Raw genomic sequence first — 257,369 nt, forward strand, 5'->3', positions numbered from 1 at the left:
GCAAGGTGTGAGTCCAGCCTGCAGAAACAGAGACCAGGAGAGTTAATGAGACGTCATCTTGGGTGGGGGTGGGGTGAGCAAATCAATCCACTCTCCGGAGAGACACCCAATGAATAACAGGAATTACAGCTGTTCCCGGGAAACTGGAGCAAACATGGAAGTGCCAACGTTCTGAAACGGGTTTTTGTTCCAAATTGGACTGAAAAGCTGAAATTTCCCACAAAATAAAAAATTCCAAAAATTTAAATTTGGAACCATTAAAATGTTTTGTTTAGTTAATGTCAAAACAATACACACTATTAAACTATCAATCTTAATTACATTAAAATTAATGGTTTAATATAAAAGTCAAAACGAAACGAATCAAAATGAGGAGATTCAAAACGCTGTGTTTTGACTCTATCAAAATGAACCACTTCAACATTATCGAAACGAAACCAGAAAGTCAAAACGGTTCATTTTGGTTCTTTATGCATCCAAAATGTTGTCAGAATTGACACATTCCCGTAAAATAGTTGGACTTTGACAAAACTGCATTTTCCAATGGAAAAAAGGTTCCCCTGAAAGTGTTTTGCCCAGCACCAGTGGGAACGGATGCATGATCAGCATTGTCAACCACACCTTAGCCATTCTAAAGTCATGAGTCAGGTCCCCCCAATCATGAGATGATGATATATATATATATATATATATATATATATATATATATATATATATATACACGTTTGTTTTTATTTGCCAGTCTGGTTTCTGAGCTGCTACAGTGCACGTGGGTTATATTTTCAAGCTTTTCTCCTCAGCCAGTAGAGCGAAAAACCATTTTTGATGAAAGCCAAGACTCTCGTGCAATCTCTGGATTCTGAAAACTGGATAAAACATCTCGAGAGTTGGCATCACTCTCAGCAGTGAGTGAGTAGCTGCCTTTTTGGAGTTGCAAGTAAACCTGAGACCTAAACTTACCTGTGAAACCACACACAGGTGCACACCTGAGCGTCTCCTCTGTGGGCATGTAACCGGGCGGCTTGCCTGGGTTCTGGAGTCTGGGCTAAGCCAGGCCGGAGTACAAGAGGAGCCTCACCTGAGTGGATGCAGGTGATTTAACATAAGAGGCAGCAGGATGCGGCAGGTGTGTGGCTGGTTGAGAGGGAGGAAGGAGCAGGAGGGCAAGCAAAGGAGCCACAGGGCTGAGACCCGGCGGCTTTGGGTACAAGACTCTCTGGAGTGCTTAAGGGGCCCATAAGGGGCTGCTAGAGGCAAGACACTGCAGAGGCATCCCTGGCCACAAGGGGGCGCTTCGGCGGCAGCAACACTCTAGGGCAGCAAAGGGCAGTGAAAGGGCTGCAAGCCGTACCACCAGAGTGACACAGGCACCGATGCCTTGAGCAGGTAACTGCATCTGTGACATGGGTCCAAGGAGCTGGCTGGGGTAGAGGCAGGCGGGGGGGGGGGGAAAGGGTGCAGTGGGCAGGCCAGCATTGTCCCACCCATTTGCATTGCTCATGGCAGAGATGTAACACAGCCAGGGCTAATACGTTTCTGCTGCCCATCCATCCGTAAAGCCGCGGAGTAGCTGCTCACTTTGGAAGTCCTGGCAATGCAGCCACTGGGGAGATCCATGACCTTTGCTCCCTCCATCAGGGGTGTTGGTGTGAGTGAATGCCCTGGGCCCAGAGTTTTGAGAGTACTCTGCCCTGGAGATGATTGAGCCCTGCACCAAAAGCTACATATTTTGAAGGCACCAAGGACCATAAAAACTCTCTGAGCCCTCGTCATCTCTGGCCTCGATCCTGCAACCTCCTTTCCAGGCCTCCCCGACAGCCAGGTCAAGCCCCTCCCTCCTGTCTGACGGCTGGGATTGTCTTCTGACCTTGTAGCTATGACCACGTCACCCTGCTTCCCTGCAGTCGATTAAACATCTTGTTCTCACTGTTAATGTCTTTCATGGCTCGGCTCCTTACCTGCGCTTCTTTTTGTCTGAGCCTACTGCCTCCACTCTGCCGACGATGCCGACCTTGTCGGCCTGTCTGTCCACTTCTCACATGCTTCCCAGGTGCAGAGAGTTCCTGTCCCAACTAGCCCTCAGAACTGCCACCCCAGGACTCCTTCTCCTCAAGGCCTACTTGTGTGTCACGAAGCCACTGGTGGTGACAACTGCTAATGGCTCATTAATGGACTGTGGGGATCGCACAGAGTATTTTGTGCATTTGTTTGCATCTCAAAATTTATTTGATCTTGTAAGACTCAGACCGATCTACAGTGCACATTCATCGGCTATGCATCCTTCGGTCACCTTATCTGTTGTTCCATCACCTCATTCCCTCACATTGTTTACTACGCCTGCTCGATTGCTTTTGACTTTCTCTGGTGTGTCTTGTCGTAAGTTGGGCCCTTACCCTGCAAGCGGCTGTGTTTGACCAGAACCCTGCATTTCTTATTGATGTGAATAAAAAGGAAACTTGTGCTGGGGAGTGTGTGTGGGGGGGAACGGAAGGCCGACTGTCATTTAATGAAGCAATGGTTAGAAAAATATAGGGGAAGCTGTAGGGGATCCAAGCTCTGGCCCAATGAGCCCACGTGCATGACTAAGGCCAGCAGAACTTGAAGCTGGATGGGCTAGTGGTGAGACCATTGAGCTGGGGCCCAGAACTGGTAGTTTTCTGGTTCTGGTTCTATCGCTGACCCTTGCCAGGCCCTTACTCTCTTTAGTCCTCACTTTCCTGTCTGTCAAACAGGCATCACAATACTTCCTGGCAGCATGTTCTGAGGCCTAATGAACGTTTGTTAAGCAGGCTGAGATCCTTGGGGGGTGGGCGGGGCTGTACACCCACAAACTATTGGTCTGAATCATGCTAGGAAATCCATGTAATTGGATGATGCCATGAAGGTGTTCGGTGGGGACGGCTACCTACTGAAAGCTGTGCCTGGGGAAGGAGCCACGCAGTTCCCAGTGACACTGAAGACAATGTCAGACTGACTCCTCCTGCACCCCTACGTCTGACACTGCAGACAGTGGAACTCTCGAGCCCAGCCCAAAGCCCACTGGGAGTCTTTCCATGGATGGCAGCAGGCCCTTAGCGGGCATCCTAAGAAGGGTTTCAGGTGTCTTAGTGAAGGGCTGGAAGTCAGGTGCTTTAGGACTTGTCTGCACTTGAAATGCTACAGCAGCAGAGTTGTTGCACCGCTGTAGCGCTTTGGTGTAGATGCTCCTGATGCTGACAGTAGAGATTCTCCCATCGGTGTAGTTAATCCACCTCCCTGAGAGATGGTAGCTAGGTTGATGGTTCCAGCAACCTAGCACTGGCTACACGGGAACTTAGGTCAGCTTAACTACCCGCGGAAGGGTGTGCATTTTTCATACCCTTGAGCAACGTAAATTTTCTAGTTTAGACTAGCACTTATTTGCCACCTCCTTATTTCTCTGAATCGCAAACCATTAATTCCTATGAGCTGCAGAAGCATCCCTTTAGGAGAGCAGGAGGAGTCCCGTGACAGAGCCGCACAAGCCCTGACTCTCACACCTGTAACTGGCTGAGCCGTCAGTGGATGGCGGCCCTAGGCTGGATTTGCGTTTACTCCGATGCCTCCCACCACCGAGCTGGTGTGTGGCTTCAATTTGTCAGCGGGATTTACTCTGACAAAGTCACATAGCCCTTCCCCGTGCCGGGAATCACCCTGGGACTCCAGGTAGAAACGAAGTGACTCTGTTTGGCAATCTCTTACCAGAAAGGCCAGCTGATTGCAGTTATAGCGCTGCCTGCAGGCTGCTGAGTTTGAACCTTATAGCAGCAAATATCCAATGGAAGGAAATGTGCTAATCGTTATAGAACCTTCTGTCCATCCACACCTGTTCTTTTCCCCTGGGCTATATCACCATTGATCGCCTCCTTTTTAGCACTCACGGTTTCTCTCCTGCATGCGGCGATAACTGTACATGAAGTTATGCACCCGCCGCTGTGTGCACTCCATTTTAAAATGTGAAATTCTGTGCTACAGATAACAGATGCATTCTGGCACCTTGGGAGAGACGGACTCTGAGCACTGAGGCTTCTTCACACCCCTTATGGCACAATTTACATTGTGCTTCTTACGTTCTCGTTTAAAGTGATGGCATCCATGCAGCCGAACATACCGGGCATGGGAGTCAAAACTCCTCACCAGTGCTTCCCCGTGCAACTGGCATGCTCTCACTGCATTGCCCTCACCATTCAAATGGAGTATGGACATTTAAAAGACGGCCACTGGAGCCAATGCTCTAGGAATGAGAGTGGGATCTGGCTGCATGTTCTGCTGCATTTGTCCATTGCCCCATTTGGATAAAGACAGACTTTTGGGCAGTCCACACCACACTGCTGCAGGACATGGCCCGGGGACACCAGTTAACGTGCAGACGTTTAGGTGGTAACTCTGAGTATCAGTGGAAGAACAGCATTCCCACCCAGCCCATTTCTAGTTCCTACGGCTCCTGGGAGGCTCAAGTGTCATATAGTTGACCTCCCACTGACAGTGATGCCACCTGTGGCTGTTATAGCTTGAGCAGAGTGCTCAGTTCAATCAAAAGGCCGTTTCCCCCTGCAAAGTGTGAGACCTGAACGTCCAAGCCAGGCTCTGAAAATCAAAGGGCTTTTTACATCAGCAATAAAGATTCTGCCATCAGGACGTTCAGAATTTGGCAATTCTGCCGCTGATGCAACAGATAGAAGAGACTCCACCTTGCTTTTCCAGAGCTGGCTCAATCTGCAGTGGGAACTTCATGCAAAAACTGGGTCAGCGAAGGAAGCAGGTGTGACCTAAGACACACAGGGCAGTTTTTAAAACCGAGTGCACCCCAGCTGCAGGTGCATAACTTCATGCACAATCAACACCCTTGCGGGTGATAATATGAGCCAAACTGAACACATCATTTTAATCTTTTCTGGCTTCCCCACTTTTTTTTCCAGTTGGGTTTTACTAGAGGTTTCATGGGTCTTAAACAATGAGGTTAATATCTGAGTATAAATGCACAGGCTAGATGCCTAACATGTCCAGTGTTGTTTTCTTCCACCACCTGGAATTCAGGAGCTAACCGAGCATGTAAAACCTACAAGGGATGAGAGGTATTGTTTCAGAAGTTCTTAGCATCGGCTGCAGACTCAGACAAAGCCAGTTTTCCTTTGCAGGCCTTTTGAAAATTCTAAGGCTCTGAACTGAATCGACAGAAAATACCTTTTTTCCCATGCAAACAACATTGTAGTAATGGTTATAGTTCAGTCATGGGAAAACAGAATTAGAAGCCATTTGGATATAAGCTCAAAGGCTTGCATTGTGTATGGACACTTGCCTTTCGTTGCAGGCTTCATGTACTTTCAGCAAAGAGCACTTTATGGGAAATACTGTTTGCTGAACGTGTAACACTGCTCACATGGATGGATAGTACACAGACATTCATGTGCAGAAAAACTCACACCAAAAACTTCAAACATGCGAACAAGCACATTGCCACAGCACACAAGGGTCACTGCATGAAAACACCTAGCTGCGTCACCAAGATAACGCATCACACAAGCAAACAAAGAGTGGAGGGAAAAACCAGTGGATTCAAATAAGCTGCAGTTCCAACCCCTTCCAGTTTACCTCTGGCTGCGAGAGTGTGGCTGGCACACAGACATGCTAAAGTACTTACTGTGTGTCAAGCAGGAGTTCTGGAGTGCGATGCTGCTTCCTTCTTCCGATGATTGGACTCTGTGAGCCAAAGAGCCCCTGTTTGCCTGTTTTATGCCTTGCCTTAGTGCTGATGTCACAGACAAAGCCCTGGACAAAGCCAGGGCATTTTCACGTCAGCTCCCCTCCCCATAACCCATTATGTTAATTTGTATCAAATCAAGAAATGGATTTTCATGACTCATGAGGGCGCCTATTTTATCTTGGGATTCTAATATTTTCTTCATTTGGACAAATCAGATAGCTTGGAAATACGCTAATCTTTCCCCCACGTGGGCCATTATTTCCCACGTAAGGAGCTGGACCTCATCAGGGAATGTATGTTGTGCAGACGCATTCCAGAAGGCACGCACTGGTACGTATCTGCATGTGGTTGCTGAATTAAGCTAAGGTGGTGTAAATCCCACTTGGTGCTTCTATGTTAGGAGTTTGTATCAGTGTCAATTTCTTTACTGCCGACAAGCCTGTACAGTTCCTCCATCCCAAACCTAGGCCCAGGCCCGTCCACTTCATTGGGGGTCAGCCCAGCTCCCTGAGGGGCTCTCAAAGTGTCCAGTTCAGGTACTGACCAGCCCCAAATTTTGCCACCTCCTACCCATCTGGAGCTCCTCAGTCTGGGGCACGGTCGCTGGCTTAGCAGATTTCCCTCTGTCTCTGTGTTCAGTTCAGTCAGTCCATCTCTCTCAGGCTTTCATCTCCCAAAGGGGTGGGGGTGGGGAGGAATCCACATCCCTGCTGCTGGAGAAACCCTCACAAAGCTGTTGCCGCTCCTGGCAAAGCTCTCAGCACCAGCCTTGTAGCCTGGTGCCACATGCAGCTCATTCCCCCTTCCCCTCGGCTACCGGTGTCCTTTTAAATTCTTCCTCTGCTGGGAGCAGGCCCTGCTCCTGTTGAGGGGCAGGGCACCCCTAGTCCAATACTGGATCAGTGAGGGGCCCGTACACCCCATCACCGTGAACAGCGTATCCCCCCTTCCTCCTCCGCAAATCAGCCTGGGTTGACAAAAGCCAAGAGAGTAACATGCCATAAGAACAGCTGGTGCAGGGGAGGAAGCTCATTCAGCCCTGAGACAGAGCTTGCTGGGACTTTTAAGAATCTGTTCTGATAGCACTGAACAGCTTAATCTTTAGCAGAATGCTGCATGTCTAAGGAATGGCAGAGTAGTGATGCTTAGTGCTACAGAGTAACCACCTTTGTGAGGCCAATAAAAGATAAAGTAGCTACAAAGCTAGAAGCAACTGATTTGAACTAACCCCAAACCTGGGAGGGGAGTTAACATGGAAATAGGGTGACCAGATGTCCTGATATTATAGGGACAGTCCCGATATTTGGGGCTTTGTCTTATATAGGCGCCTATTACCCCTTACCCCCGTCCTAATTTTTCACACTTGCTGTCAGGTCACCCTACCTGGTAATGAGAAATGTCTAAGAAAAGCTTAACAAAAAGGGATCAATACATTTGCGAAACCAACGGAAGCTGAAGCTGCATTGTCCGGCACTGGAGGCAAGTGTGACGAAATCACTGCGTGTTTTGCCGTTATCAGGATCTGTTAGACCTATTGGCTGAGTAAGTGAATGTCTCTATCCAACAAGCGGAAAACATGCTGGAGAAGGAGGCCTGTTCATGTATGTAGCGGTGGGACAAAATGACATGGCTGGGATATTGACCGCCTTTGGAAATCTGTCTTCAGCAAGAGAGACAATGAGAAGATGTTTGGGCAATTAATAAGAAATGGCGACATGTTAGAAACATAAACAGCAAGTCCTACTTAGCATCAAAGTGGGTCCAAATAGTTAAAATTGCTCCTGCCAGCGAGGCCAGTCCTGCCGTCTGCAATAATGATTTTTCTGTTTGGTTTGCTGATTTTTTTGTGTGTGCGCAAAACTGCCAGTGAAGCAAAAAGTCAGTTATTTGCCCAATACTAAGTGCAACTAAATAGGCTCCAGTGGTGAGAGTATCAATTTCCAAGGAGCAATTCCTTTCCTTTCATAACAACCATGGCTATTCTGGTCCGGTAACAGTCAGTATGGACGTGACTGACATCCATGCCTAAGAGCTATTAAAGGCGCTAGGCATCTGGATCCTGAATCCCCACTGCAGCTTGAGATCCCTTCCGCTCTTGCCGCCTGCCCCAGAGCATTTCCCCTCACAGCACCATTTGGCTTTCACTCTTCAGTTGAGTTTCCCGGCACTTTCTCCAGGCTTCTGCCCTTACAGTGATTTTACTGTATTTTTTCTCTTTTATTCTTTCATTTCTTTCCCCCGGTTTGGGTAAACCTACCCTGTACTTGACCCTCCACACCCTCTAACCGCTTCCCACTAGAGCCTCCCTTCTCTCATGACTTGTAGGTCACACTCTGCAGTTTCTGGGTCTCCCTCTCCCAGGCTCCCTGCTCCTGGGGAGCCTCCAGCTTCTCCCCCAAACCCCAACTCCTAATTCATTCTGTGTCCCTGCCACCCCCACATCTGCCTGTCCCCAGCCCGGCTGTTAATTCTCCTCCTCAACCCTCCCATCACTTCTGCCCCAGCCCCTCCCTCAGTTCTGCCCCTGCAGCCCCACGTCTGCCCTCAGGGCCCCTCTGCTCCTGTTGTGGGGGGAGGGGGCTGCAAGGTGGAAGTTTTGCCTAGGGCGCAAAATCTCCTTGCACCGGCCCTGCTGCTTGGGCTGCTCCATCCCCAGCGGCAGAGACACAGCAATGAAGGGGCCAGAAGCTTTTGGTGAGGAGGGATCAGAAGAGGCAGGTACCAGCTTTAAACCCCAGAGGGAAGCTCCCTCCCCTAATGCAGCCTCAACGCCCAGGCCAGGAAACAGAGACTTATTGGTACTGTTTGAAGACAGGATACTGGACTATGTGGACCTTTGATCTGACCACTCGGGCCATTCTGATGTTCTTATAACTAACCGAGCTGTATCTGCCCCCCACTGTAACCCACTAGACCCCAGTCCCCTCCTAGAGCTGGGATCGAACCCAGGACTCCTGGCAGGGTCTCTCCCGACAGTGTTAGTAACAAAGTAGGGATATACAGTCACATTTTAACCAGTGTCCCTACAGTGATTTTCCACAAGATATCAGACCACATTAGTATTAGAGCTCAGTGGGTCTAATATCGATTTAATTTTCTTTCTTTTATAAAGGAATTAGATACAGGGCTCCTGCCAGCTCATTGCTAACTTCCCTGCCAAAACACTGGAGTTTTCAGGTGCGCAAGTAGCCCCTGGAATCATGGTTAAATTACCCTCCCCCCCCACCATTTGAAATGGGGCTCCTGTGTGCACAGTCCCCTACCGTGCTCCCCCAGAAGAGCTGCATTAACAGGCAACTCTGCAATTGACCCCCAGGCCTCTCTAGTTCCTTGGCCACATGTATCCTGTCCCTATTCTGGCGGCTAATCCGGAAAAAGAGCTCGCCCCTGCTCCCACCTGAGGGACGTGTTGGGTTGAGATCACCTGATCCAAGCAGGCAGTACGGACAGAATCTGAGACTTGAAGCTCCTAGAGTGACCTCTTACCTTTATAGACCTGCCCTTCAGCCATCCCCAGCTATTTTCAAGTGTAACGTGATCGTAACAAGACCCATTTGAAACCCTTCACCACACAAGACAAAGCCTGTAGGATTCCTCATTAACTATTTATTTCTCCTCCCCTGGCTCCCTACAGCCACTAGCCACCTTCGAGCTTTCCCTCTTCTCTCCCAGGCTCTGCTCACTTGATTGCAGCAGCTCAGCGGATGGTCCAGCTTTGCTCTTTCACTTCCATTCTTCACTTCTTTGGGTGGCTGCATTTGCAACCGAGCAGCCTGATGGAAATCCCTGAGTCCTCTGTCTCGGCAGGCAGGCCAAGCAGCCAAGGGAGGTTAGCCTGAACTGTCAGGAGTGGGCGCTTGGCCCATAGGGTAGGGTTACCATATTGGAACTGTCAAAAAAGAGGAGACTCCATGGGCGGGGGAGGGGTTTAAATGCTCCAGACAGACGCCTCGCAGGTAGGGTTGGGGGCGTGTAAGAGTCCGGTGTGGGGGCTCGGCCCTCTCGGGTGTGGCCGGGAGCCAGGCCACGTCACTACACAGCCTAAATCAGCAGTTCAGTCTCCGAAGGTCCCAGGGCTTAGACCCTCAGGCAGGGCTGAGCACACAGAGTCAGTAAAGCCCTAGCCCTAGTCAGGGCGGGGCAATAAGCAGTAGTTCAAGGGGCTCAGCTCCTTAAGCAGGAGCTGAGCAAACAACAATAGTTCAGGGCTCAGGTCCTTAAGCAGGAGCTGAGCAGCAATAATAGTTCAGGGCTCAGGTCCTCGAAGCAGGAGCTGAGCAGCAACAATAGGTGAGTCCAGACTTCTTGGTCAGAGCTCTGATGTGAGGGGGAGACTGCCACCCGTGAGGCGGTGGCATGGGGGGACACAGGCCCACCCACTCCACTGTGTCCCAGACCCAGTTAGTCTGCTGCCGTGTCGGTGGGGTCCTGACCGCAACACACCGACATTGGCTCGAAATCTGCAGTAGCCAGACTGGGGTCAGCTACCCCCAGGCTACTTCCCATCTCCCCCTCCATGGGTACCTGCTCATCGCGGGTGTCCGCAGCGGGGTCCCATACCATGGGCTCCTCGTCGTGCTGAGGGCTGGCTAGGTCGGGCTGCTCCTCAGGACACGGCTTGGGGCAGGCTCGGCCAGTTCTCCTCTGGATACCGGGCTCGGGGCAGGCTCGGCCAGTTCTCCTCTGGATACCGGGCTCGGGGCAGGCTCGGCCAGTTCTCCTCTGGATACCGGGCTCGGGGCAGGCTCGGCCAGTCTTCTTCAGGGTACCGGGCTTGGGGCAGGCTCGGTCCAGCAGGAGCTCGGTCAGGAGCGTCTGTCCTCTCCAGCCGCCGGGCTGCAACTGAGCGCTGGGCCGGGGCTTTTATACTTCCTGTCCCGCCCCTTGACTTCCGGGGGGCGGGGACAGGTGGCAGTGGCTCCGCCCACTGTGGCAGCTGTTCTGGCTCCTCCCTCTCGGGTGCGGCCGGGAGCCAGGCCGCCTCACTATACGGCCCCCCACTCAAGGCTGGCTCCCGTGCAGCGGGGCCAGCCCCTTCCATACCCCCCAGCCGGGAGAGGAAGTCCGCGTTAGCATGGTCCTTCCTGGCCCGATGACGCACAGTGAAGGCATAGGGCTGCAGGGCCAAGTACCACCGCTGCAGCCACATATTATGGTCCTTCATGCGAGCCAACCACTGGAGGGCGGAATGGTCGGTGACCAAGGTGACGGGGGCTCCCAGGATGTAATACCTCAGGGCTTCACAGGCCCACTTCACAGCGAGGGCTTCCTTTTCGACCACCGCGTAGTTTTTCTCTCGGGGGAACAGCTTCCGGCTGATGTAAAGAACCGGATGCTCTTCCCCCTCTACTTCTTGGGAAAGGACGGCACCGAGTCCCACTTCCGAGGCGTCTGTCTGTAAAACAAATGTCCGGTGGAAATCAGGACTATACAAGACCGGCTCGCTGCAGAGGCTCGTCTTGAGTGTCTGAAAGGCCTCGTCGCACTCGCAGGTCCATTTCACCTGCCGCGGGCTATCCTTTGTCAGGAGCCCCGGTAAGGGGGCGGCAATTGCCGCAAATTGAGGAATAAATCATCTGTAATACCCTGCCAGCCCCAGAAACTGGCACACCTGGCGCTTCGTGGCTGGCGGGGGGCAGGTTGCGATGGCCTGGACCTTGCCGACAAGAGGTTTTACCTGTCCATGCCCGATAGTATACCCCAGGTACGTGGTCTCTTGTTAGCCGATGTGACATTTCTTAGGGTTGGCTGTTAACCCGGCCTTCCACAGGGACCTCAGGACGGCTGCGACCCTTTCTAGGTGGTTCTCCCACCGAGGACTGTAAATGACCACGTCATCTAGATAGGCGGCCTCGTAGTCCTGATGTGGCTGGAGGAGGCGGTCCATTAGGTGTTGAAAGGTGGCCGGAGCCCCATGGAGGCCGAAGGGCATCCGGGTAAACTGGTATAGGCCCGTGGGTGTGGTGAACACAGTCTTCTCCCTGGAGGCTGGTTCCAGGGGGATCTGCCAGTACCCTTTGCTTAGATCAAGGGTGGTGATATAGCGGGCCTCCCCTAAGCGGGCCAACAGCTCATCTATCCGAGGCATGGGATAGGCATCGAACTTGGAGATAGCATTAACGCGCCTAAAGTCGATACAGAATCTCTGTGAGCCATCGGGCTTCGGTACCAGCACTACAGGGCTGCGCCACTCACTTTGCAATGGTTCAATCATCCCTAGATCCAGCATAGCTCGTACCACCTCCTCAATGACCTGCCTCCTGTGATACGGCAAGGGCCTGGTCGCGCCCCGGATCACCACCCCAGGCTCCGTCTGGATCTTATGGTATACCAGGGTGGTGTATCCCGGTTAGCCCGTAAAGGTGCGGGAAAAGGCTTGCGGGTCTGCTTGAGTTGGTCGTCTGTTATGGTCTCCCCGAGTTGGGGTTCCCCGGGGTCCTCGGTATGGGCTACCTGGGGTCCTAGCTCAGGTTCTGGCAGGTAGGGGTTGATCAGGAGACCTTCGCGTTCCCGCCAGGGCTTGAGGAGGTTGACATGGTACCGTTGGGTCTTCTTTTTCCGGTCTGGCTGATTGATTTCATAATTAACCGGGCCCACCTTCCGAACCACCTCATATGGCCCTTGCCACCAGGCCAGGATCTTCGATTCACTGGAGGGAAGAAGGAGTAATACCCGGCCTCCGGGATGAAAGTCCTGAGTCTGGGCGTCCCGGTTATAAGTCTGGGCCTGCGTGTCCTGGGTGGCTTTCAAGTTCTCCTGCGCCAGGGCCCCCGCCTGCTTAAGGCGCTCCTGAAGCTGGAGTACGTACTTTAAGAGGCCCTGGGCCGGCGATGGGGCTTGCTCCCAGGTTTCCCTCATGAGATCCAGCAGGCCCCAAGGTCGCCGACCGTACAGCAACTCAAAGGGTGAGAACTTGGTTGAAGACTGGGGGACTTCCCACACCGCCAGGAGCAGGGGTGGAAGGAGCTGGTCCCATCGGCGAAGGTCCTCCTGGGGGAACCTACGCAACATCTCTTTCAGCGTCCGATTGAATCTTTCAACCAGCCCATCTGTCTGGGGATGGTAAACGGACGTCCGGAGTTGCTTTATCCCCAAGAGTTCGCACACCTGCTGGAGCAGCCGTGACGTAAAGTTGGTCCCCTGATCCGTGAGGATCTCCCGGGGCAGGCCGACACGGGCGAAGACCTTCACCAGCTCAGCTGCGATGGTGCGGGCTGTGATGGTCCGGAGAGGGATTGCTTCGGGGAACCTGGTAGCATAGTCCATTATCACCAAAATGTATTGGAACCCTGCGCTGCTCTTAGGGAGGGGCCCCACCAGGTCCATGGCCACCCGCTCAAAGGGGGTCTCAATCAGAGGCATCGGGACCAGCGGTGCCTTGGGAGTTCGTGCTGGGGCAGCCAACTGGCATTCCGGGCAAGAGTTGCAATAATTCTTTACCTCCTGGTGTACCCCTGGCCAGAAGAAGCGCCCCAGGATCCGAGCCAGGGTCTTCTCGTGACCGAGGTGCCCGGCCGCAGGGATGTCGTGGGCCAGTTTCATGACCGCCCGGCGGTGACACCGAGGCACGAGGAGTTGTGTCCGGGTATCCCCCGTGCGGGGGTCCCTCTCGACGCGATACAGGCGCTCCTGCCGCAACTCAAAGTGCGGCCACTGCGCCGCTCGATGGGGGTCGAGGACCGTCCCATCCACGGAGGCCAGCTGGTCCTATGTCCGCCTGAGTGTAGGGTCGGCCCGTTGATCCCGGCAAAAGTCTGTGGGTGCCGAGGGATCCTCCCCCACTCCGGGGGGAGGATCTTCACGTCCTTCCGTCGGGTTGGTGTGGTCGGGGGCTTCCACCTCGTCTTCCTCAGTCTCTGGGGCCTCCCCTTCCAAGGCTGGCGTGACCTGCGGGCTGCCCTCGGCGTGGCGGCGTAGTACGGCGGGGAACTCGGGCCAGTCCCGACCCAGGATCACCGGGTACGCCAGCCATGGAGCGAGTCCCACTGTCATCAGCCGGGTGACCCCATCAATAGTCAGTTGGGCCCTGGTACTTGGGTAGGGCCGTATATCCCCGTGGATACACTGCAGCTGAATCTTCCCCAGGCGGTTGTCAGCCTGCGGGCCCATGGTTTGGCAGACCAGTGTCTGGCCGCAGCCTGAATCGAGGAGGGCCACCGTCGGGCGCCCCTCAACGACCATGGGCACGGTGATCTTGGCCGCTTGCCAACGCCGGGCACGGCCTTCCCCTGAGTAAACCTGGCCAAAGGTACACTCTAGTCCTGGGCAGTCCCGCTGTAAATGGCCATACTCTCCACAGGAGAAACAGGGCCCCAGGTCTGCTCGTCCCGTCCGTGACCGGATCCCGGGGTTACCTCCAGGTGGGTTCCGGTAGTCCCCTCTCGCCACGGGAACCGGGGTCCGAGCGGGTCTCCCGGAGGACGTGGCGGTACGGGTCCGGGCCTCCGCTCCACGGGAGGAAACTCGTATGTCTGTGAGGGTGGGCGCCCCCTTCTTTTCTGGGTTGGGGTGCTCCGTCCGGGGCGGGGCTGTCCGGCCAGCCGAGCCCAGCGGGGTTTCAGCCGCAAGGAAGTCCTCCATTAACGTAACGGCCACGGCCACTGTCGCCGGCCTATGGCGGAGGACCCAGGCTCTTCCTCGCGGCGGGAGTACATGGGCGAACAGCTCCAATACTACCTGCTCCATCAGCTCCTGTGATATCCGGCGTTTGGGCTGTAGCCACTTTTTGCAGGTCTCTCAAGCTCCTGGGCCACTATCCGAGGTCGGGCCCTGGAGGATACGCCAGGCTTCTAAACCGCTGTCGGGAGGTCTCTGGACTCACATCCAGGGCGTCTAGGATAGCGGCTTTCACCTGGCTGTAGTCCTGGGCTGCCTCCACAGACAAGCCTTGATAGACCGTCTGAGCAGTCCTCATTAAGTATGGGGCCAGGATGGTGGCCCATTGGTCCTGGGCCCAGCCCGCGACGACGGCCACCCGCCGAATGTGACGAAAGGCTTCGGGGTCGTCGCCGGGCCCCATCTTCGTCAGCCGAATTGGGGGGCTGGGCCGCGGGGTCCCTGCAGCATCTCCTGGCTGGGGTTCCCCCGGTCGAGTCAGCACCGCTGCGAGCTGCTGGACACATTGCCGCTGGAAGTCCTGGTGCTGGGTAACCAGGTCTTGAATGAGCTGCCGTTGTTGCGAACCTAGCTGCTCGATGAGCTGCTGCTGCTGTTGCGACTGGGCCGCCTGTTGTCGCTCCTGGCTCTCCGTCATGAGGGCAGGAGCTGGGACAGATCCATCTCTCTGGCGGGAGGCCTCTCTCCTGCGGCCCCCTTTTCACCGGCGTCAAGAGCTTGCGCCCACATCCTGGGCGAGAGGTCCTCAGAGAAGGCACCACGTGTAAGAGTCCGGTGTGGGGGCTCGGCCCTCTCGGGTGTGGCCAGGAGCCAGGCCGCGTCACTACACGGCCTAAATCAGCAGTTCAGTCTCCGAAGGTCCAAGGGCTCAGACCCTCAGGCAGGGCTGAGCAGAAATAAACAGTCAACGAAGCCCAAGCCCTCAGTCAGGGTGGGGCAGCAAACAGCAGTTCTAGGCTCAGACCCTCAGGCAGGGGCTGAGCACCCAGAGTCAGTAAAGCCCTAGCCCTAGTCAGGGCGGGGCAATAAGCAGTAGTTCAAGGGGCTCAGATCTTTAAGCAGGAGCTGAGCAAACAACAATAGTTCAGGGCTCAGGTCCTTAAGCAGGAGCTGAGCAGCAACAACAATAGTTCAGGGCTCAGGTCCTTAAGCAGGAGCTGAGCAGCAATAATAGTTCAGGGCTCAGGTCCTTAAGCAGGAGCTGAGCAGCAACAACAATAGTTCAGGGCTCAGGTCCTTAAGCAGGAGCTGAGCAAACAACAATAGTTCAGGGCTCAGGTCCTTAAGCAGGAGCTGAGCAGCAATAATAGTTCAGGGCTCAGGTCCTTAAGCAGGAGCTGAGCAGCAACAACAATAGTTCAGGGCTCAGGTCCTTAAGCAGGAGCTGAGCAACAACAACAATAGTTCAGGGCTCAGGTCCTTAAGCAGGAGCTGAGCAAACAACAATAGTTCAGGGCTCAGGTCCTTAAGCAGGAGCTGAGCAGCAATAATAGTTCAGGGCTCAGGTCCTTAAGCAGGAGCTGAGCAGCAACAACAATAGTTCAGGGCTCAGGTCCTTAAGCAGGAGCTGAGCAACAACAATAGTTCAGGGCTCAGGTCCTTAAGCAGGAGCTGAGCAGCAACAACAATAGTTCAGGGCTCAGGTCCTTAAGCAGGAGCTGAGCAGCAATAATAGTTCAGGGCTCAGGTCCTTAAAGCAGGAGCTGAGCAGCAACAACAATAGTTCAGGGCTCAGGTCCTTAAGCAGGAGCTGAGCAGCAATAATAGTTCAGGGCTCAGGTCCTTAAAGCAGGAGCTGAGCAGCAATAATAGTTCAGGGCTCAGGTCCTTAAAGCAGGAGCTGAGCAGCAACAATAGGTGAGTCCAGAGTTCTGGGTCTGAGCTCCGATGTGAGGGGGAGACTGCCACCCGTGAGGCGGTGGCAGGGGGGACACAGGCCCACCCACTCCACTGTGTCCCAGCCCGGGGCCCTAACAGCAGCAGTTAGTCTGCTGCTGTGTCGGTGGGGTCCTGACCGCAACACACCGACATCAGCTCGAAATCTGCAGTAGCCAGACTGGGGTCAGCTACCCCCGGGCTACTTCCCATCTCCCCCTCCATGGGTACCTGCTCATCGTGGGTGTCTGCAGGGGGGTCCCATACCATGGGCTCCTCGTCGTGCTGAGGGCTGGCTAGGTCGGGCTGCTCCTCAGGACACGGGTTAGGGGGATGCTCAGGCAGCTCCTCGGGGTAACGGGCTCGGGGCAGGCTCGGCCAGTTCTCCTCTGGATACCGGGCTCGGGGCAGGCTCGGCCAGTTCTCCTCAGGGTACTGGGCTCGGGGCAGGCTCGGCCAGTCTTCTTCAGGGTACCGGGCTTGGGGCAGGCTCGGTCCAGCAAGAGCTCGGTCAGGAGCGTCTGTCCTCTCCGGCCGCCGGGCTGCAACTGAGCGCTGGGCCGGGGCTTTTATACTTCCTGTCCCGCCCCTTGACTTCTGGGGGGCGGGGACAGGTGGCAGTGGCTCCGCCCACTGTGGCAGCTGTTCTGGCTCCTCCCTCTTGGGTGTGGCCGGGAACCAGGCCGCCTCACTACAGGGCCGTACTGTCGCAAGAGGTGGGAGGAGAAGAACACCCCATTTTGGACCTGAGCCACAAGCTGTTCCCCAGAGAGACCCGGTATTCCACCACAGAGCGGGAGGACCTGGGAGTGAAATGGGCATTCGTGGCGCTGAGGTACTGTGATGTTCGTCCATCCTTGTCGATGAAGATCTCAACAACTCATTCGTTCAATGACCGGACTCTGTGAGTCCGGAGATGACTGATCAGTCCGATTCGGGCATGGAACGTCCTGCCACACGTCGGACAGACATGTGATGGCACTGTCGATGATGTGCGGGCAGCTCTGGACTCGCGCAGCTCACGCTTTATTTCAGACTCAGCAGTACGCCTTGCCTCAGAGGTATTACTGCCTGTGTGAATGAGGCTGCGCCATGCTGGATGGTTCAGTGCGAGGGTTTCCCATGTGGCGGTGTTGATCTCGAGGGAGTTCAGAGAGGTCTTCAGCGTGTCCTTGAAGCGCTTCTTTTGTCCTCCATGGGAGCGCTTTCCCTGGTGAGTTCTCCGTAGAAGAGCTGTTTAGAAATACGCTCCTCTGACATTCTCACGACATGTCCAGCCCATCTGGTCTGGGCTCTCATCAGCAGTGTGTGAACTGACGGCAGACTGGCTCTGTTAAGGACTTCAGTATCGGGCACTTTGTCCTGCCATCTGATTTTTAGAAGCTTTCGCAGACAGGAAATGTGGAAGTGATTGAGCCTTTGTGCATGACTCTGATAGACAGTCTACATCTTGCAGGCCTACAGCAGAGTTGGAAGCACCACTGCTCGGTAGACCATCAGCTTCGTTGGTAGGCTGATCCCTCGACGTTCCCAGATGTTGGAGCGCAACTGGCCAAATGCAGAGCTGGCTTTAGCAATCCTGCCGTTTACTTCATCATCGACTGACACTGCTTGGGAAAGGGTACTGCCCAGGTATGTGAAGTGCTCCACTGCCTGGAGTCTCTGTCCATTTACAGTGATGGACGGTTCTGAGTACGGAGCGTGGCGAGCTGGCTGGTGCATGACCTCAGTCTTCTTGATGTTAACGGTGAGACCGGTTGTTACATGCAGATGAAAACTTGTCCATATTGGCTTTCATTTGTGGCTCTGTACTAGCATTCAGAGCACAATCATCGGCAAAGAGAAAGTCTTGAAGTACAGTTTCCTTCACCTTGGTAATGGCATGCAGTCGCCTCGGATTGAATAGTTTCCTGTCAGTTCTGTATTTCAGGCCTACTCCTTCAGTGCAATATTGAAAGGCATCAGTCAGAGTGGCAGAGAATATCATGCTGAACAAAGTGGGTGCTAAAACACACCCTTGCTTGATGCCGTTGGTGACTGGGAAGGCCTCAGATGTTTCACTGTCATCCAGGACACGAGCCATCATACCGTGATGAAATTGACGTACCATTGGTATGAATCTGTCTGGACAGCTGAATTTCGACATGATCCTCCACAGGCCCTGGCGACTGACAGAGTCGAATGCTTTCGTGAGGTCCACAAAAGTTGTGTAGAGTTCACAATTCTGTTCTTGACATTTCTCCTGTAGCTGACACGCAGCGAAGATCATGTCAATAGTCCCACGCCCTTGCGGAAGCCGCACTGTGATTCTGGCAGTAAGCCCTGCTCCAGGTGAGTGATCAATCGGTTCAACAGAACCCGTGTAAGACTTTTCCACGCTGTAGAGAGCAGTGAGATTCCATGGTTATTTTTGCATACCTCGCGATTTCCCTTCCTCTTATAGACCTGCAACATTGACACATCTCTAAATTCCTGTGGAATGGATCTCTGCTTCCAGAAGGACTGAAACAGCTCAGTGACTTTCCGTAGCAGCATGGGTCCACTGACTTTGTACACCTCTGCAGGTATGGCATCTGACCCTGGGGCTTTGCCATTTGACAGCTGGTTGATGGCTTCCTTCACTTCATCCTCTTTTGGTGAAGCATCCATGGAGTCATGGACTGCAACCTGGGGCATCTTGTCAATGGCCTCATCATTGATGACTGAGGGGCAGTTGAGAACTGCTTCAAAATGTTCAGCCCATCTCTGGAGAATCTGCATCTTCTCTGTAAGGAGCACAGTGCCATCAGAGTTCAGGAGGGGAAAGCTCCCAGAAGACTGTGGACCATAGACTCTCCCTCACTTTAATCCAATTCACGCGCAAGTCTCGACATCATAACATATCAAGTCCTGTGGTGATGGGCAAGCGACGAAGCAGCAGGTGTGGATACACTGGGAGCTGTTGCCGCGACCTGCACACAGGCGGCTCAGGTATAATGGTCGTTCCTCACTGACCGAAGCAGCAGTGGAGCGCGGCATCTTCTTGAGCGACTGAGCAGCCCTATTCAGGACTGCACTGCTCACTTGGCTAGAAAAGGTGCCCTAAACATTGCCTGCTTCACCTTACCCTGGCCAGCATACCGCGGCTGGTGGGGATCCCATCAAAGCGGTTGAACAAAAACAAAACTTAGAGTGACACCGATCCCCATTGGCACATGGACTGTGCGCACGCTACTGGACAACATCACGGCAGACAGACCGGAGAGAAGAACAGCACTTGTCGCCAGAGAGCTCGCACGCTACAACATTGACATTGCAGCCCTTAGCGAAACTCGCCTTGCTAATGAAGGACAGCTGTCCGAGTCAGGCAGAGGCTATACATTCTTCTGGAGTGGCCGCAGCAGTGATGAGCGTCGCGAATCTGGAGTTGGCTTCGCCATCAAGAATCATCTTGTTCGGAAACTTGCCAGTTCCCCCAAGGCTGTGAATGACCAACTCATGAGAATGCAGCTTCTGCTTCAAAAAGGAAAACAAGCTACTTTGATCAGCGCATACACTCCCACAATGACCAACCCAGAGAATGTGAAGGATAAATTCTACGAAGAACTAGATGCTCTGTTATCATCAGTGCACCGCAGAGACAAGCTGATCCTGCTTGGCGATTTTAACGCAAGAGTCGGATGCGATGCCGCAGCCTGGGAAGGAGTCATCGGGAAACATGGAGTGGGAAAGTGTAACAGCAATGGCCTGTTACTGCTGAAAACTTGTGCAGCACATGACTTTCTGATCACCGATACGGTCTTCCGCCTCCGTACCCGCATCCCCGTTGGACTTGGTGGATGCATCCCCGTTCCAAGCACTGGCATCTGATCGACTATGTCGTCATCAGGAGAAGGGACAGACAAGATGTCAGGGTTACAAAAGCTATGTGCGGCGGTGACTGTTGGACGGATCACAGGCTCATAGTATCCAAAATGAAGCTCCGTATCATGCCGAAGAGACGACCACAAGGCTGTAAGGCTCTCAAAAGGATCAACGTGTCGAAGCTGAAGAATAGCCGCATCGCTGAAAATCTAGCGGAAGACCTAGAGAATGAGCTTGCTGATCTTCGTATTGAGGATGACGCTGAGAAAGACTGGGAGCCATTCCGCAACACTGTCCATACAGCTGCATCGAAGGTATTGGGGCCCTCCACACGCAGGCGGCAAGGCTGGTTTGACGAAAATGATGCAGAAATCCAGGTCCTACTTGCTGAGAAGCATCACCTGCATCGTGCTCATCAGAACGACCCATCCTCAGCGGCAAAGAAGACGGCCTTTATCAACGCTCGCAGAACAGTACAGCACCGACTGCACAAAATGCGGGACTTGTGGCTGAGCGCCAAAGCAGATGAAATACAGGCATATGCGGACAGGAATGACTATAAGCAGTTCTATGAAGCCCTCCTTCTCCTTGGTAATAGAACACGCACTCCTCAGGTGGATTAACAGCATGAAGGACTCAAACACACGGATCATGTGGTGGAACATGTCCTCCAACCCTATTCCTTCCGAGTGTTACACCGGCCAGGAAGGCTCTGCGGATGCAGATTTCTTTTCCCAAGTTGTGGGGCGGTAGGGGGTAGGGGAAGGGAGGAGACGACTAAGGGTCAGCCGGCCCAGGCGACTGTCTTAAGGGGGAGGGTGTGTGACGGGGCAGAGTGGACCCACACTGGTATAGCAGGGGTTAACCCTTCCTCCCTGGCAGAGGAAGCCCCGCCCCAGAAGTTCTGCTGGGCATGCTCCAACTGGAGCTCAGATATAAAAGCCTGCACATCAGCTCAGTCTGGGCTGACCGCCGGAGGGGAAGGACGCACGCTGTTAGCTCCTGCAGAGAGAGGGCCTGCGAGCCAGGATCCGGGCGTCAGCCCTGCCGAGGCACCACCGGAGACCCTGACGGAGGACGACCCAGGGGCGGAACAGACCGGAGGACCCCTCGCTGCAGAAGCACTGCCATTCCCAGGGGAAAGTAGAGATAAACGGTGTTAAAGCTGTATTAGCACTCGGCGTGTTGCGGGCAGATCCCTGCCGAGCGAGCGGCAAGTAGAGCTTGCAGCTATCAGGGCCCTGGCTTGGGGCTCAGAGGAGAGGGTGGGCCCGAGTCCAACCGTGAAGGATTATGTGGACTCTGGCCGCGCTACCCCGCCTGAAAGGGGGGATTATATCAGGCCCGCACAACTCGTAAAGCGGCGAGGGCCACATTCCTCCAAAGAAAACAGCCGAGGGCCGAAACCTCCCGGCCCCGCAGAAACACCCTGCCCCAGGGCCGCCCAGCCCTGCGGAAACAAACCCTCCTTCCCCAGCGCCGCCCCACCAAAACTGCTGTGGGCCAAAAAGGAAGGTTGGGGGTGGGGAGGTGATACTTTATTTTAAATCAACCGGGGGCTCCCAGCTGAAGAGGTGGCTGGGAGCCCTCAGGGTCAAATTAAAGGGCCCAGGGCTCCGGCGGCTGGGGGAACCCGGCAGGGTCGGCTCTAGGTGTTTTGCTGCCCCAAGCAAAAAAAAAATTGGCTGCCCCCCGTCCCAGCCCTGGGCTCCCCCCTGTACCCTCCTGCTGCCCCAATCCTGGGCTCTCCCCCCACTGACCCACACCCCCTGCCGCCCCAGCGCTGGGCTTCCCCCTTTCCTCCCCACCAGTGCCCTCCCTCCACCCTGCTGCTGCCCCAGCCCTGGGCTCCCCCCACCAGTGCCCCCCCACACACACCTCCTGCCTCCCCAGCCCTGGGTCACTAGTAACGCTCCCAGGGCAGGTCATTCAGCAGGAATTTTGGATGTGCACAAAACACAGACAGGATTGGTTCCCATATGGTTACAGAGCTGCAGTAAAGTGGAACAATTTTCAGCTTGTGTGATTGGAGGATATCTGGATGCATATTATAAGACTGTCCTCCATAAATGAGGAAAAGTTGAGGTGCCTTTATTATTCTTTTGTTCCACTCTTTCTTTCTATGGGGAATTTGCCTATGCAATATCACTGTCTTCCTTAAACAAACAAAAAGGCAATGGCTGCTGAAAATAGCAATTCCAGTCCTAATAAGCATTTCTTGCTCAATTTTATCCTGCTTTTTCTACAGCAAGTTACAGTGGATCAGTATATTTGATTTGGGAGAAATGAAGTAACAGCTGCCCAAACTGAGCTTGAGCACTCCTGAATCCTGAGGTGTTCAAATCTGGAAGGCAGGTGCGGGGGGGGCGGGGGCTGTGGGCTCCACGGGGGAGTATGGCAGCAATGTGTCTGGAGCTGCATGGAGCCAGACACGCTGGTCTGAGTGGCACAGTAAGTGGGCTGGAGGTTGGAGAAGGGGTAGGGAGTTCCAGGGGGCAGTCAAGGGACAGGGAGCTGTGGGGCTGGATGGGGCAGAGGTTCAGGGGCAGTCAGGGACAGGCAGCAGTAGGATAGGCATGGGAGTCCCAGGGGTTTATCAGGGGACAGGTAGGGGTGGGGTCCTGGGGAAAGTTGGGGGAGTCTCAGGAGGGCAGTTGGGGACAAGGAGAAGGGAGGCTTAGATAGGGGCTGGGGTCCCAAGGGGCAGTTGGAGCAGGGTCTTGGGAGGAGCAATTGGGGACATGGAGCAGCGGCATTTAGATAGGGGTGGGGTCCGGGGGACAGTTTGGGCAGGAGTCCCAGGAGAGGGGTATCAGGGAACAAGGACCAGCGGTGGTAGATAGGGGGTGGGGGTTCTGGGGGGCAGTTGGGGAGGGTGCAAACAGCGGTCGCATGCCGGGATTCAAACCGCTCTGGGCTGCTGGCAGCCGCGGGGAGCCCTGAGCCCTTTAAATCCCAGCCGCAGCCGGGAATCTGTGGGCAGCCCAGAGCCCTCTGACTCCCAACTCTGGCTGAGATTTAAAGGGCTCTGGGCTCCCCGCCGCTGCGGGCAGCCCAAAGCCTTTTGATTCCCGGCCGTGGCTGGGATTTAAAGGGCTCTGGGCTCCCCGCCGCTGCGGGCAGCCCAGAGCCCTCTGACTCCCGGCCGTGGCTGGGATTTAAAGGGCTCTGGCCTCCCCGCGGCTGCCGGCAGCCCAGAGCCCTCTGACTCCCGGCCGCGGCTGGGATTTAAAGGGCTCTGGGCTCCCCGCCGCTGCTGGCAGCCCAGAGCCCTCTGACTCCCGGCCGTGGCTGGGATTTAAAGGGCTCTGGCCTCCCCGCGGCTGCCGGCAGCCCAGAGCCCTCTGACTCCCGGCCGCAGCCGGGATTCAAAGGGCTCTGGGCTGCCCGCAGAGCTCCGTGTGCGGGGGATTTAGAATCCTCTCGCGGGCCGCACAGTGAGGCTCCGCGGGCCGTATGTTGTGCAGGCCTGGATTATATGAACGTTGGCCGCTAGGCTGTTCTACCCTGCTGCAAAGAGGGATTATATGGACTTTGTCCGCTAGGCTGTGCTACCCCACCCTTAAGAGGGGTTATATAGATGCCGCCCACGAGGTCGCGCTACTGCAAATACTGGGGGAGGGAAGAGCGTAAGACCGAGTGACAGTAACAGACGGCCCGTAGAGAGGCAAACACCGAGACTAGAGAGACGCGAGGCCCCAGCACCGTTCCGGCACCTGCCACAAAGGGGCGCTGCGGTGCCAGGTCCACTACAGACTCCTAGACTTTAAGGTCAGAGGGGACCATTTATGATCATCTAGTCTGACCTCCTGCACAATACAGGCCACAGAAACTCACCCACCCACTCTTGTAATAAACCCCTGACCTATGTCTGAACTACTCAAGTCCTCAAATAATGGTTTCAAGACTTTAAGGTGCAGAGACTCCTCCAGCAAGTGAACCAGGCCCTGTACTGCAGAGGAAGGTGAAAAGCCCAGCTATGGCGATCAGCTAAACCCTGAGCATGTGGGCAAGACTCACCTCGACCCAAGAAGAGCAGGCCTGGGCAGAGCAGGTCTGTACCAGGGAAAGGAGAGTGCTTTCCCCTGGGCGGCACAGCCTGGGGCTTAGCCAAATTGATTACAGAATGAGTCCTACCTCCAAGGGACCATGTATTGGCCCCGAAAGAACCAGACTGCAGCGGCGATAAAGCCTAGCTGGGCTATGCACTGGAATGAGAACTAGGTAGGAAGTTGAAAGCAGCAAGGAAAGCCTAGAAGGGAACTTGAGAAGAGAGGTAGGATGTGCCCAGGGAAACCTGCAGCAAAGAGAAAAGAGCAGACCTAGCTGTTGAGCACAGAGCCCTGGGCTGCTACCAGGTTCAGGATGGGACCGGGTTCCTCTACTGACCCCAAAGAAGGGGGCATAAATGCACCCAGAGAGGTTACCAAGCCCAGCAAGGGGGCTGCAGGCTGAGCCAGAGCCCCAGTGAGAGGAGAAGAACTTTTTTCTCTGGGAAGACCTTTTTGGACTTTTACTGTGTCACAAACTGAGCCCCAGAAGCGGTGACTAAAAGTAGTGAGCCGGCCAGAGGGCCGAATTACCAGGCAGAGAGACTGCCATGGTGCTGGAGTGACCGTCGATGGAGGACCAGAGGCACCTAACAATGAGTAGATTCATTGATTATTGGCATCGTCAGCAGAAATGAATTCCTCCCGTCATCTGCGATGGCTCATGGAAGTCTTGGATACTGAAGGAAGGTCCATCCCCACAAGTGGGAATCCCATTTGAGTTCCAGGGACTGGTTAAGCAGGCAAAGCAGGCCTTGGGGTTTCTCCAGCAGCTCCTAGAAACTCCCCAGAAGCAGAAGGAAGTGCAGGCAGAGCTGCAGATGCAGCTGGTAATCTTGAGGGAGCAGCAGCAAGACCTGTCAGAGATCCTGCAAAGGGAAATGAACCTGCTACGCCCATGGACAAACAGAGCAGCCTCGGATCTAGTGGCCAGTGAACTCTGGTACAAAGCTGCTTCCATTATGGAAACAGCCTGGTACTGGCGAGTGGGTGGGGAGACCAGGGAGATGGGAGGGGTTACTGAGGCTGGGGTGGGGAAGAAGCTGTGGGGCTGGGAGGGGAAGGACATGGCCCAGCTTGTGGGAAGGATCCTGCTGGCTGTGTCTGGAGCACTGTGCAGCCTCTTCTGTGGGAAGTTCCCATGGGTCAGTGTGGCCTGAATCTCTCCTGCTCCTTTGTTCTCTTTGGGCTTCACAGGAGATGTCTGGTGAACGGCCTGTGGACTCTGTGCCCCGCACCGCTCCAAAATTATTCGCTACCTTGAAAGAAACAGGGCACAGCTCAGCCTGGTAGGTAGGCTGGAGACTCACACTTCACTCACACACACAACACTGAGGGGCTTTGGGAAGCACAGTAACAAAGAAGAGATTTAAGTGATACTAAGCAAGAGAAAGAGACAAATTTCAAACAGACAAAAAAAACAAAACACACTTTGTAGTGACTCAAACTGAATCATAAGAGTCACAATTGTGGCCTTAGCAGTTTCCAGACTAACATCTCCGCTTTCCTAACAGACCTTATTTGATGTCCCTGTACGGTACAAAAATTCTCTGTCGAATCTGCTGATTTGATTGCTTAGCCTTTCGGTTTCAGACCCTCTGTTCTCTTTCTGGGGTGCCTGGACCCTGACTGCAACATCTCTCTTCCAGTCTCTGGCCCAGCCTCTTCCACAGACGTATGCTGCAGCCAGCCCAGCTCAGAGAGCAGTGGGGACACATGATCTCATCCTGTCAAACCAAGCAACATGGGTCCCATTGAGGCTTAGATGGAAGATCCCAGGTATCTCGTGGAGGTAAAAACCATTCACTCTTCTGGGCACTTTGGGCTTCCTGTTCCATAGCCTAGTTGTCATCATGACTTTGTTTTATTCTCAGAGGACGTGTCTGGGATCCTGGAGACTGTTTCCTGCTGGAGGTTTGAGCGGGGAGAGATCACTCAGAAGATCACTCGGGTCTGCAGGGTTCATGGGAGCAGCCACACTCCAGCAGGCCATCTGGAAGCCTATTAAACTGCTTACCTACGACTTACAAAGTCCAGACCCAGTTTGAGGCTCCATCCCTGAGGCCTATTGGCAAAGTCCCAGAGCAGCTAATCGGCCCCGGGACCTCCTTAAACCAACAGCAGGAACAAGAAGCTGTCTGCTCACCGGGCTCCCTGTCTTCTGGACCATGTGACTCGCTGTGGCTCATCGGATTTGAGGGTCTGAACACAATTTGGTCTTTTGCTTCTGCTCTTCCAGTATCCTGACCCAGCTGACTCTCGACTCCTGTCTTCTGAGTGTAGACTCTGCCTCTGAGCACTAGGTCTGGCTGCTCATGACCCGGCCATGACACTGACTTTTCTACAATTCCTCCAATGCCCTTTTCTGCTCTCCAGCTCTGCTCTCCCAGCAAGACACACCAATCCCTGGCTCCCAAAGTCCTAGTTGCTGCTATTCAAGGGCTCAGGATAGTGCTTGTATTGCCCTCCCGCACCACAGCTGCTTTTCCTATGAGAATCTCCCTAGCGCAGAGGAGAAATCGGCTCTTCTCTTAGAATCAGTCCTGGCAGCAATTCAGGAAGTCATAGAAGGGACGGTCTGCTAAGCTCCCTCTGCAATGCCACTGTCAGAGACCATTACTGGTGGGTGCCAAGTGAGTGCGCAGGCAGCTCCTTGAGAGACTCCTAGGCGCAGGGTAGTCGTGTTTCACGGTGACCTCTGAAAGCCATGCAAAGAGTGCAGCATTGAAGAGACTCTCCTGCGGTAACAAAGGGTTTCTGTTCTCCTACATAGTCAGCCAGTGAGGCCAGTTTGCAGCATGTGGAAGAGCTGTTTGGTGCCTTGTTGGAGGATTCACCATATAGCTGGCAGCAGCTTCAGATCCTGGAGTCCCTATGATATGGTTACCATGCATCCGGATTTTCCAAGACATGTCCAGCTTTTTGTTTTTAAATAGCCGTCGGGGAGGAATTTGTAAAAATCTAAAGGTCCGTGATTTCCTCCCAATGCCCGGGCCACCCAGAGGGGGAGCAAGTGGGGCAATTTGCCCCAGGCCCTGGGCCCCGCAGGGGCCCTCACGAGAGTTTTTGGGGGCCTCTGGAGAAGGGTCTGTCACTCGCGCCGGGGGCCCCAGAAAACTCTCACGGGGCCCGGCCCCCGGAGCTTCTTCTGCTCTGGCTCTTCAGCGGCAATTCAGCGGTGGGGGGGTCCTTCCGCTCCGGGTCCCGCCGCCAAAGACCCCGGGACCCCTGAATCCTCTGGGCGGCCCCACCCAATGCAGAGTGTGACTCAGCTGAAACGGCGGCCAGGCCCGATTGAGCCACTCACATCCGGGCCTCCAGTAGTCAGAGCCCTCCCTGGTCTCCTCCCTGGCCTCCCTCTCCCCCCTGCAGCCAAAGTCCATTTAATCCTCCTTTGCAGGTGGGGTAGCGCGGCCTAGCGAGCAGAGTCTATAAAATCCCCCCTTGCAGGCGGGGGAGCATGGCCTAGTGGCCAGAGTCCATATAATCCTTCACGGTTCAGGGTGGGGGGGGTAGGTGGACTCAGGCCCACCCTCTCCACCGAGCCCTAAGCCAGGGCCCTGGTAGCGGCAAGCTCTACTTGCCGCTTGCTCAGCAGGGATCCGACTGCAACACGCCTAGTAGTAATACAGCATTAACACTGTTTATCTCTACTTTCCCCTGGGAATGGCAGTGCTTCTGCGGCGAGGGGTCCTCCGGTCTGTTCCTCCCCTGGGTCATCCTCCGTCAGAGTCTCCGGTGGAGCTTCGACAGGGCTGACGCCCAGATCCTGGCTCGCAGCCCCTCTCTCTGCAGGAGCTAACAGCGTGTGTCCTTCCCCTCTGGCGGTCAGCCCAGACTGAGCTGATGTGCAGGCTTTTATATCTGAGCTCCAGTTGGAGCATGCCCAGCAGAGCTTCCGGGGCGGGGCTTCCTCTGCCAGGGAGGAAGGGTTAACCCCTGCTATGCCAGTGCGGGGCCGCTCTGCCCCATCACACACTCTCCCCCTTAAGACAGTCCCCTGGGCAGCCTGACCCTTGGTCGTCTCCTCCCCTTCCCCCTACCCCTCCGACCCCCCCCCCATCCGCATGAGCCTTTCCCGGCCGGTGTAACACTCGAAAGGAATAGGGTTGGAGGGACATGTACCACCACATGATCCGTGTGTGTGAGTCCTTCATGCTGTTAATCCACCTGAGGGGTGCGTGGTCTGTTACCAAGGAGAAGGGGTTCCCTATTAGATAGAACAGCTTGTGGCTCAGATACCAAAGACCGTATTTTCCCTCGGCCCACCGTATAGCCCGGGTAGATCAGTTCTTTCTGGCCCAGGTGACATTTGTCTGGTTTATGTGAGTCCTGCTCTGCCCAGCGCCCGCAGCTGGAGCTGTTCCTTCCAGTTGGCACTGTAGATGATGATGTCCATCAGTGTCTCCTGCAGCAAGCCGACCCGTTTGAAGATCTGCAAGAGTTCATTGGCGATAACTGGAGCCGTGGCAGACCATAGTGGTACCACCTCTGGATACCGTGTGGCATAGTCAACCACAACCTGATATACTTATGGCCGGAGCTACTCTTCTCCAAAGGCCCCACTAAGTCCAAGCCCATCCGTTCAAAGGGTGTCCCTCCTGCTCACCCACAAGGGGGCCGTGCCCCCCCCAGGGGGTCATGCCCCATCCAGCCCCCCATGTTCCTTGACGCCCTCCCCCAGGACCCCTGACCCATCCACCCCCCTTCCCTGTCCCCTGACTGCCCCCTTGCCATCCCCTCCAACCCTCCTCTCATTCCTGATGGCCCCCAGGACCCCTGCCCCATCCAACCACCCCTTCTCTCTGTCCCGACTGCCCCCCATCGTCTCATCTAACCCCTGCTCCTTCCTGACTGCCCCCCTGGAAACCTTGCCCCCATTCGATCCCCCTGTTCCCTGCCCTCTGACCACCCCTACCCCTATCCACCCCCCCCCACAACCCACCAAACTCCCCTGCCCTCTTCCAACCCCCCTTCCCTGCTTCCTGCCCCCTTACCACACTGCCTGGGGCCGGGCCAGGGCCGCTTGGCCGGGGCCGGGACTGGTGCAGTGGGGCCCGACTCCACAGGCTGGGCCGAGCCAGGCCGGAGCTGGTCAGTCAGGACCAGGACCGGCGCCGGGCCCCACTCCTGGGCTGGGCCGGGCAGGAGCCGCCATCCGGGACCAGCACTGGCGCCACGGGCTGAGCCGGGCCGAGCCACTGGGGCCAGAGCCGGGGTGCTTGGCCGACTGGGCTGGGCCGCTGCCGGCGCCAGGCCAGGGCCAGGGAAGCCGCTCAGATGGAGCCAGACAGGGCCGCGCTGTGCCTCCCTGAGCTGTACTGCACCCCAGCCCCAGCCTACCTGCCTGCTGCTTGTTTCAGGCTTCCAGCGAACATCTGATTCGCGGGAAGCAGGGGAGGGGAGGAGAAGGAGGGCGGAGCATTCAGGAGGAGGGGAGGTGAGCTGGGGCGGGGCGGGAGGGACGGCTGCCCGAGCTTTTGTTAAATGGAAAGCTTTTTCAGAACCGGTTGTCCTGGAACAGCTGGTTCTAAAAGGGTTTCTAAATTTAACAACCAGTTCCTGCGAACTGCTCCAGCTCACCACTGCCATCTGCCCAAAGCAGTCAATGGCTCTTACCTCCACGAGGGAGCGGGTCTCCTCTCAGCCTCTCTGAGAACTTGCACTGCTTGGTTTCCTAGGACAAGGTGACCTGTCCCCACTGCTCCCTGAGGTGGCCCATCTGGGAGGCTGTCACACACCCCAGGGCCTAGCAGACAGGTGGGGAGGAGGTTCCCGTTCATGTCACCCTCTGAGAGCCCACAGAAGGGCCAAAGGAAGAATTAAGGGCAAGAGGTGAAGCAGGCCCTGAGCCTCTGTCCCATCCTCACCTCCTCAAATGTGGAGCTTCCTGAGCTTCAGTTGGGCAGACGGAAAATGTAGCTCTGGCACAAAGGTGCTTCTGCGCCATCTGGGGCAGGGAGAGCTCTGCCTGGGAGCCCGGGGAATGGGATGGGGGTGAGAGCAAGGAAAGAGGGGAGGGTATGTGAGGGGAAGAGCTCATGCCCCAGGTGAAGGACGTTTGGGGTCAGAGGGAAGGACCCTGCTCCATAGAGAGGGGAGAGAGTTTCTGTCAGTGACAGGGGCCTCCATTTCCTTCCACTAGCCCCCCATTTCCAGGGAGACAGAGCAGTACCTGCAGCAGGGAGCGGGAGTTGCTGAGGGGGGACCTTTAAGGGCATCAGGTGAGGCTCAGCCCTTGCAGCACCTCAGGCACCTGGTGCAGCTGCCGGATGCTGCGGAGCTGACCCATCAGCTTGGCGGTGGTGTCCTCCAGCTGCAGGGGAAGGAGAACATGTCAGAGACTGAGACACTGCCCAGGAATCAGGGAGGATTAAGGGCACCTGGAACCAGCACCATTTCCACCCAGCAGCTGCTCATGTCTGAGTGGTGGATTCACCCTCCTGATCCTCAGGATGGAGGCTTCTTGTCCTCTCTAGTGACCTCCAGTGCCAGCCCCCCTCCTTTAGGGTTAGCTCCTGCCGCCTCCCCCTCAGTGCCCCTGACAGCTGTTCCACCTCCAACCCACCTGGGGACACCGCTCAAGTTGGTAGAACCCTCTCCTCCACCCTGCCTCCATCCCCACCCAGGTAGGGCAGGAGGGATTCTGACAGCAGTGAAGTGGCCTGCAGGGAGGTTGAGACCTTTCCCCAAGTCACCCCAGTGACAAATGCTGAAGCCAGAGGATGGCAGCCCTGGTGTACGGGGCAGGTCTGCAGCCCCTGCTGGCTGAATCCTCCCATTCTCTCTAGAGCGGGTCCAGCCCTGCCAGCAGCAGGACAAGCTTCCCCCACCCATGTGCCTCAGAACTGCCTGGCCGGTCGCCATCACCCATCAGTCCTTGGCCTCCCAGGCTGCCAGTGATGGGAGCAACTCTGGGTGGTGGCTGGGGTGACATGGACACTAGGCCATGGGGAAATAGGTGCAGCTCTGTGGGGCAGGAAAGGTTCACACAGGGCACTTAGGGGACTCTCCTGCCCTTCCCAGGAGTGAGAGCAGAGCATCACATCCTAAGAACACAAGTCCATGAAGTCCACAAGTCCCCACTCAGGCCCTTGCTCCCAGGCCAGCAAATGGTGATAGGATGGGAATGAGGCCTGGGCCCCGCCTCCAATCTCCTGAGTCGAATGCAGCTGCTTACCGTGTACCCCAGCAGTTGCTCGGCTTCCCAGGATGGCGCACGTGAGGAGAAGCCCAGCCTGGCTAATGCACAGCAGGGGGTTGTAGATCGCTGGCACGGCTGTCTTGAGGAAGCATTTCCTCTGCCCCGCAGAGAAGAATTTTCCAAAGACCTAAAACCAACAGGACAGGAGGCTGTAGCAGATTGCCCAGAGCCAGCCTCCAAGCCCTGGAGATAGAATGGCCTCAGTGTCCGGTGCCCCAAAGGAAGGGTAAGAGAGCTGCTGTAGCCAAGGCCGTTCATTCCCCAGGAGGCTTTCAGGGTCCCATGGCTCAGGAAGCCCTTTATGAAAAGATGGCAGATGCTTAGGGACCAAAGCCTCCAGTGGCTCTTTCTGGAGGGCAATTGATCGCAGGGGCCATGATGGGCTGGAAATAGATCTCTAATGTGGGTGAGCAGGGCCCACTCTGCTGTGCAGCGCACCGAGATGATAGGGGACCCTGTATTGCTTCCAGCAGAGAGATCTCCTGCACTTCAGTGGCTAGAGGAGTGTGCGTGGGGGGGGGAAGGGGTTGGAGCTGACAGACCAAAGGTCTATTGCCCCCAAATTAGTGATTTCTCTAGTAGCTGGGTATGGCCTCGGCAGCTCCTTGGTTTCTGCCAAAGGGAATCCAATCTGCAACCTGACCAGGATAAGGAGACTCATGTCCCAGTCCCCATCACAGACACTCCTAGGAAACTTTTCTTCTGCTGCAGCAATTCAGCTTGTGGGAGGCAGGACAAACTCACAGAGTCTGTCTCACGTGGCGTCTATAGGGCAGCATTCTGTAGATGCACTTGGAGATCCAGGAGCCATTCCAAGGCCTCCTCTGTGATGTTGTGGAAATCACCCATTTCACCTTTGACTCCAATCTGGGGGCACTGGGTTATGGTGTGTTCCAAGGTTTGGATGTTCTCAGCACAGTTGTGAGACAGGGGGCCGGGAGGTCTTTGATTTTCTACTTGTGCAGCAAGTAGTCGCAACTTGGGTCAGTGACAATGTGCTTCTTTGGCACAGTGGCTGAGGTCCAGATACTCTGCCATTCCCTGGCCGGGACTGGAGACATGAGGAGGCGCATGTGGTGCATATTGGCTCTGGAGCTCACTGTGTCCCCTCCCCAGTTCTCGGCTTGGGGCATTCTGCTTCCTGACTGGCAATGGACTTGGGCAAACCCCACCTCCTTTCTCTGCTTCTACAGGGTGCAGGGAAGTAAACAAGGGTCTGCTCAAGCACTAGTGACTGACGGACCCAGTGCTCTTCTCTCAGACACTTGGGGATCAGCCAGGGGACAAGGAGCAGAGAGACACCCAGAGCCATAATCCTCTATTAACTCACCCACCCGGGGATTCGCCTTATGCCACGTAGCAACGGCTCCATGGAAGACACTCAAATCACAGCAACTAGCGAGGTTCCAATGTGGGACCTTTAGCACCAGCCTGTCCCACTGGGTGCTGGGTGAGGAACTCTGAGCTGGAAATAAGGAGTGGGCTCTTGTCCTGTCTCCAGGAGGCATCCACTGCAGGGACCCCAGCCAGCCCCACTCCCTGAGCTGTGTCCTACCCTGCCACAGTGTCCTTACCTCCCCCACCCTGGCTGTGTTTTTATAGCCCAGGAGCCTGCTGTCCTGGTACCAGTTGTGGCACCACAGATCCTCCACCTCGTGTATGCTCAGCCCTGGAAGAGAGAGAGAGAGAGAGAGAGACACTTTGATCATTCTGGTTGCAGTTTCTGTGTCCTTCCAATCCCATTGGTGGCTGCCCAGTGGAGTGGAGAAGAACAGAGGTGGAGAGAGACTTGTTCTCCAGCTGGGGTCAGGCTGAGGGAAATTGTCTGGGGTCCCATTATCCACCTGTGGTCCCTTTCAGTCCCCTGATGGGTTCCGTGTCCCAGTGGGTTCCTTACCCCTCTGTTCGAGCAGCAGCTGGTACAGCCGGTAAGTCCTCCTGGCCTGCCGGCTGACGTCCTGGTCTGGGTAACTCACAAACAGAGCCAGCTGGGCCACGTGCTGACCCAGCCTAGGGAACTCTGCTGAGATCTAATGGAAGGGAGAGGAGAGGAGACTCCATCAGCATTTTCCTGTCAGCTCCCTGTCCCCCCTGGGCCAGAAGGCTCCTTCTGCAGGAGATGCTGGGGGAGAGGAGCCTGAGACAGACCCTTCATTTGCTCTGCTGCCAAGGGAGCCAGGAGCTGCTTTGGGATGCCAAGCAGGGGCTGGAACATGGTCCCTGTCAAGGTTCCTTCCCACTCCGAACTCTAGGGTACAGATGTGGGGACCTGCATGAGAACCTCTAAGCTTAATTACCAGCTTAGATCTGGTTTTTCTGCCACCACCCAAAGCATTTAAGAGTTATTTGGGAAACTCTGTCGACCTCCCCCCTAGAATATCTCCCTCCCAAATACTAGAACCCTTCCCTGGGTAGCCTTGAGAGACTCCTCCACCAATTTCCTGGTGAACACTGATCCAAACCCTTGGATCTTAAAACAAGGAAAAATCAATCAGGTTCTTAAAAAGAAGGCTTTTCATTAAAGAAAGAAAGGTAAAAATCATCTCTGTAAAATCAGGATGGAAAATAACTTTACAGGGTCATCAGATTCAAGGAGCCCAGAGGAACCCCCTCTAGCCTTAGGTTCAAAGTTGCAGCAAACAGGGTAAATCCTCTTAGCAAAAAGGAACATTTACAAGTTGAAAAAACAAAGAGAAACCTAACACGCCTTGCCTGGCTGGTACTTACAAGTTTGAAATATGAGAGACTGGTTCAGAAAGATTTGGAGAGCCTGGATTGATGGCTGGTCCTCTTAGTCCCAAGAGCGAACAACCCCCAACACAAAGAGCGCACAAACAAAAGCCTCCCCCTCCCACCAAGATTTGAAAGTATCCTGTCCCCTTATTGGTCCTTTGGGTCAGGTGTCAGCCAGGTTACCTGAGCTTCTTCACCCTTTACAGGGAAAAGGATTTTGGTGTCTCTGGCCAGGAGGGATTGGATAGTATTGTACACAGGAGGGCTGTTCCCTTCCCTTTATAGTTATGACAATCCCCTTCAAGGCCCAGGGACGACACTTGACCAGGACAAGAAGAACTTGACTCAAGCCTATCTCATTCCCTGCTCTGACTCTGCCTCCCCAAGAGGAACACTGCGAACCCACAGCCCCTGCAGCAGCAGATCCTACAGCCCGGTGGAGCCAGCCCGCCTGCGCCTGGAGTCAGGAAGCTGGGGTCAGAGGTCACTTACGTCAAACTCGGGGAGGGTGACTGCAAATCTCAGCAGGGCCGTGCTGCTCTTAATGGCCCTGGCTCTCTCCTGGGGCACCCTGGACACGATCCAGCGGTTGACATGCTGTGGGGAAAGGAGGCAGGTCAGGATGAATGGGCAGGTGGTGCTTTGCAAATGAGCCCCACCCCCCGCCCCAGCCCCAGGGGCCCGAGACATTATGCGCAGAGAGAATAGCTGAGTCATTGATCACAGAGCTTTAGAAGGGGATTCTTTCCCCCAGGACGCAGCTTGTATCCTGCAGGTCACAACTTGTCAGGGTCTCTCTAGATTGGTCCCATCCTCCCAGAGCTCCTGATTCCTGAAGAGTTCACCAGAAAGGAGACTGAATCCTCGCCCTTCCCTGCCACTAAAATCCTTGGTGGGATGTAAGGAGTCAGCGAGAGCACAATCCCCCCCAGGAATTTCAGAGCATATCAGAGAGAAGGGCTGATTCCCTGGGTTCCTCCTGTTTCTCTAGGAAGGAGCGTGTGCCTCTTCTCTGAGAACCATCTCTGGAAACTCGTGGGGTGTGTTTTTGGGTTGGGGCGGGGGAAGGGGGGCTTTCAGACTCTCACTCCCCAAGACAACCAGGGGCCCTGTGATTAGTGTTCAACAGAAGCAGGCAGAGCTCTGGCTTGACGTCCCAGCTCCTTCCTCTGTCCCTCAAGAAAGCAGGACCTGACACTGCATTGCGCTGACCTCCCCAGCCAAGGACGCCCCAATGGGGACCCAGTTAGGAGGACAGAATAGAAACTGGATCTGCCAGTCTCTCCTTACCAGCCCCCAAAGAGTTAAGGTAAAATTGGTTCCCACCCCTCCTTATGGGACTCACCTCCAAGATGAAGTGGAGCCTGCCTGCGTCTGGGGACTCTGCCAGCAGGTTCCCCAGCACAGCATCCAGGAGCTCTGGCATGACTTTGTGTAGCGCCTGCAAAGCATGGGTCAGAGTTAGGGAAACTGGGCCGACCCCTGCCACAGGATGAGAAGAGGGGTCTCTGGGAAGCACTGGTGAGACTCCCAAACACATCTCCTGGCCTCGCTCATTCATGTCCCACTGCAGGCAATTAGCAAGGATTGATGACACCTGGATCTTTGATCCATGAGCTTAGCAGGTCTCTGCAGACGGCCTTGTAGGCGGAAGACTAGGATACAGCCAAGTTGCTATGGATGGAAGCTGGGCTGCTGGGCAAAACACGGCATATGGAAGGGAAAGAAAGAAAGAAAGAAAGAAAGAAAGAAAGAAAGAAAGAAAGAAAGAAAGAAAGAAGGGGGTAATCCTCTGGAGGGAAGGATCCAACCCTACAGCTTGTTCCATCTCTGCCTACCCCACCCCTAAATCTGGAGCTCCAGCGAATCAAGGGAGCCCGGACAAGGACCACTCTGGAAGAGGCGGAGGATGTACCTGGATGTCGGTGGCGTCCGTCTCCGTGCCCAGGGTGAAGACCGAGCCAAGGGCAGCTCGCAAGAGGCGGGACTCTAGCTCAGGCTCAAGGGCTGGTTTCATGGTGCTGGCAAGAGAGAGGAGCTGGTATTAGACTGCGCAGTGCGGGGGTGGGACTGTCGCCAACACGGACACGAAACCACAGGGCTACAGGCACAGGCTGGCGAGAATGGAAACTGAGGCACTGAGCTAGGGAATGACAAGGCCGAGGCGTCACAGACAGACAGTGGCAGGGCAGGAATAGCGCCTGGTCCCTGGAGCCTGCTGCCCCTCCTGTATCTGAGCCCGGGAGTGAGCCCCTCCCCAAGGCCCCTGCAATGTTAGTGGGGTGAAAAGAAGAGCCCAGCCAGGAGAGAGTGACCCTTCCCGCCCCACCAGCTCTGCCAGAGGAGCCACTCCTGGGAGGTGAGCGACCTGGGAGTGGGAGGGACAGTCTCCCAGCCTGGGGCCTGAGCAGCACTGGGGTTAGGGGAGCCAGCGGAGGGCAGGTGAGGGGGGGGGAAGAGGGGGCTGTCTCGGTACCTGAGGTTGCCCACAGCAGCCAGGCAGCTGGAGAGGATCTCGCTGGGTGGAGAGTCTTTAGGAAGCTCCTCAATGAGCTCCTGTGAGACGCGAAGGAGACAAAGGAGCATGAGGGATTCGGGCCCTGCTGACACCTCCCCGTGAGGAGATGACACCGCCAGTGCCCCACATGGCCAGCAGGATCCCCCACTACCTCCCGCTCCTCCCATTTCTTCCTGCCCAGCAAACTGGTCCCCTTCCAGGATTCCTGCCCAGCTCAGTCCCAATCCCCTTCTTCCCTCCTCCCTGTCAAACCTTCCCCATTCAGCACCATCCCCACGACCGAGCTGGGACCATGTGATTCCTTGTCCCCCAGTCACAGCCCCACAATTCCCCCACTGCCCAATCTCACAATTCTCCCTTCTCTTCTCCCCGCCTTCAGCCCCAGCAATCCCTGCCCTCTGCTGCCCCCGCCCACACCCCCCAGCCCCCACCCATTAGCCCGGCCATACCCCGGCCAATCCCACGTCTCTCTCCCCCGTCCAGCTTCCGGATGACGGATTCTCACTCACCACAATCCTCTCCACCACAGCCGCCTTGCCGCAGTGCGGCTCCAGCGTGGGCTGCCCTCTGTCCAGTGCAGCAAGACACGCGGTGTAGATGGGCCGCAGGAACCTCAGCTGCTGCACCTCTTCCTGTACCCACCGGGAGTGGGGGATAGCGAGAGAGAACCTGTTAGCTAGGGACCTTCCTCCCCACCCACACCAGCTCCAGGGCTCAGGCCTCAGTGGGGGATTGTGGGGAGCCGCCTAGTGTCCAAATCCCCCACGACTCCTACACAAGCAGGACTGGGAACTGGGACAGTGCTTGTGGGGGGAGGAGACCTCGGCTGTTGTGGGAGAAACATCCCCATCTTGGGGGTCCCACATCAAGGATGTACAAGGGCCCCATTAGGGGTGGTGGATCATCAAGGACAAGACCCTCGGCAGGGGGTGGGGATGCTGGGAAGGGACAGGACAATCTTGGTTCCAGCCCAGGTGGGGAACATTTGTACCTTGTCTCTGCCCTGGAGCTGCTCTCCGATGACCTTGAGAGCAGCTTCCTCGGTGGTCATCTCCAGCCATTCCTCCGCCGCTGACTCCGTGGGGGTCCCTGCACCCGGGAGAGAAGGGAACAGGGGGATGTCTGCTGCCCCTTGGGGGAAGGACAGGGGTGTGGTGGGGAGCGCAGGGTTAAGGACCCCCCTTCCCACCTCAGGCACCCAGGGCAGATCGGGCCCCACACCTCCCTCTCAGGGCTGCCTTCAGCCCCCAACAGCTTCAGAAGCCAATAGCAGAGCCCCCCCCTCCACTGTCCAGGACTCCACGGGAGGTGCCGACTCCCCCAGCCCCGGAGCATCAAGGGACAAAGTGGCAGCAGCTCTTGATGCCCCCACCCCCAGCTCCCCTTGCTGCAGGGGCAGCTGTGTGACTGCTGCTGGTGTCAGTGGGGTTCACGTGGCTCAGACCAGACACCTGGGCTGGGGACACCCCCCCCCCGCCATATCCCTGGGAGAGTGTCTGGGCCCAGGGTGTTCACATCCCCGTCCTCACCCCTCCCTCAGCCCAGCCTGGCTCCTCACCTGGAACAAAGCAGCAGCGTCCAGAGGCGTCGCTGCTGCTGGAGCCCCAGGCACTGCTGCTGTCCCGTGCTGCGCTGATGGTGCTAGTGCTGGGATCTTCCACCTCCTGGTCTGAGGGGGCTGAAAGATCCTCAGAGCCCGGGCAGGGCGATACCCCCTGCTGGGAATGAGGGCTGGACTCCTGGGGCCGCTGCTGCCCACATAACAGGCCCCAGAGCCTCCCTGCCCGGCGCCCCTCCTGGGCTGGGTCCTGTCCGCAAATCCTGATCCTGAACCAGCTCCACCTGGGCTTGGTCGGGGTCTCTCCCAGGTCGGCGCCTGCGCCGGGAGCTGGCTTTGTTCTCCAGAAGGCTGGGAACTTCCGCCTTCTGGCCTGGATGGGAGCTGCTTCCCCGCCAGCGGGGACGGAGAGGTGGCTCTGCCCCTTGGGAAGATGGCCGCTCCTTCCCGAAGGCTCTGGGGGCACCTGCAGAGCCTTCCTCCTGAACCTCCGCAGGAGCTTGGCCATCCTGGAATCGAACGGGGAACAGGTGTGAGTCTGGGGTCACTCCTGGGCCTTTTCGGTCCCTCCTCAGCCCTGCTCCAACCACAGCAGCCCCTTCTCCCCCCATAGGAGTGCAGGGAGTGCAAGCTACACACACTGGCAGGAGTTCATTGCATGATCTGCTCCGCCTCAACGTTCTCCCTCGTCATCCCTGCTGCTGCTGCAAGATCCAGGAAGTCTCATCCTTTTAGAGCAATGGGGTCAGTCCCAAAGGCCATCGGTTACTCTGGACAAGCAGCTCCCTCCAGGATCCTGACATGCCAGCACTTTACACACCTTCCTGCAGCCTCCCAACCCCCATGGCCTGTAGCCATGGGACCCCGACCCTACTGATGGCAAACAGGCCTCAGCTACTGGCACAGGGTCACACCGAGTGTCAGAGCCATGGATGGACCCCTTCCCTAACCACTGCTGCACACTCCCTCCCACAGCTGGCAATCGCAACCAGGCCCTAGTGTCCGCTCCCCCTGCCTTTGAGAGGGAGTGTCACTCCTGGCTCCATTGCTGCCTATTGATCTGTGGGACTGGGCTCTCTGGGCCTCACATCCCCGAATGGGCTTTAAAGAAGACAATGGTTAAAGTTTGGCCCCAACTCTTTCTTGTTTCTCTACACTTGCCATTTTAGCCAAGTTTAGAATTCTTGACGTTCAACACCTGGAAACATCCCTTTCTCCTTCGCAGACAGCTTGAGCATCCCTCCTCACCCAGGCTCACTGCTGCCAGGAGTTAGAGAATCCACCCTATTCCCCTTGGACCTACCCAAGGAGTCCCACAGCAAAGTGGGGACAGAGCCAGAAAGAGAAGCCAACAGTCCTGACTCCTGTTCTAACTAACAGACAACAACCCCCACAGAGGCAGGGAGAGAGCCCAGGAAATAATCACGCAATTAGGAATCTTTTCTGCACCCTCTCTAATTCTTTTAACATAATATTCAAAATGTGGACACAAGAACTGGATTCAACATTCCAGTTTCAGGCTCACCAATGCTGGATCACTTCCCTTTCCATAGTCACTACTCTATCCAGCCAAGAATGGCTTTAACCTTTTTTACCACAGTTTCACATTGACAGATTCTGGTGAGCAGCTCATCCACTATGGCCCCCAAATCCTTTTCAGAGTCACAGCTTTCCAGCGGACTGTCCCCCATTCTGTAGGGTGCTGCCTGACTCCTCTGTTACTGGCAGGCTGGGTTTGCATGTGGCTTTATTAAAAGCTAATGATTCAGTAAGTAGTTTAGAAGAACTAGCCCATTAGAGAGAGAATCATGAATTGCTCAAAGACAACGAATGGAGAAAAGCAGCAAGAGCAAACAAACACGTTTGGTTCTGGCTTATTTCCTTGGTCTTAAAAGAGAGTAACAAGGACCTGAGTCTCCTCCCTCACAATAGCCCCATGCTCGGCCCAATCAGCATTGAGACTCTGAGACTCAGAAAGCGGAGAGGTCTCACCAGCTGTCGCAGGTCACCACCGGAGGGAGTCACTCTTAGAGCACTATTCCAGCCACATCTTTGGGAGGGCCTCCCGCAAGGAGAGTTGGAGCACAACCCCCCACCCCTGCCCCCCACTCCACATGCGCACACAGGTCCTGGTGGTGAAAGGAGAGCAGGGGGAAAGGACAAAGGTGCAAGAGAAGAAGAGAAAGGAGGGAGAGACAGGAAAAGGGAAAACAAAAAGGAGAAACCCCAATGTCCCCAGTGATTCTAAGGGACAAAGTCCTAGGTCAGAAATAAAATGCTGCCACCACAATCTAGTGTTTTCCTTTCCTAAAAATCAGCCGGCACCTGATGGATCAGACTGAACAGGTTCCAAATCTTTCAGAGGCTCTTACCTTCTATATAGGGACGTCTGTTTTCTGGCAAAATCAATAATTGAAGAAGAGAAAACTCTGAAGAGGGTCCTCGTTACGCTCACGTAGGTAAAAGTGAATTATCTCGGTACTCAAGGAGAGACCTCGAGATGGAGACGCGCTGAAGCAAAGCCACAGGGATCTCCAAGGTTGCCCCTGTCGTGCACCCCTGTCCTGCCTGGATGATGTCAAGAGCTCTCTGTGAGATCATCGCCTCCCACCACCTTTGTCCAATAGGCTGAGGTCCTGCCAAAGGCCCTTGTGATGTCACTGCCACACCCCCCCCGCCCCCGCAGTGCTGATGTCCTGCCCCTGTCCAGCCACATTGGATGTTTGTGCTGCTTCCCCTGGATCACCCCACTCAATGACTCTTCATTGTGGGGATGACACCGACTATACAGTAGAACACGAGACGCTCTTCCCCATGCTACGCTCAGTTGTTCATAAATTAGTAGACTTTATGGACAGAAGAGACAATTAGACCATGGAATCTGACACCCTGCATATCACTTGCTTTCTGTATAGCATAGTAGCTAGTTTTTGACTAAACACGTTCCAGAAAGGCATCTAGTCTTCATTAGAAGACCTCAAGAAATGGGGAATTCCCACCACTTCCCTTTCTAGTTTGTTCCTTTGGTGATTCATCCTCACTGTTGAATATTTGTGCCCTATTTCTAATAGGAATTGGTCTCGTTTGAGTTTCCAGCCACTGGGACTTGTTATGCTTTTCTCTGCTAGATTAATGAGCCCTTTAATATCAGCTATTTTCTCTCCATGAAGTCACTTCAACACTTCAATGACATCACCTCCTGATCTTTTTGATAATCTAAACATGCTGAGCTCTTTCACTAGTTCACTAGCAGGCATTTTTCTCCAGCTCTCAAAACGTTCCATTGCTTTTTGCTGCCCCATCTCCAATATTTCAAAATCTTTTTCAAAGGCGGATGCCAAAACTGGATGCAGTATTCCAGGGTCAGTCTTACCGATGGTGCATCACCTCCCTGTGCTCCTCACTGCTCTTTTCATCCAGCCAATGATGGCGTTAGCCCTGGGCACCACAGCATCACACTGGGTGCTCATGTTGAATGGCTTGCCCAGCATGGCCTCTCAATCCTCTTCACAGTTAGTGCTTTCCTGGATACACTTCCCCATTCTGCAGGTGTGGCCTGCATGCTTTGCTGCTAGGTGTAAGACCTTTCCTTTGGTTCTTTTCAAACTTGTTTTCTTTGAATGGGTCCAGCTTATCACGGGATCCGATTGCTCTGCGTCACTGCCCTGTCCTCAGCATTAATTACCTCTCTGCTAGTATTTGATCACCCACCCATGTTAGCGGCAGTGATTTTATATTGCATTGCAGTTCATTGATATTTATTTTCAAGAATTAATCCTTGAGAGATGTTAGGGGGCTTATTCCTTCACCCTCTCACTTCCCTGGTCCTTCTCGCATGAACAGAGAGCAACAATACCCGAAGTCTGAAGGTGCAAACAATTTGATGTTTATTGGGGTCAACTTCCAGCAAGCATGATTCCAGTTTCCTTCCTTAGTGTCTCCCTTCCCAGCTCTGACACCACAGAGCCTTGCCTGTGTCCCTGTTCCTATTCCCTGTTCTCATTCCCTTAGCAAAACATGATCCCAATTCCCCACCCCAGCCCCTGTTCCCATCCCCCCCTTACTTCCTGACTGACTGCAGACTACATAGAAAAACTTGAGTTCTGCTTAGCTAGACCTTAACCAGTCATTGTACTGACATTTAACTAACCAATCCTAACATACTGTAACATGGTTATTTAACCAATTATATCCCACCAGCCTCTCTATGGCTCCCTCTACACCAGTGGTTTGCAACGTATTTACCATTGTGAGCTGCACATGCAGCTCTCTGTGTTATGTGGGCCGCATCCACACAACATATATACTACCTGAATGGCTCCGAGGATGTCACATGGGCTGCAGCTGTGTGCTGATTGGGCCCTGGGTTAAGAACTACTGCTCTACACTGAGAGATCTGGCTTGTTTCCAGGCCCCATTGCAAAACCCCAGTGTAAACAAGGTAATGCTGCTAATTGTCACCAGTGTAGCTTAGCCTGGTTTCATGCAGAGATAAGCTACACCAGTTCAACACACCATTTACCTTGTCTACAACGGGACTGTATTAGACCAGCTACACTGAAGACCGGAATCAGGGCAAAACCTCAGGATATGCTTTGCTCAGCTGGAAAAGCTGGATTCTAAAGGTCTTGGCTACAGTGGCAATAGACACAGATACTGCTAAACTAGTCATAGCGGGTGGGATATTCCCGCCAACGGAGCCTTGACGAGGAAATGTTACTTTATGGAAGCGCTTGTCCTGTTCCAGAATTGAAAGCGCACTGCAGCGTTGAGAGGCAAACAATTCTGCCGAGATCAAGAGGGAGGAACGCAGACACAAAATCGGCTTTATTGTAAGACTTAACATATGTACAGATATATAGGGACAGAGGCGGATGAAAGCAGATAAATCAAAATGGCCTGAAAGCTAGAGTCTTATTTTACATTGCCGAGGTTTGTCATGAGATTCTGATAGACTGGTACTGAACTAAAGGGGGAACTGCGGGTGACGGTGAACCCCATAAGGCTTCATGGGAATATGCTTATGAATGTATACATGATATAACTGGAATATGTTTTATGCTACACATGCCATGTAATATATCTACGTAAAGGTTATGATCTACTCAATACACTCCTCCTATTTGTATGCATGTAGCATTTTTGTACTTGAAGTTAGCAATATTGGCTGTATACTTGCTTGATTTCTAAGTAGCCTCTGTAAAGCATTTGAGCAGCTTCTTGAGAAAGGAATGTGCAAGTTAAGTGCCCAATCAAGAAGCACTTAAGAGACAATGGATCTTGGGAGGCTCCAATCCACATAAGAAGTCTACACGAGGACGTTCAAGGTAGCAGGTAAGCCATGGCTGCTGCCTGTAAAACTTGAGTCATGCAGGGACATGTGACTTGCCCATGTGACTCCAAAGCTCCATCTTGGAGCTGGACTTTGTATAGGAGAGAGGAGGAGGCCTCCACCCACAAGAGACAGTCTACTTAAACCCCTGGGAGACCCCTCCATTTTGTCTTCAGCTGGCTAAAGAGAGAGCCTCTCCAAACCCAAGGATACCCGAAAGCAACTGGAACAAAGGACAGTAACTACAGGGGGGGTGAGTGATTGCTGGACCCAGACCAGAAGGAGACTAGTCTGTAAAAGGAAGCTTACTGGAACTGGTGAGGTTATAGCTGTATTCAGTTTCTTAGACATAGACTTGCGTGTTCTATTTTATTTTCCTTGGTAATTCACTTTGTTCTGTCTGTTACTACTTGGAACCACTTAAATCCTACTTTCTGTATTTAATAAAATCACTTTTTACTTATTAATTAACCCAGAGTATGTATTAATACCAGGGGGAGGGGCAAACAGCTGTGCATATTTCTCTATCAGTGTTATAGAGGGCAAACAATTGATGAGTTTACCTTGTATAAGCTTTATCCAGGGTAAAATGGATTTATTTGGGTTTAGACCCAATGGGTTTAGACCCCATTGGGAGTTGGGCATCTGAGTGTCCTCAGCTGGTATAAATCTGCATCATTGTATTGACTTCAACTGAGTTGCCTTACACCAGCTGAGGATCTGGGTCACTGGGTTATGCTTGATGTCAGCTCAGTGGTGAGATATATACACAACTGGTCATTTAATTGACTTGCAGGGGGCTGTGATGACATGGTTGTGGCTAGAAGTTGGTTTCTAACAGAGAGATAATTATACTGGTTTCTTGGAACAGCCTAGCCATATGCCAACTTAAAGAGAACTCAGGATCTCAGCTTGGACTATACTAGTGAGAATGGAAGTGACTTCTAAAGGGTCATGAAGGGAATCTGAGCATTTAAGTAGCTTCTCCATGAATTATACTAAAAATGAGGCAGCAGCTGCGGAGAAGTCGCATTGGTTCATTTCAGCTATCGTGTCCGAGAGAATAAGAACAGTAGGCTGACGATACAAATACCATTAGTTGGTCACAACTACAGCTAGTTGGAAAATTTTCATCAAAATTTGCTTTTTTTAACCCCCAAAATGCAAATTTTGACAAATCAGAATGTTTTGAAAAACATGTCGATTTTGATGAATTTTTTCCACATCCCAAGAAGCATTTTAATAACATTGAAATATCCAATTTTGGCATATTGGGACTAAAACATTTTCATTTTTCAGTTCAAGGTGACTTTTTCAAAAAAAAACACAACTTTTTTTATCTAAAAACATTTGAAAGTTTTGAGATCGAAATGGGAATTAAAGGTTTCAGTTTTATAGAAATGAAACGTTTTGATTGACCCCCAACCTTTTTTTGGAATTTGATTCCGCTGGAGATAAAATATTTTGTTTTTGTTCCATTTCAGAATGGTAAAAATGCCCCAAAGCACAGAATTTCCTGTGACGTGGTAACTCTGGGTCCAGCTCACTGCTATTGCAATGAAGTGACTGCAGGACGGATCTGCAGAGGTTCGGTGCTTCCGCTCGTGACCAAAGCCTAATGCAATGACATGTTACTCACACGAGGATTCACATGGATCATTCTTAAACTAGATGTTTCCATTTTAAAATACTGAGGTGGCCTCCAGCCCTCTTTTAGGAAGCTTCTGTCGCTCCTGCCCATGGGGGCGAGAGGGGCGAATGGAAAGAACTTGGAGAACTGCAGAGTGACCTTTGCAAACGTCTAGCCGCACAGTTTCAGAGTGTTGGGCTGGGTTTTAGGCACATGACGCTCATTCAAGGCAGTGGGGAGTGGGCACTTTAAATCCACTGCAAACTCTTGAACACTGCTGGGTCCAATCACTGACTTCTCTGCACCAACCCAAGAGGAAAGCAACTCACTCCACTGAAGCCACCAGAATTACACCCAGCATGTATCTGGCCCACTGAGTTAACCCTCCCAGCTCCCAGCCTTGACAACGCTGCTTTCAAATGCAGACAGACGCCCTGGTTTCACAACAATGGAGACTTGCGGAAGAGACAGAGTGGGTGTGTGCTGTAACAAAGAGCTGGGGCTGCTTTGCCAGACACTGTGGGCTGGAAATCCTGTCAGGAACAGGCAGCAAGTTTCTTTTCGGGACTTGATTGCTTGGGTAGCGAGGTGGAGCCGGAGCTCTGTAAGCACAACTCGGCAGGATTTCCCTGTCCCACGGGACTGCCTCCTCCTCTCTGTCCAGCCCTTCGGAGAATGTGTTGAGGGAAATAAAGATGAAGCTCTGAGCTGAGGCCAGGCATTGTTAGTAAAATTGCAGTGTCTTGAGTCTCCTGCAAGGCACCAAGACACTGAACTGAAAACCTCAGGGCTACAGGATCGAACACATGAATCTCATTCACCCCCGGACTCGCACTGTTTGCTTTCCATTTCCCTTCTCCCAAGCTGCGTGCCTCTCCTCCTGCAATCTCCACTCGCCGTGGGCTGCCCTCGCTGCCCCTTCCAGAGCAGGAGATGAAGCCACCAGCATGGCTCCCGGGGGAGACGTACCCCTGGAAGATCCAACTGCCTCCTTTCATCATGCCCATGTCATGGTCTCGTGATTGTTGCTGACCTAGTCACATGCCTTGAGATTGGCTCTGCACTCAACAGCTCCGGTTGTTAAAGGGCCAGGGGTGGGCAAAGATCTGTTGCTCCCAGGAGTCCCAGCTGGGGAGGCTGAGGCTCCCCCGGCCCTTCCCCCGCTTCCCCCCAGCTGCAGCATGGCCAGCCGTCGGCACCAGCTGGGCAGCTGAGCTCGGGAGTCGTCCTGCTGCCGCTTTTTGAGGCAGCAGGTGTGTGTGGGGGGGGTCCTGCTGCAAGCTCCAGGGCTGGCCAGGGGGGAGGGGGCAAGTGGGTCCATTGGCCCAGGCCCTGCAGGGCCCCTGGCCCCATGAGGATGTCTCCTCCCAGACCTCTCCCCCCCCCGCAGAGCTGCAGCATGGCCAGCAGCTGGGCAGCTCAGCTGAGATCCTGAGTCGTCCTGCTGCTTTGAGCTGCCAGCAAGGTAAGGGGGGAAGGGGCTGCAAGCTCTAGGGTTGCCGGGGGGACGAGTGGGGCAATTTGCCCCAGGCCCTGCAGGGGCTCCTGTCCCCACGGGTATGTCTCCCCCTGCCCTGGCTCCCCCCCCTTAAATCAGAACTTTAATAGGGAACCGGTTGTTAAGATTTTGGCAGGTCATCACTGGCACCATGTGTATCTTGACCAACATTAGAGGGGTGAAATACAGTTTGCTAAGACTTCTGTGCTAATTTATTGATGAAGCGAAATGCCCAGACCCTATATGGCCAATCAGCAAGAACTCTAAGAAACCCTCCACTCCTAAAGTGCAGGACAGGACCCCCAGCTGCAGGAATGACCTCTTTGCACACCCCTCCCCCCCACACTCAGTTGGTGCACTGAGCTGAGCCAGACCAGAGACTGAATATAGCCTTGAAAATGTGGCCCATCTTCATAACACCAAGCACTAGAAACTGACTTCAAGAGAAGCTATTTGTTAGGGTTGAAAGTTCAGCCACTGATGGCTCCCCACCCCTCTCCCCCAGGCCTCCCACCATAGCCAGCCTCACCTGGCCTTTGAGACTCCTGAGAACCACAGGTATGGGGCCAGTGAGATTTCTTGGTAAGGAAAAAGTCCGACTGATTCAGGGCTGTGCATCCGGACTGCCCCTTGTGAGCCTAGCGCTGGAAGCTTTGGGACCACCTGTATCAAGTTGGTTCCAAGAGCCCAAGCCAGTGTATTGACGGAAGAGCTCTCTCAGGAGGTCAGGTATTGGGGGGGAAACAGGTTGGTGTGCTATGACCAGTATTTAGGACAGTGAGTCTGGAGTTCACAGTGCTGCTACGAGAGGCCACCTGACATTGTGACTGTGGCCACAGCAGCTCAGGCTGTTGATGAGTCTATGGATTAGACTTGGTCTACACCTAAGTTAGGTCAGCACGTTGCCCTGTGGTTGGCCACACTCCTGCGTGACATTGCCATGGCAACCTAACCCGCACGGTGGCTGCAGCTGTGTTGACAGAAGAAGGCTTCCATCGCTGAAGCGCCTGTCTGTCGGGGAAGTGGTGGCCTACACTAAAGGAAACCCCATTTCTGTTGGTGTGGGCTGTGTCTATACCACGGCGTCATACTGGCCAATACAGTGACAGAGCTCTGTTGGTACAGCCCCCTGTACTGTACATGTACCCGTAGGGTTAGACTCCCATTAGGATTCTTTTAAGCATGTTGAGCTTGAATGATTGGAACAGGGGTGCAGGGAGGATCATAGAATATCAGGGTTGGCAGGGATCTCAGGAGCTCAGCTAGTCCAACCCCCTGCTCAAAGCAGGACCAATTCCCAACTAAATCATACAGCATCATAGAATAGCAGATAGAATCATAGAATATCAGGGTTAAACTGGAGCCACGTCTCCTGCTACGCTGAGTGGGAAATCGAGGCCTGGGGCCTAACTCTTTAGCGTGTACGCAGCTAATCATCCGAGGGCCCTGGAGCGCACTGTCAATGCCTTTTGAACAGGGTTCTCTCCTCTTTGCAGAATATGGCCCCGAGAAGAACGCAGCAGGTGGGGGCGGGCCCACGGAGCAAGCCTACATCTCCAAGGTGGTTCTGCTGGGGAGCGCGGCCGTGGGAAAGTCAAGCACAGCCTTCCGCCGTGTGAAAAACGACGTCAGGGAATCCGTGCCCACTGTGGGATGTGAGTGAGTGGCAGCAATGAACCAATCCTTTGGTGCAACACAAAGGGCCTGATCTGCGTCTCCCTTGTAGCAGGAGTGTCTCTGCTGAAGTCAGCGGAGCGACGCTAGCGTGAAGTCTGGTTTTGCTTAAGCTCTCAGGCCCAGCAGAGAAGCAGCAGGACGTCACTCAGCAGGCAGGGTTAGGGGCTCCAGCTGGCAGCTCTGGCGGCTAACGGAACGTGACCCAACAGACCCCCAACGTTACAGCCCGTGAGCGCGGGGTTAGTTTGGTTTCTCAGCTCAGGCACAGGACTGACAACGGCGAGATCCGGAAAAGTCTGGTTAAGGCGGCGCAAGCTGTGCAGGCTGATGTGCCCATTTTAAAAGCTGGGCCTTGTCTGACGCTGCTCTTCAGAGCTGGATCTTTAGGCACCAACCTAAGAAGCACGTCTGAAAAAAGTCAGGCCTCAGCATCTCCTGCTCCACTGACACCAGTGGCAAAGGGCCTTTGGAGTTCACTGGCAGGGAGGCTCAGGCCACAGGCAGGACACATTTCTCTGCTGGGGTAGATTGGAGACAGGAAATCATGAACAGGGGACCAGCAACACAGCTGTGTTCATTGTGGAGTCAGAGTGACAGCTAGCGGTTCATTGCAGGTAGTGCAGCATTTAAATAGGTCACCTCAGCGGAGAGTTTTGGTCTACACCTGCCAGTTCTGAGTAACCCAAGAGAGTGTTCACCATTTACTATTAAATGTTATAGATTTTCCCCTCTGCGTTCTCTCCGTGCTCTCCCCCTAGTCCTGGCTCTCCCAGCTGCCCCCACAGAAATACTACCAATCGCACTGCATTATCTCTGGATGGGTGCCAGTCCCAGTCCCAGCGCTCACTGCGACATTGCACCACGTTCTTACTCTTGCTGCAGAAACTGACACAGGCGCATCCTGGAATCCCAGGAACTGCGCTTCAGAGTCCGACCTAGTGGGTTTGGTTGGAACCACCCCTTGTAGAATTCCTGGGTGTCAGAAAAACAGACGTAACACTCTGTTCTGCCCTGTTTGTGACAGAGGACGTATGACAACGGAGCCTCCAACGGATGACATTTAAAAGGCTATCTTCCCAGACTCCCAGCAGCTCTGCCCATGATATCGCTCCAGTCACTCTAGTCAAAGCAGCCCATCTAGCCTCTCCAATGTGATCAGCAAACCTGCCTTTGACATTTTCCTGGTGTTTCAACAGACACCCACTCACACTAGAACTAGGTGAAATTTCAGCAGAACATTTTTTCTGAAAAAGCTGCAGATCCAGGGACACGACCACATTTTAGGAGTTCATGGTAACAGTGTTCATGTAGCCAGGTTGGTCCCAGAATATTGAAGAGACAAGGTAGGTGTTTTATTGGACCAATTTCTGTTGGTCGAGAGGACTAGGGTGACCAGATGTCTCAATTTTACAGGGACAGTCCCAATATTTGGGGCTTTATCTTATCTAGGTGCCTGTTACCCTCCACCCCCATTCCGATTTTTCACACTTGCTGTCTGGTCACCCTAGAGGGGACAAGCTTTTGAGCTTTACAGAGCTCTTCGGGGTCTGGGTAGGAAGCGGAGGATTTAGCTGTAACACTCCGGTTCCTTCCTCAGACCTGAAGAAGAGCTCTGTGTAGCATGAAAGTGTGTCCCTTCCCCCAACAGAGGTTGGTCCGAGATAAGATCTTATCTCCCCCACCTTGTGAGTTCATGGTAGTTTCACTGAATTGTTTTTAAAAAAAATCACAATGTTTCATTTTTTTGGTTTGAAATGACTTTCAAAAATTCCTTTAGTCTTATTTAAAAAAAAATTATTTAGAATGGTCCAAGTTAAAATAAATGTTTCATTTGACCCAGAATAAAATTTCTCTCGACGTAGAGTCAAAATCTTTGAAACATTTCATGTGGTGTTGGACTTGCAATCAATTTTGTTTTGACTTTTCAAATTGCCAACAACAAAACCAAACCACCATTATTCACCCAGTTCTGCTACGCGCTCCCATCATCAGAAGCAAAAACATTCATCTCAGTAGGCAACATTGGTGGAAAACATGGCTTTAGTTTTTATTGGAGATGTCAACACAAGGTCGGTTAAGTCTCTTTAGGAAGTTTTGCAAGCTTACAGACCCTGGTATGAGCTAGAGAGACCATTGATGTCCATGGATCTGATCCCCATCTGTTAGATGCTGACTTCAATGTAGGCAAGGCCAATTTACATAAGCAAGGATCTGGCTCGGTGTCTTTACGTCAGAAATAGGCAGAAAGACCCTTTTCTTCCTGTTTTAAAGAAGGGCCCCGACCTTTGCCAGGAGAGTGGGGATGGAGGGCCCAAGGGGTCTCCCACGCTGCCACACACACCAGGCAGTCACAGTGCCTAGACCAAGGAGTGTGGTGTCATTCGCCTACGTTACTTGGCACTCAGAGAAAGCTTCTGTCCCTCCCAGGGCTCTCTGGAGAGCTATGGCTCTGTACTGCCCCCTTTACCTCAAGCCCGTGTATTTGTCAGACAATCTGGCCCTTAACAGATGGCTTCTGCCTGTCTACTGTGCACAGCCGCACATTTGAGCTGCTATAGCACTTTCAGACCAAGGATCTTCAAACATTTTGCAGACATTTGCTGGCTTTCGCAGCACTCCAGGGAGGTGGATTTTAATTAGACCCATTTTCCATCTGGGCAAGCTGAGACAGGAAGGTTAGGGGCTAGGCTGGGACTTGGCCCACACATTTGCCTGGGGGAGTATGGGAGAGCAAAGGCCTCTGCCCCCCTTTACGCCTCTGGGCCAGGTGTGCAGGAGCAAACGTGCACCTCTCACTTCCCTAGAGCAGGGAGAGAGGGGAGCAGGCATGGCCTTGGTGTCACCCCCGCCCACTGGCCAGCAGAGCCCTGCCAGTTTGGGGGTGGGGCAGGTTTGCTGGCATGGGCTAAGAGCAAGAACAAGCAGTTGTAGCTCAGAAGCATCTGAGCACCTCCCCGGGGCTACTCCTGGGACAGCGCTGCTTCTGTATAATCAGGGCTGTGCTTAGGGGCCCACGCGAGCCTTAAGTGACTTGCCCAAGGTCATACAAATCAGTGTCGGGGAGATTGCAGTATTTCTGTTACAGCAGCACCCAACAGGGGCCAGGCACTGTACAGCTGGATTAGAACTCAAGACTCCTAATTCCCACCCTGCCATCACATTTCCTCCAGCTAGACAGCTGCAAAACCAAAGCTTGCTAATGCCACTAATATTGATGGATTGAGCAAGAACCATTGTTCTCATTCCTCTTCCCCTCCCCATCTCCCAGCTACACCCTGCTGATGTGCATTGGTGTACTACCGGGCTGTGATTGGGTAAGACCAGTTCACCAGCCTGTTTGTTACATTGCTTTTGGTGGGGGAGGGGTGATTTAATTCGCTCTCTCTCATCCTCCCTCCACCCCGCAGCCCTTTCCAACTGAATCTCGACACCCATCTTTCACACAGATCACCGAGATGAAGGTTAACATTAATTAAGGTGCATGCTATGGCTTTCTCAAGGAGCTGTCCCATCTCTGTCACTTCCAGGTTCTTTCTTCACCCAGCTGGTATGTTTAGAGACTGCCACGATCAAGCTTGTGATCTGGGACACTGCAGGACAGGAGAAGTACCATGGTGTTTGCCATCTTTATTACAGAGGGGCGAATGCTGCCCTTCTTGTATTTGACATAGCCAGAAAGGTAAGAGCAGCGATGGCTTGTTCTCCTGCCTCTCTCCTCCAGAAGGGTTTGCCTTTATCTTTCTAAAATATCCCAACTGAATCTTGATCATGCAGCCACGCCGCTGGTAGGCTGCAATAGTTCTAGTGTAGGGTCGCTTCCCAATACGTCTCCAGACATTTCAACCAAGACTGCTTTTTCCTGCGCACATCACGTAAGGGCTACACATCATGGGCAGGTTTATCCTTCTCTTCTGGTAAAGATGGGTGAAGACATGCAAGGAACTGGTACAGACATTTCACTGACAGTGGGCAATATATGCTCACGTTTCCCCATAAAAGCCAAGATTTCTCTGTCTACCCCTGCCTCCCAGCCCAATCCACCTCTCCAGCCAAGTAGGTAATGAGGGAGCATCACTAAGCGCTCTTTGTTCCCCTACCTTCATGTAACCCCCACACCTTCTGGGTGTGGTGTTCTGTCCCATCTAGTAGCACCGAGACCACTTAGAGCAGGGGTAGGTAACCTATGGCATGTGTGCCGAAGGCAGCACACAAGCTCATTTTCAGCGGCACTTACACTGCCTGGGTCCTGGACACCAGTCCGGGGGGCCCTGCATTTTAATTTAATTTTAAATGAAGCTTCTTAAACATTTTAAAAACCTTATTTGCTTTACAGACAACAATAGTTTAGTTTCTATATTATAGACTTCAAGAAAGAGACCTTCTAAAAACATTAAAAGGCATGACTGGCACGCGAAACCTTAAATTAGAGTGAATAAATGAAGACTCAGCACAGCACTTCTGAAAGGTTGCTGAGCCCTGACTTAGAGAGAGAGCTAAAATGAGTCTGCTCTACAGCCTTAGCTAGGAGGCAGTTGGCTTTTAGCTCATGCGGCAGAGGCTCATGCACTAAGCTCCAGAGGCCCCAGGTTCAATCCCACCTGCTGAAAACCAGGGTCTGTTGGTGTTACACTCACTCCCAGCTCCCTAGACTTTAAGGATGATATAGTAACAAAGATTAAATGCATCTGTTAGGCCTGGTCTACACTACACGTTTAAACCGAATTTAGCAGCGTTAAACCAATTTAACCCTGCACCTGTCCACACAACGAGACCCTTTATATCGATATAAAGGGCTCTTTAAACTGATTTCTGTATTCCTCCCCGACGAGAGCAGAAGCACTGAAATCGGTTTTGCCATGTTGGATTAGGGTTAGTGTGGCTGCAAATCGACGGTATTGGCCTCCGGGTGGTATCCCACAGTGCACCATTGTGATCGCTCTGGAAAGCAATCTGAACTCGGATGCACTGGCCTGGTAGACAGGAAAAGCCCCGCGAACCTTTGAATTTCATTTCCTGTTTGCCCAGCGTGGAGCTCTGATCAGCACAGGTGGCGATGCAGTCCCAAATCCAAAAAGAGCTCCAGCATGGACCGTATGGGAGATACTGGATCTGATCTCTGTATAGGGAGACAAATCTGTTCTATCAGAGCTCCATTACAGAAGACGAAATGACAAAGCATTTGAAAAAATCTCCAGTCTAGGATAGACAGAGGCCACAGTACAGTGCTGTGTGACAAGCATAACGGAAAGCCAAAGAATCAAATGGACGCTCATGGAGGGAGGGGGTACTGAGGACTCCAGCTATCCCACAGTCCCCGCAGTCTCCGAAAAGCATTTGCATTCTTGGCTGAGCTCCTGTCATAGGTTTATTCCCCACTTTGAACTTTAGTGTCCACAAGATGGGGACCTGCATGGACTCCTCTAAACTAAAACCCTAATTTAGATCTGGTATGCTGCCACCAGCTAGAAATTCCAGTGTCTAGCACACTCCCTGTTCCCCCAAAACTTTCCCTAGGGAACACAGATCCAAACTCCTTGGGTCTTAACACAAAGGGAAATAGCCCATTCCCCCACCTCCCCCTCCCTTATCTGTCGGGAGAGATCACCTTGATTCAAACTCCTTGAATCAAACAAAGAGGGATTCTCTTTCCCTCCTCCTCCTCCTCCTCTTCCCCTGAGATTCCAAACAAGGGAAGAAATCAATCAGGTTCCAAAAAGAAAAGATTTTATTAAAAGAAAGAAAGAAAGTACACTATCACTGTAACACCAGGATGAAAAAATTACGGGGTTTAACTTATAAAACTGGAGAGACTTCCCTCCCCCCTTTTCTCAGGATAATCAAAAATAACAGGAAACAGAAATAAAGAGATTTCTCCAGCAAACACACATTTGCAAATACAGAAATTAATTATAAGACTAATCCGCCTTTCTAATACTCACTATACTGAATAGAAGAACAACTTCAGGAAACTTGGAGAGCCTGGAGATATGTCTGGCCCCTCTTAGATCCAAAGAGAGAACACCCCCCAAACAAAGAACACAAACAAAGACTTCACTCCACAGAGATTTGAAATTATCTAGTACCTTGATTGGTCCTCTGGTCAGGTGTCCATCAGGTTACTGAGCTTGTTAACCCTTTACAGGTAAAAGAGACCTTAACCTTTAACTATCTGTTTATGACAGCTCCCAATCCCAGGAAAAAGCGCGGAATGATTGTCTGCCGTTGCTTTCACGGAGGAAGGATTGAGTTGTAGCAACAATGAAGCCAAGTCAGTCAATCTGTTCCAGTGGAGCCCCCGAACAGAGGTTTTCCACATCCTTTTATTATAATTGGTTACATAAATCATCATATCATGCGCATGTACAAACTCAGTCCACTTCTTGCCCTTTCTCCTAATTGGTGCTTTATGCATAGCGTGTTCCAGTGGTAATCACCTGGCCGGCGCATAATCAGTGCGTCTCCTGACCGGATGTGGGGGGGGGGAACCACTTCAGCCGCTCTATGAGACGGGGCGGTTTTCCATAGTGCTTAAGAAGTGTAAAATCCCTACATCCCCTCCTTTTCTGTTTTTTCGACCCGTGCCTGGTCCGCATGTTTCATGATTTTATATGCATACATGACGGCTTGGTGTGTAGGCAGGGGTTTGCGCCGACAGAGTGTAAAACACATTCTAATTATATTAGGAATACACTGAGCAAAGCAACAAAGACCAATCAAGCAGGCGATGACAATCAGAGCATATTGCAGAACAGTTCGGACCCATCCCATGGATGGCAGCCACGCCCAAAGGTCATCCCACCATGATGGGTTCCTGTCCTGCTGGATGTGTTGTGCCAATTCTTGGAGGTTATTCTATATATGCTTGAATCCGTTTAGAATTGTCTGTTAGATTAAAACAACACATGCCATATACCTCTTCACAACCCATATGGCTGAGCAATAGCAGGTAATCAATTGCTGCTCGATTATCTAATATGGCATTGCGAAGCTCCTCCTGTTCTTGATTCAGCAAGGCCAAGGCGGCAGACGTATAATTAATATTTTTCGCTAAGGCATATGCCAATCGACTAAGCTGTTGGTGATTGGCTACTCCCAACGCAGGGAGACCCACCAAGGAGACAGCCAGAGAGATGTACTCAGCCCGACTGAAAAGGCTGACATTAGCATTACATTCTGACCTCATGGGAGTTGAGCTTCGCCGGCGTCGGGTACGGGTCTCATTAGTTTGGGAGCCATTCAACATTGACCTTGTGGGGAGTATCAATGTGAGCCTGCTTAGGCAACATTGAGCTTCTGAGATGTTGGCCGGAATATAATTAAAGGTCCTCTGACCACACGTAAAAAACCAACCCTCTGGTAACAAGATGTGCCCGTAATTGCTGGACACATTTTGAAAATGTGTACAGTTCCATTCCGGGGTACCCACCCGCAAACATCCTTTTGGGGGCTTGTGATGTGTGCAATTAACCATCCGTACACAGGTCAAATTGGCGTGATTGGCTACCCATGGGGTGAAGAGGGACAAGGCACTCGCGGGTTTCACATAAGTGGCCTGGCCCCATAGGCTCATAGAAAAATATTGAATCTCGGTGGCATTTATAAAATTAGACATCCCCGTTGCATTTGCAGCACTGCCCGGTGCCTTACATACTGGGACCAGGCAGGTGCCCAACAGGCTATGCATCTCAGGGGCCTGCTGTAAACAAAAGGAAGATTGATTGGCAAGGACCGCAAGTCAAGCCCATATATTATAACGCATGCGGCTATGCAATTCGGGTTCGGCCCCAACCGGTAACACACAAAACCAACACAACAATGTGGTAAAAGAATTAGCGGTCAAACAGGCAAAGATAGCAGCAGTAAAATTTTCGGGGGTAGGCTCGGCCTTGTTATTCTCCAGCGTTTGCTGAGCCTGCTGCACCAGCCGCTTCACCTGCCCCCAGGTAACCTTCGGTGCCGTCTTCGTGGCTCGGCACGCTGGAAAGGTCTCGGTTAGGTTCAGATTGAAGTTGCGTATCGGGTTCTTGAGGCTTTGATGCCACGTCATCGTGCCACGGTCGCACGTTTTTGGCAGGGACCCACAACGGACCTGTGGGAGTAAGCACAGTGGCATGCCCCCGTCCCCAGGTTATCAATGGAACGGGGCCATACCAATTAGGGTCCGGGCTCTGCCTATATTTGACAGATGGGCGTGGGAGCGGGGTTTCCGTCTTAAAATGTCGTTCAGTGGCTGTAAAATTTTGAAAGACATTTAAAGTATTTAGGGTAAACAATACTATCGCTAATTGATTTTGCTTGGCGCCCAGGGATGGCCCATCATCCCCCACTTTTTTGTTTTGCTTTTTTAGGTACTCTTTAAGTGTATGATTGGTTTGTTCCACAATGGCTTGACCAGTGGAATTATACGGAATACCAAAGACGTGGTTAATTTGCCACTGCATGCAAAAATCCGCAAACCTTTGAGAAATGTAGGCGGGGCCGTTATCGGTTTTTATCTGTCGGGGGCGGCCCATAACGGCCACCGCAGCAAGAACGTGATTGATTACATGTTTGGCTTGTTCGCCCCGTTGGGGGGTGGCCCAAATATAATGAGAGTAGGAATCAATGGTGACATGTAAATATTTCCAAGGAGAAAAAGGGGGATAAAGCGTGACATCCATTTGCCAAATTTGGTTGGATTGAAGGCCGCAGGGATTAACACCCAGTTCGGGATAATGATGAAGACTTGCACAATGATTACAGGTTTGGACAATAGGTTGGGCCTGAATTAGAGGGATCATAAAATACTTCACTAAGGATTTAGCATTTTGATGAAAAAATGCATGACTATCAATGGGATCCGAAAAGACGGGAGTTAACTGGAGAGGGGAGGGACTGAGTTTCGCCGCTGAGTCGGCGACCCGGTTACCCTCCACTAAAAATCCAGGAAGTGGCTGGTGACTGTGTATATGGGAAATATACAACAACTGACAACAACTACAAAGAGTCAATTGCAGGGTTATAAATAAGGCCATGAGGTTGCTATCAATAGCGGGAGTGACATAGGCCCCAGGCAGGTGTCGCACAAGGTCGTGCACATAAAGGCTGTCCGTAATAATATTAATGGGGACATCCGGAAAGGTTCGAAGCGCAAGGATCACAGCGGCTCGTGAGCTGCGCTTGCGGACACTTGGGGTAAAGTATATTTTGTTCTCCATTTTCCCATGTCCTGCCAGGCTAATACCCCATAGGTTGTCCCACCGTCTGTAAACACCGTCGTGGCATCCTGAAGGGGTTGGGAGGCCAGAACAGGGTGAAGGGAAAGGGAAATATGAGGGGAGGCGGTTAACCGGGGGTCCTTGGGCCCACGGTACTGAAGCACCCCCACGAAGCCCCCAAGGGCCATTTGCAGTGAGGGCGTTAAGGCAATATACTGCTCCATCTCTTTTAGAGGGAGTGGTATCGTGATGGTTTCGGGGTCTTGACCAAACAAGACCAAACAGCGGGAGCGCCCTTTGGTAATGATACTCGCAATTTGGTCCCAATAGGGGGATAACGTTTTTGGTGGGGTGTGAGCCAATGTTATCCATTCCAAAATATGAACCTTCCCGGTGGCTTGATTCATTTGATAAATAGTGGCAGTGGGCTGGCTCAAGGTCAGCATGATGGCATACTGGGGCGCTTGGCCAAGAACTTGTCTATCTACCCACACGGAAGCAAGGCGTCGATTGAGTTCTTGCAACGCTTGCTCGGCGGGCTGCGTCAGCGATATCAGATCGCTAGGCTGCCGGCCCAGGGACAACAAAGAAAACAATGGGGACAGCAGAGAGGTGGGGATATTATAATATGGGCGGATCCAATTAATGGTACCAAGGAGTTGTTGCAACTTCACGTAGGTACATGGGTTTGGGATACACAATTCGGGCAACACCGGAGTAGCATAGGTTTGCAACATTTTGTACCCCAAATATAAAAATTGTGGCACCCGCTGAACCTTTTCTGGTGCAACACAAAGACCATATTTAAATAGCGCAGCTTGCAAATCGGCCTCCCAATCCAGAGGGATGCGTGGGGCAGCAACAAGGATATCATCCATATAATGGTAAACAATAGCCTCGGGGTGAATTAGGCGGAAAGGACACAGAGCCTGTTGCACATAATATTGACATAAGGTAGGGCTATTAAGCATGCCCTGGGGTAAAACTTTCCATTGATAACGTTGGATGGGTTGGGAATTATTTAGGACCGGTAAAGTAAAGGCAAACCGCTCCCTATCTTTGGGACAAAGAGGGATTGTAAAAAAACAGTCTTTAAGATCTATTATCATAAGCTGATAATCATATGGGATAAGATTGGGATTTGGGGTTCCACACTGCAGGGGTCCCATGGGTTGAATGCAGGCGTTAATCGCTCTAAGATCATGGAGCATTCGCCATTTACCAGACTTTTTCTTAATAACAAAAACTGGCGAATTCCAGGGGCTAGTGGATTTTTCCACATGGCCCGCCTGGTATTGCTCCTCACATAAGTGATACAATGCAGAAAGCTTCTCCTGGGGCAGTGGCCACTGTTCCACCCACACAGGGGTGCCGGTCAGCCACACAAGGGGAAGGGCAGTAAACTCAGTCATTAATGGTAAGATGCGATCCAAATTTGCTTAACAAGTCTCTTCCCCATAGGGATACAGCAATATCCAAGATATAGGGTTTAAGCAGAATCTCCTTTCCCCCTTCTCGCGGAGTTATAGCAATCCATCGGGTGCTTTGTTGAGCAGCCTGCAATCCGCCCACTCCCCAAATGGCGGGCACTTCGGATTTGTCCCAGGTGGACAGCCACTGCCGAGCGGAGATGACTGTAACGTCAGCTCCAGTATCCACCAGCCCCTCAAGGGGGATACCGTTACAGTAATAGGTACGCTTAAATTTTGCTCGTCCTATTGCTTGAGTGATCGCCGCCACCTGAGGATGGGCCTTCGCTAAGGTGGACCCGAAACCCCCAGCGTCCCGGGTCACGTTTGTTCCCCCTGCGGGCAAACAGAAGGGAAGGATCACCATCTGGGCCCATGAGTCCCCTTGGTGCAGCTGTTTTGGCATATGAGCCCAGATTTGGACATAAATTCTTCCCATATAATCACTATCTATTACCCCGGGGGCTATCTGAATGCCATATTTTCCGGCATGGGAACGAGGGAGGATTAGCCCCATTGTGCCCGGAGGCAAGGGTCCAGAAAGTTGGGTAAGAATCGCCACCACCTCCCCGGGGAAAGTGAGCTCCCTATCTTCCTGCAACAACAAATTGATTCCCGCACTTCCTAGGGTGGCCGCCGGGGTATCATAGGCGGTACCTCCTCCCTCCTTTGGGCAGGGGCTGGGGGATCGCCCGTTGCCCCATTTCCCGGAGGTTGGGCATTGAGCGGGGGATTGCTACGGCATTGGTTTGCCCAGTGGTAACCCTTCTTACATAGGGGACAAATAGACCTTGGTTTATTGGACTGCTGTTGCGTCCCGGTATTGCCCCCCCCCACCAGGGGCCCGACACTCCCTCTTAAAATGGCCTGGTTTCCCACAATTAAAACACTTTCCCTGGGGTTTGGACCCCTTCTGCATGGCTGCTGCCAGCAAATTAATCTGATGCACTTGAGTGCCAACATCTGTGCACGCTTTTAGCATTTCTGCCAGAGTGTACTCCGGTTTGGTCACAATGGACTGTAATGCCTTGCGGCAGTCCACATTAGCATTCTCATAAGCGAGTTTCCTCATTAATTCCCACTGGGCATCAGGATTATCTACCTGCCTCTGAATAGCCTCCTGTAGTCTGTTAATAAATTCCACATACGACTCTTGAGGGCTCTGGCGGGTGACGGTAAAGGACAGGGAGGGTTTTCCCGTCACCGGTACTTTAAACAGGGCTTTTAAAACACAACGCCCCACAACTTGGAGCGTTACGAGAGGGATATTCGCAGCCTGCTCTCGTATAGCGGCGAACTGTCCTGCTCCATACAATTGCTCGGGAGTATAGCCCCCCCCCCCGATGCCCGCCCCTGTTGTAATGCTTCCTGTTGAAATTCACTACCCCAAATAACATACTGCGCGGGGCTTAAAAGCATCCTACAAAGATCCTTCCAATCTTGGGGGAGCATGCTATATCCATTTGCAATCCCTTCTAACATGCCTCGGGTGAAGGTGGATTTCAATCCCAACTCAGTAACCGCCCGTCTCGCCTCTCGGAGAACGGAATAGGGGAGGGCTGTGATCTCCACCTCAGCCTCTCCCGCTGCGTTGCCAGGACGGTGTGTCACTGGGAACGCAGCTAATAATTCCCCCATCTCCTCGCCGCTCAGTTCTCCCTTCTCCTTTTCCCTCTGTATCATTGCCTGAAAAGGGGACAGCCGAGAAATCGGCCGTGAAGAGCCATCTGCACCCGGACATGCATCATGGCATTCGGGTACCGCCTCAGGCAGCTTAGGGGGCAAGATCCGAGGGTAAGGAGGAGGGGCCGAAGGCGCGGGGGCAAGAAGGATAGCCCTGGATGACGCTCCAACCCCGATTGTCTCCAGAGCCTCCTTACATCGCTGCCAAAGCAGGAGCCACTGCACCGCGGCTCGAGGTTCCACGTGCAGTGTCGCCCCTATCTTTATCCAATCATCTACCAACAGTGACCCGTGATCCAGGTACCAGGGACATTGGCGATCAATTTCAACAAGTAGCTGTTCTAACTGACCCAGGGAGACTGGCCCGCCAGCCTGTCATATGATAGCCTGCAGCTCTTTCGCATGAACTTTCTGCGGAGCTGACAGTTCCCCCCCCCCCATACTCACGAAACGGGGCTTTCCAGCGAGGTTCGGTGCACCGAAGGCTACTCCAGCCGGTGAGCAGGGGGGATCACGTCGGGGTCACCAGATGTAGCAATAATGAAGCCAAGTCAGTCAATCTGTTCCAGTGGAGCCCCCGAACAGGGGTTTTCCACGTCCTTTTATTATAATTGGTTACATAAATCATCATATCATGTGCATGTACAAACTCAGTCCAACTTCTTGCCCTTTCTCCTAATTGGTGCTTTATGCATAGCGTGTTCCAGTGGTAATCACCTGGTCGGCGCATAATCAGTGCGTCTCCTGACCGGATGTGGGGGGGGGAACCACTTCAGCCGCTGTTATTGCCCACAAGAGTCCGAGGTACTCTGCAAGAACGAGACCGACTCCACACTGAGAGTAATTGGCTTTAATGAAGGTAAAGTGACACATCTGCAACGGGGACCCCAAGCGTTGCTGTCACTGAGACGGGGACCCAGCGCCCTGTAGCTCGGCCTGGGGTGAAGTCCTAAAACAAACACAAAGCATCCTCATTTTATACAAACAGCAGCATATCAGCTCATACATAATGCAATAGACACTCTCCGCCCACTGGGGCTGCCTCCCTGGCCAACAGCCAGGAACTTACCACACAGCAGTCCCAGCCGGCTACAGCAGGTCAAAGCTAGCATGCTGTGTCCTACAATAACCGGAGGCTGAGAAAGCGGAACTGCCTGAGCTAAGCCATAACAAAATCTTCCAAGGTTCCCTAGACTGCTACAGCCGCTCTATGATAGGGGGCGGTTTTCCTACCCCCATAGTGCTTAAGAAGTGTAAAGTCCCTACATTGAGTGACGACATTTACCCAGAATCACCCACGAGACTGTTTTTGCATTGGGATCTCAACTCAGAATTAAAATGGGTGGGGGAGACTGTGGGAACTATGGGATAGCTACCTACAGTGCAACGCTCCGGAAATCGATGCTAGCCTCGGTACATGGACGCACACCGCCGAATTAATGTGCTGAGTGGGACCGCGTGCACTCGACTTTATACAATCTGTTTTACAAAACCGGTTTATGTAAAATCGGAATAATCCCGTAGTGTAGACATAACCTTAGTTGGCTTACGCTAATGTCCGTTTCTGATGGACTGTTCCATGGGGACATGTTGCATGATCTCCCACTCCGTTATGCATGTCTTTTCCCTTTTACTGGTAATACGCAACACACAGGAACCGCAACACTGAGGGCCATATGCCGGTATTACTGCCATGGTAGTTTCAGAAGGAGAAGTCCATAGGCTGCTGAAGAGTAACATCTCACAGTAACAGAACTTTATTGAAGAGTTAGACCAAGCTTTTAAGAATCCTTGCCCCATCACAAGAGAGCCCAATCACCTCAGCCCATCACCTGTAGGCTGGGTCTATGAGCCACTGGAGATCCACGGTGGTTGGGTCATGTCTGATGGAGGAGAAGTCATCCTCCTTGGCTTTGGGGAAGGAAGTACATTTAGAGCTGGTTCCATGCTGAGTAGTGCTCCTAGCAGCACTACCTGTGACAAGCTGCACATAACCCATTTGTTTCTACAGTTCTTAGCCCTCACCTGCCAATCTCCTTTGGGCCATGTGACAGCTCCTGAGTGTCGGTTGGTTTATTGTCTGTGTCTCTCTCGCACACCTTTCCGGGCAACTTTTGTGAGAGCAAAGCTATGGTTGAGGGAATTAGAGAAGGAATTTCTTCCCGATGAGCTCGTGACTGTTTTAGTCGCCAATAAGATAGATCTTGCTGCTCAGCGGGAAGTCACCTTTGAGGTAAAAGGTGTCACTGCAGTAAGATCTCAGCACTTGGCAGATTCTCTCTTTCAAAAACACCACGGCAGCATGTTCCCTGAGTGCTGCACTTCAGGCTTTCACACTGAACAGTTTATAAGTAAATGTTTAGGTGAACGCGATTCTCCTAGCTGCAAGCAATATAGCAAGGTCCCACTGGGTGCCAGGGATGTTAGAGGTCATAAATTCCATTTTACCCTCTGTTTCAGCTGCTAATTTTCTTGGATCTTAGAGACTTTCCTGAGCTATGGTGGGTTGGTTCAGAGTGTGCATCGGTAGGTTTCAGTGTCAGAGAGGATGTTCCCAGATGTTGCTTCAAAGTTTGCCATCGATGAGTTGATGCAGAAAAACAATACATAGATGCTTTGAATTACATTAAAAAAATTCAGAAGCCTCACTAGGAGCTGATGCTACATCGCTGACCACCAAGTTCAATGAATGAGAACTGCATGGGAGAAAAAAAGCTGGAGGGTTTAACTCTCGGATCCGTGTCTCCAGTGAGTTTGAACAGGTTCCAGTCAGAGAGCGGCTGCAATGCCTTGAGCTGTGCAACAGAGAAAACAAGCGTGGCCTAAACAGTTCAGCTGCAACCGTGTGACTGGAACAGAAGGAGCGTGAGCTGGGGAAATAGGAAGCTTTAGGCTTTGCAGCAGAATCTGCTGGAATCCAACGGTGGCTCTATCACCGGACACGCTGCTCTTCAGAAAGGTGGGGAACTAAAGTCAGTGTAAACTAAGAGCTTGTCTGCACGAGCGGGGGGCAAGGTCTAGGGTGCACTTGTGTGTTGTGCACTAACAGGCCCATAAGGACCTGCTGGCACACACGGAGAGTTCCCTAGTGTGCGTCACTGCAGCACGCACAGGCCTGTTAGTGCACAACACACTGGAATGTGTCCCACTCCAGTGCAGACTAATGCACCATGCAGATGAGTTCTGAGCCTTAAGGCTCCTTGTACATCATTAGTCTGACAGTGCAAGCGCTGGAGCTAACGACGGGGGTATGAAGCCCTAAGGCAGTTTGCAGTATCCAGCTTGGAGATCTGTTCCAGAGCCACCCTTGCAAATAGCTGGAGATTTCTGCATGCTCCTCTTCCTACTTCTCAGCCACTAGTCAGGAGAACCGCAACTTGCCCTGCTACACTAGTGTTTGTGTCCATTCCGAGATTGCTTCTCCAGGTTGGCACCATGCAGCCCTGTCCACACTGGGCAGGGCCCTGTTACACCTGAGGTGTCTAATCATACAGGGAGGAGCTCTGCCTCCCTGCCAGGCCTAAGGACAAGACCCAATACCTTTTAAATGGAGCCCTTATTTCCACCACTTTCCGGGACATTTACCAAGCTGGATGTGATTACCGTGCAGAACACACCTAAGTCTACTTTGAAATAACCCTGGTTTTGTACCTTCCCCACCCAACTAGGAGGCGGAGGAGTTTGCAAAGAGCAAAAGCTTAATCTACATGGAAACAACCAAATGACCGAGGTGTTTATGGCCATAGGTAAGTTCCAAGTGAGAAGCCGCTGGACAGGTAACAGCGCTAGAGAGACGCTGACATCTGTGCCAGTTGTTTGCCTTGTGAGCGATAGCACAGCACCGCTTGTCTACTCCCAGTTGCTCAGGGGCAAGTAGGGTTGAGTCACTTGACCTGAAGAGGTCCAGGAACTGGAAAGTCTTTACTGTGACTGCAGCAGTGCATTGCCTCTAGGCCTAGACAAGTGGTGACTGGTTCACTCTGGCCTGTCAAGCCTCACAGCTGCCAAGAGTGAGTGAGAGATCCAGAGCAGTGGCTTCCCCATTGCAAACACAGACAGGCTGCCCCTCTGCTGCTCCCCACCCCAACTTCTGAGACAAGCAAACTTCTGGAGTGGTTCTGCCTTTGCCGCCAGGGTGAGGGTGGAACCTGCTGAGTGCTGAATGGGGAGGAGGTTCACCCACCCTTTGGAACACCAGTCACTGGCCCTAGCAATGGGAAAGTGGGAATTTCTCCGCACTCCCCAGATTCCTCACTGTCACTCCCAGAGGATCTCTTCTCTCTGAGACCCATTCCCCTTGGCCCCAGTTATGATGCCCAGACAAACCAAGCTATGTTTCCTTCATCCCTCAGCCCAGAGATCAGAGGCCTCACCCAGGCTGGAAAACAAGATCCCTGCATCCTTCTTCCTTAGGGTGTAGAATAAAGCCCTCGAATCGGCTAGGACAGTAGTGCTCAAACTTTCCAGGAGTCTGATTTGTCTTGCGTACCCCACATTTCACCTCGCTTAAAAACTACTTGCTTGCAAAATCAAATCTACAGCTGTGTCGCAGCACACGATTACTAAAAAATTGCTTACTTTCTCTTTTACCATAATCAATTAGAATATAAATATTGTACTTATATTTCAGTGTATAGTACACAGAGCAGCATAAACAAGTCATTGTCTCTATAAAATTAGAGTTTGTACTGACTTAGCTACTGCTTTTTAATGTAGCCTGTTGTAAACCTAGGCAAATATCTAGATGAGCTGATGTACCCCTGAGAAGACCTCTGCATATCCCTGGTTGAGAACCACGGAGCTAGGCAACAGAGCCAGAGGCTCAGCTAGACTGAGTCAGCCTCGCTCAACTGGACTAGCCCAGAGAGTCTTTGAGGTTTCTTCTTTCTTCAGAGGACAGACACATCCAGCCCCCTCCCAAGAACCAGTTATGCCCAGAGACAATCCCGAGTGGTCAGTCCTCCCTTCACAGGAACGCCGACTACTGCCAAGCCACCAGCGACGCTGGTTTCATGGGAGGTTATCCAGAGCCAACAGTTTGCAGACTCTTCTGGAGAGACGTTTCTTCCCCATGTGCAGGCCTGGAACCCTGGGGCTCTGTCCCACCCATCCCACTTGGCCTCCTGGCAGGTCCGGTGCTTCCATTAGGCGACCCTAGGCGGTCGCCTAAGGCGCCAGGATTTGGGGGGCGGCATTTTGTGCACTCCCCATGGGGCACACGGGAGCTTCCAGTTCTGCTCCCGTCACGCCACCGAAGAAGGATCTTCTGCCGACGTGCCGCAGAAAACAGCGGCAGGCAACTGAGCAGCTCAATGACTGCTGCTGTTGCCTGCGGCATTTCAGCGGAGGGTCCTTCTTCAGCGGCGCGATGGGAGTGGAACTGGCAGCTCCCACATGCCCTGTAGTGAGCACACAAAATGCCACCCCCCCATCCCCCAAATTCTGCTTTGGGTGCCAGAAACCTTGGTGCTGCTCCTGCCTCCTGGGCCTCTGATACGTAGTTTACCCCACAGATGTTAACCAGCTGACCCTATATTACTATATGGGGATTCAAACATGGGGTATGCCGCCAGCTTGACTCTGCACTAGTGCACAAATAGCAAACCACTGCCATTACCTTGGCAGCTAGTGAGATGGCACTAGAGTCTTCTCATGATTGTTCCTATTAATGAAACTGCTTAGAGAAAGCTCTAGCACAGGGGTCGGCAACCTTTCACAAGTGCTGTGCCAAGTCTTCATTTATGCACTCTAATTTAAGGTTTTGCATGCCAGTAATACATTTTAATAACATAAGAACATAAGAACGGCTGTACCGGGTCAGACCAAAGGTCCATCTAGCCCAGTATCTGTCTACCGACAGGGGCCAATGCCAAGTGCCCCAGAGGAAGTGAACCTAATAGTCAATGATCAAGTGATCTCTTTCCTGCCATCCATCTCCATCTTCTGACAAACAGAGGCTAGGGACACCATTCCTTACCCATCCTGGCTAATAGCCATTTATGGACTTAACCACCATGAATTTATCCAGGTCTCTTTTAAATGCTGTTATAGTCCTAGCCTTCACAACCTCCTCAGGTAAGGAGTTCACAAGTTGACTCTGCGCTGTGTGAAGAAGAACTTCCTTTTATTTGTTTTAAACCTGCTGCCTATTAATTTCATTTGGTGACCCCTAGTTCTTGTATTATGGGAATAAGTAAATAACTTTTCCTCATCCACTTTCTCCACATCACTTATGTTCTTATTTTCTTATGTTATGTTAACATGCAGAAATTGTCCATGTCTCTGTCTGAGCTCCATGTGGCCCCTCTTTAAAGACACTGAACGCTATGGCACAGGTTCTACTAAACACAGTCCCTAGTATCCGTTCTCGTTATCCAGCGCTACAGTGCACTGGAATCTGAACAGTCTGGCTTTCTTGGTCTTATCTCTACAATTATTTGATTCTAAACACTTCACTCCTCAACTGTCCTTACCAGATTGCACTGATGCTGATACTGAGAGGTGGGAAATGATGTAAAGGCGCAGTCAGTTACCACAAGGCACAGTATATCACTTGATATAATGTGTTATGTCTGTCGCAAAACTAAATATTTCCCTTCTTAAGGGGAAGGATTTAGAGAGCAAAATGTGATACATTGAGATGTTCAAGGCATTATCGGTTTTCTTTTTTAAAGGCACAGTTTTCAAACGTGGTCCCTAGAGAAAGCTGTAAATTGAATTCAAGCACCAGGTAAGTGACACCAGAAAGATTTTTACTCCAGCTGATCAAAATATCGAGGGAGATACTCTGAACAGGGATTCATTGTCAAGTCAGATGAAGCTGCAGAACTGCCACAGCCGGTCTGTGGGGGAGTCACCACTCCTAGCATGAACATCTCTGCCAGCCATGGGATTTGCTCGCTATTGGTGCAGAGGGTTTCTCCTTTAGAAAGGGAGGGTGGGGAAAAGGCGGAAAGGAGCAGTAGCTCTAAGGTGTGTATTGCAAGTGCTGATGTCCCAGGCGTGCACTGGGACATGGACTGAATCTTCAGTGCTTGCATAAATAAGTATGCTGTTCAAAGTGGGATTCTGGAGTAGAATGATGATCCAAAGCCAGCTAAAGTCATTGGAAGTCTCTCTACTGACTTTGATGCACTTTGGATCAAGCATGTCATTCATAAGTGCACGTCACAAAGATGTCAGCCCACCAATGGGTTTGTTCCATTACAGGATGTTCAAAATGTTTTTGCAATGGATGTTTTCCTTTATTTTTCTGTTTCAGTTGGATCATAAGCACCTACACCAGTCTCTGGGTGCTTGTCCAAAAACGAATATATACACAAATTATACACAAGGGCAGGGGCAGCTCCAGGCCCCCAGCACGCCAAGCGCGTGCTTGGGACGACATGCTGCGGGGGGCGCTCTGCCGGTCACTGGGAGGGCAGCAGGCAGGCAGCCTTCGGTGGCATGCCTGCGGAGGGTCCGCTGGTCCCGCGGCTTCGTGGAGCTGCGGGACCAGCGGACCCTCCGCAGGCACGCCTGCGGGAGGTCCACTGAAGCCATGGGACCAGCGGACCCTCCGCAGGCAGGCCTGCGGGAGGTCCACTGGAGCCACGGGACCGGCGACCGGCAGAGCACCCTCCACAGCATGCCGCCATGCTTGAGGCGGCAAAATGTCTAGAGCCGCCCCTGCACAAGGGCTACATACAAAGAATGTTACTCAGGTTTCAAAATTAAGTATGCAAAAGTTGGGGAAATGCCAGATTTATAGTTGTCCCGGCAACCTTAATTCAGCTCCCAAACTGTGGAGTCTGGGGTCCTGTGGAAAAATTAAGTACGAGGGGGCTGGATCAAGGCTGCATGGTTTGCAAAAGTTGAGAATGTTTTTAATAGCACCAGAGGGCTGTTGTTGGTTTTTTTCTTTTGTTCCCTTGCAACTTTTCCAAAGTTGGAGAAGGTTTGATAAGTTAGAGAGGAAGAAGGGAAAAGTTGGAGGGATATTGCCTGGACATTATTAAGTTTATTGCACACAGTGGTGAAAAGGTGGAGAGAGGGAAAATGAAAAAAAATCAATTTTTCAAAATAATATTTTGTGAAATGTCTTGAAAATCAAAATAATTCCTGGGACTTTCAAGCTGGGTTCTTTTTGCACAAGCAGCCAAGTACTGTGCTTTCAGTTCAAGCAATGAAAAGAAGAGGTCTCTAATACAGAGCCATCTGGACAGCTTGGCCAACTGGGCGCAAGCAAACAACATGTGTTTTAAGTGTAAATATATATATACATCTAGGGGGAAAGAATGCCGGCCGTACTTACAGGATGGAGGTCTCTATCCTGGGAAGCAGGGACTCTGAAAAAAACATATGGGTGGATAATTATTGAACATGACACTCCAGTGCAATGCTCTGGCCAAAAAGGCTAATGCAATCCTGGGGTGAATAAATTAAGGAATCTTGAGTAGGAGTGGAGAGGTTCTTTTACCTCTATATATGGCTGCTGAAATACTTGGTCCAGTTCTGGGGTGGAGAGGATTCAGAGAAGAGCCACAAGGCTTAGAAAACCTGCCTTCCGGTGATACATTCAAGGCGTTCAATCTATTTAGTTTAACAAAGAGGTGGTGAAGGGGTGACTTGATCAGTCCATAACTAGCTCCATGGGGAACAAATATTGAGTAGCGGGCTCTCCAACTTAGCAGAGAAGGGTCTAACAGGATCCAAGTGCTGGAAGTTGAAGCTGGACAAATTTGGACTGGAAGAAAGGTGTACAGTTTTAACAGCAAAGAGTCCTGTGGCACCTTATAGACTAACAGACGTATTGGAGCATGAGCTTTCCCGGGTGAATACCCACTTCATCGGATGCATGTTTTAACAGGGAGAGTAATTAACTGCTGCACCAGCTGACCAGAGTTCTTCATCGCTGACAATTCTGAAATCAAGACTGCTGGAGGAATGATGCTGGGACAGGTCTGTGGGAGGTCAGACTAGCTGGTCATGGTGGTCCCTGTGGCTATGAAAAAGCATTCTTGCATTCAGGCCTAACCAGAGGTGAAAGTAAGCTGGTACGGGCCGGTACGGAGGACCGGTAAGAAAAGGAGACTGACTGAGGAAGGGAGAGAGAAGCCTGCTCCCTGCATAAGAATAGTTTAAACTCAGCTGTTCCCTGATGGTTCAGAACCCAGGGCTAGGTTTCTGGAATCCTTGTGAATTTCACTCACAGTAGCTGGGGGGAGGGGGTCGAGGGGAGGGTGTGTTTGACCATGGCAGGGGCAGTCCTTTTCTGCCCCCGGGATGAGGGCATCTCTCCAATACTAATATACACAACAAATACAAGCATTTGGCTGCACGGCTTAAATCCAGAGCTAATAAAAGCAGGTGGAAGGGGAAAACTCATTGTCGCATCGGTTTCTCGGCTCCTCCAGCCAGGCTGCAGACAAGGCTCTGCATTCCTCCCCATTCTCCCCCCGCTCCCAAGCAGGGTTTTCCTCTAGGCTCTAGCTTGCAGTAGGGAGACTGGCTGAAATGACTGCTGCTGCTGCCTGCAGAAGAACAGTTTAAACTCAGCTGTTCCCTGTGCAGTTCAGTGCCCAGAGTTAGGAGCCGTTTCTGACATCCTTGTTAATTTCACTCCCAGTTGTTGTTGGGTGTGTGTGACATCTGCCCCCGGGTATGAGGGGATCTCCTAAACACAATCAAAATCAGGAACCATTTCAAAGTTCAAATCTATCCCATTCCCTCCCCAGCAGAGGATCATGGTTGTGATGTCCAAACTGCTTGCAGATGCTCTTTGAAATGTTACTGTTTAAAAAAAAAACAACACAAAAAACATGGAGAACATGGTGGAAAGATGTGTCATGATGATTAGGGTTTATTTTGGGCAAAGCAATTTTGCTAAAGCAACTAAAGATTCACAGGGAAAGCAAATAGCCCCCACAGACAAAACTACAAAGGGATTGGAGGGAAAAACTGAATATTCAGGGAAATTATTGTGACTCCTTTGAAAGAAATAGTAGTTTTCATTCCAATCCACCCTCTTTATATATTGATTTAAACACCTGAAATGTCCTTAGGACATCGGGTGCAATCTCAGATCTCTTTTTATTTTGTCCTGCCTGCAGAGGCTGAAATTGACAAAACTTTCTCTAAATATCTTGTATATTTCATGAAGGCTATTCCAGTTGTCCTTCATTCACCCATGACTTCCCCCTCCCACCTCCCTGGCTGGCTGGCTGTGGTTTTTGCCTTGGGTACTTACTCCTTGGCAGACCCAGCCCAGTTTGACCTGCTGGCTCTCTGCAGGCAGCAGCCCACAGGGGCCGGTTGCTGGGGTTGTTGCTGGTCGGTGGTAGGCTGCAGTTGCATTGTTTGTGACACATTCATACACATACATACAGTCAGAGGTGAAAGTAAGCCTCTCCGATCCGGTACGGTGTACCGGCAAGAGCCAGTACGCCATGCTGGACCGCATCGACTTCCACGGCGGGGATTGAAAGGGCTCTGGGCTGCCCACAGATTTAAAGGGCTCAGAGCTCCCCGCTGCTGTGGCAGCCCCAGAGCCTTTGCAGCGGCAGGAGCTCTGGGCCTTTTAAATCCCTGCCCCAGCCCCACAAAGCTCCGGGTTCCCCCTGGCGGCAAGAGCCCTGGGCCCTTTAATTTGCCCTGGAGCGGCTCCCAGCCACCTCTGCAGCTGGGAGCCCCTGGTTGATTTAAAGGCTCTGGGTCTCCCAGCCACAGCTGGTTCTCCAGGGCCTTTAAATCTTGAGAGGCCACACCTCTTCTGGGTGAGGCCACAGTAAGTCCTGTAAATTACTTTCACCCCTGGGCCTAACAGTGCTCAGCCAGGGGCATTATTTTCAGTTGGCTGATTTGTCCTTTTTCCAGCTCTCGCTAGGCACAAGTGTGTGTGGCCGGGGCTCAGCTGGCAACCAGCCCTTCCAGGGACTTTCAGCGGCAAGTCAGTCTCGTCTCCCGCCCTATCCCGCAGTCCCAGCGCAACAAGGCACCTGCTCCGACCTCGACCCGTCTGCGCCAACAGCAGCCACGCCTGGAGGCTTCACTCAACCGGAGCCGCCTGCCTTCCCCGCCTTCATCCCTCCTCCTCTCCCACCCAGCGGAGAGGGAGGCGCAGCCCGGCTCCCAGGAGATGCCCGGCGTCCATCTCCCCTCACTCCCATTGGCCTAGCGGGGGTCGCCTAAGGTGCTGCTGCGGCGGCTGGGTGCGCTAGCCGCCGGGAGGGGGGCGCCAGGCTGGGCCGCCTGGAACAGCGGCAGAAGCGGGGCTGGCTGGCTGGCGAGGGAGCTTTGCAGCCCGGCGGCAGCGGTCGTGACTGCGCCCTGCCCAGCGATGAGCAGCCCCGAAGGCCCGGCCCGGCCAGAAGCGGCTGCGGTGCCCCGGAGCTAGGGCTGCCTTGCCCGCGGGCCGGCGGCTCGGAGCTCAGCAGCAGCCGGGCGCAGAGGAGATGCGCCCCCGGCTGGCACGGCCCCGCTGCGCCCTGGGCGCAGCGCGCTGAGCCAGGCGAGGCCGGCTGCTGCCCGAGTGGCCTGGGGCAGACGGGCCGGGGTCCGCCGCTCCTCCTGCGCTGAGCCGGCAGGCAGGCGGCTCCCGAGGAGACGGGACAATGTACGCGGGGCGCAAGAGGAGGAAGCCCGTGCAGAGGACGTAAGTGGGGAGCCTGGGGTGGGGGGCTCGAACCTGAGAGCTCTGCCTCGGGGGCAGCAGGGCGGGGGGGGTGTCTGTAGCTGGGGTGCACGTGCGCGGATGGGGGGGCGAGGTGGTATTGCTCCCCAGGCGGCACTTTGCCCTTTTAGCTCCCAAAACTTGACAGAGCAAGTGTTGGGTTCGCGGGGAGAATGAGTCCAACCCGCCTGCCAAAGGTCTCTGCCTCGGAGCTGCCCGCGCTCCTCCTCCCGCAGACTTTCACCCCATTGCAGCGTTCACAAGCCGACTTCTCTCTTTGACTTTTCTTCCAACCCCTCGTTAATTTCCTCGCTCCCTAGCTCAGCTGCTACGGATGTCCACTGGGTAGCGGTCGAAACTAGATTTCTCTGCATATTTCCCAGCTGCGGATGTTCCTTCAAGGAGGAAAAGCCAAAGTTTGAGGCTGGTGAGGCACTGTGATGCAGTGCCAGCAAGCTGAAATTGCCTTGGTAAAATGGTGCCGATGAACTCCTTCCCCTCCTTAAAAAAAACCCTTTTCATGAGAACCTCTGCAGGCTATTTGTTGAAAACATATGCACCATCTATGGTCTGCCTGCATGTGCATCAGAGGGACGGTCAGTGCATGGCCATTGCACCATACAAGATAGGCTAGAGAGAGCATCCACGGCTGGTCTGGGAAGTTCTATATCAAGGTTTCAAAGACTTTGCACGGGGCATGTTCTGAAAGAACTCTGTTTGAATCATCGGTAGCTACGAGTGAACAATAGTTGTCCTTTCATGGGCTGACCTAATGTTAGTTGATAACCTTCCCAAAGATTAATTATGTTGCCCCCTTGCTTGGCTAGACCAGTTCAGATCCTGTGAACGTGACCATGGCAGATATTTGGCATTAAAAGAGGTGCTTTAGTTATTTTACAGACTTTTTTTAAAAAAGACAAATGTCCTTTTTGTAACTGGAGTGTGTGGGTTTCAGATTATCCCTCGCCTTTTCTAGTGGTAAGACTGGGTTATTTTATTATTATTGATAACACAATGTAGTACATCTTCAGAAGGATAAAATGAACTTCAGGTCTATGCTTTCTACCCAGATGTGTACCATCCAAAACTATTTTCATGTTTTTGCTTTTCTTCATGGTTAGGGAATAGGTGCAAGAGACACAATTTACTAAAATGTCAGTGCAGTTAAAATAAAGGACTGGTTACCATGTACTATGAGCTAATTATTAATTTAACAGGCACAAATGGTTTGCCTTGCATCTATTCATTGGGATGAATGGTCAATTTTAATACTCAGTTAAAAAGTTTGGTTAAAGTGCTGGCTAGAAATCTTTAAAATACATTAAAAATATGAAGCCTTTTTGACCAGTATAAACTGTGAATGGCTGGAACTCCATCACCCAGGATTGCCTGGTTAAAGTCTGTGACATTCTCACACTTGCTTCCTTGCAGCCCCAAGAGCAGGCTAAAATATGGAAGGGAAGAGGCTCAAAGTCGTAAAGCTTTTCAAGTAGGTTTAGGAGGCAAGCAAGTAGGCCGCCTGCCCTCATGCATTGAGCAAGTGCCCTCTTGAACCTGGATTCGTTTGTTTAAAATGAAACAGATAAATGTCCTTGGGGAAAAGTGGCATGGCCCTTTGCATAGGTAAATGAAGGGCAAGTGACTGACAAAGGCCATTGTTAGGGTTGGGAAGTCTGGTAGCATGATGGCAGGAACAACTGGAATCAGAGGTGAAGTGTGTGGGGGCGGGGGGAGGGGTGCATGCAAGGTCACGTGCCCCCCACCCCCAGTTGCTGCTTGGCTTGTACTGAGTTTGTGCTCACACAAATTGAGCACGCTCAGTAACATCTGCTGAAATCCCTGCCCTCCCTCTGCCCTTGGCAGGGCTTTGACTGGGATCATGAAGAACAGCTGCAGTTCATTCTTGTTTTGAGGCAAAAGTGTTAATTGTAAGCGCTCGGGGGCAGGGGCCATATGTTATTCATCTGGGGATCAGCATGCATGGTGCTAGAAGCATATTAATAGCAGGAATGAATAAGAGGTTGAAGTAAGAGCTCCCATTCTGTTAGAAATCAAGAGTGGAGATCGGCACCCAGCCTCTCTCACCCTTGCTATGTGCTGGAGAGTGCTGTGAACTCTGCTGAGGACCACCCTCTCCCTGGGCACAGGTGTGTTTGTGATGTGTCTCCCTTGGCTCCTCCCCTGGCAGAGTGAAGCCGCCGCCCCCAGAAGGTGTGAAGTCAAACCCCTCCAAGCGCCATAGGGATCGGCTGAACTCGGAGCTGGAGCGGCTGGCTAGCTTGTTGCCTTTCCCTGAGGAGGTCATCTCTACCCTGGATAAACTCTCCATCCTACGCCTCAGTGTCAGCTATCTCAGGGCCAAGAACTTCTTCAACAGTAAGAGCAAACTGGGGGGAGGGTGGGAGACTGGAGTTGGCCCTTTCCCATTAAATACACTGTGACGTTGCACCCGATATGATTTTATGAAAATGGGCTAATGAGTGTGAATATGATGTCACTGGAATATGCTTCATGCAAAAGGTCTCTTGTAAGGTACCATTACAAAGCTTATAATCTACTGAGTGTGGTCATCTTATTTGTATAAATGTACCACTCAAATATAACTCTGAGGGCCTATTGTAATTATGCAAAGTGTGGGCCATTAATGGTGGTTTGGAATCTTGATGGCTCCCATTAACCAGGACAAATGACTGTAGATGGCTCTATTTTACTTGTAAGAATTCCTGTATTCCTGTGTGCTGGCAAGTGGGCAATGAAGTCTTACAGTGACATGTGATCATGTCACCTGAGCTGGAATCCATCTTTAACCTGGTGCTTTTTTATTGAGAAGGAAGGGGTGGGAACCCAGAGAGGGATAAAGGATTCCCACCTTATGCAAAAGATATGTAAGTGGGTGGAACAGAGCAAAAAGGGCTGCAGTCATGAGAAATCCCCTGGCTACCACTTAAGCTGGAACAAGGGCTGTACCAGGGGAAAGAATTGTGCCCAGACTAGGAAGGCGTCCAGTCTGTGATTGAAGCTTATTGAAACATCTCTGAGGGTGAGATTTTATGTGTATTCAGTTTTCTTACTGTATTAGGCATAGACTTGCATGTTTTATTTTATTTTTCTTGGTAATTCACTTTATTCTGTCTGTTATTACTTGGAACCATTTAAATCCTACTTTTTGTATTTAATAAAATCATTTTTTACTTATTAATTAACCCAGAGTATGTATTAATACCAGGGGGAGGGGGCAAAGCGCTGTGCATATCTCTTTATCAGTGTTATAGAGGGCAAACAATTTGATTTATTTGGGGTTTGGACCCCATTGGGAGCTGTGCATCTGAGCGTTGGAGACAGGAACACTTCTTAAGCTGTTTTCAGTTAAGCCTGCAGCTGTTCAGGGCCGCCCAGAGGATTCCGGGGGCCCCGGGTCTTTGGCGGCGGGTCCCGGAACGGAAGGGCCCCCCGCCGCCGAAGTGCCCCGAAGACCCGTGGCGGGGGCCCCCCGCCGCCGAATTACCGCCGAAGCGGGACCCGCCGCTGAAGTGCAGCCCGGTTTTCGGCGGTAATTCGGCGGCGGGGGGCCCCCACCGCGGGTCTTCGGGGCACTTCGGCGGCGGGTTCCGGAACGGAAGGGCCCCCCGCCGCCGAATTACCGCCGAAGACCAGGCTGCGCTTCGGCGGCGGCCCCCGCTTCCGCCCCGCCCCCAACCTCTTACCCCCGGCTCCCTCCTCACCCGGAGTCTCAGTGCCTTGCTGGAACAGCCGCAGCGTGTGGCCGGCGGGGCCTGAGCTCCGTCCCGCTCAGAGCCGTGTGGGGAGGGGGCGGGGCTGGGAGCTCCACGCCGAGCGGAGGGAGCCGAGCTCAGCCCAGAGCTCCCAGCCCCGCCCCCTGACGACACGGCTCGGAGCAGGGCGGGGCTCAGGGGCCCCGGCGGAGACTCGGCGCTTGATGCGCTGAGGTTCCAGGAGAGGGGCGGAGGCGGGAGCCCCCGCTGTTCTCTTGGGGGGCCCCTGCGGAGCCCGGGACCCGGGGCAAATTGCCCCCTTTGCCCCCCCCTCTGGGCGGCCCTGCAGCTGTTGGGGTACATGGTTCAGACCTGGGTCTGGGTTTGTAGCAGGCAAGCGTGTCTGGCTCAAACCAGGCAGGTGCTGAAGTCCCAAGCTGGCAGGGAAAACAGACTCAGAGTTACTCAAAGCACATCAGGTGGCAGTCCCAAAGGGGGTTTCTGTGAACCAACCCGTCACAACACCATGTTCCCTTCAGCACTGCAACAGAACCAGCAAGGTGTGCACTGCAGGGAAATCTCACCCTGTGTGTTAACATGCCAGCAGAGGACAATCCTTTCATTTGCATAAGGGAGTGGTTATTGTGAGAATCTGATTCCTGCATGTTGTCAGCACCTTTCACTCGCCCCCACACCTGTAGACATTAAAACGGATTTTAACCACCAACACAGTGTAATGTGGATCTGCCACGTCACACTCATATTAAGGGAAGTCACTGGGAAGGTAAAAAGCCCTCTGAAATTGAAGCATTGCTTCATGCTTATCTGGTGCTATTATCATGCCATTGTAATATAACATTAATATATTCCATTCTTGTCCCTCAATCTCTGACTGCCAGATGCTGGGACTGGATAACAGAGGATGGATCACTTGAAAATTGCCGTGTTTTGGTTTTTTTCCCTCTGAAGCATGTAATATTGGCCACTGTCGGAAGACAGAATACTGGGCTAGATGACCCAGTATGTCTCTTTTCATATTTAGACTTTGGTTAGACTTTTTCTATACAAACAGCATCAGTTTGAAAACGATATTCATTTGACTTACTATAGAAACATCTGCAAGAATTTTTATTTGAATTCCATGTAGTTTTGCTCTGGTATAAATCTGCTTTAAACATGATACAGTGCTTAAAGGATGGGCAGGCTGGTGAAATGAAAAGCCGATGTTATTAGAAAGCAGTTATTTTACTCTGCAGTGCCAAATCAGTTGACATTGAGTTGATAACTATTTCTATTTTATTTTTAACTTTGCATTTGCACTATTAAACAGTTCCTATATGTGAGCCCTCACTGTATTGAACATATCAAATGCAACATTTTTTAGTAGCAGCATTGTAGAATAAATTCAGCTCTTTGGCGGTTTCCCACCTCTATTATAATCCTCTGACTCTCTGAAATAATGGCATCAGATTTGGAGAAATATAGCTTGGTTTGGGTTGTGTTATGTAAAGGTTTTCATATTGCAGAAAAATGGCTTGTTTTGACAGTGAGCTGATGATGTCTGATGAAAATCAGTGGTGCAGTGCGGGCTTTGCATTCTCTTGAAGCATTAATAATTTAAAAATCACAGCTTAAAAGAATTTATAAAATTGAGGCACAGGAGCCACTCTTTAAACCTTTAGCCTTAAAATGGCTGGTCTTGTCACAAGGAATCAAAACTTAAGTTACAGTGCTTAGACACTCCTTGTCTAAGAATTTCAAAAGAAATTCTGCCAAGATACTGCAGACATTGAATTCGGAAGGAGAAGACAACAGTCTATGTCGTGGGGATAGTGTGCACTTCATGGGTTACAGACACCCAGAAACTTGCATAACTACCTGTTCATTTTACATTTCTGAAATAATTAAAAAATGATCTGGACAAATTGGAGAAATGGTCTGAGGTAAACAGGATGAAGTTTAATAAAGACAAATGCAAAGTGCTCCACTTAGGAAGGAACAATCAGTTTCACACATACAGAATGGGAAGAGACTGTCTAGGAAGGAGTACGGCAGAAAGGGATCTAGGGGTTATAGTGGACCAGAAGTTAAATATGAGTCAACAGTGTGATGCTTTTGGGGGAAAAAAGCAAATACGATTCTGGGATGCATTAACGTGTCTGTTGTGAGCAAGACACGAGAAGTCATTTTTCCGCTCTACTCTGCGCTGGTTAGGCCTCAACTGGAGTATTGTGTCCAGTTCTGGGCACCGCATTTCAAGAAAGATGTGAAGAAATTGGAGAGGGTCCAGAGAAGAGCAACAAGAATGATTAAAGGTCTAGAGAACATGACCTATGAAGGAAGGCTGAAAGAATTGGGTTTGTTTAGTTTGGAAAAGAGACGACTGAGGGGACATGAGAGCAGTTTTCAGGTATCTAAAAGAGTGTCACAAAGAGGAGGGAGAAAACTTGTTCACCTTAGCCTCTAAAGATAGAACAAGAAGCAATGGGCTTAAACTGCAGCCAGGGAGGTTTAGATTGGACATTAGGAAAAACTTCCTAACAGTCAGGGTGGTTAAGCACTGGAATAAATTGCCTAGGGAGGTTGTGGAATCTCCATCTCTGGAGATATTTAAGAGCAGGTTAGATAAATGTCTATCAGGGATGGTCTAGACAGTATTTGGTCCTGCCATGAGGGCAGGGGACTGGACTCGATGACCTCTTGAGGTCCATTCCAGCCCTAGAATCTATGAATCCCAGTTTTTACATTCCTGGTGCATTTGGGCATATTGGCCTCTCTATGTTTGCAACAAAAGAAACCATAAAATGCCTTGCTTAAGCTTCCTAATATATTTTTGTGTCCTCGCCCCCCATACTGGAATTTAATTTGTTTTTTAGCTGCTAGCATTCAAAATGCTAAGCATAATATAGTGTACTTTGAAGCACACCTGGGGTTTTAGGACTATACCTCCCTCCATAAAGACAACAGCTCAGTTTGAGGAAGCATCCTTGGTTATGTGACTGGCTCAGTCAGATTAAATCTGCATTAAGGAAACACAAATCCTTATAGATGAAAGCGCTACCACAAACCTAGAGATGTGTTTCTTAATTAGCCCTGCAGCCTTTAAACTGTTTAATACAAAACAGTTAGTGATATTTAAAGAGTTTTCCAGCGTTATTCATTCGCTCTGATCATATTCGGCTCAGTGTGGTTTGTTTGTGAAGACTCTTGTACTCTGGTTTTATGCGCTCTTCCTAAAGATCATACTGAGACTGCCTTGTGCAGTGAAACATTTCTAGTTTCCATATTTTCATTTTCACAAGCATTAAGTGTCTCTTAGCTTACCTCAATGCACGTCTAAAGTGTACACTGACCCATACAAGCCCAGTATTACCGACTTTTATTATTAGTCTAGATTACGTCCACTAAAAATACAGACTCTTCCAAGTCATGTTATTTATATTAAATGAGATAATGTGACAATAAGCTCCCTACCCTTGAGTTTTTCTTGTGCTCTTGGATTTGGGTCTGTCAATGTCTGATCTTGGCCGAAGACTGTGGATGCTAGTTTTTGACTTTGGCTTCTAACCCTATTCCCATTGAAATCAATAGTGTGTAGCAAAACTCCTTCTGTACATTTAAGGGGGTTTTGTATAGCAAGAGTCATGGTTAGCAGTAGCATAAGCTGCTCTGCTTCAGGATGTGGTCATCTCTCCCCACGTGAGCCTTGGATCTGACTGGCCCGTTGGTGGCACCCAATAAGGGTCCCTGCTCAGGGTAAGGAGTGATGGCCAACAATGGATCCGGTGGATGTGGGCCAAGTTCCCCAATGGTGGTGAATGTGGATGAGCTGCGACTGTGAATGTGTGGACCGCACAGGGAGGAGAACAGCTAGATCTTTGAAAAGGCTATCCAGGCCCTAAGGAACCAACAGCATCTGTCAGACGAGTTCCTGGGGAGGGGGGTGGTGTGTGTTGTCACCCCAAAAACAAGATACTCACTGCACCTCCCCAGTCCCAAAGAAGAAAAATGAAATGAAGAGGCATCAGCCCTGCCCATGACAAGAGCACCAGTAGCGCCCCTGCTACTGCCAACTCCTGGAGGATGGAAATGTTCTGCACCTGCAGGACGGGTGTGACCTAAACCCCTCTCAGGGAAAGCACAGCCCTGATAACCCCAACTTCCTGGAAGTCCAAACCAGACCTTAGTCACGTTCCGTCTCGTCACATGGAATGTGTTCACACTGAACAGCACTGGCTGCAAGATGGCTCTTGTCAAAGAACTCGCTTGCCACAAGATCGTAGTCGCTGGCATTGCACAGGCTTGCAAAGCGATCATATTGCTGTGGAAGGAGCAACCTTCCTCCACTTCGGTGGTCCCCACCAGACTTGGGTGTGGCACTTGTCATGAGACAGCCTTTAGAACAGACTTTAACCATATGGAAACTCCTTTCTCCATGCTTATTTTGTGCTTGGCTTCATTGCCATCTTGTCGTTGTGGCCTTCATGACAACAGAAGATGCATCAGCTGCAGAAAAGGACACCATAACTATCTCTTCATTATACATGTGCATTACTGGGCCGTTGGGTATATTGGCCACCAGCTAGCAGCAAATATCCATTCTACTCTGCCACATGACACACTGCTAGTGCTTGGAGATTTCAATGCTGCATCAAACTGGGTATGAAACTGTGGTGGGTTTCCAAATGCCAGCACCACTCAGCTTCTGCCCTTGTGTGCCACTGAGGGCTTGTCTGCTATGGGTGCCTGGTTTTAGGTGCCACAATAACCATTGTTGGAGTTGGAGATCGACTAGTGGACATGCCATGAAAGAAATTGATCACATCCTTGTCAGAAATTGCTCCATAGTGAAATCTCACCGGGTCTTTGGCAGCACAGAAGCACCAGCAAACTCAGACCTTAAACTAGTTTGTTCATCTTTCACTCTTTTCCAACTCTGTGCAAGCCTGAAGTTCACCAACAGTACAATATCCAGCATTTATCTGAGGATCGTGCTGAAGCCGTGAAATACACACAGGTCTTAGAGGATTACATACGTAATCTCGGTGCCCTCTCTGACTACTTGGAGATCACCTGGATTGGTATACGTAAGACTGTATCATGCACTGCAACCGAAACAGTCGCTTTCAGATGATCACGTAGTAGGGTTGCTATATTTCTAATGGCTGGTAACAGGACCCCGAGGCCCCACCCCCTGCTCCAGCTCTTCCCTTGAGGCCCCACCCCTTTTTCCAGCTCTTCCCCCTTAGATAAAATAAAACAGACATCAGAGCTTGTGAAATGGCACCCAGACACACAAGCTGACACCTGGACTATCATAGAATCTCAGGGTTGGAAGGGACCCCAGGAGGCCATCTAGTCCAACCCCCTGCTCAAAGCAGGACCAAACCCAACTAAATCATCCCAGCCAGGGCTTTGTCAAGCCTGACCTTAAAAACCTCTAAGGAAGGAGATTCCACCACCTCCCTAGGTAACCCATTCCAGTGCTTCACCACCCTACTAGTGAAAAAGTTTTTCCTAATGCCCAACCTAAACCTCCCCCCACTGTAACTTGAGACCATTGCTCCTTGTTCTGTCATCTTCTACCACTGAGAACAGTCTAGATCCATCCTCTTTGGAACCCCCTTTCAGGTAGTTGAAAGCAGCTATAAAATCCCCTCTCATTCTTCTCTTCTGCAGGCTAAACAATCCCAGTTCCCTCAGCCTCTCCTCATAAGTCATGTGTTCCAGCCCCCTAATCATTTTTGTTGCCCTCTGCTGGACTCTCTCCAATTTATCCACATCCTTCTTGTAGTGTGGGGCCCAAAACTGGACACACTACTCCAGATGAGGCCTCACCAGAGCTGAATAGAGGGGAATGATCACTTCCCTCAATCTGCTGGAAATGCCCCTACTTATACAACCCAAAATGCCATTAGCCTTCTTGGCAACAAGGGCACACTGTTGACTCATATTCAGCTTTTCGTCCACCGTAACCCCTAAGTCCTTTTCTGCAGAACTGCTGCCCAGCCATTCGGTCCCTAGTCTGTAGCAGTGCATGGGATTCTTCCGTCCTAAGTGCAGGACTCTGCACTTGTCCTTGTTGAACCTCATCATATTTCTTTTGGCCCAATCCTCTAATTTGTCTAGGTCCCTCTGTATCCTATTCCTACCCTCCAGCATATCAACCACTCCTCCCAGTTGAGTGTCATCTGCAAACTTGCTAAGGGTGCAGTCCACACCATCCTCCAGATCGTTAATGAAGATATTGAATAAAACCGGCCCCAGCACCGACCCTTGGGGCACCCCACTTGATACCGGCTGCCAACTAGACATGGAACCATTGATCACTACCCATTGAGTCCGACCATCTAGCCAGTTTTCTATCCACCTTACCGTCCATTCATCCAGCCCATACTACTTTAACTTGCTGGCAAGAATACTGTGGGAGACTGTATCAAAAGCTTTGCTAAAGTCCAGAAATAGCACATCCACTGCTTTCCCCTCATCCACAGAGCCGGTTATCTCATCATAGAAGGCAATTAGGTTAGTCAGGCATGACTTGCCCTTGGTGAATCCATGCTGACTGTTCCTGATCACTTCCCCCTCCTTTAAGTGGTTCAGAATTGATTCTATCCGGGTGAAAACCGGACGAGTGTCAACCCTTTTACATAGGCCTCCTACCCCACACGCCCAAGGCAAGAGGGACAGAATCCATGTACATTTCCCCTCCAAAGGTTTGCTCTCCTGGTGCAAAGCTCTGCCTGCAAAATGCGTGGCTGAACCGGGATCAGCTCTGGAGCAGTCTCCTTAGAAAAGGACTGAAGTGTGGGGAGGAGGGGTCAGCTGCCTCCTGGGTGCCCCCTGATGGCCAGGGTGCCTCTGCAGGGATTTTCTCCTCCAAGGGCTTCTTAAACAAACAGCACCCAGGCTTTTTTTGTCCATTCCCCACCCCTTCTCAGGGGCCGAGCTTATTCACAGAAATAAACCTCCAAGTCCCCCAACACAGTCCATCGGGTTTACCCTCTCGCTGGGTCACTCCCAGGCCTTTCCTGCCTGCAGTCTCAGTGGGGAAACCCCACCTCCCAGGGCTTTCTACTGGAGCTTGCTTATTCCCCGCAGGCTCTAGTTCACCCTGCTCCTTGGCCTTCCGGCCCAGGGCCTTTCCTGTTTTGGCCGGCCACCCCCAGGCCCTGCCTGGCTGGAGACTCGGGTTTTGGCTTCTAACCCCGTAGCATCAGGGTCTTGCCTGTAGGACCTTTCTCTTTCCCTGCAGCTTCCTGGGCTTTCCCCGTCACTACAGCCACCTGCTGCCCTTCACAGTGATCCAACCCTGGCAGGCCTCTTTTGTACTCGGGGTTGGCTGGCCCCAGACCCTCCAGCCCTTAAGGGATGAGCCAGCCTGGTACAAGTATGATGCTGCATGTACAACTTGAGTCGAATAAAAATTCATACACTATGTAATTCGCATTCTGTGCACATAAAGAAATGCGACCTCAGTGTGAGCACTGGGTTTTCCTCCTAGCTCATACATCAGCTAAGAACTATGCACCGTGGCTTGTTACGGGTGCCAGCCGCTTCCATTGGTTAACAAACTGAACTTTATTTCCATGCAACAGAAATAGAGATTCCTTTTTCTAAAAAAACAAAACAAAACAAAAACCTGTTCAGCATTACACAGGGCTTTCATTTTCAACAGGGTCTCGCTAGTTTCAAGAGCTCTGGGGCTTGATGCTTGCAATTTGTGGAAAGCCACTGACCACAAATTACGGAACTGCCCTATTACTGCCGCCCATAAAAAAGTATTTAAAAACAAAAAGCTAAAATGTATTGTAGCTTTTGTTTGGCGAGGGCTCAGTCTTTCTTTAAGCTTGTTGTCAATGAGCTAGACAAGAGTTATGGAGAGCCAGATTCCAAGGTGAAGCACGCATCTCCCCTTCCCATGAAAAATCCACTAGTAAAGGAAATAAAAGACAGTGCTTGTTTTAATTGTCTTTTAATTGCAAAACAGGGAGCAACCACCTAATGCTGCAAATAGGGAGGGGGGAAAACAGGCTAGAAAATCAGAACAACTTGTAGCTAGTGGAGGGTGATAAAATATTACAAAGCTCCCTAAGAGACTTAAGGATGGAATGGAAAGGGTAAGCATGGGGGAAGTGTGGAGCACACGCCTCTCCAGAGCTTGGAATGGAACGCAAAATCCCTGAGTTTCTCCATTCCTCTGCTGTTGGGAAATATCTCTGAAACCACTGGCAAAGCATCTCCTCCCCCTCTAGTGCTGAGGCACAGAGGGGATGACAGCCTACCACTGTGATCAGGTCTGGTACTCCATTAGCTCATGTGGCAGAGGTCTGTGTGACAGGACCCATGTGAGTGTCAATGTGGTGGAATATCAATGCACTCAGATGTCAGGAAATGTCAGGGTTAAGTTTGCCTCTGCAACTTTAATTTGTCCCCCAGTATCCGTTATGGTGCAGTCTTGAATTCCATACTGGTTTTTTGCACAGGACTCCTGCCTTCTTCAGTGCACAGGATGGTTTTGCTCAGGGGACGAATCAAGGTGTGCAATGAAGGAGACTGTTGTCTGTAGGTTCCTCAAAACTCTACTCTGTCCTCATGTCTACAAAAAAATTGACAGCAGTTAGGCTGTTGGTGTGCTGAGACCACTGCCTGTCAAGCCGACCAATATTGTCTCATTGTTTCCTGTCTGTCTGTATCCAACTATTGTCTCTTATCTAATACTTAGTTATAAATGGGGGGGGGGCTGTGCCTAGCACAGTAGGGTCCTTGTCCATGACTAGGGCTCCTAGGTGCTATGATAATGCACATAATTAATTCCTAATCTGTGCCTCATTTGTTGCTGAGGTTGGAAGGTGTGTAATGAATGAGGCAGGGGCTTGCAGGAAGAGCAAGGATGGTCTTGGGGTTAAGACAGTTGAATGCTGCCCTGGAAAATTGGTGTCTCCAATTGGGCACCCAAAATTAGCAGATACTTTTGCCTTTCATCGCTTTGTACCTCAGTTTCCATCTTCACAAAGGGGATAATAAGACCCTCCCCCCATCTCACAGGGGTGTTGGGAAAATTAATTAAATGACTGTTTGTGAAGCACTCATATTCTATAGTGATGCACATGAGAAATTAATAATTTTGTCTTGAGAGTCGGGTTTGAATAGCATGAAAGAAAAAAGGCCTGAGGCCGAACATTGGATAATGGGGATAAAACAGAACATTCAGTCGCCTCTCATTGAGAGAGCACCATCCATCCTGTGCACTGAGTGAGGCAGGGGTCCTGTGGAAAAACAGTATGTGATTACAAAAGTAAAGATGGCATCATAACGCACATGCACAGGGGAGCCGAATTAAGGTTGCACAGGCAAATTTAAGCCGGGCATATCCTAACTTCAAAGTGCGCAACTGGTAAATTGGAACTGTTTGTCCAGAATAGAAGGGCTGGGAGTGGGGGTTGTGCTGCTGGTATGGCAGAGCCTAAGGGCTTGTCTATATGGAGAGTTAGTGTGCAGCAAGCAGGGTTGTGAATCTACAGCACGCTAGCCTGCCGCACACTAATTGGCTGTGTGGGCCCTGCTACTGTGCACTAGCAGTTGCCTAGTGCACGTTGACTTACTACAGAACTTTCAGTGCATGGTAGCAGAATCCACATGGCCAGTTAATGCATGTCAGGGCAGAACATAGTAGATTTTCCCCCCAGCTTGCCGTGCACTAACCCTCCATAGAGACAAGCCCGAAGTGACCTCCTACAGCTGAAAAGCAGATGTGTAACATGTACCATGTGTGCTACCTTCACAGCTTTCTCCTGGAACCTAAAATCCTGGAATAAGCAGGACTTGATGGAGAGGTTAGCACAGAAGTAATGTGCTCTTTATGATGTTCGACATTTTTGGAAAACATTGTCTGGGAGAAGCCATCATTAGAGCCTCGTTTGCGTTATCTGCGGTGACATGGGCTTTTCATCACAGCCATCAGTGTGTTCCAATAACATTAGTCCCAGTTAGGATGAGATTCTCTTGTACTGCCAGGTCAGAGAATTACCAAGGGGCTACTTTTGTTTGACGTGTTCTAGTCTAGCCCCACTATAGGCTAACAATTAGTGGGACGTGAGTCGCATGTCAGCGGAGTGAGCTCCTGGTGTTCACGCTGGTTCTTCTCTTCTCCTGACGTCACTCAGTTGTAGCTTCTCCTTTTTCCTCCATCCCCAATCTTGACGCTCGGTTCTTTGCTCTGGGCACTCTCTGGCCCTCCCTTCCCAGCCTTGCCCTGGCTTGGTTCAAGGAATTCATGGCTTCCTTTTAGGCTAAAATTGTCCTAATTTGTGGTGGCACCTTGTCTGCCATATACACAAATCTTTGGGTCTCATTTTCCTTCCTTCATCTTCTCCCTGTCCCTTGGCTCTCAGGATCCTTGCAATTATGTCTTCCCATAAGAAAACTGCCTCTTCTCCTGACATTCATCCCTCCCAATGGTGTGGAACTGTTTCCCTTTCCTTGCTCTGGACATCAGCAGCTCAGTTACCTCTGCCACCTCTCTGCTACTTTTCTCTCGCCGTCTTCTATCTCATTTCAGCCTTTGATGCTATGCGACGCTCCAGCCTCCTGGACTAGACCCATAGCTACAGAAGCATCTTAGCATCTCCTTCCACAGCTCCACTCCTACCTATCAGAACTCTACCCTGCCCCAAGACTCCTTCTCTACAGCTTCAGTTCTGGTCTCTTCTCTCATCTGTCTTCTCCTTCTTGGTCACCCTAGGCCAGATTCTAATCTCAGCCACATAGCTGTTAGCAGCACTGGAGTCACTCTGTCTATCTAGTCATCTATCTGGTCCCCATTGCTGTAGTATTGAAGCAGCAGCCATGACTCCACTTCTACTGAAATCCTCATCTGCACCTTCCTATCCTCTCACTTGGTGACTCTTTTGACTCCTTTTTCTTTGACATTTCCCTCTTCCCCCAAAACCAGGTCTCCAGACACCAACATGTCTAGACTGCCACCCACCAGGTTTTGACACATACAAAGAAGTAGCACCTCAGACCCCACCATCTCCAGCTGCTCCAGTGGTCTTGTTCCTTTCAGCGTAGTTCCTACAGCAGATATTTTAGAAGAACATCCAGTCTTGATTAAAAAGTGGTCCATGATGGAGAATCCACCAAGACCCTTTGGTAAGATGTTCCAGTGGTTAATTTACTCTCACTGTTTAAAAATGCATGCCTTGTTTCCAGTCTGAATTTGTCTAGCTTTAACTTCCAGCCATTGGATTGTGTTAGATTTATTTTTGCTAAATTGAAGAGCTCATTATTAAATATTTGTTTCCCCCCTAGAGGTACTTACAGACTGTAATCAAGTCACCTCTTAACCTTCTCTTTGTTAAGCTAAATAGATTGAGCTCCTTGAGTCTATTATTATAAATCAGGTTTTCTAACTCTTCAATCATTCCTACAGCTCTTCTCTGAACCCCCTCCAATTTATCAACATTCCTCTTGAACTGGGGTGAAGTTGAGAGAGCGAGCCTGGATCTCTGGGCTTGGTTCAGGACCTCAGATCTAAACCAAAGGTTGTGAACCAAAGTCAGGCCATGTATTAAATCAGATACTCACAAGTTCACTGTCCAGTCCATGAACATGGCAAAGTTGCTGCTAGCGTACTAGGCACTAGATATTTCTGTGAATATATTTCAGAAGGCGAGCACAGATAAACCCCAATCTAGTACAAGATAAGGTTGACAGAACAATGAATAGGGATATTGTGTCTGAGATATCAGGAACAAGGGGAGGTAACAAACAGATGTCATGAAACATGCAAGGTGGTATGTAAGTTGTTTGTCTCACTATAAATGTCGGGGTACCTTGCCTTAACCCTTTGTATGGCCGAGGGGACAGCAGGGACTTCTGCTACTTACTGAATTGTCCTTGCCACTAGTCACTCATGTGTTAAGGTAATTGTGCAAGTTGTGTGAGTCATTAGGACTTGAGGGCAATAAACCTGGCTGAGTGCCTTTGTCACCGAACTGTGCCTGTCGTCATTCTCTATGAGTAACACTGAGGTCTGCTGAATTAGCAGGCTGTGTTCTGAGCTAGTGCGGATAACACCAGAACTCCAAGGACAGACACACTGAGCGGCTGTAAAAACTTAGCTGTCTTAATAGCATCGCAGCAATAACATTCTTCAGCACTCTTCTACATGAGGGTACAGAAACGGACCCAGTTTTCCAGCAGCAGTTACACCACTGCCAAATACAGAGGTAAAATAACCCGACCAAGATTCCCCTGTTTATACATCCCATGATTGCGTTAGCTCTTTTGCCTGCAGCATTGCACTAGGAGTTCATGATCAGCTGATTATCTGCCACAATCCTTAACTCTTTTTTAGAGTAACTGCTTCCAGGATAGAACCCCCCATTGTGTGAGTATGGCCAACATTCTTTGTTCTGCATCCCCACAGAATACCAGATGGGTGTAAATCACACTGATCTACTGGACTCCTTTCCTGCTTACATCCAATGGCTACCTGCCCACTGCTCTGAATTTTTCTTTGGGAGTCAGTGCAGTAGAAAAAATAGCAGGGAGAAATGTTTTGTATGGGTAGAAGGAGGAGATCTGAGTTGGGGCAGGTCAGTGCTTCTCTGTAACTATTTGCTTATACCTTTCCCAACCTCATCCCCTTTGTCTGTCTTTTAAATTGTGATTTCTCCAAGGCTGGGACTGTCTCTTATCTGCGTTTGTACATCACCTAGCGCAATCAGACCCTTATCATAGCTGAGGCCTTTCGGTGCTACTAGCATATATATTAGTAGTAACCATTTACATTTACGCAAAACTGTAACACTGAACTATCCTCGGACCCAGCCAATGAGCCTGTCTTCTACACTCTACCCAACCACCCAAGAAACTCTGTTCTTTCTCCCTGAAAGACTCACTTCATAACTCATTGGACTGTACTTGCTTATAGCCTGTAGGATGGATGTTCAAGTGTAAATGGGAGCAGCATTTGGCGGTGGTGGTTGTCTGGGCCACAGAACATCTGTATTCAAAGTTCCTTCTTATAAATGAGAGGCAGTGAAGGTGGATTGTGCGGGAGAAGAGGATTGGGAGCCAGGGGAAGGTAATTGGGCTCTTCTCTTGGGGAAGAGCAGGATCTAACAGTAAAGAGAAAGTGTCCGTCTTCTTAATGAAATGATTGAATAGTAATTTGCATTGTTTTTTGAGCTTGGTTCAAATGGGTGGCTTGTTCCTCAGCAGCTCTCGCTCCCCAAACTGAAATGGAGATAGAAATGCTGGGACCCACAAAACTGGAAAGAAACAACAAAACTCATTCAGGATCCTCAATCAGTAACAGAACACCACTTCTCCATCCTCCTATCAGTGCACTGTGTGTTCAGCTAAAGCAGCTTAACAGCTCTCTGGTGGGAGAGGTACATTTCTAATATCAGAGGGGTAGCCGTGTTAGTCTGGTTCTGTAAAAGCAGCAAAGAATCCTGTGGCACCTTATAGACTAACAGACGTTTTGCAGCATGAGCTTTCGTGGGTGAATACCCACTTCTTCGGCGAAGAAGTGGGTATTCACCTACGAAAGCTCATGCTGCAAAACGTCTGTTAGTCTATAAGGTGCCACAGGATTCTTTGCTGCTTTTACATTTCTAATGTTTCCTAGAGATTTCTTGCAAAAAAGTCGGAAGGTAGCAGTGATGGTCCTGTGGGAGAACCCAAAAGCTCTCTCTGGGGTAGAGTAGGTGCCAGCACTTTTTCAAAGAAAAAAACAATAGAGGAGTGAGTTAAATCCCTTAAAAACACAACTGTACACTTGGAAATACAACAGGAGAGGAGCTACCAACTCTAGAATTGAATGGTGGAGTAAGTGGAGAATTGCTCTAAAGGCTCAGGTACAGAAAACAAGACTGTTACACACATGGGAACAGAACATGCAAACTGCCAGTGTCAACTGAGGAAGCAGCAACTTGTATAGCAAATCCCCTAGATCTCTCACCTGAGACGGAATAAGATGAATAGCAAACCCAAAGAGGTAGCTGTAGTCTGCACTAATCATTCCAGGACCCAGTACAGTGAGCATCAGGCACCAAATTGACTGATCTCACTGAACACTTACATGCAGTGCTTGAAGCTTACCAGTCACTTACTAGTCAGAGGGGGATAGACTTAGTGAGGGTGAGGTCCTCATAATTTATGTCTAGGGGCAGCATCCTGGGGAGACCTGACCAACACCTAGAACTCAAACAGAATGAGACCTGATCTGTTCTGTACGTTTGAAAAAAATGTTTCGAGAACCTTGTTTAACTTGCATGCGAGCCTGCAGCTCTTTTGGGAAAGAGGCTGCTTTTGGTATTTCTAGGCTGGCTAAGTCCCTGATTATGGAACGAATAAATTTACGCGATAATCTAGCACCCTGCTGAACATCTACTTTTTGCTACATAAAGCTGGTAAATCAATTCTCAAGAGAAATGCCTGGCCCATTCTTTTATATTTGGAGCACCTGTATATCTAGGAGGATTCTGGAGATGACTCTGAATGTGCTTAACACTCGTGTCTTAGACTTCATAGAATCATAGAAGATCAGGGTTGGAAGAGACCTCAGGAGGTCATGTAGTCCAACCCCCTGCTCAAAGCAGGACCAACCCCAACTAAATCATCCCAGCCAGGGCTTTGCCAAACCTGACCTTAAAAACCTCTAAGGATGGAGATGCCACCACCTCCCAGGTGGTGGTGGATTTACCTTCAAATTTTTTCATAGCGAGGGATTCTCTGGTGATAGTCTTTTCCTTTCCCAGCGTAATCTTTCTAATTGGTTCAACCATCTTTTAGCAGTGTTGTGCTCCAGCAAAGAGACAGTGGCCTTGTTGTGGAGGTTTTATATGTTGTGACAAGCTTCTCTATTGTTATGCCATAAGGTGCTGCCTTTTTTCTCCCCCTTCCTCCTCAAGCTTATCATTTCACTTTTGTACCTTGCAGCCCTGTGGAGAGAAATGGAATTTGATCATCAGCACATTTCTTTTCAGGCAGGATCACACAGTTTTGTCATTGATTGCACCTAACTACTGATCTTACTTCCATGAGTTGAATTACAGTGGCATTACTTGAGATTGCGCCTGTGTGACTCAGTATTTGTGAAGAGGGCAAAAACACAGCCTGACTGAGCAACAGATCTTTTTTTTTTTTTAAATTGATGATTTCTAGTCCTTACAGTATGAACCTGGAAAGTGAAGCACTGCTGGTTTGCGTGTGGTCCCCTGAGCCCAAGATTTAAAATGCAGAGAGGTTACAGTTCAATTTGAATTGGGCATTCTATTTTTAAGCACTTACTTTGAGGCATTTATAACTCTTGCAAGTGTCCCTGGAGCTAACATTTTTTCATGCTGGATCTGAGATCAAAGGCGAATTATTCTGGAAAGTCTGAATAAAATCCATGCAGCTGTTTTTGAGTTCTGGGTGGAAGATTGCAAATGAGAGGAAGGGGGTGAAGATGGGGAAGGAACAAAGAATCGGGAGGAAGTGGGCAGGACTGGTGCCTAGGACTGTTGCCAGCTGTTCTGCTTGGCAAGGATTGTCCTAGGCTTTAGAAATGCGTCCAAGGATCTTCCCATCCCAGCCAGTGTGCAGGGCTCCCAAGCCAGGGCAGATCAGTGAAGACAGGAGGCCAGAAATTGCTGAGCAGCTGAGAGCTGCTTCATGTCCATAGCTGGTCATTGCCCTTTTGTGACTGGCCAACACACATCTGTTGGCATGACCACCTAGGGCTTGTGTGTCTCAGCTGTGTGGCACTTGCCTGCGAGAGACACCTGCTTCCAGCTGAGTTCTCCTGTCCCCAGAGGAGGGAGCACTGCGGTCCTGATCTCACTCTGTCAGCTGGTGTCAAATCAGGAGATGATCAGAGGACACTGTCCATCCACCAGCGTTTCTGACATTCAGATTGGCCTTCCACTAGAACAACTTTCTGGCTAGCCAGCTCTGGAAATGCTTTCCATGTTCCTTAAATATTTTCCAAGTTCAGTATTTTGCTCTGGCTTGAATCAGGATGAAAAAATCATCAAAAGATTTTGTTTATTGAAAAGTTTTGATGTTGACCTTTTTTTCCTTTAACTTTTTTAGTCTAATCAATTTAAATTCACAAAAAAAAAGTCAAAAAAAAAAGGAAAATTTTTTTTTTTCAAAAATCCAATTTTTTTTTCAGTCCTGACCATCTGTAGTTGATGGTGACCTTATTGTTTGGGGATAGCAGTTCATCTTGTCATCTCATCAGACAAACATTATGTCTCCACACTGTTTTCTAGCTTCCTGAGTGTCATTCCTGGAGGATCTGCACTGCTAGGAAATCCCCTGCTGCATATACCCCACATCCCACTCCTGTGCTCTGTAAGATGGACAGCCTCCAGCAGAGGAGAGAGAAAATCTCTTTGCAGGCTCCACATTAACTTACCTGACAAAGTCATGAACGTTTGGCTGGCCTCTCCCTGCGCCTTCTCCAGCGATAGATTCAGACCTCTGCAGGCCCCAGCAGAAAGTCATCAGGAGGGGAGAATGATGGCATGGAGGCAGCCTGCTCCCTTCTGCTCCTTCCTCACTTGCTTCTCGTTCCCTCCAGCCAGGGCTGCAGAGGAAAGATGGGGCCCTACATGTAAAATCTCTGGGTTACATGTCCCAAAGTATTTAGTTCTTGGGGGCACAATGGTAGACCCCCTTCAAGGAGCCGATGTTTCAGGAAGTGCTGAGCACTGGTTCGTTTAGCTGAGCCCCCAGCCGGACATTCTGAACTACAATCCCCTTTGGACGATTTAGGCCCAGCTGTGTTAATATTACAAGGGCAAAGAGACCATGGAGTTGGCAGCGTTTAAAAACAGTGACGTGCTGCATGGAGCAGCTAGCAAATACCCGTACACCCAGCCGCAGAAGGACATGTGAATGGCTTGCCTTAAAACCACATCATTAAGTAGCTGCAACTGAGAGAGGCTGGCCCCATTCCAAAGTCCTGCTGGTCCGCAACATCATTACAGCAGCTGAGCCTCCCCCGGGCCCCATTGTCTGCTTTTCACAACAATAACCTCGTTTATTTTGGCTGGATGTTGGGCCCTTCTCCCCCGTCCTCCCCCCTTTCTTTTTTTGTGTAGCAAATTAGCTGCAGCGTTAGAGGGACACTCAAAGAGTAGCTGGCCCCTTGCTTGAGTAAAATCCAGCCAGGGAAGCTTATACAACATAATTGGTTTGCCAGTCTCTCTTAAGTAAACTTTAGACAAAGCAGCTGAGTGAGCCAATGAAAGGGCTCAGGGGTGAAACGGAGCCCCAGCCGCCCCTCTGCCAATTGCTCTTTCTATCGCCTGGCCTGCCCCTGGAAGGAAGAATGTAAAGCACCAGCGTGTACAACCCTGACATTTCTGTTAATGAGGGCTGCTTTGTAGATCACCAACCAAAGGCACCCATTTCAATGGCAGCGCTGTTACCCCAGAGCCTTCCCTGCTTTCCTGTTTGTTTGCATCCGTCGCAATCTGATCTGAACGCTGTGGGATAAAAGGCTCTTTGCAAGAAAATGTGGCAATTTTTAATCAACCAATTTTAATACAATCAACTTGGAGCTCTTTCTTTCTTCCTACCCTCCTGTGGTTTTTGTCACCTCTGTATTGGCAAAAGAGCAGTTTGGTGGGACCAGAGGTTTTTTTCAGGTTCTCTCCCAACCTCTCAGGATCTCAATGAGCGTGCCTGGTAATCGGAGCTGGCGTCTCGGAGCTGGTATCTGAGTGGCAGGGGCATGGAATGGGTTGTACTGCAAAGAAATGCTGAAATCTTCCCCAGCCAGGGGAAGCTCTGGGCAGGTATAGCTAGCAAAAGGATTTCTGCCTGTTGGGAGACCTGCTAACTGCTCAAACTGAGGTGATCTCCGGAGGGGGCATGGGCTGGAAGGCTGCCAAGACTCCTTTATACTCGGGGTGAGGAGGTAGCTGCTTTAGACTCAACTTTCCACTGCAGCCCCATCGCAAACTGCTTGGAAATGCTCTGTTGAGCTAAGACCCAGTCTCACCATCTAGCTGCAGAATCCAAGGCAGTGAAGCAGGAGGAGCATGGCCTCTCCTTGAACCCAGATTGGTTCATTTTATCACCATCAAATATTTGTGTGTCTGAGACTTCAATACTGTGCCAGAAGAAAAGAGAATCTTTGAGCCTTTCCACTTCCTGTACAGTCGAGAGGCAAAGTTATTTGCTGGTAAGACCAGAAGAAAATGAGTGTGAGGGATGTAGTCTTATGGGCTGAGCCAACTCCTAAGGCAGGATTAGACCCTTGATTGTTTCAATCAGCCTTCCTCTTCCTCCACTTTTGCTTTTCAATGGCAGAATCCCCACAGCACAATCCCTCTTGAAGAGACAAACGCTTTACACTCCTCTTCCGCTAGGTATGCGTGATCAGCTCTGCTGTAAGTTTGGGCTCCTGCTTAACTCTCCGTGCCTCCAGCATTTGCACAGTGATGGGCCCTTGGTTACGTCTGTACAGTTTGCCGTCTTCATAGTTTCACATAGTTTGATGCAACCAGAGGGTCACCTGCTCTGACCTCATGCATAACACAGGCCACCACATTTTACTGAAACACCTGTGTTAAGACCAATGACTTCAGTTAGGACAAAGCCTTTCAGTCCTCACTGGGGTTGCCAAGGGCAGATTTGACCCCGTGTCTGTGAAAATCCAGTTAGACCATTAAGAGCCCTACACATTTATTTTTTACCTATCAACATAGTTCTGGGGCTTGAATGAGAATAGAAACATTTCCCAGACATAGGGAGCTAATTCCCATGATCCTTTGCAGCACAACAGCCCCAGTGTCCTACAGAAGGAAGGGAAAGAGACCTGTTTGGATCCCATCAGAGTTCTTGCTGTTATTGGTCTGGTATGGGGGTGTCTCCTCTCCAGGCTGCTTCCCTGTGGGAGGGGCTGGTCTCATCCATAACGTTCCCAGTATAGAATTTAACCCCCAAGGAACAGACGTTCCTCCTTCCCCCTCCACCTCCCCTTGCAATTCATTGCTCAGCTAGAACGCTCTAACCAGCCTTTCTTACAGCCAGTTGTTTCCTATGCTGATCACACGGTATCTGTCTTACCACGAAAGTCGTCCTACGGCACCTCAGAGTTATGTGGCCCTCCAGGCTCCTTTGCACACCAGCAAATGAAAAGAAGAATGCAGCACTTGTTTTCTGCTATCCCAGATCCTCCCTTTTCATAACATCTGTCTTGTTCTCTGCCCGCCTAGCTCCAGCGTTGAGGTTTGTACAATGTCTCATTCCAAATGAATACTGACAGATTAATCTGATTGTGCATGGCATACTGTTCACCGCATAATCCTTTCTCATTCTTTCACTTGACACCACACGCCCTCTGCACAGTGGGCTCAGTAAATGTTGCTTGTTTACAGAGGGTTTACAGACTCTTCTCCTTCCTTGCAAGATTTACCTATGGAGACTCTAACCTACTAATTCCTTTATTTATTTTTTTAAGTAGCTGTTTTCTTTGTTTTCCCCAAACTGTCTGGTAAATTACATGATTATTCCTGGCCAAAGGAGCAATACAAATAAATTACTGGTAGTTGTCCATTGGTTGTAGAACTCATATATAATTAGGTCCACTTTAATTCCCAAATGGGCATCTTAATTGGTGGGCATTGTCATAACTTCAGTACATAGTCCAGTCTTTGATGAAATACCTTCTACAATTTGCTTGTATGAATACACTTTAGAACATAAGAACATAAACACAGCCATACCGGGTCAGACCAAAGGTCCATCTAGCCCAGTATCTGTCTCCTGACAGTGGCCAATGCCAGGTGCCCCAGAGGGAGTGAACCTAACAGGTAATGATCAAGTGATCTCTCTCCAGCCATCCATCTCCACCCTCTGACAAACAGAGGCTAGGGACACCATTTCTTACCCCATCCTGGCTAATAGCCATTAATGGACTTCACCTCCATGAATTTATCCAGTTCTCTTTTAAACGCTGTTATAGTCCTAGCCTTCACGACCTCCTCAGGTAAGGAGTTCCACAAATTGACTGTGCGCTGTGTGAAGAAGAACTTCCTTTTATTTGTTTTAAACCTGCTGCCTATTAATTTCATTTGGTGACCCCTAGTTCTTGTATTATGGGAATAAGTAAATAACTTTTCCTTATCCACTTTCTCAACATTACTCATGATTTTATATACCTCTATCATATCCCCCACACTTTGACAGTATTCTGGAAAATTGTCTGGCCCATGATTTGTTATGTGGAATACATTCCTTTTTATTGTGAACCTTGTTATTTGTATAGTAAAGACCTACTACAGTAAAGCACATGCTTAAGACCCATTGGACGTTGAAAGCTTTGCAGAATCAGGGGTCTTCATTCTTATTCAAGCCAACTCTCACTATGGTCAATGGGATTGTGCCTGAGAGAAGCCAGATTCATCCCTCTTTCAGTAAAACCTCCAGGCTGGGATCAGGAAAAGGAAAAGTTCTTGAGGTTCCTTTTGCGGCGTGTCCCTCTTGTTCCATTGGAGCAGCAGGGTACGCTGTCCACCGGCTAGACAGTGAGTCCACAAAGGTCTTGCATCTCTGCGGTAGATCTGGGCCGCGGGGGCTTTGGTCCCAGTCCCTGGCAGACCAGGGTTTCCCCTGGGACTCTGCCCCTTAAAGAGGAAATTATCAAGTATCCCCTTCACACGCATATCACCAAGCAAGGAAGCCAGGTTTTTGTTGACAGATTTGGGATTGTCCTGTTTACCTACAGGTGCGGAACGGCCATGTTCCAAGTCCATCATGGCCACTTATTGCTGAAAAAAACAGTGTGTGTTTTTAAAGTAGATCTCTTTGGTGAGAGAGAACCCTCCAAATAAGTACTAAAGTATGAACCCACTCGAAAGAACTCATGCCGCATATCCATCTCTTCTAGCTGTAATACCAGTGGCTTTGTTTCACCTTTCAGATGGACAAAGGTTCCTCTTTATTTCAAGTGACTTTTACTAAATACCAGGAAAAGTTCCCTGGTTCGTCAGGCACTGATATGTTAACATGCAGTAGTTCTGATGTTCCCAAACTGAATATTTAAGAGTAAATTATTATAATTCTGTACAAGATATGTTTCAAAACCAGACTATGCTGATAGGTCCAATAGAAAGGCCTAGAGAGGGCTGACTATGTTGTTATCGGTTCTAGAAAATACTCAGTTTCCATTTAAGTAGCTAGGGTTTTCGAAAAAGCTTTGCACACCGTGTACTGAGTTCTTTTGAAACTGGCTGTTAGGTGTTGCAATGGGAGTTACTGATTGCTCAGCATCTAGCCAGTGTGGATTGACTAAAAGCAAAGCAATGTAAACCACTGATTTTAATCATGATTTAAATCAGCAGGGGGGAACCTTGATTTAAATAATTGATTTTAATCTTGTGTTTTATTTGTACTTTTTAGATATTTTCCTAAAGAGAGGTTGATTCTCATTGGTTGGTAATCATTAAAACATGTTGATTTGCAACTATATATAGCCTTCACACTTGATTTAGTGCTGCTTTTTGCGAACCCGGAGGATATACTATATCTATAATGTGAGAGGGCTACCAGGCCTTCACAGCCCCTGTTGGAGGCCCCACTGGTCTGCTGCACCCTGCCCCAGGAAACAGTTCTCAGAGACTAAAAGAGCAGGGAATAATTAGACCTCCCGGTTGCCTAGAAAGACATCTTAGGAGCAGCCATTTTGGAAACCAGTGAGATCTGGTCCTCCAGTAGCTAGAAGAGTTGGGGACCCTTCAATCAAGCCAATCAAGGCCCAGCAGGCTAAAAATGAAAGGAGGTGCCTGCTATTGTCAAGTCAGTTCCTGGCTGGAGCTAGTGGAGTGAGGAAGGATACTCTTTGGGCCACAACTAAAGGAACCAGGCTGGGCCAAGTTTCACTGCTGGCCAGAATCCATGGCAGGAGTTCACAGGGAACCCTGCTGACCCAGTCCTGGAGAGGGAATTTAGGCCAAAGAGCAAGAAACACTTTTATTTATAATTGGTCCTGAAGGGTAAGGAAATTCTTCTGTCTCAGTTTGTTGAACCCTGGAAGGGGTTTTGTAGTGTGAAATGGCTGGAGAGCTAAGCCCCAGAAAACCTGCAGAAGCCGGCTGACAGTCTGCAGGGGAGTCGGGGAGTTGAAGAAATTAGTACATAAGAACAGCCATAGTAGGTCAGACCAAAGGTCCATCTAGCCCAGTATCCTGTTTTCCGACAGTGGCCAATTCCAGGTGCCCTAGAGGGAGAGAACAGAAAAGGTAATTATCCAGTGATCCACTCCCTGTCTCCCATGCCCAGCTTCTGGCAAACAGAGGTTAGAGACACAATCCCTGCCCATCCTGGTTAATAGCCATTGATGGATCTATCCTCCGTGAATTTATCTAGGTCTTTTATGAACCCCGTTATAGTCTTGGCCTTCACAACATCCTCTGGCAAAAGTGTTCCACAGGTTGACCCACACCTGCTGCAGGGAGGCTTTCAAGAAGGTGGGTACAACCAACCATGTATATGCATTTATTTAAGCAACTATGTAGTTTAAATTACATTTTTTATTATATTAGAAAATGATGCAATTGTTATTTACTAGATTAACTTTTTTACTTCTGATTTGTGTCAAGAGCTATTTGGATGGAAATTCAACTCAATTAAAAATGCACAAAAATAGCATTTTAATTTTTGTCTTTAAACAAAACTAGCTTAAATTTACTAGATACATAAGGAAACAAATTTTCCAAATGTTTTAAGAACATAAGAACGGCCATACTGGGTCAGACAAAAGGTCCATCAAGCCCAGTATCCTGTCCTCTGACAGTGGCCAGTGGCAGGTGCCCCAAAGGGAATGAACAGACAGGTTATCATCAAGTGATCCATGCCCTGTCACCCAATCCCAGCTTCTGGCAAACAGAGACTACGGACACCATTCCTGCTAATACCCATTGATGGACCTATCTTCCATGAATATATCTAGCTCCCTTTTGAACCCTGTTATAGTATGGCCTTTATCACACCCTCTGGTAAGGAGTTCCAGAGGTTGACAGTGCAGTGCATGAAAAAATACTTTCTTGTATTTGTTTTAAATCTGCTGCCTATTAATTTCATTTGGTGGCCCCTTGTTCTTGTATTATGAGAAGGAGTAAATAACACTTCCTTATTTACTTTCTCTACACCACTCAGGATTTTATAGACCTCTATCATATCCCCCCTTAGTCGCCTCTTTTCCAAGCTGAAAAGTCCCAGTCTTATTAATCTCTTCTCATACGGAAGCCATTCTATACCCCTAATTATTTTTGTTGCCCTTTTCTGAACCTTTTCCAATTCCAATATATCTTTTCTGAGATGGGGTGACTGCATCTGCATGCAGTATTCTAGATGTGGGCATACCAGGGATTTATATAGAGGCAATATGCTATTTTCTGTCTTATTATCTATCCCTTGATGATTCTGTTCACTTTTTTGACTGCTGCTGCACATTGAGTGGATGATTTCAGAGAACTATCCACAGTGACTCCAAGATTTCTTTCTTGAGTGCTAACAGCTAATTTAGATCCCATCATTGTATATGCATAGTTAGGATTATGTTTTCCAATGTGCATTACTTTGCATTTATCAAAATTAAATTTCATCGGCCATTTTGTTGCCCAGTCACCCAGTTTTGTGAGATCCTTTTGTAGCTCTTCGCAGTCCACCTGGGACTTAAATATCTTGAGTAGTTTTGTATCATCTGCAAATTTTGCCACCTCATTGTTTACCCCTTTTTCCAGATCGTTTATGAATATGTTAAATAGGACTGGGCCCAGGGCAGATCCCTGGGGCACACCACTATTTACCTCTCTCCATTCTGAAAACTGACCATTTATTCCTATTCTTTGTTTCCTATCTTTTAACCAGTTACCAGTCCATGAGAGAACCTTCCCTCTTATCCCATGACTGCTTATTTTGCTTAAGAGCCTTTGGTGAGGGACCTTGTCAAAGGCTTTCTGAAAATCTAAATACACTATATTCACTGGATCTCCTTTGTCCATATGCTTGTTGACCCCCTCAAAGAATTCTAGTAGATTAGTGAGGCATGATTTCCCTTTATAAAAACGATGTTGACTATTTCCCGACAAATTATGTTCATCTATGTGTCTGACAATTTTGTTCTTTATGATAGTTTCAACCAATTTGCCCGATACTTGAAGTGAGGCTTACTGGCCTGTAGTTGCCAGGGTCACCCCTGGAGCCCTTTTTAAAAATTGACATCACATTAGCTATCCTCCAGTCATTTGGTACAGAAACTGATTTAAATGATAGGTTACAGATGACAGTTAGTAGTCCTGCAATTTCACATTTGAGTTCCTTCAGAACTCTTGGGTGAATACCGTCAGGTCCTGGAGACTTTTATTATTGTTTAGTTTATCAATTTGTTCCAAACCCTCCTCTGATGACACCTCAATTTGGGACAGTTCCTCAGATCTGTCACCCAAAAAGAATGGCTCAGGTTTGGGAATCTCCCTCACATCCTCAACAGTGAAGACCAATGCAAAGAATTCATTTTACATTGGAAACTAACTGATTTATTAAACAAAGAAGTATCATCTGTAATTAGTGAATTGAACTGATTGTTTCTGGTCACAATGTCCTTTTGAGATTTTTAGAACTAAATTTTTATTCCTTGATTGGAAGAGGAAAACAAGCTTTCCTGCTTGTTGAACTCCCAGTTGGCTTCTTAGCTTTGAAGGAACAAGTTATTGAACTGACCTACTTGAATAAACTGAAATAAAGAAAATATTCTCTCTGCACTTGCAGAAGAGGCTACTGCTGCAGAAAGCTGGATTAGCATTCAACTAACTCTGGTTCCAGGTGCTTAGCCAGTGACTTCCACCAGTTCTGTGCTTTGACTTTCTTTAAAACTTGGTAGTAAGCATGTATTGCTTAATATTGGGTCTTTTTTTATTTAATTGAGTGTAATAATTAATTATAAACTTAATTTTAAATAGGCTTACTTAAAAAAAGTATTTAATTCAAATAAACATCTGATTTAAATTTAAAAACTTTTTTTTTTATATCCACACTGCACCTAACCCTTATGTAGGTGACTAAAGTAGAACAGAGTTCATCTAAAACTCTGGCCACTGGTGTGGGTGCGAACAGTTGACAATCTGTCCATTAGCACATGTGCGATCTTTACTCGCTTCCTAAAGTGGTTGCAGGTTTGGGGCTGAGAGTTTTAAAAGAATGGTTCATTAGAACTGGGAGCTATTTCCATAGCCTTAAATGTGTCTGAGCAGTACAAATGAATCCTCTATTATGCAGTCTTTATTTAACAGAAAAGTATTTGGGGAGAAGACTAGAAAATATGTTTCCCATTATAAACATCTGGCCTTAAATGGGTACCAGCTAGATGGTGTCTCGGCAGCAAGATAACCTCTTAGTTTATGCCGCATGTACTTTTGAACTGAATGAAGCATGTTTAGAATACGGCAGTCTTGATCCCTGCTTCTGCCAGGGTTTTTCCCATGAAAGCATTTATTTCATAGGAAAGGTAATGAAGGTAAACAATTTGTACTCCATGCATGCGGTCTTAAAATGAAGACATGAGGCTATTGGTTTTTTTTTAAGTGTTTAATCTCTAAACCTGGATGGCATCTCTGGGATTAATATTAAATGTAATTTAGTTATGTTTAACCCCTTAACTCTGGTACAAACGTGAACAGCTATTACTATATATGTAATGATCTGGGAAGATTTTTGTTCTTTTCTCCTTGCCTAACAAAACAATCAAACTCCTGTTCAGCAAAGTGAGGCTTTCTAATATCCACAGTTAAAATGGAGCAGACATGGAATGATTCTTAAGCAGATTTAAGAAACAGGCAATCTACAAAACTCCCTTCTTTCACCAACTGACTCTTCCTCAATACATCTTGAATATAGGCTTCCAATGCAGTTGCTGCTCCTGCTGACAATAAGCAGCCTTATTGACTTCTGCAGTAAGAGCTACTTTCATGAGCACGGGTTTCAAGATTGGGATTTAAATTAATAATCCGCTTGCATCTTTTGTTTATAAAATGCTAACATTTAAAGGCTAATAATGGGTACACATGAGTTAGCTTTATATGCTCTTTCAACTTCTAAAGTGTTATGAGCTGGGTTAAACCTTATGTATTGATTTAAAAACCTCCTCCAAACTGATGTGTGAACACACCCTTCACTTAAGGACCTGTCCAGAAACTAGCACCATCTGGGTGGGTGGCTTCCACTGGATATCATGACCAGGTGTTGGGGTGGTGCAGGAGAAGAAGGGGAGAGAGGACACACAAAACTAAACACAGAACTGGGAGAGAGGCAGAGGCAGGAAAGCCAAACAGTCGCCATTTAGCAAGGTGTGACCCTGGGAAAAAGCTAGAGAGAGAGCTTTAGGGTCTGTTGGCTAAAGAGGATTGGGGTGGTAAGCTAAGAAACTGCTTTTGTTCTTGGGTGGTCCTGCAGTTGGAGAAACAAGGAATGTACATAACCCTGAAAACAAACAAGATTGTTTCAGAGAAATACCTGCCTGTCAACAGTTTCTCCTCCTCACAGGAATATCCTCAGGGCCCCAAAGAGAGCAAAACTATTTATTTCATTCTGCTTACCAAGCATTACTAAAGTGACCTTTGGGTTTTAACTAAGAAATTAAAAATTAACCCAATTCCAGCATTGCATTCATCTTAAACTTAAATCCAGATGGTGAACCAAAATATTCCATCTTCATCACATACTGTAAAACAGATGCACAGTTTATTGACTGAAGTTGAAAACTCCCTCTGAATGTATTGTACCCTGTGAGAGAGAATTTCAGACGTAAATGGAACAAACAAATGCAGCACACAGCATATGATGGAAGACATCTCGGACTCAGGAGAGGGAGTGGCATTTATACATTTCCAGGACTGATGATTCCATTATCTGTGTGTAAATTGGAAAGGAAGGTATATGTTCTAAGGAGTAATCCATGACTCCCTCTACTTCCTGTTTCTTGTGCTTGCCATGTCCTGGATTGTGTTGTGTGGCAGCCTTCTTCATTGGGGAGAAATCTGTGTTCATCCTTGGCTGGTTCTCAAGGGCAATCAGCCCCCTGAGAATGACACCAAGAATGCTCATAGGGCCCCATATCACACAGAGTTTGTTCTCATCAGCTATCTGAACCCCAGCCATCAGGGAAATAGATTTTTAGAATACCAGGGCGTGAAAGCATCAGGCATTTCCTGATTGGAGAGCTACAAGGGATCGTGCAGTCAGAATACCAACCGGCTAGGAAAAAGAGATCCAGTCACACTACGAGGAAGGGAGATTAGGTGCTCAATCCTGAGAGGTGCTGAACAATCTGACACTGATACAACAAAGCACTTAAGCACATGCCTCACTTCAAGCAGGTAAATGGTTTGCTGTTGATTGCGCAACTTCTGTTAACTTCAGTGGCAATTTGAGTAAGGACTGAGTGAAAACATCAGGATTTGGTTCAATAGGAATCTTGCTTAGGTAAAAATGGAGTAAGGGCTTCAGGATTTGTCTGTGTATGTAATAGGTATTAGTACATATAGGGTAAAATCCTGTCTCTGCTGCAGTCAATGGCAAACCTTTAAACCCTAGAAAGGAAATGGACTATGTTCGAAGTACCCTTGTGATCATTTGTCTTGCATACAGAAGTAAAAATAGGATATTGTCTAAACAGTTGGTATCTTGATACAGTGATTTTTATTTCCTGGTATTTAAAATTTGATTTCCCTGGATTAAAATACCTTGGATTGAATATCTTGTTTTGTGATGCATTCTCTCCATGCAGTGCTATCCTGTCTACAATTACATAGATTCAGTTCTTGGAGTCATTATTATAGTACAAATGACAGCAGGTTTGTTTGATTTTTTTCAAGCTGTGAACACGTGGTATATGGGACACCTTTGCATGTGCTGAATATGTAGTTCTGTTTCTGCAGATGCAGCCGCATACTTGCAAAAGCGGCCAATAGTTGATGATACAGAAGACACTTCATTTTGCTACATAACTGAGAATTGTGGTGAATACACTCCACAGATATTTTAACATGAATTGATTATTTTCACTGGCCCAGAGAAAACTTTTAGATTATGAAGGACCACTGCTGTCTCTGTCCTCTTCTGATGACCCCTAAGTAATGCAAAGTGAGTTTTGTAATAGGTCAGAAACCTCGAGTCAGGGAATCAGGTTGTCATTGTCATGAGACAAGAGCAGGTCACACTTGGTGAACAGGCTAAAACAGGATGGCGCCCAGTTGTACAGACTTCCTTTTCCCCCTCTGGGGGGGAGTGGGCCAATCAGGAGCTCTGATGGTTCACCAATTGCGGCCCAGAGATCACATGGTCTATCTGAGCTGGACTTCAAGGAGTTCTGGCTCTAGCTGCTACCAGGAAGCCATCAACTGGAGGGCTGGAGCAGGCTGACCCTCAGGAATCCTCTGGCCCTGGGTTTGAGACCCAGGGGTCACGATACTCGGAGCCAAAGTACTTTGGGTTAAATTTTAGAGCGCAATTGAATTAGACTAGACTAATCTTTGGAAAGGATTACATTTTTTGCAAACAGTATACTTGTTTGCTTGTGTATTACCTGAATTCAGAACATTAATATATTGAAATCATAGCCTGAATCTGAACCTTACTGCAGAGCTATAGATAATTACCTTTCTGATCTGCTATATGGCATGGATTTCAGCGCCTAGTAGTCCAATTCTGACTGTCCATATACAGAATAATGGGCAAAATTCACCCTTCAATTCATTTCCAGAATGACTTCAGTGTGACTATGCAAGTGGTTAAAAATAGACATTCCAGAGCCGGGGGGCATGGAGGAAATAAACTTCTTCATAAGGCAGATGAATAAGGGCTTGTCTACATGGGGAAACTTGCTGGTATAATTATACCGCTCTAGTTAGAGCAGTGTGACTCCCCATGTGTATGCTCTTACTCCAGAATAAGTGTGTTCACCTGGGGAATTATACCAGTATAATTATGATGGTAAACTTTCCCATGTAGACAAGCCTTTAATTTAGAGAAATGATAAACCAGATCTGATCCCTTGGGTTTCTGGAGGTAGATTTGATCGGTCTAATATGCAGAAGTCATGACTGACTTGATGTATAACAACTAAAGAGCTTTTCTCTTTAAAATTACAAACTTTTTGAGGGTGTGTTTGTGGCGGGGGCGGGGGGTGGAGGGTGGATCTACTTACTGATACTGTTTATGGAGAGTCAGGGTATAATTTTCCAAAGCACATAGGTCACTTATGAGCTTACATCCTATTTTCAAAGTGACTGAGAAGCCTAAATCCCACTGACTTTAGGTTCCTAAAGGCCAGACTCTTTCAGATGGGTATCTAATGGGATTTTCAGAAGTGACTAGGCACCTTAAATGCCCAAGTCCCTTTTAAAAATTAGACCTTGGCTCTTAGTTGGGCACATTTGAAAATGTTACTCTTTGTAGCTACAAGCCAGACACTGAGGAGCAAAACACCCTCTCAGCACCCACTGCAATCCAGTCACTGGGGGATCAGCTCTCATGTTAGAGCTAGTTGGAAAAAGTGGGAGGGGGGATCACAGTGATTTGTTGAAATCTTCTTGAAATTGATACTTGGATGAATTTTGTCTAACTTTTGCCCAGTTATATAGCTAGGTGAAGATCTTAAAGGCAATACATTAACTTTTTGGGAATATTTTGATCAGCTCTACTTGTCTTTTTTGATAGACTGCTGGAAAACCAAGCCTTATACCTGGCATGTGATCTGTCCTATACGTTCTAGGAGCTTATAAGAGTGATCCTGGTTCATCCAGAGGTTAACAGTGCTTGACAAGCGTTCTGTTCCTCTTAGGATTTCAGAGGTCATTCTTGTAGTGCTTGAGAAATATCTCCGTTGTCGATCATCCACAAACCTGCTGTGAGTTGCGTTGTGCTGGCCCTGGGTGCTCCCTCTGAAGTCAGTAGGAGCTGCACGCGTGCTAATAGTAAAGAATGTGCTGTGGGCACGGATGGTGAGCACATGTACCAGAGATACAAACCACCACTCCATCTTCTGCAGTGTTAGATGGTCATGTTACTTGTTTCACATTCAGGGGATTGTGGCTAGGTACCTGAAATATGGTTTGCTTTCCCACATTAACCCTATTGTAGTCCCCCAGTCTAATTAGTTGAGTTCACACTAGCATTCTTGCTGCAGTGGACCTGTTAAGTGAATCTTCAGTTAACACAATTTTTGAGTGTATATCCTCCCCCAGTAAACCTCTTTAGTTTTAATGTTTTGTTTATAAAATCAGCTCCTGCTGCTCGAGGTTTGGGAAGCTTTTACATTCTTGTCTTCAGTGATAACTGAAGGAACAAAAGAACCTGTTTCCTGTAGCAGATTGTTCCAGGCATGTAGGGGTTAATACCAGTGCAGCACTGTGACAAGAAAAGTTGCTTGGGAAACCATCTGCTGCCCATCCTTTCCCTGGAGCAAAAAATAAGGGCTGTGCACCATGCCCTGAAGGCAAAAATTCTCAGGGTCTGGAAGGCCCACAAGGGGACAGAGGATTTCCAGCTGTGAGCCTGCCAAAGAAATTGCCCCACCTCCCAGCCCCTGCAGTGCTAATTAGTCAAGTCTCATTTACATTCATCCTGCCAGTGTATAGACTTACACTGCATTATTAATCATGTGTATATCCCAGTTTGTCAGACAATCAGCTGGACTCTGCTCTAGTGTGTGTACCAGAGGATGCTAATTGACCTGCTGCTAGGAAAAGGAGTCCGCAAAATATCACCAGCCTTAACTATCAACACGAGGAGCTGTGGGGTTCTAACTGACATGCCGAGAACTCTCGCTTCTAAATGTACTTCAGAGTTTCTTCTAGCCACAACATCTTCTGCCAGGCTGTAGCTGGTGCAGGTTATGTGCAGTGGATGCACAGTTATCATCTGCCACTTATAATCACAATCAGTCTGTTGGATACTAATGTCTTTCCATATGCATTGTAGTGCCTTTGGATCCAGAGCTGCTTCATTTCTGATTCACGGAGGAGCAGTGGTATTTTTCTTCTCATTTTAAGGCTGCATTGTAGAATACAGAGTGGTTTCTTATGACCTATTCAGACAGGACTTTCCAAGATCTAGGTAGACCCACACAGGTAATCCTTCTTGCAAAGCCATGCTTCTCTGTGCGGTGATCTGATTTGCTTGCTCACATGTAGGCTGTGCAAGTGGAGTTGCTCTGTCTGTGGTATTGCTAACAGATGTAAGAGAGGGCAATAGCTCAGATATCGAAGGAGGAAAAGCCCTTAGCTAAAGGCCTAAAGCACGGAAAGATGCATGTTTTTGACATGCAGCTCCGATTGGGGTGGTATACAGTGTGTACCCTCACCAGGCTGCTCAATGAGGGGGTGAAAATCCTTTATTGGGAGGAGGTAAGAAAACTTGCCTCCCCCTCCCTACAGATTCTTGTAACTTTCAGCCATTGAGGAATGGGTCTCCAGATGTGGCTCATTTGGGCCAGCTGATCAGGAACCTGATGGGAGTGGCTAAGAAGCAGAGTTTGGGGATGGTTTTGCATCCTGTAGTGCACGTATGCCCTGAACCCAAGCAACTTAGATGTGCCTTACTGGACAAGGGAGCTGCTTATTTTCTCTGAGTCTCTGCATGGAGACACCTTGGAACTGCACAGCTCCCGTCTCAGCAGAGTGCTGCTGTTCAGTTTCTTGGAAACCTTTGGTGCTGGATAGGCAAGGAGTCAGCTAAATAAATGATCACCAAGGTCTTGTAGCCTGCTATGTAAGTGAAGGTTCATGTTGCAGCATCACATTAGGGTCATTCAGCCACTCCCAGTACTGCTAGCATTCCTGCTAAAGATTAGATCTTACAATCTATAAACCATGGGTGACATTTATCATTGGTTTCGATCTGTGGGGTTACTCCAGGGATGGATTTGGCTTTGGGGTACAGGCTGAGGTTGTCAAAGGAGCCTAAGGGGGGAGCTAAGGCATCTTTTAAAGCCCAGCTAAAAGGCATAACATGTCACATCCCAAAAACAATCCTACTGTTTGTATGGTGTCTACTACAACGGAGTCCTGGCCCATGAGTGGGCCTTCTAGGCACTACCAGTAAATGTACAGTGCCTAGCGCAGTGTGGTCCTGCTCTGTGAGTGGGGCTCCCAGGTGCTATTGGAGTAGAAATAATAATCATAAATAACCATACCCTGCTATACCTTTCAGAAATAAATGGCAGATATTTCTAGATGTTTGTGAAGTTTCCTCATTCTACTTCTGAATGGGTTAGATTCACCATCTGTACTTTTTAATACTCATTGCTAAATTTTGCATAAATATACCCATTTAAAATGTGTCATTAAAGAGACTTACAATAGAGAGTTATATACAGTCTAAACATTATTATTTAAAAATGCAATTATACATTTAAACATGATCATTCATTATTCATAAAATACCTATTAGCAGAACCTGGGATATATACAGACATCATTCAGACGAGGGATTAATAATTCATTTATTGAATGAAATTTGCGTCACTGCGAGCTTTAGATTAACACACCAATAGATGTGGAGGCTATTGGGGAAACAATGAGTAAAAAAAACCTAAATTATTAATTATGGCTGAACAAGGACAATGTAATTTGTATTGTTTTCAGTAGATAGTTGCAGGCTGCTGGAAAATGGATGTGGCACATGATAGAGGTGCAAAATAAAATTATATGCATTTTAGAAAGCTGGATAAGAGTTAATTTTGCTGTTTTGTTTCAGCAGATCTTTACATATTTCAATTGTGCATGTCCTTAGCATTTTGCGTCACTGCTTGCATACATACAAACAATAAGCTAGTTGCACTTCAACTGTTCTATTATTGAGAATATGAGGTCTACCCCATTTTTTCTTACAAAAATAATCAGAGTTCAGTGCTTTAGTTGTCCGAAAAGTGGAATAACTGTCTGCGAATAGTACAATATTCAATGTAATGTAGATAATACCATGTGTGCCCAAGAATCATAGAATATCAGGGTTGGAAGGAACCTCAGGAGGTCATCTAGTCCAACCCCCTGCTCAAAGCAGGACCAATCCCCAACTAAATCATCCCAGCCAGGGCTTTGTCAAGCCTGACCTTAAAAACCTCTAAGGAAGGAGAGTCCACCACCTCCCTAGGTAACCCATTCCAATGCTTCACCACTCTCGTCGTGAAATAGTGTTTCCTGATATCCAACCTAAACTTCCCCCACTGCAACTAAAGGTGCAAAGAAATACGTAATTATGTACTGAACTGATGTTCAGTGCCTTTTAATATGCTCTTGCAACTTGCCTTACCCTTCTAAAGTGCGTATATTAAATCATGCAGGCATTTTCATTAGAAATGAACACAGACAAAATACTAAACTCGGTGGGTTCTACCAGATGATGCATGCAGAATCAGATTTTAACTGCATGTAGGGGTCTCTGGCTTCATATAGAAGGCTTTGTTTTTCTCATCGATTCTACCATCTTCAACTGGAAGTAAAGCAGCAGGTGTATGCCAAGTTACATAAATTGAATAGCCCTGCCATAGATTCTGTGCGTATCTGCTAAGAAGTGATTAAATCTTATGGACCATATTCTCAGCTAGTGTAAATCAGCATGTCTGATGTAAGTAGAACTCTTCTGACTTGCCCCAGTTGAGGATCTGTCCCAGTATGTTCTAGCTAGCAAGCAGACTTTTGGGGGAAAAAGATGGGTCAACTGCAAAAGTCTCATTGAAATATTTTTGTTCCGACGATTACAAAAAAGAAAGTTGGTCTTTACTTCTTCCACTAGCCTTATTCTCTGAGATCTAAACTAGATGGCCACATATAATATCTGGGAAGTTCTGGCTGTACTAAGCATGGCCCTTTATTGAAATTACTTTTCCGTGCTGCGGCTGTATCTTCAGTATATACGATATAGCACAACTCAAGAAGGGAACGCTGTGTTGTGGGAACTGGCTGAAGCCAGCTTCTTGGTTCCCAATTCAGTATCTTGTCTTTTGGCCATGTTTAGACCTTTCCACATGGACATGGTTTTACTTCAGTATAAAATATATTGGCTTTGCCTGGATATGCCATCTCCACTGTAGGCTGTGGAAACAACACCAGGATGAAGCTCATAAGAACTACCATAGTGGGTCAGACCAATGGTCCATGTAGCCCAGTATCTGTCTTCCAACATTGGCCAATAACAGGTGCTTCAGAGGGAATGAACAGAACGGGGCACTTATTGAATGATCCATCCCCTGTCATCCAGTCTCAGCATCTGGCAGTCCGAGGCTTAGGGACAGCCAGTGCATGGCGTTGCATCCCTGCCCATCCTGGCTAATAACCGCTGATGGACCTATCCTCCATGAACTTATCCAGTTCCTTTTTGAACCCCGTTATACTTATTGCTAGGGGATGTTGTGAAGACCAAGAGCTCCACAGGTTGACTGTGCATTGTGTGAAGAAGTACTTTCTTATGGTGGTTTTAAACCTGCTGCCCATTAATTCCATCATGTGACCCCGGGCTCTTGTTATTTACCCCTTCACATAACACTTCCTTATTCACTTTCTCTGCACCAGTCATGATTTTGTAGACCTCTGTCATATCACCCCTTAGTTGTCTCTCTTCTAAGATGAACAATCCCAATCTTTCTGATCTCTCTTCATATGGAAGCTGTTGTTGCCCTTTTTAACAATTCTAATTCAAATGTCTTTTTTTGAGATGAGGCAACCAGAACTCCCGCAGTATTCAAGGTGCGGGCATACCATGGATTTATATGGGTGACATTAGGATATTTACTGTCTTATATATCCCTTTTCTAATGGTTCCCAACATGCTCTCGGATATTTTTTGACCACCGCTGCATATTGAGCATATGTTTTCAGAGAATTATCCATAGTGACTGAGATCTTTCTTGCCTGGTAACAGCTAATATAAATCCCATCATTTTGTATGTATAGTTGGAATTATGTTTTACAATGTGCATTACTTCACATTTATCACCCTTGAATTTCTCTCTCCACAGTGAGCTTTGGACTTACCTATCTTGAGTAATTTAGTATTCTCTGCAAACTTTGCCACGTCACTGTTTATCCTTCCTTCCCCTGATCATTTATGAATGTTTGACTGCAGTTGTCACAGTACAGATCCCTAGGGGATCTAGCTATTTATCTCTCTCAATTCTGAAAACTGACCACTTATTCCTACCCTTTGTTTCTTGTCTCTAAACCAGTTACTGATCCATGAGAAGACCTTCCCTCGATCCCGTGACCTGCTTACTTTGCTTAAGAGCCTTTGGTGAGGGACCCTGTCAAAGGCTTTCTGAAAGTCTGAGTACACTAGATCCACTGGATCATCCTCGTCTACATGTTTGATCCCCTCAAATTCTAATAGATTGGTGAGGCATGACTTCCCTTTACAAAAGCTGTGCCTCTTCACCAATAAATCATATTATCTATGTATCTGATACTTCTGTTTTTCACTATAGTTTCAACCAGTTTTCCTGGTATAAATAGTAGGCATCCTTCAGTCTCGAGAGACAATGAGTCTGTGCCCCTGTGAGGTAAAGAATTTACTCAGTTGGTTTTATGGCAGCGGTGAATGTGGCTGAAGCGACCCACTCGAGAGAGACAATCTCTGCTGCATCTGCCACATTTAAAGGTGATGTTTTGACCCTTTGGGCTTTGCCTTCTGCAAGCTCGTTTCTCCTCTGCTAAGCTGGACTGCTTCCTTTGGGAACTCCAGAGACCTTTGTTAAGCTCTTGTTTCCAAAGGCTGTGGTCTTGAGTGTGATCTTCCCATTTGTACACATCCGTGTCCATTTCTTTGAGGTCTCACTTGCACACATCCTTGAAACAAAATTTTGGGCATCCTTTGGGTCTTTTTCCAGATGCTAATTCAGCATAGACAATGTCCTTTGGGATGTGCCCATCATTCATTCGTCACACATGCCCAAGCCAGCGGAGGCATCTCTGTTTGAGGAGTGTTTTCATGCTGGGTATGTTAGCCCGTTTGAACACCTTAGTGTTGGTGACTGTCCCTCCAGGAGATTCCAAAGATTCGACAAAGGCAACACACATGAAAACTGTTGTGAGCCTCTTTTCCTGATGAGAGCATAAGGTCTTTGTCTCACTCCCATACAAAAGTGTGCTGGTAACACACACACGATACACACAGATCTCTGTGTGGTCTATCAGTTTGTTGTTTTGCCATACCCTCTTGTTCAGCCTAGACATTGTTGTGGCGGCTTTTCCAATGTGGATGTTGAGTTGCCGGGTATAAAAGATAAAATTACTGTTCTGTAACTGCAATCCAAGCACTGCCGGCCCTTCTTGGGGTGTGGATGGGCCAAGTCATTGCAAGGAGAGGAAATATACCCAGTGGATCTGTTCAGTGGAGCTGGTCAACGTTTATGAACCAGAAAACCTTCCTGAGGAAAAATGGTATTCCGTTGCAATGATGTTTCCCACAAAAGATTTCCCTTTCTGCTCAAAACTTAAAGGAAATCTTAATGAATGTTTTGTTTCATTTCAAACGGAAGCTTCCATTTAGGTTTTTGAAAACTGAAAATTTTTCATGTTTTATCCTCTCCCCCCACCCACCCCACAATAATGTTCTCCAGGGTTGGGGGTCACTTTTGTCAACTTTCTTTTTCATTTGAAAACTTCTCCAGTTTAGGACAGGTCACCAAGTGGTAGTGTGTGTTCCATTTTTTCTCCTTGTACCAGTGGATAACTTGTACCTAACGTAGATGGGATTGAACGAGGGCAGCTAACTCCTCATGCTGGCATGAACAGCAGGGCTTCATTGCTATTTTTAACACACTAGCTCAGTCAGAGCCAGCACATGTAGTTGGACCCTTTGTGTCAGTGCAGGGGCCAGCATAATGGGACCCTGATCTCATTTGGGGCCTGTAGATGCTATCATAATACACATAGTAGAGCCCCTTCTCCTCTTTGCTAAACTGGCCACACTCTGAGGAGGCTGAAGAAACTGGTGAAAAGTCCAGCTGGTGGGCATGCATTTGGCTGGAGTTAGGCAGCCCAAATCTTGAGGTGGGTGGGTTGCTTTGTCCTCACCGACAGTGCTCTGAAATAAATACACTCCAGGATTTAAAAGCTTTCAAAATAGAAGTTAATGTTTTGCCATGTTACGCTCATTCCTGGCCTCTTGGAGAGAGACTGATCCCCTGTATCTGTTAGCACTGCAGTACCCGGCTTCTGAGGTGAGCGGCATGGTTAACGGTGGTCCCTTTGACCCACCCCTGCAGGGCTGTTTAAGGCAGATAATCTGAATGACAGGATTCCTTGCCGGCAGTTTGTGCTCAGAACTTTAGTATCCTCTCCCCTTTAATCAGAATTATTCAGACTGCTCTGGATTGGTTTGACCCATCTGTTATCTTGAAGGAAAAAAAAGACATCTGGACCAATTCTGATTGTTCTCATGCTGGTCTGAATCTGGAGTGCATGGAGATACTCCGGTAAAACCAGAGTTCAGAATAAGCCCTTTGTTTTCATTCCTACTGTCTTAGAAAAGTTGCTGAATGGTAGGCCCATGAGATGACCTGGTGGCAGTGGGGAAGGAGCTACATGTGTGTGTCTGGGAAGTAAAGGGGCTGGAGGTGGGGAGATATCCTCTCAAAAATGTTAATACCAGATTTTTGGTACCGAGAATTCTCAGGTCTAAAGCTCTGAAGGTTCAGGAGTTCAGCAGCAAATCTGATAGCGAGTGAGGTGTCAGTTTGCTGTCACGTGAAATAGCTTTTCAAGCTTGGAGCCTGCATGGCACAGTTCTAAAATCAAACATGTATAAATTAAAACCCCTCAACTTGAGCACTCACACTTAAGTTAGACCATCTCATACACTAACACACTGAGCTCCCTCTACCAAAGCTAGTGAGTAGAGACTTTAAAAGCTGGGCCAGAACCATACCTCCAGCGGGTTGTTTGATGCTTGAAGACCTCTCATTTATAACAATTTTCTGACTTCTAGAAGTAGACGTTAGCAGACTGGGCTTTCAGAATAGCTAGTGATCAGATTTAAATTCCTGACAAGGTTGATACAGAATGAACCGTATGCAGATATTACCGCAGCGCCTCATCAACATGTCTGTACACCTAACATATGCAAAATACCTCTGGGAAGTTCCACCTATTTGAAATGGAGTCAGCATCACTAGCTATCTGATCAGAGAACTTCCACCAAGAAACCCTGCAGTTGAAATCCTATTAAGAGACTGTAAGTGCTTTATGAAGGAGGAACCATTCTTAGAATGTCAGTTTCAGATTATGCAGAGAAGCTGCCTAGTTTCCACCTCTAGTTCAGGTCACTATTACAGAAAACCTTGCACCCCACCCCAATATCCACAGTGCATCCCTCATTGCCCATCCCAGAGCTGACACCATCCTGGCTGAGCACCAAGAGAAGTGGTCTCTTAGGCAAAAAGCTCTTTTTTCCCCACTATCTTGTCCCCACACTTAGGGTATGGACCTTTACCACCTCTGGCAACTGGGGGCAAGAACCTTCCCCCCATCTCAAACTACCTCTGCTCAATGAGAGGTGAAACGGCTGCTGACTGCAGAGGTGTTTGAAATAACCCAAAGATGACTGAGCCTGGGAGCTGTCTACTGAGGCCCTTGATGTTGCTCACTGGAGCAACTCCTCTAGGTTGTGCAGCTCTTCAATTCTTAGCTGTGGAGCTTAGCACATGGGCATTGCCAGAGTGGATCAGACCAAAGGTCCGTCTCGCCCACTGTTCTGTTTTTGACTGTGCCAGCACCAGCTGCTTCAGAGGAAAGTGTAATCACACTATAGAGGTAAGTGACAGAACTGGAAGTAGAACCCAGGTCTCTTGGCTCTCTAGCTAATCTCCTGCCATTCAGCTATGTTAGGGCACTACAGGCACCTTCCTTGTGCAAAGGACTGGCCTTTTCCTGAGTAAGGAAAGCCCTTGGAACCATAGGAGCCATGGATACCTTCAGCTCTGTTGGGCAGGGGGTATTGAGCATGCCTCTAAGGAGCTCCCCTTCTTCCCAACAGAAATCCCATTCCTGGCTCTCACTTGTACCAGTGAATGAGTATTTTTCTGGTAACCTCCATTGCTCACCACACGGTGACTTGCTGTCATGGCATAGCTGGAACAGACAGCACAGCCCTATGGCGGCTGCAATCATTCCTCTCCCACAGGGTCTAGATTCATGCTGCCTCCTCTCCCTGATGTGATGCTGCCCAGAGAGGTGGTGTAGTGACTGACTCCATGGCCAGTCAGCTTCTCCAGGTGCAGCGAGCACTGCACTAGTAGCATGGCACTGTGCTTGCTGCAGATCTGAAGAGCAGCTGCCTCCAACTCAGTCCAGGCAAGACTGAGATGAAGCTGGCTCAAAGGAGGAACTGGCACCTGTCCTCCTCATCCATTGAAGGCATCTGCCCCACATGCAAAGACTCTTCACTTAGCCTGAATGGCCAAACAGCAGCAGAGATAAGCCCCCCTGCAGTTCGCTCCCCCCTGCAGTTCGCTAAAGCACACTACCCTCTGCTCCTGGCTAGTGACCTGGCCTCAGGTCTGTGCCTTTAACTCCAGCTTGAACTGCTGTGACTAGCTGTACCTGAGCCTTAATGTGGATGCAATGCTGAGACTCCAGCTGGTGCAGAATGCTGCAGCCCTCTCCTCAGCAAGACAAGCCACTGCAGTCACATCACCCTGGGGCTCCAGTCCGTCGACTGGCTTCCACTGCAGGACCTTGCTCCGGATCTTCAAGGCCAATGGGTTGGGGGGACGGCGCTGGACCCAGCAGCATTAGCACCCACACTTCTCCCCGTGACCCACCAAGATACCTGCCAGCCTCTGGGACAGAACAGCTTCTAGGCCTAGGATGAAGAGATCAAGCATTCTTGATGACAGGAATCCAGCTGTGGCAGATGTTTGCTGAGCAGCTCAGACTTAACCAGGGTCTGGCTTCCACAAGCACACTGTAAAAACCCTCCTTAACTAAACTTTCCTCTTTTCCCTTGGGGTCTAGCTGCAATCCCCAGAGAGCTTCAGTCAGCAGCAGGGCACTACCTTGTTCTCAGCTCCCTAGCCCTGGAATATGATCAGTCAACTTCACACAGGTGTTGTTGGAGCCCTTATGCCGTGCGGGCCTTCTGGAGGTTTAGTAGCGTTGTCAGAGCCAGCCCTAGCACTCATTTACATGGCACAGATGTAGGTTTTAACTCTCTGTCGAACTGCATCCCGCTAAGACCCACCTTACCCAGGGTGCAATTGTAACCCACACACCTCCTGATGTGGTGTTCTGTCCCATCTAGTGGCACTGAGACCACTTAGAGTGAGAGAGTAATGAGTCTCCTCTCATGGGCGCCGACTCCGTGGGTGCTCCAGGGCTGGAGTACCCACAGAAAAAAATTGGTGAGTGCTCAGAACCCACCAGCAGCTCCCTGTGGCCCTGCCCCGCCCCCCTGCTCCAGCTCTCCTCCACCACTGCATCCTGCTTCTCCTCCCTCCAAGCGCTTGCGCTGCGAAACAGCTGATTCACAGGGCAGGGAGGGAGGGGGAATGCGACGCACTGGGGGAAGAGGCGAGGCCGAGATTTGGGGAAGGGGTCCAATAGGGGCAGGGAGGGGGCTGAGTTAGGGCAGGGACTTTGGGGATGGGGTTGGAATGGGAGCAGGGCCAGGGTGGGGTCAGGGCGGGGCCAGGGGCAGGGAAAGGGGCGAGGAGGCGCAGGCACCCACCGGCACCAGAGAAAGTTGGCACCTATGTCTCCTCTACAATCTTAGCTAAAAGCCAGTTGGCTTTTAGCTCATGCAGTAAAGGCTCACGCATTTAGCTTCAGATGCCCCAGGTTTGATCCTACCCACTGACAACCAGGGTCTGTTGGTGTTACACAATCGCATGTTTTTCCTGTTTGTAGCAGGTCTCAGTCTTGCTTCCAAAGTCCTCTCCTCATCTACAGCAGCATAATGAACACAGTGAGGGCAGCAGCAAACTGCTAGTTGTGAGCGGAGGTGTAAAAAGAGAAATGCATGCTATGTCCTGCGAATCCATCCTACAAACCAATCAGACATTCTCCCTCGTCCGCTGGAGGGTGGTGCTTTTTGCAGGAAGGAAATGCCACGTGTACAGTACAAGGCGTGTGGTGGTGTTGGTGGCTTTGCAAAATGGCAGCAAGTCACCCGTAGAAGCTATTTTTTGACTGGGGGAAAAATAAGTGGCACTCATGCAAAGTGTTCTCCGTTCTGCTTTTCTTGGTGATGACAAATATCAGCCAATCCCAAATGCAGCCACAGAGGCTAATGGACCCCCCCAAAAAAAACTACAGGAGGGAACCAATTTCTCCATTTAAATCCAGGCTACCCACTTTTCCCCCACCAAAAAAATCTTCCACTGGTGGTATGGTTATTGCTAGTAACAGGTCAACAGAAGCTCCTGACATCGTGCTGAATTTAGTTTGTGTGTAGCCAACTGCCTTGTCTGAAAGGTCAGTGTGTTTCAAGTAATAAAGTGTTTCCCTTCGTAAAGTAACACCGCTTAGACAGGATAGGCCAAAGAAAAGCTGCGGTGTGGAGGATGCCATTATCAGTTCTCCAGCTTGTCTTCACTCTGTAGGCTTGATATGGTGTGACAGTTCTGCTGATTTAGTGACCCAGGGGGCTGCAGAAGGATATTTATAGAGAGAGACAAAGACTGAACAGACAGGAGGGCTGGTCTAAGCTCTCAGTAGTAAAGAGCAGGACCTCCTTAGCTGTGTTTTGAGGTTTTCAATCTTTTCTATAAGAACATTGTTCGGTCAAGGTCAGGAGAATGCTCTTCAGAGTAGTGCTGTGAACCATATCTGTGGCAAATACTCTCCCTTTAATTCTCTTAGTTGATGAAAGCGAAGGCCTGCATTTTCAAACGTAGGCACCCAGTGTTGCAGTTTGTAAATTCTGAATCAAGGAGTTCTGATCTTCCAAAGTGCTGTGCGCTTGTGTAATGCTGACAGACCCCAGTTATCAGGATTGAACCTGGGATTTCTGGAGCGAAGTGCTTGAGCCTTTACTGCACGAGCTAAAAGCCACCTGGCTGTTAGCTAAGGCTATGGAGCAGACTTATTAATTTCTCTCTCCAATCTAAGTGATCTCAATGCCACTAGATGGGACAGAAGGGTGTGGGTTACACTCGCTGCTCTTAAGGACTTCAGTTAGTGAAGTGCAGACTCTTAATAGTGACAGTCACTAACCATTGGATCAGCTTTCCAAGGGAAGCAGTAAATTCGCCATCACTGGGAAATCTTTAAATCAAGAAACTCTCTAGTTCCCCCAAATGTCATGGGTTTGATGCAGGAGTCACTGAATGATGTTCTCTGGCCTGTTATGCAGGAAATCCAGGGTAGGATCAGATAAGTAAAATGTGATTCTGGGTGCTCCGCTGTGCCTTAGGGGTCAAGTAACAGGCAGCTGTTGTGGACAAAGGGCCAGATTTTTAAAGGTATCTGAGCACTTAGCTCCCACTGATTTCAAACATCTTTACAAATCTGGCCTTAAATCCATTATCTGTTGGTCATACCTCTACTGTTAGCATGTGGCAGAGATTAAAATAGACATGCCAGGGAAATCGAAGCCATTAGAACCAGATTTCCTTTGTCTGTTTGAATACAACACTTTCAGCCTTTCCTCTGTCATTCTATTTTGATCTTGCACCTTTTGCAGCATTCCTTTGCAGTCTTCCATTTTTTTAAACCTTCCTAGGCCTAAAGAAGTTTAATTATTCATATTTCCTATGTTTTACTGAGATTGCTCACAAAAATGAAGCAGCCTGTTACTTGAAGCAGATGCTGTATGGGATTCATCCTGTGTACTGCAAAAGTTTGCACAGATTGTATATGCATGTTGCTTAATGTTGCACTATCTTGTATTTCAGCAATACTCTGGGATGTCTCTGTGTTTTAGTAAACACTATGAGCCCTCACCTACCTCAGCTTTCTTGCAGAACTGCTCCTCACTTTTCTCAATGGGCAGTTATGCTTAAACTCTGATGGCACAACTCGGGCCTGTGATGTTTAGTTGTCATTTCAGGCCAATACAGCTTTAATACAAGTTCACAAGTTTTGTTTTAAAAACAAACAAGTCGCTTTTGTTATTGAACATCCACTGTGTATCATCTTTTACCAGATCCTAGCTAATGGCTTGTTTTCTACATGCAGAAAAAATGTTATCCATCTCTTCTGCGGTGTTCTTGTGGAGCAAAAATATACAGAAGTAACTACAGAGATGAAAGAAAGATGGTCTGGTACTTACAGTACCAGATCAGGATTTAGGAGATCTGAGTTCAAGTGCCAAATCTGCCGCTGACTCCCTTTCAGGCCTTGGTCAAGTCACTTAAAATTTCACCGTGCCTCAGTTTTCCCTATCCTTTCATCATGCTTTGTCTGAGATGTCTGTTTTAGATTATAAACTCTGTTAGGGTGGAATGATTTAAATGAAAGGAGGTTGTATCACTGACTTTTAGTGATGTTAAATTAGCAGGTAGGAAGCCTTGCCTTTTAAATCTTCAGTTGTAATCTTGTTTTGCATTTGTACTTTTTAGGTTTTCTCCTAAAGAAAGGTTGATTCCCATTCAGGGGTGCTGGAACAGTTTGTATAGTGGGGATGCTGAGAGCCACTGAACCACACTGTAAATCCTGTATATAATGGAAACCACTTTAAACCAGGGGATGTGGCAGCCCCCTTGCACCCCTAGTTCCAGCACCTATGTTCTCATTGGTTGGTATAAACACTGAAATGTGTTGACTTACAACTAATATAGCCTTTACACTCATTTGGGTACTTTTTTGCTAACCAGATGGGTACAATATAATTTACATTTTCTAAGCAATCATATAGCTAATTATGAGATTCTTTTTTAATGTACTAAAATTTACCATTAGAAAATGCTGAAATTAACTTTGCTCCTGACTTGTCAGGCTGGATGAGGGTGGTAACTGGAATTTAATTAAAACACGCAACAGCATACAAAATCCATTACTAAACAAAACAACCTAAATGTTTTGTATATATAAACGTCTCCTGTCAAAACATGCTTCACATGTATAACTGAATGATGTATTAAACAGAGGGATTAACTAGTCAGTCAGAAGATCAAGAAAAGGAGAAAAAACAGTTAATATTTTGAAATATGAAGTATTAAATATGGCGTCTATTTTAACATCCCTTGTACTCTATCCTTTTAGCTGGGTAGAGACTTTTAGAGGAACCTCACCCCTCCCACCCCCCGTTTTACAGACTCTGGATGGTACCAAAAGTGGTGGCAACTGCCCTTTTGGGGGGTGAGGGAAGAAGTAGTAGATGAGCTGCTGCTGTTAAAGTTTGATCCCTCTTCATCTCAGGCAGCATTTGGGATTCACCTGGAACTGGTAGGGGTGGTGATATCATTTGGGTCCCCATCTCAGTACAGTCAGGACACCTCAGGACAGGGGCAGCTCTAGGTATTTTGCCGCCCCAAGCACGGCAGGCAGGCTGCCTTCGGCGGCTTGCCTGCGGGAGGTCCGCCGAAGCTGCGGGACCAGCAGACCCTCCGCAGGCATGCCGCCAAAGGCAGCCTGCCTGCCGCCCTCGCAACGACCGGCAGAGCGCCCCCCTGTGGCTTGCCGCCCCAGGCACGCGCTTGGCGTGCTGGTGCCTGGAGCCGCCCCTGCTTCAGGATCAGAAGGACAGAGGTCTGGGATCCCAGGGAAAAGGCGGTGGTGGCGGCAACCATGATGGTGCAGCTCACTCTAGTTGCTTCTGTTCTTCCATGTCCCCCCCCCCGCCCCCTCCAAAGTCTCTTTGGGTGGAACAGCCCATACCCTCATTATTTTGACTACCAGTTAGGCCTACTGGTCAACACACCAATTTGTTTCATTGATTTCTGGGTGCACATTTTCTCGTTCTTACCTAGCCTAATTTTAACATGGTTTTGAGTTCTATCAGGAAACCTTTTTCTTTAGACTAATTCATTTCTTTTTGTCTCCTTTCCTAACTTTCCTATCAACACTTGTGGTTTTTGTAGATTATTGTGATATTTTATGAAGCTTTACATACTTTGAACAGTTGAGCTGACAATTATGGTGAATTTGTCTCAATTATTACAACAGACCTCTGGCATGAACAAAAAATAACCTTGAAATTGTGGGTGCAAATGTAAAGTTTGCACTCCTGTGTGAAGGGATTGGTAATGACAATCAATGTTGCTTGTTTATCATTCCTTGGTATTGATTTTATTGAGTGCAAGTCTCCTCTGAGAAGTGACTTTGTAAAAATGTCCTCCGTGGGGTAGTATGCATATTGTGTCTCAGTTTACTTCCTGATCAAACGTGCTCATTTTACAATTAAAAACATTTTTATTTAGTTTAGCTGCCAGCCCTGCAAACTCAACTAGGGATCTGAGAGTCAAGCTGGTTTCTTTCTGACCTATAGATCCTCACCAATAATAAAAATCCTTACAGAGCAGATTGAGCCTTCAGTTGTACATGTGTGACGCCATTATTGCCAAATTTAGCCCAAACCCACTCTGACCCCTCAATGCCCCCGTCCACTCCTCCCCCTGTCCTCATGGAAGCGATGCAGATGTGCCATGGAGACCTAGTTTGTAACATGTAGGGGTGTGGGTCCTGAGCTAAAGAGACTTTAGATTTGATTTTGGTGAGTAACGAGGACCTTGTTGAGGACATTGTTGTAGGGGACAACCTTGGCTCGAGTGATCATGAGCTAATCCAAATAAAATAAATGAGAATATATCATAGTGCATCTGAGACTAGGGTGTATTTCAAAAAAGGGCTAATTTTTTTAAATTAAGGCTAGTTAGGTTAGTGGGGCTAACATATTTAGATATAAGGATCTATGGATGATGGGCTGGGGTTACTTGAAGTTGGTTGAGTTGTCAGTTGGAGGCATGTATCCTGAGAAAAGAAGGGCTCGTAGGTAGCAGGTAGAGGTTTTGCTGATGAGCAAGCAAGAGGGAGGGAGGAAAAAGAAAAAGAAAAAAAGAAAGGGAAAGGAGAGAGGAGGGAGGAGAAGGAGCAATTGAGGTCAGAGGGGTCAGGAGAGAGAGGGGGTGAAGCTGTGAAAAGAGAAAGATGGACCTAGCGGAGATGGAAAAAAAAAGGGATTATTTTTTTAATAGTTTTTTAAACCAAAAAAAAAGAAAAGAGAAGAGAAAGAAGAAAGAAAAAAAAAAGGTGAAAATTAGGAATAGATTATGATGGATCAATATCTGATACATCTTGGAATTAATAATGAAAATGAACTTTAATGATAATGAGGCTAATGAAGAGCTAAGGAAGATATGAGAATATAGGGGGGGGAATATGTGGGTGTATGAGGTAAATGAACTGCTTTAAAAAAGTAAAACTAACTAAAGCAAAACAGAAGGAAATCGGGCAATAATAAATATTAAGGAATAATTTTATTATATTATATTGCTATATTAAATAATAAATTAAAAATTAATAATAAAAAAATTATTAGATTATTGGATTAACTATTCTTATTCAAAAAAAGAAAAAAATTGAAGGGGGAAAAGAAGGGAAAAAATTATAGGCCTGTTAGTCTAGTATCTGGAGAAAAAAAAGTCATGGAAAAAAATCAAAAAAGAGAAAGAGAGTGGAGGCAAGCATGAGATGGCGGGATAGATTACAGCATGGATTGGATAAAGCAAAGTGCCATGATCTCCTTCTTTTTGAGAGTCTGAGAGAGTAACAGATTTTTTTAGACAAGAAAATTATATGGATCTCATATATCTCATCTGATATAATTATTGTAGAATTAGAATGAGAAATTATGTACTGATTAAAAAAAAAGATGGGGATCGAAAAAGAAAGGGAGAGGTGGATGAGGTGAAAGGATAGGGAGTGGGGTAGGGGAGACTGGAGAGGGTAGTATTGGGGGGGGGACGTTCCGAGGTTAAGTTTTGGTTTTGGTGGGTTTTCATTTTTTTATTTTTATTTATTATTTTATTGGAAGAGTTTTGTGGAGAGGGGGCCAAGAGTAGAGTAGATGACAAAAGTTGGGGGTATTGTCAATTCAGGGAGATAGATATTCAGGGAGGGATGATGATTAGTAAACAGAACTGATTAGTAAGTGATGAGTATAAATTTATGCATTTGAGTAGTGTATGCATTTAGGTAGTTTAAGTAGATGGGTATTTATTTAGTGGAAGGGGAGGAGAGTTAGTTAGGAGGGAGGAGGAGAGGGAGAGGAAGTAGGAGAGTGGAAGGATGGATGAGAGAGATGACATTGATGTGGTGATGGGTAAGCAGTAGAATGGGTGTCTTGGTTAGGAATTATTTAGTAGTAAGAGTAGGCTTAGGTGGGGTGCTAGTCAGTAGGGATAAGGAGGGCGTTTTGTGAGATGTTATTTGTTTATTGTGCAGTTTTTTCATGAGTATGTGAAGGAGAGAAGGAGAAAGAACAGGAAGAAGGAAGAAAGGAAAGAATGGTCCAGGAAAGAAAGGAGGAATGAGGAGAAGGAGAACTGGAAGGGAGTTTTGAAACAAAAAAGAAGGATAGAAGGAGAGGAGATAATAGAAGAAGGAGGGATAAAGAATATATAATAGGAAGGATAAATAAGAAGGAGAAAAGCTCAGATATAATGTGAGAATTATTGACGCACGGATATAAGAGTCAGTAGCTGAAGATCAGGGAAAAAAATTCTAACCATCAATAGTGAGAAAGGAGAAAAACAGGTCCGTTTAATACTAAGGGAGGAGGAGAGACATGACTTTGGAGAGTTACCGAAGGAGGAAGTGGGAGACTATGGATGGAATATTATGGATGGATAATATATATAGGGTTTAAGGTTAGTGGTATAGGGTAACTTGTTTCTGGTTTGTTCAAGGAGAGTTGAGCCTGGGTATGGCTGGGTTCTTCTGGAAGGGAGCTCGGAGAAGATTTTCCCGCGGTATTTGGGGAATTTCCCTTTGGGGAAGAGGGGCCTTCCTTTCCTCCTGGGGGCCGGGGCATGCCTGGGGGGGGGGATGGGGGTCAGGATTGCATCTGCAGGTATGCAGGGTCTTTGATCATCAATCATGTGGTCTATGATCTTCTTGTCTATTCTTCTCATCTTTCTATGACTGTTCAGTGAGACTGCTGAAAGCATGTGGTGAGAACTCCTAGCAAACTATTAGAGTCAGAGCAGGCAGCTAAAAATGCTTCCTGTTGCCTTTTATTTTCCTGTAACCATTTCTGACTTTTATGCCCCATTACTTGCACATGTAAAATCTCTCTTTGTATTTAATACACTTGTTTTTATTTTTATCTAATCCAGTGTTTTCAAGTTGAAGTGGCTGGGTGGCTCCATTGAGGTAACAAGTTGTGTGCATATTATTCCTCCAAAGGAATAGTGGACTCAGTATATTTGTACTATCCAGGAGTGGGGTGGGCAGTACAGGACGTATGTTTCTGAGGGAAGTCTGGGAGTGGGTTGGGGTCACCCTGCGGTAATCTTTAAAGCTGGTAAAAGTCGAGGTGTGGCTGGCTGGCTGCAGAGAACACACAGACGCAGCTGGGACTGACTTACATGCTGGAGGCTCTTTGTAAGCAGTCCAGACTGGAGGCTACAGCAGCAAAGCAGTGTAAAGGGCGGCCAGTTACAGGGCTGGCGTGACACAGCTACTCATTGCTTTGGATTGCACCCTGGCATGTCTGTTGTATCAAGCACCTTGAATCTTTTACGTAGACCAAGAAGACTGGATGCTGACTAGGAATGGCTGAAACCAATTTATAGACCTCAATCTAATTTGTGGAGCAAAGATGGGGTAGGCAACCTATGGCACGAGTGCCGAAGGCGGCATGCGAGCTGATTTTCAGTGGCACTCACCCTGCCGGTTCCTGGCCACCGGTCCGGGGGGCTCTGCATTTTAATTTAATTTTAAATGAAGCTTCTTAAACATTTTAAAAACCTTATTTACTTTACATACAACAATAATTTAGTTCTATATTATAGACTTATAGAAAGAGACCTAAAAATGTTAAAATGTGTGACTGGCACGCGAAACCTTAAATTAGAGTGACTAAATGAAGACTCGGCACAGCACTTCTGAAAGGTTGCCAAGCCCTGAGCTAAGATAAAATCCTATCACTTTATATGCAGCATCTTCTCATGGTTGCTGAGCCATATTATTGTAAATCATTAGGAGACCCTCCAAAGGAAGTACCATTCTAGACTTGTCTTTTCTGTGACTGCCCACTTCTAGGTTTTGTGGGTGTGCAGATATGTGTGCCCGTCCATCCTTTGGGTTCATTAGTTTCTTAACTACATTTTCCCTTCTCTGAGACACATCCTCACTATTGTAGCCAAATTAGTTTGGACAATACAGGGCAAACCTTGAAATACAAAATTACCAGATGGATTTGTGAACATTACACCCTCCACATGCTCAAAAGGGCCAACCCTCCAGACGGTGTAAATCAGCATAGCTCTGACCTCAGCAGAGTTACACTGATTTATACAGGGGAGGACATGGCCCATTAAAGTTTTCCAGAGCACAAGAATAATAGGCTGTTTGCTAAGGAGTCAGACTGCTAGTGCTGTGACCACATAGACACATGGAACTGCCATTATGTGTGCAGAAGCTGCTCTCACGCTGCTTTGTACATGAGCCTCTCTTATTGAGAGAAGCATTGCTGGACTCTGGGGTCATCCTTGGCTTTTTTTTTTCCTTCCCCCACTCCCTTCCCCAAAAGGGGCAATGGATCCCTCTAAACAGAGGCCAGAGCTGGGCAGGAGGAATCCTCAGCTAAACCCTTTTTAGCCAAAGGACAAATTTCTACAATTGCAAACCAACTGAAAGCCTTTAAAAAATAGTGACTGTTTGAATTTTGTGGTAAATGTCACATGTGTGATAAGTACTGTTTGGACATTTCTCTCTTGTGGCCTGTGGCAAGGCTTTAGCTGCTGTTTGCATAGGGCTTGTTAAGTGCCTCTTGCTTTCACGGTGTGCCTCTACCATAAAAACTCTGAACAGCAAAGCAAGCAGCTGGCAAGCAACGCAGGCTTCCTTTGAAGAAGCAGCACCTAAGCCAAACTGTGAACAAATTGTTCAAGGTAAAAGAATCTGACATTCCCAGCAGTGATTTTTGTAAACATTATTTAAGCACTAACATCTCTTTACTTTGCTTCATTGCAGTTTCCCTGAAGAGCCACTGCTCCAAAGCGGGAGTAGAAAGGGATGGTGACCATGACAATGGGAGGACCTTGGGGCTGGCTGACAGAATCATGCCAGAGGGTGAACTGCTATTACAGGTTGGTGCTTCAGGCGTTCTCTCTACACCCTCCAAAGTGCCCTGATAAGCTGTTTGCAAAGCGCTCTCTCTCTCCTCTCTTCCACCTTGACTCCTGTGCATTTACCCCCCAGGGGCCTTTGTGTTAGAAATGGACAAATATTTGGTTCAAAATGTGACTGACCAAAAAAAAAAAAAAATAGACCCTGCAGCCCCTGGTTGCCTTGTTATTCCAGCCTGCAGAGATCTGTCCAACCTCTTATTTAACACCTCACAGTAGAGCCTGGTGTAAAGATACAGAGCTTGATTCTCCACTGCTTTGCACCTTTTGTAGTCACTAGCACTGGTGTAAAATGGAAGCATTGGCGGAGAATTACATCCTGTTTGAACAAGTATACAAGGCAGTAAAGAGTCATTTACAATTTGCCATTTAGGACAGTTGACTTGGATCATTTCCAACCATCTGCAGCTAGCTGCCATAAATGTGTGTTTAACCCACACACTTCTTGGGTGTGGTGTTCTAGCCCATGTAGTGGCACCAAGACCACTTAGAGAGAAAGCAATTACTTAGTCTGCTCTACAGCCTTAGCTAACAGCCAGTTGGCTTTTAGCTTGTGGTAGAGGCTCATGCACTAAGCTCCAGAGTCCCTGGTTTGATCCCGCCCGCTCCACCAACAATGAGGGGGTGTCAGCGTTACAGGCACACAGAGTTTGGTTTTTTTTTAAAGACAAAACCCAGGGTTTTTGACTGATGGTCCCTATTGTATTCCACTGTGGGTTATGCATGCACCTGAAGTTGGAGAATTTGGAAGTAGTGTTCTTTGGTCTGTGCATGTGTCCTGACTCGCCTCGAGCTTCCATTTAAGGAAATAAAGGGGTGGGGTGGAGCAGCCACATCTCCAGTTCTCCTTCCCACCACATGGTCTGGATTCAAAGCTTCTGGGTCCTCCTCTCTGATGCAGTTCTAATTACGGTTGTAAATAGTTAACAAAGCTTTACTGCTTTTTTAGTTTTTAACAGTTTAATCTAGATTTCTGGGACTTTCCCAGTGACGAGCTGCCAAAATACTAACAACCGGTTCCCTCCTCCTCATCCCAGGAGGGGGGTCATGCCCCCCCCAGGGACTCCTGCCCCATCCAACCCCCCCATATTCCTTGACAGCCCCCCCCCTGGGACCCGTGCCCTATCCACCCCCCTTCCCTGTCCCGTCTGCCCCTTGCCACCCCATCCAACCCCTTCTCCTTCCTGACTGCCTCCCCAGGACCCCTGCCCCCATTCAATCCCCCTGTTCCCTGCCCTCTGACCACCCCACCCCTATCCACCCCCCCACACACAACCCCCTAAACTCCCCTGCCCTCTTCCAACACCCCCTCCCTGCTCTCTTACAGCGCTGCCTGGAGCCGCTCCGCTGGGACCAGCACCAGCGCCATGGGGCCCGAGCCGGACTGGGCCGTAGCTGCGGCGCCAGGACCAGCACTGGCACTGGCGCTGCGGGGCCCGAGCTGGGCCGGAGCTGCAACCACGGGGGCTGGGACCAGCACCGGCGCCGCAGGGCCCGAGCTGCAACCGCGGGGCCGGGCCGGAGCCAGCACTGGTGCCAGCCCTGGGGCCCGGGTTGGAGCCGCAACCACGGGGGCTGGGCTGGAGCCACGGGGCACAGGCCCAGCACCAGGGACTGGCCGGGCCAGAGCCAGCACCGGCGCCCGGGACCAGCTGGGCCAGAGCCGGTGCCCAGGACCGGCTGGAGCTGCAACTGCGGGGCCGGGCCCAGCACCGGCGCCCGGGACCGGCCAGAGCTGCAGCGCCGGGACCAGCACCGGAGCTGCAACCGTGGGGCCGGGCCCAGCACCAGCGCCCGGGACCGGCCGGAACCGCAGCACTGGGACCAGCGCCGGAACTGCAACCACGGGGCCGGGCCCAACACCAGCGCCTGGGACCCAGCCGGAGCTGCAGCGCCGGGACCAGTGCCGGCGCCGCGGGGCCCAAGCCAGGCTGGAACCGCAATCGCGGGGGCCAGAACCAGCACCGGCTCCGCAGGGTCCGGGCTGGAGCTGTGGAGCCGAAGCTGGGGAGCTCGGCGGGACCAGGCTGGAGGGAGCCGCGCTCTGGGACCGGGAACTGCTGAGCCAGCCGCACCTCCCCTCCCCTCCGCGCCCCAGCTTACCTGCCTGCCTGCTGCTTGTTCAGGCTTCCCGCGAACATCTGATTCACGGGAAGCAGGGGAGAGGGAGGAGAAGGGGGGCGGAGCAGGAGAGGAGGGGGAAGTGAGCTTGGGCCGGAGCTTTTGTTAAGTCCTGGAACAACCGGTTCTAAAAGGGCTGCTAAATTTAACAACCGGATCGTGCAAACCGGTGCGATCCGGCTCAAGCTCACCACTGGACTTTCCCCATTACTTCCCACCCCGTATCCCTGTTCAAGTACCAGACTATGCTCAGGACTTCAGGTTTCAAACTCGGCACCTCTTGCCTGTGATCCTTCTCAGTGAGCTGTGACCATCAATGCTGCCTCTATTGCTCGGGTGGGAGAAGCTCACATTGCAGCTAGGTGCAGAATTTGCCAGTCCTTCCCCAGCCATACCTGAGAAGGCTCAGCACTTTGTCTCTGCAAGTATCTCATGGAGATGGCCATGAGACCACGTTGAACCCAGGCCGGGAACTACTCCAGACATCGGCCTGATTCAGCAAGGAGTGCGCCTCCCACTGCTACGTCTGACTCTGGTGCTGGCAGAACACCCCCATAGTGGGGCCCAGTCAGGAGATTAGGAAGCACGCCCATAAGCATGAGACTGTCTTCATCCTCCAAGTCCAAGAAACTGGACATTCCCCGCACCAGATAGAACATGCCATGTCCCCTTGGGCCTAAGTCCCACAGGCATGAGAAGAAGACCCATAAACAGTGGGATCCAACGGTTCTGGGAATGAAGCAGTATTGCCATGTCTGGCACCCCACAAGACACGAGAACTTCCCACACCAGAAAAGACATCAAACCGGTACCGGCAAACTGGTACCGGCCTTACACCAGGCAGATGCGGATCCATGACTGCACCCCAAGAAGCCTGGCTGGATCCAGTCTCCTCCTTCAGATCCATCTACTTCCAGAGAACTCACATCCCCGCCATGGGCTATGCCTGTGGTACAGATTCTCATGCTTTCCTTGCATGTTATACACCAGTCCATCGGCTCTGACAGTACCGCCATTTGAACCAGAGTCTACCTCTTCCTATGAATCAGCACCAGGGGAAGAACTGCCCATACCATCCTGCTATTATGCACCATCACAGAGACCAGCATACCCCAGGCAAAACCAGAGAGCTTTAATGATCAAATCCAACACCTGAAATTGCACTAAGAAATGAACTGGAAGCTAATGCAGTTTACTTCTCACCTCTTGCTTACAACACTCCTACTGAGATTACATAGAATGATGTTCACTTTTTTTGCAACAGTGTTACACTGACTCACATGACTCATGGGGGGAAGGATAGCTCAGTGGTTTGAGCATCAGCCTGCTAAACCCAGGGTCATGACCTCAATCCTTAAGAGGGCCAGTTAGGGATCTGGGCCAAAAAAAAAAGTTGGGGATTGGTCCTACTTTGAGCAGGGGGTTGGACTAGATGAGCTCCTGAGGTCCCTTCCAACCCTAATATTCTATATATAGCTTGTGATTCACTATGACCCCCAGATCCCTTTCCACAGTACTCCTTCCTAGGCAGTCATTTCCCATTTTGTATGTGTGAAACTGATTGTTCCTTCCCAAGGGGAGTACCTTGTATTTGTCCTTATTGAATTTCATCCTTTTTACTTCAGACCATTTCTCCAGTTTGTCCAAATCATTTTGAATTTTAATCCTATCCTCCAAAGCACTTGCAACTCTTCCCAGCTTGGTATCATCCACAAACTTTATAAGTGTACTCTATGCCATTATCTAAATCATTGATGAAAATATTGAACAGAACCAGACCCAGAACTGATCCCTCAGGACCTCGCTCATTATACCCTTCCAACATGACTGTGAACCACTGATAACTAATCTCTGGGAACCATTTTCCAACCAGTTATGCAGCCACCTTATAGTACCTCCATCTAGGTTGTCTTTCCCTAGTTTGTTTATGAGACAGTCATGAGACACTATCAAAAGCCTTACTAAAGTCAAGATATACCACATCAACTGCATCCCCCCTATCCACAAGGCTTGTTACCCTGTCAAAAAAAAGCTATCAGGTTGGTTTGACAGGATTTGTTCTTGACAAATCCATGCTGTTACTTATCACCTTATTATCTTCTAGGTGTTTGCAAACTGATTGCTTAATTATTTGCTCCGTTATCTTTCCGGGTACAGAAGTTAAGCTGACTGGTCTGTAATTCCCCAGGTTGTCTTTATTTCCCTTCTTTATAGATGGGCACTATATTTGCCCTTTTCCAGTCTCCTTCTCCTTTGCTGCCTGAAGACATGGCTTCAGTCCATGTACTCGGGTGAACTAGAGCTGTCACTCTATGAACTTCATGCTGATAGTCCCATCCACAGTACTGTCATCCCTCCTATAGTGGACAGACCCACATCGTGTGTGCATGGGAGTCCCCTTTCTTCCCTCTTCTCCCAGACAAAACTAGCATCACTGCTGCATCCCTGTTAGGTTGGGGAGCATATACAGACAACCCATATGACACAAAGGATGTGGCCACCTCAAGAATCCAGGCTGCACATCAATATCCTAGAACTTCGAGCAGTAAGATTTGTGTGTGAATCCTTTCTTACCCTCATCCACTTGCATCATGATGAACACCACCAACACAGTCTTTAATATGAAAAAACAGGGAGGAGTGAGATTTGTTGCTCTATGTGCAGAAGTGGTCAGTCTCTCGAACTAGTTCATCAGCGATCAGAGCACCCTTCCTGCAACCTCTCTTCCAGGCATGCAGAATGTGGTTACACCGCAGATACTTTGCAATCGATCACAAATGGGAACTTGAGGATGCAGTGCTACATGATACCTTCACACAATGAGGGATCCCAACTAGGGACCTATTTTGCTTCTCAAACAGCAAGTGTGCCACATCCTTCTCCTGGAAAGCCCCTGGTTACCATTTCCAGGGCGATGCCCTCCTTCTCTCCTGGTCAGAACAGCTCAACTACACCTTCCCTCCTCTACTGATCCTACCTTGAGTACTCCACAAAATCTATTGAAACAAGGCAACGGTCATTGTGATTTGCCCCCTTCTGGCCCAGACAATTCAGTTCTGATTCCTCAATCTCCTGTGCATGTCATCCCACCCACCGAGAACCCCAACCCAAACTTCCCTGAACTTTTGACCGAGTACAATGGTGAGATCAAGCACCACAATCCACATCCACTCCACCTCAGGGCATGGCATTTGGGTGGGTATCACCTATAGAATGGGCATAGAATCATAGAATCTCAGGGTTGGAAGGGACCTCAGGAGGTCATCTAGTCCAACCCCCAAATGTTCCTCTGCAGTACAAGACATTCTCCCTAACAGTAGAAACATTCTATTAGATAATGTTACTGTGCTAAGTGGAGACGTTTTTCATCTTGGGCACGACAAAGAGGTTTCACCAGAAGCAACAGAGTCCCTTAGTCGTAGTCACAGTCTATCCTTATAGACATCATGGCTCACCCTCAGGACTTTGACAGTGCACCTAGCAGCGATCACCATGTTCCATCCTCCTGTGCAAGGTTTTTCTGTTTTTACGCACCCACTAATTGCTAGATTTTTTTTAAAGGCCTCCTCAACCTTCCCACCTCTCCAAATAATTGCACATCAATGGGACCTGAGTCTGGTACTCATGGGATCAATGAAGCTTCCCTTTGAGCCAATGGCATCTTGCTCCATGAAGGTCACCTTTCTCATGGCTGTTACTTCAGCAAGAAGAGTCAGGGAACTCAGAACTATGAGGGCAGAGCCACCATTTGCAGCTTTCCACAAGGATAAGGTTTCCTTACAACTACACTCAAAATTCATACCTAAGGTGATCTCCCAGTTTGACATTAACTGTTTTCTCCCCGAATCTGCACTCATCTGTAGAAGAACATTGCCTTAATTCCCTCGACATCCGAGCTCTGGTTTTCATTCTCTGCAGGTAGAAGGCCAATCGAAGTCCCCTAGACTTTTTATTGCGGTAGCAGAGAGACTCAGAGGACAGGCCACCTCCATCCATAGAATCTCCAAATGGATTTCTAGCTGCATTAAACTCTGCTACCAGCTGTTGAACCTACCCCCAACCCTCCACAGGGGTACTGGCTTATTCCACTGGAGTTCAAACTATGATCATGGCCTCTCTTCAGGATGTGCCTTTCATAGGCATACGTGGAGCAGCCATGTGGAGTTCTGCCCACACCTTCGCCACACACTATGCACACTAGGCACAGGATTTGGTGGCATGCAGCGGTTCTTCACACCACCCTTTCACCCTCCATCCTTGCATCCTCCTGCAACTTAGGTACTGCTTGTCAGTCACCCCCAGTGGAATACAATAGAGACCATCACTTGAAGAGGTTACTTACCTGTAACTGGAGGGTCTTTGAGAAGTGTGGTCCCTATCTGTATTCCACTTCCCACCCTCCTTCCCCTCTGGTTTGGATCTGTCAGATTTGAGATCCGGTTGGTCCGTCCCACACTTTGACTCAGATGAAAGCAAGAGGTGAGTTGGGCACATGCATGGAACAAAGGACCGTACTTTCAAATTCTCCAACTCCGGGAACATGGTATGCATGCATAATGCACAGTGGAATCCAGATAGAGGCCACACATCTTGAAGAACCTCCAGTTACAGGTGAAGTAACCTCCCCTCTCCCAGTAACAGGAGAACATAATTAAATATGGTGTCAAAAAAACAAAAAAGATAGCTCCGCTGAGTGGCCGTGGATGAAGAAAACTAAGACCGTTTTTAGAAACTTGGTCAAAGAGAGTTATTGCTGAGTCATCGGTGTGTTGTTTTTTGGAATGAGCGAGGAATACTTATTCTCCTTATTTCTTTGGATTTGTAAACGGGCCAGCTCTACTGCTAAAAGTATCGTCTGACTTTTTCAGATTTTGAAGCTTTGAAGTCTATATACACATGTTGGCAAACTCTGACAAATGGAAAGGGAAAGAAAATGTAGTGAAATTTTTTTTAACCTGGTCTACACTTACATGTAGAACATACAAACGTCATTTTGCAAAGTGACACAGTGCGAGTAAGACTCCAACTCTCCCTGCCAAAGAAACATAACATGAATCTGCACCCTCAGAAAACACCGTTGTAAACAAATACTCTTTGCAGTGTGTCCTCCTAGCCCCTTTAGGCTTGGAGTATAGAGATGAGGTCCAAGTTGGGGCTACTTGCTGAAATGTATCACGGTCATGTACGGACAAGAAAAAACTGACGTGAAAAAGCCAATGGGATGGCACATTCCAACAAACAATGCATTCTATTAACTGCTGCATGCTGACTGGCCACCTACAATAGCTGCTTCATCCAATCACAGAGATTACTGCATTTTAACCATTGGGGAAATCATTCTGGTATGTCTACTGGTATGTGCGTGGAGCCAAAGCATGATCCTAAGCAAAATGTCTTTGCATGAAATAAGCCCATGGGGTACAGGGGAAGGAGAGGGAGATGCTAACCTCGAAATAGGATGCAGCATCATTGCTACAACCTATTGGTGGGGGTAGTGGCCATGGCCATCTGTCATCTTCTCTCCATGCAAAGTTTTTTGAGTCAGCAGATCTGAGCTGTGTGTTTGTAACCCGCCATTTTCAGCCTCACCCTCTCCCCTATCCCTATCCCTACCCCCAGCACACAGAAGTCCTCTTTGTACTGCCAAGACCCCATGCAGCAGAAAAACAGCACCACCAATGCAGGTTGAGCCTCAGATTCTTATGTAGGGACTGGAATTTGCAGTTGTTTCTAAAGCACTTTAGGATCCTTTTGTTGAAAGGCCCCTGTGTAAATATGTTTATGGAATGTGAATCTTTCCTTGTCAGGGCGATCACACACTGAAATGCTGTATTTAAGCCAGAATTCCTCACTGAGTCCTCAATCTAAAATTGAGGGTTTTTTGAAGGTAAATGTTAATGATCCTTGCTCTAAAAACTCCTAGCTAGTGTAGCCAGATAATGCCTCCTGGTTTCATAGTAACTAGCACCTCAGTCTCAAACAAAAGCTGTGTAATTTCAAGCTTTATTTTTAAATACCTTTATAAACTACTCTGGGTTTAAAAATTCAAATACCTCCCTCCTTTATGAAGTGTACAATTTTCAAAAGTGCATAAGTGACTTAGGCACCTATGTCCCTCTGCTGAAAGTCAGTGGGATTTAGGCAGTGGGGTCACATAGGTGCTTTTGAAAACTTTATCTCTGAAGGGCTGGATTGCTAACGGTACTCAGAGCTGTAGAGAGGTATCTGTTAAGAGTTTCAGAATGCCTAGGTGCCTAACTTAGGTGCCACTTGAAAATCCACCGCGGTGCCTTTCTGCATCTTGAGGTGCCGAAATCACTTCTGAAATCTGTCCCCAAAACTCCTGTGTATATCCTTTCTGGTTTTTATTCGCTCATCTCCTGACATCAAATTATGGAGCTCTAACCTTTCAAACCTTATGTTCATAGAATCATAGAATCTCAGGGTTGGAAGGGACCTCAGGAGGTCATCTAGTCCAACCCCCTGCTCAAAGCAGGACCAAACCCAACTAAATCATCCCAGCCAGGGATTTGTCAAGCCTGACCTTAAAAACCTCTAAGGAAGGAGATTCCACTACCTCCCTAGGTAACCCATTCCAGTTCTTCACCACCCTACTAGTGAAAAAGTTTTTCCTAATGTCCAACCTAAACCTCCCCCTCTGCAACTTGAGACCATTACTCCTTCTTCTGTTATCTTCTACCACGGAGAACAGTCTAGATCCATCCTCTTTGGAACCCCCTTTCAGGTAGTTGAAACCAGGTATCAAATCCCGCCTCATTCTTCTCTTCTGCAGACTAAACAATCCCAGTTCCCTCAGCCTCTCCTCATAAGTCATGTGCTCCAGCCCCCTAATCATTTTTGTTGCCCTCCACTGGACTCTCTCCAATTTGTCCACATCCTTCTTGTAGTGTGGGGCCCAAAACTGGACACAGTACTCCAAATGAGGCCTCACCAGTGCTGAGTAGAGGGGAATGATCACATCCCTCAATCTGCTGGAAATGCCCCTACTTATACAACCCAAAATGCCATTAGCCTTCTTGGCAACAAGGGCACACTGTTGACTCATATTCAGCTTTTCGTCCACTGTAACCCCTAGGTCCTTTTCTGAAGAACTGCTGCCCAGCCATTCGGTCCCTAGTCTGTAGCAGTGCATGGGATTCTTCCGTCCTAAGTGCAGGACTCTGCACTTGTCCTTGTTGAACCTCATCATATTTCTTTTGGCCCAATCCTCTAAATTTGTCTAGGTCCTTCTGTATCCTATCCCTACCCTCCAGCGTATCAACCACTCCCCCAGTTTAGTGTCATCTGCAAACTTGCTAAGGGTGCAGTCCACACCATCCTTCAGATCGTTAATGAAGATATTGAATAAAACCTGCCCCAGCACCACTCCACTTGATACCAGCTGCCAACTAGACATGGAACCATTGATCACTACCCGCTGAGCCCGACCATCTAGCCAGTTTTCTATCCACCTTACCGTCCATTCATCCAGCCCATACTTCTTTAACTTGCTGGCAAGATTACTGTGGGAGACTGTATCAAAGGCTTTGCTAAAGTCCAGAAATAGCACATCCACTGCTTTCCCCTCATCCACAGAGCCGGTTATCTCATCATAGAAGGCAATTAGGTTAGTCAGGCATGACTTGCCCTTGGTGAATCCATGCTGACTGTTCCTGATCACTTTCCCCTCCTTTAAGTGGTTCAGAATTGATTCCTTGAGGACCTGTTCCATGATTTTTCCAGGGACTGAGGTGAGACTGACTGGCCTGTAGTTCCCTGGATCTTCCTTCTTCCCTTTTTTAAAGATGGGCACTACATTAGCCTTTTTCCAGTCATCCGGGACCTCCCCCGATCGCCATGATTTTTCAAAGATAATGGCCAATGGCTCTGCAATCTCATCGGCCAACTCCTTTAGCACCCTCGGATGCAGTGCATCCGGCCCCATAGACTTGTGCTCGTCCAGCTTTCCTAAATAGCCCCGAGCTACTTCTTTCTCCACAGAGAGCTGGTCACCTCCTCCCCATACCGTGCTGCAGAGTGCAGCTGTCTGGGAGCTGACCTTGTCTGTGAAGACAGAGGCAAAAAAAGCATTGAGTACACTAGCTTTCTCCACATCCTCTGTCACTAGGTTCCCTCCCTCATTCAACAAGGGGCCCACACTTTCTTTGACTTTCTTCCTGTTGCTAACATACCTAAAGAAACCCTTCTTGTTACTCCTAACATCTCCGGCTAGCTGCAACTCCAAGTGTGATTTGGCCTTCCTAATTTCACACCTGCATGCCTGAGCAATACTTTTATACTCCTCCCTGGTTATTTGTCCAATCTTCCACTTCTTGTAAGCTGTTTTTTTGTGTTTAAGACGAGCAAGGATTTCACTGTTAAGCCAAGCTGGTCGCCTGCCATATTTACTTTTCTTCCTACACATCGGGATGGTTTGTTCCTGCAACCTCAATAAGGATTCTTTAAAATACAGCCAGCTTTCCTCGACTCCTTTCCCCGTCATGTTATTCTCCCAGGGGACCTTGCCCATCAGTTCCCTGAGGGTGTCGAAGTCTGCTTTTCTGAAGTCCAGGGTCTCTGTTCTACTGCTTTCCTTTTTTCCTTGTGTCAGGATCCTGAACTCGACCATCTCATGGTCACTGCCTCCCAGGTTCCCATCCACTATTGCTTCCTCTACTATTTCTTCCCTGTTTGTGAGCAGCAGGTCAAGAAGAGCTTTTCCCCTAGTTGGTTCCTCCAGCACTTGCACCAGGAAATTGTCCCCTACACTATCCAGAAACTTCCTGGATTGTCTCTGCACTGCTGTATTGCTCTCCCAGCAGATATCGGGGTGATTAAAGTCACCCATGAGAACCAGGGCCTGTGATCTAGCAACTTCTGTTAGTTGCTGGAAGAAAGCCTCGTCCACCTCATCCCCCTGGTCTGGTGGTCTGTAGCAGACTCCCACCACGACATCACCCTTGTTGTTCATACTTCTAAATTTAATCCAGAGACACTCAGGTTTTTCTGCAGTTTCATGCTGGATCTCTGAGCAGTCATACTGCTCACTTACATACAACGCAACTCCCCCACCTTTTCTGCCCTGCCTGTCCTTCCTGAACAGTTTATATCCATCCATGACAGTACTCCAATCATGTGAGTTATCCCACCAAGTCTCTGTTATTCCAATTACATCATAATTCCCTGACTGTGCCAGGACTTCTAGTTCTCCCTGCTTGTTCCCCAGGCTTCTTGCATTTGTGTATAGGCACTTAAGATAACTCGCTGATTGTCCCGCTTTCTCGGTCTGAGACAGGAGTCCTCCCCTCTTGCAGTCTTCTGCTTGTGCTTCCTCCCGGTATCCCACTTCCCCACTTACCTCGGAGCTTTGGTCTCCTTCCCCCGGTGTACCTAGTTTAAAGCCCTCCTCACTAGGTTAGCCAGCCTGCTTGCAAAGATGCTCTTCCCTCTCTTCGTGAGGTGGAGCCTGTCTCTGCCTAGCAATCCTTCTTCTTGGAAGACCATCCCATTGTCAAAGAATCCAAACCCTTCTCTCCGACACCATCTGCGTAACCATTCGTTGATTTCCACGATTCGACGGTCTCTACCCTGGCCTTTTCCTGCCACAGGGAGGATAGACGAGAACACCACTTGCGCCTCAAACTCCTTTATCCTTCTTCCCAGAGCCACGTAGTCTGCAGTGATACGCTCAAGGTCATTCTTGGCAGTATCATTGGTGCCCACGTGGAGAAGCAGGAAGGGGTAGCGATCCGAGGGCTTGATGAGTCTCGGCAGTCTCTCCGTCACATCGTGAATCCTAGCCCCTGGCAAGCAGCACACCTCTCGGTTTTCCCGGTCAGGGCGGCAGATAGATGACTCAGTCCCCCTGAGGAGAGAGTCCCCGACCACCACCACCCTCCTCCTCCTCTTGGGAGTGGTGGTCGTGGAACCCCCATCCCTAGGACGGTGCATCTCATGCCTTCCAATCAGTGGAGTCTCCTTCTGCTCTGTTCCCTCAGATGTATCATCCACTCCACTCTCTGCACTAGTACCTGTGGAGAGAACATGAAAACGGTTGCTCACCTGCATCTGTGTTACTGGTACATGGACATTTCTGGTACTCTTTCCTCTTCTGGAAGTCACATGCCGCCAATTATCCTCGCTGGCCTTCTGTCCCGGCTGCGTAGCCTGCTCTGAATCTTCAGAACATTGTGGCCACTGAAGCTGATCCTGACGTCTATCCAGGAAATCCTCATTTTCTTTTATGGAATGCAGGGCTGATATCTGTTTCTCCAGACCTTGAATCTTCTCTTCCAATATGGAGATCAGCTTGCACTTTGTACAGACAAAGTCGCTTCTATCCTGTGGAAGGAAGACAAACATGGCGCATCCTGTGCAGGTCACAACGGCAGATCGCTCAGCATCCATAGTCTCTTCCTTCTCCGAGCTTCCTTACTTGTGGCGGACGCTACTCGGAGAAACCTGCGAGAGTGGGGCCTCAGTAGGCTCTCTCCAGGCGGACTCCCAGGCAAACTCCTTCTGTTTGCCTCCTTGCTGTTCGCTGCTCAGCTGGTTCGCAGCTGACTGCCTTTTTATAATAGTCAGGCCCAGCTGGAACAAAGCACTCCCAAATCAAACTGGTCAAACAAGCAATCAAACAATCAAGCACACAGTCAAACTGCCAAACTGCCCCCCCCCCAAACCAGGCATGACTCTCATTTTCACTGAGAGTATGTCTACAGGATATGAGCTAGCACTGTGAGTCCTAGTATAATGCTGACACGGGCGGGATCGAACCTGGGGCCTCTGGAGCTGAGTGCATGAGCCTCTACTGCATGAGCTAAAAGCCAACTGACTAGAGCAGACTCATTAGTGGTCCAGATACCACTAGATGGGACAGAACACCACACCTAGCAGGTGTGTTGGCTACATGCTTTCCCTAGCTGAGGAAGTGCATCCTGAGCTTTGGAGACTTCCTAGTTGAAATCCTGGATGAGCCCCCACTTGTAACACTGACATGGGCAGGATCAAACCTGGGGCTTAGTTCATGAGCCTCTGCTGCATGAGCTAAAGCCAACGGCCTTGTTAGCTAAGGCTGTAAAGCAGACTCATTAATTGCAGAGCTAGGGTAGCACCAGGATTAGCCACACCAAGTTCATACCCACGGACTCTGGGCAGGCATGGACTAGCCCTTGACACCTCTTGCCGCTGCCTGTGCTACCCTGGCTCAGCTGCGATTTTTAGCATGCTAGCTCAGTGAGAGGTAGCGTGCATATGTCTGTGTGAGCACCCCTAGCTCGTAGACGTACCCTCATGCCCCCCCAAACAGCACTTGAGTAACATCAAAGAGCTTAAACTTGGTGTGACTTAAACCCACTTTAAGACCCCTTTCTACTGCCAGAGTAGTGAAAAGAGGTTTTAGCATCAATGCGAATAACGCCTCTAGTCTCTGTGTATTAAAACAGGGGCTGCAATTATTTGTTAAACTGCATCACTCTTCCGTTGTATCACTGTGAAATGTAGAACTCGAGTGGGGCTAGTATCTTGCTCACCAGAAATGAAACCAATCTGCCATCAGCATGGTTAACAAAAGATAATTGAAACATTGGAAAAAATGATCATTGTTGTCATTGTATAGAAATGTTTCTGCTGGGAGCCTGCTCTAAGGGTTAAAAGTAGTGCATTCGGTGGCATTAATTAACCTCTGCAGTACATTCCCACACCCTGAGATCTGCTCTGAAAATAGAGAGACCATTTGTGTCTAGAATAAAGGGGGTGGGGGGGAATGACTACAGATCTGGACAGTGAAAAGGGAATTGGCAGCAACAATAGCTGAACTTGGCTAAAAATGCACACCAGACTCTAATTACTTCAGACATCTATACATTAGTGAATTGGGAAGGCAGGCCAGGGTTGGCTGTCAAGGCTTCCAATTGCCAGCAGTGGTTAAAGTGACAGAACCAATAATATTGGTTTATTAAGAGTTCTGGGGCAAACCTGAGAACTTCTTAATACAGTAGGATTTCTGCACAGGGCTGAATCAGACTTGACAAGATGATGCCTCTTAATAACTGCTGTGGATTTCTGCTCGTTCTTTTGTGGTCTCGGAATACTGAGTGCCTGACAGCTCGGGTATCAGAGAATAGCTAACTCTGCTTCTAGCTGCCTCCGTCCCGGATTATGGGATGTGGTGTTCACACACGCTGCTGGATATTAATGCGACTGGGATCACGGGGTTTTGGAGCTGCACGCTTGGTCCAGTTGCTGTTTAGCTTTGCAGGTGCAGCTTTGGAAGTGGGCGCCCCCAGAGCCTAATGCTGTCTGAGGGACAGGGAAATGCTGGCAAGTGCTGGCTGCTGCACTACTTTCTGACCGAGATTTCTGTGCTCTGCTGCCCTCCCTCACCCCTTTGAGACAGACTGCAGTGCCTGGCTGTCATCACACAAAGCCATGTGTGATGACATAAGTGGAGTCTACTGAGCCTGCCCCAGCAGGACCTGTCATTTCTGGAAGTACGGCCTGGCTTGACAGGCATTGTGGTCACTAAAGCCACAGCCACATTCAAAAAGGGAAACAAATGAGCTGGCCAAAAGGCACGGGGTCTCAGTGACACCAGACAGGGCTTTTCCCACTAATCCTTCCGAATGCCACAGCCAGGCTAACACGGGGGGTGTGCACTTAGCTCTTAGACAGGACTCTTCAAGCAGCACACAGGAGCGATCGCTTCTCCGGTGGAGAAACGGAGACAGAGGGAGGAGCTCTGCCCAGAGTTGCAGAGCTCGGACTAGAAACCACAGTTCCTGATGCCCAGGGCAGGGTTCATGCTGTATTTTTTTTGTCTTTCCCCAAATGACTCCTGCTGGTTCTATGCACCCTATCACAGTGAGACAAGGTGAGGAGCTGGTACTAGTGGCAAAGTCTCCGAAGCAACAGGAAGAAGGAGTGTGACAGAGTGCAGGGAGTGAGTAGGTGAGCCTGCACTCTGATCACTTAGATCAATTAGTGCCCCAGGGAAAGCTGCCTGGGGGTAATGATCTAATCAGGCTGGTGGTCTGGGCGAGGTGATAACTCATGTGGCCCCAGCAGCTGAGGCACAGGAATGGAGCGCAGGGAGAGCGAGGGGGAACCGGGCTAGCTGGGGCAAGTCACCCAGAGGGCTCAGAGTAAGGAAACCTCTGTTCCCCCGCAGGTACTGGTGCCAGGGCCAAAAGCTCAGTTAACATTGTAAACAGACCGTTGCAGGGGGACTCTGGTGACGTTGGTGGAGGGAACTACAAATAAAAGGTCACTGAGTGCACACCTGGAGGAGCCTGTGTAGTGTCTGCAGGGAAGGAGACTGTGTGGAGCGGGACCCTGTTCGGGGATCCAAGCCAAAAAGGCCTGCTCATGTGTTGCTCAGAAGTCTCTGGACATACCCAAGGCTGACTGGGGTGGTTGGTGTCAGTGTGGTGCGGGCAGAGATAAGGAACAGCTGCCTCTTGACTCAGGGTGCTCCTCTTGGATGCTGGCGGAAATCCCCATGACTTTGCCACTGGGCATATTGACTCCTGTTCCTGGCTGTCCCTCTGCTCTGCAGTGGGAATATAAAGTCAATGACAGAAACCATGCTTCCAGGTTGGAGGGGAGCCTCAGAGGACAGCATAATGCAGAAAGCACCTCTGCAGCATAGAGCGTCTCTTCCCTGCAGATATCCAGGGCTTGGAAGAGAGCACCCCAACCTTGCAGATTTCTTTGAGACAACCTTGTGGGTATGTGACGGTGCTGCCCGTGGGAGCCAGCTGAGGTCACTCAATCAGGGTGAACTGCAAACCAAACGGGGCAGATAAACCCCAGAAGCTGGTGGTTATTCCAATACTTAGATTTACCAACCAGCACAGAACAGCTTCTCTAGTACCTTACTGGTCACTTAGAAGTCCAAACCCCGCAGTTCCCTTAAAGTGCCCAGCCTCAGGCCTCCGTCCAGACACACCTGTCAGATATGATGATGATTCCTAAGAATCTTACTTCATCATATAAAAGAAAAGGTTCTTCCAATCCCAAAGGATCAGCCACATACCCAGGTCCAATTATAACTTAGATCTTACCCAAAATACACGCTACAGCCAATTCTTATTAACTAAGCTAAAATTTATTAAAAAAGAAAAGAGAGAGAGTGTTGGTTAAAAGATTAATCTACAGACAGACTTGAATTCAATTCTTGAGGTTCAGATACACAGCAGAGATGAGCTTGTAGTTGCCAAAAGTCCTTTGAGAAATAGTCCATAGGTTATAGTCCAATGTCCATATTCAGGGTGGCTCCAGTCAATGACTGGGGATCTCAATCCTTATGGCTTAAGGTTTCCCCCTCTTGAAACCCAAAGCAGATCTAAGATGAAGCAGGATCCTGTCCCAGGCTTCTTATACATTTCCAGCAGCCTTTCGGCCTGAGAAAACAATAGGCTTAACTCCTTCTCCCAAACATCCTGGCAATTAGCACAGAGTAATTTATCCATTAAACAGTTCACATACAGGTTAGCACAACCTTCAAAGAGACACATAGACAATAATACTATTTCACTCAAGTATCATCATAAATGTTAATATTCCTCTTTTGATCTTTGAATTAAAACTATAGCAATAGACAAGACTTGTTTGCTTGCATCACAAGACCTGAGCAAACATTTCCCCTTCTACCTCTAACAATGCAGACTTGCATTTCAAAGCTCTAGTCATTTACATATCTTCCTAACCTGTCCTCAAGGTTCACCCATGGGTCAGGTCAGTCTATGAGTTAATTAACTCTTTCTGGCCCTGTCATCTTTCAATGAGATATTATATCACAGTCATAACGTCACACCCCCAACGCAAAATTGATGCAGGAAGGGATGACACAAACATCACTGAGTGCATCCTAATGAGTCCCCATCCGGGACAATGCATCAGCTACAATATTTTCCTTCCCTCTTATGTGGATTATATCCATTTCATACTCTTGAAGGGCTAAACTCCAGCGCAGCAACCTGGAGTTGGTACCTTTGGCCTTGTGCAGCCAGACTAAAGGGGCATGGTCACTCAACACAGTGAATTTTTGGTTGTACAAATAGGGCTTAAGCTGCTTGACAGCCCAGACAATGGCATAACATTCCTTCTCAATGGTAGCATAATTTTGCTCAGTGGGGGACAACTTTTTACTTAAGTACGCCACGGGATGTCTCTTACCCCCCGCCCCCTCTTGCATTAGCACTGCCCCCAGCCCAATATTGGAAGCATCTGTACATAGCAAAAAAGGCTTTTTGAAATCTGGGCTGACTAAAACAGGCTCTTTGGCCAAAGCACTTTTTATGCTTTGAAATCCCTGCTCACAGGCCTCCGTCCACTGCACCCGGTCTGGTTTTTCCTTTTTCGTCAGGTCTGTGACGGGAGCTACCACGTCACTGAATCCCTGAACAAACCTCCTGTAATAGTTGGCCAGACCAATGAACGATTGGACCTGTTTCTTAGTTCTAGGGACGGAGCTGTTCTGGCGGGACCCAACTGAGAGTGCCAAATCAGGACCAATTGCTCAAACAGGGCAGTTACAGCCCTAGGCTGGGGTTTTTCCACCTCTAAGGCAAACCAAACCAGCCAGACAAAAAGGACTTTGGTCTCACCCCACTGGCTAACCACAAGTCACACAAGCAATTTCCTTAGACACTCCAGTCTCCCAGTATCACCACCAGTGCACTCGTCCTGGGGATAAATGGTTATGAAAACCAACACCCCAATAAAAGAAAAAGGTTCCCTCGATCCCAAAGGACCAAGCCCCAGACCCAGGTCAATATACACATCAGATCTTACCCACAAATCACGCTGTTGCCAATCCTTTAGAATCTAAAATCTAAAGGTTTATTTACAAAGGGAAAAAGGTAGAGATGAGAGGTAGAATTGGTTAAATGCAATCAATTACATACAGTAATGGCAAAGTTCTTAGTTCAGGCTTGCAGCAGTGCTGGAGTAAACTGCAGGTTTAGATTAAGTCTCTGGAGAGCATCCCCCACTGGGATGGGTCCTTCAGTCCCTTGTGTAAAGCTTCAGTTTGTGGCAAAGTCCCTCCAGAGGTCAGAAGCAGGATTGAAGACAAGATGGAGACGAAGCATCAGGCTTATATAGACTTTTCCAGGTGTAAGAATCCCTTTGTCTTCACTGTGGAATTTTACAGCAAAATGGAGCCTTGAGTCACATGAGCCAGTCCCTGCATACTTTGCAGAGTCACAGGGCGTGTCTGCCTTCTCTCCATGGGTCCATTGTGTCCTTAATGGTCCCTAATGGGCCATCAAACAGGCTAGGCAGAGCTAACACCAGCTTGTCTGGGAGGCTTCCCCCAGAAGCACAGCACAAACTTGAAATATTGACAGCATAGAGCCAACATTCATAACTTCAACTAAAAATGATACAGACATACAGACAGCATAATTATAACCAGCAACCCGGAACCTGGTCTTAGACACCTTATATGACCCCCTTTACTTAGGATTTGGTGCCACTACAGGACCTTGGTTGCAACCCATGTTCTATATGGTCCCCATTTATATCAATAACGTCACACCCCCAACGCAAAATTGATGCAGGAAGGGATGACAAAACATCGCTGACTGCATCCCAAGAGCCCCCTTTCCTTGGGTCTGTCTCACTACAGCTAGTGTTGGGCTAGAGGCCGCACCAGTGTATAACCGAAATGGTTTATCAAAGTCATGTTCAATAACATGAATGGATCTCTTTACAAACTTAAGGTATAACTTGGTTAGCTTTTGCAGCATGGTTCCTGTATGTTTCATGTGATCTTGCCAAGAGCTAAAGAAAACAGCTACTTTATCCATACCAGCCTTGGCCAATGTTTTGAACCCAATTAACATTAAACCAATGTAGATATTGATGTTGTTCATAGTACAGGACTCTTGGCATTTAGCCATGAAAGCAATATGGTAGTGTGCCTCAGTTTCCCCTTTCATACAGCACATCAGGTCTGGAATGTATTTTGCCCTGTGAAAAGTTCCAACATTGTTTACATGCATTAACTGTGAAACATCAGTATAGCAAGGCCCTTCAACATAAAGTGTGTTTTCATGTATTCCTTTCAACATGTTTAAGGGATTTTCCAAAAGATTAGGCACATTGTACATTGTTACAGTCCTTGGCAATAGCAACACATTAGTTACAAAAATTAGCATCAGCAATAACAACAAATTCATTGCAAGTGTCCATTTACAATCATGTTTGTCATGCCATACCCTTGGCTCAATACCATTGGAGATTGGGCATTTTAGGGTTAACCTGTGGCTTCCCTTTGCAAAATTCAGTCTTCTCTTTCCTTCTTGTCCTGCAGGATTAAACCCTGATTTCTCTTGCTTAACAGAGATCACCGGCTGATGGGGTGGGCCCTCTGTGCTAACAGCTATTAGCAAGTCTTTCTTCTCCCTGCCAGCCAAGTAATTCGCATCAACACAGACACTAGCTTTTAACTTCTTAGCTGCTATGGATTCCACGGCTGGACTTTGTCTTACAGAGATACCACACAAATCCAAAGAGTCTGAGGGTGAGAGCTGGCTTGCTCTCCCCTGCCTCCTCAAGCATTCAGCCATAAAACTGTTCTGCTTTGAAAAACCAGTAACTGAATCTGTCCTCAGATCCTGAAGCACCGACTGCTCACTTACAGATTCAGCATGGAGACATTCCTGTCCCAACAGCATTGTCTTCCCACCAACAAGCTGGCCACACACAGCCAGGTGGTTATAGGGCTGCTCAACTTCCTTAACAGCTTCTACTCCACCTGAGACCTTTTCAACGCTGCCCACACTGGATCTCTCAAAAGGAAAGTCAGTGGATCCATTCACAACAGAAAATTTCTGGCTGTTAGGAACTGAAGCTTTCTTGATTAAATCACTTTTACACCCTTCAGTTGCAGTAAACTGCTTGCACAGGCTACCATGAGGATTCCTTTCCCTAGGAGCTTCTCTAAGCAGCAATTCACCCCTCTCAGAAATTCTGCCCTTCCCCTCTTCACCTAGGGCTTGCTCTAAAGGAACACTTCCCTGAGCAACCACAGATGCTACAGACTTTCTTCTAGACAACAGGTCAAAAGTAGTCTCCTTCCCTTGGCCATGAACAAGTTCAGGAATCTTTTCCTTCTTGCTACAAGTTGTCAAACTGTCAGTCGGTAACACAATTAAATCACCTTTATGCTCTCCTTGTGCCCTGGCTGGGGTATCACCCTGATCAGACAGAGTTGCTGCACCCTTTTCCAACCACACATTAGCAACTGGCAAACTACAAGCACCAGAATTGTCTGTTCTCTGGGATTTTGCTAAGACACTAACTGGATGCAACCTAGTCACAGTGCCATTCCCCCCAGCAGACACAAACTCAGGACCATTCCCTTCCTGGGCTTTAGCTGTATTTACAACCAACTTCGAGACAACTGAATCACCCTCAACCATTACAGGCTGACAGGCACCTTCTGTCTGCTCCACAGACACAGAAGAGCTGGAGACACATTCTCCTTTACCAGACACACAGCTTGGGATTTTACTTCCCTTGTCCCAGCACACAGGGCTGTTCACAGACAACTGCTTGGAGACTGGGGTAGCTTCCTTTATAGGCAAGTCAATACTCCTGACAGACACAGGCACATTCCCTCCACTGTCACATTTCTCCACACAGGAAACAGGTAAGGGATATGGACACTCATCTTCCACTATCCCTCCCTTCCCAAACTGCTGACTAGACAAAGCCATCAGCTCACAAGGCTGCCTAGTCTCCTGCAAACTTTCCTTACCAGGCACATTGCCTCTCCCAACAGATAAGCTGCTGCTCTTTTCACTACACTGAGCTACTTTTAGCAAATCACAGTTACCCATTTCAGGTTTACTTCTACAAGCTGCACTAGCCACCAATCCATTACCCATTACAAATTTACCCTCTCCTTCCTCAGTTAGGGATTTAACCTGACCATCTACTTTAATCTGCTCCTGAGAAACATTTTCCTCACCAATGAGATCTTTCTGCTCTTGATCTAACTCCAGATTAACTTCTGAGACATCAGACAGACATTCAGAAACTTCATTCCCAGACAAACTGCTTTCTTGCACAGACAAACAGATATTTCTCCCCAGGTTAGAACTCCCATCTCCCCAGCCATAGCAAAACTGGTTAAACATAGAAAACTGCCCAGAGTAACCCCATATATCAACACAGTTATAAACTGGATTTCCAAGAGGATACAGTTTCTGCCGTTCTTCCCTTGCTTTTTTGACTTGGAGCTGGAGTCTAGCAGTTTCTTGTTGTATTTTGTGAGTCTCCTGCTGCACCTTGCGAGTCTCCTCCTCAGCAGCCAGCACCTCCAGACGTCCCTTACGAGCTTTTTCTTCTCTCTTAGCAGCCTCTCTCTTTCTCTCAGCCGCCTCTCTCTTTCTCTCAGCCGCCTCTTTCTCCAGCTGGGCCAAGACTTGCTTCTCTTCCATTCGAATTTTTGCCAGTTCTTGCTCATAATCAAACTGCAGGCTGTCTCTCAAGGCTTGCAGTTTCCTTGCTTTTTGTCTCATGGTCACTGATCTTTAACCAACCAAACTCTCAATCCCACATTTAAATTTTGGATAGCGTGGGGTTCTGACCCAAAGCTTAATTGACCTGGTTCTGTGGATCCTAGCACGACTACGCCACTGTGACGGAGCTGTTCTGGCGGGACCCAACTGAGAGTGCCAAATCAGGACCAATTGCTCAAACAGGGCAGTTACAGCCCTAGGCTGGGGTTTTTCCACCTCTAAGGCAAACCAAACCAGCCAGACAAAAGGACTTTGGTCTCACCCCACTGGCTAACCACAAGTCACACAAGCAATTTCCTTAGACACTCCAGTCTCCCAGTATCACCACCAGTGCACTCGTCCTGGGGATAAATGGTTATGAAAACCAACACCCCAATAAAAGAAAAAGGTTCCCTCGATCCCAAAGGACCAAGCCCCAGACCCAGGTCAATATACACATCAGATCTTACCCACAAATCACGCTGTTGCCAATCCTTTAGAATCTAAAATCTAAAGGTTTATTTACAAAGGGAAAAAGGTAGAGATGAGAGGTAGAATTGGTTAAATGCAATCAATTACATACAGTAATGGCAAAGTTCTTAGTTCAGGCTTGCAGCAGTGCTGGAGTAAACTGCAGGTTTAGATTAAGTCTCTGGAGAGCATCCCCCACTGGGATGGGTCCTTCAGTCCCTTGTGTAAAGCTTCAGTTTGTGGCAAAGTCCCTCCAGAGGTCAGAAGCAGGATTGAAGACAAGATGGAGACGAAGCATCAGGCTTATATAGACTTTTCCAGGTGTAAGAATCCCTTTGTCTTCACTGTGGAATTTTACAGCAAAATGGAGCCTTGAGTCACATGAGCCAGTCCCTGCATACTTTGCTGAGTCACAGGGCGTGTCTGCCTTCTCTCCATGGGTCCATTGTGTCCTTAATGGGCCATCAAACAGGCTAGGCAGAGCTAACACCAGCTTGTCTGGGAGGCTTCCCCCAGAAGCACAGCACAAACTTGAAATATTGACAGCATAGAGCCAACATTCATAACTTCAACTAAAAATGATACAGACATACAGACAGCATAATTATAACCAGCAACCCGGAACCTGGTCTTAGACACCTTATATGACCCCCTTTACTTAGGATTTGGTGCCACTACAGGACCTTGGTTGCAACCCATGTTCTATATGGTCCCCATTTATATCAATAACGTCACAGGGTATTAACAGAGAAGGGCGTAATGTTGCCCCGTATTAGGGCCTAAATCAGGAGCCAATATAGGTCACATAATTTGCGAGCTCAGTAGGTCATTATGTCCCAGAACTGAGATCACAGACAGTCATGACAGCTACATGGAACATCACAGGGATATTCAGATGCTGATGTTGTCAGTTCTGAGAGGATATTTGCTAACTGTTATCTGCTTAAGCAAATGCAGGAGTTCCAGTAAAATCCTAAGGCTACTGTGAATTCAAACAACTAGCTATATTCATAGATTTGAAGGGACCATTGTGATCATCTAGTCTGACCTCCCGTATAAAACAGAGAACTTCCCTAAATAATTCCTGTTTGAAGTAGTGCATATCTTAACACACACACCCCTAGTGGTGTGCCATGGAGATACAAGATCAGTGGTGTTGATCTTCCACCTCAACTTCTGCTTGGACTCTGAGAAGCTGTTAACTTAGAGCTAGCCGCCCTTTGAACCATCAGCCAATGACTGTTCACAGTCCCTAGCAATACATAGCGCCCGACTCAGGAAACTGCACTGTAGAAGGGTTTGTGATGAAAGAAGCGTTGCTTCTGGCAGATCCTTATTAAAGACAGTGCCTCATTTCTGAACTGGCTCCCATCTTTTATTTAGCACCCAGCTGTGCTGCCCTGAAGGCAACATGGGGACCTCCTCAGACCAACACAAGCAAAGACTACTGAGAAGGTTTGAATTTAGTCTGCCCTGAAGAAAAGGGGTGGGGGACTGGCTAAAAATATACAAGCCAATGCAAATTCCTGCTTGGGAATACAGACATTCCCCTTTTACTATTGATTTTCGTGTCACTGAATTCTAGAAGAGGGTAGAAAGCCTTTGAACCGTAAACTCTGGAAGTTGTGTACCATTAAAAATGCATCTAAAATTTTATATTGGTGGTTGCATTAGCTGTGCTGTTCTGGGAATTCTTAGAGCTCTGTATTCTGCACGGGCGAAAGAACTTAAGTGTTTGTTTTATAAAAACAGAAGATACCACTCATCTAGTTAGTATCACCATGTTTGGGTTTAGAATGTGCCTGAAGGTGTATACCTATTTCACTATATGGCATTTGGTATTGTAGATAGCTGTAGACCAAACAGACAGTTGTATTCATAGGGACACGTGGGTAGGTGGCTATAGCTCTTGTGTGCACGTATTGTTGTTTGCTTATACATGCTCCCCAACGGAATCCTGTAAAATTAGCTCTTCTGGCTTATATATAAAAATCCTGTTCCAAAATGCTTTATGTAGCATGTAGTACCAGATGATGCAAAAGAAAGCACCATAGTAGAAAATTATTAATTTTTCCTATTACCTGTCTTTTAGAGGCTGCTTACCCCCTGGATCAGGAGGTTTTATAGCCCTCATAATATCTTATTTTCTCTCTGTCACTGTGTATATGTTCTTGAATCCTAATAAGCCCTTAACATCAACGAAACCTTGTGGCCATGAGTTCCACAGGTTAAATATGTACTGTGCATTTTCTTTCAATGACATTTCTGACTTTAGTGCTTTTCAGTTGATGAAAGTCCCCTTCTTCTTGTATGAAGAGAGACGGTAAATAGGAGTACACAATGTGCCCTCTTTCTTATTCCATTCATCATTTTATATGCCTCTATCCTGACCACTTGTATTTATCTGCTCTCTAAACTAAACAGTCCCAATCATTTCAGTCTCTCCTAATATAAAGTTTCTCTGACTCTGAGGCCAAAAAGAGTGAATGTGATCCTAGGACGTATAATCAGGGGAATCTCGAGGAGGAGTGGAGAGGTTATTTTATCTCTGTATTTGGCACTAGTTCTGGTGCCAACAATTCAAGAAGGATGATAATAAATTGGAGAGGTTTCAGAGAATGAGTCAGGAGAATGATTAAGGTTAGGATTCTGTCACAGGTATCTTTAGTAAAAGTCAGGGACAGGTTGCAGGCAGTAAACAAAAATTAACGGAAGCCCGCAGCCTGCCCCTGGATTTTTACTAAAAATATGTTGGGGGAGTGGGGAGTGCTCTAGTCCCAGGGGAGCTGACCCAACCCCACTCGCCACTGTATTCTGGCGGCCGCTGTGCCGCATCCGTGGGGCTGGCTGCCAGTCCGCTGCTCCAGGCCTTACCCAGAAGAAGTCCCAGAAAGTTCCAGAATCCATGACCTCCATGACAGAATCGTATCCTTAAGAATGATTAAAAGATTAGAAGACATGCCTTTGTAGTGATAGACTCAAAAGCTTAATGTCTTTATTTTACCAAAGAGAAGGGGTGACTTGATTCCAGTCTGTAAGTACCTACATGGAGAACAAATATTTAATAATGGATCTCTTCAGTCTAGCAGAGAAAGGTCTAACACAATCCAGCATAGGAAATCAGGTGTAAACTTTTAATGGCGAGAGTAATTAACCACTGGAACAATCTACCCCTGACATTTTAAAATCAAGACTGGGTGTTTTTCTAAAAGATCTGCCCTAGGAATTATTTTGGGGCAGTTCTCTGGCCTGGATTGTATAAAAGGTCAGACTAGATGGTCACAATTGTCCCTTCTGGCCTTAGAATCTGAACTTGTTTTATATTTTACCTACCTTCTGCTCCTTTGGGCTGGATTTCCATTTTCTGAGGGTGATCCACTTTGCCTCAATGACCTCTTGGATCTTGCCATTTAAATACACAGGCTTGTTGGTTTTACTTTCCTGACCACACCAGCTGTAAGAGCAACCCTTCCCAGTCCACCACATAGAGGAACTGGGGGCATGGAGTGTGTGAGTACCTCCTGAGTGCCTGTGGCGGGGTCAAGACTCACCACCGCTGGCGCCTCCCACTGGTTGCTCCAGGAATTAGCTCTGTCCACTGTGGAGCACCCTCAGTGTGTGGTGTCTTGTCTGCTGTCCGCTCTGCTCTGCTCTGGGACCCATGTTGCTCTCTGCATGGTGGCATCCTCTTCAGGACACTGCCCTCTGGCAGTGCCCACTACTCCAGACTCACCCCCTTCCGTGCCCACTACTCTAGCTCCCCCGAGCCTGCCCAGCACTGCTCTGTCCGAGGTGCTAGCTTCTTCCTCAGGAGCTAGTCCTTCTCCCTTGCCAGCCAGGGAGAGACTGCCTCTCTTCCTGCTAGGCAGCCTTTATATAGGGCCTCGCCCGGCACAGATTGGCTGCTTCTGCCCTGCCCTGATTGGCTGCCCACAGGCCTTCATTGATTGGCTGCCAGCCTGCGCAGCTTCAAAGGCATGTTCCAGCCCTTTTCTCAGGGGACAGTTGCCCCACCACAGTGTCCTTCATAAATAAGTGAGTGTCTGTTGTTCTAGACAAATATTTCTCACCATTCTACACAGGCCTGCTGTGATCTCATTACTATCAATTTAGTCCGCTGAATTACAGAACAGGGATCACAAATGAGGATGTTCAGGCTAAAGAACTGATCCTGGACTACTTTCATCTGCTCCCACTAGGGCTGTCAAGCAATTAAAAAAATTAATTGTGATTCATTGTGCGATTAAAAAAAAATATTGCGATTAATCACACTGTTAAACACTAATAGAATACCATTTATTTAAATATTTTAAATGTTTTCTACATTTTCAAATATATTAATTTGAATTACAACATCGAATACAAAGTGTACAGTGCTCACTTTATTTTTTTATTACAAATATTTGCACTGTAAAAAACAAAAGAAATAGTATATTTCAATTCACCTAATACAAGCACTGTAGTGCAATCTCTTTATCATGAAAGTTGAACTTACAAATGTAGAATTATGTACATAAAATAACTGCATTCCAAAATAAAACAATGTAAAACTTTAGAACCTACAAATCCACTCAGTCCTACTTCAGCCACTCGCTCAGACAAACAAGTTTGGTTACAATTTGCAGGAGATAATGCTGCTCACGTCTTCTTTACAATGTCACCTGAAAGTGAGAACAGTTTAGCCAGCATCGCAAGATATTTACGTGCCAGATGTGCTAAAGATTCATATGTCCCTTCATGCTTCAGCCACCATTCCAGGAGACATACCTCCATGCTGATGACGAGTTCTGCTCAATAACTATCCAAAGAAGAGCAGACCGATGCATGTTCATTTTCATCATCTGAGTCAGATGCCACCAGCAGAGGGCTGATTTTCTTTTTTGGTGGTTCAGGTTCTGTAGTTTCTGCATCGGAGTGTTGCTCTTTTAAAACATCTGAAAGCATGCTTCACACCTCGTCCCTCTCAGATTTTGAAAGGCACTTCATATTCTTAAACCTTGGGTCAATTGCTGTATCTATCCTTAGAAATCTCGCATTGGTACCTTCTTTGCGTTTTGTCAAATCTGCTGTGAAAGTGTTCTTAAAATGAACATGTGCTGGGTCATCATCTAAGATTTTTATAACATGAAATATATGGCAGAATGTGGGTAAAACAGAACAGGAGACATACAATTCATCCCCAAGGAGTTCAGTCACAAATTTAGTTAATGCGTTATTTTTTTAACGAGCATCATCAGCATGGAAGCATGTCCTCTGGAATGGTGGCCGAAACATGAAGGGACATATGAATGTTTAGCATATCTGGCATGTAAATACCTTGCAACACCAGCTACAAAAGTGCCATGTGAATGCCCGATCTCATTTTCAGATGACATTGTAAATGAGAAGCAGTCAGCATTATCTCCTGTAAATGTAAACAAACTTGTTTGTCTTAGCAATTAGCTGAACAAGAAGTAGGACTAAGTGAACTTGTAGGCTCTAAAGTTTTACTTTGTTTTGTGTTTGAGTGCAGTTATGTAACAAAAATATCTACATTTGTAAGTTACACTTTCACGATAAAGAGATTGCACTACAGTACTTGTATGAGGTGAATTGAAAAATACTATTTCTTTTGTTCATTTTTACAGTGCAAATATTTATAATAAAAAAATAACAATGTAAAGTGAGAACTGTACACTTTGTATTCTGTGTTGTAATAGAAATCAATATATTTGAAAATGTAGAAAAACATCTAGAAATATTTAATAAATTTCAATTGGTATTCTGTTGTTTAACAATGTGATTAATCACGATTAATTTTTTTAATCGCAGTTAATTTTTTTGAGTTAATTGCATGAGTTAACTGTGATTAATTGACAGCCCTAGCTCACACTAATAATTCTTTTTTATGTTTCTATTTTGGGCCTTTGTCCCCCATTATATGCCATGTTTGGGCTTTGGAAGGTTGGGAGATATCTCTGGGAAGGGAGGGAGAGAAGGGAATAATTCTGGTATCAGTGCACTTAAGTCTATCTCTGCTGCTGTCCGCCTACAAGAGAGAGGAATATGAGCATCTTATTTGGAATATATAAAATACAAGCTGAAAATATTCAGCTGTCTGATATTGTGTATTTGGCAAATTATTAACGGATTAATTGTTGAAGTTGCTGAAAACTTGGTTGCACGAAATTGAAATTTCCCCCCAGAAAACTTTTATTTTTGTTAATTAAAAAAACACCTGGCCCAAAATAAATATTTCTTTATCTCAAATTGAGACATTCTAGCTTTTTGAGACCCAAATTGAAACACTTCATTTCAGGTCAGTTGAATATTAATCTGTGTCTGCTTGAGGTGTCTTGGTTGACTTACCCTTCACCCCGATGCACCTCTGGCTTAAAGTGCTCTGTGCATATCAGGGCCACAGTGTATACAGTCATATGGGAAAAACCTAAACTACAGCTCCCTTGAGGCGCTGTGACAATTCCGACATAGTTCAGTGTTGAACCAAGCTGGAATGAAATATTACTTCCACTCAGGAATGTCAAAATGTTTCACTTCAATCAGAAATGTCAAAACAAACCAAGTTATTCTCTCGATTCAGGATGAAAACAGTCATTGAAACATCTGAATTTCCTGATGTTTGATCAGCTCTAATTAGGATACAGTTAAGAGACTAGACAGAACAGGTTCATAACGGTGACAAAACACAACAGAAGGCACCTTCTGTGTTTGCTAGGTCAGCGCAGCTCTGCCAGCATTGGAAAGGCTTCAGCACTTGTATCTGTTAAAAGGTGATATGATGGGCCGCTGCCCCTCACAGGCAGAAAAAGGGGTTAAAAGCAACCCTAGGGAGGCTGCAATGGAGGCAGCCAATTAGAAAGGGGCTGAGAGGAGTAGCCAATCATGGCCCAGTAGGCTCATATAAGAAGGGCTGCAGGGCTAAGCAGAGTTAAGGAGCTGACTGGAGCTTGAGAGGAGGGAACCAGGCTCCTAGCCGGAGGAAGGAGCGCCAGCACCTGGGACAAAGCAGTGCTGCAAGCAGAGACCGGGGGAGCTAGAGAGAGCTCCTGGCTGGCTGCTAGGGCCTGCAGGCTGAGGCCTGGAGGTAAGGGCAGAAGAGGTTGCTGGATCCACATAGGAAGCAGCCCCAGGACAATGGACTGCAGATGCCACTGAGGGAAGTGGTTGGAGAAAGATTGCAGGTCCCCCAGAAGGGGGGAACACAGAGTGTGGCACAGCCGAAGGGCCATGTCACTGAAGAGGATGGCACAGTCCTGGAAGTGGCGCGGGTCCTGGAACGAAAGTGACGGTGGCAAGGCATCACCAGAGGATGGCGCATTAGCGAACAGAGCTAATCCCCAGGACAGCCAGCAGGAGGCATTGCAGTGGTGAGTCACACCCCATCACAGGCAGGATTTGTGCCTGCTCAGTAAATCTGAGAGAAAGGAAAACGATGCTTCATTTTGAAATACGGTTATATTTGGCCTCCTGAAGACTAGTCCCAACATTCTGTTTTCAGTTCTCTCCCAGAGTCAGTTACTGTATTACATGAAATTCACACTTTTCAGATCTCAGCGCTCAGATCACCACTACTTAGTGTTTCCATTGTTTTTATTTTCATAGTGACCTGTTTGTTTGTTTGTTTGTCTGTTTGTTTGTTTGTTTTAAAGCATTTGCTTGCTCAGTTTTGCTAATGATACGTGATTCACAACCAGCCTCTGAGACTGTCTGTGTAGAAAATGAAATCCCAATCTCTCCTCTGCCTCATTCGCAGTCAGTGAGGGGTGGCTCTGAGACTCAAAGTCCAGTAGGCCACTGTGGCCTGACAATGGTTTTGCCTCAGAGACACCATTCTCCCAAGGAGAATGCTGCAAAATCCAGACAGACTGAAATCAACCACCAGGAAATAACTAACGTGAATCTACAATCCCTCTGTTAGGGAGACCCCAAGACTGTTCCACCCCATTGCTGGTGCATCAGCAGTGGACTGTGAGGTCCTTATTTCATTAGCCAATCCTCTGTCACATGCAGGATGCCACAAGTGCTCCCCACAGAAAAGGACCTATTGCTGATATCATGGCAGCAGGCAGCCATCATGAGGTGGGAACTCCGTGTAGGGTTGCCAACCCTCCAGGATTGTCCAGGAGTCTCCAGAAATTAAAGATTAATCTTTAATTAAAGATTGTTACGTGATACTATCTCCAGGAATGCTTCCAACCAAAATTGGCAACCCTAGCTCTGCATCATCAGAGCTAACCTCCATACAAAGATTCTTAAGCACCTCTGAGCTTATCTGCTCTGCACATACTCTATATTCTACCCATGCAATAGATATTGTTCAAGAAAGTAACTGGTTCTATTTCTGAAGGCAAAAGCCAATCAGTGATCAGAGGAATATCTGAAGATGTCTAAATTGCTATCACGGGGTGTGACCGCGGCTCAAGTAGACATGCTTGAGCTAGCTCGAATCCCGGAGCAGGGAAGCCACAGCAGCTTGCATGGAGCCCCAGCTAAATGCTAGCCCATGCTGGAGCACACCCCATGCAGCTTCACTGCATTCTCTAGAACAAAGATAGCAAAGGTGTTTGTGCTCAGGCTAAAATCACATGTGGTGATTTCAGTGTAGACCTACCTTTCATGACCTTACTGGGAGTTCCCCCCATGCTTTTAACTCTTTTTAAGATAGGGCCAAAACGCACATCTATAAGTCAGGCGGAAAAGATATGTGCTTCTTCTCTATGCAGTGTAAGAATGGCTCCGTGGGGTTGTACATTATTGCCTCTTAGCGCACTCCGGCTGAAATGTATTCAGGCTACAAGTAAAAAAGATACTTTTGTCTGTCCTCCAGCCCTGCAACCTCAACCTGGGCTCTGAGTCAGGGTGGGTTCTTTCTTCCTGGCTGGTACTAATGGCTCTACCAGTCTTACTACATCTTCAGTGATACCCGGGCAACTGCCCAGGGCCGGATTAATGCTGGGGCTTTAGGGGCTGCAGCCCAGGGCCTCAGGCTAAGGTGGTCCCTGCAGGACCACAGGCCGGATGCGGCCCGCTGCTGCTTTTCATCCAGCCTGCGGCAAGCCTCCGTGCTGCGGGATGGACACCGGTCCCCGAGCCTAAGTGTCATCCGCCACCTGGGGCTGGAGTCATGAGCTCTGGCTCGCCGATGTGCCCCGACGAGGGGCATTCAGGGAATCTCTGCGCGCTGCCCCGCCCCCAGCCCCAGCTCCGCAGCTCCCATTGGCCGGGTACGGCAGCCAATGGGAGTTGTGGGGGCAGCACCTGCAAGCACGGGCAGTGTGCACCCTGCAGAGTGGCCTGGTCCCTCTGCCTATAGCACAAAGAGGTAGCTCTAGGAGGAACAGTTCAGAGTAATTGTAGCAGAGAAGATGACATTGGAAAGACTTCCCCTAACTGTCTGTTTCTATGTGTTGCTGTTGCACATCCTGTCTGTGCACTAAGTGAAAGCAGAGGTAGCCAGCAGGCCATCCGGGGAGATATTTTGGAGAAAGAGAGGTACTAGGATGTCACATGGGGCTACACCTATCTGTATACACTGAACAGTTCTTTGCAGTCTCTCTGATCCCTCAGCACTGGCAAAGGGAAGCCACAGTCCATCGAGCCAGTGCTGAGCTAGCTGAGTGGTTTTGTAACTGAATGTGTCGGTCCACTCGCATGTTGTTTGAATAGATCAATCAAACCCTGTTTAATGGAACAGCAGTCAGAGCTCTGTGCCCTGCTGCTCCCCCGGTGCACCCTGTCTCTAGGTGGTCTGGCCCCCCTACATGGCTTCAGCTGCTATCTCTAAGATGATGGTTTACAAACAGACCCTTCACTCGCTGTCCACTCCCATGTGCCAGCCTGTCTGTTATCCCCTCATGCATGCCCTGCATCAACTGAAACATAACGCTTCCCTGCTCCAGCCCTGCCTGCCATGCCAGCCAGTATTGCTCACTCGTCTGCTTCCCAGCAGCACCTTCCTACTTTCTGCCAAGCCTCCCCTCATGCATGGAATGCCTTCCCCAGGCCCACTCCTACCATGGTGCCTCCAGTACATGGCCGGCTGATAGCAGCCGGCTCGTGGCTAGCAGTGACTGCCAATGTCACTAATATCTAGTTCATGTATAGTGTTAACAAGAGATCAAATCCTGCAGCTTTCTGCATGTAGCTAATCTCCAGAACCTTGTTTCCCTGTGGCTAGCATTCCTTGTCCACCCGCCCTCTCGGATTTTCAGAAAACACCTCCTTCCCCCTCCCAATCCGTTTGGGCCTGACTATAAATCCTTATTTCTCTACGTCCCCAGCAGCAACATTTCCTAGGGTGTCTCTCACAACTGTCTAAGCTGTTGTCCTACCCCCACTACTTTCTTATCCCCACTAGCAGCTGGCCATCAGAAAGCTGTCATAGGGTAACCTGACCACTCAGCTCCCAACCCAATACCACTGCATGTGGATGGAAGTTAAGTTCTGGTGCTCACTCTGTCCCCCTCTCTCCTAGGCTCTTAATGGCTTTGTGCTGGTGGTGACATCTGAAGGGATGATATTTTATTGCTCGCACACGATTCAAGACTACCTTGGATTTCACCAGGTTAGTAGGATGTTCCATCACTTTTTAACATGGTTTCTCTTTGGCCTTTGACTTCCTTTTTTGGTTTAGCTGGTAAAACATATCCTCTCACCTGAGAAATAGCTGACAGCCAATGGACCCCAGGCTCCTCTGACATGAGTGGATGAGACTTGACCAGATGTTTCTGCTCCCAAAAGTAATGAGATTCTTCTGGGCTGATTTCATAACCACATGCCTGGCTCCCCTGATCCAAGGCCAGCAGAGGGAGGAGCAGAAAATTGCTCTTGGTGCTGGAAATAAAGAGCTGAGCTGATAAGCAGAGCCAAGAGATACACCTGATCTCCCATCTGCAGAGTGTGGGCCAAACTCCGCTCTGTTCCAGCGATGTAAGCGCGCAGTAGCTCAACTGAAGCCAATGGAGTTACTTTGGATTTACGCCCATATAGATGGAAGCAGAATTTGACTCTAGAGAGTCCACCTGTTGTCATTCTGACAGTGGCATGGCAGGGTAACACTGCCCCTTTTAAGATCAGTTACCATAGGGACTACAGAATTAAAAAGGACAAATACCAGGGAGAGGGACCACAATACGTGTATCCCTTTTCCCTCTCTGAATACAATCCCTTGTTACTTCCAGATGTGGAATGACATTGCTGCACTGAGGAAAGTCAACCAAGGAAAGAAAGACAAACATTACTGGTAGAAAAGACTCGGTTGTGGTCTTTTGCCACAGCCCTGCACTGGGAACAGTGCTGGCGAGCTGGTCAAATAACAATGTTGAAAAATGTCTTTTTGGCTGAATGGAATCCGTCCCAGAAGCTGCAATTTCTTCTGGTTTTTGCAATTGAAAAATAACATGTTCTAGTTGTCCGCAATAGAAAATCAATTTTTGGTTGTTGAAAACCAAAAAACTGTTGGGTTTTAGGTTTTTCAGTGAAACCCAGAAACATTTAGCAAAAACTGTTCTGCCAAAAAATGGAAAAAATTCTGTTTTCTTCAAAATGTTTTGTGGGAACATAAGAACAGCCATACTGGGTCAGACCAAAGGTCCATCTAGCTTAGTATCCTGTCTTCCGACAAAGGCCAATGCCAGATGCCCCAGAGGGAATGAACAGAACAGAGAATTATCAAGTGATCCATCCCCTGTTGCCCTTTTCCAGTTTCTGGCAAACAGAGGTTAGGGACACCATCTGCCCATCCTGGCTAATAGCCATTGATGGACCTATCCTCCATGAATTTATCTAGTTCTTTTTTTAACCCTGTTATGGTCTTGGTCTTCACAACATCCTCTGGCAAAGAGTTCCACGGGTTGACTGTACGTTGTGTGAAGAAATACTTCCTTTTGTTTGTTTTAAACCTGCTGCCTATTGATTTCATTAGGTGGCCCCTAGTTCTTGTGTTCTGAGAAGGAGGAAATAACACTTCCTGATTACTTTCCAATTCCAATATATCTTTTTTGTGATGGGGCGACCACATCTGCACGCAGTATTCAAGATGTGGGCGTAGGATGGATTTATATAGAGGCAATGTGATATTTTCTGTCTTATGAGCTATCCCTTTCTTAATAAAAACAGGAGTACTTGTGGCACTTCAGAGACTAACAAATTTATTTGAGCATAAGCTTTCGTGGGCTACAGCCCAATTCATCGGATGCATGTAGTGGAAAATACAGTAGGAAGATATATATACACACACAAAGAACATGAAACAATGGATGTTACCATACACACTCTAACAAGAGTGATCAGTTAAGGTGAGCTATTACCAGCAGGAGAGGAAAACACTTTTTGTAGTGGTAATCAAAATGGTCCATTTGCAGCAGTTGACAAACAAACAAAAAGAAATAGCCTTAAAGAGGGAATGTTCCCTTTGCCAGGAAAATAGGGACTCCTGCAGCGAACCCATAATGTTCTAATCACACAGCAGGACTTTTCTCCTGTGCCTTGCCAGATCCATTTGATGGGATCTTGTATAGATCCTCATGCTATCAGTCTGGCAGGCTAGCCTCACAGCTGATTTCTTCACCTGCAAGGAATGCCAGCATGGAGACTTTTTCCTTTCCTCAGCTGTGGCATCCAGCACGGTGCTCCCTGCTGGCTCCATCGGCCATGTACATTTCATCAAACCGATAGAAGGCCGAAGCTCTTTTGGATGGTCTTTTGTCGTTTAAAGCACTGACCTGAGGCACAGAAAACCTGAGTTCACTTCCCCATCTACCTCACAGGGGTGTTGTGAGGATAAATATGTCAGTAACTGAGAGGTATTCAAATGCCATGGGGGTGGAGGCCTTATAAATATCTAGATAGGTAAATATTGGCAGGCTTGTCATGGAAGACCTTACTGAGGCCATGCCGGACAAGTTGACCTCCAGCCACCACTGGACTGTGCCTCCAGGCTATGGTAGGAGAATCTCTTGAGTCAGGGCCGCAGGCCCCAGCATTACCATGGATACCTCAGAAGGTCCCTTTCCTAGCATGGTAGGAACATTTTAATTGACTAAGCCAAGTTGCCTGTTCTTAAAACCAAAATTGACGTGTTTTAATGAGTGTATCATTTAAAAGCTAGCAGTGTCACAAATTCAGCGTCTGAACTTCTGTGGAGGATCAGGCAAGAGAGGGATTTTTCTAAACACAAATCGCTTTTCAGAATTACCAAAAGCAGCACTGAAAAACCATCTTAAATCTCAGTGATAAGTAGAAGTCAATGACTGATTTGAAATAGTTCCCCAGTGGTGAGAGCCCCTCTCAAATGGACACTTAAATGTAGAGAGCCAGATTTTCAAAAAAGGCCAGATCACAACTGCATGTGTAAAATAAATGCAACTGCTCAACTAATCTGCATATGTAATAGCCTTAAGCACAGGATTGGATCCTGTAATTGCACATCCAAATCTCCAGCACTGGTCTTTGCTGTGCACAGATACCTGAGGCATGCATGCAATTGCATTAACTGTGTGTGCAAAGTAGATATTGGCTTGCCTGCCTTAATCTGTAGGGAAGTCAAATAAAGCACCTCACTCTTATGCTTCTCATTCTCTGTAGATCCAAAGTAAGCGTTATTAGCTCAGTTTTGCAGATGGAGAAACTGAGCCAAAAAGGTGAAGTGATTTGCCCAAGGACTCACAGTAGCAAAGCCAGGATTAGAACTCAGATCTTTTAATTTCCAGTCCTCAGCTGTATCCATCATGGCACAGTGTCTTGAACTCTAGCTTCTGACAGCATCTACAATGTTTTTGTTATGAATTTAAAAAATAAGTGAGGTTGACATCTATTAATAGTGCTGCATTATTGCAGGCAATGGAACAGATTTAGTGCTGTTTTTCTCCTTTTGAAATGTTTTTTCTAAGTAATCGATTCAGTACTATTGGTATCCGAATAATCTAAGTACTGTACAGCATATGCATAAATCAGCTGCAGGGGTGTCAAATTGCTTTAAGAATGTTTCTTTCAATATGCAGAACATCCTTTCATTTAAAAAAAACAACAATATTATCATAAATTTAAATATAACCAGTACAAAGCTCCTATAATGTTCAGGGGCCTTAGCTAAATGGCTCCACTCTGTGGCTCTAGCATTCTAAACCTTATTTATAGTTAATCATTCAGAAGTTGTCTTATTTTAAATGTGAAGATCTTGATGATTAACTTAGTTGGCAAGTTGCAGCAAATTCTAGTGAATGACAGCGTGTCAAAGGGCCAGGGAGGGCAGTGTTTCTGATTTTATTATTCTGATCTGCTCTTTGTAAATCATGTTTATTTGTTCTTCTGACTCATGCAGGGAAATGAGGTCAGATCTTTGTTACGAAGTGTGACTTCATTACAGACCCTTTTTGGCCTTTGTTCTTATCAGAGCTACCTTATTGGTCCAGCATTGCTTGCTTTTTCTGCTTAAACATGCTTCATCTTGCCAGCAAACACACTGCATATTAATGACATTGGGGTAGCTTGTGACTGCACACCTGTGTAGTGAAGGCCAGAGCCACAATCTCACCCTTTAGGTGATGACAGGGTAAAGGCAGAATTAATCAGAGTGATCTGTTTTGTTGGGATTCTTTGAGCAGAGTGGGCTCGATTCTGCACCGCTGACACTTGAATCAGTTTTTTTCCACACTGACTCACTCTTATGCCCCAAATGGTCCCACTGAAGAAACAGGTCCTTCCCCACAGTGAGTAAGGGTGGCAGAATTGGGTCCATTGTGGAGTTCTGGCTCCAACAGGTAGCTCCATTGCCTTTGCAGGGGCTGCTGGCTATGCCATGGAGGTGAGAGAGGCAGAATTTAGCCCAATGAAGAACGAGCCCATAAAACAGATTGAAATCATTCCTGTGCACACTGCAGGCCACCTTTACTCACCCTGACCTGACTCAGCTCCCACTGACATCAGCAGAGCGGGCTCGGCCCGGGGTATGGTACCTTACTCCATGGGGACCCTCATTGATCTCAGTAGGGCGAGACTCTTTGCAGGCCCTGGAACTGCCCCTGGGAATGAGGGTGGTGAAATCTGGTCCATTGTGTGTGTGGCAGTTCCGATGGCAAGAGGCCAGGCTGTCCCCAGCTGTGCGGTAGCTGCAGGTGCCCGGGACAGACGGTTGGACTCACCTGTCACTCTGCTTCCTTCCAGACAGATGTCATGCACCAGAGCGTGTTTGAGCTGATCCACACTGAGGACCAGCAGGAGTTCAGGCGCAACCTTCACTGGGCCCTTAACCCGCCTCCCACTCCAGAGAGCGAACCATCGCCTGATGGTAGGTGCAGGAGACTAAAGAAAGGGAGTTGGCACTGTCCATAGAGCCTGCTGGCTGGCCGGCCGGTTCTTTTACCAGCCCAAAGACCACTGGGAGTGTCCTTTGACTCTTCACTGCTTCCATAAAAATGCTGTTGTATTCCTAAAAGCAGCAAAGAATCCTGTGGCACCTTATAGACTAACAGACGTATTGGAGCATGAGCTTTTGTGGGTTAATACCCACTTCGTCGGCTGAATGAGACGAAGTGGGTATTCACCCACGAAAGCTCATGCTCCAGTATGTCTGTTAGTCTATAAGGTGCCACAGGATTCTTTGCTGCTTTTACAGATCCAGACTAACACGGCTACCCCTCTGATACTTGTTGTATTCCTGTTAGTCCTGGGCAGATCCTGTCAAGAGGAGTTTGGCCCTGGCCAAGTAGAGACAGATCATCTGCTAGAGCTGCTGCCTACAGACTCCACTCGGTTCAAGCCTCAGCTGCAGTAATGTGCAGGTCTCACAGATGTCAAATCCTTCATAGTTTCAGTTCACAGCTGCCTCATTCTCTGTGCAGTGTCCAGCTTGTGCACTGAATAAGGCAGAGGTCCTATGTTAACGATGGAGAGAGATCTTGTAACTCAGGGCTGCATCCGGAGCAGGCCATTGGAACTTTCCTGACTTTTCAGTGCTTCACTCTGAAATGGTTAAGTTCTTCATGTACATGCAGGTTTTTGTATGGGGCGTTTAATTAGACAGAAGGAACCAAGTGTGTCCATCAAGAGGAGATTTTTTTTGGCAATACCTTTGATAGATACAGCTGCTGATGCATGTTGTCCCTGTTCCAGCCTCGTCGGGAGTCTCCACACTTCCATGTGTGTTAACTTGGGCTCTCCTTTGTCCTGCATCCTTTAGGTGAAAAAAGTATCAGCTCCTCCGTTATCACTTACAAGCCCGGCCAGCTGCCTCCTGAGAACTCCTCTTTCCTCGAAAGGAGCTTTGTGTGCCGATTCCGCTGCCTCCTGGATAATTCATCTGGGTTTCTGGTGAGTAAGAACTTGCATCAGCATCTCCTCATTAGTGTGACAGGGCAGGACTGCTCCTTGAGTATCCTCACCCCCCATTGGTTGCAGAAGGGGTCCCGCACAGACCCTTAGCACAGCTCTGCCAGGGCTGCGTCTCCCTACCAGAACCAGGAGGCTGTTTCTGTTGCAGGCCTGTTTTCCTCTGAGCCTTCAGCCAGTCCTTGACTGTCTGGAACAAAGGCCTTCTCCAGCCTTGTTCTTCAGTCCCCCTTCCACTTCTAGCACATCTCTGCCAGCAGGAGCACTGGTCTAGACAGACCACTGGCATTTTGAGCACTTCATCCTCTAGAAGTGTTCAGAACAGGGTCAGACAGTGTCCTCTGTACACACTAGCTCTTCTGCTATGCTACCACCAATGGAGCTGCACCTGCGGTGGGACAATTTAAGAACAAGGCTAGTGTAGCAGCCAAAGTGACATACTTCCACTCCTAAATTCATTGGGGACAGATTGTGGCCCCTGATCTATCAGGGCAAGCCTGCTGAACACCAGTGGATCTCTCATCTATTCACCCTGGGGATCTGCAGCTATTGGAATGGCCCTTACAGGGCACTGGCAGCAGCTCAAAGTGGGGCATCCAGTGAATGGCCCCATCTTTGGCTGACCCCTGGATCTGGAGTGGAGGGTGTAAACTGGCTTAACTTCCCCTTTGGCCCTGCTTCCCCCCGCTCCCCACAGATAGTACATAGTGCAGTTCACCACACATCAGGGTCAGGACCATTGTCTCCTAAATTGGGGGGGTTGTCTGGATTCTGACAGGAGAATTTGCTCGTGTTAAATTTCAGGAAACAACAAAATGGCATTCGGTTTTCAGTGGCATTCTGGAATGGTGATTTTAAAAGTGACTTGCAAAATGGAAAACAAAGTCTTATGTTCCCACCGTGCCTGAGTTCTCCTGGGGAGGACCCAGAAATGTAGACTGGGAGCTCACTCAACCCATAACAGAAGGAGCAGAGGGACAGACTCTTTAACAACTGTGCTTTTCTCCAATCTGTTTGCCAGGCATCTGAGTTAAATATCTGTCACAAAAACAAAGATGCTTTTGAATCACTTCCAGGAAAATGAAGCTTTTTTTCCCCACCAGGCCTTATTATTACATCATAAAGCTTCTATCAAGTGCACAAACTCATTACAGTTATGTTTTCAGATCACCTCTAAGCTCTTTAAGTGGTCGGTAGGAGATTTGCCAAAGCGAGGACTTTGCACACAAAAAGCACCACTCAGGGTCCGTTCTGCATGAGGGTGTGGCTCTAGATGATACTGCCTGAGGGCAAAAGTGTGAAGGATGGTGAATGCCTCATGCAAAATGCTAAGAGGGCTGGTTGGCTTAGGGGACTGGTAATAGGTTGAGAAGCTTTTCACTGCTTGGTCACCAATTCAAATGCAGCTGCTGTTGGTAGTGACCAAAAGTCATCCATGCCTCATTGCTATGTGATGTCTAAATGCACTTCACACTGTGGCTTCAGCCCGCAGGCAGGTGTGAAAAGTCACCCTCACAGCTTGTGGCTAAGTGGAAGCCAGACATGGTGACCGCACTATCCACTTACCCCTAGTGGCTTGAGACGTATTAGTGAAAGGCTGGGTTAGCTTGCGCCATCTGCTCTGCGGAGAGTGGATGTCAAACACCAGTGTTAGTCTGGCACAGTTCACCAGGACTGGATACAATTGCAGTAATAACACTCAGAGCTCCATTCGGGTGATAGTTGCATCTCGTGGGTGGTGCTTTTTCCTGGGATTCCCTTATCCCTATTCTCCCAGTAAACCAGACTGCTGTGCCCAGGGGCATGTGTGTAAGCGCAATTCCTGAGCCTGGAATGGCTTTTTTCCCAGCCAGCACGCAGTCCCTAACCCCCTGACCTCAACAAGGTGCCTGGTGGAAAGGTTTGGGTGCCTAGTGTGTGAAAAGCAATCTGTTTGGTGAAGTCACCTTTGGAGCCAGCCCTGCGATGTTTACATTAGATGGCCTGGATTTTCAGCTACAGGGAGACATGGCTGAGGCCTTTATTTTAGAGCAGGATTTTCTGACAATGCAAGATCACCACAGCGCGGGTCCCATTTATTTCCACCAGAACGGGCTTTAAGGATGTCGACGCTTTGGTTGAGTGTGTGTGTTAGCCAGCCAGAGGGGGCATGTGTGAATGGGAGGAAGCTCAGATAGGAAGCTGTGCGAACTGTACTCCGCAAGGAACAGACCATGTGACTGCCGAGGGGTTACTAAAAGCAGGAAATTAGCAACAGCACTGCAGGGACACACCAGAGCAGTGGACTCACTCTTGCAACAAGCACAGAACAGCCCAATAAAGGAAAGATGGGAGCAGTGAGGAGCATGGATCTACTCAGGAAAGTCAAGGTGGGCCTGGCTCAGAGTCTGCTGAAGGCAATGGAGGGTTTCTGATTTCCTCCAGCGGTCTTCCAATCAGGCCCTGTAAGAAAGTGATGGCAAATTTTCCCCTGTGTCTCTACAGAAGCCTATCTGCTCATTCATTAGAAACAAAGAGGGACTAAAGAGAGAGAAAAAAACTCACCCCTTCTGGTGACTTTTCACTGCGTTGTCTCACTTTCCTTTGCCCTCCTATTACAAGAAATCCAGCACACACTCAGATTAATGCTTTGGCCACATGGCTGCTACTCTAGGAGTCATCCCATGAGGATCAATTGTACAGCAGGAGTATTTGTCTGTATGAGAATTTATGACTTTTAGCCATAAGGGAATATATGCGCATCAAGGCAAATCTATCAAATTTTAGTTTGATAAGAAATCTGTTGCAGCACAAACACTGTCATTGCCAAGGAAGGCTAAAAAAGAGCGAGAAGTGGGCAAAAGGAGACAAGGATCTGGAAATCGCACCTTTTTCTAAGGATATGTCAACACTGCAACTCAACACCTAGGGCTCATGGGTCTCAGGCTGCAGGACTATAAAGCTGCAGTATTTGGCTCTGGGACCCGCTGGATTTAGACACAGCTACACTCTGTGTATAATAGTTACTGTCCTTAGGGAACAGATGATGATGCTTCGCAACTGCCTCTTGGGGATTATGTAACAAAATAAACTATTTGAGTGAAAGTTAGTACACAGCAGAATCTGCTGTTGAATTAAATTAACCAAGTATTTTTAACTGTTGCCTCTAGGAGGAAAATGAAAATCACATGCACAGATTCTGAGTAATTGCACGTGGTAATGGTTTGGTTTTTATATTCAGAATTGATTTCATTTTAACAAGCACATTAATACGGGTTGCTGTCAGGGTTCCCCCACACACACTCTGAACTCTGGGGTACAGATGTGGGGACCCGCATGAAAGACCCTCTAAGCTTATATTCTACAAGCTTAGGTAAAAATTTCCCCAAGGCACAAATTCCTTTCCTTGTCCTTGGATGGTATTGCTGCCACCACCAAATGATTTACACAAAAATTCAGGGAAGGGTCACTTGGAATCCCTATCCCCCCAAAATAACCCCTTCACCCCCTTTCCTGGGGAGGCTTGAGAATAATATACCAACTAATTGCCTTAGCAATGTGAGTACAGACCAGATCCTTTATCTTTAGGACACTAAAATCAATCAGGTTGTTAAAAGAAGAACTTTATTATAAAGAAAAAAGTAAAAGAATCACACCTGCAAAATCAGGATGGACAGTAACTTTACAGGGTAATAAAAAGATTTAAAACACAGAGGATTCCCCTCTGGACTCAGCTTCACAGTTACAAAAACAGGAATAAAACTACCTTTGTAGCATAGGAAAAGTCACAAGCCAAAACAAAAGATAATCTAACGCATTCCTTGCCTTAATTATAATTTCTGTAATTTTAGATGGATCATTCCAGGTATGTTTTCAGGAGATGTTGTACCTGCTTGGTCTCTCCCTCCATCCAGAGAGGGAATAAACGAAGAGAGCCACAAACAAATCCTCTCCTCCCTCCTCAGATTTGAAAGTATCTTCTTTCCTCATTGGTCCCTCTGGTCAGGTGCCAACTAAGTTATTTGAGCTTCTTAACCCCTTAGAAGTAAAGTGATTTAGTACAGCTGCCAGGGAGGGATTTTATGCTATCCTTCTCTTTATATTTATGGCATTTAAAAAAGAACCCTAATAGGTATTGGGGCACTATAGTAAAATCAAATTACTCAACAGAGTAAAAAAACATCATTTTTTAAACAAAACAATTATTGAAACCCTACATGTGTGCTTGAAGACATTAATTTGCGGAAATGGAGAGTGAGTGGTGACCCATTCCTGATAGGCACTTCCTTCCAGCTGCCAGGCAATATCACTTCCTGTATTTATTTCCAGTAACTTTTCAAGTTGTGCAGTCAGAGAACTAACTGAGGCCCATCCCTGCCTCTCACACCTGTCAGAAACAGCTCAGCAGCATGGCTGCTCGCTCTGGTTTTGCACTGGATGAACATGGAATGAAGGTGGGGTACGGATTGCTTTTGGGTGTGTGTTTGGAGATGGGAGAACTGGAGTGTGTTAGCAACAATGCTGCAGGCAGCAGGAAGGGGGAAGGGAATTCATAAGTCTTTCCCCTTTACTTCTCGGTTCCCAACTTGTAAGGTTTTGGGTGGGATGGGTTGTGTCCTGCCACCACCGAAACTGCACTGTAATTTTGTTTGTGAGCTCACATGAATAGAGATCACAAGAACAGGTCCTACCTATGTCCTGACCTTACAGGATGGGTCTAACCTGGTTTATGGCATTGTTGCCACAGCTACACTGTAATAAGACCTGTGACACAGCCACAACTGGCCTGGGTCAGCTGACTCAGGCTGCGGGGCTATTAAATTTCAGTGTAGACTGTCAAGGTCTGAGGCCCCGTGAGGGAGGAGGGGTCTAGACTCAGTGGCAGGGGATTTTTATCACTGTGCTCCAGCAGCACCTCTGAAAATCTCCTCTGAATAGCATACCGCCCCGATGATGCACTCTTCCCCTCGGCCTGGCTTGTTTGTTTGCATTTACTTATTAACAAATGCTGCATTTGCTTTAAACAGGCCTTTCATTGCTGAAGTTACCAGCCCAATTTGGTTCCAGAAGTGACTCCTAATTTTTCTTTTCAAGGCTTTAAACCTTCAGGGCAGGTTGAAATTTCTCCACGGCCAGAATAAAAGGTCTGAGGATGGGTCCCTGCTGCCTCCCCAGCTGGCTCTCTTTGCCATCTCCACTCCCTTGCAGCCCCCCTCCATCCTGGAGGTCAGAACCAAACACATGCTCTTCAGAACCAAGCACAAACTGGACTTTACCCCCGTGGCCTGTGATGCCAAGTAAGTACAGAAGTTGGGATTGATCATGTTGGCATGTGCTGTTAAACAAGATTTTCCCCAAATACTCTCGCAAGCAAGACTCACGTTACATTCAGATAGATGCATGTTGCAGAGGCAGGCGCTGTCTGTGTGTTCCATGTTTGTGCAGCTCCTAGCACAGGGGGGTCCTGGGCCATGATGGGACCTCTGAGGAACTGCTGAACTGCAAATAAATTAATTATAACAATAATTACTTAGTAACTGTTTGTTTATTTTTTTAAGATGTGGTTAATACAGCTAGTTGAAATTCTTTTTAACAAAAAGGGTTTGGGGGAGGAAAATGACTTGGTTTTTTTGCAAAAAATTGTTAGTGTTTTTTTCTGGGGGCAGGGTACTGTTGATCAGCCATGTTGAAATTGTTGTCCAAATGGCTATTCAAGATTTTCAGTTACTGGGAACATGGTTTTTGGTAAATGAAAGGTATTGTTAACCAGGTCAGGAACGTTTTTGAGTAAACACAATTTGGTGGGTGGAGAAATTAAAAAAATAGTTTAAAAATAAAAAGGGAGGGGTGCATTTAGACTCCTTCAGCATGGAAACAACATTTTCATAACCAGTAGTTAATTTTTTGGCTAACTGTAGTAGTCAATATCCTTGCTTATGGAAGTGAAAGACTCGTCCCATGGGTTAGAGTCAGACACAGATAGCAAGTGGCTGGCGAGGTTTCTCTGCAGACCTCTGCCAATGCACCCTTACCTGGACCTGCAGTGGGTGAAGAATGGTTTTCCTCTGTGCCCTGCCCAATACCACCCCACCCGTGGGCCAGAGCACAGAGTAGGGTTACCAGGTGTCCGGTTTTCGACGTGGATTGCACCCTCAGCAAGTTTGCAAATGACACTAAACTTGGAGGACTGGTAGATACGCTGGAGGGCGGGGATAGGATACAGAGGGACCTAGACAAATTAGAGGACTGGGCCAAAAGAAACCTGATGAGATTCAACAAGGACAAGTGCAGAGTCCTGCACTTAGGACGGAAGAATCCCATGCACTGCTACAGACTAGGGACCGAGTGGCTAGGCAGCAGTTCTGCAGAAAAGAACCTAGGGGTTACAGTGGACGACAAGCTGGATATGAGTCAACAATGTGCCATTGTTGCCAAGAAGGCTAACGGCATTTTGGGCTGTATAAGTTGGGGCATTGCCAGCAGATCGAGAGACGTGATCATTCCCCTCTATTTGGCATTGATGAGGCTTCATCTGGCCACATGTGTTCAGTTTTGGGCCCCACACTACAAGAAAGATGTGAAAAAATTGGAAAGAGTCCAGCGGAGGGCAACAAAAATGATTAGGGGGCTGGAGCACATGACTTATGAGGCGAGGCTGAGGGAACTGGGATTATTTAGTCTGCAGAAGAGAAGAATGAGGGGGGATTTGATAGCTGCTTTCAACTACCTAAAAGGGGGTTCCAAAGAGGATGGATCTAGACTGTTCTCATTGGTACCAGATGACAGAACAAGGAGTAATTGTCTCAAGTTGCAGTGGGGGAGGTTTAGGTTGATATTAGGAAAAACTTTTTCACTAGGAGGGTGGTGGAATCTCCTTCCTTAGAGGTTTTTAAGGCCCAGCTTGACAAAGCCCTGGCTGGGATGATTTAGTTGGGGACTGGTCCTGCTTTGAGCAGGAGGTTGGACTGGATTTCCTCCTGAGGTCCCTTCCAACCCTGATATTCCTCAGTCAGCTGAGGAGGCCTAACTAGGCCTCTCTTCAGAGGGTTTCAGAGGGTGGGTGGGGGCTCAGGGTTGGGGCACAGGAGGAGGTTCGGACTGCAGGATCTGGGTGGCACTTACCTTAGGTGGCTCTTGGAAGTGGCGGCATGTCCCCCCTTCGGATCCTAGGCAGAGGCGCGGCCAGGCAGCTTGTGCGCTGCCCCATCCACAAGCACTGCCCCGCAGCTCCTATTGGTCTGGTTCCCGGCCAATGGGAGATGTGGGGCCAGCTCTTGGGGCTGGGGCAGCGTGCGGAGCCCCCTGGCCGCCCCTGCACCTAAGAGCCAGAGAGGAGACATGCCACTGCTTCCAGGAGCCGTGAAGAGTCAGGCAGGGAGCCTGCCTTAGCCCTGCTGTGCCACCGACCAGATTTTTAACAGTCAGGTCAGCCATGCTGACTGGAGCCATTGGGGTCCCTTTTTGACTGGGTGTTCCAGTTGAAAACTGGATGCCTGGTAACCCTACTCTGCTCTGGCCCACGGGTGGGGTGGTAGAGGGCAGGGCGCAGAGGAAAACCATTCTTCACCCACCTGCTCCAGGGAGGGAGGGAGCAATGCTGTTATCTCCAGTGCGCCCAGATCCAGACTCTGGGAGACCCCTGTCAGCAGGGGCGGCTCTAGGCACCAGCAAAACAAGCTGGTGCCTAGGGCGGCCAAATCTAGGGGGCGTCCCCTGCGGCCGGGGGTGGGCGGCAGGCTGGGCCGGCGGACCTGCCGCAGTCATGCCTGCGGGAGGTCCCCGGAGCCCCGGGACGACCGGACCTGCCGCAGGCATGACTGCGGAGGGGGCGCTCGTCCCGCGGCTCGGCTGGACCTCCCGCAGGCATGACTGCGGCAGCTCAAGCGGAGCCGCCGCGTCCGCGAACCGTCCGCGGCCGTGGGGGGTACAGCCAAGCCACGCGGGACCAGCGGACCCTCCGCAGTCATGCCCGCGGGAGGTCCGCTGCTCCCGCGGCTCTGGGGCGCCTCCCGCGCATGACTGCTTGGGGCGGCCAAAACGCTAGAGCCGCCCCTGCCTGTCAGGGGTGCTCTTACTGACCGTCTGCCCTGCGGATGAGGCGACGTCCCCACTGCAGCACTGTAAATAAGCTGGGAGTGCAATGTTGCTAGAAGCCTTTTCCCCAGTGGCTGGATTTTTGAAGGCCAGGCCGCTGGCCTCTCCCTGCAATCGCGGTGCTCTGCTCTTCTCCCCCAGAGGGAAGATCGTGCTGGGCTATACGGAGGCGGAGCTGCGGGTGCGCGGCACCGGGTACCAGTTCATTCATGCCGCTGACATGCTGCACTGTGCTGAGAATCACGTCCGAAGTAAGAGTGTTAAAAATCTCCCTCCCCCCCCATCCCAACCCTCCCACCACGGCGTGCTCCTCAGATTCCTGGGGGTCATGGCAGGAGCCACCAGCTCAGTTTGCTATGAAGTATGTGACCCTGGGGACTGGGTCCTATTCTGGCTTGCTCACTCTGCCACCCCTGTCAGCATGGGGATGGACGTCCAGCCCCTGTCCAGCCGACGAGCCCCTTTCTGTGCCGTGTTGTGCATTATACAAGAGTCTGGCGCTTGCAGCTACTGGTGTGCTGGAGGGACTCTGTCTGACTTAGCCAGAACTCCTGCCAGGGTCTCCACAGCAGCACATGCTCTGCCACCTGGAGACGCTGCCCCCTGACCTGGCCAGCTCTGCCCTCACCCTGCTCCCCTTCAGGGATCGCCCTGGCAGCATCACAGCAGGTAACCCTCTTAGCCCGTCCTTCCCGTCTGCGTCCCTGTGCAAGGCTGTGGGCACCCTGGCTGGCTAACCAGTCCTAAGGGCTTCAGGGGAACAGAAATCTGGTAGCTTCCCCTTTTAAATGCCATTCCTGGAGCCAGCTGCTGTAGTCCATGTTCATAGTCACATGGGAGTGATCACCATGGGAGCACCCCCTGCAAAGCCCTGTTACTCGGGCTTGGAACAGGCGGCTCAGAACATCCCCCAGAAAGAACTGGTGGGAGATAATTGGGGGGGTGCACTGGGGCTACCGTGGGGCTGCACAGTGCCACCAAGGCTCTGGCGAACACGACTGCAGGGTTACTCTTTGGCCCATCCCTGCATGGGGCAGGAGCTGATGGGGGTGGTGCCTGGATCCTTCCTTGTCCTGTTGTGAACCCACACCGGGCTGGGCCTAGTCTGGCCCAGGAACTTCTCCATTGCACATGATGGGTTCAAGTTTCCTACAGATAATTCTCGGCCCATTAGCAGGGCCTGACCCAGTGAGGCACTCAGAAGGGCATTGAGGGTGCTGGGCACCTAATCAGCTCTTTGGAGGGTAAGAGCCGGCATGAAGAGCTCCAGCATCCGCTGGTGCTCAGGATTCACCCTCCCACATGGAGCGGAGAGGAGCATCTCTATTTCCCCATCCCAGTGGTGCTGGAACCTTAGGTCACAGCCAAGTGTCCCACGTCAGGAGGGCAGGCACTATGACCTGGCCTTCGTAAAGGCATGAGCAATGCCTGATTAATTACTGAACGAAGGATTTCTGAAGGGACGGTGTTGATGTTAAGGACTGTGAATCTGTTGGACAAATCATGGCTTTGCCTCCTGCTTGTCTAATCAGGAGCCCATGGGGCGATCCACAAACTGAGCCACAGTGATGCTGGACACAATTTCCACTTCAGATTCGTGACCCCCAAAGCCAGCTTGGTTCAGTTATTTCCCCCAGCATCACCAAGTGACTTGAGCCCCTTCCAGGAGTCCTTTCTTGGTGCAGCATGTCATGCTCACGCTACAGGTCTGTCTCTGATGGATCTGACCCAAAACACATTGCATGTAACAGAAAGGGAGCCAAGTAAGAAATCCAGTTTAGCCATAGAAAGAAGGGGTATTCTGTAAAAGCAGCCATATAGAAAGGGTTAATTGTTTATATGGCCTCATTAAACAAGACACAGTTAGTGTGACCCTTCTCTGCCCCTTCTCTCAGGTCCCAGCCCCACACACGTGAGCATTCTAATTTGGCTTGGGGGGTAAAATTACCTCTGAGTCTTGTCTGACATAGCCATTTAAGAGGTTATGATTTTTCTAACATGGCTTTTATAAAAAGCATTGGCCAGATCTTCAGCTGGTGTAAATCAGAAATGCCTATTTACTCCAGCTGAGGATCTGGTCCTACTCCTTTAAAGAGCTAATTGTTCTGCCCCTCTCCCTTCCCAGATAACTTAATGCCACAGTGTCAGCAAATAAATGAACACACATGCAAATATTACTAGCATAGGTGTCATGAGTGAGAAAAATGAGGAATTGTCCTTGAGTGGCATTTGACCAGATTGGATGGACACAGCTGGGCCAATCTGTATTGAAGGGCTCGTGTGCTCCAGGACGCTTCAGTCTTGCAGAAATCGCAGTACCTCGTGACACCAGGGTTCTGCTCTGCAGCCATTGCACCCCCGATCCACCTCTGCAGATCAGGTGTCGCTCCTTGCATTGTCTTGGCATCTCTTTTCCAGTGATAAAAACGGGCGAGAGCGGCCTGACTGTGTTCCGTCTCCTGACAAAAGAAAATCAATGGAAGTGGGTCCAAGCCAACGCTAGACTCGTCTACAAGAATGGCAAACCTGATTACATCATCGCCACGCAAAGGCCGCTTGTGTAAGTGCCGGGGTACAGGCCAGGAGTGGGTCTAACCTCTCCTGGGTTCCAGAGGCTCTCAGGCTCAGAGTTTCAGTTCATAGGGAAGCTCTGATATAGTCAGAGTACGGCAGGTCACTTCCTTCATCTTCCTAGTATGCTGTCCTGCTTGTTGCTTTTCTCAGGAGGAGCAGCAGAGGCAATGACTATAATGAAAACAGTGTAATAATAATGCCTAGCTCTTATCATCAGTCGATCTCCAAGTGCTTTACCAAAGCCACTAGCTCCACTTTACAGATGGTGAAACCGAGGCATAGAGCAGTGAGGTGACTTGCCCAATGTCATCCAGCAGAACCAGGAATAGAAACCAGGGCTCCTGAGTTCCCGTCTAGCGCTCAAGCCACTAGGCCACGAATTATACAAAAACTTGGAAACTCGCCCATTGCTCGGGATGGGACCCAGGGACAAAAACCACTGTATTATTCTAAAGAACAAGAAAATACTCTGGGTTTGATTCTGATCTCACACCAGCGTCACACTGGTACACTGGCTAGAGGGGGGAGCTCGTGATTTACTGCACTGTTGGAGCAGAATCGGGCCCTTGCAAGCCTGGGCTCTGAAATTCCACGGTCCCCTCTGGCCTTCCCTAGGGCTACGTCATCCTCTCTGGCCGCTTACTTATGGCAAGAGAGGATCACATACCCCTGCTGCTCCCCTGCATCTTTCTCAACCCTCAGACGCTGGAGTGAGGGACATCACATTTTTTTATCCAACACACTGTTTTTGTTTTTAAAAAAATACATATGCTCATGCAAATAGCCAGAAACTTCGTATATTGACCTACAACATGATCCTGTGTACTACCAGCATACTGCAGATGCTAAGGTGGGAATTATGGAAGCTTGTGTCTTTTAGAGGCTGGTCTTCAGCAGTAGCTGTTTTCCCTTCAACCAGGAATGTCACAGGTTTTGCTAGAGCAAAATGTTAAAGACACTTTTAAAAGAATGCAGTAAAACAATAAATAATGTTGGGATTAACCCATCCTTTACTATTACACTCTGAACTGTGAGGTTAGCTGACCAGACCCGGGGGGGAGCAACGTTGCAACTCCAGTTTTCAAGACCCAAGTTTGCAGCTGTGATGGTGTTCACTCACGGCGCCTCCTGCTGGCTGTCCTGGGGATGAGCTCTGCTAGCTAATTATTAGTCTCACTGCCGTCACTTCTGCTCCAGGACCCACATCACTCCCAGAACCATGGTGTCCTCTTCATGCCACATCCCTATGGCCATGTCACGCTCTGTTCTCCCCCGTTCCGGGGGAACTGCAATCTGCTGTCCAGCCACTCCCCTGCAACCCATTGTCTGGCCACGTCCTCTGTGGCTGGTGCAGGGGGACGACTCAGGCCTGCTCACTACTCTGGGTCCCGGCTCAAAGACCCTGAAGATAGCCACCACTTGCTGTGTCCCCTCTGACTCCTCCGTTCCTTTCCCTGGGCCACTTCCCCGCAGCCCCCAACATCCTCTTCGTCCTTTCCCCAGGGCCCCAGCCTGTGAATCCTGCAGCCAACCAGGCACCATCTTTAGCAACTCCATCCCCAGTCGCTGCTAGCAGCACTGCTCCGTCCAGGGTGCTAGTTTCCTTCTGCCTGGCCAGGAGCCTGCTGTTCCCTCATCAAGCTCCAGGCAGCTACTGAACTTGCTCTGCCCTGCAGCTCTTCTCATATGGGCCTGCCCAACCCTGATTGGCTGCTCCTCACAGCCCCTTTCCTATTGGCTGCTTTTCGTGCAGCTGCCTGATTAACCCCAAACAGTCCAGTGTGGGACAGTCACCCCATCACAGTAACCCACAGAAAAGGGGCATGGGTGGCTCCATGCAGGGAACTGGATGGGGGTTTACTCCTTGCTGCAGGGAAGAGCTCAGACAGGAGACTCACCTCCCCAGTGGAGCAGATGTGCCTGCGTGCTACCTCCTTGCAGCTGTGGATGGTTTCCCCAAAGCTGCGCTGGAAATGCGCCTCCGCCTGCGTGAGTCTGCAGTGTGAGCCCCTGGAAAAGGCTGGCTAGCCTAGCTCCAGCACAGGCAGCTCCAGGCCCAACTACTTGGGGAAGTAGGTGACTAGGAAGCAGCTCAGAGAGGTGTGGTGCAATCGCTTCACTGCCCCTTCCTCGGGCAGCACAGCCACCTGGAGGAGCATCAGGCGGGGTGATATCAAGCACCGAGCCGTGCAGCTCGCAACCAGGAAAACTTGCCAGGCAGCTGAATTGATACTGTGTGATGGCAGCGTGGGGCCGCAGGACAGCCTTAAACACTGGGGCCAGATGCAGGATGTCCCACACAATGCGGTGCACTTGAGCTGCATTGTGCGACAACAGGCCAGTTATTGAGCCAAGCCAATGATACTTTCTGTGGCTGATCCTGGAAACCTTTTCTCCTACAAATAGTCCTGACTCTTGTGTGTGGTCTCCAACTTCACTGGGATTTCTCCCATGTAGGGGAACTACCTGCAGGAGTGAGGGGGTGCAGGGAGATTCCCTATCAGAAGTCATGAAAACACCACCAACACAACTGCAGCGGGTTTGCCCTCAGACTTTGCTTTGATCACGGGCTGCATTTTAGGGAGGTAAATGCTTGAACCTCCATCAGTGAACTCCCTGGCAAAACTCCCATTGACTTTAATGGCACAAGATTGTGACTGATACCCTGATATCACTTATATCATCAGTTAGGCATATGTGAGCTTGCTGTTGATGCACAGTCCCTAGCCTAGAACATCTCTCTACCATATGGGAATATCCCTCCGCGAGACCTTACCTTCACACAAAAAACCTGATAAATGCTATTGGGTTTGTTTTTTCAAGTCTTAGTTAGTGTCATTCTTCATACCATCCAGAGTTTCCATTTCTATTTTGTCCAGGATGAAATATAAATCCGGTGCAGCTACCTGACTTTGTACATGCACCAGAGAACCAAACACAACTCCCCTGTTTTAAGAACCTTATGTTAGTTCTGCATCAGATTCCAAAATTAAAGTCAAGGTTTTCCAGGAGCATAGGAATGGTCTGACTGGGTCAGACCAATGGTCCATCTAGTCCAATATCCTGTCTCTGACAGTGGCCAGCACCAGCTGCTTCAGAAGAAGAAACTTTGGAGTAGGCAGCAATGAAGAACTTTGGCAGGCTGGATTTTGTTAGTCTTTGCAACGTAACTATCATCAATGGGGCGCTGGTGTGTGTTTAACGGAAAGTTGATTTTGAACTACATTCCTTTCTCTTAGCAGTGTTAAAATCCAGTTTTGTTTGAGTGTAGCCTTCTGAAAGGGTTATATGTGAGGAAGACTTCAGACTATTTAATATCTCCTTTACCTTTTGTGCACAGAAGTCACTGGCCTAGGCTCCCCTCCCTCACCCCTCATATAAGATGCAAGCTTCCAAAAAAGATCTTTGATACCAGTGTTGACTATGTGAGTACTAGGGGGAATATTAACCTGTGTGATGAGTCATTCTAGGGCTCCTTGTGGGTATGTGTTCATAACCAATCTTGTCTTTGTTCTGTGCAGAGATGAAGAAGGAGGGGAGCACCTTCGGAAGCGTTCTATGCATCTTCCTTTTACCTTTGCTACAGGAGAGGCACTGTTATATCAAATATCCTACCCGCTTCCTGGCTTCCCTGACCCTTTCCACAGCAAAGGGAAAAACAACAGATCCAAAAAGAATTCTCAAAGTAAAGGGGGGAGGTCCCAGAAGGACAATGTAGACCCAAACTCTCTCCTGGGAGCCATGATGAGGCAAGATGAGGCTGTTTATGTCTCCCACCCGGCTTCTACTTCCAAACATTCCTTCAGCAGCAATCTCTTCAGCCACCTGGGAGAATCTGGCTTATTTGGGACTAGAGAAGAGAACTGGAATGCGGTTGCTAATCCATTGTCCTCTGGGGAAAATGGTCCCAAGCAGGAGCTAGATGATTTGAGGCAAGGGGACCCACTGTTGACCACACTGGATTCTCTCTCGATTAGCAGTGATGAAAACTGTTCAAATAATGAGCTGTTTAGTGCTTTGGAGGGTCTGGGGCTGAATGCTGAGGATCTGGAGCTCTTGCTGTTGGATGAGAGGATGGTGAGGGTAGAAATGGACTTGGATTATACTCCGTCTCTGAACGATCTATTAACAAACAATGAAATCCTCTCCTATATTCATGGTTCGCTTGTAAACAAAGGTGAGGATGAGCCCACTGGGGAGCAGCAGGCCTGTTCATCGTCAGACCCAGGCCAGAATCCAAGCCAAGACCTACTGGTGTATCCATCTCAGATGCCAGAGAAAGGATCCCAGTGCTCACCCCAGCCCCCGCCACAAAACCAGCAATCGCTGATCTTGCATCTCCCGCAGCAAATGCAGCAGCACATTGTGACCCAAAACCAGCAGAGCAGCCAGCCGTGGGAGCAGCTGTTGCCCTCAGTTCTCAGCCAGCCAACACCCTCGCTGGTGAAGCAGGCTGCTGAGGATAGCAGCCTGCAGTGGAGGCCACCTGCAGGAACGGCCAAGCTTGGGCTGTCTCCATTTGTACAGTCATCTCTTGGTCATCAGCAGCAGAGTGCACTGTGGGTCAGACCTCATGGATCAAACCATCTCCATCAACCCATAGAAATCCCTTACCAACACAAGCAACATGGGCAGCAGCTGGAGAGTAACCTCCACGCAGTGCAGGGAGCACATCAACCACTCCTGCAGCAAAGCCTGCCCTGCAGCCAACAAAACCGGATCCAGGCGCACACAGAGCCGCAACTGAAACAAAAACCAACCCTAGTGGGTACCACATGGCAGGGCTATAGCTACAGGCCTGCAAATCAGCCACCCAGGGGGCTCCCAGCACAGATCGGTAGCTATGGTGTTGAACAGGAGCTGAGCTCCCAGCTCTGCCCAGCTCAGGTGCCAAACACAGGAGTGTCCACCATTCATTTTTACCTGAACGGGCTGTCCAACATGGAGATAGGAGATAGAGGAGCATCCCAAGAAGAGATGACTCCGTATTCAGGTTCTGTCCCCCCTTCCTCATATCAGGTCATTTCTGCAAAGCAGCTGACCCCTGTTCCTTCAGAGTCCCAGTACCTGTGTCCAAATTCAGCCTTGGATCACTTTGTGAATATCCATGGACAACAGGAAGCCTCCATACACTCTTACGGGACACACACGCTGTTATTACGCCAGGATAATACCCATAAGGTAAGCAGCTCTTTTACATTGGAGCTAAAGATTTCCTGAATCTGTCACGTTTTAGCGCCTCGTCTAGTGGTGATTTCATTAATTTGGGGACTAACTCTCCTCCCATTTACCCCATTGTAAATCAGGAGCAACTCCACCATAGGCCATTGACTTACACCAATGTCAAGCGGCATCAGAGGAGGACCTGCCCCATTGGCCAAGCATTTTCAGAAGAGAGTAGTGGGTCGAGGTTTCTCACTTTTCAGGTGTCCAACCGGAGGTACCTGAAAGGGGCCCACTGTTCAGAGGATGGGAGCCCAGCAGTGTCTCACAGCTGGCCCCTTTAAGGAGTCTCAAGATGGGCAACTGAAATCACTAGCCCTTTTTGAAACTCTGGGCTTCTCCTTTAGTCTGCAAATACACACACATTGAGTTAGCCTGCCAGAGAGTCCTATTGAATTGTGGTGCACTGCGGTGAAAAATGGGCCTTTGCTAACCCTTTCTCCTATGATGAATTGAAGAACAAAAGAATTAAGAACATGCTGCATGGATTCCTGTCCTTAACAGGTGAACATTCCTGGCTCAAGTTTCCATAATGATCACGGCACAAAGTGTGCGGCAAAATCCTCACCTCTGTAGTTATGGACAGAAATGCCGAAAGAGTGATGGTTGCAACATGCCCATTGTTATTGCTCTGGCAAAACAAAGGTGAAGGACTGATTTTGCAGCAAAGATGTCAGAGTGCCTTTAGAACCATGCTTCCTATACAGGGGTGAAAGTAACTTAAAGGGCTTACTGGTACGCTGGAGTCCTGGAGGGGGGAGCATGGCCTCAACCAGAAGAGGCGGGGCCTTTCAAGATGTAAAGGACCTGGGGCTCTGGCTGTGGCTGGGAGCTCCAGGGCCTTTAAATCACCCCGGAGCTATCAGCTGCAGAGGCATCTGGGAGCCCCGGGGCTCAGGGGTGAATTAAAGGGCCTGGGGCTCTGGCCACCATAGAGCTCTGGGCCCTTTAAATCACTGTGCGAGCCCAGCTGCTGGAGCTCCCACGGGATTTAGAGGGCCCCGGGCTCCCTGCAGCAGCTGGAGCCCTGGGCCCTTTAAATTACCACTGTGGAAGCCGGTCCAGTCTGGCAGGCCGTACTGGCTCTTGCCAGTATGCTGTGCTGTACCATGCTGGCTTACTTTCACCTCTGCCCCTATAGGGCAGTTATCTGTCAGCGGTACTCACCTGTAGTATTTGAGTGCCTCATGCTCTTACATACAAGTTGCCTCATGTGCCCCTATTTCATAGAATATCAGGGTTGGAAGGGACCTCAGGAGGTCATCTAGTCCAACCCCCTGCTCAAAGCGGGCCAATTCCCAGACAGATTTTTGCACCAGATCCTGAAATGACCTCCTCAAGGATTGAACTTACAACCCTGGGTTTAGCAGGCCAATGTTCAAATCACTGAGCTATCCCCCACCCTGTCTTCCCTCAGCCCAAAAATGATTGTGTTTTACAAACTGAAGCACAGAGACTAAAATGACTTCTGTGCTTCAGCCTTGGGAGAGCAGTGATTAAAGCCACTGCCTCATGCTGTGCTGCTTCTCCATCAACACAGGCTCCACTCTGCCCCATGCCACCCAGCTCCACTCACTGCCTTCCCATTGGCTAGCCATTTGGGAACTGAGAGCCAATCAGGTTCTGAACAGACATCCTGCCCCCCAGCAGAAGGCAAGGGTAGGGCACACCTCTGCCAATAGAGAAGCAGTAACTAGAACTGGGTGGTATGGGGCAGAGCCCCTCCCCTACATGAGTGGTGGAGAGGTGGTTAGGCCAGCGAGTGGCATTTTGACCTGTCCTGAGCTGTGGCTCCATCCCATGCTTCTTCCCTATCTTCAAGGACTGTCCCTTGGTGAGAGAGACCAGTTGAGACCTTCCCCTTCCCCTTCCCCTGGAGAGTCCAAGACGGGCCAGGACTATGGCCAAGAATGGATTCTCCTTGTTGCACCCCAGTGAGGCACAGGGACAGCAAGTGACTTACCCCAGGTCACATAAGAAGTCTGTGGCAGACCAAGGAATTCCTAGATTCATCGATTCAGATTCCAAGGCCAGAAGGAACCATTGTGGCCATCTCATCTGACCTTCTAGATAGCCCAGGGCAGAGAACTGCCCCAAAATAATCCCTAGAACAGATCTTTTAGAAATTGAACCTGTTTCTCCCAGGTCCCAGATGACACTTTCCCCACTGGTCCATCTTTACCTTCAGTGTTTAAAACATTAAATCCTCTAGAACCCCTAAATGTTTTCTCTCTGTCTTCCCTCAGCCCGAAAATGATTGTGTTTTGACCAACGCTAATGTGGGATACCCCAGAGACTGCCTCCTGCCCAACAGAAACCCTGCTTCCTCAGACGAGCTGCATTCCTGCACAGAGCTGCTTCCAAATCATTCTAAACCCTCCAGCAGTGGCTTTTATCTCTAAGAGTGGACGATTAGATTGCCCAAACCAGGATTATTCAGACCATATGGAGAAAAAGCTGTGTTAAAGTTATGGAAAACAAGCAGCTATTTTTTCTGACTGTTTTTGTCTCGTCTTTTATTGTTTTTATCAACTTCACATGATCGTGATTGTGACAGACAAGGCTTGGCCAGGAGTGAGAAGGAATTTTACATAGTGGAGTTTAATTTTCACAAAGATATTACCGATCTGAGCATTGATGTTCCACCTACAGCAGTCTACTAGAGAGGTCGTGGCAGGGGGAAAACCACTTTTAATCCTTCACAACCCCTCTGTAATGCATTTGTAAAAATAGCCAGGGCTTGAGCTATGTACACAAAGTCTCATTTGTACGATTATCTCGGAATGGCTGAGAGTTTTTTGTGTTCTTTGCTTCATCAGCTGGGAGTTTCCAAATGTCAAGGCCCTATCTGTTTTCTTTCATGTTTCCCTGGTAGGGTTATCGATTGCAGAAAGGCAAAGACATCCAGCTACAAAGGAAAATCGGCTTGGAAATATCTTGATCCAGCCTCATAGCTTTCTTTTATAGCAGTCTTTTAAATTGAATACAAAACTAATGTTTTGCTGTAGAAAACTACATTTTAACATCAACAAAGACTACCCTGTTGAAGATGTGACACTGACATAACAAATCTTGCACTTTGATGAAAAGAGTTCTCTATTGCACTACACTAATTTTAGTTCTACTGTTATGTAAGATTGTTGGGTTGGTTGGGGTTTTTTTAAACACATTTAACCAGTCTCTACAATTTAGGACATTTTTATTTCTGTCGTTGAGCTCAGAGGTTTAACAGTGTAGATATTGTTTTGGTGAAGCTGCACCACTGTAAAAAAAGGAAAGATGTGGAATTTCACTAACTGTGCATGGATTGTAATGAATCTCTTCCTGCTGGGTTTGCCAAAGCTTTTCAGTTTGTGACAGTTTGCTTTTTAAAAAAAAAACACATTTCCATATGACATGGTAGACCATGAAACCAATCACATTCGTCAGAAAGTTACTGCCATGAACCAGTACCTGAGCTGCTGCTTTTCCAAACATAGCTCTGAAATCACATTCCACTAAGTCTGCAAACAACTGACCTATACTCTCATATTACATGGGTCCTTTCACAGCCAGACTTCAACATTCATAAGAGACGTTATCATTAACTGATTCCACAGATTTGAGCTGTAGGTATTGTAGTAAATATCACTGAGTGTCGTTTTGTTGTCTTCTGTATGATATGCCCAAGTTGGTTGGTTTTGATTCTCAGAGTATCTACCATGTATTCTGTCTGAAAGTGAATCTAAACCACTAAGACTATTCAAAGCCACAGGATCTCATGTGTAGGTATTTAACTATAAAAAATTAGGAGCAGACTGGCATATAAGCCATATGTTGTATCTGTGCCTAAAAAGATTGCAAACAAGTAGAGGACTTGTCTAGTTCAGAGGAAGAGTCAGATTACTGTACAGAGAAGTTTGCAATACGATAAAGAAATAAGTATAATGATACTTAATTTTAAATACGTGACATAGTGATATTTTCCCACAAAAGAAATACAGTCCATACATATGTATATAATATGAGCCGACATATATTTTTATGCTACTCCAGCAGAGAAAAACATATCTTATCTTCCCAAGGTATTCAAGTAATGTCCTTTGGAACAAGAAAAATTGACTACTCAAAGGATCAGAAATTATGGCCACCTGTTGTCAGAAACCTACCTTAAAAGAACATCCTTTCTGTATGATCAGCCTTGGTTTTGCATTAACTTTACATCTTTTTTATTTCAATAAAAAGTTTTGGCTCTTAGCACTTCTGTGATTTGCTTCCTTGACATCTGCGCTTGTTATTTATTATAAACAACCGCAGTGAAGTTCAACTTTCACTTCTCGTCCTTTTGTTTCATTAGGATCCTGATTCTGTAGCCACACCATTCCACACGTGTGATATGGGGTTGATTTTTTTCCTTTAAACATTACCAGTGTAATTTTATCATTGGCTTCAATAGGAGCAGGGGAAATACCTGTGCATGGGTGAAGACTTGTAAAGAAATTTGTCCATTGGATTTGACTTGAAACATCAGGTCCCTGTAGTGCTAGACAATGTACAAACACATAGTGAGAGAGTGCTTGCCTCAGAGGACTTCCCTGGACTAAATAGACAAAAGGTGGGAGAAGAATAGAGAAGTGATTCACCCTAGGTCATGGAGCAGGTCAGTTGGAAATAGAACCCATATCTCCTGGCTCCCAGGCTGAGATCTACCTGCTAGGCCACGCTGCTTCTGGAATTGCTACCCCCAAAATTGGTCCAGCGTGTCAGGCTGCTAAATCATTACAAATACTTCTTCCCCAAGCCAGTGTTTAAATTAATTTTAGCTTATTGCCAGCAGCTCAGACCTCACAGGCAACCCTCCAATAGCAAACTAGTGTATGTGCACAAAGGAGGAAAAACAACCATGCACACTAAGTTTAGGAATAGGATGTCAGGGGCCTGATTTTTTTTTTTTAACTCAGCCTATAGTTGTGCACAGGGGCAATTAATTGCTGGAGCAAATGGGAGTCTGCGGACATCTTATTACTAGAGCTTATCAGGAATTTTCTCCCAAAACAATTACTCTTGTTTTGCTCTCAATAACTTGTGTTTGGCTAAAGCAATATCTTCCCAAAAAGTGTTCAGCCTTGAAGCCAGCAAGCGATTGCTTCCCTTGGTAGCTTGTTCCAATGGTTAATCGTCTGTCCTGTTTGAAAATCCATGCCTTGTTTCTAGCTTACATTTGTGAGGCTTTGACTTCCACCCTTTGGTTCTAGTTTGGCTTTTCTCCATTGGATTAAAGATCCCTTTCATTTCCAGTGTTCTCTCCCTGCGAAGATGCTTATACACCATAATCAAGTCACTTCTTGATCTTTTTGATAAGCGACACAGATTGAACTCCTTTAGTCTCTCGCTGTCATACATTTTTTTTCAGCCCTAGAATAATTTGGGGGGCTCTTCTTTGTACCCTCTCCAGTTTTTCAACATTCTCTTTGAACTGGGGACTTTAGAACTGTGCTCTGGATTCCAGTGTCAGTCTCACCAGTGCCAAAACCAGAACTAAAGTTACCAATCAGAGGGATGGATGTCCTAGTGGTGTGAAGGGAAACAATGTTCTTTAATGTGCAGCATGAAGGTGAAGAGAGTAGCAGCATATGGCAGTAAGTGCATGTAGCCCTTTTGGCCACAGTATCACATTTGAAGTGCCCGTTAGCCAGGATTTCAACATTTGTGCATCTGCATAAAAGCACAACCCTTTCCATTGCTCCACTACGCATGATTGCGTAATTCAAGGCTCAGTTTGGCTCTCACTTAGCCCAGCGTACATTCAGTGGAACTGAAAGTAGAACTAGCCCGCCTTCAAGCGACTATAGAATTTTTCACACACAAAAGAAAGATCAATAAGTGGAGCTCAGTTTTTTTCCCTCTGCCTCTCATTTTATTGCTAATAAGAATGTTTTGCATTTACACAGTTCTTTCCATCTCAGAGGGTCCTTAAGTGCTTTACAATCCTGTGATAACATTTTGCACTCTCCTGTATGCACAAAGACACACACCATGAGGAATGGCTTCTTCCATCGGGAAAACAGAGCCATCTCGGAAGTGGAATGCAGCCGCAGCTATTTTAACCGAAGCATAATGTAGTGATTGTGATGGGGCATTGGCCCCACACAGGTGTAAAAAAGGGTTAACCCCAGTAGAGCATAGTCAAGGTGAGTCCTCAGAGTGGCCTAAAGAGGCTGTGTGGGGCGCAGCCAATAGGACAGAGGCTGCAAGGAGCAGCCAATCAGGGCCCAGCAAGCTTACATAAAAGGAGCTTCAGGGCAGAGCAGAGGTTAGTTGCTGCTGGGAGCCCAAGGGGTGAAGACTGGGTCCCTAATAGCCTGAAAGAAAGCTAGCACCACTGACAGGTCAGTTGCTGGCAGGAACCAGGGGAGCAAGAGAGAGCTCCTGGCTGACTGAAGGGACTGAGCAGTTGTGTGCCCTGAGGTAAGGGAGAAGAAGATGCTGGGGTTGTGGGGAAGTGGTCTAGGGGACTGTAGCAGCAGTGAGAGGAATTAGAGGTGCAGCTGGAGGCTGCTATCCAAAGGGTCCCTCGGCTGGGATCTGGAGTAGTGTGCGGCCCCAGGTCCCCACCACTGGCCCCTGGAGAATTGGCATGATTCTTGGACTGAGATACTAGCCTCCAGAAGCAGGCAACACAGATGGTGACACAATGGGAGGGCTGAATCATGAAGAGGGTGCAGCAGTTCCTGAGGCTGCAAGAGGGGCTGCAGGCAGAGGCAGAGATGGAGTTACAGTGTGCAAGTCATGGGCCAGGGCGGGCATTGGCCTCGAACTAATCCTCAGAGTGACCAGGAGGGGGCACCAGTCTGGCAGTGAGTGATGCGCCCTGTGACAGTGATGCTAAAAAAATAATTAGGACAGGAAGTTAAGAACCCAGTTGAGACGCACAAGAGCTTTTCACCACTTCTTCAAAAACTGACTCATTCTATTATCTGCTTGCAAGGGCCATTTTTTCCTAAACTTTTCTCCCTCATTAAAAATAAAATAATCAGAGTGTGCCCCTGCCCCCGGTGATGCAAAGCAGGCATACTGTCAGAGTGGGGCCAGCCAGTGGGAGCAGAAAAGTGAAGCTGTCCCATTTTACTCTAGCCGTTGCTCACTGATTCTAAAAATAATTAAATATAATAGTTCATACGTGAATTCTTCATCCTTCTCCTAACTTCTGGGCTGGGCGGGGGAGGGCTTACAATCTTAACTCCATTGCTGCCATGCTACATAGTTGTGGCATCATCACCCTGAGGGAGCAGGGAGGGGAAAAGCCAAAGAGGTGTCCTCTACAGCATATTCTGTGTGCATTTCCAATTAGAAACCTGCCCAGAATTCCTACTGGCTGAAGCTTCTGTGCTGTTCTGGGTCTTGTATCACTCCCATCAGGGTGATATTTTTATAGTTTTTAAGGCCAAAAGGGACTGTTTTGATCACCTGCATAGCAAAAGCCATAGAATGCCACCCCACATTCTGGCAGCAAGCCCATAGCTCATGGTTGAGCTGGAGCATATTTGTAGAAAGGGATTCAGTCTCTGAGCATGTCAGTAATTTCTCCTTGGCAGCTGCACAAACCTTTTTGTGTTTTTGAGACACCTGCATGGTAACTTTGCTCCTCAGAGATCCCTACTTACACCCACAAATTCCTAGTCCCAGACTTTCCCCTGAAAAGCTACATCTTGTACTGCTCAGCACTTGCCTGGACAATACAAGCTCATATCAAATCTGTCATTTTATTAACAGAAAATGATATGCAGAAGCCTTGTTATCTCAAATGCAGTTTCCCACACACTTCAATCCAAACACACTGGTTTAGATAAAACAAATTGTGATGGGGCAAGGCCAGACGGCTACAATAAAGTAGTAAGGAACAGGTATGTTAGCCCCAGACTAACCAAATCCCTAGGACCATGGTAATCAAATGACAGTTGCTCCAGGTTAATCAAGACACCTGGAGCCAATTAAGATCTTTCTAGAAGGCAGTGGAGATAGCTACGTTGATTGGGCCACCTGAAGCCAATCAAGGGCTGGCTGAAACTTGTTAAAAGCCTCTCAGTTAGTCAGTGAGATTTGGGTGTGAGGAGCTGGAAGCAAGAGGCACAAGGAGTTGAGAGTGAGCTGCTGGAGGACTGAAGCATACAAGCATTATCAGACACCAGGAGGAAGGTCCTGTGGTGAGGATAAAGAAGGTGTTTGGAGGAGGCCCTGGGGAAGTAGCCCAGGGAGGTGTAGCTGTCATGCAGCTGTTACAGGAGGCACTATAGACAGCTGCAATCCACAGGGCCCTGGGCTGGAACCCGGAGTAGAGGGTGGGCCCGGGTGCCCCCCAAACCTCGCAACTCCTGATCAGACATAGGAGGGGTTGACCCAGACTGTGGGATCCACCAGAGGGGAAGATCACTGAGGTGAGCAAATCCGCCCAATAAGCGCAGGACCCATAAAGGTAGAGGAGGAACTTTGTCACAAAATGTATTAACTACAGAAAGCTAGATAGATTTTAAGTGATTACAAGTAAAGAGGGATAAAAGTCAGAACTGGCTACAAAGAAATAGAAGGTAAAAATGCAACTAACACCTAACTTAAAAAGCTAAAAGAATTCAAAGCAAAGGTCTGTGTCTCTCTCTCCACATGCTCTAGCAGACTTCCGGGCTAGATTCCTTCAGCCTGGACCCCTCCCCCAGTTCACTGTTACTTTCCTTGTCATTCAGGCATTCTAGAGGCTATGAGCAGAGAGAAAGGGAGGAGTACTTTGTATCTTCCATTCCCCTTTCTGATACTTTTTTTCTTAAATCATCTCCAGCTGAGATTCAGGAGACAGAAATTTTGATTTGACAGGAACCTCAACCTGTTCCTTTGTCAAAAATGTGGATCCAGCTGTTAGTGAGGATAGTCAATACTGCCCAGAAGAAATGGTTTAGCCTGAATAGCTGAGAAAACAGTTAATTGGGAACAGAGGGAAAACTGACTGGAAACCCTCTTCTGTCAGTGCATGCTCAGTGTACTCCATTTAGCTTGTGAGCATTAGACACATGGCTAACTTGAGAGCTTAAGTCTCTTGCCAAAACCATGTTCAGTTGCTCTGGTAAAGGGGCAACAGAAGCCAGCCACTAGCTGGGGCATGAAGACAGCAGTAGACACCCCTGTGCCAGGAGAAGAGCCGTGGTTTGATTTCTAGATCTGGGGGAAAAAAAATACAAAAAAAATTGGGTGGAATCCATCAACTGTAAGAAACTCTGTTTTGTTTTGTTTCGGTCAGAAACCCCTTCATCAAATGACCCAAATTTGGACCACTTAATCCTACCCTGCATCTCCATGAGGCACACCAAATGTCATGGTAATCCAAGTAACTGCAGATTTTAGAACAGGGGCCGGCAACCTTTCAGAAGGGGTGTGCCGAGTCTTCATTTATTCACTCAGATTGAAGGTTTCTCATGCCAGTCATACATTCTAACATTTGTAGAAGGTCTTTCTATAAATCTATAATATATTATTATAGATTATAATATATAAAACTATTGTATGTAAAGTAAATACAGTCTTTAAAATGTTTAAGAAGCTTCATTTAAGACTAAATTGAAATGCAGAGCACCCCTGGATGGGTGGCCAGGACCCGGGCAGTGTGAGTGCCACTGAAAATTAGCTTGCGTGTCATAGGTTGCCTACCCCTGTTTTAGAACATGTAGAAGAGCTGAGCTTTAACCAGAAAGCTGGTCTTATCCTTAACTATAGCAAAGGCTGGTGCCTTGCTACAGTTATAAAATCATAGAAATGTCAAGCTGGAAGGAACCTCAAGAGGTCTTCTACTGCAGCCCCCATGGCTGTGACAGGACCAGGTAAACCTAGACCATCCCTGACAGGTGTTTGTTCAACCTGTTCTTAAAAAGTTCGTCTGATGGGCATTCCACAACCTCCCTTGGAAGCCTAGTCCAGAGCCCAACTCTACTTATAGTTAGAAAGTTTTTCCTAATACCAATCCTAAATTTCCCTTGCTGCAGATTAAGCCCATTACTTCTTGATCTTGACCTACCTTCAGTGGACAGGAAGAACAGCTGATCACCATCCTCTTTATCACAGCCCTTAACATATTTGAAGACTGTTACCATGTGCCTTCTTTAGACTCTTCTTCTCAAGACTAAGCATGTCCATTCTTTTAACCTTCCCTCAAGGTCAGGTTTTTCTAAACCTTTCATCATTTTTGTTACTCTTCTCTGATCTCCTCTCCCTACTTTACCAGCATCTTTCCTTAAGGGTGGTGCCAGAATTGGCCGCACCAGTACAGGGTAGAGTGGGACAGTTACCTCCCATGTCATACATACACCACTCCTGTTAATACACCCCTGAATGAGATTAGCCATTTTGGTACCTGCATCACCTTGTGCCAAGAGGGGTGAATAGAAATTCCTGACCGCCCGTCTCCAGACTGTTGATTATTTTGCACACTTTAATCATGTTTCCTTTTATTTGTCTCCTCTCTAAGGTAACGATCCCAGTCTTCATATGAGAGTTTTTCCCCTGGCACTAATTCCAATTACCCATCAGTAAGACACCCCCAGGTCTCCTATAGACCTTACCTCTGCAATACCTTAATCTGATACATCACAGAACTAAACTGGCCAGTATCTCAGTGAACAAAAGCTAAATTCTGCTTTTTTATTATTTTTTTTTTTAACTTTTGAGGTCTATTGAATAAAAGCCATCATCTTTACATAAGCCTTCTGCAGCCAAACTGCTCCACCACTCCCCTCCCCTTCCCAAAAAGGACTCTCCAAAGAGTCTGGATCTTATATAATTCATTCTCCAGCTGTGTACTCATGATGACCGGCTGCTGCTCTTTATCCCAGAAGCCATACAGTAGCGAGTTAAGACGTGCCAGCCTAACCTAGAAACTAGGATTTGGTGAATTCTTGCTTTTGCTAGCTCTGATAAGAAAAAACAATGAGGAGTCTTGTGGCACCTTAAAGACTAACACATTTATTAGAGCATAAGCTTTCGTGGGCTATGACCCACTTCTTCAGATGTATGGAGTGAAAATTACAGTAGGCAGGCGTAAATATACAGCACAAGGAAAGATGGGAGTTGCCTTACCAAGTGGGAGGTGTCAATGATTCAATCAGGGTGGATGTTTCCCATTCCCAACAGTTGACAAGAAGGTGTGGATGTCAACAGAGTAAAAATTACTTTTTGTAGTGCTAACTATGCCAATTCCATCAGGGTGGATGGCCCATACTCAATAATTGATGGGAGATCGCTTAATTGTCCTTTATCATCTGGGTCATTGAGTGCTTCCACAAAGGTATTCTGATAGAAGGCCAGTGCCCCAGCTGGTGTATATCAGCATCACTTCATTGAGGTCTGACACTGAGCACTTTTCACTGAGTGTGAATTATTACCACCCCCAGAGAAGTAGTTTTGTCACTGCTGTCTCTCTTGGGCTATGGCTACACTTAAACTTCAAAGCGCTGCGCAGCAGCGCTGCCAGCGCTTTGAGCGCTAGTGTAGTCAAGCAGCGCAGCGCTGGGAACTCCCGCAGCCCAGCGCAGTCCGTCCCCTGCTGTGATAGCGGACAGCGCGCGCTGGCCAGCGCTGGGGCTGGGGGGGCGATTACTGGTGGCGCACTGGCGCGCATTTTTGCTGCCTGGTGTGTGTGTGTTTTCTGCCTGCTGCTGCGCTGCTTGTGTGTAAGTGCCCCTTGCTGCCTAGTTTGCAGAGGGAGCATGCTGATCATCAGAACCCTTTTTTAACATGTTTTTTTTTCTTAAACTGGTAGCATAACAATATCCCCCTATGTCACAATATACCTCCGTGGAAGCACTCAATGACCCAGATGATAAAGGACAATTAAGCGATCTCTCATCAATTGTTGAGTATGGGCCATCCACTCTGATGGAATTGGCATAGTTAGCACTACAAAAAGTAATTTTTACTCTGACATTCACACCTTCTTGTCAACTGTTGGGAATGGGAAACATCCACCCTGATTGAATCATTGACCCCCTCCTCCCCTCACTTGGTAAGGCAACTCCCATCTTTCCTTGTGCTGTATATTTCCCACTTCTTCAGATGGGTCATAGCCCAGATTCAGGAAGCATCAGAGAGAGGTGTCATGACAGTGAAGATATCAAGGGAAGAGTATTGGTGAAAAGATTTCCCCTGGGGCAGGGGCAGGGGCTAGGAAGGATGGCTCAGGCTGCCATGGAATGATGATGCCTGGAAACAACAGAGAAACAAATCAGCCAGACGTCTTGTTTGGGGCAGATTTTCTTCCGAGAATTGATGGATAAAGCATTTACAAGGGAAAGGATAGAGAAACGTGTGCTCCTTGTTTTTGCTGCCAACCACAATCCAGGGATCAGACTGGAGGGGAAAAGTTAGTGGTACTCTTCCATGCTCCGCCCAGAAAATACACCCTGGGGGTTGCTAAAAGTGACACAGCACACAGGAACTTGTGCAGCTTTCTGGGCTCCTTGAATGAGGTGAAAGACAAGCAATGATCTTCCTCAAACTCCACCCACTTGTGGCTTCCAGATGGGACATCGCTCAGAGCAAATTCTTTCGCACATAAGCATTGGACTTGTTATCCGTGTGGTGTGGAGGTTTAAATCATCATCACTGGCAACTGAGTTAAGTCCTCATTGAGATGAATGAAAGCCACTAGGGACTTCACTGTTACGGATTTTAAATGCCAGCTACTCTCAGGCACAGAACCAATGAGAAACTAGCTGAGACATTTCACTTTGGTGCAGGTGCGTAAGAAGGAAAGACCATGGACAGTCTGCATGGGAACACCTGGAAGCACTGGAAATGTGGTCACTGGGTGAGGTCCCTGTAGTGCAGAGGGCCCACACAGGGCTAAAGTTACCTCCTGAAAGCAAACACCAGTGGAGCTATCACATCTGCAACAAGGCAGGATGCCCCAAAGGGGCATGGACAATGGACCTAATTCCTGCATCTCCACACAACCTAGTGGTTCTGGAAGAGTGCTAGGAGAAACGCATGCTTCCCCGTTGTAAATGGTGTAACAGTCCCTTCTCCTGCCCAGTGTACGCAGAGGAATTCAGTCTGCCTTAGTCCCTGCAGGCAGGAAGAAGCAGTACCCTGCCTGGTGCTCACGTGAAAACAACGTAGCTAGGAGAATTTGCACCAGTGAAGGATCTTCCTCCAGCCACCCCTACTGGGGGGTGTCTCATCTTCCCATATTCATCCTGCTGCCCCGAACACCCCTTTGGTGTGTGATGCATTCCCCATTGAGGGATGGTGCTGGCTGAAAGGCTGGAGAGAGTGGGAAATGGGACAATGCTGACTAAGGACCAGTTGTGGGATGCTCTTGCTATGGGAGCTCCCCACTGGGGGAACAGCATAATGTGATCACATCTAGTGGCACACTCACAAGGGAGGCAGGATAGTTCTGGCTTGGGATTCAAGAGACATGGATTCCGATTCTGGCTCTGACTTGTTTCCTTTCCCAGTGTTTGTCTGTTCAGTTAGTGTATAAACTTCTCAGGGAAGGATTATGGTGCCTTTGTACTGTATCTAGCACACTGAGCTAGAGACTGGGACTATCGTAATGCAACTAAGAGCACAAGAATGGGGGAAAAGCATCTCCCAAGATACACTGACGTTTGCACTCACCCACGATCCTGACAGGCTCTTCAGACTGGGAAGCTTCTAAATGTTCAACAAACTGAAGTTCCTGAAAGTGAAATATTGGGGAAGCTGATTTTTGTAAGGTGTTTCTTAAAACTGTGTGTCAGCTGACATTCACCACCATACCAATGATCTCACTCCTGGTATGGAGACAGCCTGGTAGCTGGAGCTCTGTCCTGCCATACAGATGACACTGATTAAGTGCCAAACACCACAATGATGGGTGCAGTGTAAGAACCTATGTAACCCACACACCTCCTGGGTGTGGTGCTCTATCCCCCCTAGTGGCACCGAGACCACTCAGAGATTAATGAGTCAGCTACTGCCTTAGCTAAGGCTCAGGTGGCTTTTAGCTCGTGCAGCAGAGGTTCATGCATTTAGCTCCAGAGGTCCAAGATTCGATCCTGCCCGTCGGTGTTGCACCTACCCAGGACAGACTAGGCAAGATGCAGTGTCTGTACTTTTGCTCATGAGGCTATGAGTAGTTTATGCAGTAAGAGCACATCAGGGGAAGGGCATGATGTGCAGTGTGCAACAGTGACCCCTCTAGCTGTGCATTTGTTTTGGATTTGAATCCTTGATTTTGGCTGAAATGTGGGAGTTTGAAAGGAAGGGGTTAAAACCAGCATGAGAGAGATGGACCCCAGGGGGCAATTGGGAAGTGTAAGGATTGTTCTTCTGCTCCTCTCTCCCCACCACCACCCCCCACGCTCCCTTTTAGAGGAGAGAGGAAAACTGCATTTCAGACTCAGATCCACAAAAAGCAGCGTGCCGCAAGGGAGGGGGTTAGCTACTGAAGTCAGCTAGTATTAGCTAATCCAATGGAGATATTCTGGAGCTAAGGATGTGTCCTTAACTCACCCGGCCGTGCTTGAGGTATTGCAGCAAAAAGGGGCTATCTGTGAGCAGAGCCGGATTAACACTCCTGTGGGCCTGGGGTGATTAGACTTTGGGGGGCCCCTGTATACAAGTCTGTATCCTGGGAGGGAGTTTGGTGCAGAGGGCGGATGGGGCATGGGATTGGGGTGGGGGGTCTGCGAGGGAGTTTGGGGGCAGGAGGAGGATGCTTACCTGGGGCAGGGGGTTGGGGTACAGGAAGGGGTGAAAGGTGCAGGCTCTGACCAGGAGGCACTTACCACAGGCAGCTCCCGGCCAGCAACAGCAGGGCTCAGGCTGCCTGCCTGCCATAGCCCCATGCCACTCCCGGAAGCAGCTGGCTGTTAGCACGTCTCTGCGGCCCCTAGGGGGCAGTGGGTCTCCATGCACTGCCCACGCCTGTAGGCGCCACCCTCGTAGCTCCCATTGGTTGGTTCCCAGCCAATAGGAGCTGCGGGGATGGTGCTGGGGGCGGAGGCAGCACATGGAGCCACCTTCCCCCCTGCCCCCAGCCAGGGGCCACAGAGATGTGCCAGCCACCTCAGGCAGCCTGCCTGAGCACCCCTTTTGTGGCCTGGAGATCACTGCCTTTGATTTATTTTTGCAGGGCCCTCCTTGAACTGGGGCCCTGGGCTGCAGCCCCTAAAGCCCCTGCCTTACTCCGGCCCTGTCTGTGAGGGACCTTTCAGCTGCCATGCAAAGTCTAGTCCCTGTGCGGCCAGGAGGAACAGGATCCAGGGACTGTGTCCTGTGCTCCTAGCCAGGGATTGGCTTAATGGCCATTCCTAACTCCAGTCCCTGTAACCTCTAACTCTCACCTGCTGTGGTTGTGGTTATGTAACGGATTTAGCACATCCAACCTTTGTCATAGCTTTAGTGGGGTGCATCTCTTCTGAGGAGTGGAGGGGGAAAAACTTGACAGCATTTTGCTCTCCCCATTTTGAAATCTTCCTCCCCAACCCCAGTCAGAAGCAAAAAGACAAAAGGAAGGTTGAGTCTCCATACCCTTGTGCTGCAGCAAGGATGGAGAGAGAGTCTTTGCGGCCGGGCTAGAAGTGATCGCATCCACTGCAGGGCGAGGCCGGTGCTGCTGTGCAGTGAGGTGGCAGGACACGCCGGTCCCCAGACAGCTGCTCCGGAGACAGGGAGCAGATGTCTCCAACAGCACTGAGCTAGGCAGTGAAGCTCAGGGTAAATATTTTGTCAAAACTCAGCCTGATGTTTGCTGACAGCACTGAAGCACCTCATACATTATAGAGAGGGGTTCTGAGTCACAGGCCATGAAGCAGAACAGATCTTTATTATTCAGACATTGAACAAAGGCCTGGAAATGTGATGCTAGCCTCCCCAACCTGCACCCCTCACGCCCTCCTAGGTAGCTCTTAATAAAATCAGAGCCGCTACCCGTGCCAGTCCATGCGCCCCACCAAGGCTTCCAGTGGGGGAGGGAAGCCCACCCTCTGCTACAGATGTAAAGCATCTCTTCATTCTACAGCCCAGAACAGCTGCTTGGCTGCTTTAGTCTCTGCCATGCTTAACAGCATCGGCAATGGAAGTGCATTTTGCAACATGAGGGAGATTCTCAGTCGGAACCAAGACATGGAAGCATTTCACACTTCTCTGGTAGGAGGTAAAGCAGCATGACTCCCGTTGTTTCTGAATGAGAAGTATTGGCCCAGCAGCCCCACAGGGTTTTACTGGGGCCAGTTTCATGGACCAGCCACATACCATTCAGAATTCATGCTAGTCACAAAGGGGCTGGGCTCTTCTTGGTCACTTCATTCCCCTAGCTGTGGCCTATAGATCTGCTCTTCTTATAGGTCCCCTATAAGGTGGCAGAGTATGTGTGGCTATCCAGCAGTTCTCCTGCATGGAGCATCTTTGCTTGTGGAGCTGCTTGAGAGACAGAGAGATGCACAACACACTCAGTGTAGCAGGGATCTGAATGGCCAACCAGGTTTCCAAAGCTGCTATAAGGCAATGGGACCTGCTTAGTTATCCTTTAGCAGGTAGGCTTGTTGCATACAAACACAGCGTACTTCAGCCAGAGGGGACGGCACAAGAGCTCTTGGGCGACTGAAGCAACAGACTCGCTTGTCTCTCCTCAATGCACATGAAGCTATGGTTCACTTCGACAGCTAAGTGTCAGCCCATGCCCATCAAGGAAACCTGCCCCTCCCACACTGGCCTGATATATCCACATGGTGAGTGTAAGAGGGTGGCAGAACCTGGGATGCAGAGCTCTGGCGTTAAGTCATCCTGTTACCAAGGGCCACAACCCTGTATAACAACACAACAAAACTGATGCTGAGTCATGCAATCAGGTGGCTTGAATCAGCTCCACCAGGATATAAGAACATTGGAACTTCTGAGGGTCAGAGATGATCATTGGAACAGCCCAGCCTGGGGTGAGCGCTCAGGCTGGGGTTTAACACTGTTAGTGTTAACTGAGCTACTAATGCAGTCAAACCCCCAGGAGGGGGTGAGTTTGAGGAGGAAAGATGCTCTTGTGCTTAAGAGCATGGGGTTCTTCAGCAGATTGAAGTTCAGAGCCTGATGCTGTCACAAAGTCCTGTGGGACCTGGGGCAAGTCACTTAGACTGAGGTTTTCAAAAACAGAAGTCTCAAGTTAGGCTCCTAAATAAGCAGATTTGCAAAGGTGCTTTTGAAAAACAACCCCCTTATTTAGGAGGCTAAATCAGGGCTTAGCAGCCTATCTTTATGCCCTATTTTTTTAAATCTTAGCCCAGATCACCCTGTGCCTCACTTTCCCATCTTTTTGAATCCTTCTAAGCTTTTTATGTCAGTGATATCATGTGGCAATGAGTTCCATAGGCTAAGTATGGGCTGTGTAAAAATGTTTTTCCTTTTATCACTGTTTCATTAGGGTTTTTTTCCTTTTCATTGAGTCAGCTTGTGCTTCTATAAGGGGACTAGTAAATAGGAATGGTTGATTGACCTTCACACATTCATCATTTTTTCTGTCTCTATCATGCTCCCTTTCTATAATATCTGTAGTCTAAACTCGCCAGCTTTTTCAATCTCTCATACAGAACGCAACTTTCCAGGCTTCTGTCCATTTTAGTGACCCATCCCTGGACTCCTTCTTGTTCTGCAATAGCATGTTTTAGATGTGGTGACCAGAACTGAAGAAAATGCTCCAGTCAAGGGAGTGCTGTGGTTTTATAAGTGACATCATATTTGCTGTTTTATTTTTTTAATCCCTTTCACTATATGTATGATAACATTTCATTTGCTTTTTTGACCGCTGGTGCACACAGAACAAGTGTTTTTAATTAAACTGTCCACAGCAACACTCATCTTTCCCCAGTGTGATAACAGTTAATTTAAAACCTAATAATATATGAGTAAATCAGATCATTCCTTCAGTTGTGTATCTTCTTGTATTGTACCCTCATGCTGCCCATTCCCCAGTCTGAAAGCCTTCATAGTCATCATTAAGCAAAATAATTCATGCCTGCAAATGTTGCTACCTTTTCCAGATTTCGAATAAGCACATTAAACAATACTAGTTCCAGTTTGGTGGTGCTTCTTAGCCATGCTGGGAATGATTTATGCCAACTCTTTGCTTTCAGTGCTAGTTTTTGACACTTTTCCCACATATTAACTTATTGTTAACTATATTAGGGTCACTGTTTGCAACTCAACTATAGCTACTTTTTGAGCCAACTCTCACATGCCATATAAGACACATCTCTGCTTGTGGAGCCTCATCTTTAGCATGTTTTCAGACTAGCTTTTCCAAGAAGGAGCAATCCACTGTTACACCAAATCTTGTGGTAGTTAATACGGGGGTAACTAGTCTCCCATTATGAATGCTTCATTAAATGTTGTTGCCTGTTGAAGATACTGAGTGCTCTGTATTTTTTCCCTAAGAGCCCTCTGCTTATATTATGGGATTTATATCCATATCAGCTGTATGGTTCCCCTCCACTCAGAACATTACCTCATTGGCTTTTATGGAATTTTTTAGACACAGTGTTAAGGGCCCAATGTGGCCCTCCCTGTATAGTTGAACGCCAGGGATTGTAGCATCCCATTGATTTGATTTCTATTTATTTATTGCATTCCACCATGTTTCCACAATGCCTGCTATGCAAAAGCTCCTTTTCCATTGCCAGGCACTCTAGTTCACCTTATTTGTGCTTTCCAGTTTCTCACATTAGCAGGCATTTGCCATTTTATTTTTGGCCATTTACATATTATTTAACTCTGTAACATACCACAACTACTTAGCACAGACCTACAGGTCCCTCCACTTATAGAGACTGGCTCCACCTCTGCCCATTTCTGCTGATCTTTGCCCTGGTCTGTGCAGTGCTGAGGGGAGTCAGCCTGGTTGCTTGCATGCTCTGTAACTCAAATAGATGTTATGTGCTGGGTGGTTGTAGCGGTGTCATTCCCAGGGTATTGGAAAGACAAGGTGGGTGGGAAAAGAGAAATCAGGAAGCAGGTCCCTCTGCCCAGTTCCTACCCTTACCACTCCCATCTCAGGGAGCTCTTCTTCTGTCCATCACTGAGAATTGTTGGCTTCTATTTCCACGGCAGGCTCCACAGACATCCTATTCTGTTGATGCTAGGTTGATGCTCTGTTCCTATAGCAAACAATGCCCAGCACCAGGGATGGTTTTCTTTTTCTCTTTACTGCTTTCTTTCTGATGAAATGCCTTTGAAATGTCACCAAAATCCACCCACCTCCTTGTATTTCACATGCATTTTCTCCTGAGCCATGGATGCAGATCCAGCGTCCACCGATTGCACTTCATAAAGCACTCCTTTCCGTGCACCTTACTGCAGGCAGTGATGCTAAGATGTGCGGGTTTTTTTAATATAGGCTTCAAAAGTACAAGGGGCTAGATACCTGGAGTCTCCTTCTACATTTGCAGATAGGCATGCAGGTATAAGGAGTGACTGATCTCTTGTGCATCTCCTGATGTTCTGCCGTGACTCTGAAGTTACTATGACTTAAACTGTCAACAAAACTTATGTGCCTGAATTGCCTTCATGCGAGAATTGAATGGTTACTGGCCAGGTAAGGGCACCTTCCCTCAGGAAGCAGTATTCAAAGGTGTTCTACTGCGCACTCCATCACTCCCTAATGGTGAAGGGTGTTGATTTTCAACCCAGTTGCGTGACCACCACTTACTGGACAGCTGCATATTTGGCTTGGACTACTTTAAATATTGGATTGGGTGAAAGTTGAACCTGTGTAATCAAGGGCAGAACTGGACCCATGGCCGACACCCTAGGGCCCCAATTCAGTCAAGCATCCCTATTCAGAAAGGCACTAAGCCTCACGCTTAAGTACCATAGGTTTCAATAGGACTGTAACACACGTCTGATGGTAAGCAAGCGCGCAAGTGGTTTGCTGACTCAGGGTGTAAATGGGGAGATCTGGGCCACACACACATCTTGCTCCATGAGCCATTCCATTAAAATCAACAGGGCTACGTCCACAGGAAGCTACTACTGATTGTGAGCAAGGGCTTGTCTACACAGCTAGTGCACAGCAAGGTAGGGTGTAAATCTACAGTTTGCTAACCCACTGTGCACTAACAGGCCAGGTGGAACCTGCTGCCACTCACTGACATTCCGTAGTGCACTCAGATCTACCCCTCCTTCAGAGTGGGATAGATTAAAGTGCACTGTGCAATATTTAGAGCAATAGACTTGCACCCCAGCTTGCCATGCACAAATCTCCTTGTTATAGACAAGCCCCAAGAGTGCGGAATCTGGTCCTATACCCCGGGCTGAGCAGAGGGTGGCACTGCATTTTCCTCCCATCTGCCTGAACACCTGATCTGCATTGCTGGTTTTTTACTTAGCCCTGTGCTGGTTCCCCAGTCAGTGTGAAAGGAGCAGGCTTGCTGTGTCATTGGTACTACTGTACTTTGAAAGGCTGTAAAAGCTCTTGAATACACATTCTGTCAGGGCCAGTGAAAAAAGCCCTATAAAACTGTCAGAGTTGATTCCAGTGTCTACCTGTTTAATGCAGCTTGGCTCCATAGGTGGAGATACTGCATCGCTTTTAGGGATTCCTGTGATGATTTGAGCGTCAGAAAACATTAGTAAGATCCACTTCAGGCTGGGTTACAGTTAGACTGGTCTTAGTTCAGTGTGAATTTTAAGACTGAAAATATCATATTGCCCCTATATAAATCCATGGCACACCCGCATCTTGAATACTGTGTGCAGATGTGGTCGCCACATCTCAGAAAAGATATATTGGAATTGGAAAAGGTTCAGAAAAGGGCAACAAAAATGATTAGGGGTATGGAGCAGCTTCCATATGAGGAGAGATTAATAAAACTTGGACTTTTCAGCTTGGAAAAGAGACCATTAAGGGGGGATATGTTTGAGGTCTATAAAATCATGACTGGTGTGGAGAAAATAAATAAGGAAGTGTTATTTCCCCTTCTCATAACTAGGTGTCACCAAATGAAATTAATAGGCAGCAGGTTTAAAACAACCAAAAGGAAGTATTTCTTCACACAACGTAGAGTCAACCTGTGGAACTCTTTACCAGAGGATGTTGTGAAGGCCAAGACTATAACAGGGTTAAAAAAACACAAGATAAATTCATGGAGGACAAGTCCATCAACGGCTATTAGCCAGGATGGGCGGGGATGGTGTCCCTTGCCTAGTGTGCCAGAAGTTGGGAATGGGAGACAGGGAATGGATCACTTGATGATTCCCTGTTCTGTTCATTCCCTCTGAAGCATCTGGCATTGGCCACTGTCGGAAGACAGGATACTGGGCTAGATGGACCTTTGATCTGACCTGGTATGGACATCCTTATGTTCTGTAGGTGATATTATGGCTGCCAACGTCCTAATTTTTGAAAACCGGACCTCCATGCTCTGCCTCTTTCTCCAAGGTCCCGCCCTGATTCACCTCTTCCCTTGGGGCCCTGGGTAAGTTGACGGCTGACGGTCTCCCATCGACTCCGCCTGCATCTCTCGCCCTGGTGGAGTACTAGAGTCAATGGGAGAGTACACTCGGCTGTCGATTTATCGCGTCTAAATTGACCCCTGCTGGATCGATCACTGCGCGTTGATCCAGCGGGTAATGTAGACAAGACCTTCAGGGCAAAGACCTTGGACCAGAGGCTACCAGTATAAATTCAGACTAACTCCTTTGACTTCTGTTTTTTCCACAGGTGTAACTGAGAGCAATATATGACTCCCTTGTTTCACTCTGTATTTTACAACACAGGACATTCATTCTGCAGTCCTTCCCCCCTCTGATCTAGGAATGCTTTAAATCCAAGACATGCAGGATTAAATCTTTACAGCAGCAGTGAGCTCTCTGTGAACCATCAGTTTGTGCTGACAGGCTCCAATGCTCCTCTCCAGGCACACAACTGCTAAAATAAACACGAAGCCCCCATCTCCAAACCCACCTGAGCTTATCTGAAATATCACAGAACTGCTTGGGGATTCTGACTCAGACTAGCAATTATTCAGTCTGGAAGAAAGGTCAGGAGGGGCCCAAATGACCTTAGACATGTCCCAGTTCATCTACAAGCCTGCCTCTGGGACCCAGACTAATTGATTCTGTCTGCAGTGCTCTAAGAGCAGAGGAAGCAAGCTGTCAACTGTATTAGCAGCTAAGCACTAGCCCTCTTATGACTGGAGTCCTTCCATCTCCCCTCTCCCAGTTTCTGCTGGATTTCTCTACAGTCTGATGGGTTGTCAGGGCTGGATCACACAGCCCTATTTGCTGCTTAGCTTTCTATTATTTTTCAAATGAAAAAGTAACCCCCAGTCCTTTCTTTTGGGAAAGGTGGGGGGGGGCAATTGGTTTAATGCATATTTTGTTTTTCCAACCACATCAGTTAAGCGGGAGGAATCTTTTGATATGTTGAAAGTGACTCCAGGGGCTAGGAATGCCCATATATTCAGAGTATTGTTGAGACTCCGCGTTGTAAAATGCACAGATTTCAAGGGAAGCCTTATATACTGTGACATTTAAAAGTATCCCCCAGGCATACGTTCATGTAGAAGTCTTTTTTTATTCAAAATATGTTACAGAGAACAAATTGTTTGCCTGAGCTGGGATGTGGATCAGTTAACCAATGCAGACGGCACAGAGTCAATTTACAGGCACAAAAACATTACAGGGCAGGAACAACTTGTTTGTTTTCCCTCAACTTCTTCCTTTCATTAAGGGCTAAAATAAGTCATTGGGCTCATTGTTATCTTCAGAATTCCCAATCAACGCAGCGAACTGCATGTCCAGATGTACTAGAGGGCAATTCTTGCACTAATGTTCCCCTGTATCTTTCTTGAAAACAGAAATGTACCAAAACCCTGTGGAGGGGAAGGGGTGCACACAGGTGACCTGCAAATGGAACAGGAAAGGTGAGATGACCCTTTTTTGTTTCTTTGTGGTACATAAATAAGGCCTGACTTTAAAACAGAAATTGAAAGGGAGTGATTCTACTTTTGTACATTAGATGCTGATATTTTCTAAACTTTGGAATGAAATTGAATCCCTAATTCTGATTTTAAGTGGAAACTCTTTGAAAAGCTCTTTTCCCAGGTAGTCTCTATGTACGTATAGAAAACTGGTAGGACAATCACATCAGATGGACGCAAGTGAAACCTGATTGTCTGAGAAGGTGTAAGACTCTTTAACACTTCTTGGGTATCTGTTTGCTTTTATTAACCCCCACTTAGTTCAAACACCCAAGAGATACTTGAGAGAAAAGGTGCCTTTGATAAATATTCAACATCCTTGCCACTTCAGTTAAGAGAAGGCTCACAATTTACATCTCTGACTCCTAAAATACTCCTGGCACTATAATTACGTTCTTCCGGCAGTGTCTGCTTGGCTTCCTCTCTCTCCTTCTGTCTCTGTCCCCACTTCAATCTGTCTCTCTATCACACGCAAACTCATCTGGTCAAACAATACCCAGTGGAGCCCTTCTCCCAGACAATGCTAATTTGTGGGTGGACTTTTATACACTTTTGTCTTAGGTAGGGGCTTGTGATTAACTTACCTTAAAGGTATCAGAGGGGTAGCTGTGTTAGTCTGGATCTGTAAAAGCAGCAAAGAGTCTTGTGGCACCTTATAGACTAACAGACGTTTTGGAGAATGAGCTTTCATGGGTGTCATGCATCCGACAAAGTGGGTATTCACCCACGAAAGCTCATGCTCCAAAACGTTTCTTAGTCTATAAGGTGCCACAAGACTCTTTGCTGCTTTTACCTTAAAGGACGGATGGTGGTTAGGCTTGTAACATTACGTATGCCGGGATACTGAGGAAAAGCGAGGCAGTCGGGCAAAGGAGGGGGCTTCCATGTGTTAGAAAAGTGTCTGGGGCCAATGCACTTTCTAGTGAAACAAATGAACTCTATTGCCAAGACAGTAGGAGAAAATATGGGCAGGCATGCTCATAATGGAGAGGCACTAGCTGCATCTGCATTAATTTGACAGTGCCCCAGGCAGGATGGAAAGCTTTGTTCAGTTGGGATCCGTTTCTATTTATTTTGGGCTCTTTCTCATTGAAATCTCAGGGAAGGAACTCAGCAGAGACCACCGTGATGCGTGTTTCTATCACAATATTGAGACTGCTTTGCTTCCTCAGTAACGTTATTTACTTCTCTCCAGGCTATACTGTAATAAAGAGGCTCAGCTGGTCCGTGCTCCAAATGTAAGTGATTCTATGACAAAGGCATGAGCACAAAAGAAGCTGTGACCTGAAATCTGCCTCCTCACCCCAAGATACTGGTGAAAAAAATGTGGGCAGCAGAATTGGCCGTTGCGGTTCCCCTAGTCTCGCTAGACACGCGCTGTGTCTATTACAGAGGTGGAAGCTATAGTTGTTCTGCATGTATCTTTATTGGCCATACATCTACGGATTGGAGCGGCCTGCAGGAAAAGTTTTCTCAGCTGGAGGGAGGCTGTGGAGTCTCTGGTTGTGGTATCTTTGCCTCCTTCTCCACATTGAACTACATGAGAGATGAGTCATCCCTGCAGCTTCTGAAGAGCAAATTTCTTGTCTCTGGAACGAATCAGACTGCGCTGAGAGTATGTCTACACTGCAATGAAAAACCGGCGGCTGGCCCAGGCCATCTGGCTTAGGCTTGAAGGACGCAGGTCTGTTTTAATTACAGTGTAGACGGTCAGGCCTGGACTGAAGCCCAAGCTATAGGCCCCTGCAAGATGGGAGGCTCCCAGAGCTCGGCTGTATCCCCAGCCCAAATGTTCGCACTGCAATTAAACAGCTGCTCAGCCCGAGCCCTCTGGCACAGGACAGCTGTGGGGTTTTGATTGCAGGGTAGACGTACCCTGAGTGGCAGCTGTTCTCAAATTATTCCCAGGGTAGACACCCCTGAGCCTTTCTTTGCACTGATACACTTTGAGCAATCACTGTGCTGTTCAGATTATTCTTTAGTAGGGGCCAGATCCTGATACCCTCATGCTGGATAGCCCCATTCTGCACAAGGGACCCATTGACTTTGTTGAGTCTGAACTCTTTATGAACTGAAACTTAACTCAGACTACATGTCTGTGTCTGAAACTTTTAATCAAAAGCTCTGACCTGCGAACTACTCATGACACCCACCCAGCAGCCAGCCATCTCCTCTTCTTTCTTTCTCTTTTTTTAATTTTTTATCCTGTAGAATCTGATTGATTGATTTTATGCATGACCATTGATATCTCTTAATCTCTTTTTGTTTTCTGTGTATAAACATTGATGCTCACCTAAAAACTTGCCACACACTTACTCCGAAGCTTTTCTGTAAGCTAAGGATGGTGTGAGCCCCCCGATGATCAACGTGTCTCTCTCTCTGACAGATTTGTGAGCCCCATACCAACTCCGCACAAACTCGGGTGCTGGAGAGGTGAGTAAGGACTTGCTTTTTACCTAACAACTTCACTGGGACTATTCGCAGAGTAAAAGACTATTCAGCAGGGCCACCCAGAGGATTCAGGGGGCCTGGGGCAAAGCCGGGGGAGCTGAGGTGCTTGTACTCACCCGGCGGCGGTCTGGTCTTCGGCGGCATTTTGGCAGGGGGGGGGAACTTCAGTCACTCCGTGTCTTCAGCAGCACTGAAGGGCCCCCCGCCGCCGAAATGCCGCTGAAGACCCGGACCACTGCCGGGCCAGGGCTCACAGGGCCCCTATGGGGCCTGGGGCCTTGGGCAAATTACCCCACTTGCCCCCCCCCGCCGCCTCTGGGCAGCCCAGCTATTTAGCAAGAGTCTGTTTGGACTGCAGTGACACCAACAGTCCAAAGCAGGATTGAAGCCCCATTATGTGAGGCTGCACTCGCATGCACACACACACCCTGCCCTGCAGAGCTGTGTGTGTTTTCTAGGAGCACAGGCAGCACTCTGAACAGGAGGTTGATTGCCCAGTGGGTGCTGCTTTGGTTACTGTCCTGAAAGCATTTTGGTTAATGAATAGATTTCCTCTGTTCTTTACCTCCTTCTCAGCCAGCACAAGCACCTCACAAACAGGGTGTCATTGCAGGCTCCAGGAAAAAACCCACAGGGGAGCCCATTAAGGTATTGGCAGCATGTCCCTGCTACAGGAAGAGGCAGAAAGGCAGCTGGATTGGGATGGGTGAGAAGGCTCTGCCCCCATTGTGAGGGAGCAAGAAGTACGGGTGGAGAGGCAACAGTGCTCTTCTATCCCGTACCTCTGTGGAGCATCCAGGGCCCAGCAAGGCCTATGCTGGCCCCCACCATGCTGCTGCTGGCTGCTGTCTCTGCTGTTCAGTCTACCTGATCCATCCACTGTGTTCCAGACTAGGTGATCTGCAAGGCTTCATAGAACTGTAGGGCTGAAAGGGACCTCGAGAGGTTCATCGAGTCCAGCCCCTGTTCTAAACCACCTTCCAATGGCGGGGATTCCACAGCCTCCCCCAGGAATCTATTCCACTACTTCATTAGCCTTATAGTCAGCAGGCTTTTCCCTTGTCAACCCTGAGCTACTCTCTGGGCTGGATTCCCATGGTCCTTGTGTACCAGGAGTGCAAGGCCTAGATTCTGCCTGGTCCTTGGGGGATAGATGGGCCCTCTCCTTGTGCCCTACCTGTCTCTTGCACCCCTGGCTCAGCCCAGAATTCACAGCCAGCAGCACCAATGGTGAGAGTGAGAGTGACGCAGGACCCAGCCCAAACCCCAGTGCACGTAGGAAGTAAGAAAACGGGGTGTCCTGGAGCCTCCCAGTCATGCCTCGTGCCCCACTCACGAAGGACAGCCCTTGCACTTTGGGGTTTCAAGCTGCAGGTGAGAGGCAGCATGAACCAGTGACTAGCACTCTGGACTGGGACTTCCGAGGTCTGGTTCACCCTCTGATGCTGACCTTGGGCAGATCCCTTCACTGCTCTGATACCCTTGCCACCCATGGACTGTTGATACTGTAATATCGTGGGGCAGGGCTGCCTCTCATTGTGTTTTTATCACACCAGCACCCTGGGCTCTTGGGGCTGCATGTAATACAAATAACAAACCATTCCCCACCAGTCACATGCATGGGCCTGGAGAAAGGGAGGGTGTGAAAAAGGAACTGGACCCTGAGCTTTTGGAGGAGCTTAGAGCCTCTCCCTTCCACCAAGGAAAAATAGGAGGAAACAAAAATGAGGTCTGTGGCTTTGAGCCACTCTCCAGGGTGGGTAACAGGGCGCACACAGGGCCAAGCTCATTGTTGGCCATGGTATGCCTAAGGCAGCTGCACAGTCCTTCGGAGTGTTGGGGGAATGCAGAGCACAGCCCACATGTGCACTCTTTGTTAGCCTCACTCCGTTGTCCTATGTGGATCTCCCAGCACATGGGTCAGCAATCTTGGACCACTCTCTGGGCTACATTCCTATGGTACAGGAGTGTGTAGTCTTACTGGAAGCCCAGGGGGGTGGGCAGGCGCAAGCCCACCCACTGCTAAAGGCCCCTCTCCCAGCTTCTAGCGGGAGGGACCACTGGACCCAGGGACCAAATGAACGTGGGGGACAACAAATGAGAAAATCAGGGAGGAAGGTGAAGGTCAGAGGTTCAAAACAAGGATCAGGAGTGTGTAGTGGGGCAGCTGCCCCACTCCTTGAGAATGGGGGCTGTGGCAGGCCAGTGGGCCTATGCAGACTGACAGCCAATAAGATAAGGGCTTATTGGGAGCCAATCAGAGCCAAGATTGGAGACAGCCAATCAGGGCTCAGCTTGGCCCTATATAAAGGCTGCCCAGGAAGGGAGCAGGCAGTCTGTCCCAGGCCTTTGACAGGGGAAGGTCAGTCTCCAGAGCTGGGAGATTAGCACCACAGACAGCACAGTGCTGGCTGGGCTCGGGGAGCAGACAGGAGCTGTAGCCTGCAGGCCCTGAAGGGAAGGCGGGTGTAAAGGGCAGCAGGGGAAGTGGCTCAGGGAAGCAGACAGATGAGGGGAGAGGAGGAGGACAGCGAGGCTGCCCCCAGAGGGTCCCTAGGCCGGGACCCAGAGTGGAGGGCAGGCCTAGGTCCCCCCCCCCCCATTGCAGTACACCCAGCCATTGGCTGTGGAGAACAGCCATCACAGACTATGCCAGAACCCTGACAAGAGGGATTAGACTTTGGGGGTGTGGTTGGACATGGTAGCTGGGGTGTAGAAGGACTGCTGATCAATTCCCCCCCAGAAGGGGGTGTGGATGGACTGAAGGGTGCTGCTGGAGGGCAGTGGTCCAGAAAAGGATGCCGTGAGCTAGAGAGCGATGAGGGCTCAGATGCCAACCAAGGGTGAGACAATGGTCGGGACACCACCAGGAAAGGGAGCTCCACTGGACTGAGCTAATTCCCAGAGACAACCAGCAGGAGGCGCTGAGTGGTGAGTCCCAACCTTGTCACCGAGTGCAAGGCCTGGATTTTGCTTGGCCGTGGGTGGGAAAGTGTGTACCTTTGTCCACACCCTACACACTATTGTAATATTCTTTGCCCAAAGGACGTGTCACTTGAAAAACTCATAATTTGCTAGTCATTATTATCCTAGTAAAATGTGTGGCAACATTATATGTGAAGTTATAAGACTCCACTGTGTGGTGTTGTTAACACATGTGCCAAACAGGTTTGTCTTGAAGAAAGGAATGCATGTGCCACTTAAATTACATTTAAGCAGTGAACAGAGTCCTCAGGCAGAAAAGGGAGACAAAGGAAGTTGAAACAGGTGAGGAAAAACAGTAGGGAACATCCTTCCCCATGGCCTCTTTGTCTCCTGAACCTGAGCTGGAAATGGGGGACTGAAATTATAAAAAGGAGAGAGGGCCCCCGCCTCTGCTCATCACGGTCTATATACCTGAAGCAACAAACAAAGCCATCACTGGATTCTGGGAGAAGGGGCTCTGACCTAGATAGCTTGGTCAGTAAAACTGCTGAGGGCATGTGGTGAGAGAACTTTGCTTGAATCTAATATAGTGCCTAACTTAAACCAGTTGCATTTTATCTTTATTTTCCATGTAACTATTTCTGACTTTTGTGCCATATGACTTGTACTCACTTAACTACTCTCTCTGCTAGTAGTTTGTTAAACTTGTTTTATTGTTTTATCTAATCCAGTGTGTTTAAATTGAAGTGTCTGGGGAAACTCCATTTGAGGTGGCAAGTTGTGTGCATATTATTTCTATGGATGAAATAATGGGCTTAAATAAATGTGTGCTGTCCAGGAGAGGCCTGGGCAGTACAGGACATAAGTATCTAAGACTGGGGGAGTGCTGGGGTCACCCTGCAGTATAGCCAAGATGTGGCTGGCTGACTGTAGCGCATGTGCAGACAGATATAGCTGGGAGTGACTTGCATGTTGGAGGCTGTTTGTGAGCAGCCTAGGCTACAGCAACAAGGCATTGTAAAGGGCACGCCAGGTTACAGGGCTGGGTTGACAGTCTCTCATTAGTCTGGATTGTGCCCTGGTACGTCACATGAAGGAAGTTCCTTGTGCGCTCTCTGACTTTTGCACGGAGCTCAGCACAATCTAGGCCAAATCTGCTCAAGCAGTATGTCTTCCATAGGTGCCGCTGGTGTTTCTTAGCCCATTCCCACCCTGGTCATGGGACTTTTAGGGTATCAGAGTCAGATGTCACACAAGCTTAGAGTGCTGCAGCTGAGAATCTCTGGGGTAATTAAAGCATTGACAAATCAGTGGGATTATCAGATGGGAAATGAGACCATCAACTTGCTTCCAGTATTGTTAACGAGAGAAACGTATCACCTTTTGTGTAACATGGGCACTATTCTTTTGGACAGCAAATCCTGCCACCCCTCCTTGCCCCCAGTTGGCAGCAGTTGGTCAGAAAGCAGCAGAAGAGATGCCTTTCCTTGATGTGGACTGAGGGTGTAGAGAAGTGCTGGGGAGTTGGGGGAATGGGTGCAGAGAGCCCACTCAGATGGCCTGCATCCTCCGCTTGCCACAGAGAATGCAACCTGTAGGGTGTGGTGCAGATGGAGCTATTTGATCTGGAAATACATGCCTCCATTAGCCTGCTCCAACTCCACAGAGAGGGACTGCAGCAGCTAGAATGCTTGCAGTATGCCTGAGCCTGCAGACACAGCCAGCAAGCATTTCCACTGCCATTAATTGCCCTGCATTCCCCAAAGAGCTCCTCAGCAGACGTCCAATGTGCTTATGTGTGCCGGCAGAGTTCAGGTGTGCACCTCAATGACTACAAGCCACTCCCAATAACATGAATGAGAATAGTTTTAATAGAGCTGCTCCAAAAGTCAATTGGAACAGATTTCCATTGGAAAAAACACTTGCACTGAAATACAAAATTTTGATGGGAATATGTTGACTTTGATGAAACTTTCTATGGGGAAAGTCAAATGAATCACTTCAACTCATTTTTGAAAAATAAATTGTTCAATCTTTATTGTTTCAATTTGATTAGTTTAATCTTTAAAATTCATATTTAATATAAATATTCTATTTATAATGTTTTGACACTACAGACACTGCCTTGGTTATGCAAGACCCAACTTACACATTCTCACTTACGGAAAAAGTTCCATAAGCCAGAAATAGGATTTTCAAGTTGTGGAATTTTTTGTGTAACGTACAGGTATACGTTTCTGACTTACCCAAAATTCAAGTTATGCAAGGCTTTCCAGAATGGAATGATTGCATATTTCTGTATTGAAATGAAATATTTTAATAGTTCTGAATCCAAGTATTTTGGAATTGTTGGTCTGCTTGCAATTTCTAAATTTTAGCTTTTCATACCAATTTATAATTAAAACAAATTTTGAAATGTCAGAAATTCCAGTTCCCAGCCCACTTTAGTTCTTAACATTCAGAAGAGATGTGTGGGAACAAAAGGGAGATCAATGGGGTAACATGAAATTTTTCATTAAAATTTGTTTTTCAATGGAAAATTGGCTTTTCAACAAAACAACCATTTCTGAAGAACGTGTCTGATTTCTGTGAAAAAGCAAAAATGTTTTTTCAATCAAAACCTTTTTTGAAACACTGAATTTTTGGGGGGGGAAAAGCCCTCTGTTTTTCTAATCAAGTCTAGAGATTAGACTCCTATCTATATCAATCATAAATTATAAGTTTTCATAGTGTGCAAGTGAGAAAATTTAAAGCTATACAGACATCAGTTCTGACCATACAGTATAGACATAAAGACAAAAAAATTTTTTAACGTGACTAGGGGATTTTTGGATGTCTGGTTTTGCCTGCCAAACTAGACACCTTAAAGGAGATTCATTTTCAGAGGATGGGTCACAGCACTCACAGTTATGATTTATTATCATTATTGCTTTAGCACCTAGGAATCCTAGTCACAGACCAAGAAGGACCCATTGTACTAGGAACAGCACAAAGAGGTAAAAAGAGGGTCCCTGCCCGCAAAAACTTACCAGTCTCAAGTTGGATGCCCCAAAATCACTTGTCACTTTTGAAAACCTTGGCCATAAAAGTCTCCCCTCCACTGGGTATGTGAGCATATATCTCTTCTGAATACTGGGGCTGCAACTGTAATTCAGGCCACACTGAATCATTTGCCCTCAGTACAAGAGAGAGAAAAGGACAGGGTGAAAATGTATTGCTGCTGGTAAAAGACCATAAGTAACCCCGAAACAATGTTACAACTCTCCTTTTGTTGACATCAGATTGAGTCTGTAACTGTGACATGAATGGAAATGCCACACTCCAGAATTCTGTATTTCTGGAACTCTTATGCCATGTGTCAGAAGCAATAAGGGCAGGGGTCAATGTCCAGGGGCACCTCTAAATGTTACAAAACAGAATGAACTCAAGCCCTCACCCAGAAACCTGGGAAAACTAAACACTGGCCTGCAGCTGTGCATCAGGCTTCCATCCCCAGAACTATCCAGTCTTCCTCTAGGATATGAGAAATTGACTCCTTGGTCCCAGCAGGACAAACTCACTCTGACAGATCTATAATCCTTCCATCTGAGGAGTGTTTCCTGGGTACAGGCAGTGGCCCAAGCAGTGGGGTGCTGGACAAGGCAGTAGCTATGGGATAACACTTCTCCCTTGGACTCTGTAATTTGATTCACAGCCCTACAGATCACAGAACAGTGTGAGATTTTCCACAAGCTGGCTTTTCCACAAGATGTGCTGAGTGTCTTCTGCCCTGAGGCCCTTCTCTTCCAAGCCCCAAAGCGTCAATTCTACTGGACTTCCAATCAAATCTCATGAGCTAGACACTCAACATATGGCTTGGCTTGACAATCTCACCAAGAGCGTTTCCTTCATGGGGTGGGCTGGCTAATTACTCATTCTGAATCAGCCAGGCAGGGGCTTTCCATGCCCAAGACATCAGCAAAACACTCATCCACTCCCTACCGTGCACCTGACCATCTCTCGTATTTCTAGGCAGACACATGAATAAAACATGGTGCCCACTAAACAGAAAAGCTGTTCCTCCCCAGCTTTGTTCATGGAAATCAATTAAATGAATTATTGCTGGATCCCTCTGGGCTAGGAGCAATCATAGTAATTATTAATTAATAGAAACCCTTACACGTGCATAATATGAAAACAGAATGGATCAGTGCCTAACTAGCCAGCCAGGTGGATTTCCACTTCCCATTGCCACATAGTGAGGAGATGGGGCCAGAGAGCAGAAGTCCAGCTGTGATTTGAATGTAGCATGCAGTGCCCCAGTGTGTGAGGGAGTGACAGGAGCATGTGCAGCCATTGCTGTTACCTCTCCTTACAGGGCAGAGTGCCAGAGCCAAAGGGTGAAAGGAAGATGGTGTCCATCACTGAGAATCTGGGAGTTATGAGTGAGGAACATTAGATCTGGCTGCCTGGCAAAGCCATTGGAGAGGAAGAGGAAGAAGAGTGCAAGGGTGACAGACAGGGTCTGGCATTAGACTCCAGCCAAGTTATCATGGATCCCAATAGAGACCCCAAGTCTAGACCCCACCCAAAGTTGAGTTCTCTGTTGGGCTTGGTGAGCCAGTGGCAAAGGAGCATTGGTCTATCAGAGCAGTGTTTCATGCAATGGCAGGAATGTGGTTATATGCACATCTGTGTTCTTGACTTTAAACACATCATGCAATGAATGGGGGGGGTACCTGTAGGAGACACCTAGCACGCAGTCTCCTGGCTCATTAGTGCCTACTCTGATCTCTCTGAAAAGAGACATTGGATGATGCATGCAAGGGGGACTGGGAGATTGGGGCAGGGAGAGAGAAAACTGACCAACATTTTGCAAAGTGACTCATGGTTTTGGGTGGCTCTGCTTTTGGTGCCCAACTTGAGTGATTTTTAAAGGGGCCTGACATTCTGAGGAGAGGGCTGAGCACTTCTCTGAAAGTCCAGCCCTTTTAAGGGATTTCAAGTTGGGTAGCCAAAAACCGAGCCACCCAAAACCATTAGTCACTTTAAAAAATCACAGCCACTGTTCCGTATTCTGGGAAATTTTGTACTGCTTAATTCAGTTACATCAGTGGTTCTCAACTAGAACAGGGCTGAGTGCCTGACATATGCATGAGAGACAGAGGACAAGGTAGTATTTTATTTTATTGGCCCAACTTCTGTTGGCAAAAGAGACAAGCTTTCAAGCTACACAACACTTTTCTTCAGGTCTTGGAAAGGTACTCCCAGTGTCACAGGTGGAACAGATTGTTTAGCATAAGTAGTTAGCACATATTCTAAGAGACCATTCCAGGTGAAGTGGTCTGTTAACCTCTACAGTCATAGGACAAAAATAGGAGGAGGTTAGAGTGTTACAGATTGTTGTAATAAGCCCTAAATCCAATGTCTTTATTAAGACTGACTTTTTAGTGTTTACCAACATTATGAATGTAAACTCCCAGGCTTGTCTTTTGAAAGTGTTGTGCAAGTTTCCTTTAAGAACAAGGACTGAGAAGTCAGATATGGAGTGATCACTTTGTCTTTTATTGCTTTACTGGGTGAGTTCATTCAAGAGCGCAGTGATTGTCTGGTTTCACCCGCATAGTTGTTGTTGGGGCATTTAGTGCCTTGGGTGAGGTATGCGGCATGGTGTGATGGACCTGTTTAGGGCCAAAGGATCTTGAAAGGTGTGTTGGGGGTGGATGGGTATTGCTCATCACAGAAGTGGAGCTATGTCTGAAGATTTTGTAGCTCTTGTTCTGGCAGAGTCTGTCACCACTTTGAGCTCCACTGTGGGAGCTTGCTTCTGATGCTGAGGTGAGGTGGGGTTGTTTGAAGGCCAGAAGAGGCGGGGTTTGGAATTCTTTCAGGATGTGATTCCCATCAAGCATGGGTTGTAACTGTTTTAATGAGACCCCAACATGGGTTCCAGTATGGAGCGCTAGGTGACAACTAGCAGTGTGCAGCTGAAGGGAAGTTTTTTCTGTATTGGAGTAGGTTGTCTCAGCCCTGGTCTACCATACAGGGTTAGGTCAAATTTAGCCACATTAGGTCGCATTTTATAATGAATGCATCTACACAAGCAACCCCGTTCTCTCGACCTAAAGGGCTCTTAACGTCAACTTCTGCGCTACTCCTCAGCTAGGGGAGTAGTGCTAAAATTGACCTTGCTGAGTCAAATTTGGGGTAGTGTGGATGCAAATCGACGTTATTGGCCTCCAGGAGCTATCCCAGAGTGCTCTAATTTGACTGCTCTGGACAGCACTTTCAACTCCGATGCACTAGCCAGGTACACAGGAAAAGTCCTGGGAACTTTTGAATTTCATTTTCTGTTTGGTCAGCGTGGCGCGCTCAGCAGCACAGGTGACCATGCAGTCCCCCCAGAATCACAAACAAGCTCCAGCATGGAGCGAATGGGAGATACTGGATTTGATTCCTGTACGGGGAGAAGAATCTGTGCAGGCAGAACTCTGATCAAAAAGAAGAAATGCTAATATGCATGCCAAAATCGCACAGGGCATGACGGACAGAGGCTACAACAGGGACACACAGCAGTGCCACATGAAAATCAAGGAGCTCAGGCAAGTCTAACAAAAGACAAAGGAGGCACAGTCGCTCTGGGTCAGAGCCCCATACATGCCGCTTCTATGATAAGCTGCATGGCATTCTGTGGGGGGGGACCCTACCACTACCCCACCACTCTCCATGGACACCTGCAAGGGGGGAGTCTCATGCAACACGGAGGAGGATTCTGTGGATGAAGAGGAGGAGAATGCACAGCAGGCAAGTGGTGAATCCATTCTCCCTGGCAGCCAGTACCTTTTCATCACCCTGGAGTCAATACCCTCCCAAGGCAGGATCCCCGACCCTGAAGGTGGAGAAGACACCTCTGGTGAGTGCACATTTGTAACTACAGTACAGGGTTTAAAAGCAATAGTGTTTAATGCCTGATTTGCCCTGAAGACTTGGGATGCCTTCGCAGCCAGTACAACTACTGGAAAAGTCTGTTAACGTGTCTGGGGATGGAGCGGGACTCCTCCAGGGACATCTCCATGAAGCTCTCCTGGAGGTACTCTGAAGGTTTCTGGGGAGGGCTGCCTTATTCCGTCCTCCATGGTAGGACACTTTACCACGCCAAGCCAGTAGCAAGTAGTCTGGAATCATTGCAGCACAAAGCATGGCAGCAAATGGTCCTGGATTTTGGTCGCATTCAAGCAACATTCGGTCTATCTTTCTGTGTTTGAGAGTGATATCATTCATGGTCATCTGGTTGAAATAGGGGAATTTTTGTAAGGGAACAGTGAAAGGACCCCGTTCATGCTGGGCTGTTTGCACTTGGCTAAAAGGGATCATCCTGGATAATAGCCACACGGCGGGGAGAGGGGTGAAGGGATTATCCCAAATAGCCACGCGGTGGGGTGGAGGGAGGTGTGTGCTGCACATCCACCTGAAAACTGCAGCCCCTCCTTTTTAAATGGCAAACCCAACTAGCATTGCTTGCTATGGGAAAAGAGGACGCTGCAGTTTGAAAACATTCCCACACATTATGAAGGCATTAGAAGCCAAACCAACATACCCTTTGGCTTACCACGGCTTCCTGGAAACCAAATTCTGTCGCCGAGCCATGTGTGATGTGTCAACATACCAGCAGGCACTCAATATAAAAGGCAAAATGCGACCCTGTACCTAAAGCACATGTGCTGTCTGCTGTGAATGGCTTGATTTACTGTGAAAGTCTCCCTTTTGTTCTCAGAAATATATCATATTAAATTTTACTCCTCCCTTTTTATCCCCCCACAGGTGCAAATGTTTCTGTGCTCCCCCATCACCTCTGTCCCTGAGGTTATGGCAGATTAGAAGGTGAAAAAAAATGCACTTGTGATGACGTGTTCTCTGAGCTCATGCAGTCCTCCCGCACTAATAGGGCACAGCTGAATGTATGGAGGCATTCAGTGGCAGATGCCAGGAAAGCATTAAGTGAGCATGATAAGAGGCAGGATGCAATGTTGAGGCTAATGGGGGAACAAACTGACATGCTCAGGCATCTGGTGGAGCTGCAGGAAAGCCAACAAGAGCACAGACAGCTGCTGCATCTGCTGTATAACCACCTGCCCACCTCCCCAAGTTCCATAGCCTCCTCACCCAGACTCCCAAGAATGCGGGGGGAGGCTCCAGGCACTCCACTCCAGAGGATGGCCCAAGCAACAGCAGGCTGTCATTCAAACAGTTTTGATTTGCAGTGTGGCTACAATAAGCAGTGTGGCCTTGTCCTTCCCTCTCCCCCTCCTCCCCCCACCCTACTCTACCCCACCTGGGCTACCTTATCAGTTATGTCCCTTTTTTTAATTAATAAAAGAATGCATGGTTTCAAAATAATAGTGACTTTATTTCCTTTGCCAGCTGTGATTGAAGGGGGGAGGGTGGTTGGCTTACAGGGAATTAAAATCAACAAGGGAGAGGGGGTTGCATCAAGGAGAAACACACACAACTGTCACGCTGTAGCCTGGCTAGTCATCAAACTGGTTTTCAAAGCCCGCAGTGTGCCTACCAGTGCTCTTCTAATAGCCCTGATGTCTGACTGTTCAAAATTGGCAGCCGGAAGATTTGCCTCAACCTCCCACCCCACCATAAACATCTTCCCCCTTACTCTCAGATATTCTACCACCATTCTGCACTTGCTCAGACTATAGTTGAACTGCTCCTTACTACTGTCCAGGGTGCCTGTGTATGGCTTCCTGAGCCATGGGAGCAAGAGGTAGGCTGGGTCTCCAAGGATAACTATTGGCATTTCAACATCCCCAACAGTACTTCCCAGACCAAAAAATTAAGTACCTTCTTGCAGCTGCTCAAACAGCCCAGCATTCCTAAAGATGTGAGCATCACAGACCTTTCCCAGCCATCCCAAGTTGATGTCTGTAAAACGTCCCTTGTGATCCACCAGTGCTTGCAGCACTATTGAGAAGTACCCCTTGTGGTTTATATACTGGTTGGCAAGGTGGTCTGGTGCCAAGATAGGGATATGTACTCAGTCTATTGCCCCACACACACAGTTGGGAAACTCATTGCAGCAAAGCCATCCACATGACCTGCACATTTCTCAGAGTTACTACCCTTGATAGCAGAATGTCATTGATTGCATTGGCTACTTGGATCACAGCAACCCCCACACTAGATTTGCACAATCCAAATTGATTCCTGACTGACCAGTAGCTGTCTGGCATTGCAAGCTTCCACAGGGCTATGGCCACTCACTTCTCAACTGTCAGGGCAGCTCTCATCTTGGTATTCCTGCACTTCAGGGCGGGGGAAAGCAACTCAGAGTTCCAGGAATGTGGCCTTATGCATGCAAAAGTTTCTCAGCCACTGGGAATCATCCCATACTTGCAACACTGTGAAGTCCCACCAGTCTGTGTTTGTTTGCAGGGCCCAGAATCAGCATTCCACTGTATCAACCAGCCTCACTGCCACCATGATGTCCCAATTGCCACATCCCCGTGCTTTCAGGAACATCTGTGTCCATGTCCTCACAATCATCCTCATGCTGCCATCTCTTAGCCAGGTTCTGCACACACTGCAGTTTAATGCGCAAGGTGTTTACAATGTTTGCAACAGCAGCGGTGAGCTGAGTGGGCTCCAGGCTTGCTGTGCTATGGCCTCTGCATGTGTAACCCAGGAAAAAAGGCATGAAATGATTGTCTGCAGTTCCTTTCATGGAGGGAGGAAGGGAGGAGAGACTGACAACATGTACCCAAAACCACCTGTGACAATGTTTTTGCCTCATCAGGCATTGGGAGCTTAACTCAGAGTTCCAATGGGCAGCTGAGACTGCAGGAACTGTGGGATAGCTACCCACAGTGCACTGCTCCATGAGTCGATGCTAGCCATGGTAGTGAGGACTCATTCCACAGATTTAATGTGCTTAGTGGGAACATACACAATTGTATAAAATCAATTTCTAAAATCAACTCCTATCAAATTGACCTAACTTCATAGTGAAGACATACTCTCAGGTATTTCAGTGGCCCATTTCATGATGTGATCTACTTCTCTGGTGGAGTGACCTTGTTTGGTGAAGGCAGATATAAGTGTGTTAAGGTGTATATCCTGGCCCTTCTCCTCAGAGCATATTCTGTGGTATTTGAGTGCCTGGCTGTAGATAACAGATTTTTTGGTGTGTTTGGGGTGGTAACTGAATCTGTGAAGGTAGGTGTAGTGATCTGTGGGTTTCTTGTATGTAGTTGTTTGTAGGGTTCCATTGCTGAAGCTGATTGTGGTGTGTAGGAATTGATGCTGATGTGGGAGTGTTCTAGAGAGAGTTGAGTGGGTGGTTGTTAAAGTTGTGATGGAAATCTATGAGGGAGTTTAAGCCATCTATCCAAAAGGATGAAAATATCAATCTATCTCAGGTATATCATTGTGGCATTGTTATATGTAGTCTAATATTCTGACGCTGAGTTCTTCAGTGATATCTAATTTTGTATTAGTATTTCTATTAATTTTAGAAAGAACAGTCTGATTATGTAAGTGTGAAAAGGTGATGGAAGGCTCCAGTACAGAACACAACCCTTCCAGGCTTGATCTAAGGATGACTTTGAAGAACTGGAGCAATTAAACAACTCCATTCATCTTTCTTATGGCAGTGGCCTCAGAACACCTTAAGGCAGTGGCCTCCAATGCGGTGCCTTTGGGTGCCATGGCACCCACTGGGGCATCAGGGAGGAGGGATAGCTCAGTGGTTTGAGCATTGGTCTGCTAAACCCAGGGTTGTGAGTTCAATCCTTCAGGGGCCCATTTAAAGATTTGGGGATTGGTCCTGCTTTGAGCAGGAGGTTGGACTAGATGACCTCCTGAGGTCCCTACCAACCCTGATATTCTATGATCTATCTGCACCCATGTACTGGCCAGCAGACAAGCTGCTGCCAGAAAGCAGCAACCTCAAGAGGCATTGTTGCAAAAAGCTGATTTTTGGCAGCATTTCGGCAGCGACGCCTCTTGATGATATGGCTTCTCAGTGGCATTTTGACGGCGACGCCTCTTGATGTTGCCACTTCTTGGCGGCATTTCGGCAGATGCTTGTCTGCCGGCCACGGTCCTCGGTGGCTTGTCATCTGGCACCTGCCAGACAAAAAAGGTTGGGGACCACTGCCTTAAGAAGTGTAGATCCAAGAAGCTCGCACTTTTTCCTTTTGGAAAAAAGGAATGACAATCACAGTTCATGGCATCTTTCTCTGATTCAGTGTGACAGCAGAGTGCTTTAAACATTGTCTCCAGAAGTCAATTACAGGCAAAATGTCTGCTTCCATCCTCCTCCCCTCCCCCTCCAGCTACAGCTGAGACACAGCTCTACAGTTCACTGGCTGTTTTATGTTAGGTATCAGTTCTCAGTACCAGCTGAGACCAGTGGAAATTATTCTTCGTACCAGCTTAAATAAATGAAGTCTTCCTGAAAGGCTCCATCTCTGCCCGTTCTCTCATCAGCCCAACCTCTAGCAGGCACCAGCAGGAAGGACTCAGGGATATTAAAAAGCTCATCTGCTCCACAGACATCTCAGACAATTTTGACCCTTGGTGAAATTAAAAGATACTTATAAATATTGAACAGGAAAAGTCATAAAAATGCAAAATGGGTCAGGCCCTTCGCTGCCATAGTTTCTTTGAAATCTGCTACTTGAAGGATATGCAAACTCCTAGGACAAGTTAACATCAATAACAAGTGACTCAAATTACTCCTAGGAGATGTGGAAAGCTCTCTGCTTGTACAAAGAGCAAAGGCTAATGGCTGGATTTATGAGATGTAAAGCCATGCTAGCAGGGGAGGAAACAAAGCCAAAGATAACTGTGAAAGGAACAATCCCTCCAATCACCATTTTGTCTGCCCTTGGCAATGCAAATAAGTAAGCAATACATACAGGGCTAAATAAACGAAAAACATCTGTTTTCAAATACACAGCTATCTAATAAGATCCTGCTCTCTCTGGGATTCCTTTGGACCAGCCAGAGCTACTCTCTTTCCTGCCAGCAGGGGAGCTTTCAGTCCATTTCTGCATTCAGCAAAGCCCTTAATGTTGTGCTTAATTTTAAGTCCCATTCACTTCAATGGGATTTAAGCAGGTGCTCAAAGCTGAGTGAGTGTTTCAGTGCTTTGCTGCATTCAGCCTCAAGGAACAGGTTTTGCCCAAGTGTCTGCAATGCAAATAGAGTTCCAAAAAAGATGGATCTCATTTCATATAGGCCCCAATTCAGGAAAGCACGTAAGCATGTGCTTGAGTCAGAGACTTAATACATGCCTAAAGTTAAGCATGTGCTTAAGTGCTGTCCTGAATAGGGATGCTTTCCCACACCAGGGCCATATTCAAAACTACCCCAATTTTTGGACAGGGGTAGAGGGCAAACTCAGAGTGTTGAGAGAACTGGGGAGTTGAGTTAGAAAATTAGGGCCAGCAAATTTTGGAAAATCTTTGTTCCAGATCTCCCAGTGCCAAAGCAGAGTGAAGAAAATACCAGGTGGAGCCAAGGGTCAGCTGGCTTCATAGTCTGTGCCTAGCCCCAGAACAGGAAAGAGAATGCAAGTCTGCTTACTTTCCATGGGATAGTCACCAGGCAGCACAGCCTTTTGAAAGCCAGCCAGCCATGTGGCAATCCCTTTTTCATACTCCAGGCCTGAGGGATTCCCCCTGCCAAAGCATAGTGAGGGGTATAGTACCCGCTCAGGGGACGTGCCTAGTGTGAATAAATCAGGGCTGCATTGTACATAGCTGCTGGGACCTTACATCATGCATCCAATAGCTTTGCCCGTGTGTGTGTATGGGTGTGGATAGCAGGCTCTCTTTGTGGTATAGCACAGCCAAAGGGTTCAGTATTATTTTAACTCGCCAGTCACTCAAACCTGTTCATAACTATAGATTCCAGTGTGTCCCAACATATGTATAATGGAACAGATGGTCTTTTGCTGTCTCTCTCTGTTGATCAGGAACTCTGCTTCTCTTGTCTTTCGGGGGCCAGAATCTCACAGCTGGGCCTCACCTTTCTCTCACTCTGAGAGACAAAACAACCGACCAAGCAGCAGACACCATTCATGTACCACACCAGGGGCCAGATCATAGCCCATTGAAGGCAGCTGGAGTCTTCCCATTGCCTTAATGGGCTTTTGATCATGCCCATATAGCACGTCCTCCTTATTGCTAGATGTGGGGGTCAAATCCTGCCCTTCACTCACACAAACACTTCCATTGATTTCAGTGGGACATTGGCCCATACACTGCAGGAAAATCAAATCAGTAAACTGAAGGGATGTCTCCAAACCTGTCCATTGGATGGGGTATGTAATATGCTTCTAATTCACCTTCATCATTTCCCACCCTTTAAATGCATTTGACACATTCCCCACTTGACATATTAATACCATTAAAACATCTGGAGCCAGCTTGATGGCTTGAGGACCTCAGGGATTTGTTCTCCGACTCCTCACATTTTAAAGTTAAAATCCCAGTTGTCAAAGTCTAAGACCCCTGTTCCTAGGAGTTGGCTTGGCTTTAGAGAAAGCACGTGTGACACATGGTCAGAAAGGGTTAAACATCCTGCAAAATAAATGACTGGTATTCAACCCTTAAAGACATGTGGGGAGGTAATGTTTGTGTTTTTGTGTATTTACATGTATATGGGTAATGGTCAACAATATAATCAACAGTCCCTCTCTATGCTGTATTCTGATAATTCAAAGATCAAAAGAACATCCAAGCATTAAATGAATTGTAAACATGGGACATCTCTGTATTCATCTCTTTGAAATGTATAGTGAATGGTGGAGGAACAGGCTATTGTCTTATGTTAATTCATATAGCTAAGTACCGGTGACAGCCTGCCTGATGGATAGATTGCCTTAATTAACAACAACGATGCTTAGGAAATGAGGGACTCCAACTGGTCAAGGAAGACATGAAATTGTATAAAAGATCCTTGGGTCCTGATCTTGTTATCTTAAATCTGCTTGATGCTTCAGTGCAGGGGAAGCTTAAGCCACAAGACTGGGATCCCAGTGCTGACTGATCTGCCATGAATATGATATTACACATTGTACTATAACCTATGGACTGAAATCTAAAAATTCTTTGCAACTACAAAGCTCACCATCTCTGCTATGAATCTGAACCTCAAGTATTGAACTCATGTCTGTATGTATATTGATCTTTTAACCATAATCTTTTTTTCTTTTTTTAAAATACATTTTAGTTTAGTTAATAAGAATTGGATGCATGTGTGTATTTGGGTGAGATCTGGAATATTCATTAGCCTGGGAGGTAATGTGTCCGATCCTTTGGGATTGGTAGAACCTTTTCTTTTATATGATGGAATAAGATTTTCAGAAATCTTCATCATATTTGACTTGGGTACCTGGAAGGAGGCCTGAGGCTGGGTTACTTTGAGGGAACTGTGTTGTTTGGACTTCTGAGTAACCAGTAAGATATAACAGAAGCTGTTCAGTGCTGGCCTGGTAAATCTAAGTATTGAATTATTCACCAGCTTTGGGGTTTGTCTGCTCCATACTTTGCAATTCACCCTAATTGAGTGACCTTGGCTGGCTCCCCACTGGGACCCCAGTCACAGCAGGGTTCCTATATTAAGGCTCCCCAGCAATAAAATTTTCCTCAACCATTTTTTGAAGCACACCCATAGCTTGAAGCAGGCATTTGGAAGTGGAATATTCCAGGGGTCAGGGAAGTGGCCACATGAAAATGCATTCTGATTTGGCCAAGTTGTAACCTGTTGAAAAATCTCTTTTCCCTCTTGCATCCGAAGAAGTGGGTATTCACCCACGAAAGCTCATGCTGCAAAACGTCTGTTAGTCTATAAGGTGCCACAGGATTCTTTGTTTCTTTTCCCTCTGTGTTTCACAGAGCACATCTTATTTCTGACAGCTTATAAGACATCCCCAGAGTTCTGTAGTGCTACACAGCACCAGCCAGCAATCACACACTGCTCACAGACAAAATGACGCAACAGCAGCATCCTCAACCCGCTGCGTTCTTGCATCAAACTACGCTTTGGTCAAAGGAAACTTGAGCTGCACAAGGAGACCATGATTTTTAGAGTCACTTTTTTGCACTGATGGATGCTAGTAATTCTGTACCCTCCCCCACACACCTCACTGTTGAGCGAAGACTCTTATCTAGAGCTGGTCAAAAATGATTTTATTTTCTACTAAAAATTGCCAATAAAACAAAACAAAATCATGTGTGGATTTTTTCATGTGTTCATAACCCTCCCGCTCCCACCCCTGTGTGGGGGAGCTCCCTTTTATGGACACCCACCCAGCCAGTTAGCTGTAAAATCCCTCTTGGTAGCTGTTCTCTGTTCCTTTACCTATAAAGGGTTAACAAGCCCACAGGTAAAAGAAAAGGAGTGGTCACCTGACCAAAAGAGCCAATGCAAGGGCTAGAACTTTTTAAAGTTGGGGGAAAAAAATCTTCCTTTTGTCTGTTTTCTCTGGACTTCAGGGACACAGAGCAGCAATGCTTTAAGCAGCTTTAAAACCAGCTATAAAAAAAACCATCAAATCATACCTCAACTCTACTTATCTGAAACTCCAAATGCGTAAATAGCTCAAAAATGTTTAGAAAGATGCGATTAGGGTTATTTCTTTTATTTCTTATTGGCTTGTGGACTTCTCTGTGCTAACCCCTCTGTGCTTGTAACCTTTAAGCTGAACCCCCAAGAAAGCTATTTTGGGCGCTTAATTTTTGGAATTGTTCTTTTAAAATCTAGCAAAAGCCTAAATGCTGGATGTTTTTTCTTTCTTTTTGTTTTTAATAAAATTTACCCTTTTGATGAACAGGATTGGATTTTTGGTGTCCTAAGAGGTTTGTACACACGTTGTTTAATTAGCTGGTGGCAACAGCTGATTTCCTTTGTTTTCTTTCCCAGCTCTTCCCCAGAGGGGGGTGAAAGGGCTTGGGAACTCCTTCCTGTGGGGTACCCTCAAGTGCTCCTTCCTGGGTTCAAGGGGGTTTTTGCATTTGGGTGGTGGCAGCATTTATTAAGCCAAGGTCAGAGAAAAGCTGTAACCTTTGGAATGTAATACAAGCCTGGAGTGGCAGTATTAATTTTTAAAATCCTTGCGGGCCCCCACCTTCTGCACTCAAAGTGCCAGAGTGGGGATTCAGCCTGGCCAGCCCCCAAAGAATTGAAAACCTAATGTAAATAAAGAAATAAAATCAATTTAAAAAACCTGAAACCCAAAAATGTTTTGCTTTTCAGTTTTTCAATAAATCCCAATAGATTGTGATGAAAACTAAAGTTTTGGTGTGAAAATTTCCACTTTGTCCAGATGCTATTTTGCAATCAGCTAGACACATGGCCCCGTACAAAGTTACACAAGCCATGATTACAGCCCACATCTTTAATGTAGTAGATGCAAACACCACCCTGATAGCCAGACTGCCTCTCAGAAAGAGACCGTAATGTTTGTCCTATGGTATCTCTAGAAAATGATGCTAACCATACATATGTACCCACTATTTCAGTGTGTTATGCGTAGGTCCCTACCAAATTCATGGTCTATTTTGGTCAATTTCACAGTGCTAGAATTTAAAAATAATAAATTTCATGATTTCAGCTATTTCAATCAGAAATGTCATGGTATTGTAATTGTAGGGGTCCTGACCCAAAAAGAATTTGTGGAGGGGGCACAAGGTTATTGTAGGGAGGGTTGCGGTACTGCTACCCTTACTTCTGCGCTGCTGCTGGTGGCGGCGCTGCCTTCAGATCTGGGCAACTGCAGAGTATGGTTGCTGGCCGGGAGCCCAGCTCTGAAGGCAGAGCTGTCACCAGCAGCAGTGGAGAAGTAAGGCTGGCATGGTATGGCTGCACTGCACTGCTGCCTACAGAGCTGGACCCACAGTCAATAGCTGCCACTCTCCGGCCACCCAGCTCTGAAGGCAGCAATGCAGAAGTAAGAGTGGCCTGGTATGGTATTACCACTTGCCACCCTCACTTCTGCACTCCTGCTGGCGGGGTGCTGCCTTCAGAGCTGTGTGTCTGGCCAACAGTAGCTACTCTCCGGCCACTCAGCTCTGAAGGCAGCACAGAAATAAGGGTGGCAGTACCGTGACCCCCCCTAAAATAACCTTATGACCCCCCCGTCCCGCAACTCCCTTTTGGGTCAGGACCCAATTTGAGAAACTCTGGTCTCCTCCATGAAATCTGTATAGTACAGGGTAAAAGCACATACAAGACCAGAGTTCACGGTCCGTGACACATTTTTCATGGCCGTGAAATCTGGCCTAGTTCTGCACCCTCCTCTTGTGACTGGTCCACACTGGGGATCAGCCATTCCCTGGTACCAGCTGATGCGATTAGTAACAATCAGTGCTAAGGGTTCAAATCATATTGTAGATACACAAAATGGATTTTGTTACAGTTGCAAATACAGGAACTGTATTTAAAGTTTAAAGTTTATTTCGTTTAAAGTTGTGAAATGCTCCCTTCTAATGTCATTTGGCAGCCTCCTGTTTTGTCCACTGCTTGCAGGAAGAGCAGCCCATTGCAGCTAGCTGGTGGGTGGTTGGAAACCGGGTAGACCGGCAGCTCCCCGCTCCCCTAAGTTCCCTGTGCAGCAGCTATCCCTCCCCCCACTGCCATGTGCTGCTCCTGCCCTTTGCCTTGGAGTTGCTCCCAGAGACTCCTGCTTGCTGTGCACGGGGAGGAGGCAAGAGGGGGGGCTAATGTCAGGGTGTCTCCTTTCCCTGCTCCGGCACCCCGCTTACCCCATCTTCCATAGAGCAGGGGGGACACAGGATGGGAAGGTAGCTTCTAGGCAGTAGCTGCAGGTCTCAGCAAGCTGATTTAATTAACAAGGCAGTGTACTTAAGCCTGGGGTCAGCTACTTAAAGGGGAAATGTGCATTTTTTTCTCTCACACACAGGGTGTGTGTCTCTGTCTGCCCTTTCTCTTTCCTGCTGCCTTGCAGAGTATTGAGAGAGTTAACCCTTGAGGGCTCAGTCAGTTGCTAGTTCATTTAGCAGTAAGGCATTCCCTGGGAAATATCCCACCCTCTGACTCTTCCACCTCAACCAAGCTTCACAATCATCATCACTGTGTACCAGTATTAAATTGTTTTTTTTAAACGTATACTGCATGTGTGTGTGTATGTGTGTATATATATAATATAATCTTTTGTCTGGTGAAAAAAATTTCCCTGGAACCTAACTCCCTCATTTACATTAATTCTTATGGGGAAATTGGATTCGCTTAACATTGTTTTGCTTAAAGTCACATTTTTCAGGAACACAACTACAACATTAAGTGAGGAGTTCCTGTAATAGAATTTGGTTTTGCTTTTTTAAGTTTGTTTTAGGAAATGACATACAAAAAAAAAGATGCTAAAAGCATTTTAAGGGGCAACCTTAATTCGGGCCCTATGTGTGCATGGGATCTGATACAGTCTGTAATTACAGGATTGCAGACTACTTTATTGCCACAACCCCCCAAATGTTTTGATGGATGAAATGTAAAACCAAGACACAGCGAGTGGCCTGAAAGATGCTCCTGGGAAGTTATATGAAAAACCAGGATCGTTTCTGTAGAACTAGGACCTGTGGGCCCAAATCCTCCGAGCTACTGAGGGACCTAACTTGCACTGATTTCAATGGGAGTTAAGTGTCTCAATACCTCTGAGGATTGGGGCCATGGCGACTATACTCACAGGCTAGGGGTGCGGCTAGTGAAAAGGGGCACACTGCCAGCTGCTGTAACAGCCCCAGGGGGAACATTAGCAATTATTCTACCTGAACAATTAGTTTTCAGCAATCTGGGGTGTGCAGCTACGCCTCACTGGCCTGCCACACACTAGCGTGGAACGTGCTGATGCTCATGCACAGTGAGTTAATGCACATTGCTATAGTCCCATTTCAAAGAGGACTAGATGAAAGGTCATAAACAAACCATTAAGGCAGGCCAGCAGGGTCCACACGGACAGCTAGCTCACAGCAGGCTTTTGCTGGGAGATGGGGTAGATTCACACTCCAGCTTGCCCTTAACTAAATGTTTGTGTAAACAACCCCTATGTTTCCTTGTGGGCATAGGCGCCGACTTCCCCTCTTTCTGCTGGATGCTTGACCCCCACTCTGCCCCCAGCTCTGCCTCCACTCCACCCCTTCCATGAGGCCCCACCTCTGCTCCACCTCTTTCAACCCCTTCCCCATAATCCCCACCCCAACTCTGCCCTCTCCCTACCAATGTTCCAACTCCTTCCCCAAATCCCTGCCCCGGCCCCACCTCTTCCCCTGAGCACACCACATTCTTGCTCCTCCCCCGCTCCTGAAGCATGCTAGCACTGCCAAACAGCTGTTTGGTGGCGGCCAGATGATAAGCGCTGGGAGGTAGGCAGAAGAGTGGGGATGCAGCACGCTTGGGAGGGGGGAGGAGGCAAGGCAGGGGCGGGAGGAGCTTGGCTGCCTGTGGGTGCAGCGCAACCATTCATTTTTCCCCATGGGTGCTCCAGCCTCGGAGCACCCACAGAATCAGTGCCTGTGGGCCAAACTCAGGCTGCTCTGTGCTGGCTGTTCTCAGGAGAGGGGGAATCACAACGGCAGTGTAAAGCTATTGTGCTCCCCTCCCTGGGGCCTGTGGCAGCACAGCGTGGCTAGACCGGGACCCTATGTCCTGCATTTCCAATAATTATCAAGGGCTTCAGGGGCTCCACAGGCCTGCGTCAGTGATGAGCTGCCAAAATCTTAAGAACTGGTTCCCTACTGGGTCTTCGGCATCACTTTGGCAGCGGATCCTTCACTCACTCTGGGTCTTCGGCGACACATCAGCGGCGCATCCTTCAGTGCCGCAAGACTCCTTCCAACTGAGTGAAGGACCCGCCACCAAAGTGACACCGAAGACCGAGTAGGGGACTGCCCAGTGAGTAAAAGCCCCACGTGCCTCCCAAAACAGCCTGTCTCCCCCTCCCCCCACATCCTGCCCCTGATTGCCCACCTGAGAACCCGCAACCCATCAACCCCCACTCCTTGTCCCCTGACCACCCCCTCCTGAGACTCCCCACCCTAACTGCCCCCCAGGATCCCACCCCCTACCTTCTTGTCCCCTGACTGCCCTGACCCCATCCACCACCACCCCAACAGACCCCCCGGAACTCCCAAGCCTACCCAACCCCTCCGTCCCCTGACCACCACCCCAGAACCTCCGCCCCCTCCAACCGCTCCCTGCCCCTTATCCATCCTCCTCCCAGCCCCGGCCCGGCCCCCTTACCATGCCGCTCAGGGCAGCGTGTATGGATGCCGTGCCGCTCCAAGTGGCAGGAGCTGCAGAGCTGCCCAGGAGTAGTCCAGAGCGCTGGTGGCATGGCACGCTGAGGCTCTGCGAGAGGGAGAAAGGCAGGGGAGGGGTCAGCCAGGAGCTCAGGTGGGATGTGGCCACAGGCCAGAGTTTGCCCACCCCTTTAACAACCAGTTCTAAACTTAACAACTGGTTCACGTGAACCGGCTCCAGCTCACCACTGTCCTGCATGAGTGTTTAAAATGCTACTTTCAGTTTACAAAATACCAATACTACTGTAGGTGACAGCAAAAGCACTGCCATTGAAACACAACCCTTGATGTATGTGGCTTCTTGGCCTGGTGGGCAATAACAAGCCACTCCAGTCTGAACCAGTGCAGTGATGTAAGGTCACTAGTCCAGTCCCTAGTCTGTCTGCAATCTCTTTCTTTGAATTTTCTGTGTTGCCTGCAAAGACTTCACTCAAGATTTATATCTGTTCATTAGAGCAGAGAGAACAAAGCCATAGGTGGACAGCTGATTTGTTTGAAAAAGAAACCGATCCATGCAAAAAGAATTCATTTTGGACCTGTTCCCACAATAACATATTGCATGATTAAATTAATAACGGGCTGCCTGCATGCTGATGAAGATTATCTGATCCCTCCAGGCAGGAACTGGAACAGCAGAGCAGCTGAGAAATGATTGTTAGTTATTTCTTTGGGCACCAATTTAAACCACCCAGTGGTTTTTATTTAACTGATCCCGAAGCTCATTTTTTGGTAACAACACCTGAGTTTTTTCACTAGAGACCAATCCGAAGAGGCAGCTAGTGAGTCACCTGCAAAGTAGAGCAGGTGGCCATGTTCCATACCCATAGTGAGAGGCATTCACTGCAGGAGACAGCATGAGCTGGCGAAGAAGTGTTCTTAGATGGTCACCCATTGAAAAGATCAGACTATGTAAGCAGCTCAGTCTGTGGTAAAGACAAGAATCCAACTCAGCTATGTGCTAGCAACCTCTGACAACTGGGACATGGTGCAGAGGTCTGGGCATCAATAATTTGTTTTAATGTTTGTTAAATAGAAAGCCGTATCATGATCAGTGAAACTGGAGTCAGAGGGTTCCCCAGAGTGACTCTTATTGAAGGGACACCAGGGGACAGGGAACACGAGGAGTTAGGGTGGAAGCAACCCATCCACGTGGACAGAACAGTGCACAGGGTTTAATAAAGTTGCACTTGTTCCGCTTAACCTGCATTCAGCTTCACACTTTGTGAATGAAACAACGCAAATGGATGTGCCCAGCGTGGCGCTCTGCTCCCATACAGAGCGCCCTGTCGCTATACAGGTGTACATAGTTAGCACATCAAGTGCCAGAAGATGGCCATGCAGCATAGTTCTTGAGTTTTATAGAATTAATGCAGCTTCCTGTGTTGCACTGTAACGGCTTCCTCTGACTGCTCTTTACATGCTGTTAGAAGTAAAAGAGTCATTACTGCTTTAATTCTTCATTGTGGCTGACCAGAGGTAGAGTCACTTCAGCAATTGCTGTGAGCAACACCCCACTTCCTGCTGCACTGTGAAAACTGGAGCTTCTTCAGAGCTTCACAGACAAGCTATGAAGCACCTGCAAGACTGGTACAGCAATCAGAGTGGCTGCACTAAATGTAGCCATGGATATGGGCTGCGTCCTGTGTTAGAACTTACAGCCAGCAAGTGAAGAAAGGCAGGAAGGGACTCCATCTTAGGGGCATTACTTTGTGTCTAAAGAAGTGTAATCTACAAGAGAGATTTTCAATACATCCTATCAAAAGGAAACTGAAACTATACACCAACATGTCACCATGCTGTGCCAGTTACCATCATCATGCACATTACATCACATGGCCCATTACTCAGTGAGGGGGGGAATACAGAAGGTTGATTTTCTTTTTTGGTGGTTTGGGTTCTGTAGTTTCTGAATCGGAGTGTTGCTCTTTTAAGACTTCTGAAAGCGTGTTCTACACCTCGTCCCTCTTGGATTTTGGAAGGCACTTCAGATTCTTAAACCTTGGGTAGCTATTTTTAGAAATCTCACATAAGCATCTTTGTGTTTTGTCAAATCTGCAGTGAAAGGATTCTTAAAATGAACATGTGCTGAGTCATCATCCAAGACTGCTATAACATGAAATATAGGGTAGAATGAGGGTAAAACAGAGTAAGACACATATAATTCTCTCCCAAGGAATTCAGTCACAAATTTAATGAACACAATATTTTTTAATGAGTGTCATCTGCATGGAAGTGTGTCCTCTGGAATGGTGGCCGAAGCATGAAAGGGCATACGAATGTTTAGCATATCTGTCACATAAATACCTTGCAACGTTGACTACAACAATGCCATGTGAATGCCTATTCTCATTTTCAGGTGACATTGTATATAAGAAGTGGGCTGCATTATCTCCCATAAATGTTAACAAACTTGTTTGTTTCAGCGATTGGCTGAACAAGAAGTAGGATTGAGTAGATCTGTAGGCTCCAAAGTTTTACATTGTTTTGGTTTTGAGTGCAGTTACGTAACAAAAAAATCTACATTTGTTAATTGCACTTTCATGATAAACAGATTGCACAACAGTACTTGTATGAGGTGAATTGAAAAATATGATTTCTTTTGCTTATTTTTACAGTGCAAATATTTGTAATAAAAAAGGGACCGAATGGCTGGGCAGCAGTTCTGCAGAAAAGGACCTAGGGGTCACGGTGGACGAAAAGCTGAATATGAGTCAACAGTGTGCCCTTGTTGCCAAGAAAACTAATGGCATTTTGGGTTGTATAAGTAGGGGCATTTCCAGCAGATCGAGGGATGTGATCATTCCCCTCTATTCAGCACAAGAAGGATGTGGATAAATTGGAGAGAGTCCAGTGGAGGGCAACAAAAATGATTAGGGGGCTGGAGCACATGACTTATGAGTAGAGGCTGAGGGAACTGAGATTGTTTAGCCTGCAGAAGAGAAGAATGAGGGGGGATTTGATAGCTGCTTTCAACTACCTGAAAGGGGGTTCCAAAGAGGATGGATCTAGACTGTTCTCAGTGGTAGAAGATGACAGAACAAGGAGTAATGGTCTCAGGTTGCAGAGGGGGAGGTTTAGGTTGGACATTAGGAAAAACTTTTTCACTAGTAGGGTGGTGAAGAACTGGAATGGGTTACCTAGGGAGGTGGTGGAATCTCCTTCCTTAGAGGTTTTTAAGGTCAGGCTTGACAAAGCCCTGGCTGGGATGATTTAGTTGGGTTTGGTCCTGCTTTGAGCAGGGGGTTGGACTAGATGACCTCCTGAGGTCCCTTCCAACCTGAGATTCTATGATTCTATGAATATAAAGTGAGCACTGTACACTGGTTTTGAGTGCAGTTACATAACAAAAAAATCTACATTTGTAAATTGCAATTTCATGATAAACAGATTGCACAACAGTACTTGTATGAGGTGAATTGAAAAATATTCATTTTTACAGTGCAAATATTTGTAATAAAAATAACAATATAAAGTGAGCACTATACACTTTGTATGCTGTTTTGTAATAGAAATCAATATATTTGAAAATGTAGAAAAACATCCAAAAATATTTAATACATTTCAGTTGGTGTTCTGTTATTTAACCGTGCAATTAATTGTGATTAAAATTTTTTAATCACGATTAATTTTTTGAGTTAATCGTATGAGTTAACTGCAATTAAACAACAGTCCTAGTGATAAGTAACGTTTGGCATAGATTTATCAAGAACAAATTGTGTCAAACCAACCTAATAGCTTTCTTTAACAAGTTCTTGTGGATGGGGGGAAGCGGTAGATGTGGTATATCTTGACTTTAATAAGGCTTTTGCTACTGTCTCGCATGACCTCATAAACTACAGAAATATAACCTAGATGAAGCTACTGTGACGTTATTGATATAAATGGGGACCATATAGAACATGGGTTGCAACCAAGGTCCTGTAGTGGCACCAAATCCTAAGTAAAGGGGGTCATATAAGGTGTCTAAGACCAGGTTATGGGTTGCTGGTTATAATTATGCTGTCCGTATGTCTGTATCATTTTTAGTTGAAGTTATGAATGTTGGCTCCATGCTGTCAGTATTTCAAGTTTGTGCTGTGCTTCTGGGGGAAGCCTCCCAGACAAGCTGGTGTTAGCTCTGCCTAGCCTATTTGATGGCCCATTAAGGACCATTAAGGACACAATGGACCCATGGAGAGAAGGCAGACACGCCTTGTGACTCAGCAAAGTATGCAGGGACTGGCCCATGTGACTCCAGACTCCATATTTTTGCTGTAAAATTCCACAGTGAAGACAAAGGGATTCTTACACCTGGAAAAGTCTATATAAGCCTAATGCCTCATCTCCATCTTGTCTTCAATCCTGCTTCTGACCTCTGGAGGGACTTTGCTACAAACTGAAGCTTTACACAAGGGACTGAAGGACCCATCCCAGTGGGGGATGTTCTCCAGAGACTTAATCTAAACCTGCAGTTTACTCCAGCACTGCTGCAAGCCTGAACTAAGAACTTTGCCATTACTGTATGTAATTGATTGCATTTAACCAATTCTACCTCTCTTCTCCACCTTTTTCCCTTTGTAAATAAACCTTTAGATTTTAGATTCTAAAGGATTGGCAACAGATGTGTATATTGACCTGGGTCTGGGGCTTGGTCCTTTGGGATTGAGAGAACCTTTTTCTTTTATTGGGGTGTTGGTTTTCATAACCATTCATCCCCAGGACGAGTGCACTGGTGGTGATACTGGGAGACTGGAGTGTCTAAGGAAATTGCTTGTGTGACTTGTGGTTAGCCAGTGGGGTGAGACCAAAGTCCTTTTTGTCTGGCTGGTTTGGTTTGCCTTAGAGGTGAAAAAACCCCAGCCTAGGGCTGTGACTGCCCTGTTTAAGCAATTGGTCCTGATTTGGCACTCTCAGTTGGGTCCCGCCAGTATCGCTCCGTCACAGTGGCGTAGTCGTGCTTGGATCCACAGAACCAGGTCAATTAAGCTTTGGGTCAGAACCCCACGCTATCCAAATTTTAACTTTGGGATTGAGAGTTTGGTTGGTTAAAGATCAGTGACCATGAGACAAAGAGCATCAGGAAAAGCAAGGAAACTGCAAGCCTTGAGAGACAGCCTGCAGTTTGATTATGAGCAAGAACTGGCAAAAATTCGAATGGAAAAGAAGCAAGTCTTGGCCCAGCTGGAGAAAGAGGCAGCTGAGAGAAAAAAAGAGGCTGCTAAGAGAAAGACAGAGGCGGCTGAGAGAGAAAAAGAGCTGCTGGCTGCTGAGGAGGAGACTCGCAAGGTGCAGCAGGAGACTCACAAGATGCAACAAGAAACTGCTAGACTCCAGCTCCAAGTCAAAAAAGCAAGGGAAGAACGGCAGAAACTGTATCCTCTTGAAAATCCAGGTTATAACTGTGTTGATATATGGGGTTACTCTTGGCAGTTTTCTGTGTTTAACCAGTTTTGCTATGGCTGGGGAGATGGGAGTTCTAACCTGGGGAGAAATATCTGTTTGTCTGTACAAGAAAGCAGTTTGTCTGGGAATGAAGTTTCTGAATGTCTGTCTGATGTCTCAGAAGTGAATCTGGAGTTAGATCAAGAGCAGAAAGATCTCATTGGTGAGGAAAATGTTTCTCAGGAGCAGATTAAAGTAGATGGTCAGGTTAAATCCCTAACTGAGGAAGGAGAGGGTAAATTTGTAATGGGTAATGGATTGGTGGCTAGTGCAGCTTGTAGAAGTAAACCTGAAATGGGTAACTGTGATTTGCTAAAAGTCGCTCAGTGTAGTGAAAAGAGCAGCAGCTTATCTGTTGGGAGAGGCAATGTGCCTGGTAGGGAAAGTTTGCAGGAGACTAGGCAGCCTTGTGAGCTGATGGATTTGTCTAATCAGCAATTTGGGAAGGGAGGGATAGTGGAAGATGAGTGTCCATATCCCTTACCTGTTTCCTGTGTGGAGAAATGTGACAGTGGAGGGAATGTGCCTGTGTCTGTCAGGAGTATTGACTTGCCTATAAAGGAAGCTACTCCAGTCTCCAAGCAGTTGTCTGTGAACAGCCCTGTGTGCTGGGACAAGGGAAGTAGAATCCCAAGCTGTGTGTCTGGTAAAGGAGAATGTGTCTCCGGCTCTTCTGTGTCTGTGGAGCAGACAGAAGGTGCCTGTCAGCCTGTAATGGTTGAGGGTGATTCAGTTGTCTCGAAGTTGGTTGTAAATACAGCTAAAGCCCAGGAAGGGAATGGTCCTGAGTTTGTGTCTGCTGGGGGGAATGGCACTGTGACTAGGTTGCATCCAGTTAGTGTCATAGCAAAATCCCAGAGACCAGACAATTCTGGTGCTTGTAGTTTGCCAGTTGCTAATGTGTGGTTGGAAAAGGGTGCAGCAACTCTGTCTGATCAGGGTGATACCCAGCCAGGGCACAAGGAGAGCATAAAGGTGATTTAATTGTGTTACCGACTGACAGTTTGACAACTTGTAGCAAGAAGGAAAAGATTCCTGAACTTGTTCATGGCCAAGGAAGGAGACTGCTTCTGACCTGTTATCTAGAAAGTCTGTAGCATCTGTGGTTGCTCAGGAAGTGTTCCTTTAGAGCAAGCCCTAGGTGAAGAGGGAAGGGCAGAATTTCTGAGAGGGTGAATTGCTGCTTAGAGAAGCTCCTAGGAAAGGAATCCTCATGGTAGCCTGTGCAAGCAGTTTACTGCAACTGAAGGGTGTAAAGTGATTTAATCAAGAAAGTTTCAGTTCCTAACCGCCAGAAATTTTCTGTTGTGAATGGATCCACTGACTTTCCTTTTGAGAGATCCAGTGTGGGCAGCTTTGAAAAGGTCTCAGGTGGAGTAGAAGCTGTTAAGGAAGTTGAGCAGCCCTATAACCACCTGGCTGTGTGTGGCCAGCTTGTTGGTGGGGAGACAATGCTGTTGGGACAGGAATGTCTCCATGCTGAATCTGTAAGTGAGCAGTCGGTGCTTCAGGATCTGAGGACAGATTCAGTTACTGGTGTTTCAGGGCAGAACAGTTGTATGGCTAAATGCTTGAGGAGGCAGGGAGAGCAAGCCAGCTCTCACCCTCAGACTCTTTGGATTTGTGTGGTATCTCTGTAAGACAAAGTCCAGCCGTGGAATCCATAGCAGCTAAGAAGTTAAAAGCGAGTGTCTGTGTTGATGCAAATTACTTGGCTGGCAGGGAGAAGAAAGACTTGCTAATAGCTGTTAGCACAGAGGGCCCACCCCATCAGCCGGTGATCTCTGTTAAGCAAGAGAAATCAGGGTTTAGTCCCGAAGAACAAGAAGGAAAGAGAAGACTGAATTTTGCAAAGGGAACCCACAGGTTAACCCTAAAATGCCCAAATTCCAATGGTATTGAGCCAAGGGTGTGGCATGACAAACATGATTGTAAATGGACACTTGCAATGAATTTGTTGTTATTGCTAATGCTAATTTTTGTAACTAATGTGTTGCTATGGCCAAGAACTGTAACAATGTACAATGTGCCTAGTCTTTTGGAAAATCCCTTAAACATGTTGAAAGGAATACATGAAAACACACTTTATGTTAAAGGGCCTTGCTATACTGATGTTTCACAGTTAATGCATGTAAACAGTGTTGGAACTTTTCACAGGGGAAAATACATTCCAGACCTGATGTGCTGTATGAAAGGGGAAACTGAGGCACACTACCATATTGCTTTCATGGCTAAATGCCAAGATTCCTGTAATATGAACAACCTCTATATCTACATTGGTTTAATGTTATTTGGGTTCAAAATATTGGCCAGAACTGGTATGGATAAAGTAGCTATTTTCTTTAGCTCTTGGCAAGATCACATGAAACATACAGGAACCATGCTGCAAAAGCTAACCAAGTTATACCTTGAGTTTGTAAAGAGATCCATTCATGTTATTGAACATGACTTTGATAAACCATTTCGGTTATACCCTGGTGCGGCCTCTAGCCCAACACTAGCTGTAGTGAGACAGACCCAAGGAAAGGGGGCTCTTGGGATGCAGTCAGCGATGTTTTGTCATCCCTTCCTGCATCAATTTTGCGTTGGGGGTGTGACGTTATTGATATAAATGGGGACCATATAGAACATGGGTTGCAACCAAGGTCCTGTAGTGGCACCAAATCCTAAGTAAAGGGGGTCATATAAGGTGTCTAAGACCAGGTTATGGGTTGCTGGTTATAATTATGCTGTCCGTATGTCTGTATCATTTTTAGTTGAAGTTATGAATGTTGGCTCCATGCTGTCAGTATTTCAAGTTTGTGCTGTGCTTCTGGGGGAAGCCTCCCAGACAAGCTGGTGTTAGCTCTGCCTAGCCTATTTGATGGCCCATTAAGGACCATTAAGGACACAATGGACCCATGGAGAGAAGGCAGACACGCCTTGTGACTCAGCAAAGTATGCAGGGACTGGCCCATGTGACTCCAGACTCCATATTTTTGCTGTAAAATTCCACAGTGAAGACAAAGGGATTCTTACACCTGGAAAAGTCTATATAAGCCTAATGCCTCATCTCCATCTTGTCTTCAATCCTGCTTCTGACCTCTGGAGGGACTTTGCTACAAACTGAAGCTTTACACAAGGGACTGAAGGACCCATCCCAGTGGGGGATGTTCTCCAGAGACTTAATCTAAACCTGCAGTTTACTCCAGCACTGCTGCAAGCCTGAACTAAGAACTTTGCCATTACTGTATGTAATTGATTGCATTTAACCAATTCTACCTCTCTTCTCCACCTTTTTCCCTTTGTAAATAAACCTTTAGATTTTAGATTCTAAAGGATTGGCAACAGCGTGATTTGTGGGTAAGATCTGATGTGTATATTGACCTGGGTCTGGGGCTTGGTCCTTTGGGATTGAGAGAACCTTTTTCTTTTATTGGGGTGTTGGTTTTCATAACCATTCATCCCCAGGACGAGTGCACTGGTGGTGATACTGGGAGACTGGAGTGTCTAAGGAAATTGCTTGTGTGACTTGTGGTTAGCCAGTGGGATGAGACCAAAGTCCTTTTTTCTGGCTGGTTTGGTTTGCCTTAGAGGTGAAAAAACCCCAGCCTAGGGCTGTGACTGCCCTGTTTAAGCAATTGGTCCTGATTTGGCACTCTCAGTTGGGTCCCGCCAGAATCGCTCCGTCACAGCTACTATAAGGTGCGTTCATACCTGGTTGGAAAACTGTTCCCAGAGAGTAGTTATCAGTGGTTCACAGTCATGCTGGAAAGGCATAATGAGTGGGGTCCTACAGGGATCAGTCCAGGGTCTTCATTAATGTCTTCATTAATGATTTAGATAATAGCATAGAAAGTTTGTGGGCAATATCAAACTGGGAGGAGTTGCAAGTGCTTTGAAGGATGGGATTAAAATTCAAAATGATCTTGACAAACTGGAGAAATGGTCTGAAATAAACAGAATGAAATTCAATAAGGACAAATGCAAAGCACTCCACTTGGGAAGGAACAATCAGTTGCACACATACATAATGGGAAATGACTGCCTAGGAAGGAGTACTGCAGAAAGAGATGTGGGTCATAGTGGATCACAAGCTAAATATGAGTCAACAGTGTAACGCTGCTGCAAAAAAAGTGAACATCATTCTATGATGTTTCAGCAGGAGTGTTGTAGGCAAGACACGAGAAGTAAACTGCATTTGCTTCCAGTTCATTTCTTAGTGCAATTCCAGGTGTTGGATTTGATCATTAAAGCTCTCTGGTTTTGCCTGGGGGTTATAACAATAGTGTAGCTCCTGGATAATATCAACATCTGCTCCATTCTGACAGTTGGGAGCATCTGGGACTCTGTTGCTGACAGTCCCAGGACTGTCAGGGAACAGCACAATACCCACCAGTATTCAGCATTGCTCCAGCCAGTCAGGATCACTGATATTCAACTGCAAATGGAAATAATAATGTAACTTCCCACTAGCTTACTGCGAAGAAATATAGGAAACGTTGGCACATCCACGCTGTGAATCATTTTTGCTATTTCCCTAACACTGATTCCAGGCTCTGATAACATCATAGTGTTACTGTGATGGCGTGTTCACCCCACACACGACTGAGTGGGGGTAAGGTGGGCTATTAGGCCAAATTAACTCCACAGGCAGTGGAACATGGAGCAGGAGCCGGACATTGATTAGGAACAGACTCAGCTGTGCAGGAATTGGTGGGGCCTATAAAGCCAGGTAGCAGGCTACAGCCTTGGCTGCTCTGAAAGGGCAGTCACTCCCTAGGATGATGGAGGAGTGTTGGGGGCTGCTGGAAAGGATGAAGCAGTCACTCCTTTGGAAGAGGAGGGAGGGTTCTTGGAGTTGGTACACCCAGAATGAGACAGAGAGCCAGCATGGTAGGAAACAGTCCAGGGAAGGAGCATGGAGGGCAGAGAGAGGAAGCTCAGAACTGCTGAGGTGAGGGTCCCTGGACTGGAACCTGGAGAAGAGGGCCGGCCTGGCTTCCCCTATTGACCACCGAGGGTGTGCGTAGAGCCCAGGCAGTGAATGGGCAGACTGCCTAGGACTGCTGATGGTTTGACTCCAGAAGGGGGAACGCTCAGTGACCTAGCTGGAGGGCTATGGTGCTAAGAGGACACTGTGGGCCCTGGAGGAAGGGGAGCTGCAGACCAGAGTCGAAGCGACGGTGTGCAAACCTCAGACGGAGGTGTCAGCCTTAAGCGCTAATCCCCACAGTGACCAGGAGGAGGTGCCAGACCAGTGAAGAATGGAGCATCCTGTGACAGTTACCGTAAGTATTTTATTATTAATACTGAAGAAATATTTTTGTGGATGTTCGTAAACAGCCACTGTGACATGGATAGCAAACATGGTGTGAAAGGATCTCTCGGGGAAGGGAAACTGAAACTGATTTTGATCTTTGGCTCCTGCCAGAAAAGTCCTTATTCCTATAAAGTTTTATTACCAGAGAACCTTTTAGTCCAAGTCAACCAATGCCCCATTGGAGTTTTTGGTTCAGAGACTGAGCTGAGGCTTAGGTGATGCTTTGATTTATTGATTTATTTATTATTGCGGATGGTAGATTTAGAGAGATTCACAGAAGAGTCTGACTAGACTTGGCTGCCAAGTTCAGATGCTCCTTATGCGGCATGCTGCACATGGGTACATGGTGAGCAGCTGTTAGATTCAGCTGTTCTTGCCTTCTCTAATAGGACATCAGTGATGACCCTGCCAGCCTGGGCTCCTCATTTACTTCTACCTGTGAGGTTGGTCAGTAGAATCATCCCCAGATTACAGAGCAGGAGAAGTGATAAACAGGAGCAGGCCGGCCTTACAGGCACTGTGGTCAGGGAGCACCATAGTCAAGAGGCAAGAAGCAGGGTGGGCCGGAGGTACAAGGAGCTCATGGCAACGGGAGGGGAAGCAGTGGGACCTGGGGAACTGGGAGAGACGAGGAGCCCAAGGAAGCAGCAAGGGCCAGAGGGAGATGAGTGGGGATCCCAGGGGACGAGGCAGGGACCAGAGGGGATGAGGGGAGGCCGGGGGAGGCAACGGGACCTGGGGTGATAGAGTAGAGGGTGAGGAGCCCAGGGAGGTAGCCTGGGTCAGGGGACTCAAAATACAAGTTCTCCCAGGGCACCCTTTTCCCTGAGGCATGTCCTGAACAGGGGTAGGGTGAGTTGCCCAGCATCACAGAGTGAATTATTGGCAGAGCTGGGAATGGAGCCCTGCAATCCTGATTCCCAGCCCTGGGCCTTAGGCACCCATCCTTCCACTTTTTCATTCCATTCCCTGCCCCTCCATCCCATTTCCCTGTCTCGCGCCCAATCTCTCTTCTACCTACACCACTCGCTTTTTGCTAGCATCTGGCCCTTCCTCCCCAGATCTCCGCTGCGGCACTATTCCCTACAGCAGCAGGCATCATCATCCGTTCATACTCCATTTGTATTTCCAAGGGCATCTCCGCAGCTGTGATTCTGCAGCAATGGGGAATCCTGCAGCAAATTCTGTGACCATGGAATAAATGAGTCCTTGGACATAACATTGGAATGCCAGTCAATATGTCTGAGACAAGGTGGGGGAAGAGAATATATTTTATTGGACTAGCTTCTGTTGGTGAGAGAGACAAGGTCTGAGTGCTGGAGAGCTCCTCTTCAGGTGTGGGTTTGGGAGCCTGACCTGAAGAAGAGTCCCATGGAGCTTGAGTGCAATGTAAGCCCAGGATTAGTGGAACTCGAGTTAGCAAAACCTGGCTTTGTTAACCTAGGGCTTGAGCAGCTACACTTATTTGTGGGGAACTGATGCACCCTGAGTCCCAACCTGGGGCTCCAGCATCTACATGCAGCCCCAAGTCCAACCACTAGACTCCCTAATGCCCGCTCAAAATCTGGCTGCTCTAGCCCTTTGTTCGTGGTGCAGCCTGGGAAAATTTGATTGTCCACCAAATTTGATGGTCTGGTGGACAAAGAAAGTTGGCCCATGGATGTGTGGGATGCTTTTGACCGACTCTTAGAGCACAAGTCCAGTGGGGCTGTGGCTACACTGCAAAGCAATATAGTTTGAACCCTGGGTTCTAGCTTAACTCCAGCTTGGACACTGTACCTCCATGGGGTCCTGGAACCCTGAGCCCAAGCCCTGGGTCAGCACAATTTGTGTGTAGACAGAAGGGAGTGTGGGGGGTTAGGCTTGAGACTCAGTTCAAATCCTGGGCTTATATTGCTGTGTAAACGTACCCTTAGTGAGTCTGACCTCCCACATAACACAGGCCAGAGAATTCCACCCACTTACTTTGATATTAAGCCCAATTTGTGTTTCACAAAAGCATATCTTCTGAGCCTGATTTGAAGATTAATCAAGAGATCCAATCTGCTAATTCTCTCGGTAATCTGTTCCAATGGCTAGTCACTCTCACTGTTAAAAATGTGTGCCTTATTTCTACTTGAAATTATCTGGTTTTTATCTTCCAGCCATTGGTTTTTGTTCTCTTTCTCTGCTAAACTAAAGAACCTAAGCACCCAGTAGCTTCTCCCCAGGAGCTATCAAGTCACCATCAAGTCACTTCTTGTACTTTGGGGTGTGGGCAGTCTTTTTGTTCTGGGTTAGTATAGTGCCTAGCACAATGGGGACTGGCTCCATGACTGCTCCTAGGCGCTGCCTCAGTACAAATAATGGATAATAATATACAATAACCTCTCCGACGGCTTGTCCATAAACTGAACAGATGGAGCTCCAAATGGGCTGTGTTCATTTCTAGCCTGCTATCTGAGTTACATTGAATCCTTCTGGAAACGACTGCAACATTAAGGGTAAAGGGATGTTGCAGTGGGGGAGGGCTAGGAACGCTATTAGAAAACGCTATTTCACTAGGAGGGTGGTGAAGCACTGGAATGGGTTACCTAGGGAGGTGGGGGAATCTTCATTCTTAGAGGTTTTTAAGGCCCAGCTTGACAAAGCCCTGGCTGGGATGATTTAGTGGGGATTGGTCCTGCTTTGAGCAGGGGGTTGGACTAGATGACCTCCTGAGGTCTCTTCCAACCCTGATATTCTATGATTCTATGATGCCCAAAAGGTGAAATAACCTATAACAAATGAGGTTATTTCTGCATTTTTTACAGCTCTCTCGAAGAGCCAAAAGAGACTCCAGCTGACGCGCTCTCAGCAGTGTTAGCTCTGTAGGGCTAACAGGTGTAACAGCCACTACACATTTACTGTAGCTGATACAGTCAGCAAAGATGACAGAATCCCCATGAGGGGAGAGCAACTGAGTGAGAAACTGCCATTTGTACAGCTGTCTTTTCGTGTAGTGTGCACCTCAGTGTGGGCGCTCCCACTGTTCTATGAGCAACAAAAATTCCATTCCGGTGGTGGCAGGATGCAGCCAGTGCACGGCAGCTCTCCAAGGCAGGGAAATGGGAAGTTAAGGGGAAAGGCTCTCGCTTTCCTTGCCACCTCCCTATTGCTTGCAGAGCTGTCGACAGCACACTGCAGATCTCTGTGCGGCTCTTGCAGCCCTCTCCAACACCCGCCGAAAGGAAACACAAATCCTCATGGAATTCACAGTGCCAGGAGTCGATGGCCCCTCTTTGTCTAGCAATAAGCATGCCATGCTCATGTTTCACTGCTTTAGCTATAAACCATTATATTGCGGTAGCATATAGAGAACCCTGTGGGGCTGGCGCCGCAGAAACACAGAGTCTCTGCCCCTAAAGACTTTGCGATCGAAGTAGACCAGCCAAAGGAAGGCGGAGAACTAAGCTACGGGTGGCCTGGTTGTGAGCTCCTTACTCCCCCTGGGAAGCACTTGCAGGAGGAATCCCATTTCAGTGACTAGGAATGCACATGGGAGTTAGTGGCTCACCAGTGGAAGTGCAAGGTTCACAGTCTGTCACGGTAAGATTGAGCGACTGCCCCAGGGGCAACAGAGAGAGGTGTAGCAGAGCTGAGAACTGAGCTCCTATCTCCTGAGTGCCAGACCAGTGCCTGAACCACAAGCCCATCATTCCCCTCTGTTGCTCAGCCAGCAGAGTCATCAGCAGAGACAATAGAAAGGTTGGGGTGAAATCCTGTCCCCACTGAAATCAATGGGAGTTTTCCTGTTGATTTCCAGGAGTTCAGGATTTCACCCTTACTGAGCATGTGTCCTCTCCCTCCGGTACCCCATGGGGTTCATCACCTTAACAAAGCATAGGGCGGCCGCTGAACTTGCTGTGACAGCATTTGCTGGGGCTGCGTTCACCATCCCAGCTCCCCATCCCAGTGCCCAGCAGGGTCTTCCAGGACTGTGATTGTTTTTGTGCCCTTGGCTGGCAGACTTGGCTTCCATCCTGCCCTGCTGGTTTGCGTTTCCATGGCTCACCTCCACTGCCCTGCATAATGCAGTGATAGCTGTCACAGTGCCCAATGTTTACTTCTCCCTTGAGCAAGATACTCCAAACCCACAGCCCCACACAATGGCCTGTATTGTTGCAGCCACCCCTGACTCCCACCGCCTCGCTACACACTGCAATAGGTGCAGGATTAACCTGCTTTTGCACGGAAGCCTAGGTCCATGTTTGCTTTACAGTACATTTATCTTCCTGGGTTTGCTGGAATCCTCTTAGCAGCTACAGATTCCAGGGCTAGGATAAGCTGCTTGTGCTTTGCAAATAGAGAAGAACATGACCAAGATGCATGCATTCATAGACTCTTAGACTTTAAGGTCAGAAGGGACCATTATGATCTTCTAGTCTGACCTCCTGCACAACACAGGCCACAGAAACTCACCCACCCAACTCCTGTAACAAATCCCTGACCTATGTCTGAGCTATTGAAGTCCTCAATTTGAGGTTTAAAGATTTCAAGGTGCAGAGAATCCTCCAGCAAGTGACCCGTGCCCCATGCTACAGAGGAAGGTGAAAAACCTCCAGGGCCTCTGCCAATCTGCCCTGGAGGAAAATTCCTTCCCGACCCCAAATATGGCGATCAGCTAAACCCTGAGCATGTGGGCAAGACTCACCAGCCAGACACCCAGGAAAGAATTGTCTGTAGTAACTCAGATCCCACCCCATCTAACATCCCATCACAGGCCATTGGGCATATTTACCGCTAATAGTCAAAGATCAATTAATTGCCAGAATTAGGCTATCCCATCATACCATCCCCTCCATAAACCTATCAAGCTTAGTCTTGAAGCCGGATATGTCTTTTGCCCCCCACTACTCCCCTTGGAAGGCTGTTCCAGAACTTCACTCCTCTGATAGTTAGAAACTTTCATCTAATTTCAAGTCTAAACTTCCCAAGTCCAGTTTATATCAATTTGTTCTTGTGTCCACATTGGTACTGAGCTTAAATAATTCCTCTCCCTCCCTGATATTTATCCCTCTGATATATTTATAAAGAGCAATCATATCTCCCCTCAACCTCCTTTTGGTTAGGCTAAACAAGCCAAGCTCTTTGAGTCTCCTTTCATAAGACAGGTTTTCCATTCCTTGGATCATCCTAGTAGCCCTTCTCTGCACCTGTTCCATTCCCCCTTTTGCACCTAAAATTGCTTGAAAGAAAGTCAGATCCCATGGAGAGAGCTGTTCCACACAGGTTAGTGCTGCTCAGTTACAGATCACATCAAGAATCCTTCTCTTTTGACCCATCCCTGTCCCTGGTATGTCAGTGATGGGCGCTGGTCATTTTGGGAAGGGAAGCGGCTCAGCACAGTGGGAATTATTAACTGAATGTGGCCAGCACAGCTGCCTAGATATAATGCAGGTGATCAGGACGAGAGGCTGGCTGTGCCACTGGATCAGCACATTCACTCCCTAAGCTGCAGGGGGTGCGGCCTGGTAGTAAATAGCCCCTCTTGGCGGCAGCAGCAGGGCTTAGCTCAGAGAGGCGCCCAATGCAGGGTACTGGTGGTTGGTGTTATGTGTTGGGTGACCAGATAGCAACTGTGAAAAAATGGGACAGGAAGTGGGAGGCAATAGGTGCCTATATAGGAAAAAGTCCCCAAAAATGGGACTGTCCCTTTAAAAATGAGACATCTGGGCACCCTAGTTATGTGGAGCTGGGGTAGAAGGCAGGTCTGAATCCGAGAGCCTGTCATCATTTTTCCAATGTGAAAAACCTCACGTACCTGTGAAAAATGGCCTTTGCTTCAAACATCAAGATTTTCACAAAGCATTTCCTTTCTGTTTGAAATTTTTCTTTTTCCCTCTTCTGGCTCCATTTTGCAACTGGAAAAGAGGGTAGGCAGAGAGAGGGGGAACCCAAAGCAACAGACATTTTTTGGTTTATTGTTTCTGGTTTCAGCCAATAACCTAAACAAATTTCATGGGGAATTTGTTTTTAAATGAAGGTTTGGGGAAATTCCCCCCAAAACCGATTGGCATTTTTTTGTTCCAACAGTGGACATGGTCCTAGGGCTCCAGCAGGGACCAATCATTCCAGGTGCCCTCTTCCAATTGCAGTGACCAATGTACCTGGCAGAGGGACATTGCTGGCACATGATGGCATATATCACCTTGGTAGATGTGCAGGTGAACGAGTCCCTGATGGCGTGGCTGATGTGATTAGGTCCTGTGATGGTGTCCCTTGAATAGATATGTGGACAGAGTTGGCAATGGGCTTTGTTGCAAGGATAGGTTCCTGGGTTAGTGTTTTTGTTGTGTGGTGTGTTGTTGATGGTGAGTATTTGCTTCAGGTTTGGGGGCTGTCTGTAAGCGAGGACTGACCTGTCTCCCAAGTTCTGTGAGAGTGAGGGATCGTCCTTCAGGATAGGTTGTAGATCGTTGATGGTGCACTGGGGAGGTTTTAATTGGGGGCTGAAGGTGACTGCTAGTGGCGTTCTGTTATTTCTTTGTTGAGCCTGCCTTGTAGTAGGTGACTTCCGGGTACTCCTCTGGCTCTGTCAATCTGTTTCTTCACTTCAGCAGGTGGGTATTTAGTTTTAAGAATGCTTGATAGAGATCTTATAGACTCATAGACTTTAAGGTCAGAAGGGACCATTATGATCATCTAGTCTGACCTCCTGCACAATGCAGGCCACAGAATTTCACCCATGCACTTCTATAACAAACCCCTAGCCTATGTATGAATTATTGAAGTCCCCAAATTGCGGTTTGAAGACCTCAAGCTGCAGAGAATCCTCCAGCAAGTGACCCGTGCCCCACACCGCAGAGGAAGGCGAAAAACCTCCAGGGCCTCTGCCAATCTGCCCTGGAGGAAAATTCCTTCCCGACCCCAAATATGGCGATCAGCTAAACCCTGAGCATGTGGGCAAGACTCACCAGCCAGCACCCAAGAAAGAATTCTCTGTAGTAACTCAGATCCCAACCCATCTAACATCCCATCACAGACCACTGGGCATACTTACCTGCTGATAATCAAAGATCAATTGCCAAATTAATTGCCAAAATTAGGCAATCCCATCATACCATCCCCTCCATAAATTTATCAAGCTTAGTCTTAAAGCCAGATATTTCTTTTGCCCCCACTACTCCCCTTGGAAGGCTGTTCCAGAACTTCACTCCTCTAATGGTTAGAAACCTTCACCTAATTTCAAGTCTAAACTTCCTAGTGTCCAGTTTATATCCATTTGTTCTTCTGTCCACATTGTTACTAAGCTTAAATAATTCCTCTCCCTCCCTAATATTAATCCCTCTGATATATTTATAAAGAGCAATCATATCCCCCCTCAACCTTCTTTTGGTTAGGCTAAACAAGCCAAGCTCTTTCAGTCTCCTTTCATAAGACAGGTTTTCCATTCCTCGGATCATCCTAGTAGCCCGTCTCTGAACCTGTTCCAGTTTGAATTCATCCTTCTTAAACATGGGAGACCAGAACTGCACACAATATTCCAGATGAGGTCTCACCAGTGCCTTATATAACGGTACTAACACCTCCTTATCTTTGCTGGAAATACCTCTCCTGATGCATCCTAAAACCGCATTAGCTTTTTTAACGGCCATATCACATTGGCGGCGCATAGTCATCCTGTGATCAACCAATACTCCGAGGTCCTTCTCCTCCTCTGTTACTTCCAACTGATGCGTCCCCAATTTATTACTAAAATTCTTGTTGTTAATCCCTAAATGCATGACCTTGCACTTTTCACTATTAAATTTCATTCTATTACTATTACTCCAGTTTACAAGGTCATCCAGATCTTCCTGTATGATATCCCTGTCCTTCTCTGTGTTAGCAATACCTCCCAGCTTTGTGTCATCCGCAAACTTTATTAGCACATTCCTGCTTTTTGTGCCAAGGTCAGTAATAAAAAGGTTAAATAAAATTGGTCCCAAAACTGATCCCTGAGGAACTCCACTAGTAACCTCCTTCCAGCCTGACATTTCACCTTTCAGTATGACCCGTTGTAGTCTCCCCTTTAACCAGTTCCTTATCCACCTTTCAATTTTCATATTTATCCCCATCTTTTCCAATTTAACTAACAATTCCCCATGTGGAACCTTGTCAAATGCCTTACTGAAATCGAGGTAAATTAGATCCACTGCATTTCCTTTGTCTAAAAAATCTGTTACTTTCTCAAAGAAGGAGATCAGGTTGGTTTGGCACGATCTACCTTTTGTGAAACCATGTTGTATTTTGTCCCAATTACCATTGACCTCAATGTCCTTAACTACCCTCTCCTTCAAAAAATTTTCAGAGACCTTACATACTACAGATGTCAAACTAACAGGCCTATAGTTACTCGGATCACTTTTTTTTCCTTTCTTAAAAATAGGATCTATGTTAGCAATTCTCCAGTCGTACGGTACAACCCCTGAGTTTACCGATTCATTAAAAATTCTTGCTAATGGGCTTGCAATTTCATGTGCTAGTTCCTTTAATATTCTTGGATAAAGATTATCTGGGCCCTCCGATTTAGTCCCATTAAGCTGTTCGAGTTTGGCTTCTACCTTGGATGCGGTAATATCTACCTTCATATCCTCATTCCCAATTGTCATCCTTCCATTATCCCTAAACTCCTCATTAGCCTTATTAAAGACCGAGGCAAAGTATTTATTTAGATATTGGGCCATGCCTAGATTATCTTTAACCTCCACTCCATCCTCAGTGTTTAGCAGTCCCACTTCTTCTTTCTTTGTTTTCTTCTTATTTATATGGCTATAGAATCTTTTACTATTGGTTTGAATTCCCTTTGCAAGGTCCAACTCTACATGGCTTTTAGCCTTTCTCACTTCATCCCTACATCCCTACCTCAATAAGGTAGCTTTCCTTGCTAATCCCACCCATCTTTCACTCCCTGTAGGCTTTCTGCTTTTTCTTATTCACCTCTCTGAGATGCTTGCTCATCCAGCTTGGTCTACAACTCCTGCCTATGATTTTTTTCCCCTTTCTTGGGATGCAGGCTTCTGATAGTTTCTGCAACTTTGACTTGAAGTAATTCCAGGCCTCCTCTGCCTTTAGATCCACAAGTTCTTCAGTCCAATCCACTTACCTAACTAATTTCCTTAATTCTTTAAAGTTAGCCCTTTTGAAATAAAAAACCCTAGTCCCAGATGTATTTTTGTTTATCCTTCCATCTAGTTTGAACTGAATTAACTCATGATCACTCGAACCAAGGTTGTCCCCTACAACCATTTCTTCTATGAGGTCCTCACTACTCACCAAAACCAAATCTAAAATGGCATCCCCACTTGTTGGCTCTTCAACTACTTGATGAAGAAATCCATCAGCTATCACATCCAGAAAAATCTGAGCCCTATTACTATTACTAGCACTTGTCCTCCAGTCTATATCTGGGATGTTAAAGTCTCCCATGATCACACAATTCCCATTAGTGTTTACTTCATTAAAAACATTAAAGAGGTCTCTATCCATCTCCAAATCAGATCCCGGCAGACTGTAGCACACCCCAAGCACTATCTCAGGGGAGGATCTAGTAGCTTTCTTTCCCAATGTGATTTTTGCCCAGACAGACTCTGTCTTATCCATTCCATAGAACCATAGAATCTCAGGGTTGGAAGGGACCTCAGGAGGTCATCTAGTCCAACCCCCTGCTCAAAGCAGGACCAAACCCAACTAAATCATCCCAGCCAGGGCTTTGTCAAGCCTGACCTTAAAAACCTCTAAGGAAGGAGATTCCACTACCTCCCTAGGTAACCCATTCCAGTTCTTCACCACCCTACTAGTGAAAAAGTTTTTCCTAATATCCAGCCTAAACCTCCCCCTATGCAACTTGAGACCATTACTCCTTGTTCTGTCATCTTCTACCACTGAGAACAGTCTAGATCCATCCTCTTTGGAACCCCCTTTCAGGTAGTTGAAAGCAGCCATCTCTTCTTATTTCTTTACAGTTAACCTCATCATTGATATACAATGCTACTCCACCACCTTTGCCTTTATTTCTGTCTTTCCTAAACAGCACATAGCCTTCAATACCTGTACTCCAGTCATGACTACTATTCCACCATGTTTCTGTTATCCCTATAATATCCGGTTTCACTTCCTGAACCAGTAGCTCTAGTTCCTCCATTTTGTTTCCTAGGCTCCTCTCATTAGTGTACAGACAGCTTAATTTTTGCCGTTTGACTTCACTGACGTTCTTTATCTGGTTCTACCACCAGTATCACCTATTAGACTGGTATCTACCCTTCCTCCTTATGTCCATTCTTCTGCTCATGGCTGTATCCTCTCTTCCTTTGTTTTCTTCCCTCTCGGTGTTAAATTCCGGCGTGGAGATTACCTGGACATCTCCCAACCATCTCCCCCAAATTCCTAGTTTAAAGCTCTCTTAATCAGTTGGGCGAGCCTCCATCCTAGAAGTCTATTTCCCTCCTTACTCAGGTGAAGTCCATCCCGAGAGAACAATCCTCTGTCCATGAATGCTTCCCAGTGGTCGTACATCCCAAAGCCCTCCTTATAGCACCACTGCCTGAGCCATCTGTTGATTGCCATAATCTTGTCACACCTTTGTTGCCCTTCTCTAGGAACAGGCAGAATCCCACTGAAGATCACCTGAGCCTCCATTTCCTTAAGCGTCTTCCCCAGCCTGGCATAGTCTCCCTTGATACGTTCCAGCGAGAACCTAGCCGTATCATTTGTTCCCACATGAAGGATAATCAACGGATTCTTTCCCGCTCCCATTAAGATCCTTTTCAGCCTCAGGTCCACATCCGGTATCTTAGACCCGGCAGACAGCACACCCTTCTGTTCTCCGGATCAGCTCTAGTTACAGGCCTGTCTATTCTTCTCAGTAAGGAGTCCCCAATCACGTAGACCTGCCTTTTCCTGGTGACAGTATGATTCTCTGGTCTATCCCCTGCTCCCACTGGCTGCAAGTCCTCTCGATTCCTGTTCACCCTTGCAATCCTCCGCAACTCATCCTGTATCCTCCTGGGGCTCATATTTGGTGTTGTCTCCATTGACTCTTCCCCTCTTCCTGTAGGGCTAGCTGCTCTTCTCTTTTTCCTTGCCCTCTCACCTTCAGTGACCACCTGCTGTGTCCCTTCTTCAACTCTGCAAACCTGTTCTTGAGCTCTATTTCTCCTTCACTGGCCTGTCTTTTCCTCTGCCTGGTTCTCTTAGTTACATGCTTCCACCATCCACTTTCCTCACTCAGCAGTCTCCCCTCAGAATTCTTTGGTCCTGCTTCCATTTGCAAGTCTGAGATTATCCCTTCAGCCGCCTCATTTCTTTGCTCCATCATCTGCTCAAACCCCCTTCTAAACTCGACCAGAGTTTCCACCTGCATCTCCAGTCCTCGGATCTTTTCTTCCATCAGCTCTATCAGGAGGCACTTCATGCAGAAGAAACTCTTTTCAGGTACCCCCTCCAGGATCATGTACATGCCGCAGCTTCCACATCCGGTCATCCTCATTATGTCTTTCACTGCTGCCTCTGTATCGGTCATAGCCTTCCCACTGGAAACCTGTTAGTCAAAGAAACAAAAACCAAAACAAACCCCCAACAGGCACCAGAACACTGGCAGACCACCACCCCCTCCCTTCACTAGCCTGTCAGTTCTTCTGCCTAGGTCTAAGTCTCCCCCGAAAACTCCCCCTGTAAACTCCCAGTGAAACTCCCCTGTTTACAGCTCTGTTTGCTGGCTGCTGTGCGGCTGCAGCTGTCTATCTTGTAGGTGTTTGTCTCTGTCCGAGGGATTGAAGCAAATGCGGTTGTATCTTAGAAGTTGGCTGTAGACAGTGGATCATGTGATGTGGTCTGGATGGAAGCTGGAGGCATGTAGGTAAGTATAGCGGTGAGTAGGTTTCTGGTATAGGGGGTGTTTATGTGACCATTGCTTATTAGTACTGTAATGTCCAGGAAGTGGATCTCTTGTGTGGACTGGTCTAGGCTGAGGTTGATGGTGAGATGGAAATTATTGAAATCATGGTGGAGTTCCTCAAGGGCTTCTTTTCCATGGGTCCAGATGATGATGATGTCATCAATATAGCACAACTAGAGTAGGGGCATTAGGGGACAAGAGCTGAGGAAGCATTTTTCTAAGTCAGCCATAAAAATGTTGGCATACTGTGGGGCCATGCGGGTACCCATAGCAGTGCCTCTCTTTTTGATGATACAGACTAACACAGCTACCACTCTGAAATCTCTTTTGTGGCTCTTCTCTGAACTAGATCCCCCTACATGTTTGTCCTACACTCCATCCTTCCTCTCGGTTTTTTAATCCATGTTCTTTTTCTCTGCCCATCTGGATTTTTTTTTCTTTCAATTCTAGCTCTTCTATTTCCCTCTTCAGTTGTGATGCCCGTTCCCAGCATGCTGAGCAGCAGGGTCCCTGCACAAGGACTGAGCAGAAGTATAGCTGGGGATGGCAACAATGAGCAGCGTGAGGAGGGGGAAGCCTTTTGTGAGTGAGAGGGGCTTTGGTTTAGCCACAGTCAAAGCAAGGCAGCTGGCTCAGATCCATCCCCACATCAGCAGAATTTTACAGCATACTGGAACCAGCTCTGGCTAAAAGACCAGGCTTCCACTGAGAGTCACACATGCTTTGATGTTGTGATTTACATCTACACATCACAAAGAGCTTTCTGAAGGAAGGCATCATTATTATTATTGCCACTTTACACATAGGCAGAGAGAGGGCAAGAGATTGGCCCCAGGTCACCCAGCAGATCTGCGCTAGGGTTGGAACTAGAACAGGGGTAGGCAACCTATGGCATGCGTTCCAAAGACGGCACTCGAGCTGATTTTCAGTGGCACTCACACTGCCCGGGTCCTGGCCACCAGCCCGGGGGGCTCTGCATTATAATTTAATTTTAATTGAAACTTCTTGAACATTAAAAAACCTTATTTACTTTACATACAACAATAGTTTAGTTCTATATTATAGACATAGAAAGAGACCTTCTAAAAATGTTAAAATGTATTACTGGCACGCAAAACCTTTATTAGAATGAATAAATGAAGACTTGGCACACCACGTCTGAAAGGTTGCCGACCCCTGGACTAGAATCTAGGTGTCCTGACTCTCAGCCCTGGTCTACACTATGAGTTTAGGTCGAATTTAGCAGCGTTACATCGATTTAACCCTGCACCCGTCCACACGACAAAGCCGTTTTTCTACTTAAAGGGCTCTTAAAATCGATTTCTGTACTCCTCCCCTGATGAAGGGATTAGCGCTGAAATCGACATTGCCAGGTCAAATTTGGGGTAGTGTGTACACAATTCGACGGTATTGGCCTCCAGGAGCTATCCCAGAGTGCTCCATTGTGACCGCTCTGGACAGCACTTTGAACTCCGATGCACTAGCCAGGTACACAGGAAAAGCCCTGGGAACTTTTAATTTAATTTCCTGTTTCGCCAGCGTGGCGAACTCAGCAGCACTCTGCAGCACAGGTGATCATGCAGTCCCCCTAGAACGTTTCTCCGTTCCCCCTATCATCTTCGTCCCTGAGGTTATCGCAGATTAGAAGGCGAAAAAAATGCACTCACGATAACATGTTTTCTGAGCTCATGCAGTCCTCCCGCACTGATAGGGCACAGCGTAATGCATGGAGGCATTCAGTGGCAGAGGCCAGGAAAGAATTGCTGTGTTTGTTTAACGGCAAAAGTATCATGCCTCGCTAGCGATCCTGCCTGAGCCAGGTCGCTGTGTCAGCCTTGGGCGGGGGCATGACCGCTTTGTGAGCAGGAAGGCCATAGATATAGACTTTGCATTAGGTAGCTTCTGTAGCTAGAGAAAACATTCCTGTGCATTCGGCAAAGTCTGTGGCAAAAAAAGAGAAGCCCTATAGTCTAGTGGTTATCACGTTCCCCTAACACATGAAAGCCCTGTAGTGTAGTAGTGATCATATTCACCTACCACAGGAAATGTCCCCAGTTTGAAACCGAGCAGAAATGGGTCACTGTTCCTTTTTCTCACTCCCTCCTGCATTTTTAGTCTTAGAACAGACCATGCTGAGAAATTTTACTTTGAATTATATCAGTTATGAGTTAAATAATATGGACTCTCTCTCTCAGTTATAGTCCCGGGTTCCTTAACCTTTCAGCTGCTCTGATAAATTAACATTTTTGTTAGGGGTGGGGGGAAATTTTCATGAAGCCTTTAATAGGAACTAATGCGATCTAGGACTCTGAAATAATCTTAACGTGGCCCATAGAGTGCAATCCTTCGTTCTGGATTTCTCATTCCACAAGTTGAACTGCTCCTTACTACTGTCCAGGCTTCATGAGCCATGGGAGCAAGGGGCAGGCTGAGGTAGGTGCGACCACACGGTGCTGCTGGCTGGGAGAGCAGCCTGAGGCAGAAGCCTCCAGCTGCCATGATATTCCAGGCAGGACTGAATCTCCATGAGACGAAACTTAAAGAAGAGAATGACCTGGAGTCACTCCAATTCGGTGCTCTAAGAGGACAGCCATGTCTGTCCAGATACCCCTGATCAACCTCACCAAGGTCTGTCAGCAGAGCGGGGCTGAGCGGGACCCTGGCTGCCAGGAGCCGGAAGACAAAGCCCCAGACCAGTAGCGGGCTGAGCTGCTTATCCTGCTGCCAGTCTGGGGCTCCGTCCGCCGACCCGCTCAGCCCACTGCCTGCCTGGGGTTCCGATCATCCAGGCAGGCAGTGGGCTGAGTGGGTCCAGTGGACGGGACCCCGGAAAAAAGGCGCTAAATGATTGTCTGCTGTTGCTTTCACGGGGGAGGAGGGGGCTGACGACATGTACCCAGAACCACCCACAACAAAGTTTTTGCCCCATCAGGCATTGGGAGCTCAACCCAGAATTCTAATGGGCGGTGGAGACTGCAGGAACTGTGAGATAGCTACCCACAGTGCAACACTCCGAAAGTCAAAGCTAGCATCGGTACTGTGGACACACTCCGACGAGTTAGTGGTCTTAATGGTCTTAAGTGGGGACACGCACAATCGACTGTATAAAATCAATTTCTAAAAAATGACTTCTATAAATTCGACCTGATTTCATAGTGTAGACATACCCTCAGTCCAGAAAGCACCCTTTGCACTAGCCATGCTGCCTCCTTCAGGCCATAGGGACTGGGGCTGGATCTGCTTTCATATTTCCAGAGCAGCTATTTGCCAGGTAGCATGAAAACAATCTAATTCTGAGGTCTTGGGCTATGAGTGGATGGGGGAAGAGAAGGGACAGAGCGGAGTTCAGCAAGTCGAGTGGCTGCAGCACTAGGGTAACACTGGTAGCTAATTAGCCAGCTGCCGGGAAGGAATGACTAAGACTTTAATCCTTTCTGAGTTGGGGGGAAAATGTACAAAAGCTTGTCTGTTCCTTAGGGTGGTCTGCGATTAGCTGCCTTTTGGCACACTCGGGCAGGGCGCTGCATGGATTTCTCTGGACACAGTAAGAACTGCAAATCCCATGAAAGAATAGCAGCAGGCACCCCATTGAAACGTTTTCTCTTTCAATGATGCCAGTTTTCGTGTAATACAGTCCACTGCCATGTAGAGTGTTAGCTTGACCGGCTTGTGTTGGTACATTTTATTTGGACTGTAGAAGATGGGACTAAAGGAGCTGCTCAGTCCAAGGGAGAGGGGAGGAAGGAGATGAAAAGGGTGTGACTGGCTTAGCAGGAAAGCACTGGCTTTTGTCTTTAGAAGCAGAACCCAATAGATTTTTAACTCCAAGAGCCTCCAAGGCCTCATGGTAAATCAAAGCTGGTGATCTCAGCTCAGTGCCCTGTAATGTCATGAATCCATTGCACAAGGCTTCTGTACGACATAACACACACAACGGCAAATTTGTATGCATGGAAAGCAATCACTGGTTGAGACAGAGAGTGGTGTCCCACTTTCTAGTCCAAGACTGAACTCAGGGTGAGCACAGTAAACAAAACAGAGTCTAGAACAGTGCACAGAAAAGCACTTTTCCATGCAACCGTGAACCCTAGCAAGTTAAATTGCATATGAAAATACCCCATTTCCCTATGCCAGTGGTTCCCAAACTTGTTCTACCGCTTGCGCAGGGAAAGCCCCTGGCAGGCAGGGTCAGTTTGTTTACCTGCCACGTCTGCAGGTTCAGCCGATCGCGGCTCCCAGAAAGTCATTGGCAAAACTCCCATTGACTTCAGTGGGGTGAGGATTTTGCCTTTTTTTTTTTTTCAACTTGATATGGGGAAAAATTCTGCTGCCTTTAAGTAGGATGCTTAGCAATAAAGGAGGCTAAACTGAACTCAGACTTAGCAGATGTATCTGTGCTTCCGGTATGTGTAATGCTTGTGCCAAGCCCTGAACAGGTGCACAAGAGCTGGGGTGGGGCAGGCAAGTGCGCTGAGGCCTCCTTTTTTACCTGCACGCTCTAGGGCACCCACATTTACCCTATTCCTTGGGCTCAAGGCATAACCTTCTATAGGCTTACGGGACCTTTTACCAGAGAAAGAGCCTTACATGGTAATATCCTTAACCTCTATTTAATAACAGTTACCAAAACAGAACGCACATGCTAAGCATACAATGATCACCACTCCCAATAAGGCAGAAAAACTTTTCATGGTGGACAGTCAGGGTCAGGTCTTCCAGGAAGTCCAGCTTCCGCAAGATATAGTTGACAGGGTGTTGAGGTCTGGCAGTTCTGATCTTGGGCTGTGTCCTGGAGTTGGTTCCCAAAGAACTTCCTTTTGGACCCCAGTTTATATAGTGAAACTTGAGTCCTGCTTAGCTAGACCGTAACCAATTGTGTTACTGACGTATTGCAAAATAATTCTTTGACCAGTCCTAACATACTGTGAAACAATTCTTCATCCAATCATACTCCACCCCCTTAGCTGATTTAAACCTTGCAAAATGAGTTCTGTAACAGACAGAAACAATCAAAGAATCAGACTGAAACCATACAGATAAACAATAGAGACGTAGGGATCATAAAGGCAAACCAATAAAGAAGTGTAGATTTCGCACCCACAACTGTTGATATGTGAATCCTTGCCAGACAGAATGTTATCAAAATTTTCTTCAAACATCTTAAGATCTGTTTCTTTATCTGGTGATGATGGATACTATTAGGACAGGATTGCCTTCTTAACAGCCCAGTACATTGTTTTAATGTAACTTACATGGAATGTGAGGATGTGACTTTCTACTTCTTGGCTCATGGCTGCTGCTCTCCTAACATGGCTGCTGAAAAAGGCCTCACAACTTGCATCTTCGCTAACTGGCATGCTAGTGCAAGGAGCAGCCTTCATTCAGTCCTTGTACTCTTGGTGCAGTGAACACCCTAAATCTGGCACCCTGGCCCTACCCCTGCTGTGGAGTGGGGCTGGCACTAGGCCTGTCACTCTGCAACATTGACAAGGATCTCTGGGATTGGGGACCTCCAATTCTCCTG

General features: G+C 48.1%; 2 protein-coding genes, 3 long non-coding RNA genes and 1 pseudogene across 6 annotated transcripts in view; 2 read left to right on the forward strand and 4 right to left on the reverse strand.

Annotated features, from left to right (window-relative positions):
- The window catches only part of LOC120374951, a 7,067-nt gene extending 1,365 nt beyond the window's left edge, over window positions 1-5,702 (reverse strand). Inside the window, exons 1-2 of the long non-coding RNA XR_005586363.1 lie at window positions 5,660-5,702; window positions 1-18 (exon numbers count right to left, since the gene is read on the reverse strand). The exon at window positions 1-18 is cut by the window's left edge and continues 143 nt beyond it. This is a non-coding gene — a long non-coding RNA (uncharacterized LOC120374951). The remainder of the gene's footprint in view (window positions 19-5,659) is intronic.
- Window positions 5,703-28,456: 22,754 nt separating this feature from the next.
- LOC120374950 lies at window positions 28,457-31,316 on the reverse strand. The gene is made up of 3 exons (XR_005586362.1): window positions 31,286-31,316; window positions 30,281-30,421; window positions 28,457-28,540 (listed from the first exon to the last, which is right to left on the reverse strand). It is a non-coding gene; the product is annotated as an uncharacterized LOC120374950 (long non-coding RNA).
- Window positions 31,317-37,438: 6,122 nt separating this feature from the next.
- LOC120374955 lies at window positions 37,439-40,686 on the reverse strand. The gene is made up of 3 exons (XM_039495414.1): window positions 40,491-40,686; window positions 38,119-38,627; window positions 37,439-37,649 (listed from the first exon to the last, which is right to left on the reverse strand). Exons 2-3 carry the CDS (start codon window positions 38,624-38,626, stop codon window positions 37,465-37,467), a joined length of 693 nt encoding a protein of 230 aa, XP_039351348.1. The 5' UTR covers window position 38,627; window positions 40,491-40,686; the 3' UTR covers window positions 37,439-37,464.
- A 6,452-nt stretch (window positions 40,687-47,138) lies between these two features.
- Window positions 47,139-71,759, forward strand: LOC120374496 (annotated as a pseudogene).
- Window positions 71,342-184,744, forward strand: LOC120374880 (aryl hydrocarbon receptor-like). 2 transcript variants are annotated; one of them, XM_039495283.1, is made up of 11 exons: window positions 71,342-72,236; window positions 74,443-74,630; window positions 126,112-126,227; window positions 158,847-158,936; window positions 163,535-163,658; window positions 164,550-164,680; window positions 169,772-169,974; window positions 172,913-173,022; window positions 175,190-175,331; window positions 178,867-180,526; window positions 182,815-184,744. In XM_039495283.1, exons 1-11 carry the CDS (start codon window positions 72,196-72,198, stop codon window positions 182,968-182,970), a joined length of 2,961 nt encoding a protein of 986 aa, XP_039351217.1. In that variant the 5' UTR covers window positions 71,342-72,195; the 3' UTR covers window positions 182,971-184,744. The 2 variants fall into 2 exon arrangements, with proteins under 2 accessions (XP_039351217.1, XP_039351218.1); XM_039495284.1 differs by lacking the exons at window positions 71,342-72,236; window positions 74,443-74,630 and adding an exon at window positions 88,421-88,569.
- On the reverse strand, window positions 90,714-95,180 carry LOC120374881. The gene is made up of 3 exons (XR_005586311.1): window positions 95,051-95,180; window positions 92,388-92,558; window positions 90,714-90,924 (listed from the first exon to the last, which is right to left on the reverse strand). It is a non-coding gene; the product is annotated as an uncharacterized LOC120374881 (long non-coding RNA).
- Window positions 184,745-257,369: the final 72,625 nt, after the last annotated feature.

The sequence above is a fragment of the Mauremys reevesii genome, linkage group 11 (assembly GCF_016161935.1).
Source record: "Mauremys reevesii isolate NIE-2019 linkage group 11, ASM1616193v1, whole genome shotgun sequence".
Taxonomy (NCBI): Eukaryota; Metazoa; Chordata; order Testudines; family Geoemydidae; genus Mauremys; species Mauremys reevesii.

Excerpts from the sequence above, each read along its gene's own strand:
- LOC120374880 (XM_039495283.1), top strand. The coding sequence starts at position 72,196 with ATGTACGCGGGGCGCAAGAGGAGGAAGCCCGTGCAGAGGAC. Across the intron at positions 74,631-126,111 it reads GGCCAAGAACTTCTTCAACA|TTTCCCTGAAGAGCCACTGC; the intron begins GTAAGAGCAAAC and ends GCTTCATTGCAG. Across the intron at positions 169,975-172,912 it reads CCCGTGGCCTGTGATGCCAA|AGGGAAGATCGTGCTGGGCT; the intron begins GTAAGTACAGAA and ends CTTCTCCCCCAG.
- LOC120374955 (XM_039495414.1), bottom strand. The coding sequence starts at position 38,626 with ATGGCCAAGCTCCTGCGGAGGTTCAGGAGGAAGGCTCTGCAGGTGCCC. Across the intron at positions 37,650-38,118 it reads ACGCTGCTGCTTTGTTCCAG|GGACCCCCACGGAGTCAGCG; the intron begins GTGAGGAGCCAG and ends TCCCGGGTGCAG.